This window comes from Natator depressus, chromosome 7 (genome assembly GCF_965152275.1).
Source record: "Natator depressus isolate rNatDep1 chromosome 7, rNatDep2.hap1, whole genome shotgun sequence".
Taxonomy (NCBI): Eukaryota; Metazoa; Chordata; order Testudines; family Cheloniidae; genus Natator; species Natator depressus.
In genome coordinates this window covers 109,646,682-109,913,144 of record NC_134240.1, presented here as the reverse complement: position 1 = coordinate 109,913,144, position 266,463 = coordinate 109,646,682, and the positions used below count along the sequence as shown (strand labels likewise).

At 41.8% G+C, this 266,463-nt stretch overlaps 5 protein-coding genes and 1 pseudogene across 5 annotated transcripts; 4 read left to right on the top strand and 2 right to left on the bottom strand.

The window, feature by feature from the left end:
* Window positions 1-16,473: 16,473 nt before the first annotated feature.
* CCDC172 (coiled-coil domain containing 172) lies at window positions 16,474-50,747 on the top strand. The gene is made up of 8 exons (XM_074960044.1): window positions 16,474-16,552; window positions 17,862-17,947; window positions 21,645-21,761; window positions 22,827-22,992; window positions 23,963-24,064; window positions 27,277-27,379; window positions 48,764-48,851; window positions 50,718-50,747. The coding sequence occupies exons 1-8, from the start codon at window positions 16,474-16,476 to the stop codon at window positions 50,745-50,747; spliced, it is 771 nt and encodes a 256-aa protein (XP_074816145.1).
* A 38,808-nt stretch (window positions 50,748-89,555) lies between these two features.
* On the top strand, window positions 89,556-91,442 carry LOC141991358 (E3 SUMO-protein ligase KIAA1586-like; annotated as a pseudogene).
* A 15,478-nt stretch (window positions 91,443-106,920) lies between these two features.
* LOC141991714 (pancreatic lipase-related protein 3-like) lies at window positions 106,921-122,925 on the top strand. Its single transcript, XM_074960043.1, has 12 exons — window positions 106,921-106,969; window positions 108,418-108,572; window positions 110,616-110,741; window positions 113,830-113,964; window positions 115,519-115,627; window positions 117,583-117,699; window positions 117,789-117,890; window positions 119,150-119,289; window positions 119,944-120,073; window positions 120,436-120,547; window positions 120,931-121,098; window positions 122,862-122,925. Exons 1-12 carry the CDS (start codon window positions 106,921-106,923, stop codon window positions 122,923-122,925), a joined length of 1,407 nt encoding a protein of 468 aa, XP_074816144.1.
* Window positions 122,926-137,612: 14,687 nt separating this feature from the next.
* On the top strand, window positions 137,613-157,912 carry LOC141991713 (pancreatic triacylglycerol lipase-like). The gene is made up of 12 exons (XM_074960042.1): window positions 137,613-137,661; window positions 139,201-139,355; window positions 140,125-140,250; window positions 142,465-142,599; window positions 143,949-144,057; window positions 147,419-147,538; window positions 147,799-147,918; window positions 149,937-150,055; window positions 151,869-151,998; window positions 153,013-153,124; window positions 156,332-156,499; window positions 157,849-157,912. Exons 1-12 carry the CDS (start codon window positions 137,613-137,615, stop codon window positions 157,910-157,912), a joined length of 1,407 nt encoding a protein of 468 aa, XP_074816143.1.
* A 7,548-nt stretch (window positions 157,913-165,460) lies between these two features.
* Window positions 165,461-175,919, bottom strand: SPMIP5 (sperm microtubule inner protein 5). Its single transcript, XM_074959652.1, has 6 exons — window positions 175,801-175,919; window positions 171,450-171,520; window positions 170,122-170,343; window positions 168,264-168,450; window positions 166,159-166,259; window positions 165,461-165,615 (listed from the first exon to the last, which is right to left on the bottom strand). Exons 1-6 carry the CDS (start codon window positions 175,917-175,919, stop codon window positions 165,461-165,463), a joined length of 855 nt encoding a protein of 284 aa, XP_074815753.1.
* A 3,315-nt stretch (window positions 175,920-179,234) lies between these two features.
* Window positions 179,235-264,347, bottom strand: HSPA12A (heat shock protein family A (Hsp70) member 12A). Its single transcript, XM_074959275.1, has 12 exons — window positions 264,022-264,347; window positions 237,465-237,550; window positions 232,279-232,406; window positions 224,833-225,019; window positions 223,786-223,890; window positions 220,654-220,770; window positions 191,153-191,324; window positions 187,634-187,720; window positions 186,918-187,022; window positions 185,718-185,976; window positions 184,946-185,049; window positions 179,235-183,614 (listed from the first exon to the last, which is right to left on the bottom strand). Exons 1-12 carry the CDS (start codon window positions 264,047-264,049, stop codon window positions 182,980-182,982), a joined length of 2,013 nt encoding a protein of 670 aa, XP_074815376.1. The 5' UTR covers window positions 264,050-264,347; the 3' UTR covers window positions 179,235-182,979.
* Between the last annotated feature and the right edge of the window lie 2,116 nt (window positions 264,348-266,463).

The window sequence follows — 266,463 nt, the reverse complement described above, 5'->3', positions numbered from 1 at the left end:
AACTTACAAGCTGATGTGTATTGCTCCTTTGGAAACCACAGGATAAGGGGCAAGATACTACAAATAATGATCCAAGGATGTGAGGATTCGTGTGTGCCTAGCACTACCTACACAGAGAGACTGAGACCTGCAGAGGCCTGGCAGCTAGTGCTTGTACTACCAGAAGCTGTTGATTTCAGGGAGCTGACCCACAGCAAACACAGAAAAGGCTCCTTCAGGCTAAGGGCAGGTAGTGGTGAAGTGTCTCACAAACTTGGGGAGCACCACAAAGTAATCTTTAAATCACAGACTAGAAACTGTGTGGTTCAGGTCATCTTCTGGGATTTTAGGAGTCTGCATTATCTATTTTCTCCCCTGCCATACACAAACACTTTTCTTCTTAACTGGTACTGCTATAGGCAATTAACACCTGCCTGTGACAAAGTATTAGCTGCTGGTAGTCCATATAGTCATCATGTGCTAGGCCAGTGATACAGCTTTAGTGTAAATCAGCCCTCAGTCCGAGTAAGTCGACCTAAGTTACACTACCTCACTTACATAAGTTAGGGTTGACTTACAGCAGTATCTTACTTAGGTTGACTTACAGCAGTATCTACACCATGCTGTGTCGATGGGAGATGCTCTCCTGCCGACTTACCTTATACTTCTTGGGGAGGTGGAGTACAGAAGCTGGCAGGAGAGTGCTCTGCGATAGACTTAGGTTGTTTTCACCAGACCCGCTAAATCGACACCGCTGCATCTATCGCAGCAGTGCCGATTTAGCTGTAAGTATAGACAAGCCCTGAGGCTCATGAACTACAAGTGGCTCTTTAAAGTGTCTCCTGTGGCTCTTTGCAGCACATGACATTAAAACACTGTGATTTAATTATTAACCAATCAGAATGCTTTTACTATGTTATTAACTAATTGTAGCTGATAAAATAATAATACTTGGTCAGTCATTTTGCTGTGAGAATAATTCTTATACATGAAAATAGAAAATGAAACACTGAATTCACACTACTGTGGTTCTTCTAGGTAATGTTGATCGCTAATTTGGCTCCTGAACCACTGAGGTCTGAGTCACTGTACTATGTCAGAGCAGATATTTCTGTTACAAGAGAGCAAGTTAACCCACATATATCACCAGAGAGAATCACAACCTCCTTGGCTAAACTGAGGTAAATTAGATACACTTTCTACACTTTTCTTTTTGGGTATGAGTCAAAAAACCAAGAGCTGGGCAAAACCCAATACGTTTTTAACTGCTGTAAAATGGATTTTATAAAAGCTGAAGAATCTGAGTCACTTGGTAATAAGATCAGGTATCATTAAATGTGTTACTAGAATTCCTCAGCAGTTACAGCTCTCTTGTGCTGCATTTTGTCTGAATGAATTGTCTTTCTGCTGAGCAAATCCACCTGAACATTAATTTTTTTTCCAGTTAGTAACACACTGGTAGATTTAGAAAATATAATTCTGAGCAGTTTAGGATTCTTGATTTTTCTCTCTGGTTTCCTTCTTTTCCTCCTCAATCTACTGCTGAAGTATTTAACCATCAGTTAAGATTTTCTGAGTTTTTACTGTTCTGCTCTTGCTTGATGCGTTACTTGGTAGGTGAAAATGTTTCAAAACTTTCCACCATCAGTTCTAAATTATAAACCACTACCTTAGATTCTCTGAAAGACTGATGATGTTCAATTGATTAAAGACTGAGATTTGACTCCAAGCACCAAATATCAGATTTGAATGGTAAAAGTTTTGACCTACAGATTCTGGTGTTTCTTTTTTATTTGTATTATTGTATCACCTAGGAGCCCCAGTCATGGATCAAGATCTAATTGTGCTAAGCACTGTACAAAGAAAACAAAACAGTCCCTGGCACAAACACAATCTAAGTACAATACAAGAGGTGACAACAGATGGATACAACAGATGGGGGAGGAAAACAATGAGACAATATTGGTCAGCATAATAGGCCGCGGCTGCTTTTGTGTTTGAACTTTTCCATGACATTTTCGAAATGCTGTAAGTGAGCAGTCAAAATGGACATTCTTTGACTAAATGGATGCTGTCATAAATATAAAGGGAAGGGTAACCACTTTTCTGTATACAGTGCTATAAAATCCCTCCTGGCCAGAGGCAAAGTCCTTTTACCTGGAAAGAGTTAAGAAGCTCAGATAACCTGGCTGGCACTTGACCCAAAATGACCAATGAGGGGACAAGATACTTTCAAATCTGGAGGTGGGGAAAAGACTTTTGTCTGCCTGTGTAATACCTTTGCCAGGAACAGATCAAGGATGCAAGCCCTCCAACTCCTGTAAAGTTAGTAAGTAAGCTAGCTAGCTAGAAAATGCGTTAGCTTTTCTTTGTTTTGGCTTGTGAAATTCGCTGCGCTGGAGGAAATGTGTATTCCTGTTTTTATGTCTCTTTGTAACTTAAGATTTTGCCTAGAGGGATTCTCTATGTTTTGAATCTGACTGCTTGTAAGATTATCTTCCATTCTGATCTTACAGAATTGTTCTCTTATCTTTTTTTGTTCCTCTAATAAAGTTCTATTTTTTAAGAATCTGATTGGGTTTTTTGGGTGTTAAAAATCCAAGGCTGGTCTGTGCTCATCTTGTTTATTCTCAAGCCTCCCCAGGAAAGGGGGTGTAAGAGCTTGGGGGAATATTTTGGGGAAATAGGAACTCCAAGTGGTCCTTTCCCTGTTCTTAGTCTAAATCAGTTGGTGGTGGCAGCATACTGTTCAAAGACAAGGCGAAGTTTGTGCCTTGGGAAAGTTTTTAACCTAAGCTGGTAAAAATAAGCTTAGGGGGTCTTTCATGCGGGTCCCCACATCTGTACCCTAGAGTTCAGAGTGGTGAAGGAACCCTGACCGATTCCAACAGTCTTGAGCTTTGTGGGAAGGAATCTTCATGTTGCCTGGAATAGTCGTGGGCTTTGAGAGTCACCTAATTTAGATTGTGATGATGGGTCAGTTGGAAGATGCCATTGTAAAGGTTGAGTTTAATTTTGCACTTAAAACAGAGGTTCTAAGAAAATTTAATCAGGACTCAAAGTGCTGTAATTTTGAAGGAAAATAGAGTATATGTTATACTGAATAATCTTTGAGAATGTCCAGGTAAATTAATTGGTTTTATATATACTCTCAACCTTAACTCCATTTTAACATAGGTTTTGTTGGGAAGTTTTACTAAATGGAATGAAGTCGAAACAGTTAGAACTTTCTATGTTTTCTGGATTAAGAAATGAGGGAGACATTGTCCAAAATGCAGTGGAATCAGAGGTAATCAGTACATTCCCACTCATCTATGTTTTCCATCTAGTCCAAGGGTGGGCAAACCTTTTGGTCCGAGGGCCACATCAGTGTTGCAAAACTGTATGGAGGGCCGGGTAGGGAAGGCTGTGCTTCCCCAAACAACCTGGCTCCAGCCCCCTGCCACTTCCTGCCCCCTGACTGCCCCCCTCAGAACCGTCCACACATTCAACCCCCCCTGCTCCTTGTCCCCTGACTGCCCCCTCCCGGCCCTAACAGCCCCCCCCACGACCCCACCCCCATCCAAACCCAGCCCCGCTCTGTGTCCCAACTGCCCGACCCCTATCCACACTCCCGCACGCTGACGGGCCCCCCAGGACTCCCACGCCTATCCAACCACCCCCTGCTCCCTGTCCCCTGACCATCCCCTCCTGGGACCCCTTGCCCCTGATCCAACCCCACTGCTCCCCGCCCCCTTACCATGCTGCTCAGAGCAGCATGTCTGGCAGCCGCACTGCGCAGCGGCATAGCTGCAGGGGACGGGGGACAGCGGGGGATGGTCCAGGGGCTAGCCTCCCAGGCCAGGAGCACAAGGGCCGGGTAGGACGGTCCCAAGGACCGGATGTGGCTTGCGGGCCGTAGTTTGCCCACCTCTGATCTAATCACACATGGCTTCAAACAATGGCAGATCCTCTGACCTCAGCAAATGAGGGTAATTGGATTAAATAAAGCTCTCTGAACACTTTGGAAATACATTTATTTTAACTGACAGTTTCAAGGCACATCAGTGGGGTGACATACAGATAAGGCCTCCATGAGAAAAAAATTGTATTTAAAATAGATGAGAAAAAATATAGCCTATAATACAACATTTGGTACTATAGCTATTCATGTCTGCTTCAGAACAATACTGAGAAGGGGGTCTGAAAGCCTCTTGACGTTTATCGAGATCTAATATACCAAGATTTTGGGTCCATGGTTTGTGGCAGGACAGATCCGAGAGTCCTTGCTAACAAAATTATATGCTCTAGATAAGAGATGCTTTGAGTTTGGTCATTAATTAAAGGACGGTTTAAGGTGCAGTATGGTCCCAGGAAGTCTTGGGTCCTGAAGATGACCAAAACTCTTTAAACAGAGTAAAACTTGCCCACATACTGTTTCTGAAGAATTCTTTCATCACCTTTAACTCAGCTCCATGCCACCTCACAAAATTAGGATATTCTTGCACAGGGAGAATCCTGGGAGGCCAGAAGCAGCAAGCAGTAGGTATACTACCAGAGCATACTGAGCTACGTGGTAGTTATTCTCCAAGCTCTCAACATGCTCATTTTAAACTGATTAAATTCAGTTTAAAATTAAAAAAAATTAAACTGATCAAATTCTTGTAGTAGATCTGACTCTTCTCCTAAAATTAGATCATTCTCAGTCCTTGGTTGGTCAGACAGTTGTGAGTTGTTCATCCCGTCTAAAAATATCTGTCTGTTCTACCAAGCGATGCCCAATGACTGAATAATGGTTTCTCTAATATAAGTAAAGGTTGTGGCTTAGTTGTGAGGAACTGATCTAGTTGCTTTTGGACAGTGTTAATTTCTTGGCTACAAAGAAAGATTATCTAGAGATAATCAAAACTGAAGCATTCCAATTTTTACTCAAGGTTTCATCTGTTCTAAGGATACTTGGTTCCTGGTCTGAATCCTATCGCAGATAGAAAAAAGCTGTTAAGGCTTCCCATATAATATTCATTATTGTCTCAAATTTTACTTAAATCAAAACATTGGTGAATATATCCTGGAAGGTACTTTTGAAACTTTAGGTCTGCCAACAATAAGCAGGGAATCTCTGCAGGCATTGCCCAGAGATTCCTACATCCATCTCAAAGTAAGTAAAGATCACATGACAGTGCGTGTTCAGATACAGAAGTAACTCCTATTGGACGTGCCAAACTGCTAACTAATGATTTTGCCAGAATATAAATTCTACAACGAATTGACAACAGTCAAGCTGGAGAGGTTATGCACTTTATTAACCTCTCTACCCAAAAAGTGCTTCTCCGAGATGTCATAAACAGCTCAGACAAAAACTTCAGTCTCATCCAGTGGAGTATGGACAGTCCAGACATTGCATTTGATCACATGTACAAATACCAAGAAGAATATATAACAGTGATTCGGGTCAGTTACTGGGGAAGGGGAAGCTTCTTGTGCACTAAGGCTGGAATTACCTTGAAGAGCAATGATATAATTCTGCACAGATTGTCCCACTCAAACTCTTTTTAACCTGGCATGCTCAGCATAATCAAGCCATGTCTCTAATTAGACTACTCACATACGTAAAGTTAATCATGTGCATGTATGCAGGATTTGCCCTTTCATTCTGATGTCTTGCTAGAAAGGGATAGAGTTTTTTTGTTTGTTTTTTATTTGTACAGTTCTGGGAAACCCAATGGCATTTAACACACAACAGTCGCCTTTAAATTTAAAGTGCAGTCTTATTAATCATTTCATCAACTAGTTGCAAAAATAGTTATCCATAGAAACGTGATTGACTAAAATAAAAGAATTTAGATGATCTGATTAAAAAATCATTGACATAAAACTTCTATGAAAATAATGTGTATACCTACTTAATTATACAGAGATAATAAAGATGAGGTATTCAAAAAACGGACAGAGAGAGAATATGAAACTGTCTGATTTAACTTTCAGATAGAGATGTAATGATTTCACAAGAAAGCAATACATTTGCTTTGCTATTCATTACCATTCACTTTTCTGTTACTTTCTTTCAATAATCGTTAAAAAAATAAACCAGAAAAATTATTGAGACACACTTCACACAAACAGAGAGTAGACATGCTGACGCTTCTGAGAAGCAGCAGTTGGGACACAAAGTAAATAATTGTTTATGTATCCAGAACATTTTATAATTCCAGTTTAATCTCGCTGTGATATTTTGCTCAAAATAAATTTTTTAATTGCTTTGCCTTTGCATTGAACCCCAGATGGAGCATGCAAAAAGTTATTTGTGCCCATGCAAGCCTTTGAAAATTGCATCATAAAAAAAGGAGTAATCCCTTATAAGCATAGGTTGAATACAGTTTGCAGGCTCTCTTTTAATTGCAATCACATTTTTTTAAACACATGGAATCACAGAAACAGTAGCTCCATTAATAGGGAGATTTTGATAGCATGAGTGACCACTGCCAAATCTACTCTGAGTAAGGTCTCCTGCACCCAAAAAGGAGCCATATCAAAAGGGAAAGGGCACAGTTTACGTAGACCTCAGGATTATCCTGTTGTTTCTCAGATTATCTTTTGCAATTAACAGATAGGAAAGGCCTTAACCAGCTTCCTCAGGAAGGCTAGATAAGTTTTCTAAGAGATATTCAGATTCTTTTAAAGAGACCTGGGGGGAAAGAACAGCTTCTAGACAAATAACTCAGATCCTTTGTATTAAGCTTACAGGTACATACTGTCTCATCCCCTACTAGGTCTCCCATAGAGGAAAGACATATTACTAAATTCAGAGGTTGACTCACCCATTGCCATTAAAAAACTTGCCTGTTTTACCTTAGTTGACCATTAAACGTTATCTTAGGTCTACAGTATTTGTGCTTTTCTTTACTTATAGGAAGAAATATATTGAATGCTGTAAATATTGATGTAAAATTTGTTACTTAAGAAGTTATAAATCAATTGGCAAATTTTTACGGGAGAAATATGGCATATTAGGCTATGAGATTAATTTGATGAAGGCCTTCAGCACAGACACAATTATTATTATAAAAAAATAGGAAATTCTTGTTTTTTGCATTCAAGTTGTTTTCATCATGCCAACTAACTCCTTTTGCTTTAATGGAAATTATGGGAAGGGTTTAAAAATTATTTAAATTAGTTCTGAATACCACTTTTGTTATGACTGTGAAAATTAAGATGTTTTATTTATTTTCTTTAACCATCTAATATGTATCATGTTGTTGGTGCATTTGAAGTATCAGAAAGAAGTTGGGCTTTATGAACTATGATAAAACATTTGAAAATCTTCTGAAATACCTTAGAGCAGAGGTACTCAAATTGTGGTCCGTGAACCACCAGTGGTCCACAAGCTCCATTCAGGTAGTCCGTGGATAGTTCCCCCTAAGGTGCGCACCTGGGCGGCCACACATGAGAGAGTGAAGGGCAACCCACCTAATTAGTGGAGCCGCACAGGCATGGCTCTACCAATTAGATGCCTGGACCCTGGAGAAGACACACATATAAGGTGAGGTGGTGGCCTTGGGGGGAATAGGGAGTAGGTGGGAGGGGGCAGTGGGGTCAGAAGAGGGAGTGGGGGGAATTTGGGATGTGCACAGCTGTGGAGGCCAGAGAAAGAGGCGACCTTTCCCAGCTCCAGGGCTGCGGCTGTCGGGGAGAGACCCCCTCCTTCCCAGCTCCAGCTCGGGGGTTGCCACGGCAGGGGAGAGAGGGCATATCCATCGCATTAGAAAGTAAGTCTACTGATATTAAAATATGAGGTGTGCTTTTATTTGTGGAACAAGAAAAGTTTATTATTATTGAGGTGGTTTTTTTTATATAGTGCTTTTATCCAAAGTGCTTTACAATAGTTAGCTAACAGTACAAACAACATTTGGAAAGATCATTACATGGTCCACCGAGACCCTCAGCAATTTTCAATTGGTCGACGAAAAAAACAGTTTAAGAACCTCTGCCTTAGAGAAGACAATGACAGATGCTGATCTAGTAATATTCTATAAAGGCTACTGTCAATTTAAATACTGAAAGCATAAAATGATTTTTATCTTGATGTATTAACGTTAAATACATATTTCAAGACCCACTAGGATTTATATTTCATATAAAGTAAGGAGGGATTGTATAACCAATAGATGCTGAAAAAGGAGCCAGGCTTCCAGGGAGAAAACAGAGTAACATGCAACAGACAGGTAAAGAGGGATCAAAGAAATGGAATGGGGTTACAAAGGATATGGTAAAATATTTAAAGTTGCTCAATTTGAGTCATTAAACAAAATGAATATTTTCCTTACGTCTATTTTAATGCAAGCTTACACCACATAACAAAGGGCCCAATCCTGCAAAGTGCCGAGTATCCTTAACTCCCATTGATTTAAATGGGATTTAAGAGCTCTCAGTATCTTACAGGGTCAGAACCCACAATAACAGTATTTATGCTAATAAAAAACAAACAACAAAACAAGTGGTGAACCCATCTCTTTATGACTACCATAAGCTACAAAGAACTTAAGTTTCAAAATGATACCCTTCAGCTTTCTGGGACTTTCTTCTCTAGCCTTAAGGATAAGAACAGCCATACAGGGTCTCACCAATGGTCCATCTAGCCCCATATCCTATCTCTGACAGCAGACAGTACCAGAACTTCAGGGGGAGTGTATAAAACAGGGCAATTATTTAGCGATCCACCCTGTCTTCCCCACCTGGCTACTGGCAGTCAGCGGTTTAGGCTGCCCCGAGTATGAGATTACATCCCTGACCATCTTGGCTAACAGCCCTCGATAGATTTATCCTCCATGAATTTAATCTAGTTCTTTTTCGAAACCAGTTATACCTTTGGCCTTCACAACATCCCATGGCAATGTGTTCCACATGTTAGTATTGTGTTGTGTGCAAGAAGTACTTGCTCTTGTTTGCATTAAACCTGCTGCCTATTAATTTCATTGGGTGACCCCTGATTTTTGTATTGTGGGAAAGGGTAAACACCACTTCTCCATTCACTTTCTCCATAACATTAATGATTTTATATAGAACTCTATCATATCTTCCTTAACTGAGTGTTTTCTAAGACGAATAGTCCTCATCTTTTTAGTCTGTCCTTGTATGGTAATTGTTCCATACCCTTGCTCATCTTTGTTGCCCTTCTATGAACTTTTTCCAGTTCCACTATATTTTTTTGAGGTAGAGTAACCCGAACTGGACACACTATTCAAGGTCTGGGCATACAATGGATTTATATAGTGGCATTATATTTTCTGGCCCCTTCTTAATAATGCCTAACATTCTTTAGCCTTGTTGACAGCTACTATGCATTGAGTGGAAGTTTTCAGAGAACTATCCATGACAACCCCAAGATCTCTTTCTTAAGCAATAACAGGTAATTTAGAACCCATCATTATAGGGGTGTGGGGGGAGGGCTGAATTTCATCTGCCATTTTGTCGCCCTTTCATCCAGTTTTGTGAGAGCCCCCTCTAACTCTTTGAAGTCAGCTCTGGATTTAACTATCTTAAATAATTTTGTATCATCCACTTCACTGTTCACTCTCTTTCCCAGATCATTAATGAATATGTTGACCAGCACAGCTCCCAATGCAGCTCCTTTGGGGATGGGGACCCCACTGTTTACGTCTCTCCATTGTGAAAATGGACAGCTGACAGCTTCCTCAAACAACTGAGTCCTATCTACTGTGTACTAAAACCAAACTGTAGTTTTAGTTGTAGTTCCAGACTAACAACTAAACAAGTTTGCTGCAACACTAAACCAAAGCCTTTTTTGTTTTGCTAGTTTTTTACTACATGACAGATTAGTCATATTTTTCCTTCATTACATATGTTACTATACACATGCCAAAAAATTTCAGAGCTCTGATAAATGTTTAAAAAGGAAGGCCTCAGTTGTCAAATATCCAAATTATTAGGAAGGTTAGATTTAAAAAGTTTTAAGAGAAAAGTCTAGCAAAGAAGACAGGTGAACTACCTTTTAAATTACAAAAGCATTGGAGACATACAGTGTAAAGACCTTTTACAGAGCACAATTACCAATCAGCAAATAAAGCAGGTGCTGTATGATTATGACCAAAAGACAATAGAAGGCTTAGATTTAAAAAAAAATAATCTTCACTTTATAATCCCTAGGGATGGGATCCAATGAAGACTTTCCAGATGGAATTACACAAAATCTTGGATGTGAGACTCAAACAGAGATATCACAATGCTAATAGCTGGCTTCCTTTATAAGGGACATCTGTTGAAAAGTTGTTTACATTCCTACCAAAATGCAAAAGGCTATAACTCTTACCCCAGACTATGTTAGCTTCACTGGAGGATTAAAGTCACTTCCCGGTGCTATTATTTAATATTAGCCTGTTTGCTTAAATTCAGAGATCTACTGTAGATTTTTGTTTCTCTGCAATAACTAACAATTTATTAGGTAGTGATGTCATTTTATTTACTTCAGTTTTGAAATACTGAACACTTTCAGTCTGGAAAAACAATGAGCCAAGTTCTTCACTGACACTTACATAAATCACTGAGATTACACAGGATATAAATCTGCACAATAATCTGGTCCAATTACTTCAAAGTAAAATCACAAAATGTTACTGGAAGTATAAATATTTTTCACTCTTAACAACCGCAGTAGCAATAGTTGAATTAACCAATCATTTGGACAAAACATTATTTTGCTGATTTGGCAGCACTATTTTAAACATTAACAAACAAACATGTGGGTGTTGGGCATAAAGAGCACCCTGAAATTACCATTCACAGCCACAAGATGGAGTCTGATATGACTGTATTTCTTTCCGTAGAATTTACCATGGGCCCAATCCTGCTTTTATTCAAGAAAATGGGGGTGAGGGGAGTTGGGGGAAATAACTGACGTGAATGCAAGCAGAATCAGTCCTGTATTTGTATTTGACAGTAGTACTGAACTGGCTGCTCAATCAATAGATTTGTTTGGAAGAAAATGATTTTAAAATTGTACGTCTAACTTTTCTAAGACAAAGCTAAATGAAGAACACCAGTATTTCATGTTTGTAAGGTATTTCTGCAGATGTAGGATATGCTGCATACAAGTTGTGCTTAAGCTTTTCACCCTGCAGGCCAAACACAATATTAAAATAGGTCCCTGGGCAACAGTTAAAACTTTCGGGCAGATTCTCTGCCATGTTCTAGTCCTTTTCCGTGATCAGACAACACAAAGAAAGCAGAACCTACTCACAAAGCCCCTGCTGGGGATCATCCAAGAGAAGGGGAACCTCCAATGGATTTAAAGCTGTAGCACTGACTCCTATGCATCCCACCTTGCAGTCCATAGTATAAGGGATGAAGAGGGGTATATGATTAGACCATGCTTTAACCTGTGCTGCAGAAGAAAATCAGGGAGCCAATGCATGTTGTGGGTTCTCATCTGTGCTGCTGCTGGCGGCGGCACTGCCTTCAGAGCTGGGTGCCCAGCCAGCAGCTGCTGCTCTCTGCTCTGCCTTGAGAACTGAGCGGTGGCTGCTGGCCAGGCGCCCGGGGGAAGGGGGCGCGTCAACTACTAGACACAAAGAAGGGTGGCGCAATCAAATACGTTTGAGAACCACTGCCCTACAGCACCCGCTTTCAGCAGGCTGCAGCACAACAAGTGCACCTGCCTCAGTTTCCTCCAACTCCCCAGTAACTCGATGCCAGGTCCTCCAGTCCCCTGGTCTCCAGCAGCTCTTACTTGATTCTCACACAGGCAATTCTGCTTCATCAGGTCTCTCTCTCTCTGACTCCCTGATCCTTTATAGCCCCAAGTGGTGCGCTACCCCCTTAATTGGCCGAAGTGGGAACACTGGTTCTGGCACAAGGAAACTGGATCTATGTCATTTACTGGGGCCAGAAACCCTGTGATGTATCTATTTTAGTCACTCATCCTTTTATTGGCCATCACCATTGATGAGAGATCTGTTTTACTATCTGATGCTTGTTGTGTTGTAACAATGCAGTCATAAATGTAACTTAGTTGATGTTCCTGTTTAGCATGGCTCAGTGTAAAATTAATTTGAATTTTGTTTTTTGTTTTTTAATTTTCGTTTCATTTGTGCCAAAACACTGAGTTTGATCTCACATTGGTGCAACTCAGAAATGATTCCACTGAAGTCAGTGGAGTTAGTTATGCTGGGTTAAAATTTAGTTGTTCAAAACCACATTTTTTATAATGTCACACTTAAGCACCAACTCCCAGCAGCGTACAGCTGGGACTTCATCACTGAAAACAAACACAAAATAAAGTAAGTAGAATTACCACAAGGAAGAATTCGCCCTATTCTGTTAAATAGGTGGGGAAGACTGAAGGTGAAGGTAGACACAAAGAAGCAGTCAGCATGGGATTGAAGAGAGGCAGGTTAGGGGGAGAGAAGTGCTGGAATAAAAACTGCCCCCTGCCCCCACAATGCCAAGAACCTATTTCAGTAGCACTTTGTTGACCTCCAGCCACTTTAATGCACTTTGGTTTCACATTGAAAATATTCAGTATTCTGTTTCTTTCAAAAGCGTTTTAAGAGCATTAGCTGTGCCTTTTATGTAACTAAATGGAGAGCTGGACTTCTTGGGTAATCAGAAGAGGGACAGGCGGTCCAAATGCTACAGGTAAACAAGAGAAAAATGACTAGGAAAAAACAAACATTAAATGTATTCAAAATAGGAGAAGAAATGTATTTATAAACTATTCCCTGCTTCTGTATTTTCTATCTTTCTACTATAATTTTTAGAAGAAGGCCATATTGCCTCACCTAGTTCTACTACAGCCTTATTTTCCTTTTACTCCCACCAAAAATAGTTTTCTACAAAGGTTATTTCTCTTAAAACAACATTTAACAGGTTCATGCCTCACAAGGCATTAGAGGCATCACAAGGCTACCAATGTGCACCTTCTTGTAGCTTCTTCCCAGAGGTGAACTCTGTCCAAGAAGACTGTTGTAAGGGGACAGTTGCCTCCTTACTAACATTCAGTGTGGGTGTTTTGGTTGGCTAGCTCCCAGTACTAAAAGGGGAATGGTCTATGGGAAATCAGGACCCTGAAACAGATAGTCCCCAGGAACAGTGGAGAGAGGCCAATGCTCCAGGTCAGCCTGAATGACAGGGTGGGCAGGCTAAACAAGGAGTCAGGAGGCCAGGGAGGTCCCGTCCTCCGTGTGAGCTGGAATTGCCTGGGTCAGACAGAGTGGGGCCCAAGCTGAGCTGGGGAGCAGAGCTGAGCCAGATCCAGAGGGGCCAGAAAAGCAGCCCAGAGAGAGCAGACCCTGTCCTGGGAGGAGAGCTGCAGCCCCAAAGCCAGAGGCACAGCCCAGAGAGAGCAGACTTGCCCTGCGAGGAAAGCTACAGCAACCAGAGCCAGAGGGGCCAGAAAAGCAGCCCACAAAGCAGGTCAGTGCTGGGAGCAGAGTCACAGAAGCAGCCCACAGAGCAGACCTGTCCTGGGAGCAGAGCTGTAGCAACCAGAGGCAGAAGGGCCAAAGAAACAGCCCATGGAGCTGGAGGCAGAGCAGCAACAGCAGCAGTCATGAGACAGAGTGGTGGAGCTGGGGCTGGAGCAGTCCTGAGCTGGGTGCGGTGAGCAGCTGGGGAGAGCGAGGGGGACCCTGGGCAGCAGGCCTAGCATAGGGAGACACTTCAGCCAAGGGGCTCTGCAGGCCAGGTTTGGATCGTAACCCCGACAGGGCGGGGCCGACACTGGGAAGAAGGGTCCTACCACTTAGAGCCTGAGAGCGTACGGCCACCACCAGAGCAAGCGTCCAACCCACAGCAATCTCTACAGCACAGCCAGGGCCTGAGAAGGCAGCCTGGGACTTACAAGGAACAGACTGTGAACTGCCTTGACATTCCAGAGACACTGTTTGTGATGTTCCCTGCAACAGAGCGGGATGATGTGTTTCCTTTAACCTTTCCCATTTTTCCTTATTCTTTTTAAAATTAATTGTTGATTAAATAACTTGCATTTGCTTTAAATTGTATGTAATGGTCAGTGGGTCAGAGAAGTGGCCAGTGCAGAGAGAGTACCCCGGAGTGGGGATACCCTAGCCCCTGTCCTAGGTGACCACAGCAGGGTTGGGGGTCGAACCCCCCAGGAATCCTGGGCCCAGCCTTGTTGGGGTTACAAGGACTCTGCCAGACAGGAGCGTGGAAGGGGAGTCCTCAAGGGCAGGGAGGCCACTGGGTAAAGGAAGTGGGAGCGAGGACTCAGATCCTTTCGCTAGCCCACTTCACCGGGGTAATGCAGAAGCCAGGAAAGTTCCCCACAATAGTGGGACTATTCCCCCGCTTACACTGTCATAAAACAATCAAAATAGGGAGAATGACCCACATTCTGTGTCCCCCAGTATCCTAGCATGAAAGGCAAGGAATTTCTCATGTGACATTTGGTTGGATAGAGAATATTTTTAAAGGCCAAAGACTATGGCATCTCTGTGTGGCTGTGTTTGAGACTTCTGTTACGAATAAAAAGAGGGGGTCCACAGCGTGGAACATTAGAAAAACAAAAATCCCAACCCATCCTCCCCCTTTTTTTTCCCTAAAGTTATGCACATGCTTAAATGTACACAAGATCAGTACCTAATTTTAGACATGCTGCAGTGAATTAGAGCAATAAACAAGGGAGAAGAGAATAAGAGCAAGAAGCTACTCAGAGTTCATGTACATCCTGAAGGTTCCATTAATTTTTTTTAATGCATAAATATTTATAAATATTTAGAGGATTGGGGGGCAGGGGTTCTAAATTTACATTTCAGGCTATCACAATTGTTTTTGAAAAAATCTGACACTATACATTTAAAAATACATGCAATTAAATTGACAAGTGTTTTTACGCTTAGCTCCACTTAGTAACAAAATCTCTTTCCTCCCTGTCCCCCTCTCCCCTTTCCTACACAAATTAGAATTAGAGGAAACTTTACTACTGGCACAGCACCTTGATTACAAAAGGCAATTACTAATTCTGAAGTACATTAAAAAGACATGACCTGATTAGGGCATGATGATTAAAATACAGATATAGATTAAGATTAGGATGCACTGATATGACCTACAAAATAAAATTAAAGCCACCTTTGGGAAAAACCAACAAGTTACAAAAGGTCTTATTCTTTGCATGGCTCTAGTTAAACAGGAATGCATTTTACTTTTATTCTATAACATTTAGTTTGGACCCTGCAAACATTTACATACATATTTAACTTTGCACACGAGTAGTCCCACTAACTCAATGAGACTGCTATGTGTGCTTAAGCGTGTGTGTGTTTACAGAACTGAGGCCCAAGTCACAGCTACCAAGCTGAACTCTAACGACTATTTCACTTCCCCCATTCTGAATTTCAAGACTTCTTTAACAGAGCCGTAAAAGGGCTTACTGGGCATTCTCAGACATTGAGAAATGCACTATTGTTGGATTCTGGCTTCCTCTCTTATGAAGAACAGTTCCTTTCCCATAATTTGAGACTCTGGAGCCCCGCCACAAAGAGCAGCTCTTCTAATATGTGACAGGGAACACCATCCTGGCATACGGAAGCTTTCTCACAGTTTGAAACATGAAAGCCCCTGTTGCAACCATAGCGGTAAAGGCCTGAAAACGTCAAAGAATGGTTTTCATTTTATTTTCGCCTTGATCCCAGGATATTGTAGTTCTTTTTCTTGAATTTTTATAAAATAACTTGTTCGCTCACCAGGCTCAGATAAGAAATAGCTATCTGAATTGCCAAAAGTTTCCCACTTCACTCATAGTTTCCATTTTTCCTTTGGCCTTTGGGTAGGAAGCTTCACTACTAAAACACTTTCCTAAATTCACCCTTGTGAACTCTTCCCTCTGTTTCACTTTGCAGCAATTTAAAAAAAAAATCCTTTCAGTTTTACATAAGATGGGTCAGGTTCATGTTTTCAAGTTTCATCAGAGCCTTATTTTGTTTAACCGTAGCTTGACTATAATATAACGTTTTGCTGAAGTTCTGTTTCATCCCATTAACTTTGAAATGTTGTGCGACCATGACTACCACCCCTCCCTCTATGTGTTAAGACTACCTTCTGCCCCACCCCCAATCCAATCTTCTCCACCAACAGTTCCCCCGCTAACTCCCCCGCTCTCTCCATCCAATCTCTATTCCCTCTGCTGCCCCCCAAAACCACCAGCCTCCCCTATCCAGCCACCTCTACTACTGAGCTCCTCTCTTCCCACCCCTCAACCCAGCTTCCTTCCTCTGCTCTAACCTCAGGCTTCCCCACCTGATGGGCTGGTTCTGGGGCTTCTCCTCGGCTGCACAAACCCCAGTACAGAGGTAGGAACTGAGGTGGTCAGGTGGGGAGGGGGAGTAGGTGTGACGGACTGAGCACAAGGCTGCTCTAAAGGGGGAGGAGTCAGGCTCAGTGAAGAGCTCCCTACCCCCCTGTGAGGGGCCTCTGAAGTCGTGAATAAGCCTCCCAGGGACAGGGAAATAACCCCAAGTCCTGCCCCCCAAGGAGACAGAAATGAGCCTGGATTCGCTGTTCCAGCAAATCCTCCTCACGGAGCAGCAAGCGGAGGAGAAGCGGCGCCTCATGCACCAAGGTCAGCCACACAGCCGCCATCTCATGCCTGGTGCAGCAATGATGGCCTGTGGTCACATGACTCCCTGGCTCCCATAGAGCCCTGAAGGGCAGTGTGGTGGTTCCTCCATCTCGTGTTGGGGGTGGTGGTTTCAAGCAAGGCCAGTAAATCTTGGCTGAGCCTTTCCCCTGGAGTATATAGACTCCTAGATTATAAGGCCAGAAGGGACCTTCAGAGTCTCTAGTCTCACCTGTATAATACAGGCCAGAGTTACCCAGTCACTCCTGTATTGAGCCCAATAACTCGAGTTCCTGCCTCTCTCACCAGCTCCTGTTTCAATAGTTATAGTGAACTCCATAGGGACTCAGGACAGCCCTGCGATAGACACATGTGGGCTTGCTTTGAAAGAGCCTACCTCCCTTCTCCTGTGTTTGAATACAGCAGGGTCAGGCTTGTATCATCCTCATGCACAGCCTTGCCAACATATAATTTTTTATCACGAGAGTCATGATATTTGTTGTTATTCCTAAAGCCCCAATTCCTGGAATCATGTTATTACAAGCAAATCTAAGTGCTCGCTCGTTTTTTTTTTGTCTGTTTTTTTTTAAAGAGTACCTTTCTACCCTCCTGATGATGGAGGAAAGATTAAAAACCCAAAGGCTCAAAACCAGACGGCGAATAAAAAGGACCTGCTATTTTTTTTTAATCTCATGATTTTTAAGCTGACTTCATAATATTGGGGGGGGCTAACTCATGATTTTCTAAATGCTTGGGTCTGGCAATACTGCAGTCTAGACCTGTAGTTTGAACTCTACAAAATCTGCTTTCAGGAAATGTAATTGCTTGGAGTGCAGTGGGAACTTTAGGAAGTTTGTCCAAGATTCACATAAAACCACCAGCAGATTTAGAAATAGAACCCTGTCTCCCTGCCTGTCTTGTCTCCCTGCCTGTTGTTTTAATCAGTAGGTCATGGTGTAGCAGAGTATCAACAAGGTACTTTACTACACAGTAAAACAGGTAACCCTTAATTTAAATCAAATTTCCAAAGATAGCTATCTGAATTATCTATGCAAATGTCATGTTTGTCCACTCTAAAGTAGTAATTAGGCACTCGTTTGTTCGCAACTGAATGCCGATTTCTGCTTCTAGTAACTGATGACAGTGACAGTAGCTATTATAGGAAAACCGATGTGTTTAGAAGTCTAGCAATTATATGTCTCTACTGAAGTCATCTTTCTACACCACTCTATCTTGCAAGCAACAAATTGTTCAAAGAATCTCACTTTCACAAATTGATTTCATGTGTTTAAAGTTTCATTTTGTATTGCAGTTAAATTAGACATAAACAGAAGTCATGAAAAAATTAAGCAAACAACAGAAGAACTGAATGAAGCAAAAATAAAATTAGAAACTAAGGTAGAGTAGTAATACTTATAGTATGTTAATTATTGCTATTGGTAAATGGGCTGTAATTTTAATAAATTGTTCATGAACGCTTTGAAACACTACACTTCACGTAGTGTTCATATTAATTATCATAGTGTTTGCTTTATGTATGTATTTGTAGGCATTTCTATAGTGCTCATCGCCATAGTATCTGAACACGTCATAAGAGCATCGGCCTGCCATTTTGATCCCAGTCCTATAAGACTCACCATTCAGACTGACCCCTGAGATTGCATGGAGCCCCAGGGGCCTCAGTAGGATTCCAGATGGGTTCAGGGGTCTAATTTGGTTCCTTTTACAAGCTTGGGGTCTTGATGTAGAAGGTAGAACACTCCTTCCTTCTCCTTTATTACCACTCTAAGATACATGGAGTTCGTTCACATACGCGCTTCACTGTCCATTTCCATTCAATGACGGCCGTACCTAGTGTGCACTGAAGTAAATTAAGAGAGTCCCAGAATTGACTTTAGTGAGCTTTGGATCAGGCCTTAAGAGTTTCCACCTCATCCACACATCAGCAATTCTATTTGTGTTACTCACCGTCTAGCATGTACAAAAAGTGCACTTATAGTTTGGCTAGTGCCATTGTAGACAGAACCACCTTTCTAGCCAGACCAGTTAGTATTCTACCACTCACTCTTGTACATTTTCTATTCCCTTTTTCCATATAGTAGATGTGGAGCCTTGTTTTGAGACATGTACTCCCTCTTTATACTCTCAGTTTTGTCAGTACTAATAATTGTGGGTGAAATTGATGTTCGACACCCACTTGTTTGTGCCTGTAAATGAGATCTAAATGATGTCACCTGTGCTCTTAAATATCTACACCCACAAAATTGTAGGTGCATAGTAAGCAGGCAGACAGAGGCTCCTTTTAGAGTCAGGCCTATGTTATCTCTAGTATTCTACCTATAAAATAACAGAAATATGTTAGAGATAAATCTTGCAATCTTCTGGATTGTGCATTGTGCCCCTTTTGACTTTTACTATCAGACTCCTAATTTTACCAACACTTATTATACTACTAATTCATTTGGTGAGGTGAATTAATGGTTTGGTGGTGATACCTATCTCTTCAAAAATTTAGGCTGTTGTGTGGTTTGCCAGTGCATTTGTTCTACATATGCACTTCAATGCTACTGTGACAGGTGCTATAGAAACCCCTAAAATAGATTAAGGTATGTTAGAGGGGGGAAAAGAATCCACAGAATTGTTTAGAAATATTTACTAGTTACAAATTTAGACCTTGATTCTGCAAACAGTTACACATATGCATGTCAACAGCCCCATTGACTTCAATGGGACTAATGTGCATAACGGTTTCAAAGATCAGAACCCAATATGGATCTACAATAGGAAGTGGTCTTTAATCAATACAAGGTTGGAATGTGTGATATTTGCTAGGTAACCAACCCCCTGTAGTCCTGCTTATAAAATTAATTTATGAGAATCACAATTTTATTTGTAAAAAGAAAAGGAGTACTTGTGGCACCTTAGAGACTAACACATTTATTTGAGCATAAGCTTTCGTGAGCTACAGCTCACTTCATCGGATGCATTCACTAATTTGTTACTGATTAATTCTGGTTTATATGGTAGGTATCAGAGGACTCAAAAGTAAAACAATTGCTGTACATGACTACTGGAGAAAGGTGAAGATGCATTCCTAATTGATTCCATTGTCTTTTATACATCAAAAATTAATTATATTCTTACCAAGGTGTACAATAGTAGATTTTATTTGCTTCTTTAGTTTGAAATTAATTCATTTATCAAAAGGAAATGATGCAGGCAATAAAGGAAATGCCAAAATGCATTATTTCAATCAAATAGTATTTCAATATAAAGATTATACATTGACTAGTGAGATTATTTACATTGTCAATTATTTTTCAATACCTAAAATTTAGCTTATTCTACAAATCTCAATGTATCTACTGCAATTAATATAATCAAACTACTACTAAGAAATAATATAATACTAAAGTCCTCCTTCAAATAACTGTATGTCATTTCTTCCCTCTCCCCCGGCCGCATCCCAACCCAAGCCTAAATTAGTAGATGAGCCTTAGAGTTCAAAAATGTTTTGACATCTATTTCACAGAGACTGCTTGTGGTCAAGGGAATGCTCATGGGAAATATTAATTTTTTTCTGTTCTGTAAAACCAGGTAGCATGTAATTAGAACTTGATTTATAGCATTTTGCCTTTCATGGCTCAATGATTTCTTTAAAAAAATTTACTGCAAAGTAATAGATTATGAAGGCACTTTGGGGTTGGAGAAACTACAATATGGCTGGTTATATTCAGTAATATAAATACAGAAGCACAATATTAGTAACTTGCTTTGAATCAGTACGTAACAATAAATTATCCTGAAGCTCTTGATATTGGAGGAACAAGCTCCCTGACACCTTCATTAAAATATGGTTGGTATGTGAGGAGAAAATCTGGCCCATTGTTTTCTTTTCTAAGTTCTCCTAATTTTGCCCGAGATGCATTACTGTTGACACTACCACCATTCTCTCTGTTATTCAGGCATATCATCTTGACTGTACCCTTTCTCAACCTGTTTATGTAGACAGTTTCTAAATCTTGTTACTTCTTCTTCCATAATATCTCTAATATTTGGCCTTTTCTTGCCATCCACACCACTAAAACTATCATATAGACTCTCACCGTATTTACTCTTGACTACTGCAATCCCATACTCTGTGGGCTTCCTGACAGCCACTTTGCTCCCTTGTCATCCCCTCTCTTTGAGTCCCTGCATTGGCTCCCATGCACCATCACATCAGATACAAGCTTCTGGTGCTTGCCTTTAATATCCTTCAATAACTTAGTTGCTCCCTACTTATCTCCTCCTGTATCTTATCATATTCTGTCCCCCTACGCTTGCTTAGTTTTAAACTTCCAACCATGGTTGTGCTGCAAAATCTGGAAGAATTCTCCTTGAGTGGTATGCACAAATTAGTTGAGCAGCCTACCTCATCAGTTGAAGTACTGTTTAAAAAAATTAAATCCAAAAATACAAATGTGTGCAGAAGGAAGGTTTTTAGTTTATTTGGGGTTTTATAGTAGAACTGTCTTCAGCCCAAAGCTTGGTCCCTTCATTACTCTCCTCTGCCTGATAGTTCTCACAGTCAAACTGGGAAAATTTATGAGACCATCAATCCCTACTTCATCGTCAATAGTAGAAGAGGCACAGGGTAATAGCTAGCATAAATAGCTCTCTATGGCTAAACACAGACATTCAGAGAAGAGCACAATAACTTTGGGGTTTTGTCCCTTTGAAGTTAATCTGTGCCTGACTTAATAATATCTGGTTAGATGGAGAAAAACTCACCCCTATGTTAAGCTATTTAAAAGATTGTATGCTCTGTTGAGTCTCTCTCCATTCCAGATGAAAAATTTTCTGGCTAAAAATGAGAGTTAAGGACTCCATTCTCTATATTGGGAACAGCACTGAGTTTAGCCTCTAAAGAGGAGAGACTGCTGCGAAGAATTGTGTTTAGATTGCAAACTAAAGAAAACAGGAGACCCATTAAGCTTCCATGGTCCAGCAGCTATGCAGACTTTTTTTTTTCTGGATAGGGCTCTTTATGTGCAAGACCTATCCATCATGTGTACTTATTTTTATCACCAATAATCTTTTCTTCTCTTTGAAGGTTCAACAGCTGTCTGAAAAGCTCTTCTACTTACAACTTTTGAAGAAACGTGAAGACATCTTAGAGAAAAAGAAAGTTGAACTTATGAATCAAAGGAGTATTTTTCTCAAAATCTTTGTATGTTTCCAGTTATACTATTTAGGGGAGTTCAGTTTTACAAAATACTGCATGACTACAGTCAGATTTATATTTTGAAAAAAACTGGACACTAATTAAGTATGAAAATCTGAATGATTAAAATTTGTTTTGGTTCTAACAAATTAAAACACAAAAATTCAGAATCTCACTCCAAACTTTAATCCATGATTTTAGATAATCTACCTCCTGGATTACCTTTAAAAACTTTTCAGTTGTCTTTACAATTTAGTAGTATTACTGCAGTGTCTAGCATATTCCCCTTCTGACATATAGGACAGAATAGGAATACTGTAAATATTATAGTTATGCTACTTAGCTATAAAGGCAAAATTGCTATCCTCTGATGGAATGTGAATTTGATATCAACTGTATCCAGTTAGATTTGATACATGGGTTATCTCTTCTTGTTTACAAGGGAATTCACTTTTTATTTAAATTAGTATTCAGATAAGAGCTTTGAATGGAATTTAATCTTGTAATTGACTATATGAATGTATTTTTCTATGAATTAAAGTTTTTCTTGAAAAAGCAAATACTTTAAATTTGGGACCTACTTCTAAAAGGCACTGAGAAACTCCATATTCCAGACTCCCTAACAGAGTCAGCTCTCTTAGGCTATATTTTGGGAGCTTAAATAGTGCAGTGGCCTTGTCCTGGACTTCTGCAAAGGGATAAATTTCACCCTTAATGAGCAATTTAAAGAACCAAAAATAATGGCCATTTTGTGCCATTGATTTTAAGCAGAACTCTCCATTGATTTCAACGCATGCTTAAAAATTGATAGCATGATGTGGCCTCTAACACTAATGATACAGCACTATTATTATAGAACACACTTCTTTCATTTTGTCACAAGAGCGAAACAGTAAGATTAATGCAACAGAAGTAATGATGGAGAGCTAGACCATTTCCTTGTTTTTCCAGGTTACAAAATAGAATACATACTGATTTTACATAGTTATAAGGGGACAAAACTGTATTTCAGCTCGATTATTTTAACAAGGATTCTATTTTTCTCTGTGTATTTTTTTCCCACCTTTTTAGTCAGATACAAAGAGGAAAATGATTGAAGAAGAGGAGAATTTTATTAAGGAAATCACAGATTTTAACAATGAGTATGGACTAACATGTAACAGAGAGCTTTTGATTAGGAAAAAAGTCAAGACTGAAATATGTGACTTAGAAACTAAGGCAAATATTTTGAAAAACGGTATGTCTTATGTTAAACTATTTTATTTTGGATTGCTAGAGAATACAAATGACTAAAACATAACTGAGTAAAGCAATAGTTTTAAACCTATTGCCTTCCTAGCTGGATATTTCTCTTCGGGCTAGATTGTAAGACATGATCTGCCCTGAATAAGGGACAGTGTGTTGGTGTGGCTATATTGCCCAGTACACTCTCTCCCACTCATTTGTGCTATGCAGGGAAGTACAAGCTCTGCGATACCTGCATCTACTCCTGCACAGCTATCCAGGAGGTCATAGTCAACAGAGAAGTATAGGGGGGTGCACGTTGCATTACCATGTTAAATGGACCACATAAATCCTCAATGATTATTGACCACCTAGCTCTGAATCCTACAAGCCCTCCTAAATTCAATGGGAGTTACATGCACAGGTGCCTCATGAGATTGGTCCTTTATAGTTATTGTCTCAAACAGGATCCTATGACCCTTTGAGCTCAAATACAGAATATAAGATCATAGCAGGTAGTCTAACCATGGCATTTCCTGTTCCTCTTCCTTGCTGACTGGGCAGTCATTCTTTGTGCTAGCCACAGACCACACTAGTAACAAAGGCAATGGCTACTTGGACCGTTTCAGTTCCTCTTTCTCCAGGTGAACCCAACTCACCCATCTGGCGATAAAGTCCAGAGTTCCAGCAACATGAATAGCCAACAGGGGTAAAAAATTTCTCTCTGCAGACAGTTTGACTTGACAGACTTAATTCATCATGCACCTGTTCCTTGTATTCCCTCTTTGTAGATACATATAATTCTAATAGAGTTGTCCATATGTAATTTCTTTACACCAGGTTTTATAAGTCTAATTGTATTTTTAGCCTAATGTCCTTTTAGAATATCCAAAGACAGTTAGAAGTAATTAAAGAGTATTTAAGATTATACCATCAAGATTAAAACTGTAATACATTTTAACTTAAAATATATTTCTTCTTAGAAATGGAGTCAATGGAACATGAAAATGTTCAGTTAAATGCACTCCAGCTGCAGAAGAATGAATTAAAGCAGGATTTATTTACTCTCCAGAGCAAACTCAAAGGTATTTAATGTGTTTGATAATCACTTATTATGATAATCATTTGTGATTTGACAAACATATTTGACAAATAGTTCCCCTCAGATATTTTTTCAGAAGTATGATTGTCCCAATGACTATTCATTGTCTTAATGAAAGATATGAATTTTACTTAGAATGACAATGGATAGTCACGGGGACAGGGAAAGAGAGTTAGAATGGATGTATAGCTTGGTATTTAGGGACTCGCCTGTGGGGAGGGACACCCAAGTCCCTTCTCCAGTGATAATTTTTTAAAAGTAGAACACAAGAGAAGAGATTGAAACAGACGCATACTAGAATATCCATAGCCCAGTGATAGTAGTGCACTACTCTTCTGAAATGTGGGAGACCCCAACTAAAATCTCTTCTCCACATCAGGCAGTGGGAAGAATTGAACCTAGGTCTCCCACATCCCAGGTGAGTGCCCTTATCACTGGGGTAAAACATATACATTTATAAAAATTTTCAAACTTAGATTCACCAAACAATTTTTTTAAATGTCGTTTTTGGTTTGACCGAAAACTTTTTCTTGAAAACCAAAAAAAGCCATTGTTCATCTAGCTTTAATGATAAGCTGTTTATCCTGCTAATCTTTTCAAATATAATACTGCATTGATTTAGAATGAGGACATGAGATATATATATGTGTGTAACTTGATTTACGAAAGAACCAACAAAAGGTGACAAAGTAAAAGTTTTTATCAGTGTGCCAGTGGTGCATATCTGAAATAAAATAAAGCAGGAGCATCGGATAACTCAAGATAATCTGGGGTCTGAACCTGCTCTCACGGAAGTCAAAACAGTAGGTGTTACCATTGTCTTCTGTGGAAGCAGGATAGGGGCCATAAAAGACAAATTTGAGGCTTATAAATTTGAACCAGTGGTGTCACTCTCTTCCAGACTATTTTTATCATTTATGGATAGATTGATAGTCATTTAGTTATCTACCCTCTCCCTCATTTCCTTTCGCTTTTTGTCTTCGTTATTACTTTCTCCAACCTCACCTTCCTTTTCACCTCTTCTCTCTTTATAATACTGAAACAATCTTTCTCCAAAGTACTTTGGTGTTTGAAATACAGCTCTGATCCATGTATACTGTAACACCTCTTGATAGCCTGTCATCTAGATTATTATATACTAGGATCTAGTAATAAAATGGGTTTATTTGTGTGACATTTCAAATAGAGCAGAGTTCACTGGATCCAACTTTTGTCCCATTTTGTTTAACACTGCAGTCCATTCACCATCATAATTATTTACTGTACTACGGTAGTGCCTAGGAGAGCTAGTCATAGACTAAAAGAAAAGGAGTACTAGTGGCACCTTAGAGACTAACCAATTTATTTGAGCATAAGCTTTTGTGAGCTACAGCTCACTTCATCGGATGCATTCAGTGGATGAAGTGAGCTGTAGCTCACGAAAGCTTATGCTCAAATAAATCGGTTAGTCTCTAAGGTGCCACTAGTACTCCTTTTCTTTTTGCGAATACAGACTAACACGGCTGCTACTCTGAAACCAGTCATAGACTAGGAGGCCACTGTGGTAAGTGCTGTGCAAACTCAGAACAAAGAGATGATGTCTGTCCCAAAGAACTTACCACATAAGAGTATTTGTATTCTGCCATGGGGAGGTGTGATTGAAGCATATACAGACAGATATGAAATCAAAGCTAGCTTGAGTAACAGCAGCAGCATTGGTGTCTGCACAGGCTACTCCTGCCTGCCAGAACCCTGCATACATCCTCGAGCAGTCACCGACCGTGCGGCTGCAACTTCACTACTACTGTTGCTCAAGCTATCGTTGATGAGTTTTAAGGAGGGTTTTGGAGGAAGATAATGATGTAGATTTCCCCCTCCCAACTGCGAGGAACTGCATGTAATAAGGAATGAAAGGCTTGTTTAAAAATTGTACAAGTTGGTGATGGCATCATGGGGCGACTGGAGGTGGGAGTCAACATCTCAATACTGACTGAGAGATAACTAGGGTGGAGATGGGCTATGAAGGGCCTTGAAAGTTAAGACAGGCACCTTATGTTTCATGTAATAGAGAAGGGGGAGCCAGAGGAGGGATGCAAAGACAGGAGTGATAGGGTCAAAGTGACGGGACAGAAAAATGATCTTGGCAGCAGCATTTGGAATGGAGACGAGCAGGGCAAGACTACATTTGTCGAGGCCAGAGAAAAATCTGAAAGAATCACCAAGATTTAGTCAGCCTGGACGTGAGGACCTACAAAGAGGGCCAAGTCAAAGATGATGCCCGTGACATAGGTCTGAGTGACAGGCAGGATGGCAATGTTGACCACAATGATTGAGAAAAGAGGTATTAGGAAGGCTCGGAGGAATGGGTAGGAGATAAGAAGCTGAGTTTTAGACATGTTGATCTTGAGCTGATGACTAGACATCGGTGAGCAGATGTCAGACAGACAGGCCAAGATTTTAGATTGGACAAAGGGAGATAGGCCTGGAGCCAAAAGATAGATCTGTGAGTCATCAACATAGAGATGGTTGAATTTGTGTTTACAGATGAGATTACTGTGTAGGTGTAGGTGAAATAAGGTGTAGACAGAAAAAAGAAAGTGACCAAGGACACAGCCCTGTGACACCCCCACTGAAAGCTGAAGGGGTGAGGAAGAGGATCCTCTGAAGGACCAGTCAGAGAGTAGGAGGAAAATCAGGAGAGAAAAAAGTCATGGAAAGAAAAGGAGCACAAGATTTAAAGAAAAAAAACAGCTGACTATGTTAAAGGCAGCTGACATGTCAAGGAGGATGAGGATGAAGTACTGGTTCTGAGATTTGGCTAAAATAGTATAATAAAGCCAATCTTTTATTTTTATTAAATCTACAAAGCTTTCAGTATAAAATAGAAATAACCAGAATGTATGTGTATTGTTTACATAATGCATATGTAATAGTAGTTGAACTAGGGAAGAAATGCCATAAATGGTTCTTTCTGAGTTAAAATTTTAACGTACATATACTATAAACATCCTGCAGATTTTGCAATTGCTTGAAAGATTACAATTGTATGGTAACTACAACTGTAAAATATTTTAATTTCATGTACTGTGATCTAATATTTTCACCTTCATAGCAGTTTCCACAATAATTAGAATGTGTGAACTTATAAAATGCAGGCTATATGTGAATACAGATGATTAATATATATTAGTAAGGGCATTGTTATTTTACTTTTAGATACTAAAGAACAACTACATGAAGCTGAAGACATTACAAAATGTTTAGAAGCAGAAAAAGTCAAAGTTAGTGAAAAGCCTCAGACTGACATTGAATGTTTAAGGTAATGACCATCAGTTGTGTAGTTTCGTTTTCAAACTTAAACTTTGCCTTTACGATTTTGGATCATTCCTGTAACATCATGGTAGCTACACTGGGCCTAATTTTAACTTTTTCTGCATAGTATTCCCTTTGAAGTCTGAAGAAATAATTAGTGTGTGTTACAGAACAAATCCTGTTGCCCTTACTTATGACATCCAGTTAAGTCAAAGACTTTGCTCCTCGTTGTCTGGCTATACCAAAAAGAAGGACAGGAGACACTTGATATGGATTTAATCAGGCCACAACTTTATTATTAGATGTCTGGGACTACCCAGCAGATAAAAGTGTACAGTGCAGGTAACCCCCTATTTATTCCGTAATTACCCAGGGGGCTTCCACCAGCTCCCCCTCTTTTTCCAGCCAGGTCCCTCAAGCACATCTTTTGCCAGGACCTTACCATAAACGACCCCTCATAGACAGGTTAAGGTGGGCTATAAGAAAGGGGGGTTGGCTCCCTGCTGTTCCAACCATAGGAGCCTCAAACTCCCTGCCCCGTTCCATTCCTTTAACCAGCACTTCTTTTTTAAGTCCTTTACCAGGCCATTTATCTGGTCACTGGATGCCTTCCCTATCGAGTACCTGCACTGAACATCTGCCCCACACTTACAAAATAAGTTGTGATATATAGCCTACCACCTTTTCTGCTCACCATAATAGGCCTTCCCTGACACCCATTGTGGGGAAGGCGAAAACCCCCCCACTCCACTGAAGCCAATATGGTGGTGAGGGAAAAATTCCTTCCCAGTCCCGGTAAAAAGCAGCGACTAGCACAATGCCCACAGCAGGTTCAAACGCCACCTGACCATCTCACGTCAAGGGGAGGGAGGGTGGGTGCTGCCTTACCTGCTGTGCTGTTTCAGCCTACAGAATGGAATGGTGATCCTTGTCCTTCTGCACCAGTTGTGCAGTGGTCTGAGGACACTGGAGTCACAAAAATTTAAATTTGATCTACTTTCCCCGATCACTGCCACCCTCCCCAAGTGCGATTGTCTTCGAATGAAGCTACTGTGGAGTCACGCTGATGGTGCATAAAAGGGGCATCAGCATCCCCGTATGGCTGGTTCTCTCATGGACTAAGTAAAATGGAGGACCATGTACTCATTTTCTGCTCTATGTGAGTACTTGATCCTCCATCTTACTCACTTTCTGGAAAAAAATAAAGGGACTTCCCGGTTCTGGAAATTGACATCTATCTTAGTTTGCCTAAATGTGACATTTACCCTTTTACACAAATGTAAATTCTGCAATATCTTTCAAGAAGAAACCATGACTTTTCAATACAAAAATATTGAAGACATGTTAATATAATGTTTTCTGAGCTTGGTGAAATTGTCCTTGGGCGTAAGAACCCTTTAACAAAGCAAAGGAAAGGACTTCTTCGAAGCAGAGCTCATCTGAAGTTTTCTTTTCCCCATAGAAATTTATGATGAAAATGAAGTAACATTTGTCATCATCAAAATCTTCCACGGAAATTGGACTTTTCAGCTGAAAACTGAAAGATTGCAGCTATACTCTTTCAATTAAAAAAGTTTCCAGGAAAATTTTGCTTGTCAAAAACCCAATTTTCTGTTGAAAAACAGTTTTCATAGAAAATCAACCACCAACCCTATTTCCTAAACCTTTCAACCCTTGAGAATTAATTAATTTGGAAAGCTACATACAGGGGCAAAAGACTTTTGTACAACATGTACACACAAGACACAATGTAAATAGTAATAGTATCTGCTGGTCCATAAGGGAATGTGTTAGACTTCATTCTTTTACATTATTAATTCCATGGTGATGCATTAGCTTTTCTGATGTATGGGGTTGTCATCTTCCTCCTAAATAATACACTTCTCAGAGTAATTTAGTGCTGTAACATCACTTAATATTCAACCTAGCATAATTAGTTTTCTTGGAAAATCTGTCTGTGTTGAAAGTCAGGAACCACCAAGAATTAGGATTATTGACTCACTGAAAGACATTGTGCAAATCATTTAACCTGTGCCTCAGTTTCCCCATTTGTAAATAAGGGTAATAAGCAAATGAGGGGTCTTCTGAGGTTCAATCAATGTTTGTAAAGTGTTTGTAAGAACTTTGGATGGAAGGCACTATAGAAGATAAAATATATTAAATAGTCATGAATACTAATCAATGAAGCATCCTAAAGAAATCAAATCAACAAGAAATATGATAAGATTTGCTGATTAATTGATCATAGATTTTTATTTTATGTTGCAATAAGTTTATATTAATTAGCTACTGGCTGCATAGTGTTTAGAAGACATATAAAGTACTACGACTACTAAAATAGTAACCGTTTGCTTTTCTATGACTTAGGAAATCCTTTAAAAAACCTACTACAGTCACATAAAATCTGTTTTAGCATTTCACACTTATACGCCGCTCTGAATTCAGCGCAAAGTGAGTCCAAAGTTGTTTAAGATAGTTTGGCTTACATCTTCATCTTGGCTCTTTAGCATGTAGTTGCAACAACTTGGACTCATACACCTTTACCAGTGTGTTTCTTACAACCCTGACATATTACAACTTAATTGGGCCAACTGAGCTAAGATAGAAAGGGAATCAAAGATGGTTTAATTTACATTCTATTAATATAAATATGGAGCCATAAGAGAGCAGTGTTGAAAGAAAAGTGTTGAGGTTACAGGGACAAACCATCCCGATGAGTCGAAAGAATAGTAAACATGGCAAGCGACCAGCTTGGCTTAATGGTGAAATCCTAGCGGATCTTAAACATAAAAAAGAAGCTTACAAGAAGTGGAAGGTTGGACATATGACCAGGGAAGAGTATAAAAATATTGCTCGGGCATGTAGGAAAGATATCAGGAGGGCCAAATCGCACCTGGAGCTGCAGCTAGCAAGAGATGTCAAGAGTAACAAGAAGGGTTTCTTCAGGTATGTTGGCAACAAGAAGAAAGCCAAGGAAAGTGTGGGCCCCTTACTGAATGAGGGAGGCAACCTAGTGACAGAGGATGTGGAAAAAGCTAATGTACTCAATGCTTTTTTTGCCTCTGTTTTCACTAACAAGGACAGCTCCCAGACTGCTGCGCTGGGCATCACAGAATGGGGAAGAGATGGCCAGCCCTCTGTGGAGATAGAGGTGGTTAGGGACTATTTAGAAAAGCTGGACGTGCACAAGTCCATGGGGCCGGACGAGTTACATCCGAGAGTGCTGAAGGAATTGGCGGCTGTGATTGCAGAGCCCTTGGCCATTATCTTTGAAAACTCGTGGCGAACGGGGGAAGTCCCGGATGACTGGAAAAAGGCTAATGTAGTGCCAATCTTTAAAAAAGGGAAGAAGGAGGATCCTGGGAACTACAGGCCAGTCAGCCTCACCTCAGTCCCTGGAAAAATCATGGAGCAGGTCCTCAAAGAATCAATCCTGAAGCACTTACATGAGAGGAAAGTGATCAGGAACAGTCAGCATGGATTCACCAAGGGAAGGTCATGCCTGACTAATCTAATCGCCTTTTATGATGAGATTACTGGTTCTGTGGATGAAGGGAAAGCAGTGGATGTATTGTTTCTTGACTTTAGCAAAGCTTTTGACACGGTCTCCCACAGTATTCTTGTCAGCAAGTTAAGGAAGTATGGGCTAGATGAATGCACTATAAGGTGGGTAGAAAGCTGGCTAGATTGTCGGGCTCAACGGGTAGTGATAAATGGCTCCATGTCTAGTTGGCAGCCGGTGTCAAGTGGAGTGCCCCAGGGGTCGGTCCTGGGGCCGGTTTTGTTCAATATCTTCATAAATGATCTGGAGGATGGTGTGGATTGCACTCTCAGCAAATTTGCAGATGATACTAAACTGGGAGGAGTGGTAGATACGCTGGAGGGGAGGGATAGGATACAGAAGGACCTAGACAAATTGGAGGATTGGGCCAAAAGAAATCTGATGAGGTTCAATAAGGATAAGTGCAGGGTCCTGCACTTAGGATGGAAGAATCCAATGCACCGCTACAGACTAGGGACCGAATGGCTAGGCAGCAGTTCTGCGGAAAAGGACCTAGGGGTGACAGTGGACGAGAAGCTGGATATGAGTCAACAGTGTGCCCTTGTTGCCAAGAAGGCCAATGGCATTTTGGGATGTATAAGTAGGGGCATAGCGAGCAGATCGAGGGATGTGATCGTTCCCCTCTATTCGACACTGGTGAGGCCTCATCTGGAGTACTGTGTCCAGTTTTGGGCCCCACACTACAAGAAGGATGTGGATAAATTGGAGAGAGTCCAGCGAAGGGCAACAAAAATGATTAGGGGTCTAGAGCACATGACTTATGAAGAGAGGCTGAGGGAGCTGGGATTGTTTAGTCTGCAGAAGAGAAGAATGAGGGGGGATTTGATAGCTGCTTTCAACTACCTGAAAGGGGGTTCCAAAGAGGATGGCTCTAGACTGTTCTCAATGGTAGCAGATGACAGAACGAGGAGTAATGGTCTCAAGTTGCAATGGGGGAGGTTTAGATTGGATATTAGGAAAAACTTTTTCACTAAGAGGGTGGTGAAACACTGGAATGCGTTACCTAGGGAGGTGGTAGAATCTCCTTCCTTAGAGGTTTTTAAGGTCAGGCTTGACAAAGCCCTGGCTGGGATGATTTAACTGGGAATTGGTCCTGCTTCGAGCAGGGGGTTGGACTAGATGACCTTCTGGGGTCCCTTCCAACCCTGATATTCTATGATTCTATGATTCTATGAAAAGCAACTATCAGGAGGGTGTTAAAGAGTAAATTACTTTAGCTTACGCTATTTTGGATTCACCCACTCACCTCTACATTTGGGCCTCTAAGAGGAAATACGGAAGGAGAAAAAAGAGTGGATGTTATAGCTCAACTTATGAATTATTGGCTAAGTTGCTAATTATTAAGCTACCTTGATTACTTGCTTTCGATTCTATAGTTGCATGTTAAGAATGAACATGGCTCTGGCTCTTCCTTCAAAATAAATAAGCTATTTTAGATTAACAACTCTCAACACTGAATGAAGGAAGCATAATTTCAATACACCTGACACAAAGCTGACTCAGCAAGAAAATAAATGCACTTCCACATTAGTTGATGGGCTGACTAAAACCTGACATTTTGTTGTCATTGTTCAGTTTAGAAGAAAAATACTAATTAAAAACTTCTTGTCTTGGAAAAAATTTACTACAAAGGCTTAGAAAAAGATTAACAAACTAAATGACTATTATATTTCTTAGTTCATTATTGAAATTTAACTTGTATATTCCTTCAAATGTTGATTTAGACAAAATCTGTTAAGTGTCATTCTGACACAGCTGTACTCTTTACAGGAGGTACATTATTTTTTTCCCCAAACACAGGCAGTCAAAAATTTCTGACTATTGATTCTGTATCATTTTCAAATGAAATATTTTATAAAGAGGTCATTGTCTTGATAAAGCCAATCCTACAAATCCTAGGCAGGCATGCCCTTGCACCTGCATGGAACCCTACTGAAGTCAAATGCCCAAAAAGTGTGTTTTTCAGGCACGTGAGTTCAGCCAAGTGAGCTTAACATGACTGAAAAGCCCTGTTAAGATACTAACATTTCTGAAGCAGTGTTATTTGGCTTCAAACTTGCTAGTCCACATCTTAGAGATTTTCAGTAATGTTAAGCTAATGTGATTTAACTAACATGATTGGGGGAAAAAAAAAAACGTTTTTGGCCTTCAAGATAGGGCTTGAAAACAGGGTGCTGCCTATGCAGAATCCATCGTAGGAATGGAGCCTTTGTTTCTAAAAAGTATTTAGAAACAATATTTAGTATACAAAGGATGATATTTTGACAAGAATCATGGGTAACATACGTAGATTTGCCTACAAAATGAAAGAATCAAAACATTTTTGTTTACCTTTTACAGACAGTGAAACCACACTACTCTGTAAATGGTAAAAATACAGATGTTTTTAGTGCCTCATTAGAAAAGGGAAAAAAAGGAGACACAGATGGCATCAATAAACCTGATATATGTAGCTCCCAGACTGTCCTCTAAGTCTGTTATTGTATCACATACTTAGGCCCAGCTCAAAAATCAATATTAAAAGTAGCTGGCAAAGGAAGAATCTTCATTACAATTAAGTATATATCTTAAAGTATATTGCATTTCAGCTGAAAAGTATAGCAAGGTAATTCAAATTACAGTGACTCATCTTGGAGCTCAGCAAAATGCTCTGTAACATGTCGATGGTGTAATAAAATCTCTCCAAAATCCCTCCAATTATCACACACGGTCAGGAAAAAAACCCACTCATTGGTGATTCAAACAGCTGATGGAGCTGCTGTAGATGAGCAGATGCTCCACAACATGCCTGAGATATAGGAACCAGCCACACGCAATTTAAATAAAAAGCACTGATGTGGTTATAGCAAAATAGTAGCTTCCAACACTTACAAGTTTTCCCAAAAAAGGCTGGAATTTCTCATGCTCAAAGATAAATTTGGGAAAAATTTGTTAAAATTTCTTTTGGCTTTTTCTGAGATATTAGGAACACTGAAACAAAATAGTGTTCTCCAAATGCAGTATTTTCATGGATCCTCACCCATGGGTATGTGCCTCAAAGGAATGCCTCTGACTCAGAATTCAAAAATCATCAATACACATTGGGGGCAGGAGGCACTCAGCTTCCTGTTGATTAGGTACAACTACCAGAATTGCCAACAATAGTCTTTTCATTGTGCACCACCGATGGTAGCGGGTCTGTTGCCAGATGCTGCTGCTGCTACAGTCTGCTTACTGTTTATCTCCAATAAATAATATTTTTTCTGAGCCTTCAGAAACTGAAGCATGTATCATGTATGCGTTAAATTAGTTCTATCGTACACCTCAATCACCTCACCTGCACTCTGCCCATCAGTTAACCTCCACAGGAACTACTATGAACATTCAAAACCCTTCAGCAGCTTCTGGTGGACAAACAATTTGCAGGCTTCAAGAAATGCCTTGAGTGTTGCTGGAAGATCTAGCTCACTGACTGGCAACACTCTTGGCCTAACATGCCTCAGAGTAAGAATTAACTGAAATTTTCCTGCTGAAAAACAATGTTTTATCAAAAATGAAGTTTTCTGTGGCAAAATATCTTTAGATTAAATATTTCATTTTTTCTATGTGAAATTTCAAAATGAAATTAAACAATTGTTTTTTCTTGAATTGAATTTTAGATTTGTTTAATTTTTTTCAAAATCTAATAATTTTCAGTATTTTCAATTATTGCTTTTCGCATTTTCTCTCCCTTTTTTGCTACTGGAGGCAACAGAATGAACAAGTTTAGGGTTTTGGTTTGCGTTTTTTTTCTTCCACAGTTTTTAAAAAATGTATTCTTTTTCCATTCTAAACTTTACAAAATGTCCTCCACTTTGGAAAATTACATGCAGCAAAAGGAAAAATGAAACATTTACTTTGCTACTTAGTAACTTTTTCAAAGTGGATGAAGTTTTGAAGAGTCGCAGATTGGAAAAAGGAAAGTGAATGAGTGTGAGAAGACAAATCTGGACACTATTCCTAGTACTGCACTCAGTGGCAAAAAGAAGAAAAGGAGAAAAGAAAAGAAAATTCAAACATTTTGAAAATTACAAAAAAAATTACAAAAAAATGCTGGTAAAGTGAAAAATTGTTCCATTTGAAAACTTTGCAATCAGAAACAACTTCAAAATTTGAAATGTTGGTAACTGGCTTTCCAGTGAGCCATGCCTCAGCTGGCTTCAAAGATCTTCCTGCAGTTTCCACAGTATGCATCCGATGACGTGAGCTGTAGCTCACGAAAGCTCAAGCTCAAATAAATTGGTTAGTCTCTAAGGTGCCACAAGTACTCCTTTTCTTTTTGCGAATACAGACTAACACGGCTGTTACTCTGAAACTTCTCCAGAATGTCACCCCAAATTGTTACCATTCTAGGGTGAATGCTTCACATGCCTGTCAGCTTCCCTGGAGTCTCTCAAGGACTCTGATGCAAAATTGGCCTGATGGCCTTTAAGTAGACATCTTCATGACAAAAAGTCTAAAGTGACTGAAAATTGCTACAAACAATTTCAAAATGATTTTCATTCCAAGGGTTTTAAAAGAAAAACTTTTTAATTTTCTGGAAAAAAACATTACCAAAAAATTTCAAAATGATTTTAAGTTTTTGGTTTTCATTTTATTTTATTTATCCTCTTTCATTTTTATTTCCCGCCCCCACATATACACTTTCTCCCCCTTTTCCCATTTTTCCACTGAAAAAAGGGAAAAGCAAACAAAAGAGGGAAAAGCTAACAAAAATTGTTTTTATAAAAAAGACTGAAAATGTCAAAACAAGAATATTTTTATTTAAAAAACGAGAAATCAACATTTTGTTGAAAAATATTTCAAATGAAAAATTTTAAGCAACTACTACAGTATACCAATAGGAATTCTGCATGAGTACTGTCAGTTTCATAAGAGCTTTAACAAGGTAGGCAGGTAGTAAAGTATGCCTTCAAAGACATATTCTGGCTTAGAAACAATACTGTAGTCACTCCAATAACTTCCTGGTGTCACTCACAGATCATTACAACTAGTATGTTGCATGCCTCACAAAGTGACCACTATTCTGCTAGATATATCATCAGGTAAAAAAACAAAAGCATGCCTTTGCTCCTACCCCAAAATTACTTACAACTCATGCACAAAAGTCTCTCTCTTTCTCTCCGAAGTGCCTTCTCTGCTTCAAAGCAGCCTCAAAAAAATCAACAGTCTCAGTGAATTGGATGCATATTCAAGGCAACAGTTAGAGTAAAACTGAGCTTTTTCAAAGGGGAGTTGCCTTTAAATCATGAGATACCCATTCTAATCACCCATTCTAGGTATCTGCTACCTACAGTTTGCATTTAACTCTCAGATGCCAAATACTCCACTCCTCTTGTTTCTCAAACATGAAATCCTCACTCAGAGTTAAGTAGAGAGGGGCCTCTAACTGGTACTAATACATTCTTGAGTTCAGTGTTTGCCTCTGTTATATTCTATTTAATTATTTATCATGGTTATTATTATTTAACTTGTTTTACACTTTTACTTTAGAACTGTGTGTTGCCACACATCAAACAGGCTAAAAGGATTTTTAATTAAAAGGTGATTCTGAGAAGGCTGGGGCAGTTTCTAATTGAAACCAGTCCATTATACAAGAGAATTTAGAGGATAAATTATGTCTTTGAAGCTCGAAATTCCATACTATTTAAGAAGCCTGGAAACAGAAACAAAATGCAAAGTCAGTTTACATTATTTAATAGTTTGGGGCTTTGTTTACTTGCCTAATTAGAAAAGAACTAGTACTGCTTCTTATGCTTCATATTACAGGAAAAGAAACCTCATTACTGAAACCATGAAGGAGCAAATGATGCCTTCTTTCACATAATTCATACAAGAAATATGTCCACTAGAGCTGAACAAATGCTTCATATTAATAGTGGATTGCCTAAGGCCTGATTCTGGTGGTTTTGAGAAAATATTTGCAATTAAATTTTATGTTAAATTTTATAAGCAGGAAATATCAATCTCTGGAGTAATATGTGATGCAAAATGGGTTTCTTTAATGAAAATCTGCTCATTGATTTCCGAACACTTTTTTATAGCACTGCCCAGTAAGGCTATTATAGTTAGAATTGTGTCATGGTTTCCATTATGAACCCCAATTTCTGGGGTTTATAATTCAGATATAAAATTTGCTATAGGGTAAATGTTGACATCTAAAGTCTGCTTGGGAGCAATTTTCTTTATGCAAGTAGAAACATAGGAAATTTGGACTGAAACAACCATTGGTTCATCTATGATTTCCTCTGCCTTTCAGCAGGTATAACCATAAATGCTATCAGTCCCCAGATACTTATCCATTTCAGCTTTGAAGTCTGAGGCTTGTTGCTTTAACCACTCCCTTGCCAGTCTCTTCCTTAAAAAGAGACCCCAGTGGGAGTTATGAAGGATTATTTAGGTATTGGGAAGAAATGTGCCCCTCAGACAGGCAGCAACTTAGCTGAAATTAAACATTTGTTAAATATTGTGTTAGTATGTGACAAACTCTTTCACCTAGCCCAGAGTTTAACCAATGGTATATTAAATTACATTAATAATCTTGATGTATTTATACTGTAATTCTTAAATCTGTGATTGTTTCTATTTGTGCAGTGCCTTAAATACATTGCCTGGGAGCTTTATAAATACTATGAGCCAAATCCTCGGTAGGTGTAATCTGTTATAGCTCCATTAAAGTCAACTACTCAACAAGCCTTGGAGAGGAAAAGCCCATCCCGCAAACTTCTCCTTAATTCAGGTCCATGAGTTGGACTATTATCCTGCAATGAGAAAAGTTATGTTGTTTATGGTCAAATTCACCAGCATGGCAAGGGCCAGCACAAAGCCAACATGTCATTTAAGACCCAGTTAAGACACTCAAATTACCTGGGATGTAAGTGGTGCTTAGGCCTTCTGCAGGCTCTGTGAACAGTGGTGAATTTCACCCTTGTCTGACCACTGAATATTTATCTTTCAAACACTATTTCCCATGTAATATTTCTTAAAATTTTTGTCATAGGGTATTCCAGTCATACCTAAATTACATTTTGTAACCATTCTCCAGACATTTTCTAAGAATTTAATATATTTTTAAAGATAATTGGATGGATACTGCTCACATATTCTGTCCTAATTAGTACTTTATATACAATGGAACCAGCACTTAGATTCTCAAGTGACAGGCACGTAACCTATCTAATCTGAGGTAAGGTATTTCTATCTCTTTTGATTTACATCTTGAGTAGCCTTGCTGAAGTCAGTGTGGCTAGTCACTTAGGGTATCTCTACACTGCAACTGGGTGCGAGCCTCCAAGCTCGGGTAGACAGCCTTGAGCTAGCAGTGTAAACATTGTAGCTTGGGCTCTGAAGCCTCGGGGGACAGGTAAACATGAGAGCCCAACCTGCAGTGTCCACACTGCTATTTTTATTTGCTAGCTCAAGCCCCACTAGTATTAATTTGTCTTCCTGGTGATGGGAGGCTCACTCCTGGGAGTAGTGTGTAGACATACTCGTAGGGCCTGATCCAACTCCCATTTACTCCAGTGGGCATTAGATTGGATCCTCAATAAGGTACCACTCAATGTGAGGAAAAGCCTGCAGAATCATGTGCTCAGTGAGACTGAGTTGGTGATCGCTTTTTGATGATTTTCAGCATAAAATAAAACAACTGAATTGTTTTGTGTAGCACTTACACAAATTCAGGTGAGTAAAGAAGACATACTTGAAGGGGGATAATAGAGCTTTATATAAATATTGGCTTATTTGGAAAGTAAGTGGTTAACCTAATAATTCTCTGAATACTCATCCACATTATTGGAGCAAGAATCTTGTGGCCCAACTTTATATTTTATTTTCTTTGTTTTTAAAGAACTGTTGTCATTATGCTGGGGGAGGGGGAAATGTCCTTGTTCTGGTGAGAAGTACGCCTTACTTCTAAAAGTGACTGAGAATTATGTCAGGATAATATATTTCCATAGATTTGCACATCTAATTTGACAGTGAAAAGATTGGTATGAAGGTCCTTCTGATCTGATTACTAAAATGAGAAAGCTAAATCTACTTCCAGGTTAAGCATTATTTTGAATATTTCCATTGTCTCTGTATTCTTTCTGGTAAAACTTCATCATTTATTCACTAACTCAGGCGTCTCCACAGCATTGATTGTGTAGCCTATAACCTAACAGACATCTCCTGTTTTGTGAGTATAATATTCCTGGCACATACTGTAATTACTTCGTTTCTAAATAAGAAAGAAGGAAGACTTGAAAGCAGAATCAATTGATTAATGTAAAATTAACCTCTCCGTTTGAATGAGAATGACTTACCACTGCCCCCCAAACTCTGAGAAATGTAAATGTCTCCACCTGACTATTTAAAAGTTTTAAAAAAACTTTTAAAATAAAATGCATAAGTAATTATTTAATTAGCGCTTGACAGTTTTAAAGCACTTCACAGATAGCAATTAGTTAATTCTCATAATAGCTCCGAGAGGCAGATAAGCAAATATGAGTGAAATTATTGCTTGAGTCTCAGTTATTTTACCCTCAGTACTGGTGCCACAAAGCGAGTTGGAACTCCTCACATGAATCACAGCCATGGTATCATTTGTAGCTCAAGACCTGCACCCAGACTATCAGACACATCAATTTCACCTGACTCCAAAAGACAAGAACAGCAGTGTTCACTTTGAAAGCAATCAGTGCCTGCCTATTCCCATATTAAATAAACTATGCTTTTGTTTTTATTAAACAAATTAGGCTTTTAATATCAAGCTAGCAGAGGAAAATACAGAAAGTAATAAATTAGGAGCAAAGACAATGAAGTTACTCTCAGTGGTTTGAGCATTAGCCTGCTAAACCCAGGGTTGTGAGTTCAATCCTTGAGGGGCCATTGAGGGATCGGGGCAAAAATTGGGGATTGGTCCTGCTTTGAGCAGGGAGTTGGACTAGATGACCTCCTGAGGTCCCTTCCAACCCTAATATGATTTTCTATGATTCTATGAGGAATAGCCTCAGTTAAATGGGCCAGAGTTGTAGACAAATCTTTAGGGCGGAGGGATAGCTCAGTGGTTTGAGCATTGGCCTGCTAAACCCGGGGTTGTGAGTTCAATCCTTGAGGGGGCCATTGAGGGATTGGGGCAAAAATTGGGGATTGGTCCTGCTTTGAGCAGGGAGTTGGACTAGATGACCTCCTGAGGTCCCTTCCAACCCGGATATTCTATGAAATCAATATAACCAAGATCAGAATCTGAGGATTAGACCTTTAAATGAACCACTTCTCCCTTCTAAAGGATCTGTGAGCTATACATTAAATTTTATTACAGTGCAGTACATATTACCTCTTAGAGCAGTGCCTCCCAAACTCTGAGCCTCAGCTCTCAAAAGGAGCCTTGAAGGATTCACGGGGGAGCAATAAGTGTTTAGGGGAAAAAAATAGTAGATATGCCCATTTTATTTTCTAATTAAGAGACTATTAAACTGAGTTTAAAAATTTCCTGTACCTTATCTATGGTTCTGTAGCATATGCTGCTGCTCCCACTGAGGCTGGCAGCTTCTGTGCCCTCTGCTGCTTCAGGAGGCCTTCAGCAGAGAGACTTCCTCCTGGGGGAAGCGTTCAGCAGGAAGTCTCTGCTGAAGGCCTCTTGCTGGAGTGGTAGGCAAAGAGACTTCCAGTGCCTGCAGCAGCACCAGCACTACCAGATGGTGAAAGAGGGCTGAGGAAGAACCCAGCCAACTCCCAAGAGGAGGAGAAGGGTGGTAGTGGTCGGGGACTTCCTCCTAAGGGGGACAGAGTCATCCATCTGCCATCCAGACCGGGAATCCTGAAAAGCGTGCTGCTTGCCTGAAGCTAGAATTCAGGATGTGACTGAAAGTCTGCCAAGACTCATCAAGCACTGGGACCTCTACCCCTTCCTGCTTATGCAAATGGGCACCAACAATGCTGCCAAGAATGACCTGGAGCAGATCAGTACAGACTATGTGGGCTCTGGGAAGAAGGATCAATGAATTTGGAGTGCAAGTTGTGTTCTCGTTCCTCCTCCATATTGAAAGAAAAGGCCCAGGCAAGGATCGACGAATCGTGGAAGTCAATGCTTGGCTACGCAGGTGGTGTTGGCAAGAGGGCTTTAGCTTCTTTGACAACAAGCTGATGTTCCAGGAAAGAGGATTACCGTGCTGGGATGGGCTCCATCTATCAAATATTGGGAAAAGCATCTTTGGACATTTTCTGGTTAACCTGATGAGAGCTTTAAACTAGGTCCTGTCAGGGATGGTGACAAAAATCTGTCCGATGAGGATCTAGGCTCAAGTAACAAAGAAAAGGGGAAGAGGCTAATTTCTGGAGAAGGGACTAGAAATCACAACTGCGTTAAAAAGGCAAAAAAAAAAGCAACAGGGCAGTCTGCAAAATATCTTCGATGCCTATATACAAATACAAGGAGTATGGGGAACATGGTATATGAAGAAGATTATGACTTAATGGGCATTACAGACACTGTGGGGACAACTCCCATGATTAGAGTACCAGCACTGAGGGAGATAGCTTGTTCCTAAAGGATAGGTTTGGGAATAAAAGGAGTAGGTGTTGCGGTGTACATCAAGAATGTATACACTTGCTCCAAGCCTCAAGGGGAAGTGAGAGACAGACCTACAAAGAGTCTCTGGGTGAAGATAACAAGGGAAAAGAACAGTAGCAATGTTATGGTGGGGGTCTATTATAGGCCACAAAGTCAGGTGGATGAGTCATTCTACAAGCAGGTAACAAGATTAACTAACACACATGAGTTAGTATTAATGGGGGATTTTAACATCCCTGAGATCTGCTGGAAGACTACTACAGCAAAATATTATACGTCCTGCGAATTCTTACCATGTGTAGAGGACAGTTTTCCGATTCAGAAAGTTGAGGAAACAACTAGGGGATCAACCATTTTGGATCCGGTTTTGACAAACAGGAATGAATTAGTAGCGAATATGAAGGTGGTTGGGAACTTGGGAGGTAGTGATCATGATCTGATAGAATTCAAGATCCTATGGAAAGGAGGACATGAGAACAGCAAAACAAGGACACTGGACTTCAGAAAGGCAGATTTCAACTGACTCAGAGAAATAGTAGGCAAGGTCCCATGGAAAGGCCAATTAGGAAGACAAGGAGTCAAAGGGGGCTGTCTCAACATCAAGCTATTCTGATGCAGAGGAAGGATAAAAAGAGCCACCGGCTGCACAAGGAGCTTTTCAGCTATCTAAAAATCAAAAGTGATACATACAGGAAATGGAAGGAGGGGCACGTCACCAAGGAAGTATACATGGGAATAGCATGAGCACAGAGGGACAAAATCAGGAAAGCCAAGGCAAAGAATGAGTCACAGCTGGCAAGAAATTCTAGAGACAACAACAAGAAGGGGCTCTCAAAATATACCAGGCAAAAAAGAAAGACCAAGGACAGTTTGGGTCCGCTGCTCAGTGAAGAAGGTCAGCTGGTAATGGAAGATGATAGGAGGCATAGCTGCTCAATGCCTACTTTGCTTCAGTCTTCTCACAAAAAATAACATATGACTGGACGACAAGTGAAGTTACCATAGACAAAGGGGAAGGGATGCAGATTGAGATAAGTAAAGAGATCTTCTGACCAATCTGAATGAATTCAAATCAGCGGGGCAGGATGCTATTCACCTGAGGGTACTGAAGGAATTAGCTGAAGAAATCTCAGAGCCACTGGCAATAATCTTTACAAACTCATGGATGACAGCAGAGGTCCTGGAAGAGTGAAGAAGGGCTAATGTAATGCCCCATCTTTAGAAAGGGGATAAAAGAGGAGCTGGGGAACTACAGACCAGGCAGTCTGACTTCAATACCTGGAAGCTACTAGAGCAATCTATAAAACATTCAATTTGTGAATACGTGGAAGATGAAGCAGCAGCCAGCATGGATCAACCAGGAACAAATCATGCGAAACCAGGCTGATTTCCTTCTTTGACAGGCTAACTGATTTGGTGGATGGGGAAAATGCGGTGGACATAATAGACCTGGACTTCAGCAAGGCTTTTTACAGAGTCCCACATGACATTCTGATAAGTAAGCTGGAGAAATGCAGGCTCGGTGGAACTACCATTAAATGAATACATAATTGGTTAAACAACCTCAAACAAAGAGTAACTATTACTGGAATTATGTCGGACTGGAGGAAGGTCTCAAGTGGGGTTCCACAGGGATCTGTTCTGGGTCCGGCGTTGTTTAACATCTTTATTAGTGACCTGGATGTAGGTAGAAAGAGCATACTTATCAAGTTTGCAGATGACACAAAACTAAAGGGGGTTGCCAATACTTTGAAGCATAGAGTTAAAATTCAGAGGGATCTTGATAAGCTGGGCTATAGACAACAAAATGAAATTCAACAAAGACAAATGTAAAGTGCTGCACATAGGGAAGAAAAAAACAGAATGGTGGATAACTGGCTTGGTAGCAGCACTGCTGAGAAGGATCTGGGAGTTGTGGTGGATCACAACCTCACATGAGTCAATAGTGTGATGCTGTTGCAAAAAAAGCAAATGTAAGTTTAGGTTGCATTAACAGAGGCATAGCATGCAAGTCACAGGAGGTGACAGTATCACTCTACTCGCTACTGGTTAGGCCTCAGCTCTGGTCACCAATATATGTAGAAAGGATGTAGAGAAACTGGCAAGGATCCAGAGGTGAGCAACAAAGATGATCAAAGAGAAGGAATGCAAGCCATATGAGCAAAGGCTGAAGGAACTGGGTATGTTTAGTTTGGAAAAGAAGAGACGTGGTGGGATAAGATAGTGGTCTTCAGATACTTGAAAAATTGCCATAAAATAGATTGAGAAAAGTTGTTGTCTTTTGCCATAGAGGGCAGGACAAGAGGCAGTGGGTTCAATCTACAGCATAGCAAATTTAGATTAAATCTCAGGAAAAACTTCCTAACTGTAAGAACAGTAGGACAAAGGAACAGACTTCCTCACGAAGTTGTGGAAGCTTATTCACTGCAGATTTTCAAAGGAGGCTGGATAGCCATCTGTCTTGGTTGGTTTAGACACAACAAATCCTGCATTTTGGGAGGGGGTTAGACTAGATGACCTTTGCGGTCCTTTCTAACCCTATGGTTCTATAATTGAAGTGCATCTTATCTTTATAATGGAATGATTTTTATCGAGTGTTAAGCCTACATGTAGCAAATGTTTGGCTGAAGATGACGATTACTTTAATAAATTTAAACTGAAAAAGGAAGAAAAGTAGATAATACGATGACAGTTACAGTATGTTTGGATTTTTGTGTCTTGGTATTACTGTGGAAAGTCCACAGACACAATGTGTAATTTGTTTTCAAGTGTTAATAAATGAAAATCTGAGGTCAGAGAAAATACAGAGACATTTAGAAAATAAATACCTGGAATTTGTACACAAGAGCCACAGTTTTTTCTTTTGGAAACAAGAAGAATGAAAGCGTTTAAAAAAAAAAAAGAATTGTGCCTAAAGAAGCAATCATTCCTCAAAAAGCCTTAGAAGCATCTTACATTGTAGCCAAGTGAATTGCAAAATGCAAAACAAGCACACACTGTTGGCAAGAGCCTTTTTCTTCCAGCAGCCACAGATGTGTAGAATTATGATTGGGGAACAAACAGCCATGGCATTGAAAACCATTCCGATGTCAAATAATTCTACCCCTTGGCACACTGATGATCGCACAGAAAACGGCCATGACCAGTTGTAAGTACAAGTTAAAAATCCACAGACATAGCCAACATAGTTCAGCTTCTGCGTTATATGAAATTTGTCACAGCAGGTACAATAGTTGAAATTTCATTTTGCAAAAAAGCCCAACTCAAACAACAAGTGAGAAAATATGCAAGATCCGTGATAAATTCATAGTGGATGACGGTCTTAAATCAGGCTGTGTGCGGAGGAGGCTGTGTGGGGAGGGGGCTGCAGCCATGACTGGAAAGAACAGGGATGTTGCAGCATGATTAAAGAAAGTGACACCAGCATCAATTTGGACATTCTGTATGATTCATCACCAAGCTTTGGCATTGAAGAATTTGCAGACTGAAGTATATAAGGCTCTCAATATGGTTATTAAAATTGTTAATTTTATAAAATCCTGGGCAGTGATCACCAGGGATCCTAGACATCCGTCTGCCATGGAAAAACATAGAATTTGCATTTTTTGCAGAGAATCTTTAGTTTTTACATTTTGTGAAAAAATAAAAACATATACAGTAGTACCTCATTTAGCTGAGCCTCCATTATCCGGCTCTCCATATTAAACACCCTGGGGCTGATGGCGGGAGCCCTGCTATCCCGGTGCTCAGCTGTCAGCCCCAGTTTGGTTAATACGGAGAGCCAGATAATGGAGGCTCAGACAAACAGAGTTCTACTGTATCAATAACATTGTGTTCAACTGATACCTATATATATTGTGGCTAGGGAAACTGAAATTCAGTATTTAATTTTAATCACAGAAAAAACGTGGATTTTTATGTTTCTTATGGAGATTTTTTTTAAAAAATCACAGAAAACTAGAGTGTTTGGTGATCACACACTCTTTTAGTATGTTTTGTGAACAGATGGGCACTGACCACATTCAAGTTTTGTTTCATAGCAAAGTCAGGTGGTTTTGAATTGTGTGATGAAATCAGAATTTTCCTCCTTGGGGAAAACAGACCTTGTAGATTACATATGTAATTGGACTTCTTTATTACATTGGGTTAGCCAGTGGACATATTAGCAAATTGAATGCACTGAACCTAACTCTTCAAGGTAGGCATGCAAATATACTAAATATGAAAGAGAAAATCTGGGGATGAATGAAGAAAGTTTGTCTTTGAAGATGCCACATTGAAAAGGGAGTTAGCGAGATGTTTCCAATATTATCAGACTTTTAAAAAGAACAAAGTGAAAGTAATCGAAATGGAATTAACGACCCAATATTAACTCATTTGTCTGGACTGTATTCCCACTTTGATGAATATTTTCCTGAAGTTGAACACGACTCTCCAGATCGATTGCATTTGAAAGCCATTCTTACTAACAGCTGACTCAATTCTAACCTTAGGTATCTCAGCTCAAGAAAATCACTTAGAATTGTCAAGTGCTAAAAACTGTCGTCAAATTTTCAAATCTGACAAATCAGGAATTCTGGATTTCTGTTAGGGGAGAGTACAAAGAACTCAGTGATAAAGCTATGAGAGTGCTGCTTCCATTTGGTTTAAGTTATTTCTGTGTGTCTGCGTTTTCAGCAATTGTTTCCAGGAAAGCTAAACACAGAAATCATTTAAACTTGGAAAACAACTAATACCTGGCACTATCAGAGATTCAACCAAACATTGCGCAACTATGCAGTTCAGAACAGCCCGTTTTTTCCACTAAAATGTTAGGCTCTGTCCAAAGACACCAAGAAAAAAAACCTCCATAGTTTCAAATTATAGGTTTAAAAACCCAGATTAGATTATATAATTAAACAAACTGTATATAGTTAAAGTCACAAATACCATCCAAACTCTAGAGTCCATCTTGATTCTAGTATCCTGCGTCAGGAAAAAAAAAGAAAAAAAAAGGCACTTGGTATGGGGAGCCACCAAATTTTAAAATATCTGTAAGGGAACTGCAGTACTAAAAAGTTTGTGGACCACAGCTGTAGACCATCTTTAAAACTCTCTTTTATATCTTCCTTTTCTATCAGAACACATGTATGTATGCAGTTTGTTTCCAAAGAATTGCTTCTGTAAGCTTCTGTAACCCTTCTCTAAACAGAGAGACCTCACACATCATATACAGCTCAAACTTATCCCTTTCTGCAGTTTGCCTTTTTTGGTACCTTAATGGGGAAAAAATGAAACAAACTTCAGTCTCTGTTATTAAATCCATCCATTCTAACTCTGTGTCCCAAATAAGCTAATTCTATCAAATCAAGGTTACACTTTTTCTTTCACGGTTAGCAAAGCCATTTTTATGAGAAGCATCACTGCCGCATGTGGAAGAGATGCTCTGCCCATGTTAGGCTGGCTAAAGAAACATCATCTATATATACATACTAGGCTAATTCACCAATATCCTCTAACACCCAATATATGAAACACTTAAAGGTTATCAGTTTCTCTCTTTCAACATCATTAGTGCACAAGGCTACTGCTGTAAGGGACTAGCTGGCATATTTCACTAGCACCAGGATATACCTCTTGCCTTTTTGTCCGCCTATATAGTAGACTCAAAATATCCATCATGACACTTTGAAATTGTTCTTCTGTTATAGGAAGTGGACTTAACCGAACTTTGCAGTTCTCTTCTGTTTCTCTACCTGCTAGCACCCATAACAGGGCTTACAGTATAATTTTACGCTTCATGTACATCAGGTCACTAGAAGTTTGGGATTAGCTTATCTCTTGGTCCATTAAATGTCTAACTAAGTAAATATAATGGGTGATGCACAGTAGTTTGGACTGGTACCTTTGACAGGACTAATTGCCTGCTTGTTTCCTAAACTTTAATATTCCCCATGGGAACCCACCCCCTTTAGAGAGGATTATTCACTTGTGAATAGCTCTCTTTGCTTCTGTGAGAGCTGCACAGACTCTAGTTATCTGATGAACAGTGCATCTGTTGTTCTGGTCATGGCCTCTTAGGCCATTCTGGAGACAGTATTAGGTAAGTCAAATCCCTCTCAATGGCTCCATCCAGTCTACAGGAATATTTGGAGCGGACATTTCCTCTGTCTCAGGATCAGCCACAATTCAGAATTTTGTTGACAAGAATCTGCTGTATTAACTGCTTCCGTGCCAGAGGTTAACTCAGTCACAGGTTCTGTGTTTGTAGGGGCTGCTTTTTGAGCTTGATGCTGAGTGACAATTAGACAGTTTTGTCCTTGTGACCAATTTCATTCTCCATAACATCCCTCCTGGAAACTCAATGTGAAGACCTAGGGCCCTTCAGTTTAAGAAAGTTTTAACACAGCGGTTCCCAGACTCTGAACCGTTGTTGGCTTGCAGAGCACTTTCTGGTGGTCCACACAGTGAGGTGGCTGGTCACAAGGTGCTGGCACCTCCTTATTTCCAGCTGCTAATGCATATCGCAATCTAGCTACAAACACTTTTAAAAATTAAAGATACTTTTAATACTACTATTTTTCCAGGTAAGCAATTGCCGCAGTGGCCATAGGGCTATCATGTGACATTGAATGGAAGGAGAAATGGGGCACAGCACAGTGAACAGGAGGGGAGGTATAATCAGAGAATCACTCTATTGAAATTGAGCCACACTGTGGAGGGGTTTGAGAACCCCGACATACGCTATTGATATTGCAAAGGAGAGGACAGCAACAGCATGGAACAAACATAACACAGAGGAGAGACAGCAGCAATAACTAGGAGGCAACAGAAGTGGGAGCCTGTGGAGGGCCTGGATCAATGATTCAAATCCATGTATTAAAAGAAAGGCAAATTTTGAATTATGAGGTTATAATCCTCTCAGAGTTTATGATCTCACCACACCCAGCAATAGACTTATAGCCCTATAATTCACATTTGTCTGTTACAGCACTTATTCTGAATATATTTTCTTCAAACCCAGAGATTGATATTTTCTAAAGTTCTTCTCGTCACTACCACAACTGCCAGTGATGAATAATCTCCAGGAGTTATGCAGTGTTGAACATGCAGGTCTATCATAACTGCAAATCTAGCTCTTGATCACGCAATCAGATCTGTGCAGGGAGGATAGGGTCTGCCTACGCTGAGCAGATTGCAGGCTTGGACCAAATTTGAATGAAACAGTAATACAATTGACTAGCCTTGGATATGACTTTTTTTTTTAATTGAAACAGAATAAAAAAAGAACTGGAAATTTACAAAGAAGATGACTTGGAAAATGTTTGTGAAGCTCTTCAAACAGAAATTGAATTTCTGCAGATGGTATGCTATTTTTATTGAGCGCTCCTAATTTCCATTAATTTTAGGCCCACCATTTGCAAACTGCCAAGAGCCCCATTTTTCACTGAAAAGGGAAAGGCAGAAAAAAGTTACCTGTTAAGACTGAGAAATTTTCAGCAAAAGATTCAGGGATTTAGTTGTAGGGCCACCATTAATATTAGCCTCTTGAATGCTGAACGGACCATGCAGGATGAGCTACATTGATCCTAGAGAGCAACCTTTATTTAAATAGACATGTTGCAATTGAGCCACAGAGGAGGACAACTCTCATGTACTTACTGAATGTTGTAAACTCATAGGGTTCTTTATGGAAACTGACTAGAGAAGACTGCATATTTTCTTCTAAATATCAACCTTTTCTTCAGTTTTCATAACTGTTAGTTTGTGTTACATTAGCTTTATTTATTCAGCACTTGTGAATTTATGAATTTTACTACTCTTAATATTAGTTTTTTAAAAGTAGGGGACAAACACATTGCAGGTAAATAGTTTAAGGGTCTCATTTTCAGGAGTGAAGGGTTTTTGGTTGATGTATTTTTGAGTCTGGTCTAGCTACTGTTTGATGATACAACTGCCACTAGGGGGAAAAAATGTGGCATCAGTGACAAGATATGGTTTATTTGGATGTATGTACATTGGTTTTAATGAACAGTAAAAATGTTTGTGCCAGAGTAGTTTATTGCATAACACTTTATTTGGAGGGATGGTAACCTTGAACCTCATTCATTAACTTTATCATGAGCAAGTAAAACAAAGTTTTGTAAAATGCAAACTTCTACTCTTTTGATTTCTCAGAGGTCTAAAACAGATCTAAAATGTACACTCTCAAGCAAGGCCGGGAATAATAATGCTGGCAGCTGCTCATATACTATGATGACAGGGGCCACATAAATACACAGAGTGAGATTAAACTCCCAAAATGAGATGCCTAACGGAAATGCTCAACTTTAAATATAGCAATGTAGCTATACTAATCTTAAAGCTGATTGAGGTGGTTTGGGAACGTTACATACTTCACTATGTATAGGATGTTGTATATGATGTGTAAACAAAATAAATTTCATTTGGTATCCTGGTACATTACATATGATACAAAGAAATTCAGTCTTCTTAAAATTCAAGGGCTAGATTTTGGCATTAGGCCACTGTGGGTATGTCTTCACTGAAGTTAAACATCTGTGGCTGTCCCGCATCAGCTGGCTACAGAGCTGTTTAATTACAGTATATATGTTAGGCTTGGGTTGGAGCCTGGACTCTGGGATCCCATTAGGGGACATCCTTCTGGGACCCCATAGCCCAAGCCAGTTGACACAGGACAGCCACAGGTGTTTAATTGCTATGTAGACATACCCATGTGTTGGGGACAAGGGAGCAGGAGCTGTGCAAAGACAATAGTTCCCAAAAAGAAAAGGAGTACTTGTGGCACCTTAGAGACTAACCAATTTATTTGAGCATAAGCTTTCGTGAGCTACAGCTCACTTCATCGGATGCATCGAATGCTCAAATAAATTGTTTAGTCTCTAAGGTGCCACAAGTACTCCTTTTCTTTTTGCGAACACAGACTAACACGGCTGATACTCTGAAAATAGTTCCCAAGGGTATTGTACCCAAGACAGGCATGTTGTTTTTGACTCCTGTGAAAGAGTACACACTGCAACAATATCTAGTATACCTCTTTAAAGAGAGTGGTGAATACTCCTGGCCACATACTAGCCCAAGTCAGCTGACATATGGTGGAGGTTGTGACCATGTCTTTGCCCTTTTAAGTTATTTATAAAGAGTAGTCTCACAATTAGGATTTGTTTCATATATTTCAAATTAACATGCATGTATCTTTCTTTTTTGCAGAAATTATCACAAAAGTCTTCAGGCAAATAAATAATTTACAGAAGATTGATTTAAATGTCACAGAAACCAGTCTTTGCAGTACTTTAACTACACACATTTTAGTAAGCCTTTGTTGTTACGCTATCACCCTTCATATTTCTTATTAGGAAAACAAAGATTCTCCTTTTGCTGTTTATTAATGTGGGCATTTGGTTACTTCAAAAATAATATTTTTCCTGTTTTGGCAGTGATCCCATTCTCATATTCAACAGGCATCCCTGCCTAAGCTGTTCCTTTACCATCTCTGAATATGGCACAAGCCAGTACAGATACAGTAGAGTCCATAACTAACTCCATTCTGAGTGTACCATTTTCCCTGTGTATCCACTTTCATCATATTCCTCCTCTTACTAGGAAAGGTAATAGCCTGGGTCTCCTCTAAGACAGACACTTATGCTGCCAGCAGGAGATATTTACATGCCATATGGTTATTTATACCTTAAAAGCTCAATTGTGCAAGCTTCATAAAGCAGGCCATAACCCAGAAGTACAAAGATGAAAGTACAGAATAACTTCTATGGAGTGGCAGCAATCACAAAGCCAATCTGCTAGTAGGTACATGTTTTCTAATCCGCCCCCCCCCCATCACTATCTTAATTCTCATCAGTTAACATTACAGACTAAATCCTATTTTCAGTGCATAGTATAAGTAACTGGGCTGTTTGATGAGGATTTCCTTGGGGTTTAAGTTTAAGGAATCCTCCACCACTCAATGCTGTATGATCCAGGATTGCCACTTCAGCCTCAGGGCTGCAGGTCCATTGCCCAGGGTACTCCACAGATGTGGAGGAAGCCAGGGGAGCGATGGGGAGGGTGGATCTATTTGTCCCCAGTGAAATACTGTATCCAAGCTCCACAACCCATATTTTCTTACAGTTTTTGGAAATTGACCACCCCCTTGTGTCTGAGATGGAGGGAGAGAGTTTGATAGCAGTTTTGTCCGTGTATGGATTGCAGAGTTGGTCCCAAAACATATTCTAAAACCACTTAGTCATATAAAGTAGGAATTATTACCATTACCAATAACTATTGCTGTTAAAGTTGATGATGACAGTTGACTTCATAATTAATATTAAAGTATTTTTTCATGGGAGTCCTTTTAGGCCTTGATTCAGCACAACACTTAAGTATAAGCTTAACTTTAAGCATATCAGTAGTCGCAGTGACTTCAATAAAACTAGTTGCCTACTTAAAGTTACGCGAGTGCTCAAGTCCTTTGCTGAACTGAGTCAAATTAAGAGGTGTTGTATATGGAGATATAAGTTATGTCAGAGAACCTCAAGGTGGCTAAACTGGTGTAATTTACATGGTATGGGACTGGAAGAAAGTGAAAATTACATAAATCTGGGCCTTCTCTGTACTGGGATTAGGATTTTCCTGCCTTGTTTATTCAGATAATGTCATTGTCATTGATTGTACTAGCCATGAGAATCAACTGACTAGGATTTGACTCCTAATCTGGTGAAAACCTGTTATTAATATTCAGTCTCAGTATGCATGTGTTTAAATTGTTCATTTACAAGTGTTCCTTGTGTCTTTTTTCCAATGGTATTATTTACGGGTAGCTATTCAGCCCAAACATGTAAAGTATACATGTAATAGATGTTAAATAAAAAAAGTATTTGAATAGCATATGTATAAAATTCAAATGAGTGATATGAGCAGTATTATCCAATTAAAAATATTAGCAAAAGTTGGATTTTTTGTCTACATGAACCTGAGGAGAACACGGTCAGGCCTTTAGTGCCAATGCTAACTAAAGAAAAGCTGGGGAGAGGATTTCGTAGTTTGACAGCAAGGTCTAACATGATAAATAATTTTGCTGTTAGTTCAGCTAAAGACAATTAGAGATACAGACAACTATTCTACAGCCTTTACTCAGGCAAAACACTTCAGGGTGTTTTCCCTTAGAAATGACTGTAGGATTACGCATTTAAAAGACATTTAGTATCCCCATTTCCCCCAGATGACAATGGAATAAACAAAAAAAATCACAGCCAAAAGAGAGAGTCAACAACAGAGGCTCCTAATCTTGTGCCCATTGAAGTGGATGGTGATACAGTAGTATAACTGACGACACTGAGTGCAGGATCAGGTAGGTCTAATCCAGGGGTTCTCAAACTGGGGGTCGGGACCCCTCAGGGTGGGTGCGAGGTTATTATATGGGGAGGTCGCAAGCTGTCAGCCTCCACCCCAAACTCTGCTTTGCATCCAGTTATATATAATGGTGTTAAATATATTTAAAAGTGTTTTTAATTTATAAGGGGGGGGTCACGCTCACAGGCTTGCTATGTGAAAAGGGTCACCAGTACAAAAGTTAGAGAGCCACTGGTCTAATCATTCATGGCAAGTGTGAAGAGGTACACTCACCACATGTAGCACCTCCTATCTCTACATTTGGAGATCAGTTTTTACCAACTCTGGCCTCCCCCTTCTGTCGGTTACTCATGCTGTGACTCCCCCCACCACTCAGAACGCTCCCTCTTCCTGACTCGGCCCTCTGGCCAGGCCACTGTGGGTATGTCTACACAGTAATTACAAACCCGCAGCTGGCCCTGTAGACCTTTGGGCGTGGGCTGGAGCCTAGACTCTAGAACCCTGCGAGATGGTAGGGCCCCAGAGCTAGGGCTGCAGCCTGAGCCCAAACATCTCCTGTGCAATTAAACAACCCCACAGCCCAACCCCCATGAGCCTGAGTCAGCTGCAGGTGTCTAATTGCAGTGTAGACATACCCTTAGTAGTCCTCCCCTTCCACTGTAACGAAGTCCCTGTGGGCCAGCTGGTGTTTCCAACAATCCTGTGCCACTTCCCAATGGCTGATAAGGGAACCCAGCCCATCCCCTACACTGGGTTCTAGCCTAGGGACCCTATAACATGCAGTTAAGTTCTGCTCAGTCCCACTCCTTGCTGCTGTTTCCCTGGGCTTCTTCCTACGCAGCGCTCTCAGGCTTTCTTTCCCCCACAATTCTTCTGGGATTGACCCTTCTTCCAAGTCCCATTCTCCCTTTTGGGTTTTCTGCTCACAGAAAGTGGCCACAGACACTCTCCCTACAGCCTCCTGCTCTAAATTTCCTGGCTTTATAGGAAGGAGCCTGCTCCTACCCAGCTGGGCTTCATGTTCACTTAAGCCTGGTTCTCCCTCCAGGTGCAGCCTCTCAAGCCCACATTAACCCTTTCAGGGCCTGTGTGGGGTGCACACTCCCATCACAGCATGTTTGGCAATGATATAAATAGCAGTAGTTCTACTTTTTGTGATCAGCATGCTCTAGCATATTCTCAATTAAAATACAAATGACAGCTGGTCAGCTAACCAAATTCCTATAAATCTCATCACATTAGCTGGGGATTTGTCAGCCTCTTGTTGGTGGGATATTATACATTGTATTTTTGTTTGTTTTTTTCTAAATTGCTAATTCCGTTTTTATTTTAGATGTAAGGCCAAGGCAAATAGCCTTCTCTGTGGCAATATGTGCAATATACCATACACAGAAAAGCAATTAAGTTTAACACCATCTTCTGCTATCAAAAGGTAACTGGTTACCGGGCCCAGAAATAAAAATTCTAAGGCCCAAACAGTCAAAAGTAGCCACTTGGCACCCCAGTTTTGGAGTTGCTAACTTGAGATGCCTTGGGTCTGATTCTCAGAGATGCTGAACCACACATTTGCATCCACTGATTTCAGCTGGAATTATGGGTCTTTCTTTTACACATGATGTCATAAGTATAAAGGGAAGGGTAAACCCCTTTAAAATCCCTCCTGGCCAGAGGAAAAATCCTCTCACCTGTAAAGGGTTAAGAAGCTAAAGGTAACCTTGCTGGCACCTGACCAAAATGATCAATGAGGAGACAAGATACTTTCAAAAGCTGGGAGGAGGGAGGAAAAACAAAGGGTCTGTGTCTGTCTGTATGATGCTTTGCCGGGGACAGAACAGGAATGGAGTCTTAGAACTTAGTAAGTAATCTAGCTAGGTATGTGTTAGATTATGATTCCTTTAAATGGCTGAGAAAACAGCTGTGCTGAATAGAATGAATATTCCTGCCTGTGTATCTTTTTTGTAATTTAAGGTTTTGCCTAGAGGGATTCTCTATGTTTTGAATCTAATTACCCTGTCAGGTGTCTACCATCCTGATTTTACAGAGATGATTCCTTTACTTCTATTAAAAGTCTTCTTGTAAGAAAACTGAACGCTTTTTCATTGTTCTAAGATCCAAGGGTTTGGGTCTGTGGTTACCTATGCAAATTGGTGAAGATTTTTACCAAACCTTCCCCAGGAAGTGGGGTGCAAGGATTGGGAGGATTTGGGGGGGAAAGATGTGTCCAAACGCTGTTTTTTTCAGGAACCCAGATAAAGTTTGGTGGTGGCAGTGGAAATCCAAGGGCAAAGGGTAAAATTAATTTGTACCTTGGGGAAGTTTTAACCTAAGCTAGTAAAAGTAAGCTTAGGAGGTTTTCATGCAGGTCCTCACATCTGAACCCTAGAGTTCAGAGTTAGGGAAGGAACCTTGACACGAGCTAGCAATGCTATTTTCATCGATTGTCAAAAACACTAAAATTCTACTTATGTTCTTGTTAAAAGGTACTAAATGCATCACATTTCATTCATTTTCATTTTTTTAAAATATCAAGCAGATTCAGAGGAATATTTACAACCCCCAACCACTTGTGATTTTTCATCCACTCCTGTAAATTGATTACCAGTTACCAGCAGTCTCTACTGTTGCTATAATCTCACCTACAGGGCAAACCTGTCGGTCACTCATGCTTCAAAAGTAGGCTGAGTTGTTCAAACTTTATTTAAAAACCTGATGTGGGAGCTGCTTCATTTCTTCCAATTCATCGTTTTAAGTGGTTTAAAGTCCTAAGCAACTTATTTGGAAAAGGGTGTCATGATAGTGCTCTATGTCTTTATGTATGTAAAAAATTAATAGAAAAAATTCTAGAAGTTGATATTTAAGAATTTAGTTACTGGGTTTTGCAGAATCAATAAAACTTCTTGATGTTGGGCACTGCAAATGGGTTCCACTATGCAGCTCTTTACATCAGCTCTTAACAGAGGGCAAGAGGGCTGCAGGCTTTGCTTGCCTTTACAGTTCAAAAATGCTGTAATTTACTTAAAGATTAGTGTAAAAAAAGAGAACAGGGTAGATGAAAGCACACTAATAAACTGTAGTGTGCTTCAGCAGTGTCCACACGAACAGTCAGTGGGTAGCAGGGTGGTACAGGATAGATTTACACCCCAATTTGCTGAAAACTAAATGTTTGTGTAAACAGGCCCAAAACTTCCAAGCAGAATGGAATGTATAAAGATATTTCAGACAAATCAAACTAAATACAGTAAACAGACACACTGAAAGTGAGGCTTGTTCTTGTTTGAGATCAGGATTTTACAGTCATTAAATTCTTCTTTCTATGGTTCATAAATTCTTGTTAGTATAGAGTAGAAAATTTGGGCAGTTCTGGTTATCATTCACAATAGGAGGTTTTGTAAAAGGAAAACTTTAGTGCCATCTGCTGGGCTGTACCCTACAACACAACTTAAACAGGATATCAAATAGGTTTAATTTTTTATTACATTTTTTCATTTAATATAAAATGTTTTCTCTCTTGTACAATCATTTTTATTTCATCACTTTTAATCAGATACCTCATATTAAAACTTGTACATCTTTAATTTCCCTTTCTAAATCTTACAGGCACTGATATTAGATGTATTTCCGGGAATAACGTGAAACAGCATATAGTAGGTGTGTTCTAGCAACACTCTGTCCCTATGAAGAATGGGCATTAGTATTTTATAAGAAAATTATCAGAGCCTATATGAAGATCAAGTTTCATATCAACAACATTCCAAAATATATCACACTGCATTCATGAGTTTGCACTGTACAATGAAACAAAGCCAAGGGACATGTTGAATAGGGTGTGGGCAGCCTAATGACATCTCTTGAGCTAACGGTTCCATTCCAGAGACCAGACAGGGCAATGAAGGGGCCTCATCAGGTAAAAAAAGAAAAAGGAAAAAAAATCACCCTCCATATCTTCCCCCAAAACTAAACAAAGAGAGCCTCCTTCATCTAAATTGCAGTGGGTCCCGAGTAACTGCAGATGATCATCTGCATGCACACTGTGTAATTTTTTAAGCCGGTTCAGACTTGCCCATTCCTCTGTATTCAACTGGGAATGGGAATGATTCCAGTCTTTGATCCATAATAAGATCAGTGGCAGTGAATGAAGACTAGTCATGGCTAGAAATGTGAGGAATTAAGTTATAAGAACTTTCTTCCTCACTTCAAGTGGTTTTGAAGCTCTCTGGTGCAAAGAGTTAAGTTTCTTTTTTGTGACCTGCAGAAGGCTGGGTTTCCTCCTGAAAAATCTTACTGCGAAGCCTGGCCTTCATGGGCTTGTGATGCTCAGAAAGACAGACTGAGCTCTTCTGATTCATCAGCACAGTTTGATGTTTCCATTAGTGAAAAAAGCCTGTCTTTATGCACAGGAAGGAGTATTTCAAATAAATCTTTAAAAATCAGATCAGTCATGAACACTTTAAAATTTTTCCCTTGTCAAAAAAAAGTATATATTTCTTGAAATATTCATTTTCCTGTTAAGATTCTTCCCTTGATCAAGCCAATATGAGACCATTTTGACTCTGTATGTGATGAGAGAGATTACACAAACTATTTGCAATTTTTTTCCATTTACTGCTACGTGACAGTCACATGTCGAAAATCTTCATTAATGGCCTGATCCTGCATTTCTTTCTTAAGCACAACTTTCATAGACTGTAATGAGGGTATTGAGTGAGTTAGAGCTGCAGGATCTGTCCTTCACTATGTCTGTACTGTATATAGAGTAATGTCTTTCTGAAATAAAACTGACAATACAATAAATATCAGCTAAGCCATAACTTTTTGCTGTCCATCTGCAGACTGCTACATTCATGTACTTGAAATCCACCATACTGCCATCACCATTTAATCAGTTAGGGCATATGTCACATATTTCAAGATAAACTGCAGCACAATGCTGTTTCTGTAATCTCCATGTTGTGAGGAATTTGTCCTTTAAACTGAAGATGTTAAGTGCACCTCAGCTCTAGTACTCCAGTCGCTTCACCTAATAGGAGGCTGTATTTGAAACGTGTATGGTGATGCGTTGCTCAGAACCCCTGATGGAAAATTCCAGGAATTTGATACTGACGTTTGTTGATAATAAGGGTTCACTGTATCATAGCAGGTAACTGTACAGTTTGTCCGCTAACTCTCTGCAAGCTCACTGAAATACATGGAATTACACAGGTTACACATCAGTAATGGACTTAGCCCTACATACCCCTCTGTTCCAAACCATGAATATTTACAGGTTTTACTATCTTAGAGTTCTTCTCAGGTAGCATTCGCAAAGAGAGCTCATCTTTCTCCTACTTCCCCTGTTAAAGGTCTAAGGGCTGGATCATCTTCTCTGCCTCCACAAGTCTGGTGGTTCTAATTGAGGGGTGTATAGGAAGGGCTAGGTCTGGGGGACTGTTGAACTCTTCCTAATGTGCACTGCTGAGACTGAGCTCTCCCTAAGATAAGCTCTCCAACAGTGGCCAATGCCAGATGCTTCAAAGAGAATGAACAGAACTTGGCAATTATCAAGTGATCCATTCCTGTTGTCCAGTCCCAGCATCTGGCAGTTAGAGGTTTAGGGACACCCAGAGCATGCATTCCTGACCATCTTGGCTAACAGCCACTGATGGAACTATCCTCCATGAACTTCTTATTCTTTTTTTAATCCAGTTATGCTTTTGGCCTTCGCAACATCCCCTGGCAACAACTTCCACAGGTTGACCGTCTGTTGTGTGAAGAATTACTTTCTTTTGCTTGTTTTTAAACCTCCTGCCTATCAATTTCATTGGGTGACCCTTGCTTCTTGTGAAGGGATAAATAACACTTTCTTCTTCACCTTCTCCCCACCATTCAAGATTTTATTGACCGTTAGCATATCCCCCTTGGTCGTCTCCTTTCCAAGCAGAACAGCCCCAGTCTTTTTAATCTCTCCTCCTATGGAAGCTGTTCCATACCCTTAATCATTTTTGTTGCCCTTCTCTGTACCTTTTCCATTTCTAATATATCTTTTTTGAGATGGGGCCATCAGGACTATACACAGTATTCAAGCTGTGGGCATACCATGGATTTATATAGTGGTATTATGATATTTACTGTCTTATTATCTATCCCTTTCCTAAATGTCCCTAATATTCTGTTAGCTTTTTTGACTGCTGCTGCACAGAGAGGATTTTTCAGAGAACTATCCACAATGACACCAGGATCTCTTTCTTGAGTGGTAACAATTAATTTAGGACCCCCCCCCCATCATTGTGTATGTATAGTTGGGATTGTGTTTTCCAATGTGCATTAGTTTGCATTTATCAACACTGAATTTCATCTGCCATTTTGTTGCCCAGTCACCCAGTTTTGTGAGATCCCTTTGTAACTCTTCGCAACCTGCTTTGGACTTGAGTAATCTTGAGTAATTTTGTATCATCTGCAAACTCCTCACAGTTTACTCCTTTTACTAGATCATTTATGAATATGTTGAACAGAACTGGTCCCAGTACAGATTCCTGGGGGATACTGCTATTTACCCTCTACGTTCTGAAAACTTCTTATTTATTCCTACTTTTTGTTTCCTATCTTTTAACCAGTTACTGATTTATGAGAGGACCATCTCTCTTACCCCATTACTGCTTAGTTTGCTGAAGAGCCTTTTGTGAGGGAATCTTTCAAAGGACTTCTGAAAGCCCAAGTACATCATATCAGCTTGCTCACCCTTGTCCATGTTTGTTGACACTCTCAAAGAATTCTAATAGATTGGTAACGCATGATTTCCCTTTACAAAAGCCACGTTGACTCTTCCTCAACCAATCATGTTCATCTATGCGTCTGATAATTCTGTTCTTTACTATAGTTTCAAATAATTTGCTGGTACTGAAGTTAGGCTTACCAGCCTGTAAGTGCCAGGATCACTTCTGGAGCCTTTTTTTAAAAAATTGGTGTCACACTTGGTACAGAAGCTGAGTTAAATGATAGGTTATATACAACACAGCTAGTAGTTCTGCAATTTTATATTGAGTTCCTTCAGAATTTGAACTCTTGAGTGAATACCATCTGGTCCTGGTGACTTATCGCTATTTCATTTACGAATTTGAACCAAAACCTCCCCTATTGTCATCTCAATCTGGGACAGTTCCTCAGATTTGCCACCTAAAAAGAATGGCTCAGGTGTGGGACTCTCCCTCACATTGCCTGCAGTGAAGACTGATGCAAAGAATTCATTTATCTGCTTCGCAATGGCCTTGTTTTCCCATAGTGCTCCTTTAGACCCTCAATTGTCCAGCGGCTCCACTGATTGTTTGGCAGGCTTCCTGCTTCTGATGTACTTTTTTTTTTTGGTTTATATGAGTTTTTTGTTAATTGAATTTCTAATTCTTTTTTGACCTGTACTTTTACACTTCACTTGCCAGAGTTTATGCTCCTTTCTATTTTACTCATTAGGATTTGAATTCCAATTTTTAAGGGATGCCATTTTACCTCTAGCTGCCCCCTTTTACTCTGTTTAGCCATGGTGGCACATTTCAGTCATCTTACTTTGTTTTTTATTTATTATTATTATTATTATTAATTGGGGGTATACATTAAATTTGAGCATCTATTATGGTGTTTTTTAAAAGTTTCCATGCAGTTTGGTGAGCTCACAATGAGTTACGTGCGAGGTGGAATACAATGATATTTCTCCATTGTTGACATCAACTGTCAATTCACATGTCTACTGTGGCCATTGGGATGCATATACAGTACTTCTACTTGAAGCACATAGGCTAGAATCAAGGCAAACAGATGCAAAGACAAATTAATACAAACATCATAAAAGAGTCTGTGGACCTCATGACAGTCATTTCAAGAAAACAAAAGTATAGGTCAATAGAATCCTGAACATGACCCTACAAGCATATCAGAGTACGTAACTAAAATGCTGTCATGCACAATATTATCACTAAACTACTGAGCACTAAATCAGTGACACCTGTCACATTCACAAGCCATTATGGCTTTCCCATGAACTATCAACCCATAGATTTATCCTGTAATAGGTGTAGTATAATGTCTCCATCTGGAGACTTATATAGTTTATAGTAGCATTAGGCAAGGGATATATTGGTTGTATAGACAACCCATGTAATGTCTGAAAACCTGGGTAAATAAATGTTTCAGGTTTAGTGGTGTCTCATTAAATAACCTCTACTCCTAGTCAAGATTCCCCTGTTTATGCATCCAAGGATCACATTAGCCCTTTGGCCATATTGTCATATCTGGGACCTCATGTTCAGCTGACTATCCACCACAAGCCCAAATCTTTTTTAGACACACTGCTTCTCAGGAGAGTCCCCAGTATGGCCAATATTCTTTGTTTCTAGAAGTATACATTTACATTTAGCCATATTAAACACACATTGTTTGCTTGTGCTTATCAAAAGATCCAGCTCCCTCTGAATCAGGGACCTGTCCTCTTCATTATGTACCACTCCCCCAACTTGTGTGTTGTCTGCAAACTTTATCAGTGATGATGTTATGTGTTTTTCCAGGTCACTGATAAATATTAAATACTGTAGGGCCAAAAAACATATCCCTGCAGGACCCCAGCAGACACACACCCTCTCAATGAGGATTCTCCATTTACAATTTTATTCTGAAACCTATCAGCTAGCTAGTTTTTAATCCATTTAGTGCATGCCATGTAAATTTTGTATCATTCTAGGTTGTTGGTTTTTTAATCAAAATGTCATGTGGTACCTTACAGATGTCCCAGTATATTACATTATTACCTTTTATCAACTAAACATGTAATCTCATCAAAAAGAGATATCAAGTTAGTTTGACAGGATCTGTTTTCCATAAAACCACGTTGATTGGCATGAATTATATTCCATTCCTTTAAGTCTTCATCAACTGAGCCTGTATCAGCTGCTCCATTATCTTCACCAGGATCAATGTCAGACTGACAGACCTATAATTACCTGAGTCTTCCTGTTTTCTCTTTTTAAACACTGGCAAAACATCAGGTTTTTTTCCAGTCTTCTCAAACTTCCCCAGACTTACTGAGGACCAAAATAAATGATCCAGTGAGCTCCTCATCCAGCAATGTTAAAACTCTTGCATAAAACTTATCCTGACCTGCTGATTTTAAAATGTCTAATTTAAGTAGCTGCTGTTTTAACATCCTCCTAGGAGGAGAGGATGTGGGGGACCAGAGATAGATGAAGGAGGTGAGGGAAACTCAAAAGGGGAGCCAAAGAGAGAGGGGAGGGGGGAGGGGAAAGTCAAGAGTGGGAAAATGGTGGATTTTAAAGGGAGGAGTAAGAGGCTTTATGACATATGCCCGCCTAGACTCTATGCAGTGAGGAAAATACAGCAGTCATGTGCAGTAGATCACTGAGTTTTCATAGTGACAAACATTCACTGATTTCCAGAAAGCTTATGCCATTGTATGCACAAAATGCATTTGTGGTTGTATAGCTAGTATATATTTGCAATGAGTGAGATTGTGTATGCAGATCAAGAACTGTATGTGCAAATAGTTATTTAGACACATTTTTATGCAGTTACTTGATGTGAAATTTTAATGGCTGTGTGCAAGATATTTTGCATAAATAATTGTATTCCAACCTCATTGAAAACCTGACCTTCAGTCTGCTAGCCAGAATACAGTATTAGCAATCATATGCCAAATTACACTCTTTACAGAGGAAATTGATAACATTGACCTAATCCACATAGGCTGCCAATTTCCTCATCTCTGGCAGAAACACATACTGGATGATAGGAAGATGACCTATTTCTAATAGTATGCACCATATCCTTGCCTGTGAACATATTTCCAGACTGCTTCAACACGTGCCTGGACAGGTGCGTGGTTTGCGTAATTCTGCTGCACAGTAATTAGATTTTGAGTATTTAACAGGCAGAAGAGTTCTGGATTTTTTGCACATGAAGATTCAGTAGATGCCTTTGTCCCCAAAAGGTCCTGAAAATGCTCCTCTGATCTCATCCCCTTCCCTAAAACAGCAGACACTCAACTCATAAGTGATAGAGTGACAGTGCTGCTGGTATTACAATGGCTGAGTACATCTACTTCTACGTTGATGTTTGAGAGCTTAAAATAGTCCTATTATTTTATCGCTAGTAGGTAAAAGGGAGTAGATATCTCCAACTCTCACCCACAGACTGCAGAGTGAGAGAATCTGCAGGCAATGTTGGAAGACCGTAACAGGAGTATTCTTAGGATCAGTGGAGAATGCGGCATATGGACCAGCCTGTAGTTAAATACCTACAAATCATGGAGCCATCAAACCATATTGACTTCTTTCCCCCAATGTTATTTTTAAAGACATGGTGTCACAACTCAACTGTTCCAAAGTAACTTTACTTCCATTGTTGTCATGGGAAAGAGGTTTCTCATCACTGGGAAGAAGTGCTCACTTTGAAGGCCAGAGATTTTTACAGGATCTGCACCTCTTTAACCTTAATCAAACCTTGCCTGTAAATGCTAAACATTGCTTCTGGCAATAGTCAGAGTAATACACAGGTATCAACACTGGCAATAAGCATATCTGCTATAGTTCAGTCATTCAGAGGAAACCATTAGTAATACAGATTTTACATTTTTGTATAATCCTATCTGCAATGTAATTTATACAATGGTAGGTGGTGGTATAAACATGTACCTCATTGGAGGCATGACTACATCAGTGAAAATTAGACCTAACCAACAGTTCTGAAAAAGTCTTAAATGAGCTGTTTGGCCCCAACTCCCTTGCTCAGAGGACCTACACAACTGTGCCTAGCAGTTTGCCATGTACTGCTCATCGATCCCAACATTTGGTAAGGATATTCTGTGAGTTGATATATCATCATCCAGCAGGCTTTCTGTATGGACACACATCTTCTAACAGTGTCTAATAAATGCTTTTATAGGGGCCTATATGGATCTGTTTTATGACATACTAAGCAAAGTGTTGGGTCTATGTGCTGGGATGTAATTTAAAGGTAGGCATTTACATGTATCTATGGCTGGTATATGATTATCTGTTCCTATAACATGCTGCAAATACTGACAATTTAACAGGTAGCACATGCTATATTGTTATTACCACATTTCCTTATATAAAATTTTCTTGTCACCTCGCCAGAGATGCTTGGTGGTATGACATCGGCATATCATGCCGAAATCAGGAAGTTTCATCTTCTTTAATTGTCCCTAGTCCCACATGGCATAATTGTGGCTCTTCCCGTTGTGAACCAGAGGGCCTACAGCAGGGGTGGGTAAACTTTTTGGTCTGAGGGCCACATCGGGGTTCCGAAACTGTATGGAGGGCCGGGCAGGGAAGGCTGTGCCTCCCAAAACAGCCTGGCCCCCGCCCCCTATCCACCCCCTCCCACTTCCCGCCCCCGACTGCCCTCTTCAGAACCCCTGACACATCCAACCCCCCCTGCTCCTTGTCCCCTGACCTCCCCCGCCCCTAACCACCACCCCGGGACCCTACCCCCTATCCAACCCCCCCCACAATCCCCTGACTGCCCTGACCCCTATCCACAACCCTGCCCCCTGACAGCCCCCACCCCCCAAACCTCTGCCTCATCCAACCACCCCCTGCTCCCTGTCCTCTGACCGCCCTCTCCTGGGACGCCCTGCCCCTTATCCAACCCCCCCCCCGCTCTCCACCCCCTTACCATGCCACTCAGAGCACCAGAACTGGCAGCTGCGGCACCTGGCCTGAGCCAGCCATGCCACCGTGCAGTCTAGAGCACCAGGGCAGGCCGGCGGCTCTTGCAGTCACGCTGCCTGGCAGAAGCTTGCAGCCCCGCCACCCAGAGCGCTGGTGGCACAGCGAGCTGAGGCTGCAGGGGAGGGGGGCAGCAGGGGAGGAGCTGGGGGTTAGCCTCCCCGCCCAGGAGCTCAAGAGCCAGGCAGGAGGGTCCCACAGGCCGGATATGGCCCGCAGGCCGCAGTCTGCCCACCTCTGGCCTACACACTTCTACCACATTCTGTTCCGTTCTGGAAGGTGCCACGCTTTGCTGGCTGTTGAGTGGCATCCGTCTGCAATCCCGTCTGAGCCAAACACAATGCAGTATCCGTAGAATGACTACAAACTGCACGACAGTTGGCTCTCCAATATTTTTAGTCACAATAAATCACAAGAAATGTTGTGGCCAAGCACTCTTGGAGCAAGACCATTAAGTCAGTGGTTGCGGTGCAGTCAGTAGTCACGTGTGAAGGAAGCAAAAATGTCATCAGGTAAATGCTGGAAGCGAGGTGTTACTGCAATGGCGTTACTGTTACTGCAATGGAGTACTGAGGATGTGAGCAATGGAAACTGGCATTTCCTCTGTAATTATTTATATAAAGCCTCAAAGTCTATTAAGCACTGACCAAACATGAAGAAATATCGGTGCCCCAAAATACCAAAAAGCTAAATAGACAATGGGATGCAGCCCAAGATTTTTTTCCCTTCAGCTCAGTTTTGAACCCTTTAAAACTATGCTTCCTTTTTTACTTTACCTATTTGTTTGATTAGTTTGACCTCTTTGTCTTTTAGTTGTTTAATTCATCTGTCTAGGTACTCATGTGTCTCACTTCATCACAGTATCTCTGAGCATCTCCCAAATGCTCCCAGTACCTGCTAAAGTTATTAGGTCACTCATGCAACTCAAATTCCTCCATTTCTAATTTTACCAACAAATTCAGTAGTCCATTGGCTTGTGGGAGTCTAGACATTCAGTGAAATAGCACAGATTTGCCTCTCCCTGTTAGCTACTTCCTCCATTCCGCAATCATTGGCTTGTCTGCAGTAGCCATAGATTCTGGCACTGCGGCAGAAGCAGGGGGAATCCTGAATTGTGAGGTTACTATAAAGTTCAGCAGGAAGCATCCTCTTCATCTCCTCCAGTAGTTAAACCCATGACCTATTCTGTAAACATCTAGGCTATCAAGATTCATAACTATGCTACTGAATGCTAGGTGTGATTGATAGAGCTGTGATTATTATTGTTAGTTATTTGTATTATAGTAGTACCTATACTGAGTCACCTGTAAAAAGGATGACGTGAACAAACTTGTTGGGTGCTGCTCTGTGATTTCCAAATGCTATGAAAACTCATCACAGTACTGGAAGTCTGCTGATAGGATGACGTGGGAACTGGTTCTTGTCAGGAATCATCACCACACTATGTTATGTATGCACCTTTCTACAATGCACATAGGTGGAACTGGGGTGTATCGCTACAATTCTAAAAGGGTGTGGTGAAATGAATCATACAGTTTAACAGCTTAATATGAAGCTGTACAACGAGGTTTTTTTTAAATCCCTTTGCCTGTGTTACATTCCCTACTACTATACAAAAGACAATAGTATTTCATCAGAAAGCATCCTGGGGACATTCAGCTAATGAAGGAAGTCAAAATACATGTTGCTCACAAAGGATTTTACATTCACTTTCTTCAGGAGGATGCTTACCAGGAGATTTATCATCTGCATCAGTCTCATGGTCAGCATTAAGCACACCTGCTTGGGCTCCAGGTAACCATCAGGCAAATACTCTATACCAGGGGTTCTTAACCTTTTTCTTTACGCCCCACCCCCAACTATGCTATAAAAACTCCACTGCCCACCTGGTAACACAGTAACTGGTTTTCTGCATATAAAAGGCAGGGCCGGTGTTCGGGGGTAGCAAGCAGGGCAATTGCCGGGGCCTCATGCCACAGGGGCCCCCGCAAAGCTACATTGCTCAGGCTTCAGCTTCAGCCGCAGGTGACGACACTCAGGGGCCGGGCTTCAACCCCATGCAACAGGGCTTTGGCTTTTGACCCCAGCAAGTCTAATGCTGGCTCTGCTTGGCAACCTCCTTGAAACCTGCTTGCAGCTACCCCAGGGGGCCCTGGACCCCTGGTTGACATCCACTTCTCTCTACTACCCCACACACACATGAAGGGAGGGCAACTAATCTTGTTATCCAATGTGCAGCAAAAAAGCAATACAAGGCTGGTAAACATAGCAATACTCCCCATATAAAAAAATCTGTAAATTAAGGTTATTAATGTTATTCAGCAGCACTCAAAAGTGAGCTAGTGCCTCACAGGACATATAAAATGAGCTACCTGCTTTAAAGAGTTTACAGTCTAATTTCAGGCAACCAAGGGAGGCAAGTACACTGCAGGGTGAGAATGAAGGAGAAAAGACAAGAGTAACAGCAGTAAGAATACATGGTTCCTCAGAGAAGGCACATGCACAGCGTGGTGGCACTTAAAATACAAATTAAAATCGAAAAATGTTTTGCGGGTGTCATGATAGAAATGGGTAAAGTCATGGATCCCCTTAGGACTGTGCTTAGGAATGATGTGGGAGAAGGCACAGAGACAGCTGGGGAAGGAAGTGCGTGAACAGGTCAAGGCTACTATCGTTAGCTCAGCAGTGGCTAGAACACTATGAGCCTCGTCAGAAAAGTACGCAGGGCCAGAGCAGAGTTATGCTAATCTGTTCCCCACTTATTTAACAGGTTGGAAAGAAAACTATGAGCATGAAGATCTTGGAGATTCTCACTGAAAGATATTTATGAATATCCACTGTCATTTATCTCTCTCATACCCCAAAGTTAACCCTTAAAAAGTACATCATATCACTGCTAGATAAAGCCACTGAGAACAAATACTTTTCAACATGCAGATATTCTCATTTAGCATTTACGCTGTTACCAAACAAAACAGCACATTTACAATAGATTTGACTGCAGTAGGAACAGTCATAGAATATCAGGGTTGGAAGGGACCTCAGGAGATCATCTAGTCCAACCCTCTGCTCAAAGCAGGGCCAATCCCCAATTTTTGCCCCGATCGCTAAATGGCCCCCTCAAGGATTGAACTCTCAACCCTGGGTTTAGCAGGCCAATGCTCAAACTGCTGAGCTATCCCTCCCCCCAGTCCGCCTCAAGCTTCCAGGGAAACTGCCTTAACCAACAGAGATTAGTCTAAATCCTTTTAATACCCAATTGTCTTCAACTGCCTCTCCAGTACAAATATTTAAACCCAATATTCCATGCATGTCTTTTTCTGAAAATATTCAATTTTAGCTGGAAAAATAAAAATATAAAATGAGATATATTTAAAGATCACATCACATGGGGCCAGATTTATCCCTGGTGAATTGAATGCACACTGGTAGAGATTTTCAAAGCAGTCTAGGGGATTCAGACATATATCTTCCATTAATTGTAATCTTCCACTTTAATGGACAATACATGTCTAGATCGCTACACTGCTTTGAAAATCTCAACAATTAAGTTTATTTATATTATAGTTATCCATGAGCTTACAGTCCTGGCCCTTTAAAACACCATTCTCCCATGGAAGATCTTCTCTACCACAAAGTGAATTCATATAAGTCAGTGGCTCTCAAGCTTTTTTTTTTCTGCGGACCACTTGAAAATTGCTGAGGGTCTCAGCGGACCGCTTAATGATCTCACCAAATGTTTTTGTACCGTTAGCTAACTGTTGTAAAGCGCTTTGGATAAAAGTGCTATATAAAAAAAGTTAATAAAAATTAAGGTTTTTTTGTTCTAGAAATAAAAGCACACAACTCACATTTTAATATCAGTAGTCTTACCTTTCTAATGCGATGGATGTGCCCTCTCTCCCCCGCCGCGGCAGCCCCCAAGCTGGAGCTGGGAAAGAGGGCCGGTCTTTCCCTCTGTCCCTTGCCGTGGCAACCCCCGAGTTGGGGCTTGGAAGAAGGGGGGGTTTCCCCTCTGTGGCAGCCCACAAGCTGGGGCTGGGAAGGAGGGGGGTCTCTCCCTGGCAGCCGCAGCCCTGGAGGTGGGGAAAGTCGCCTCTTTCTCTGGCCACCACAGCTCTGCACATCCCAAATTCCCCCCACCCTCTCTTCTTACCCCACTGCCCCCTACTCCCTATTCCCCCCAAGGCTACCACCTCACCTTACATGTGCGTCTTCTCCAGGGTCCAGGCACCTAATTAGTGGAGCCATGCCTGCACGGCTCCACTAATTAGGTGGGTGGCCCTTCATTCTCTCGTGCGCGGCCGCCCAGGCATGCGCCTTAGAGGGAACTATCTATAGACCACCTGAATGGAGCTCACGGATCACAGTTTGAGAACCTCTGCTCTATTAAAAATAAATCACACACACGCATCAGGAATTATAATGGCTAAGCTCTGTGGGGCAGAGATCTGTAATCCGTTGAAGTGTCAGGCATGCCCATGGCGCTGTATAAGTAATTTAAATTTTTTTGATCTTCAAGGTGTTTTTTCAACTTAGTAAGAAAAAAAATCTCTTTAAGAGAGTCCAATCAAATTTCACTACAATGCAAAAACTGTTGCAGAGACCATTTATGGGGGGGGGGGAAATGTAAGAGTGTAATTTACACAAACTCAAAACTTCATGGTGGTGAAGCCATTGTACTTACTACAGCAGCAGCAATATGCAAAACAGGCACTTAACTTGTTTGCCAGCTTTATTTTCTGCTGCAAACAGCAGATTAGGAAAAATGCCACTTTACCTGCCTGATAGAGTAATAATTTTCAATGTGCACTAAACCTAAGAAGCAATGGTGGCCGGCAAAAATAATTCCTTTGAACTCAATTTTGCAGTAGGGCAAAAAGGAATTTTTTCAAAGAGATAAATGAGTATTACTAACGTACCAGCAACAAGAGCCCCTTTGAATTCCTTGACCACATACTACATGTCTTCTAGGACCAGACCCAACTCCCACTGGAATCAATTGGAATATCTGGATCAAATATCTAGTGGCTTGGGATGGGGGAATAGATTATATAGGCTCTACCTGTAATCTCTCAGCAAAGCACATCTGGGGCAGGCTCAGACTCCTGCTCATGTCACTAACAAAGTTGTCCCCAAACTTTTCAGAGTCATTCCCCCCCGCTACCCTATCCCCGCTACCCCGTCCCCTGAAGCCAGGGCCAGAAGTGGGGATGCAGACTGGAGTAAGGGGGCGGAAGCTGAGACCGCAGCTGGGGGAAAAAGCCAGGGGTGGAGCCACGGCCAGGGGCCAAGGCTGGGGGCCAAGGCTGGACAAGGAGCAGAGCCGCGGGGTCAAGCCAGAGCAGAACTGGGAGCGGAGCAGGTCTGGATGGCACTCCCTCCCCACCCCCTGTGGGGGCTCACCTGGGCCCATCTGCAGACCCCTGAACATTCCTCCACATGCCCCACAGTTTGCAGACTGCTGCACTAATGGCTCAGGGGATTCTGCAGGCCTGCCTCGCTGACCATGTGTCCTTGCGCTACACTGGTGCTCTATGCTTGATAGACGGTCACTAATCACTCCGCAGTTAGATGGTCTATTCTGCCTATGGAGAATACAGAGCTTTGTAGTTGTTTTCCTGGAAAGTTGCCTCAGCAGTGACATATTGTCAAAAAGCAGTGGGGAGAAGGAGTAGATCAGTCCAGTGATGTCAGCAGTATTACTGGCGCAGGGATATCCTGGTGCAGGATGAGGGAAATAGGCCATACACCTGTGGTGCTTCCTCTCATTTACTACAGGCTTATCTCATCTGCAGACCTGCTTCATGCAGCATTTTGCCTTTCCTGTACTGTTACCCCAAGTAATCCCAGTTCAATTTAAGTGTCAGGATCCTAACAAGGGCAGTTGGACCAAAGGTCAGGGCAGGGTCAAACCTGAGATTGGGATTAGTGGAGCTGTTCAGAGGCAGATTCCAGACCAGGGTCAATACCAAGGGTCAGAATCCGAGTCAGGTTTTAGGGTCTGGGCCACAAGGCAAAGTACAAATCAAGCTGAGGTCAAAGCCAGAACTTCCAGAAAAGGAAGCAGAAGTGGTCACTGCATATACAGGAAACCTGCACTGTTGCCTGGACATGTCCTGGAACGCTCCTTGCATTTATATAGGGCAGGCAGCCAATCAGGAACCATGAGACTACTGCCTATCATACCCCTTGAGGGGGGACTTCCCATAGTCTGTGACCCCAGCGGATCAATGGCAGTTGGACACAAGTTGGCTACAGCTGGATAGTAGCCAGAAAATGCTAGCTGCCTTGCAGCTCTACAGGCCTGCATTCTAGGCCTGTGGGACCTTACATGAAATGTTGGACTTTACCAATCTTTACATCACCACCCGAGACTTAGTTTGAATAGTAATAAGGTGAAAGAGCCAAACCATTCAATTGCTGTATATAAGACTTTTCCCTGATATAGTTTGTTTTCCATATAATACTTACAAGACATACTAAGAATCAGTCACCTGCACAAATCCATCTCCATGGACTCCAAGTGTCTTACACAGGGTTTACGTTAGGCCAGAATTCAGCCCTATAAACTTAAATCTCCGTTCAGCATACAGTTCATTTAGCGAGCAGTGTAGGAGATCAATGAGATAAGGTTTAGATTTGCTTTAGTGCTATTCTGAAATATTTTGGCAATAATGTCAATGACATTTAATTTATAAATGTTTATTAGCCAGGCTCGTGTGTGTATATTTTTGTTTTGTTTTATTTTTTGTGTGTGTATTTCAAATGTTCTGAATTGAACTGATAGCAAAATATATTCTAAAAGGTATTTCCTTTTGGACAAAAAAATAGAAAGCTACTGCATCAGGATAAAAAGAACAGGAGTACTTGTGGCAGCTTAGAGACTAACAAATTTATTAGAGCATAAGCTTTCGTGGGCTACAGCTCACTTAATCAGATGCATAAAATGGAACATATAGTAAGATATATATATATATATATACACACACACACACACAAACACACACACATACAGGTAAGTTGGAAGTTACCATACAAACTGTGAGCGGATAATTAGTTAAGATGAGCAGGAGAAAAAAACTTTTGTAGTGATAATCAAGATGGCCCATTTAGACAGTTGACAAGAAGGTGTGAGGATATTTAATTTAAGGAAATAGATTCAATATGTGTAATGACCCAACCACTCCCAGTTTCTATTCAAACCCAAGTTAATGGTATCTAGTTTGCATATTAATTCAAGTTCAGCAGTTTCTCGTTGGAGTCTGTTTTTGAAGCTTTTCTGTTGCAAAATTGCTACCCTTAAATCTTTTACTGAGTGGCCAGAGAGGCTGAAGTGTTCTCCTACCGGTTTTTGAATGTTATGATTCCTGATGTCAGATTTGTGTCCATTTATTCTTTTGCGTAGAGACTGTCTGGTCTGGCCAACGTACATGGCAGAGGGGCATTGCTGGCACATGATGGCATATATCACATTGGTAGATGTGCAGGTGAACGAGTCCCTGATGGCGTGCATGTATATTTTTCTAAGTCTGGTCCGATACACAGGCTTTTAGAAATAGGAAGGAATATTGCATTCGCCTTTGAATAATGAATTTATTTTCCAGTCACCTCCACACCCCTCAAATTTGCACAAGTAAATCAGACGTTAGTCAATATAGAAATACAGTGCTACATCCTGCTCCACTTGAAGTCAATGGCAAAATTCCCACTTGGCTTCAAGAGGAGCAGCATAGGACTCATATTACACAAGTATGCAGTTATACTTTGTAGATATCATCAGTATTGTAATTCTTTCCACTGCTTGCTAGGCTGATTGCAACATTCTATGCCCACCTGGTTTAGATTTCAAATAGCATTGTGCTTTCTGATCCTGTCATTATAATTCTGCTAAGTTTAAAATAACTCCTTTGTTTCAGTGTTGTATTTAAAGAATTTTCACCTGGTTCTTCATAGACCCTTCCTTCCTAATCGCAAATATGGCAGTATTAGTGAATTCAAAAATGTTTAAACCCGAAGGCATTCATTTTAAATTGAATGCTTGGTTTGACAGAAGCAAAATCATAACCTGGAGTTGTTCCAGACACGACTGAGCTGGTCTGCAAAATAAATTTATGGTGTTCTGGAGCTGATATAAGCTTCATTTACAGGAAGATGTTACAAATTACATTCATTTCTCAATACAGAGTGTTGTAAAGCTAACGGTCTCTGGGATCTTCTGTCAGCATTAACTGTCTCCTGTTTAATGTGTCTGACCCTATTGATGTCCCAGATCGCATTTATTTAATAGACTTTCCAGAAATGTCCAGGGCCTGGCACTTTCAGGGATAGTAAAAGCACGGGCACTGGAGTGGCAGCTCTACCACCCTTAGTTAGGCTATAGCGGGCATTTTCCCTCTGCAGCTCTGCTCCACTGGCCAGCATCAGCCGATTGTGCTCTGCTCTCAACCTCTCTGCTCTTCAAATCCAGACTCCAGCGAGAAACTGCTGAATTGGAATTCATTTGCAAATTGGATACAATTAACTTAGGCTTGAATAGAGACTGGGAGTGGCTTAGTCATTATGCAAGGTAGCCTATTTCCCCTTGTTTTTTCCTACCCCCCTCCCCCCGATATTCTTGTTAAACCCTGGATTTGTGCTGGAAATGGCCCACCTGGATTATCATACACAATGTAAGAGAGTGGTCACTTTGGATAAGCTATTACCAGCAGGAGAGTGAGTTTGTGTGTGTGGGCGGGGGGGGGGGGGGGAGAAAACCTGGATTTGTGTTGGAAATGGCCCACCTTGATTATCATACACATTGTAAGGAGAGTGGTCACTTTAGATAAGCTATTACCACCAGCAGGAGAGTGAGTTTGTATGGGGGGGGTGGGGTGAGAGAACCTGGATTTGTGCTGGAAATGGCCCAACTTGATTATCATACACATTGTAAGGAGAGTGATCACTTTAGATAAGCTATTACCAGCAGGAGAGTGGGGTGGGAGGAGGTACTTTTTCATGCTTTGTGTGTATATAATAAGATCTTCTACACTTTCCACAGTATGCATCCGATGAAGTGAGCTGTAGCTCACGAAAGCTTATGCTCAAATAAATTGGTTAGTCTCTAAGGTGCCATAAGTACTCCTTTTCTTTTTGCTCTCAACCTGTCACTCTGGGGAAGCCAGGGCTGCTAATAGCGTTAATGTGGAATAGTCCATATGTTTGGGGAGCACGAAGGCTGTGCTTGTGTCTGGTCCCTATGCAGGCATATGCGGGAAAAGCTTGTTGAACCCTCTCTCCCCTTGTGCACAGGGCCAGACACTATCTAGTCCTTAACCACCATAAAAGTTAAGAGTATAAAAAACCACACACACATACAAGTATACTAGTGTAAATCAGAAGTCACTCACCTGAAGTTAATGGAATTATACCAGTGGAAAATTGATGTCAGCAAAAGGAGAAACAGACCCACCCAATCCAAATGCACCTAACTATATGAAAGTATCAAAAACTCCTAGTTAAGTAGGTAAGAGTCTCAGCTGCTGTAAATCAGCATAGATCCATTGACTTCACCATGTCTGTTTACACCAGCTAAGGAACTGGCCCAAGTATTGTTGTCCCCATTTTAAGGATAGGGAGACAGAGAGAGGGAGAGATTAAGTGGGTTTGTTAATGTCACACAGGAAATCTGTGAAGAGCCAAGAATAGAACTTAGATCTTCTGACTCCTGGTCTTAAGACTATTCTTTTCCAAATACATCATATATGCAGTTGGATAAAAACTTTAATCAGGATGTAAAAAAGAGATGAGACAGCCATCTTATGCAACTAATGTTACACAAGTAACATAACATGACTACTCTTGTTTGAAAGAACCTAAGTAATTAAAATGTATACACAATCCCTTCCTAAAGGCATGACAACTTATTATGTCATGATATGGACTGATCCAAATTTTTTTAAAATTAGTAAGAAGCTCAACAAACCAAGTCAATAGGTCACACACATTATATCCAAGGTCTGCAGGCAGAACCTCCATTTTCATCTCAAAAAGTCATTCTAAGACCACATAATAAAATCTGTCATTCATGATTACAATTCATTTGCCTCATATCATCAGTCTTCCATGAGGTCTTCTAAAATGAGTGTGATTAGAATCTCTATCCTCACCCTGAAATAGCCTTATCCTTGCCCACTGATCTGCGAAATGCATCTCATACAGTATTTCATAATCTATTCTCAAAATTGTTTATAACTAGCTATCGAAAATTATAGGCTAAACAATTATACAAGAGCTGACCCTTGAGAAAAGTAAAAACAGTCATAAATCAACTGGGAAAAAACATTATTACTGTAACTGTTTCTTTCATTCCCTTAGAGAAGGCAGAATTCAGAGTAAAGATCCAGGGTGAAATCCTGGAACCACTGAAGCAAATGGGAGTTTTGCCATTGACATCAATGGGACCAGGACTTCACCCCAATGGGTAGTTCAAAAATGTATCTCATCTCCCTTTTGCCGTCTAGATAAAACCACCTATACCTTGAAATTTGGATTAAGATAACAAGTGTCCCTCATCCTTAAAATATTTCCCCAGAGGTGATTTAAAATCTCCTCTGCATGTGACACACTTCAGTTCCCTAATCTGTATTTCTAACTTTCATGTTGTCTCTCGTCCTCGTCGTCAGTTATTCCTCGATACGAGGATGATATCTGCCGGGGGAAAAAAGTCACTAATAAGACTTAAGATGGCGGAGGAGTTCAATCTGTGCTCTACAGATTTTTCCATCTATGTGACAGGTGGTTGCTTGGAGACAGCACAACTCCTGGCTGGCATGCTGTACACTTTCCTTCCACCTCTACCATTTCTCCACCTCTTGAGCAAGGCGATTCTCTTCGAAATGGACTGAGGCTTGATGTATGATGTGATGCCATTGCAGTCTATTGCAAGCCAACTCCCAGTTCATGGGGTCTCTTCCCAATTCATGGGGTCTCTCTTCTTAAGATATACTTTCAGGGTGTCTTTGTAGTGTTTTCTCTGTCCCCCAAAAATCTTCTTACCATGAAGCAACTTTCCAAAAGATGCACTGGCACAACAGATCTTATGTTTGATCTCCAAGCTTTGACCAGCTGTAGGGGTTAATTGAAAACACACCAGAGGTGAAGCTGTTAAAATCAGCAGGTTGGCTGGGGAGGCAGGAATCCTGTTTTATCTCACACAGTGATCCTGGCTATGGTTTCCAATCCATTATGAACCAGATATAGCAAAATCTAAAAGGGATCCTTTGTTTTTGGAAGACATCCAAATTATTAGAGAAACAATTGTAGAACTTGGAAGCGGGAATAAGAATGAAAGACTGTGATGAGAGAACAGAAAACCAGGGGTTAATACTGTAAGCAGACAAATTCTATTGGCTTCTGTGGAGCAAGCTTTCCTGGCATTAATAAACTACTATGGAGAATTCATTTCATGCTTGTCTGCTCTAGTAAATCCTCTGACTGAATTGTTAATAAATGAAGATGCTCCGGCTGGCCCCCGCTTTACCTGTAATCTTGGCTTGTGATGCTTTCTGTGGTGAAGTGGGAACTGTGGAATCATACTGACTGCCACACAGCAGTAAGGGACTCACTGAAAATTCATCTCATATACTTTGAGAAAAGCCGACAGGAGTTAAGCTCCCCGCAATGAGGCTTGAGGTGTAATATCTCGAGTAATGAATTACAGGAATAACTGTACAGTATAAACCTTTGCTTTAGATCTTGGACACAAGATTGTGATATTGTCATTATAGGTAAAATTTTCAAAGGCACTTAAGTGTCTTAAGAGCCTAAGCCCCCATTGCAAAGTGTCTAAGTTACTTAGGAGCATAAGAAGAGCTGAATTTTTAAGTGCTCTAAAATCCATATGAAATTCTGAAAGAGGGCCAAATTAAAGCTGCATGGGCAACCCTTAGCTGTGCATTTTCTGGTTTTCAGAAGTTTGAGTTTTGCTCAATGCAATGTTCTTCAAGGGGACGATATACCACCAAGCAACCTGCCATTGACTCTATTTGTACAGTGGGGCTCCTACCACACTTCTGGGTTCTTTAAAAATAATTAATTACTATTCACTAGGGTTTACATGGGTGGTGCCCCACAAAAGCTGGTCTGAACCAGTTCTAGTTGTCTTAAATAGAACACTCCCAAAATAATGAGAATTGTGTTGGCACTAGCCCATGGAACCGTACACACAGTTGGGAAACCAAAAGAAGGGTAACAACTGCAGAGTTAGTCTCAATCTGATTCATGGCTAGGGGTGGAGGATTTGCTGTGGCCCTATTTTGCTTCAGACACCTGAAGAGGCTACAATCTATGCCAAGATGGTGGACCTAGAATACATAGCTTCAGCCTGTCCATTGGTAAGCTTCAGTAGTGTATGGGTGCTAGGCAGTGATGAGCTGCCAAAATCTTAACAACCGGTTCCCTATAAAAAGTTCTGATTTAAGGGATGTGCCCCAGTATGTATTTTTTGTACCAACAGGGTTACCATACGTCCATATTTTCCCGGACGGCGATTTAAGAACCAAAAAGCCTGACCTGTCTGGGAAAATACGGATGTATGTTAACCCTGCCTAAAGTTCTTTTTTAAAAAGATGGGCCTGAACTAGAAATGAGCTCCGTTTCACATGTGTGGGTCCCTGCCACTCCCTGGGGGTGTGCTAGGGTGACCAGATGTCCCCATTTTATAGGGACAGTCCCGATTTTGGGGTCTTTTTTTTATATAGGCTCCTATTACCCCCCCACCCCCTGTCCTGATTTTTCACACTTGCTGTCTGGTCACCCTAGGGTGTGCACATGTGTGGGTCCCAGCTGCTCCCTGCCCCCCTCATTGAAGCAGGTGCGCAGGGTTACTGCCCTGGGAACTGCAGGGCACCAGTGGACATGGGGCCAGCTGCAGACAGGGGTGTAGGGCAGGGCTAGCTGGAGGCAGGGGGTGCAGGGCTGGCTGGGGGAAGAGCAGGGGGTGCGGGGCTCGCTGGAGACAGGGCAGGGGCTGGCTGGAGACAGGGGCTGGCTGCGGGCAGGGCAGGGGGTGCGGCAGGGGCTGGCTGCAGGCAGGGGGCGCGGCACGGGCTGGCTGCAGGGCAGGGGGCGCGGCACGGGCTGGCTGCAGGGCACGGGGCGCGGCACGGGCTGGCTGCAGGGCACGGGCTGGCTGCAGGCAGGGGGTGCGGCAGGGCTGTTGTGGGCATGGGGTGTGGGGGTGGCTGGAGACGGGGGCTGGCTGCACGCAGGGCAGGGGGTGCGGCAGGGGCTGGTTGCGGGCAGAGGGTGCAGGGGTGGCTGGAGACAGGGACTGGTGCCGGGGGTGCGGCAGGGGCTGGCTGTGGGCAGGGTGGTGGGTACTCACGGGGAGAGCAGGATGCCACAGCCCAGACCCACCAGGCAGCATTGGGAGCCCCAGGGCCAGGGGAGCAACAGGGCTCATATGCAGGGCCAGGCGGCAGCTCACATGGCTCCCGCAGCGCAGCGCCCCCGGCGGCCGGAGGCGGAATTACATCACTTCCCGGCCGGAGCCCATCAAAGCCTCAGCGCCCCCTGCAGGGAAGCGGGTTAACAACTTCAAAATTTAACAACCGGTTCGCGTGAACCAGTGCGAACCGGCTCCAGCTCACCACTAGTGCTAGGGATACTTAAGGACATAGGGTCAGGTATGAACGATTAAGGGAGTAGGAAACATGCCTTATGGTGACAGACTCAAGAAGCTCAATCTAATTATCTTAACAAAGAGAAGGTTAAGAGGTGACCTGATTACCATCTATAAGTACCTATCATGGGGAACAAATATTTAATAATGGGCTCTTCAACCTAGCATAAAGATATAACACAATCCAATGGTTGGAAGTCGAAGCTAGAGAAATACAGACAAGGATGTAAGGTGTAAATTTTTTATGGTGAGAGCAATTAACCATTGGAACAATTTACCTAGGGTTGTGATGGATTCTCCATCACTGACAATTTTTAAATCAAGATTGGAAGTTTTTCTAAAAAACCTTGCTCTAGGAATTATTTTGGGGAAGGTCTGTGGTTTGTGTTATACAGGAGATGATCACAATGGTCCCTTCTGGCCTTGAAATCCATGAAACTATAATGTGGGCCATGACAGCGCCTTGGTTATTTCGTGTCAGGGGAAGGGCATAAGGGAGGACATGTTTAGGCTCTGAACCTGCAATGAGCTCCATATGGATTGTCCCTTAGCCCCCATCAGAGCTCCACTGACTTCACTGGAATTCTGTGGGGATGCTGGGATCAGCCTGTCCAGCAGCCAGTGCAGGATCGGGACCTGATTTTGGAATTTGACAAGCACCATCTGTCTGCTCCTTTTACCTCCGTTACAGCTTCTTTAATAGAGTAAATGTCTCTCTCCTACTCCTGGTATGCTATTTAGCAATGTCACTAATGCTAAATTCCAGGCTAATTTGTGTGGTGCTTAATAGCCTGGCCTTAATCCATAATCCTGTTTGATCTAGCCTTTTTGAGTTATGGTGTATGGCCCATTAATGACATTTGATTGACTTTTCATCTAGGCAACAGGCAGAGTGGCCATCTATGGTTATCTATATTTACTCCTGTTACGCTGGAATTTAATGCAAAGCTGGTTTTGTGGCTCAGTAAAGGAGGTAGGTCCAATTTTTTTTAAAGTGTGCACACAGTTTTGTGCAAACCCACATTGCACCTGCAAAATGGTTGATGCAGGAATATAAACCAGACATTTACCTTAAATATTTGGGTCATAGTTTTCTTCAGTAAGTAATCCTGACATACCAAAGAGTACACGCAGGTGTGAATCTTTGTTAATAAAGCATTCTGAGCTATATAAGCACTACATTTTACAAGTATCTAAGGGCATGATCAAAAAGCTCATTGAAGTCAATGGAATGACTCCTTGGAATATCACTAAACAATGTCAGGTCTCAACATACACCCTATTTACATTTCAATATTCAAATTTCATTCTTATCCCAAATGTGTTTCTAGAGCATACAATCTACTATACCAGCCACTTGTCAAGAGTTCTGAAAAACATACAAGTCATAGTTGCCACAATTAAAAATTCATTATTTAACCTTGGTTATCATAGTTTCCAATCATTTGTATTATTTTCCTCTAGTTAGAACAGGAACTAGTTGGAGGATTGCAGGTACAGCGATAAGTGTTGGTAAATGGTGACTTTTAAATGGCAACTCCCAAATACGGTCATTGTATTGCTACTATATTAAAACAATTATAGAAATTAAAAGACTACAACTTTTTTTTATTTTATTTTTTTTTTTAGGAGTTCACCACTTCCCCAGGCTGTGCATTGCTTTGGGCACTATTACATTCACTTCACGCCTTTTGGCTAATAAAAGCAGATATTTGATTTAAGATGTGGGCCAATCAGATTCTAAACCCTTCCCAGTCAGGTCGTTGGAACACAGGAGCTGCCATACTGGATCATACCCAAAGCCCATTAAGTCCAGTATCCTGTCTCTGACAGTAGCCACTACTAGCTGCTTCAAAGAAAGATGCAAGAAACCTTGCAGAAAGCAGTTATGGGATAACTAGCTTGCAGGGGAGGTTTCTTCCTAACTCTCATGAGCTAAAAGTTGGTTTATTCTCGAAAGTATGTAAGTTTATATCCCTTCCAAACTCTCTTTAAATTCCTCACTAATATGACTCTGGATATTCTTGTTATTCACATAAATTTCCTACTAAGGTCTTGGCCTCAACAGTAAACTTGTAACTATGAGTTCCACAGGCTACATGTATTTCCCATTTGGCTTCTCTTCCTCTTAGACCAAAGACCCAAACCTTAGTCATCTCTAAAGAAATAACATCTAAAAATGTGGAAGGTAGAGCTCCACCAGGTTACAGTCTCTTGAGGAGTGTTCAAACCTAATTCTTGTGTATGCTGACAGCACTTGAAGACCATCTCTAAATAGCCCACTAGCTTTTAGCAGACAGTAAACCAAGTTCCCCAGAAATACCAGTTCTAGTAACATGCCCTACATCGGGGTGAGCAAACTACGGCCTGCGGGCTGGATCCGGCCCGTCAGGGCTTTGGATCCGGCCAGCAGGATTGCCCCCCATGGTGCCGCAGGCCCCACGGTGCCCTCAGAAGCAGCGGCACCACGTCCCTGGGGCCCGGGGAGGGGGGGCGGGGCAGAGGGCTCCGTGCGTTGCCCTTGCCTCCAGGCACCGCCCCCCGCAGCTCCCACTGGCCGGGACTGGGGAACCGCGGCCAATGGGAGCTTCGGAAGAGGTACCTGGAGGCGTGGCAAGGGCCATGCAGGGACATGGTTCCGGCCGCTTCCCAGAGCGGCGCGGCGTGGGGCCAGGGCAGGCATGCAGGGAGCCTGCCCTGGCCCTGGTGCGTGCCACTGCCACCCCGGAGCTGCTTTAGGTAAGCAGCGCCTGGCCAGAGCCCGAACCCCTCCTGCACCCCAACCCCCTGCCCTGAGCTCCCTCCCGCAGTCCGCACCCCTGCCGTGAGCCCCCTCCTGCACTCCGCACCCCTCCTGCACCCCAACCCCCTTCCCTGAGTCCCCTCATACACCCCGCACCCCTCCCCTGCCCCAATCCCTTGCCCTGAACCCGTTCCTGCACACCGCACCCCCTCCCACATCCCACACGCCAACCCCCTGCCCCAGCCCTGCATACAATTTCCCCACCTAGACGTGGCCCTCAGCCCAAAAAGTTTGCCCACCCCTACCCTAGATACAGAGCTGCAGGCACCGTTTGCTAAGATGTACAAATTGGTTAATTAAAAGTAGGCTTTGAAGAAGTTTATTGTTACAGTGCTGTCGTCTTTAGTGATCTGCCGTGTATCAGGAATATCTAGAAATGGCTAAGTGGATGTCATGAGTTTGCTGGTGAACATGCATCAAGTAACACAGCTATTCTTCTTAGGAGCGCCTTGTTTAGTCAGTGCACTGTTAACACCAGAAAAAGATGTGGGCTTATTCTGTGTCAACATGTCTGCAATAAAGGGCAACTCCTGCCTCGCCTATAGGGGAACAGAGGAACCAGTGCAATCCCCGTGCTGTGCACTCTGCATGGCAGAGATTCTCAGGTCCTTCCCCTTTCCTCCCAGATGTGGCGAGTGTGAGTGATAGAGCCGTGAAGTCTGCTCTATCTATTACTCTTATTTTTCTTAGGAACACCACTGGAGCAATTCGGAATGCTTTGGGACCCAGTCTTACTCCCAGTGCAATCGCTGTGGGGACTTCAGTGTGGTTGCTAGGAGTATTCAACAGAAAACTGAACCCCTTCTCTCTAGAAATGGACTCATGTACCATTCAAATCTGATTCAGCTCTTCTCAGCTCCCCTGATCTAAAGAGAAGCAAATCTCTCTAATAGACTTCTTTTAAAGTGGTGGTGACTTTGGAGGTGACTTTGGCTCCTCCTGTGCAGGGTCAGCTAGGCAGGGAAAGTATGAGTAGGCTGTGTCTCTAGAGCCTGCTCAGATAGATAGTGAGAGGTGGCTGGGCCAGCTTTCTGGAACCACATGCAGTGGGAAAGGGAAGGAGGCAACAGAGGCAACGACAGTGACAGGAGACCAGGCATGATCAGAGGAAGTAATGGAGCGGAAGACAGGAGGAAGCAGAAAGGGACAGCTGGAAGAGGTTTGCTGCACTGGCAGGAAGAGAGAGAAAGTGAGGAGTCATCATTGGGAGGGTAGAAAGGAGATGGAGGATGTCTCAGTCCCATCAATTATTTTAAGAACCAGCCAGCACTGGGTGAAGTTTGTATCCAAATTCGCATCTGACCTTCAAGACGTTGCAGGTGTTTGGGTTGAGGGCTCTGGCTTGGGCCCATCTGCAGCACAGTGTGTACTTGCGATGCATTTGCTGGACCGGAGACTACGTTGGTGGCAGAAGAAAAATTACTCGCCAAAGAAAGCCAATCCTAATTGTGTTAAAGAGAAATTGAAATTCAAGTTATTTAATGGTTACCTGGCAATGGAAAAAAATAGTGAGGTGGGTGTCTTTTTTATTGTTTTTTTATTTTTTTATGATGAATAAAAAGGCTCAAGAGATTTTTATTAGTGTTAGTTTTTAAAAAGTGGGATTTTTAAAGTTTTATTTTTCCTGGTTGTATGTCACCTTAAAAACCCTTCAGGATTACCAGGTCTGGTTTTCCCTGGAGGACTTGGTGAGGGTCTCAGATACATCCTCTGACTTCTCTTAACTCCTCGCTGAAGGCATGGAGGTGTTGAGTACTTCAAGTCATCTTTTTTCACAACTGTTTATGGAAGTATTCGAGTTTAATGAGCCTTAACAAGCTATAATTAAAAAAAATTAATTAAAATATTGCTTCCCCTCTCAACTAATCAAATGATACCCAGGGTCTCTGATGTGATAACTGGCAGTTTTCCAGTTGTCTAGAGAGTCTTTAAGATAAAAAAGAAATAGAGTTAGAAAGTCAGGTCCCCCCTCTTGTGTCTCTGATTTTTCCTAAAAAAACAAAACAAAACAAAAAGTGGGGGAAACAGGTGCCTGTCAGTCTATCAGCTTGAAGGTATTTCCTTTGATAATACCTAGTTCTGATATGGCAGTAGATCTCAAAACTAAGGGGAAACTAAGGGTATGTCTACACTACACGTGCTGCAGCTACCCCGCTCTACCGTAGACACTGTACTGGCGGAAAGTGTTTTTCTGTTACTGCAGGAAATCCACTCTCTCCAGAGGCAGTAGCTAGGTTAATGGAAGAATTTTTCTGTTGACTTAGCTGCGTCTACAGTAGGCACTAAGTCGACCTACCTATGTCACACACAGAATGCAATTTTTCACAGCCCTGAGCAATGTAGCTAACTTTTATGCATAGACCTAAGGCACAGAGAGAGGAAATGGCTTGCCCAAGGTCCCCCAGCAGTCCAGTGGCAGAGCTGGAAATAGAACCCCAACTCTCCTGAGTCCCAGTCCCATGCTCTACTCAGTAGGCCACACTGCCTCCACATAAAAATACATGCCACGGTAAGATATACAGATCTTTTTCTTTTTCCTGTTCTTAATACAGGAAATTTCAGCTACGAATCCCTCAACTATCAAAGCTTCAAATTTCTGAACACATAGGAAAATTCCTTTCATGATACATGGATATACCATCAGTAAGATTACCTCTAGATAATAGATACATGCAGGGTATAATATGAATATTATCTCAGTCATACCATTTCAACTTGAAATTTCAGCTTTCCTTTTCTAAACTATTTGGTATGTATTTTCTAGCTAAAATGTACGGACTTCAAAACATGGTCAGCTCTGTTTTCTCATTAAGCTCTTTATACTCTACTCCTGGGGGAATTCTGCACTAAAAATTTTAAAATTCTGCACATTTTATTTGTCAAAATAACGCAACATAATCACGCCAGTTTCAATTACATTGGTAATTTATTTAAACTACAATACAGAAAAAAGTCAAGAATTATTTAGCATTTCCTATACATAAGAAAGTTAAGTTACAAATACTTGGTAACCAATACTCTGCGTTCCAGTTACAATCCTGGCTGGCTACCTTGGAAAGTGCTTAGTTCTGCCTGTCCTGATGTTTTATTGACTGTTTTATAAACATTTGATTTGCCCTCAAAGTCTTTTTTTTAAATGGGTCAGTAAAATAGATTCTGAGCTGTAATTTATCCCCATTGTGCCATTCTGGCACAGGAAAAAAGCGAGAAAGCACATCAATCTTCCTAGCTGAGGATTCCCTTACTGTCATTTACAGCAAGACTCCTTTACACCACTCTCACAATGTAAAAGAGCCTTAAAACTTTTACACCTGTTTTATGCTCCTTGGGGAATTCACTAAGAACGGGAACAATTAACTAACAACAACAGGAAAAACTATGCAGGCAGGTTGCTACATTTTCTGCTCTGCCTGAGGGGACAGAGCCTGCCTCATGCCTACCTCCAAAAAACCTGAAGCCCTACCCCTCCACGCCGGGTGCACCACAATTTTGCATGTATGCTCCTCAGAGTCTTTCATATATTCATCCTCGCAACATACCTGTGAGAAGGGAAGTACTATTTGTGATGTTGCACTCTACATGATTTTATGAAAATATGCTAATGAGTGTGAATATAATGTAACTGGAATATGCTTCATGCAAAAGGTCTCTTGTAAGGTATCATTACAAAATTTAGAATCTACTGAGTGTGGACATCCTATTTGCATGTATGTATAATTCTTGTATCTGAAACTAGAAATATGAAATATAACTCTGAGGCCCTATAGTAGTTATGCAAAGTGTGGGCCATTAATGGTGGTTTGGAATCTTGATGGCTCCCACTAACCAGGACAATTGACTGTAGATGGCTCTGTTTGCTTGCATGCCTTCTTGTGAGTCAGGCTGGGAGGAGTGAAGGCTTGGGGTCTCACGGGATATGTGACCATGTCACCTGGTACTGAAATCCATCTTAAACCTGGTGCTTTTCCATTTAGAAGGTGGAGTGGGAACCCAGATATGGACAAAAAATTTCCGCCTTGTGCAAAAGATATATAAGGAGGTGGAACAGAATAAAGGGAGGCAATCATGAGAAATCCCCTAGCTACCACCTGAGCTGGAACAAGGGCTGTACCAAGGGAAAGAATTGTGCCCAGACTAGGAAGGCGTCCAGTCAAGGCGTTCACTTTGTTCTGTCTGTAATTACTTGGAACCACTTAAATCCTACTTTTTGTATTTAATAAAATCACTTTTTACTTATTAATATATACTCTGGGTTATTTAATCCCTGGGGCTGGGGGGACAAACAGCTGTGCATATCTCTCTATCAGTGTTACAGAGGGCGAACAATTTATGAGTTTATCCTGTATAAGCTTTATACAGGGTAAAACGGATTTATTTGGGGTTTGGACCCCATTGGGAGCTGGGCATCTGAGTGTTAGAGACAGGAACGCTTCTTAAGCTGCTTTCAGTTAAGCCTGCAGTTTGGGGGACGTGGTTCAGACCTGGGTCTGTGTTTGTAGCCAGCAAGCGTGTCTGGCACAACCAGGCAGGGTTCTGGAGTCCAAAGCTGGCAGGGAAGGCAGGGGCAGAAGTAGTCTTGGCACATCAGTTGGCAGCCCCAAGGGGGTTTCTGTGATCCAACCTGTCACACTATTATCCTCAGTGGGGGAAGGGGAACGGAGGCACAGAGAGGCTAAGTGACTTGCCCAGAGTCACACAGGAAGTCAGTGATGCTGCAGCTACTTCAGCCCAGGTCTCCCAAGTCCAAGTGTCATGCCCTAACTACTGGACCATCCTTCCTCACTGTTTTGTGATGTGTTCACTCCACTAACAAGAGTAAAAAAGTACTCAAAGTTTATCTTCATTAGTCAAGTAAGCGGATGAGGCAGTTGTGTCATTATTATACTGCCACTTTTCTAAATAGAAACACACAAAGATTTGAGCTTCTGAGGGGCTATTAGAAACATATAGGATAAAAAATAATGTTGAAAAACAATCTTAGCTGAGTTGCTTTATAATTATGTGGAAAATTTTTGCATATATAACCTGGGGCCAAATCTGCTCACCTTACTCACATACTCATTCTGTCCCCCTTACCAGTGGTACGTATATTTTACTCTGTGTGTAGCCCACTGATCAATAGGATTACTTGCAAAATGAGGTACTCCTCAGTGGAAAAGTTGCAGTATAGTGCCCACGAGTTGGACCAGGGATTTCAATATGATTAGTCACATTAGTAACGTGAGCAGAATTTGAGGCCAATGGGGCTTTTTGCACGAGCATATGCTAATTTCATAAATAATAGCTGTAGAATCCAACCCTCAGTGCTTGAGATGAGACCCTCTGCCGTAGCACAATATAATTCAATCATTACTTAATTATTTAGTTCTAATAACCTGAATCCTGACTTTTAACTCATGCTGATTTCCTTCCATCCTCTTTTTTTCATATCCACAGTTCATGTATCAAGTGGAAGACATGAACTGCATTATTGTAGACTAGAGAGATGGCTCAAATGCCTTGTAAACTGAAGCAGCAAACAATATCCGTGTTGTGGGGGCTGAACTGATCTATTTTGTGGACCTTCTTGAGGTAAAAATATCTTATTTAGCCACCATTCAAGGCTGCGTGGAGCTGACCCACTGACATACAGTCCATGTGGTGGAGTTTACATCAGGTTTTATTTTCTTTACAGACCCTAAAGCTTTTTCACATGATGGGTCTAAGAAAATACCAATGGTGTCCTTAGATCAGACTTGGCACAGTCAGAAAGCAGGGGAATGCTGAATGCAGTAGTTGATAACCACATAAACGTGGCTGCCTCGCACAGGCCCCAATCCTACAAATAGATAAAATACAGGCTTTACTTTAAGTGCCTGAGAGTCCCATTAAAGTTAAGCATGTGTTTGCCAAATCTGGGTCACACCACCACAAAACATGCAGCATACACCCTAATGGCAAACTCTGAAAAAGGTGGACAATTAACCCAAAAAGCCACTAGGTGGCAGTGTTTCCTCACACAAATGAAGCTGACAGGCCCTTCACTGGGAGTGAGAGGTATGGAACATGACTCATACATTATTTTTTTTAACTGCTTTTAAATTACATGGTGTTACTTAGTGTGCATATGAACAGAGCTGGTGGAAGGGCTCAGACTGACATCCCTGTACAATAAAGGCCTATTTTATCCACAGGCTGGGTACAGCGCAAACTTCCTCACCAGGCCTCACAGCCCTGACCTGAAGGATGGGGATGGGGCTTGGGGGAAGAGGGGCTTGCAGAGGGCAACCAGGGTCATTCTGCTGTCCCTGCACAGACTCCAGGAGTGGGAAGCAGGCTAGCCAGTGCCTTAGAGACGATGGTAGTGTGCTTGTGCAGGGGAGGGTGAAGACATGGAAGTACTGGGGGGGTCATGATATAGCATGAGTTGGGGGTAAATTGGTCATAAAGTCCATAATGGGGGAAGGCATACATCACCTCACAGGATTGGGCCCTGCGCATCAGGCCATTGTACTAGGCTTGTATCTCTAATTTACAGGTCCCACATATATTCTAACATTTTCACACACTGCACATTTGTGGCACAGACATGACAGACATTTGCCGGGAGCTGGGTCAGAAGATCTAGCTCCCAACGCAGTCCTCTCCCTGGCACTCTCTTGGCCCAGCACAAACATATTTATGCTCTTTTTTCATTTTCATACATCAACCAAACAAACGTGAATACTGTCCTGCCAATGTCCATTTCATTGGCCGCAGTCTTGGAACACATGCTGAGGGGGAAGCAAGGAGAAGGGAAAGAGGCATCGGAAGAACAACAGGTACCATAGGCTACTTCATCAGATGGGACTTGGCACATTTTTTCAGCAAGAGGGCGGAACCTAACAAAGCACAGGAACTACTGCTATCTTATGAATCCACAATACCGACCACACGCGATAGTACTAAGCCTATGTGATCATGTGATCATAGACAAAGAGGGCCTCTCTCCCTGCACACAGGCTGGGATTTAACTTGTATAATATGATATGCTGATGCCACTATGCCTACTGTATATTCAGTAGGGGTTTCTCCCTTCTTCCTTATTTATGTTTCCTCACCCTACTAATATTGGGGTGCCCTTCTCCTATAGGTTAGGATAGTAATGATCTCAACTTATCATCATATATGTCAGTTCGTTGCCATTACACTCTTGAAATCAGACATCTGCAGATGTTCCTATTCTAAAATATCCAAAAGCTGGTTTTAGCTCACATTTCTGTGGTTGCCTGATCTCTGTATGTACAAACTTCCCCTTGAAATACTATTCCAAGTTTCCCAAAACTCAGAAGTGACTGTTGGGCCATTTATGTGTGCCAAAATTCACAGGCCTCAAGCCTTATGCTAACTGCTGAAGCCAATGTCTGTAGGTTCCTTGCATTACTGCTAAATAAAACAAATGCTAAAGCTAGCTTTATGGGCTACACATCTCTACTCTTTTTTTCAACCAAATGTGGCTTTTTAATAAAATGGAAGCTTTTAGACAAAAATGTATATTTTAATCAAAATTTGGGAGGAAATTGGTGCTTTACAGAGAGATCGAAGACAATCATAGAATCATAGGACTGGAAAGGACCTCAAGAGCTCATCTAGTCCAGTCCCCTGCATTCATGACAGGACTAAGTATTATCTAGACCAGTGGTGGGCAACCTGCGGCCCACATGCAGCCCATCAGGGTAATGTGATTGCGGGCCGCGAGACATTTTGCTGACGTTGACCATCCACAGGCACGGCCCCTTGCCACTGTTCCCTCTAAGCTGTGTGTGTGTGTGCACACGCACACAGATCCTAAGCCCCACGCACATGGTGAAATACCACGCACAGAAAAAATGAAATACTACTTCGGAGCCAGGCCGAAATATCATTTACAGGCGACTTTTGACATAGTTCGCCCGCCATCTATCAACACAGCCAAATTCTACTAGCTGGCGGGGGGGGGGGGGGGGGGGGAAAGGAGGGCAATGAATCGTACCTCTCCCCGCCAGCATTTCAAAAGTGGAAGGCTGATCATGTCGGGACAGTCGGGACCCACACATCTCCTTGTAGTCTGTTCATTTGGCTGTGTACAAACTCAAGTACGTGCGAATAAGTCAAAATGCCTGGCCGTAGTTGCTAAGGAACTGCAAAGATTTCCCAGAAATGAACAAAGGTGAGTGTTGTTTTCGTGATTGAAATCTTTCAAAGGCATTGGACTTCATACATTTACTCATGATGTTTTACCATTTCCCCGCATTTTTTTGCCGCAGATGCATGGACATGATCGGAACTATGCACAAACTTCCGGTATCCTGATCTGAATGATCTCCCATTTGCCCTTTTGTCGAGTCACGCTGTTAAGCGCATTGAAATAGTAGCCATATAATAAAAGTATTAATTTTAAATAAACCAATCTGGTAAAAAAATCAATCCCAAAGTGTCACTGTCTAGAGGTCTAAAGCGTAAAAAGAACAGCGACTTCATTTAAATCTGGATGGCTGTATGAGACTATAGAGATGGTTACACCGAAGTCACATAGTGTAATGCTTGTTAAACTTTGTGAAATATTCACATATGATGAGGATAACGGAGTGGTTTGTGTATATTGTCGAGATGCCAGAGCTTCGGGAGAATTTTCAACAGGAAGAATGTGGAACAATGTATGGAAGTTGGATTTCTTAAAGCGTCATCTTTCAAGTAAGTCTCATATAGATGGTGTAACAAGACTTAGAAACGAAAACCCTTCCTTACAGAGTGGATTGCTTAGCATGATTCTTGAAAGTCCAGCTGAAAAACAGGGGAGGCAAATTAATCTTGAATGCAAGAACTCAAACCCAGAAGAAATCAAGGTACTTATTGACAGTGTGTTGTTGGCTATTAAAATGAACAGCTCAATGCTTTCTGTTCAGGATATTAATGACCATATGGAAAAGTATGTGCGCATACCAGCAAGCTGGAGAAGTAAAAATTATGCTTTTTAATTTTCCAAAATGACCTCATGCATGAAATAGCATCGGCAATGTTTCATACTCTAGCTGTTGATGAAAGCACTGATATATCCATTAACAGATACTTGATACTCTACTTTAAATACAGATCCATAAATTCTGCAGACTATAAAACTTCGTTTGGTGGACTATTATGATTGCAAGAATATGATGCTGTTTCAATAGTGTCTGCAATCAAAGAGTTTATAAAAAACACCAACTTGATCTAATGAAAATGGTGATGTTCACATCTGATGTTGCCTCTGTGATGTTGGGCAAACTCAGTGGTGTGGCGGCTCAGCTGAAACGTGATATTCCACACTTAGTCCAGCAACATTGCATTGCACACCGGGAAGACTTGGGAATTTCTGATGCATGGAAAGAGGTCAAGCTGATAAGACATCGAAACCTTAATGAGAACTGTCCACACGGTGTTCTGTTGGTCATCTAGGAGAAAATGCAAATTTCAGGAAATAGTGGATGCTTCTGAATGTGAGTCAGTGGCTATCAGGCCACTCAATGAAGTGCGCTGGTTATCTAGGCACTTTGCACTTCGAGCAATTATTCGCAACTATAATCCTCTTCTGGAATATTTTGAGCAAGACAAAGATACTGATCCAGTTTCTAAATACTGCCACAAAAAGCTGAATACCATGGAATACCGAATAACATTAGAAGTTATGAAAGATGTTTTGTCGGAGCTGGCTTCACTATCCACACTGCTCCAGAACAGGGCCTTACACCTCTTGAAGCATTTCACCTTGCACGAGGTAAACTGAACAAGATCAGAAGACAGTACCTTGGAGATTCAGTCTTATGGAGTGGCAAAGTTAAGGCTCTCTTAGATATGAGCTCTCAAGAAAATAATGAAATTGATACCAGTTCCATAATAAAACTTTCATAAACAACTTGTGTGCACATTTGGCAGACAGGTTTCCAGAGGATGAAGTCCAGGAGTGGTCCGCTTTTGACTGTGCAGCAATAGTTAAGTGTGACTTCACTTTTGGAATTCATCAGGTCAAATCCCTATGTTCAAAATACAAAGACTTTCTTGCTGAAGAGATTGTTATAATCAGTCAGTACAATGACTTCAAGTTTGCAGTAGCTGAAAGAATCAAAAGCCAATTGGTTTTAAGTTTTCCGGATATGGTGACATTTGCTCACCAGAACGAACAGTTTCAGGATCTTGCAAAGTTGATGGATATTGGAGGAACATTCCTAGCATCAAGTACAGACTGTGAGCGTGGCTTTAGCTTAATGAACACTCTAAAAAACAAACTACGGAATTGTTTACAAGTAGATCGTTTGGACATGCTGATGTGCATTAAGAGTTACCAGCTGGATGGAGGACTGATAGATCCGGACAGAGTTTATATTGAATGGGCAAATGAAAAGGATCGCAGGGAAAAACTGTAAGGTTAGTTTAGCCGTCTTTGACATTTTGACCAATAAGGAAATTAAAATGCATTTGTAATTACATATCTTATTCTTGGCTGATAATCATTTATTGATTTTTTTAGGAATATTTTAAATTTAAAACACAAACTCTTGTTTTTCTTTTTTTACTTATGATGTCTCTATCTGAAAACCCATATAAATTGACATAATGGCATACTTATTAAATTGTCTATTATATGTTTATCAAAATCTTTTTGGACATGTGTATAGAATGAGAGGTGAAAGTGGACATCAATGGGCAGAAGCCTATGGACTGATAATGATCATGATTAATATGTGCTTGATATATGCTTGTGATTGTCTATAAAAAGATCATAAAGCGTAATGCTTAAAACTAACTTCTGCTTCATGAAGAATGGTTAAATTTCCTTTTTCTAAGTATTTAAAAAAGACATTTATAAAATAACATGGTGTAAAACTATCATCACAAATTGCAAATTAAAACTTTTTAAAATGTATAAGCATTTTACTCGCTTGGGCTCATTTGCCTCATGGCGAACAAATTTGACCTCTGCTTCAAAAATTTGCACAGAAGAAATTTTTTGCACACACAGCCTGTCAAAAATTAGAGGGAACACTGCCCCCCGCAGCTCCCAGTGGCCGCGGTTCGCCATTCCCAGCCAATAGGAGCTGCAGGAAGCAGCAGACACAGAAGAAGATCCACATGAAGAGAGATTAAAAGAGTTAGTACTGTTTAAAGAGATGTGTAAATAGAGGGAATAATAGGAGCATATAATATAATGAGAAAGAAAATCATGCACTCCTATTTTTACTCTCATATAAATACTGGAACAAGGGAACACTCAATTAAAAGGAAGTACACTTAAAACAGTTAAAAAGAAAATAATTGGATTTAAAATACGTAATTAACCAATGAAACTGTTATATTAATTTAGATGGGCTAAATGATGTTAACATAACTGAGTCACTGTTCAACATTAAACAAGTGTAAAACAAAGTCCGATGCTTGGTATATAGAGACCTCAGCCTGTTTCGCACTATGGCAAACACGCAATTAAAAATCCTTTAAAACTTTTACTAAAGATACAGAAAAGAAGGAAAAACAATTAAAGCATTTGAAAATGTGAAGTATTAAGTAAAGCTTTCATTTTAACAACATCCCTTGTTCCCTGTCTTTTTAGCTGGAGCAAGTTTTTAAAAGGAGAAATCCCCTGTTGTTGGCAGTCTCTTAGATGGTATTAAAGATGGTAATAAGTATTCTTTTGGGGAAAAGAGAAGTTAGTTGAGATGGTCTGGAGATGTCATTGCTGCTGCTGTTAAAGTCCAATTTCAGAAGGGAAAACTTCCCTTGTTTGACAGTCTTTTAGATGGCATCAAAGATGGCAATAACTGTCATCCCAGATAGTGTTTTGGATTCAGATGGAGCTGATAGGGATGGCGACATGATCTGGGTCCCTCTCTCTCTGGCCCACTCTAGCCAGGACATGTCTGAGGATCAGGATGAGGAAAGGCAGGGTCCCAGAAATGGTGGGGTGAAAGCCATGATTGTGAGGCTTGCTCCAATAGCCTCTCTTCTTTCCATCTGTTCTTTTTGTTTTTTCATTCCCCATAAAATCTCTCTCTTTTGAGGTTCCAAAAAGGAGCGATGGGTGGAATAGCCCTGCCCCTTATTATTTTGTCCACCAATTAGGCTTAATATCCAGCATACCAATTTTAACTCATTAATTTCCAGCTCTACATCTCCTATTTTTAACAAGCCTAATTTCAACACAGTTCTTGAATTATATCAGTAGGCCTTTTTGTTTAAAAACTAATTCAGTTATTCTATCTACTTTTCGTACCTTTTCCCATCAGCATTTGTTGTTATCTGTTACTGTAACATCTTATGAACTTTTACATACTTTTTACAGTTGAGTTCATAATTCAGGTCAATTTGTAGGCCCAATGCTCACAACAGAACTCACGGTCAACAGGTATCAGTGAGGCAGGGCCTGAGTATGATTTTATATGTGATTAGATGTTTATATAAATGAAAGTACATCCACAGACGCACAGGATTGTATGAACATTTATACAGGATATAAACACTCATGGTTCAGGGCCTAAAACAGTTGCTAAGTGCTGAAAACTAGGAAGTCAATGGGAACTGGTGATGTTCAGCACTTGGCAGGATTGGGTCGTTAATGAATGAACTCTGGTAATGCAATTGAGGGATAATTATATAGGGAATACAACCTGTAATCCTTTCCCCCCATCTGTTCACAAAAGGAATGATTATCTCAGTGCTGATCAACAAGAAGCTTTATTGTTCCTTGAAGCAATATTATAGAATAACCTGGAAATTTGATATAATTCAGCATTAGAATAAAACCAGTGCTCTTTCCTACTCTATGCAATTTACTTCAGAGAGGAAAGTAATTCCATGAATGGCAGAATAAATAATAGAAATGATCACAATGCCCAATTTTGTCCTGTTATCGTTCTAATGTCTAAATAACTATTGCTGCAAGAACACTTTTCACAATAACTCATGAACAACAAAATTCTACTGTCTGAATGTGGTAAGTAATTTTTTTCCTCCTGAAATTAAATATAAATACTTAAAAACTAACTCATCTTATGTGCACTCATCTTTTTTTATGGTTAGTAATGTCCTCATCAACATGGGCAGACCTCAGAGCCCCACTGGCTTAATTTGGACTCTACATAGGCAGAAGGCCCACATGCATGCAGATCAGATATCAAGATTGGGGACCAAAACCAGTTTATTTCATCACTATTCTCTGTTGTAGTCTCTGTCTAGGTACTTATGTGACCCTTCATCACTATAGTATCTAAGTGCCTCACAATTATTAATGGTTTTTAGCCTCACAACATCTCTAGGGGTAAGGAATTACTATCCCCATTTTATAGGCAGGGAACTGAGGCGCAGGGTAGATTAAACGATTTGCCCAATGTCACCCAAGAAGCCCATGGTAGCTCAAGGAATTAAACTCAGGTCTCCAGAATTCTTGTCCAGTGACTTAACCAGACCATCCTGTCTCACGGGTCAACTACATCCATAAATAATAGGGAAATGATTTGATCTCAGAAGCAAGCACTTCTGCCTCTTCTGATTTTTAAAGAGCACCTCTAAACTGAGATTAAGTACTGAACCAAGGTATCCTGACTCCAAATATTATAAAAGTTGAGATGAAAAGAAAATAATACTTATTAATAGATGTTCTTATTTCAAAAAAGGGATCCTTCTTCCCATGTCCCAAAGAAGGTTGCCCAGTGATGCGTTACTATGCAGATAAATTTTCTTTTCACTATGTTGAAGAACATGGAGTATCACTTTCCTTGCATATTTTTTCCTTTAGCAACACGTACGCAACCTACATTGATACAGAAATTCAGGGGAACATTTCAAAAGTCGAGTTTTTCTGAGAAAAGCATCCTCTGTGTATCTGCAGGGGCACTATGGGAGCAGAAAACATTACAGTCGTATCTGGAAAAGATGGACAAGTGTAAGTACACGTACCAGCTGTATTTCTGTAGTTTCTTCTGCAGTGAAAATGATGGTTCAAGTAACAAATTTTACATCCATTGTGATTTTCTCATGACAACAAATAGGCCGCATCCATGAAATTAAGACTCAGATGCAAATTTTACCCATTCAGAGGTATGTTTGGTCCAGGTGTAACCCACACACCTCCTGGGCCACCTGAGGTGGGCCTCAGACCCTCTCTCGCTATGGGGCCCTTCTCCTACTATTCCCCCCAAGGCCCTGCCCCCTAGTCAGACCAGAAGCCGGAGCTCGGTTGTGGTAAAGAGCTGCCCAGGGAGAACAGGCTACTGTGGGGAGCTATGGACTCTCCACCTGCCCTGGGAAACGTGCCTCAGAGGGCGGGGACACAGGCCGGGGGCTGCTCTCAGGCCCCCCATCCCTCCGTCCAGGCTAGGTAGATGGATCCAGGGCTCCCCAGAAGGCTCTTGCCATGGCCTGGCTCTGGCTTCTGGCCTAGCCAGCGGGCAGGGCCCCGGGGGGAAGAGGAGGAACCAGGGGCCAGAGTTCCAGCGCCAGTGACCCCCCCACATCTACAGAGGTTCCAGAACTCCAGCAAAGGCCCCAAATTGGCTGGGGCCCCTAGGCACGGCCTCATGGGCCTGTGTGTTAATCCTCCACGGGGTACAGGGTTTTGATTCTGACCATTTTGGATATCACAGCCAACCATTAATTGTATCCAGATTTACCCCAGATACAGGAGAATTCAGATTTGCAATTTTGGTTTAGGCATATGGGAAAGTTATGTTTCCCTCTTGGGCTGAAATTTTCCATGTTTGGGCTGAACCTGAGGGTGAATATATTTTGGAATAGTTTAGTTAAATCTTACCTGGTGACCCTTAAAATATTTATTCTGATCATTTAAAAAACAATGTATTTTTAGAAAAAAAAAATATTTTGAGGCAGAATAACCAGTATGTTGACACGACATTAAAAAAAATGAACAGATTCCATATTTAGTAACTGCGGCCATTGCTTTGAAAATTTCCAGGTGTACTGAAATACATTTACTTATATTTTTTCTTTTGTTCACAGATCCATGTTTTGTGGCAAAGTCATTGTGCAGCTTAGAGTTTGGCAAACTCTTACACCTTGCTAACATATAGATGGAAATTTTGTGTTTGTAGTTCCTGTGACCATAGTGCACAGAACCACAGAATCTTCTTTCATTTGTTCAGTGGCAAACTGATTTCGAACAAGGTTCCTTCAGTAAATACTAGAGCTTTATTTACTTGGCTCTCTGCAAAAGCACTAACGCTGTGTTTTCAAATTCATTCATTGTCCCTATCCACTCCTTCACAGGGGAGCTAAACTCCTGTCAAGCTCAGCTAATGATGACAGAACATAACAGATATTTTACCAATGCTGTAACTGAATGGTTTCGTTCCATTTTTGTATCAACGTGAAAACAAATACTAAAATGGAGAAAGGCCTCTCTTTGTTCAAATACAATGGAAAAGACTGTCTTTAAACCTTTGCCCTTCCGAATGTACTCTGTAAGCATAGGAGCTTCAAATATGCCAACTCATGCTGAGAGTGACTGCTGCACCATCTCTTCTTAATCCCCTTTTCCCGGGCAACTAAACATGCCCAGAAAATTCCCATGGTTGTCCTGGGAACATCTGCTTCTACACCAGTATTCTGAATAGTGTCTACTGAAAATAAAAGCCTCCGAAGTTGGACTAGAATTATCTGAGATATGACCTTTCTTCCTGAAGCACATGTTTAAAGCTACTTTTTGGCAATACCTTCAAAAGTCTGTTGAGAATTGGCAGGACGGTGTATCCAGATATGCAGTCAGACATGTACATGGAAATAAAACCTGGTCATTGCTGGGAATGATGACGTAGCAGGCCAGCCTAATGCAATGCATGGCACTTGATTTTTCTCATTTTCCTCTAGAGCAAATTTGCTGTTGCCACCTTGTTCTTGCTGTGATCGGCTCCATCCATCTCTGCTGGATTTGGTGGACAACCAGGATCTTTTCCCAACCCTTTGCATTCACAGAGCATGGCTCATCTCATTAGCCAGAACAACACTGAAGTATTCAGATATGTTAAACATCCCTGGTGTCTTCCAAAATATGATCGTGTGTCTTTTAGCAATCAAGCTGAATTTTCTATACAAACAACTGATGTGGCTTACTAACTCTGGAAAGACCATTAAGATCACCTGTCACAGAAATTCTAGAGCTACAGGCTTAATCAGTTCTTAGGATCATGTTTATTTTCCTCCCACAAAGAACACAAAGGAGGGGAATGTGAGAACATGTCCCATAAATCTCTATCCTCCTCATCAGAATTTCAGCATCTGTTCATATTAGAGGTAGACTTGAGCTGCATAGTTTGGATTTTTCCCAAAGTTTGAAGGTATTCAGATTCTGCCTATCTATAAGATGAACTAACAGAGAATGTTGAAAAGGCAGACACTGTTTCTGTTATAAACCAAATTTTGGTTCCTACCTAAGATCCCCCATAAAAGTCCTTTCAGCTTTGAACTTGGTGTATGTGGTCTGTGGCAAGCCTTTTTTTTTAACCAAGTGTGAGACCATTTCAAGAAGCCATTTTTAAAATATGGGACATAGAAATAATAAGTATTAATCATTATGTGACAATTCTTGCAACTACTTTACTACCGGATCCTGACTACTGGCTTGTCTGGAATACTTCAAACAAGATTTATTGGCAAGATCTTAATGAGATCTAGTCTGCAAGGCCAAACCTGAGAGACAGAAAAAGCATATTTAGAAATGTCTAAATCCAGCCATTTCTTATGAGGTTTGCCAGAGGAACGGAAGCAGCTTAGGAAGCCGGCAGCAGTGCTGACCAGATCAGCAGACTTCTTGCTCAGATACAGTAAATCAGTGCATCCACTAACCAGACATAGAGACCTGCACAACCAAGGAACCTACTCCGGTCCAACTTAGGAAATCTACTTGGGCAGGACCCCATTCCTGTGAATCTTTGGAAATTCCTAATATGAGGAGTCCTCTCCTGTAGATCTTTTGAGATACACTAGAGTGGGAGGAGTTCGGACGCACTGGGAATGCTTCCTGTTGTTTTTTACTATTTGTACTACAGTAGCACCTAGAAGACCAGATGGGGAACTGAGGTATGGAGAGGGTAAGTATCTTCCCCAAGTAGATCAAAAGTAGATTTATTACATTCCTTATTGCAATATGAGAGTATGATAATGGTGTAATAATTACTTGGGTGAAAGTACTGATCTTTCCTGCTAGTACCTGTAAACGTATCACAGGTACTTTTAATAAAGAATTGACAGTTACCAGCTATTGCTGTATCACAGTCTTCTCTTTCCACGTCCCTCTTTTGAAATTTTAAAATTGTAACTTGGTTTCAGATTTGTGTGGTGCTGTCATTTTAAATTTTTGGAACTAGTCTGAGGCTATAAAGGCCTGATCTAATCACAGGAAGATTTGTCTTGGAAAAAGATAACCAGTCAAGAAGTTCATACCTTGTAAATGGCAAAATAACGTAAGCCTACATTTTATAATGAATTAAATCTTATCTATAATTTATAATTTCATGGTGTGCTACGTGATGCATTTTGCTGCCATGTTGAAAAAGACAATTACTCTTTGAACAGCTGTGCTCTAAGTATGTTTTTTGAGGGCATATTCCTCTACTGTGCAATTTGCATTCTCTTTGTTACTCCATAAAATGCTAACTTTAGAGGCAGCTTTTGTCATTGGATTCAACAACTTCAGTTATTACTATTGATTTTTCTTTATTTTTAACATTGTATTGGCTTTTTGGAAGTACAATAGAAAAATATTTTATTAAAATTAAAAACAAAACAAAAACCTTCGTCCAAAGTTCTTCCTTGGTGCAAAGAATAAGCTGAGGATACTCTCAAAAATTACTAACAAAATTATTACAGAAAATTCAGCTTTCAGTGTGTGGGGAGGTTATTATTATACGCATGACATTTCTTCTGTTACTGTGGGAGGTGAAAAAACATGAGATCCTTGAACTTTATATGTTCCTTTTAGTTCCATGGAAGAAGTGAACAGCAATAATAAATAAATAATCCAGAATATTAAATTACTGTACCAAAAATCTAATAATATTTTAGAGCCACTTATCCTACTGCCTTCAATTTGTGTGCGTCTCCATGGGACAATGTTAAAGGAGAGAATCCATTTTGCAGATAATGATGCATAAAAATGAGCTACTTTGATAGCAAGAACCATGAACATCAGGATTCTCTATTAACAGGAAATAAAATGTTTAACTGCATGCCACAACCCCTCCAGAGTCCCATTACCATTACACCCAGAACTCCCCAACAAGCCCCTGTGCATCCAGATCCCCCACAAACCCAGATACCCCACTGAGCCGCCCACAGCCAGTCTGCCCTACACAGAACCCTCTCAACCCACACCTGGATCACCCCACACTAAGCCCCTCCATACTTGGATCCTGCCTTGCTGAGCCTGCCTATCCACACTTGGTGCATCTGGCACAGAGGGGCAGGGCCCTGGGATGTTTCTGGGGCAGGCCCGGTCCTTGTGCTATGTCAGGGTTGGATGCAGCCTCACCACTGAGTCCATGTCCCAGAGGGGAGCTGCATAGTGATCTCCCATCTCTGTGCAGCCAGTAGCCTGTACTCCCCACTGCTATGCTGGAGCCTCCATATTTATTTGACAAATAAAATTTGCAGAATTTTAAAATATTGTGCACAGAATTTTTATATTTTTGGTGCAGAATTTTTAAATTTTTTTGCACAGAATGCCCTCAGGAGTAAATAATACTCCCTTCACAATTTTGTCCCAGGACTTTGGAATTAAGAGAAAACAGTGAGGTTGCAAAGGGAGTGAGGTTAGATCGTGAGGGTGATGCTCATGGCTTGGAAGAGGCAATCTGGAGCCAGAGTTGCTTTTTGCCATTTTCAGCCAAAATCAATGCAAACCACAGCAGTGGGACATCAATTATGCACAGGAGCGGGAGCAAGAGCTCTCTCCCTCTTAGCATCCGCTTGTGGGAGCTTGGCTCTTCCCTCCTCCATGAGTAGTACAATTGAATATTTCTGTAATTACCTTTACCATCTTTCCTCCCACCCCCCCCTATAAATCATTAACTTCCTCTAATAGGAGGTTCCTCCACCCAATCCCCAGCCTGAATGAGGAAAACGTGATTACTGCTCCTCAGCACAGGACCTTTTTCAGTTTGCCAAGACTCCGACCCCTCCTGGCCAGATTTAATATCCTAAATCTCTCAGTGTCATATGTTGCCTTCCCATTGTCCTGGGACAAGCAAGAAAGAACCAGTGTGGCACTCAGTGCACTTTTTATTTAAGTTACTTTCCCTTTGCTGCTCCACAGCTTTTTAGGCAAAGCCATTTGAGCCTGTTAGTTGCTTCTGGAGTAGGACACCATGTTCACCTACCTAGTGTCTTGTTCCCTATATAGGGCTCCATACACAATACACACCCTCTTGTCTTTGCTACGGGCAAGTCTACACTACTGCTTTAGTCAATTTAACTTAAGCCACTCCAGGATGTGAAAAAGACACCCCTCTGAGCAACACAAGTTACAGTGACCTAAGCTCTGTCCACACCAGTGCTGTGTCGGTGAGAGACGCTCTCTTGCCAGCAGAGCTTCTGCCACTCACGGAGGTGGGGTAATTATGCTGACAGGACAGTGTCTCCTGTCGGCACAGAGCGTCTTCACCAGACATGCTACAGTGACAAGGCTGCATCAGTGCAGCTGTACCTATGTAGTACTTCTAGCATAGACCTGCCCTAAATTGCTTCCTTTGTGCCCCCCTAATGTTGGGGGAAGCTGGGGGCTGCTTCAACCCTGGAGATGGTAAGAAAAAAGACAAGACAGGAAAGGGTGGAACAAGGATACTCTCATTGTATGATCATCACAAAGATTCACACTCCCCCGCACTAAATACATAATTAGGCACTTTATGGTTAGGTCCACACCCAAGGAGAGGATAGTCTGAGGAAAGAGAGCAGGAACCAGTGTTCCAGAGGGAGTGATCTGAACAGAGATTACAAAGCAAGCGTATATGCTGGATTTAGAGTGGTAAGTGACTAAAAATAAGAAGGGTAGTGTGAGATGTTTGATTGTTTCCATGTAGGGGCCAGGGGACAGTGAAAACCATTACTGCTAACCAAGGGATATATCTGAGACAGGGATGGCAGAGTGACTCAGCCAACATGTGAGAAGCAAACAAACGAGTTCTGAGGGCTACCCGTGGAAGCTCTGAAAGGAAGAGGTTTCAGGGTCTAAACACTGACATATCCCAACAAGTAATGAGTCTCCTTTGGAGAGATAATGTAACGTAACTGGGATTCAGAGGGGGGGATGCTGTCCCAATTTGAAAGAAGACCAGAAAAGCTATATCTGTAATCTGGATCCTTTCCAGAGTCAAATATATAGGGGCACAAGTAGAACTGGTTGGGAATTTTTTGATGAAACATGTTTTCATCAGAATATAACTGATTTGTCAAAACCAAAGCTTTTCATGGGAGAGGATCACAGTCAACAAAACTTTCATCATAAGGTTTCTCGTGTCTAGGATTAAAGTGTGTGCCTCTGACCATCAGACTCCTGGTTAGCACATCACCTGGCAAATGGGAGACACAGGTTCAAATCCCTGCTCTAGGGCAAGGACTTGAACCCTGGTTTTTCACATCAGTAACTAAACCACTGTGCTATAGTCAGTCTTGCTTGTACTCTAGCCCAATGATGAATTAATTATTTATACAGAGTGAAATAGCTCCAACAGGAGATTCTGAGAAAGATCCACTACCACCAGCCTAGTCATTGGAGCACTTACCCGGGATGTGAGCGCGCCTTGTTTAAGTCCTGGCGGTGTTGGATTTGGAGCATCAGGCTATTAGCTATTCTGTGTCTGTCTCTCTGTTTGTGAAAAATGCCGGAAGGTCTTAGTTTCATCCCAATGCAAAACAGGAACATATTTGAAATCTCAAAAAATGTTGCTGGATGGGAGAACTATTTCACACTCAGCTCTAGCGATGAGTAATATTTGAAGTCACTGAGGAAGCAAAATGAGATAAAGCACGAAGTAAAGTACTGTCAGAGTTAAAGAATGGATGGGATTGTTTTGGAGATACTAATTGGAAGAATGTGGCAACTAGAAACAATTCTATTACGCAATCATCTGTGGAGACATTCAGATTCAGGTTGGTTGCCAGTAAAAGGTATCCTGCATTTAAGGATGGCTAGTTGACAAGCAGACTGAGAATAGGCCAGAGATTAACAGTAACCTAACTACTGACCAAGAAGAAAGGAGAGAAAGAGCCACTAGAAAGAAAGAAAGAGGCAAGAAATCTTAGTCAATGACTATAAACTAGTGGAAGAATCCACAGGTAGCACAAACATCTCCCAAACTCTTCTATGGCCTGTGCTATGCAGAGGTCAAGAATAGATTATCATAATGGTCCTTTTCGGCCTTAAAAATCCATGAATCCCAGTGCAAGGAAGTGGTTGAATCCTCCTTACTTAGGACATTAAACTAGACTAGACAAAATGCTGACTGGAACAATCTTACATTGGCAAGATGAAAAATTGGATAACTGAATGAGTTTTTTTCATCACTACATTATCTGAGTCCATTCGACTGTGATCCATGCCCAAGCAAGTAGCTGTGGATTAATATCCCCTTTTCCTCTGTCCTACATTACCATCATATTAATTGTATCTGATTCTTCATCAGATTATAACATTGACTTCTTAAAATCCCAACCCCTGGCACATGGTCTCCAAAAGTAAGCAAATGCCTGTACACTTTGTACCCTCATCCCCCACATCAAATACCTCAGAAAAACATCCCCTAGCACCTATTCTGGGTCACTGCTTCAATCCAGAGACTCCAACATAATTTAGGAGATCGGCAGATATTTGAAAGCCTCCCTTCTTACCTACGGCCGGACAAAGTGATGTGTATGAATACTCTACCCTGACCTAATTATTGCTTTTACTCTGTGCGCTGATTTGGAGGAGGAGAGTCTCAAAGAAGTTCCAAAGCACTCTGCTCCACGGGATGGCTGGTTTGCCTAATTTTAAATTTATGTCATCTTGAGCCTTTATTTAAGGTAAGTTACCTCCTGGAGAACTTCCCCATACAACTCCTAGTGGGTAGACAGGAAGAGGAGATTGGCCAAAGTCAAGATGTTCTCTTCTCTGTTATATTTTGCATTGTAGTAATCCTAATAGCAATTATGGATCACTGTGCTAAGCACTGTACAAACATATGGAAGGAGTAGGCAGCATTTAGAGATGGGATGAAGTCCTCCACTTCCTGTACAGATTACTTCAGTCTTCATGTCACCAGCAAACCATGCAATTCTCTGTGCACCAGTTTTCAGTGTCTGGAAGAGTCTGGGCAGCTAATTGGGATCCTACTGTGCTATCTCCAACCTGAGCTACAGAGGGTGAATGTGCCTAGAGAAGAGGCTATTCTCAGATTCCTTTTAAGGAGTCGGCCAGTGTGTTTCCAAGTAGTCATTTTCTAGAGGTGAACTGGGTGTTCACACAGGTAAGAGGGGACATGTGGTATGCAGAGAACTTTGTACTGTCAGATATTTCCATTATCAAGGGTTTTGTTTTGAGTTTTCAAAGACATTAACTGTAATCATCTGGCATGCTTTTATTTACCTCTTTCCTTCTAATGAATCTGATCCTTGGCCTTAAACTGAAGTATAAAAGACAACAGGTGAACACTTAGACATATTGTATTGATCTGGTGAATGCAGCACTTTAAAGAGACGTCTTTTCGGCTTTGGAAAATTTATAATATGATTTGTGCAGAAAGAGCAGAAAACAGCACAACAGCTGCTGGCATAAACCATTCCAGGACAGCAGCCAAAGAGAGGAACAACAATATAGCAAGGGAAAGAGGTAGTTCTATGTCTCTTAGGTACTTATATGGCCCCCATTACTGCAGTAATCCAAGCACCTCACAATCTTTTATGCATTTACCCTGACAACACTACTAAACCCATTATACAGATGAGAAAGAGAGACTAAGTGACTGCCCAAGGCCACACAGGAAGTTTGTGGCAGAACAGGGAATTAAACTTGGGTCTCCAGCAGGTGCACTACCCCTAAGACCTTCCTTCCTCTCCATTTTGCATGTAATAATTGCAGTGCAAGAGTGGATACCCCCGTTGCACTTCACTTATTAAGTAAATGGTAGGCAAAACTGGGGAGGGGGGGGTGAAGTGCAGCAAGGATATAAAAAGAGGTCTGAAAGACAAAAGGGAGAATGCTTAAAAGACTGCAACTGGGAGGGTGTTTTAAGTCTGAGGCACTGTAAGAGGAGACAAAGGGATTTGGCTTGTGCAGTGCCTCACGGGTGTGAATAAAGGAAGAGATGATAGCAGAATTATAAACAGGGGCAGAATTGAGAAAGGTTCTGATGCAGTAAGGAGCTTAAAATACATATGGGACTGGGTCAGTCTGCATATGCACTTGAGAGGGGTGTGATGTGACGGAATTGGCAGGAGAGGATTTGTGATTTTTACTGCCACTTTTAGGGCAGCCTACACAGGGAAATTCACTGGCATTGCTGTTCTCCAGTAGCTATTCCATGTGGACTGGAGGGGGGGTGGGACTGAAGTAGAAGGCCAAAGAAAGGGGCTTACAATTGTTTATATCATATCCTTAGGCATACCCTCAGCTGGTATAAATTGTTGTAGCTTCAAAGGCCATGTTGCTTAGTGGATATATACCAACTGAGGATTTCGTCCTGTGTATTAATCCTAAAGCATACTGAGCTAAATCTGGCATGAATAAAGAGTTGGGGGGTTGCAAAGAGTCCCTGAAATAGAGGAGGTTGGGAGGCCACATCAGGAGCTTGTAGGGGAATGGAAGAATGCAAGGAACATAAGAACGTAAGAACAGCCATACTGGGTCAAACCAATGGGCCATCTAGCCCAGGATCCTCTCTTCTGACAGTGGCCAATGACAAGAACAAGGCAATTACTGAGTGATCCATTCCTGTCATCCAGTCCCAGCACCTGGCAGTCAGAGGTTTTGGAACACCCAGAGCATGAAGTTGCATCCCTGACCATCTTGGCTAATAGCCATTGATGGACCTATCCTCCATGAACTTCTCTTTTTTTTTTTAATCCAGTTATGCTTTTGGCCTTCACAACATCCCCGGCAACAACTTCCACTGTGCTAGGGTGACCAGACAGCAAATGTGAAAAATCGGGACGGGGGTGGGGGGTAAGAGGAGCCTATATAAGAAAAAGACCCAAAATAGGGACTGTCCCTATAAAATCGGGACATCTAGTCACCCTAGACTATACGTTGCGTGAAGAAATTTGTTTTTAAACCTGCTGCCTATTAATTTCATTGGATGACCCCTGGTTCTTGGGTGATGTGATGGGGTAAATAACACTAGGAGCCCCTGGTGTGAGCCCAGCGTTCAGCCCACAGAAGAACCAAAAAGTGTGTCTCCCTCTAATAAGTTTTGCATGTCACTGTCTTTTGTTCCCCTCCGGACTTTACCCAGCTCCTCGGAGATGATGGAATAATCAAAAGCCTTCAAATTAGAGCTGGCGAAAACAAGGTGTTTCCAAAATGGTCCCAGGACTCAGCACCTGCTGAGTCAGTTTCAGTGCTGCTATTCAGTGGTTGGCAGGAGATGAATCTTCTCAGTTTGTGTCATTTTCACTCAGCAGCTGACAGAGTTTATAGGGTCTGCAGCTCTGGGGCAGCCGGGGTATCTCGACTGCTCAGGCCAGGGACCCCTGCTGGCTCCCTAGGCTTCCTGACTCTTGGGGCAACTGGCTCACCAGGCTGCGGAAGTTGGGCAGCCTGGGAGCCAGCTGACTTGGGACCCTGGAAGCCCCTAGAGGCCTGGCTCAAACCTGGGTTCTCAGGGCTTCCAGGTTCTCTGGCATGGAGTCAGGAGCTGAGCCCAGGGCTTCCAAACACCTTGTATGCAAAACCATGTGGGTGGGGAGGGAGAAGAGGATTTGAAGAGAGATTTGAAAGGCAAAGTGGAGGATTGTTGGAAGACTGCAACTGGGAGGGTGCTAAGTTTGTGGCACAGTGTCAGAGGAGATAAAGGGAGTAGGCTTGTGTAGTGCCTTGGGAGTGGGAATAGAGATGAAAGCAAAATCACAAGGAGGGGCAGAGCTCAAACGCTGTTTTGTCGGAACATTTCCAAGATCTACTTGAGACAGAATTTATTCCCTCACGAAGCTAGAGCCTGCATTTCTCGCACACACAAAATTCTCCAGGGACGGTAATGGGAGTTGGGGGGGATGCATAGAATGCACTATCAGGCTAAGTGTAAGACATAAATTGGAATTTTTAATTTAAGAAAAAACGACATTGCAGAAAGCAGAAAAAATAACTGGTGAACTAAAAAGGGGCATCTGCTGATGAGGAGACATCAAGAAAACAGCGCTTTACACTAATGCTTGGCAACATGAGCACTTAGGTTGCAGCAAGCTGGGGTGTAAATCTACCCTGCAGTAGCCTGCCATGCTGTAAGTGTCCATGTAGACCTTGGTGCCATGCCTAGGGTGACCAGGTGTCCCAATTTTATAGGGACAGTACCGATTTTGGGTCTTTTTCTAATATAGGCTCCTTTTACCCTCCACCCCCTGTCCCAATTTTTCACATTTGCTGTCTGGTCACCCTAGCCATGCCCTAAATGTTCTGTCGTGCATTTTGATCTACCCTGCTTTGAAACAGGAGTAGATTAAAGGGCACATTTAAGGACATGATACCTTTACTTTGCAGGACATAAAGGAATGAAAGCATAGAAATTCATGCTAGATTGAGTGCTATATTGGTCGCTGGGAAAATACTGTTGTATTATACACTTTTCACAAGATGAATAAATCTAAATCAGTTAGTATCCAAATAAAATGCTTTACCTGAACTTCACATGTATATTTAATTTACTTTAGATGATTGGAATTTGGATTGCTGCATTTTATCTGCTGGACCCAACAGCAGGTGAGATACCATATTTATAAATAACTACACCAAACATGGTGAATTTAGTCATGTTCAAGTGAAATAAAAAATGAATGTAGGTACAATGGAAATTCATTTTCCTTTGCACTCAGTTTATTCTATAAGATTTCTGATACAGTTCACTTGGTGCCGAGAACTAGCAAAAGGCCTGTGAACCACTTAAGTTCTATTATAAGAGCTCATGCGATGCATAGACCCCCTGTCCACCTTTAGACCCTGATTCTGCAAAGTCCTATGGACATACTTATTTTACACGTGTGCACCGTTTCCCAGGAACAGCGCAGTAGAAGTGCTCAGTGTCATGAACAGTGTTTACGATGAATAGAAAAGTCAAAGTAAATAATAAGTGCTCAGGATTCAAAGATTGTAATCCCTTGATATTGTATCAATTTTATAAATGTTGCATGTATCTTCATGGGGTGGCTAGGTGGGGTGGCTCAACAGGTGAGCTAAAAGGTGCATCCTGCAGGAGCTGAACTCAGTAGGGAGTAATTAATGCAATTCCCAATGCTGAAAAATTGCAGGTAATCAGACTTTTGAAGTTTGGGCCCTGGGGAAATAGCATATGCTAGTTCAACCTGGTCCAAGAAGCCTCATACAAAATGACTTGAACTGTATCAAGTGACAGCCCTGATCAGAGGGGAGGGTCACTCACAGTCAGTCCAAGAACTGACATGAGACTGCGAGCATGAGAGACAGGTGCTATGAAAGTGCCCGAAGTACTTCAGTCCTATCAGGGTCTCTCTGTGGAAGATGGGTGACAGCTGGTAAGCGAGGCATGCGTAGAAGCTGTTTATTGTTTTTATGTTTTCTCTTAAATGCTTTTGCTCTGAATAAATAGTAATGTGCTCCATGAGAGCTGGCTGCTCACACTGGCATTGCACCTGAGAGACCAGGTGCTGATGGGAAGGCAGTTCTGCTGAGGTGATCACAGAGAACTGCAGGAGTCTTCAGGCTACTTTCCTGGTCCAGAGGGAGCAGATCACAGATCCCAGTCCAAGAAAGGTGACGGCTAGAGCCTGAGACCTAAGTGGGGTGCCCTCACGAAGACCAGGGAGGGTCAGGGATGCAGTTAACCTGGGAACCGTGACATATACACTTGTTGCTTTTGAGTCAGGAGCTGGCAGTAGTGACACCAGCACACATTTTTTAAAGTCTCTTCTTTTACTTTTGTATGAGGATTCTACAACCCTAAGGGAAAAAAGCTGCCACAAAAGTATCCTGGTCTTTCATTGTGTTTGATGAGTCACTAAGATCTATACTCTATTATCTGCATTAGCTAATACCGACAGAAAGAATTTGGACTTCAAAATGAATCATAAAACCAAAGCCCAGTGTCTGCTTCTTTCAAAGTTGTTGCAGCTTCCAATGCACCATCTAACTGTAATGGATTCCAAAATACTAATGATTTGCTTTGTATGCTACAGGCGAAAAAGTTTGCTACCCACGAGTTGGCTGCTTTTCAGATAAACCGCCATGGGCTGGAATACCAGGGAGATTTCTGGGAGGTTTACCTGACTCTCCAGAGAATATGAACATCAGCTTCACCCTTTACACTAAAGAAACTAGAAATAACTCTCAAGTGAGAACCTACCTCTATTTTAATATTAAAAATTAATTACACCTGCCAATGTTCACTAGCTCTGTAGGAAGAGCGCGTCACTCACCATGAGAAACTGAGTCAGGGAATAAAGAGTCAGCTTGTTGTTAGATGCAGTAACTAACAGAGGTTAAAGTCACTGGGGTAAAAACTGAAATATTTTCATGCACAAACTGAAAAATGAACCAAACAAATGAAACCTTTTTCTGGCACTTTTCCTGTGCAAGGAACTAGGAATGCTGCAGACTACTACTGTTTGTAACACATTTAATTCTCTGAGGAAAACTGGGAGACATGTTTTAATAGTCAGTAGCATTTATGCAGTGCTCTAGGTGCTTAATCACCCCTGACAGATAGGAGAGCTAACATCACCATTTTACTGATGGGGAAACTGAGGCAGGGATGATATGATTTGCCAAAAACCACATAGAAAGTCCAGAGCAGAACCAGGATTAGGCTCCTCACTCCCAATGCTGTGTTCATTCCTGCCACCCATGCTGCCTTTTAAAGCCAACATAATTTTAAACTCAAATATGCAGCCAGTAAGAGAAGATGAGTGAAGAAGTGGAATTGAGGGGAAGAGAATGGCTTGGGGAAATTGCAAGGGGAAAATACCTGTAGCCACTGCAGCCAAGTTCAGCTTCAAATGAAGATTCTTCCTCTGTGGTGGCCTATGTGAAGTCTGTGGTCTCAGTCCATTTCCCCAGAACATAGCTGCCTTCATCATTCAAACCACCACCCTAATGGGTGCCCTTGTTGGCAATTTCAGCAGAAGCCAAAACCTGAACGGGCATGGAGCATGAACTGCCATCTCATCCCTGCAGATCAGGGGGAGGCAGGGGAGCAGCGTGAGTAAGCCAGCACTATTGCTGCTGCCCCAGAGACACTGTAGTACTAGTGCCATCCCACTGAGCCAGAACTATATCACTTTGGGGGTGGAAGTGAGACGTGCCCAGGGGGTCACCTTTTCAAAATACACTGAAGTGACTTAGAAAAATGACTTAGGCACTTAGGAGCCTAAGTCCCATTGACTTTCAGTGAGACTTAGGAGCCTAAGACTCTTCTAAAAATGGGATTTAGGGGCTTCTGAACATTTTGCCTTTTGTGTTATGCATGAACATAAAAAGTGCAACCTTCTCAAGCTGTGACGGTGTAAATGTGACAGCCACCCGTCTTGGCCAACACAACAGGGACCCAACTGGGCACCTCAAAAGGTAAAGACAGGAGCTATTAAAGCTCCCTAGCCAGGGCTACGAGAGGGCACATGAGGACATGTAACATACCCTCACCAGTGGGTTACACAAAACATTACTGCTATCCAGTACATTAAATCAGGTAGCATGTACCTTGTATTATTGCCCAGCAGCTCAACCTGCATTGAATACAAATGACTCAAACTAAGCTTGTAGGGGCATTGTCCTGGAATGCTTCAGAGTCCCACTCTCTCCACACACCCAGAACATAGACCTAGCATTAGTTTAAAAAGTCAAACTGAGGGTTAGAGATCATTTTGGCAGCAGAAGAAAGGGCCATACTAAATTAATGTACAACAGGCCTCCACTACTGCACTTAGCACGGAGCTGTACCAGCATATTTGGAGAGGAGAGTGACCGCAATGATTCCATCGCCTGTGACTTCCCAAAGCCACTCTTCAGTTGCACTGCAGAATTGGGGAGTCAGGAGTTAGGTCAGTAAGGGGGCAGGCAGGAGCTGGGAGGAGGATACTCAGTGGGGTACTGCTCAGTGTGATTATCTTATACTGGTTGGCTCTGTATAGAGCACTTTGTACACAGAGAGGAGTAGTGTGGAGCAGCAGGGACAGTACAGGAACTATGCTGTGACTGAGGTTAAAGAGGCAGGGAGCTGTGGGGAGCCAATGAGACCCAGGGGTTTCCAGGAGTGAAGATAGCATCCTATATAAGGGACGATCTGGACCATATTTTGTTTTTATTTCCTAGCTAAGAAGAGTTGGAAGATGACAAAACAGAGGATGATATTTATTACTGTTGTTTTTGCTCAAAACAGGTGATCTCTGCAATACATCCCTCAACTATCAAAGACTCACATTTCTGCTCACATAGGAAAACTCGCTTCATTGTTCATGGATTCATGAGCACCGGAAAACGTGGCTGGGTGGTAAAGATGTGCTTGGTATGAGAGAATATCCTATAATTTCCAACTTTAACTGCAGCCACATTGAATTGCTGTTTCTTAAATGCTAATATTAAGCTTGCATTTTGACAACCACTTAATGTTACTAATGGGCAAGGGGTGCTAAACCATCTGTAACAACTTTAATAATCACCTCGCCCTTTTCACGAACGTGGGTGTGGGAGTGAATTGGACTGTACATTCCATATGGCTTTCACAGGAAATGAGAATGCAGGGCTGGGTTTAAGGATGTGCATATGTTTTTGTAGTACTCCAGCTTTGGAAGAAAAACCCATACTTCTTGTGGCGTCCACTCCTTCCTGGGTGGTTGGGGGAGGTAACAATACTAATACCTAGCTCTTATATAGTTCCTTTTATCCATCGATGTCAAAGTGTTTTACAAAGGCAGCCAGTGTCATTATCCCCATTTAACAGATGGGGAAAACGAGGCACACAGATGTAAAATGACTTACCCATAGTCACCCAGCAGACTGGTGGCAGAGCCTGGAATAGAACCCTAGTCATCTGAATTCCTGGGCAGTGTGCTATCAACTCAGCTATGCCACTTCTCAGCTGGAGGGGACTATCCCTCTGCCATCACCACTCACAAGCCAGCCTGAAAATTTAGTCCCAGTCTTGCAGAATTATTATGGCTCCTTATGTCCATCAGTCTAACGGAGTAAATTCTACTTTGGACAAATGAATGGAAAGCAATGATATATGCACATATATACAGAGAAAAAGAAATTTCTTCCCAAAGTAGGACTCCTACTCAGCAAAATAAAAAGAGGAAAGTCTGGGCCTCAACAAACAGCAATCTGCAAAAGCAGAGAGAGCCAATGGCACAAGGCTCCAGGGGAAATCAGTTTATACTCAGGATCAAGCTAACTGTTGTGTAACCGGGAAGTAGATAATACCTTAGGCCCTGACATTATGAAGGCTTGCACACCTGCTTAACTTTACACACTGCGAGTAATGGGCCCACTCAGAGAGAGTAAAATGAAGCACATGTGTAAGTCTTTGTAGTATTGGCGTCTTAGCAAATTCGCCTGAGAAGCTGGATTTTTATTCTAATTGAGATGGTGTTTAATTTTATTTTGATCCCATGCCAAGCCTACAATGTTCCAAACTTTCTGATATTGAAACTTAGGCAGTGTCTACACTACAGACCTTACAGCAGCACAGCTGCGCCACTATAAGGACTCCCATGTAGCCGCTCTGTGCTGACAGGAGAGAGCTCTTTCCAGCCGACATAGCACGGTCCACACCAGCGCTTTTGTGGTTGAAACTTATGTCAATCACGGGTGTTTTTTTCACACCCCTGACCGACAAAAATTTTATCCACACAAGTGCTAGCGTAGACATAGCCTTAATACCTTTTTTGGTCCTTGCGGTTTGGTTAACTGTGCTGAAGCTAACAGATGGTCTTGTTACTTTCTACACCCTATGCAGAAGAGGGGACAAATTTTAAAACTAGAGAGAGAGAGAGTGTACAGACACACACATTTCCTATACTCAACAATGCTTGTTTGCAAAACTGAAAATTTAAATTTAAAAGTTAAAAAAAAATTTTATCCAAAGGTTAGTTTGCTGTTGAGTAGATCCTTCTGAAAAAATAAAGCATGTGAAGGCTAGAATCTACAGTAATACCAATATGCTGGCCTGATTTAGTACACAATTCATACCCAGAACTCTCAGTTAAGGCAAGTCGAAAATTTACCATCAAAACTGTTTTTCAATGGAAAATTGGACTTTTGACAAAATGACTGTGAAAAATATCAGTTTTCTAAGGGATATTTTGAGTTTTCAGAAAATAGAACTTTTCTGAATTAAAATGGTCAGTTTTTCAGGGAAAATTTGAAATTTTCTAGAGGAAAATATTTTCCAACCAGCTCTACTTGCAATTACTGGAATCATCTTAGACATTTCAGAAAAATAAACAACCCACAACCAAAAATATCTTGAAAAGTCAATACACAGCAGAGAAGTGAAACTAAATATTTCAATGTCCTCTCAGCGGAGGCTGTTTTATACTGTCTCTTGATGCAAAATACTAACCTGAAAATGGAAAAAATAAGAGATCGCCATAGAGTGTCTCTCTCTGTCTCACGTTATACCGGATAATATGACCCAAATTTACCTTCATCCATTGAATACAAAAAAGGCCAGGCTACAATGTGGTCCATGTACCTGCTCAGGGGAATGAGAGCAGTAAGAACCCCACAAACCCCTGCATCTCCTCCCCAAACCTTGGGTCTAGGCATAAAGTGGCAAACCGACACTCTATGTGCTTCCGCCCCCAACCCACCCCAGAGCAGGAAGTTGAGCCTTCGCTCCTCTAAGCAGAGCAGCTGAACTGTTTGTAGTAATCCACCAGCATCTAATTACTGGTCCTGTGGCACAAAATAGGAAGCAGGGAAGGAATCCTCTCTCTAAGGCATGATTCCTTCTCTGCACTGTTCATGGGTCAGCACAGACATACTGCCTTGCGAAGAGGACAGACTATAGAAGCACAGTGCAAACCTTCATGTTTGCATTCTTATTACAGTAAATGCTGAGTTATGATGGGAAATTAGAGAGTAATATCCCTGATGTTTGTAAGCCTCCAATGTGGAAGTCACCAGGCTTTTAACTTTACGAGCTGCTGTAGAAGCCTCCCACTCAGTTCTAACCCCTCACTGTCAGTTGCCTATTTCAGAATTGAAGAGAGAGCTTTAAAAATTAATGGTTTCATTAAACTGTTTACAGAAGAGACAAAACAAAACAGCCAGAAATTGTATACTGCAATAAATCAGTTTATAGTTCTGATCTGAAATAAGTGTTTATGGTGACAAAGATTGAAAAAATATTTTGAGTGTGCTCTTTTAAAGTTCAGGCATCTGTTTGTATGAATGTCAAAGTTTTCATCATATTGTGCTTCATGAGAAGACCCAGGTTAATGTGTGTAAGTGCTGCAGTAAAATGTTGTCCTTTGTAAACAACAAGCAGCCCAAATGCTCAATTTACTAAACGATTCATTTAGGTTTAAGTTGAATCCGTATTTTACTGTATGCTTTCGTACATTCTTTGTTTTCTGTTTACACACTAGCTGCTAGTGGAAGTGGAAGATGTGAACTGCATTGCCGTGGACTGGGCAGAAGGTGCAAAAGGCTTATACATCAGTGCAGTGAACAACATCCGTGTTGTTGGGGCGGAGATTGCTTATTTCATAAATACTCTTATGGTAAAAAAAATATTGTGAATTTTAAGTTACTTTTTAAAGCTAAGAGTCACATGAGCATAATGGGTTTATGTAACTGGTGTCTTTGTGCTCTGATCTTGTTTTCTTGTGGTCACAAAAGTATGATTCAAAAAGTTAATGTTTGGGAAGTGAAGAACACAGCAGATAGTTGAGAACCACCAAAATGGGGATACCTCACACAGCCACACGTTACTAAGATATGTCCTAAAGATAGTACAGTAATATGATAGAAGTGACGAAATAACTTAAAAGACCAGCAGGTGGCAACATTTCTTTGTATCAGGGGGTAGCCATGTTAATCTGTATCCACAAAAACAAGCATCCGATGAAGTGAGCTGTAGCTCACGAAAGCTTATGCTCAAATAAATGTGTTAGTCTCTAAGGTGCCACAAGTACTCCTTTTCTAAAAACAAGAAGGAGTCCGGTAGCACCTTAAAGACTAACAGATTTATTTGCACCAGACTCCTTGTAATATTTCTTTGCTTTCTCAACTGTATTTGTATATTCACTGTATATGGGTGTATTTGACCCAAGGAGTTGCAACTTTTGTGACACTGAAAGTGACAGTGACTAGTTGCCTGGAGTCCACAATCTAACTTGTTTCAGAGTAGCAGCCGTGTTAGTCTGTATTCGCAAAAAGAAAAGGAGTACTAGTGGCACCTTAGAGACTAACCAATTTATTTGAGCGTAAGCTTTCGTGAGCTTCAGCTCACTTCCACTGAACGCATCCGATGAAGTGAGCTGTAGCTCACGAAAGCTTACGCTCAAATAAATTGGTTAGCCTCTAAGGAACCTAACTTGCTTATGCATGTATCAGAATAAGTGCATCCAGCCATATTTGCTTGTCTTCCTTGATAGAGGAACAGAAAAAACTTTGGCTACAGTATTTTAAAATGCTTTTACCTTTAAATGAAAGAATCCCAGGCTTTCAATTTACAGTGTTACTCACTTTCCTTATAACTTTTGCCAATGCTTTTAGTAGGTACCCAGTCAGGCCCGACGCTGCAGCTGCGCTGCCCCAGAAGCTCACAGCCCTGCCGCCCAGCGCATTGCGCCAGCGGCGGACCGAGTGAGCTGAGGCTGCGGGGCGGGGGGACAGCAGGGGAGGGGCCGGGGGCTAGCCTCCCGGTCCAGGAGCTCGGGGGCCGGGCAGGACGGTCTCGCGGGCCAGATGTGGCCCGCAGGCCGTAGTTTGCCCATCTCTGGGCTAGAACCTGAAGCTAGACAAATTCATACTAGAAGTAAGGTGCCCACTTTTAGCAGTGAAGGTAATTAACCATTGGACCAACTAACTAAAGGTTGTGATGAATTCTCCATCACTGGAAATCTTTAAATCAAGATGGGATTTATTCTAAAATGTTCTAGTTCAAACAAGAATTAATACAGGGAAGTCCTATGGCCAGTGTTATGCAGGAGGTCAGACAACATCATCACAATGGTCCCTTTTGGCTGTAAAAATCTATGAAAATAAAGCATCTTCTGTGTTTGACATTTAAATACATATGTTCTATTTTCTTTTTTTCAAAAACTCATCAGAAAATGTTTCGATACTGCCCTTCTCATATCCATATCATCGGCCATAGTCTGGGTGCACATGTTGCAGGAGATGCGGGAAGAAGAATACGAGGCATCAAAAGAATAACCGGTAGGCTAGGCACTAAGATGGAACATTACAGGGTATGTTCTTTAAGAGGAAAGAAGTTTGCAAAGCTGGACCTACTGAGCCAAACAGGCGTAAGTGGATGTATCTTCACCAACTTCAATGAGTTGTGGTGCTTGCTTATGCCACAGCGGAATTTAGCCCGTTCTGTGTGTTGTTCCTATAGACGTCACTATGCATTCTTTACGGTGTTAACATGAGTAAGCAAAATATTTAAATAAAAAAATTAGTCCATCTGCACACTGGTAGATATTCAACATTTATCGTTGTGTTTGTTAACTGAAAATGCAATGTTATCAGTATTGGTTTAGTAATAGTATTAAAATATCAACAATGAGGATTCTTATGCAGATCTGTATTTTTAGTAGTCTCAAGCAAATGATGGCCTGAGATACAACTGGCAAGTTTCTCTCCACACACACTTTTCCATGTCTTACAATCCATTTGCAAAGTAAAACTTAAGTTTCTGCTTAACATACTTTCAGTGGAAGTGGGAATTGGGGTGGGACTTATTAACAAGGCAGATGTACTCCTTTTCTTCTTGGAGGCAGAGTGTTTGTGGCATCTTAGAGACTAACCAATTTATTTGAGCATAAGCTTTCGTGAGCTACAGCTCACTTCATCGGAGTCTCATCCAAGGAGTCTCCCAACGGCCACTGTTGAGACATATGCCTTGCTCTGAATGGGTTTAAGAGGTGGGGCGGGAACACGGGCTACAATCCCACTAAATGACCTTTTCCCAGGCCTTTGAGAGGAAATAACCACACAAGTCCCCTGAAGACTTTTCTGTGCTTTCTCTTGGTTTTCCCCACCCCTACATGCACCTGCACAGCAGCAGAGCGCGACAGCAATCCCTGCACTCCCATGAGGACAAGCACTGCTCCAGCAGAGTATAGGAAGGGGGTAGTCACAGCCTCACCTCTCTCCGACACCAAACTAGCTCTGCCTAAGGCAGGAAGAGCCTGTGGCACAGATCCGGTGTTCTCTTACAGCAAGGGGCTCCTGCTAGAGTGGAGCACCATTGCACCACATGCTCTTGTTTTAAACCACGATGGAGGTCTAAGTATTGGGAGAAGGTGGTTCTCCCTGGACAGCTGTTGGACCCTGCTAAGGATTTGTGGGCACAACCAGGCGAGTCAGACAGGCTATAACTGCATTCCTGTGTTGTATTTTGGTTTTTTTGCCACACTTCCCCAGACTCATTTGTAGTAGTTACTGCTGCTAGTGACAGGAGATTGGTGATTAAGGCACTGGACTAGGATGGATCAGTTCCTGGCTCTGTGAAAGGCTTCTTGTGTGCCCTTGAGCAAGTCACAATCTCTGTGCTTCAGTCCTTCATCTGTAAAAGGGGGATAATAATGATAATGCTTCTTTTCTCTAATTAGATTGCAAGCTCCTTTGTGCAAGGACTGTCTCTCACTTTGCGTTTGTAATGCGCCTATTACAGTTGGGCCCAATGGGTGCTACTAAAATACAAATAAATAACTGATCAAAAACTCTTTAGTCCTTCCATTCCACACCAGCAGAAAATGTAGAAAACTGGATCACTGTGTTAAAATCCCTCCTTATCCTTGGCAATATGACACCATTATACACTAACTGATAGCACTTTGCTTGTGCTGGGATAAGTTTGCAGAAAGGGTGCCTTCTAGAAGTTGAGACTCACTTCTAGATCGTTTGGGAAAAACAGTAGACAACCAAGAGAAACGAGGCTTCATTCTCCTTGCAGTGACTACATTTTATGAAGTATTCTGATTTTTGTAAGTGTTTTGACACTGTACAAATGTTTATTACATTAAAATGTTCAGTGCACTGGCCTGGAGTTCTAACCCATGTTTACATTACTGCTCACCATGCATTATATACTTCATTTGAAACGGATGCTCTGCATACATACAATTTTTTTCCAATCAAACAGTGAATAATTTGTTTCTCTTTAGGCTTGGACCCCGCTGGGCCCCTTTTTGAAGGTACTCCGCCAAAAGTTAGATTGGACCCTACGGATGCAAGATTTGTTGACGTTATTCATAGTAATGCTGCTCAATTTCCTACTGTAGGTAAGGTCCCACATACAAGCAAACATTTGCAGCAACAGTCATGACACTGAATTAACTGAGGCACTCACCATGTCATGTATGTATTTCAGGAGTTGGAATAGTTAATACCTCTGGCCACCTTGACTTTTACCCAAATGGAGGAAGTATTATGCCTGGATGCGATGATGTAATTATTCCAGTGACTAAAAAAGGTAAATCTTCGCTGAAGATAAATCTACTTCAAACATCTGCAGCATTAACTCACAGTGTCTGTTCATATTATAGTTCTGACCATGGCAAATGGAGCTTTTTTGAGGGTTTTATTTTAAAAATAATGTTTTTGCATATTTGATGATGGGTGGGGAAAAAAGCATGAAACAATGAGGGCCGGATGACAGCCATGATGGCCTGAAGGTAGCGTAAGGGGAGAAATGGGCATACGGAAGACGTGGGATCAGCCTTAATTTCCATAATTTGACTGCAGACTTGGGGCAGAGATCAGTTAGTGCTTCAGTTGTAATGGGAAGTTACATTACATTACTATCTGGCCAGGGAGAGGACAAGCTCATGACTATACCTATAGTGGGGCAGCACTAGCTCCCACTTTGGAATAGAGGCTGCAAGTGACACCTCTCCACGCTGCATCCAGCACCCACAAGGCATTGAGCAAAGGCACAGAGCCTGAGTGCATCTCCCCTCCTTCTAGCAACTTGAGCCAAAGAGTGGGCTGAACGTCTCCAAGGAGAAGGGGGAAAGAATCCCCTTTCCACATGGCTTGGAATGGTCGACACAAAGCTTGTGTATCCCTTATACTCTATTCAGTTTATCTGAATTGCATCTTTACGGCAGGGGTTCTCAAATTTCATTGCATCGTGACCCCCTTTTGACAATAAAAATTACTACATGACCCCAGGAGGGGGACCGAAGCCTGAGCCAGCCCGAGCCCCAGGTGGCGGGGGACAAAGCCAAAGCCCTAGGTCTTCAGTCCCAGGCAGGGGTCTGTAATCTGAGTCCTGACGCCCAGGGCTAAAGCCCTCGGACTTCGGCCCCGGGCGGTGATGCTTCAGCTTCGGCCCCAGGAAGTCTAAGCCAGCCCTGGCTACCCCATTAACATGGAATTGTGACCCAGTTTCGGGTCCCAACCCACAGTTTGAGAACTGCTGCTTTATAGCATGCTGCAACACAAAAAACGATACTGCGTTGCGTAGCTGTCTTCTAAGATGGATCAATATCCACAAGAGATCTTAGGCAGGGGTGAACCCAGTTTTCCAGCTATGAGAAGTCAGTGCATGGGTCAATTGAAGCAGCGAGCTTCTCGTATGCTATTGACAACCAGAAACCCATAAGATTCCCCTTAAGAAATGCTACAGGACCATGCTCTCCTTCCAGCCAGCATTTTTATTATTGTTATAAAGGAGAAAAAACCACCCTTGCTCTTCATGGACAAATGTAATAGAAGATGGTTTCACAGACACTCAGAATTTTCTTTCAACAGAGGCCTATTACCTTTTATGCCATCATTCACGCAGCCATCAGTTTTATTTTCAAAGTATCCTCCATCCCAATGGATTTCTCGGATATCCCTGCAAGACATACGCGTTCTTCCAGTCGGTAAGCAGAACAGCCCAAGAATGGGTGAGCTGCAAAAATTAACAACTCTACTTTCATGTGCACACATCACACACAGAGTCAGGTGCTAGGGAGTCTCTGCTCTCCCAGTGCCTGACTGGGATCAGGACTTGGGGAGAACAAAGCTCCAACAGCAATAAATCAATGCCAGCTGGTAGAGAGCAGGCATGTGGCAGGATAGATCTAGATAGACCCTGGCTCCCACGCTGCACCAGTGGTGGAATCCTGGGTATCTGATGATTCCACTGGTATAGGTGAAACCGCCAGTGTCTCCTGTGCTACACTTTCCATTGGGGGTTTACGGCTCGCATAAGTTTTGCACAAATCTCAGGCTGAAAAAAGGCAGTGTTTGAAATGGAAGGGTTCAGACCATCACCACCTGGAAGTTAAGTGCACCCTTCATTGTTATGGGTAAAGAGTTAGTTTGTTTCATCCTCAGATGGTTAAGCATAAATAATCAGAAAATAAACTGATATCAGAAACAGGACATTGAAATGCAGTGGAGTTCAATAGCGTGGTAAGAGAATGGTCAAGGCTTTGGCAGCATTAGGGCCACCTCTTCAGCCTTAGTCTTGCAAGAGTTAGGATGAAAAGAAAAATATTCCACATTACCCAGACGCTCTTATTTTACCCTAGGGAATCTGCTTCCCATGTCCCAGAGAAGGCTGCCCAATGATGGGTCACTATGCTGATCAATATCCAGCTAAACTGGAGAAAATAAACCAAAAATATTTTTTAAACACAGGAGCACACCCACCCTTTACTAGTAAGTGTAGAAGGGTAATTATTTAGCCAAACGGATGGGGGGGGGAAGAGGTGGGGGTTTGAAATGAGATGATCTAAAGCTGTAATTCTCTGTGCTGTTATAAACCTTTGATAAGCTGAATGGTGGTGGTTTTCCATGTCTCTCTAGTATCATAGAATATCAGAGTTGGAAGGGACCTCTGACAACCAAGGAAAAACACTAAACTGTTTACCAAAGTCCATTCTTGCTGAGACTCTTGAGCTGCCTGTTCTTCAAATGAGAACAGTAAAAGTACACTTAAAAAGAGAACTGTCACTGTTTGCAGTCTGTAAGGAACCTAAACAATGCCAGCAATCTACTTTTATTTGGCTTTTGTTATGTAGGCTGGAGCCACAAAATATCTATCAAGCTGTCTGGCACGACGAAAGTGAGGGGGGAACTAAACATAGTTTTCCATGGCACAGACAGGTTCACAAAGCAGTACCAAATTATCTGGTAAGTTCAATGGCACAAGACTAGGCTTTGTAGTGTGTCTATATTTCATTCACACCTCTGTTTGCAAGTAGGATGAAAAGATAGCAAGAAAAATGGGGACGGGGATGGGGGGTAATAGGTGCCTATATAAGAAAAAGCCCCCAAAATCGGGACTGTCCCTATAAAATGGGAACATCTGGTCACCCTACTGGTACCCCCGGCAACTGCCCTGCTTACTACCCTCTAACAACAGCCCCGGCTTTTATATGCAGAAAACCAGTTGTGGCACAGCTGGGCTGTGAAGTTTTTAGAACACGGGAGGGGGCTCAGAAAGAAAACGGTTGAGAACCCCTGCCCCTGGACCATATCAGATAGTGTCACTCTCCTCATTCTCCTATTTGCAGTGGACTCCTTCATCAAGGTAACATTTATACAAAGTACGTCGATGTTGAAATTAACCCTAGAAATATTACGAAGATTGAATTTCTCTGGAATAAGAATATATTTACTCTGCTTTGGGCCCAGCTGGGAGCAGAAATGGTCCACATAATCAGTGAAGAAGATGGACATGTGTAAGTACACTTGTCTTACACTACATTTTATTTATTTATAAAAAGAGCCAAATTTGACATTACAGTTTGCTCCTAAAGGGTGATATCCTCCCCTACGCAAAGAGCTAGCATACAAGGGCAAGGCCCACTTCAGTCCCACTTAAACCCTCCAAACAGAGCTTAAATGGGAGTTCAAGGGTGCCCAGGCATTAGGCTGGCTTTCTGCATGGAGATAGATTTCATCCAAAAAGCAATTTTAACTCCATGCACAACAGTGAAGTACAGCAGCTCTGGAGACTCTGTGTGGGGTCGATTGATTTCAGTCATTCATGTCATTGCTGTGTATTCAAGTTGATCAGGGGGAGTGATGCTTCTGTTTGATCTAGCGTATTTCTAGACTTGGGGGGTGCAGAATTTGTAGCTTTTGTAAACTGAGCTGATTGCACACATCAGGGGCTTCTTGCATCCCTCCATTCTCCCCCACAAGCTCCGATCCCCCTCCATTTCATTTACCCAGTGCAGCTGCTCCCTACCACTTGCCCCATGCCAGGGACTGGGTAGCTCACATTCCCCTCTCCGCCACATGCCAGTGTCTCTTTGCATCCCCGCTCATTTCCCCGCATTCCAGGGTCTCCGTGCACCCACCATCCCTGGGTCCTGCATCTCCTCCCTCCATCCCAGGATCTCTGTGCACCCCCTTTCTCCTCCCACCCCCAAGCCCTCCCTGTAAGGCTCTCTTATTTCTTTTGGAGCCCAGGCTAGATGAAGTGAGCTGTAGCTCACGAAAGCTTATGCTCAAATAAATTGGTTAGTCTCTAAGGTGCCACAAGTACTCCTGTTCTTTTTGTAAGTTAAGCTATTGCCTCTGATATATCCAGGCAGCAGCAGCAGAGGGTGGCAGTGAGATTCTTCTGCATGAAGCACCAGGCAGTCTTGGAGCCCTGATTTTCCATTGAATCAGGCTTTTCTGGTGCTCGTATTTGCAGCAAAATCAACAGGGTTGTGCCTACAGATGCCTGGAACACTCCCTGAATTTTTGGGCTTTGTCAGACATGGGGTTTCAGTGAGATCATGTTACAGGCAGACAGGAAAATGCCAGAGAGCTGAGTGTTAGATTTCACCTGGCTTGGCCAAAAAAATGGACAAGGGCACCCAGAGCATTAAAGGATACTCCTTTATTACACTCTGTATAAATACTTGTTAAATAATTTTTATTTTATTTTTAAAAAGAACCCTGAGGTTACCATTTCTATGACATGACTTTCCACAAGTACCACCCTATAGGCAGCATTTCAAGTGTCCATCAGCCAGTTAGTGCAGATCACGCCCAGAGGTGTCATTTTCACAGAAGGTATTTCCAGGAGTCATATCAGGGAAACAAAACTTGTACCATATTTTTTGTTCAAAGAGATAGGTCAGGACATCAACATAGACTTATTCGTGGGTATACACAGGCTCCTCCGTGTTTGGAAGTACTCAGATAAATCCATTTCTAACAAGATCATCATACAATGTGGCTCCGAATATGCAAAGCCTGTGTTCAACAAAAGTGAAGATAGCACTGCACACTGATGGAAATATATAGTGTTCCATCAGTTCTTGTCACCCCTTTATACTAGTTGGCTGAATTATTGTTATGTAAGTGGAGTACTCCCTCCTCCCAGAAGAGTAGGATCTTGGCTGGCAGCATCAGATGAGCCAATAAATGTAATTAATGTTCCTACACACCTTTGGAAAAAACATTTGTAGTGAAATATTGACTCAAGTTGTTTTCTTCCCCCCAGGTCTACATATTGTGGCAATGGAAACGTGAAATATGGAATTCCACAATTACTTACACCATGCTAAATTAAATCCCATCAACTATAGTTGCTGTGTTATCTGTCCTCTCTCTGTTTTCACACACAGCTATTGACAGAAAATAATTCTTAAATAGGTAGTTTTCTTTGTTTTCTCAGCTCTGTGCAAACACATTAATGGGTTTTTCAAGCAAGAAGTCATTGTTTTAAGTTTATCCTAGTCCATTTCCCTTGTAAGAGACAGGAGCCACGGGACTACATATGTAGGTGCACTGATAAACATTGTAATATTGACACAATCTTTTCAAACAGAGTCTCACAGACAAATACAAATGTTTTCCACTGTGTTGCATTTGCAAGATTCTCTCTCTTTAATGTGTTTAGATGGCAAAAAATCTCAAAATAGCCCTAAACATATGCCGGGAGTACATGCAGAAAACCCCTATGCAGTTTACCTTGCTGTTTTAATGCATTAAAATACATCATTACACTTAACATACACAATATGTATAAGGTAAGAATAGACACACACAAAAACAAGTCACCATTTCAGTGAAAGTCAGAACTACGCATTATACACTGCAATCTCACAGGTTTCAGAGTAGCAGCCGTGTTAGTCTGTATTCACAAAAAGAAAAGGAGTACTAGTGGCACCTTAGAGACTAACCAATTTATTTGGTTAGTCTCTAAGGTGCCACTAGTACTCCTTTTCTTTTTGCAATCTCACACAAATACTTCGCAAAGTAAAATATTCCCCACTTATGGAGAAACGACGGGACTAAGCTGTAGCATTAAGCCGCAGCTCTACATTAAGGGTAGTACAGAGATGCACCAGCCTCGTAGAAGTTCCGGGAGACACTCTGGACTCTGCCAAGTTCCTGATGGCACAGCCACTGCGCTGCTCTTAAATGGCCTGGCTAGCCCAGCTAGCGATTGTGGAGAAGAAGCAGGGCCATGACCCTGACTCCTCCCCACTCCATTTGCAGAGGCTTATACCACAGTGGCACTAATCCTGTGAAGTCCTGATGGCAAAACCTGCCACCACACTAAGTTTCTACACAATGGAGTGGGTTGGGTGTGCAAGAGGAGGAGAACTCTATGTGTGCGCTCTTCATCCCTTGCACACCAGAGCAAGGGCCCAGAATTCTGCCCGATTTGCATTTAAATAAGAATAATTCTTTTAGCCACGTGCCTCCAAAAAAGCTGATGAGATACTGCCAAACTTGTCTAACTGTGACAGACGTGGCAATTATTGCAAATCCTGGACAAACCTCACTGAATTAAATTAAACCCTACCAAAGTAAGTTTAAGTGTCTTAGGAGTTCATTATATTAAAAATGCAAAGGTTTCTCTATTATGGTGGGATTGCATGTAACAGGTTTTCCTGTAGTTGTTCATGATCATTTGGGGCCACACCAGTACTGTGAGAATACATCCCTCAGAAGACAGACAGACAGCAATTTGAATGAAGGAGGGACACATGACTAATTTAAACCCTATAAGAGCTTCAAATGGCTATTTTAAAATAATAGGCCGGATGAGAAGGAACTTTTGGGATAAACAAAGTTAAGGAGGTTCACTAAGAAATACCTGGGCAGGGGGAATGCAAATTCCGCACCTCCAGACCCAACCTTTGAAACTTCCCCCTCAGGAGGGAACCTGCTCATCACCTCTTACATCAAGATAAGATTAGAGGCCCAACTGTATAAAGGAAGGACTCACAGGTCTGAGCCAACACGGTTACGAACCCTGTAACCACAGAAAAAACCCCTTGGTGGGGTTTGTTCACTGGCCAGAACCCTAGCTGGAGTTGGGGTGATCTCTGATTGGCTTATTAGCAAGCACATAGGTTCTGTTATTACTTTTAATAAGTTTTCTCCGTAGGGATAAATGCACTTGTTGAGAAAGAGTTGTGCGGTTACTTAACTGTGGGCAATGACACTGTTTGCAGCCTCTGAGGAAAGGCAAACCAGGCCTGCTGAGGCAATCTGATTTGCCATTCCCAGTGTAGGCAGGGAACTGTACAGCCCGGGAACTGCTCAGTCAGGAGGGGGAGAGATGTGTGTGACTCTGCCCAAGAAAAGTGATGGCGGGGGAGCATGAAGCCTAAGAGTGTGGTCAGCCCTTGCTGGCCCATAAAGGAGGACTACAAGTGCAGTTGCCCTGAACTGTGACAGTTACTACATTACCCTTATCCCCTATTCCTGGGTAACCAAGCACTAGAGGGGGGCTCCTGGGTTATCCTGTGGTTGTTCATGAGCAATTGGGGCCACACCAGGACCCTGAAAATATAACACTCTGAAAAAAAAAAACAGACAGAAATGTGAATGAAGCCCTAGCACACCAAGAATTTGTGCTGGAACAATCTACCCAAGAGGCTACGAAAGCCTAGGGCAAAGGACCCTCAAAGGGGCAACCCCAAAGGGCGCCCTAAATACATCACAACCTTTCCATCAAAGCTACTACGGAACCCCAAGGTACAATCAGTGCAGGACAGGTGCATACGGCACACCTGCTCCCCCACCACCCTCCTGCCTGCCACAGTACAGAACCAGAGACCGAGGCACCCTCTTACCTTGGGCCACGTATCCCTGCTGCTCAGCATCTCCGAAGGATTCAGGGGGCACAGCACAAGCCAGCAGCATCTGCCTCCTGCTGGGGGACACCATTTTGGAATGATGGGAGCATAGGCTTGGCCAGTGGTGCAGATTTATAGCCTCACACAGCACCACACGGTGGCAGGAATGCAGTACTACAGCCTCCCACTGCCATGGGCAGGAAGTTTCAAATACAGGCTGATGGGGGTTGAGTTTCTCTATTTCTGCCTTGTTTTCTTGCCATGTATCTCCGTGGGTGGATGGTGTTAGTATTCCCTGGCTTGCTGCTAGGCAGTGGGGGCTGAAGCACTCACTCTCTCTCTCTCTCTCACACACACACATACAGCTATTAAAACGTGAAAGTGGAGGAAACTGACGGGCTGTAGCCATAAGGAGGTGGAACCAGGAGCCCACAAAGTGGGTCTCCAGGACCTAAGGAAGGCAGCAGAAGCAGCTAAGCAAAAACTGGGTGTCTCGCAAGGGGTTATTATTACCTGAGCTTGCAAATGGGGGATGGTGCAGTTTAGTCAATCTGCTTTAACTGGTACTTTATTAAAAACATACCTTTAAAATATCAAAAATAGCAATTTGAGCTTTTTTTCAAGCAGCAACCATCTGGTCTGTAGCAGGAGTGTTTCCTAGGTCTTTCGTGCAGGGAGTCTGCATTGTGTCAGAATTGCCATGACCTCTGATCCTTAGGATAGCCACAGCATAGTAATAATATAAGTAATTCCTAATACCTGCCATGTTCACCTTATGTCCCATGCAGCCTTCTATGTGTGCCTCCTGGCTGCAGACCCCCTCAGGCCTGTATTGGAGTGTTGATGTCATGCATGCCTTAGAATATACACAGCCATAGGCAACAAGATTGCAAATTTCTCTATTTGAATCCACTGCTGTGTTGTGCTTGGTTACCAGACTGTTATTTATTTTGTTCAGACCATATCAGTAAGGCACAGATATCCAGCTGAACACAAACACCATTTTAGAAACCCAGAATCAGCAATAAGTGTCACAGGTGTTCCTGCAAAATTCATTTTAAAATGTAAAGAAATTGCCAGGAAAAGCATCTGGTTAAGCTGAGGTCAAAGTTGTGACCACTCATATTTTCCAGGAAGCGCAGAAACACTGACCTATACAGATGGCCCTCTCTCAGTATTGCCAATACTTGTGATTTTATGATATTTGGTGACTTTCTTAGAGCTCAGCTGCTGAAATCCGGTTATTACTTGAGAATCAAACCTCTCATTTTTTCTTTAAAAGTAAATTTCTAGACATCATGATTGCAGAGAAAAGTTTGAAAATATGAAGGCTAAACATTCCAATACTAGAAAGCAAATAAGAAACCCAAGATTCATTTTAAATATTTATTATTTAATTTTCAGATTTTCTACCTCTTGATATTTAAGCCAGTCGGATGGGCCTGATTTGTTAATGCTTCAGGTTGGCAATACCGCTCGGTAGCCCAATGTTACATGAAAAACTACACAACATTCTAACTTCCTAATCGCACAAAACTGAACACCCTTGCCCTGCCCCTTCTCCAAGGCCCCACCCTGCTTACTCCATACCCCCTCCCCCGTCATTCGCTCTCCCCCATCCTCACTCCTTCACTCATTTTCACCAGGCTCGGGGGGGGAGGGGGAGTCCCTTTTCAACCGGTTGTTTGACTGGTTGAAAACAGGACACCTGGCAATCCTATGGCTCAGGGCCTCGCGGTGCACCCCCCTTATTTAAGACTGTTTCTTAGGCCCCAGTCCTTCAAACACTTGCTCATGTGCTTAACTTTACACACATCAGTTCTCCCATTGAAATCAATGTGACTAGTCCTGTCTCTCTAATGACTAAACTATCAAGCCATCCAGCTATTTCTATGGCCAACATCACTATATAACATCTGAGCTTCCATGCGTAAAGTAGTGTGCATAAAGGTTTGCAGGACCATGGTCTCAGTACTGCAACACCAGGGGTTCAGACACTTCATGGGAATGTTTATTTCCTAGGTGCCTGGGGTACATTAGATCATCTAGTTTGAACTCCTGTATAACACAGACCTTATATGTTCACCCCGTTACTGCTGTACTGATCCCAAAAACTTAAATCTTCCAGAAAGGCATCCGACTTTGGAAAAATATTTATAATGGCCGTAACTAGTATTTTAAAAACAAACAGACTTGGACAAATTGCTATTGGGCATAGGCTTTTAAAAACGTGTTTGTACACGTTTTAAATTAACACAGTTTCTTTAAGATCGTCACAAGAGTGATCAGCTTGTAACGGTTAGAGTTCAAGGCAGTGAAGCTTTTTTAAGCAAAGTAAATAACCTGCTAAAGTACACAGTATAAATCCCAAACATATTAATCCTTTACCTGCTCCCATCATTTTCTTACCCCTGGTAAATGACCTGCAAGCATTTAGTTATTTACAGCTAACGTCTATTAGATAGCAATCAAAATGATGCATTTCAAACCTTTTGGAGTTGATGGGAGTAAAAATGTAAGTAAAATGATTTTAAAAAAAATAAACCCAGTACCCCTAAACTAAAGTCCATGAACAAAGGCCGTACAAAATCACCACACCATTAGACCAGCCCTCAGTCTCAAGGCCCGCATTCAGGAGTGCTATAAATCAGAGTTGAACAGGAGTGCAAAGGAAAGCATAACAATGCAGACATAGTTCCTGTGGTAGGTGCTAGCGCGTGGAACCCTCTCACATCCATTTCAGTCCACCGTGGCCCTCCCCCGCACAATCGCTCCCACTTTTGAACAACATGAACAGCATCGTTAGAACATATCTTCCTTTTTAAATTCTGATTATGGCTGGTCCTGCATTTGTTCCCTTCTTCCTCAAAAATTTCCCATAGTTCCCTACAGCTATTTTAGGTCTCCTCGACATTGATTTGATTTCTCTGACTTTTTTTAGAGGATGGTCTTTTTTTTTTTTTTTTTTTAATGTTTCTTGAAGTGTCGTTCTACTCTGGAAATCCACTCTGTCACCACAGTTCCTTCTACTCCCTGAGTATATGAAAAATCAGATCCACTGACAATAATGACAAAAATATACTTTTACAACTTTTTTATTCCTGTTAGCTCTGCAGAGCTACAAGGTGATGGGAGTGTGAGCTGGAGTCTGTTCTGGCTCATGCATCAGTAGCAGACTGGTTAGCTAAGACTTTCTACACTAAGAGTGCTTTGCCAGTATAGCTATAGTGGTGTACTGTACTGGAAAAGCACTCCTAGTATGGACACAATTTATACCAATAAAACTTCCCTACCAAGAAAAATAAGCTATAATGACAAAAGTGCAGTATTGAGGGTATAACTGTGTCTACACTAGATTCACAACACTAGGATCTTCACACCTCTCACAGACATAGTTATGTTGGCAAAACACTGGAGTGTAGACCCGGCCTTAGACAATCACACCTCTTAACTTTACACACAGGAATAGTCCTAGTGAAGTCAAGGGAACTGCTCACACACTTAAATGTAAGCATATATAAGTCTTTGAAGATCAGAATAAGTTTCAAGACAGGGGGATTGAAAAGAAGTAACAGAGGGCAGAATCTGAAGGCAATGAGATTGCTCAGGTGTTAAGAGCAAAATTTAAAAACAAAATGTGGTTATACAGGTAAAAACGAAAGGCAGAATTTGGCCTGAAGAATCTGTATTACTGATGATGAGGTAAGAAAAAATGTAGCATGGCTCAGAGCCCAGAGTGGGCTTCTCGAGCTCTTGGTTAGGAGTAGTACCAGAGTTTAACTTGTTCTTTGAGGTTGCAGACCACCCCAAGTGCCTGGGCAGATGTTTATGAGCTATGTAAATAAAATTATTTTTCTCATTGTTATTTTCATGAGCACTAAGTTCTCCCCAAGATTATTCTACAAGCAGAACATTAAAATAAACTTGTAGTGACCCATAGTGTCTTGACGAGAATGAACTGAGACTACTGCTACAGCTAAACACAGTAGCCCAAATCCTCAGCCAAGCCACACTTATATTCAAACCAGTTTGGGGGAAGGGAGGCAGGATAAGAAGAGTCTAAAGCTACCTTTACCCTGTCTCAAGAACCAAAACAGTTCCCAATGTAACTTAGAGCCACCTCGGAGCTGCTTTAATTTGAGCCAGCTAAAGTGGTCTCATAGGGACAACTCCTCCAACCAAAGCTCATCCAGATTCCATTGTATTCCAGCCCTCAAAACACCTCCTGCATGGAGGGTGGATGATCAGCTTGAACCTGCCTGAACATGGGCCAACTAGATTAGGCCAGTAACTCCATTTGCTAATGAGTATTGTTTATGATTATTCAGAATGGGAGAATCAGATCAATTAAAATAAGAATCAAGCCGCATGTTCTCTCACTGATTCATAAAATGGATGTGAGGGGCTATCGCTCTCTCTTATCATTCATGTGACCATTTAATAGGGACTTGCACAAGTCCCAACAGCTCTCCTCATCTGAAACCTCTCCCTTACCACCCATATGCGCCTACTTACAGGGTGTGGTATTAGTCAGAGTAAGACTGCCAGAATCAAGCCTTGAATGAAGTCCAAATGTCATTAAAAAACCCACCTCTCGCTTCTGTGGTTGTTGTCAGCTTGACACGTATGTGCACAGCTGGTGTCCTTTCATTCCTTCTCACAGGTAGAGATTGGGGGATATCAGCTCCTGGAAGGACAGATAGCTCTAAGAATACACCTCATGGGCATAAAGAGGCCGGTAAACCCTTCTTGCCCAATTCAGCCTGCTCCAGAGGACCAGCACAAGATCTACGCACTTCTTGAGCCCACTTCAGACCCTCCTGTTGTAACGCAGAGAGCTAGTTTAACGATATTTTCTTTATCAGGAATGCAAGAAACCTACAGGTTTACACCCTGTAAGACATTAGCTTACATAATTAGCAGGAGGCTGTGGGGTCTCTGAGCCTTAGCATGCCTGGCTAGCTCAGTCAGTAGAGCATGGAGTGTGAGTATTGTGGGTTGGGTTTCCCAACCAGACATTGAACTTCATGACCAGAAACGACAACAGGTAACCACAGGCAATCAAACTGCTACCAGCCTAGGATATTTAAAGATAGGAACATCTGAGCGATACTATAGGATGTGAGTGAGACTCAAGTAGTGCAGAAGCCTCATGCTGGCACTTTGCCCAAGTGTGAATGTCACTTCCTGAAACTTATGTCCTTTACAGACAGAACTATAAATTACTCAGCAATGATACAAACCCTCCAGATTACAACAGCCGCAAGGCAATACAAGGAGAGGGATTTATTTTTAATAACAATGACACCAAAATTAGCAGTTAAACATGCTGTGTGCTATTTATCATGGCTATATACCAACTGAAAGGAGCAGGGTATTATTTGATTTAACCAGAGCTAAATCTCAATTCTGGTGTATGCAACCAGACCACTAGAGATGAGCAAGCGAAGACAGATGGAGTTAAAAGTTTTAATTTGCATTCAAGGATGAAGCAGGCATAGGCTTATGTGGTATTATTATTAATATTATTACCATGGCTCAGCTAGTATGTAAAATATCAGCATTCTAAGGGCATATCTACACTAGAAAGTTTGGCAGACAGAACTTTTGTCAGTTTACAGTTCCTGCACACCATCTGGGGCTCAGTGCCTCGTGGATCTTTTCCCCCATTGCATTGTGGGATGCCAGGAATGAGCTTGGGGAATTGTGGGAGCTTGGGGTCATATTCCCACAATCTCCTTTCCAATATCCCACGTGTTTTTGTCATCCCATAAATGTTGTGCCATTTTTAAAAATTCACAAGTTCTTCACACCACTTTTTCTCTCTGCCACTTCACTGTCAGAAACATGGATCCTGCACAGATCAGAGTCCTCGTGTCTGTTTTAGAGACAGGTCACACAATTCTTCTGTATTTCCATAACTTCAGCGACTACTTCTACAGCAGCAGCTGGAGGTGCGATAAGGGTGAGATGGGGCATGTTGAGGAGGATGAATGGGTGATGCAGACATTGCCTAAAAACCTCAGGGTGCTACAGCATTCATTGACCAGCTGCATAAGGTTTCTCCATTAATGAAGCAAACCACAATCTAGGCCTGATCTGGTAATCCATTCTAAAGTCCCTTCAATAGGTGTTTTGGGTGTAAATGGCAAATAGGATCAGGAAACTTATAGGTAAGTAAATATATCTAAAATTATTAACATCCTTTGAATTACAAAATATGTCAAACATGAAAACTACTTCTGACACATTCAAATCTGTATTTTTAATATTTTAAAGTTCACCATCAAAAGAAATGACATATATAACAGTTTAGAGCAGTGGTTCTCAACCAGGTTTATAAGTACCTCTGGGGGCACGCAGAGGTCTTCCAGGGGGTACGTTGACTCATCTAGATATTTGCCTAGTTTTAGAACAGGCTACATACAAAGCACTAGCAAACTCAGTACAAACTAAAATTTCATACAGACAATGACTTGTTTTACTGCTCTATATATTAGATGATAATGTAAAATGTGTATACACACTGTACTACACACGAGTTTGATGTCATTTACTGATGTGTACAAGCACATTAATGACGTTGAAGTTGCCACGGTATATATGTAGTTGTGATATAAAAATGGATAGATTTTTAAAATGAGGAACTGGAAGCAGCGGTAATAACAACAGTGAAAATTGTAAGAAATTGAAAATGACTGAAAAAAAAACCCATAGTCAGTTCTGAGAGGAATATATTGCTTTTGGATTCCCATCTACAAATAAAGAAAAGGAGGACTTGTGGCACCTTAGAGACTAACCAATTTATCTGAGCATAAGCTGGAAATGGCCCACCTTGATTATCACTACAAAAGGTTTCTCCAATTCCTCCCCCCCCGCCCCCGGCTGGTAATAGCTCATCTTAAGTGATCACTCTCCTTACGATGTGTATGGTAAACATCCATTTTTGCATGGTCTGTGTGTATATACATCTCCTCAATGTATTTTCCACTTTATGCATCCGATGAAGTGAGCTGTAGCTCACGAAAACTTATGCTCAGATAAATTGGTTAGTCTCTAAGGTGCCACTAGTACTCCTTTTCTTTTTGCGAATACAGACTAACACGGCTGCTACGCTGAAACCAAACATCTACAAATAACGATCCAACTCAAATGTTATGTTTCCTTTGCAGAGAAACTCTATCAAATAACACTATGAAGCTGGTGCATTTGCAACAACATTTGAAGACAAAAACACTCTGTGCATGTGGGTAAGCCAGTAGAAGTTTTTTCAAAGAAAGCTTTCTGAGTTCCAGACGTCCCAGCTTAAAATGAAAAAAACTTCAACTACTTCTACAAAAGCACTTGACACCTCATATGTAGATCATTTGGCCCACTTGACATCTGAGTTCAAGTCATATTTCCCCAACATTCAACACAACTCATCTCAACTTGACTGGGTATGAAACCCATTCATTTTGTCAGATGTTAGGAGCAACAACCTCTCTGCCACTTAGCATGAAAATCTTGAGCTGTCCTCAGACCGTGGTCTGCAAATGAAGTTTAATGACTCCACACTAACGTAGTTCTGGTGTTCAGTACAGAAAGCATACACTGACCTTGGGAACCATGCTTTGGATATCTGTTACCTTTTGGGTCAACGTTTCTTTGTGAAGTCTCATTTTTTGCTATGACTGCTATCAAGACAAAGAGCAGAAAGAGACTCAATGTTGCTGTCACTTCACTGCCTCTCAGAATGACAAGGCTCACAAGTACAACAAGAAGTCTGGTGGCACCTTAAAGACTAACAGATTTATTTGAGCATAAGCTTTCGTGGGTAAAAACCTCACTTCTTCAGATGCATGGAGTGAAAGTTACAGATGTAGACATAAATATACTGATACATGAAGAGAAGGGACTGACCTCACAAGCGGAGAACCAGTGTTGACAGGGCCAATTCGATCAGGGTGGATGTAGTCCACTCCCAACAATAGATGAGGAGGTGTCAATTCCAGGAGAGGCAAAGCTGCTTCTGTAATGAGCCAGCCACTCCGAGTCCCTATTCAAGCCCAAATTAATGGTGTTAAATTTGCAAATGAATTTTAGTTCTGCTGTTTCTCTTTGAAGTCTGTTTCTGAAGTTTTTTTGTTCAAGTATAGCTACTTTCAAATCTGTTACAGAATGTCCAGGAAGATTGAAGTGTTCTCCCTCTGGCTTTTGTGTGTTACCGATCCTGATGTCCGATTTGTGTCCATTTATTCTTTTACATAGGGACTGTCCAGTTTGGCCAATGGAGTGGAAATCCAACAACCTCAACAAAAAACTGCACCGATACAGACAGACATCATCTTCCTCTCCAAGTGCAAACAGATGGACATCATACCAAATGGACTGAAGGTAAAAAATCCATTGCAATCAACATATTACACTGACTATCGTGAGAGACTGTGCCACACACTCTCAAAGAAACTGAGGAACCACCTGATCAGCATCCTGTACAGCAGACAGGAGAAGATCAAGAATGAGCTCTCAAAACTGGAGACTCTCATACAAAACCAACCTTCCACACAAACTTCCACGTGGCTGGACTTTACAAAAACAAGACAAGCCATTTACAACAGACACTTCACTTCTCTACAGAGGAAAAAGGACAGTAAACTATCCAAACTCCTACATGCCACAGCGGGCTATAACAGTGGTACCCTCAACTCACCTAACACTATTGTTAATCTATCCAACCGCACACTTAGCCCGGTGGAAGAGTCTGTCCTATCTCAGGGACTCTCTTTCTGTCCCACCACCCCCACAAACATGATACAGTTCTGCAGTGACCTGGAAGCCTACTTTCGTCGTCTACAACTTAAGGAATATTTTCAACACACCACTGAACAGTGCACTGACCCACAGGAACCCTCCTACCAACACTACAGGAAGAAGAATTCTGTGTGGACTCCTCCTGACGGTCGAAATGACAGACTGGACTTCTACATAGAGTGCTTCTGCACACTTGCACAGGCTGAAATTGTGAACAAACAGCATCACTTGCCCCATAACCTCAGCTGTACAGAATGCAACGCCATCCACAGCCTCAGAAACAACTCTGACATTATAATCAAAGGGGCTGACAAAGGAGGTGCTGTAGTCATAATGAACAGGTTGGATTATGAACAGGAGGCTGCCAGACAACTCTCCAACATCACATTCTACAGGCCAGTATCCTCTGACCCCACTGAGGAGTACCAGAAGAAACTACACCATCTGCTCAAGAAATTCCCTGCTATAGCACGGGAACAAATCTACATGGACACACCCCCAGAGCCCCGACCAGGGGTATTCTATCTGCTACCCAAGATCCATAAACCTGGAAGCCCTGGACATCTCATCATCTCAGGCATCGGCACTCTTACAGCAGGATTATCTGGCTATTTGGTCTCTCTCCTCAAACCCTACGCTACCAGCACTCCTAGCTCTTCGAAATACCACCGACTTTCTGAGGAAACTACAATGCATTGGTGATCTTCCTGAAAACACCATCCTGGCCACCATGGATGTAGAAGCTCTTTACACCAGTATTCCACATGAGGATGGACTACAAGCTGTCAAGAACAGTATCCCTGATGAGGCCATGGCACACCTAGTGGCTGAGCTTTGTTACTTTGTCCTCACCCACAACCATTTCAGATTTGGGGACAACTTATACCTTCAAGTCAGTGGCACTGCTATGGGTACCTGCATGGCCCCAGAGTATGCCGACATCTTCATGGCTGACTTAGAGCAACGCTTCCTCAGCTCTCGTCCCCTAGCACCTCTCCTCTACTTGCACTACATTGATGACATCTTCATCATATGGACCCATGGGAAGGAGGCCTTTGAAGAATTCTACCTGGATTTCAACAATTTCCACCCCACCATCAACCTCAGCCTGGACCAGTCCACACAAGAGATCCACTTCCTGGATACTACAGTGCAAATAAGTGATGGTCACATAAACACCGCCCTATACCAGAAACCTACTGACTGCTATACTTACCTACATGCCTCCAGCTTCCATCCAGGACACATCACACGATCCACTGGCTAGAGCCAAGCTCTAAGATACAACCGAATTTGCTCCAATCCCACAGACAGAGACAAACACCTACAAGATCTTTATCAAGCATTCTTACAACTACAATACCCACCTGCTGAAGTGAAGAAACAGACAGACAGAGCCAGAAGAGTACCCAGAAGTCACCTACTACAGGACAGGTCCAACAAAGATAATAACCAAACGCCACTAGCCATCACCTTCAGCCCCCAACTAAAACCTCTCCAGCACATTATCAATGATCTACAACCTATCCTGGAAAACGATCCCTCAGTCTCACAGACCTTGGGAGACAGGCCAGTCCTCGCTTACAGACAGCCCCCAACCTGAAGCAAATACTCACCAGCAACTACACACCACACCACAGAAACACTAACCCAGGACCCAATCCCTGTAGCAAACCTCGTTGCCTACTCTGTCTCCATATCTACTCTAGTGACACCATCAGAGGACCCAACCACATCAGCCACACCATCAGAGGCTCATTCACCTGCAAGTCTACTAATGTTATATATGCCATCATGTGCCAGCAATGCCCCTCTGCCATGTACATTGGCCAAACCCGACAGTCCCTACATAAAAGAATAAATGGACACAAATCGGACATCAGGAATGGTAACACACAAAAACCAGTGGGAGAACACTTCAATCTTCCTGGACATTCTGTAACAGATTTGAAAGTAGCTATACTTGAACAAAAAAACTTCAGAAACAGACTTCAAAGAGAAACAGCAGAACTAAAATTCATTTGCAAATTTAACACCATTAATTTGGGCTTGAATAGGGACTCGGAGTGGCTGGCTCATTACAGAAGCAGCTTTGCCTCTCCTGGAATTGACACCTCCTCATCTATTGTTGGGAGTGGACTACATCCACCCTGATCGAATTGGCCCTGTCAACACTGGTTCTCCACTTGTGAGGTCAGTCCCTTCTCTTCATGTATCAGTATATTTATGTCTGCATCTGTAACTTTCACTCCATGCATCTGAAGAAGTGAGGTTTTTACCCACGAAAGCTTATGCTCAAATAAATCTGTTAGTCTTTAAGGTGCCACCGGACTCCTTGTTGTTTTTGTGGATACAGACTAACACAGCTACCCCCTGATACAAGGCTCACAAGTGAAAAACAAGCTCAAGTATCACACTGAAATGTAAGTACAGTATTTATATTCCAAAGTATTTATTTTATATGGTAAAAATGAGAATGTAAGCAATGTTTCAGTAATAATGTGCTGTGATTCTTTTGTATTTTTATGTCTGATTTTGTAAGCAAGTAGTTTTTAAGTCAGGTGAAACTTGGGGTACACAAGACAAATCAGACTCCTGAAAGGGGTACAGTAGTCTGGAAAGGTTAAGAACCACTGGTTTAGTATATGGATCTTTTATGATTAAGGGTCTATGACCTTTACTCATACTAAGTACCTTACTCTGCACAGTCACTGGATGAAATTTCTGGCGTGTGTTATGCAAGAGGTCAGATTAGATGATGACAATGGTCCTATAGGGATCTAAAATCTATACAGCTATGCATAATACCCTTTTCTTCAACGGAACTACTGCAGAGCAACCTGAGTAAAGGCAGTGGAATCCAGTTCCGAAGATTTATTTTTATTTAGTAAAGCTATTTGTCTTTAAGTACTCTGAAAGCATCATGCATTGGCACATGCACATCTAAAATGCAGAGTTAACAACTGCTTTTTCCATCAAAACATCTTCTGCTCCGGACATTTTACATGATAAAAACTAGTTACCTGATACATATGCTAGCGCTGCTCTGTGTATTTATGATAATCTACATCTGAAGTACACACATGCCATTTTCTATCTTTCTGGGAGTTTCCTTTTGAAGAAAAGCCTCAAGGATAAGTCAGGTTATAAAAGCACACACAAAGTTTGTTTAGCAATCCCTGGGGATGCCAGGTAGAGCATTGAACAGTAAGTCACTTTTTATCTTAGTTAGTAAAAGCTGCTGCTGAGACACTGTCATTGTGTGGTACAGTTACAGATTTATAATGAGACAAAGCAATCGATACAAAGCTTTGCCTATCATGTGGATTAGCCAGTCTAAGCTTTTTCCTTTTGACTTGTTCTAGATGCTTGGAATTTGGATTCTTGCACTTTTTCTGCTTGGTACAACCAGAGGTGAGGCATAGGATTCATGTCAATTTCAGTACAGCATTTCTATTCTGATCACAATCATTTTCTTTTCCCAGGACTTTGCTCTATGTGATGAAAGTTCTATGTGTAATGACTATCTGAGTTTGCAGCTCATTTGTAAGGAGGGTGAGAGGTATGGTTTGCCATTCCCTCAGGAAGTCCCAGCCCCAGTTCCTGAGCCTTGCAGGTTAACAAGCAGGTTTACAAAACAGGAAGTATGGGGAGATTTCTTCCCCCCAAAAATGCTGTTATCCTGGTCTTCTCCACAAGGCCACAAGGTAAAGTGGAAGGATCTTTGTACGTACTTCCTACCTTGTGCATCCAGACTAGCATGGGCACAATCTGGCTGGTAATCAATTAGGTTCATATTGTGCAAATTGCCCATGACAAGGGACAGTGCAGAGCCAGGGGGAGGGAGCCTATGGAGGAATGTTCCCCAGAGAAAGAAAAGGAGGACTTGTGACAACTTGGAGACTAACAAATTTATTAGAGGATAAGCTCTCATGAGCTAAAGCTCACTTCATTGGATGCATTCAGTGGAAAATATAGTGGAGAGATTTTATATACACAGAGAACATGAAACAATGGGTGTTACCATACAGACTGTAACAAGAGTGATCAGGAAAGGTGAGCTATTACCAGCAGCGGGGGGGGGGGGGAACATGATGACACCTTCTGTAGTGATAATCAAGGTGGACCATTTCCAGCACTTTACAAGAACAGTAGGAGGGGAAATAAACAAAGAGAAATAGTTTTACTTTGTGTAATGACACATCCACCCTCAGTCTTTATTCAAGCCTAAGTTAATTGGATCCAGTTTGCAAATTAATTCCAATTCAGCAGTCTCTCCTTGGAGTCTGTTTTTGAAGTTTTTTTGTTGAAGAATTGCCACTTTTAGGACTGTAATCGAGTGACCAAAGAGATTGAAGTGTTCTCCAACTGGTTTTTGAATGTTATAATTCTTGACGTCTGATTTGTTGTGTCCATTTATTCTTTTACATAGAGACTGTCCAGTTTGACCAATGTACATGGCAGAGGGGCATTGCTGGCACATTATGGCATATATCACATTGGTAGATGTGCAGGTGAACGAGCCTCTGATAGTGTGGCTGATGTGATTAGGCCCTATGATGGTGTCCCTTGAATAGATATGTGGACGCAGTTGGCAACGGGCTTTGTAGCAAGGATAGGTTCCTGGGTTAGTGTTTTTGTTGTGTGGTGTGTGGTTTAGATCAAACCTTGTCAGGGGGAAATACATACTCCCCACTACATGCTGGCCCTATTCTGTGGGCCTGTGCAGAAGGCCTTTGCATCACTGGGGTGGATTGTGGCCCAGGGGAAGCAGTTGCTGTGCTCTGCCAAGGGCAATGCCTGCAGTTGTAGCTGGCCTGAATGCAGGTTGCTGCGCTCAGAAAGCACAGAGAGACCATTGGGGGAAAAGTGCTGTCGGGACAGAATGTGACAATTACAACCTATCACATCTTTGCTCATTCACATCCTGATAATTTGATCTGTGTGCTACAGGAAAGGAAGTTTGCTTTGACAGGCTCGGGTGCTTCACAGATGATATACCATGGGCTGGAACTATAGAAAGACCAGTGGCAAAGTTACCCTGGAGTCCAGAAAAGATAAACACCCACTTCCTTCTTTACACAAAAAAGAATCCTAATAACTTTCAAGTAAGACCTATTGCTGTTTAAATATTGCAAGTGACTGAGGGTGACCAGGCAGCAAATATGAAAAATCGGGACGGGGTGGTGGGTAATTGGAGCCTATATAAGAAAAAGTCCCAAAAATCGGGACTGTCCCTATAAAATCGGGACATCTGATCACCCTAAGTGACACGTACACACAGAATACAGAAACATCACCTTTTAGTGCTCTTGGCATTCCCAAGGCCAGTGAGAGAAATGGCCAACTCTCCAATGTGGTCAGGAGGCAGCATTTTCCGGGCCCTCAGAAATTTCCGGTCCACCCTACCACAAGTCTCACTAAGTCTCAAGGGACAGAATTCTCACTGGTGGATGCAACAGGTGATTCTTTGAATAGACCCAATCAAGACTTTCCCAACCCTATGCAAACGAGACCAAAGGCTCCCTCCCCAGAAAGGACAGCAAAAGTCACCCCTAGCCACACTTTGCATTTTTCCTGTGTCTGTTGAGAAATGTTAGGAAAATCTGTAGCACTGGAACTTGTTTGGTGAGAAATGGAAAGGACACACTAACGGTGAAATCCTGGCTCCACTGAAATCAATGGCGAAACTCCTCAGCCCCTGTCCTGCAAACATACACCGACTTAATGTCACATGTGTAAAGTTAAGTGCATGTGTAAATGCTTGCAGGATCTGGGCTTGCATAATAACAGTGTTGATTTCTATGCACATTGCTGTTTTGATAAGGTTTTTACAGGAAATAGCTAAAACATTTACTATTTTAATATCTACAACAGGAGATCACTGCAATAAATCCAGCGACGATTGGCTACTCAAATTTCAATACAAACAAAATAACACGTTTTATTATCCATGGATTTATAGACCAAGGAGAAGAAAACTGGCTGTCGGACATGTGCAAGGTATGGTACTATCTGGATATTCTGTCATTCTCAAATCACTGAGTTCACATTTATGAAGGTATTCCTGTAATTATTCATTTTCTCTATGTCTAACCAATGCATATCGTGCCATCTGGGCTGACAAGAAGAGGAAAGCTGTCCACGTCTATCTTTACAAAATTAGGACATAAAATGTTGTTCACCTGAAATCTATTCAGTTCTAGCTCCACTTCCAGGAAAAATCGTAAACAAAATGGGCCAAATTCTACTCTGTGTTGAAGTCAAAGGGTTTATACAGACATAAATGATGACAGAATTTGGTCCAATCAATGTTTTTTCTCTGGCATACAAAAAAAAATGCAGTGAAATGCTGCTTAGAAATTAAGGAGATTCCAAAGTTTGTTAAATTGGGAGAGATCAAGCTTGTTGCTTCCCAATTCTGCTGATTATGAGCTGGATTAACCTGCCAGGGTACAGGAAGGCTCTGAGGGTGGAAGGTCCACCGAGGAGAGGTGGGATAGCCCATGACACTGAACTGGGCCTGATACCTGGGGAGATGACATGGCTCCTAACATTCCTGTTCCAACCATCTGCCCCTCTGATGCATTTTTACTCATCTTCAGATCCATCTCCTCTTTTCACATTTATACAAAACGTTTTTCTGCAAGTGAGCATTTGCAATCAGAATGGCTGAGCTGGAAGGGCAAAGCTGTGCAGTTTATTCCTTTGTCTCGAGTCAGTAGCTAATTCCAGTGAAGCCTGGAGCCCTATATTTGAAAATCTCATCCTTGTCTTTGTTCTGAAAGTTGGCACTTAAGACTGATTTTATAAATACATTTTATATTGGTCTAGACAGGCTCCTCCCTCTGGTCCTAAATAGGCATTAATATCCACCCAAATTTAGAAAACTAAAAAAAATCAGTTCTCCTGGAAGAGCTGACTTGCTGTCTAGTAAAATTCTGCTCCTTCTCCTTTATAACACCTACTGTGACCCACCTGCATCAATGGATGGGGGAAATTGATGGAGCAGGTGGTGAAAGGGGCACAGTCCCAGCAGCAAGGAAGGGAGACACTCGCCAAGGGACAATAGGTAGCTTGGCCCCTGGGAGTCTCTGGCACCCATTGGCCAGTTGGGGTAGAAGGGTGCTGATTGGCCAACATTCCCCAACTCCCAGGATTTAGCCCAGTTCAGGGGACATGTGGAGCCTTTTTTGGCTCCGTTCCACCAGTAAAATTCTGCTTCTTCATCTTTGTGATACCAAAAGAGCCCTGTAGTTGGCAGCTCAGCACAAAACCACCCTTTTGCAGCTCCGAAAGCAACAATACACAAACACAGGACTTCTCTAACCTTCTCCCTGGGCTGAATCCTCCTCCTCTCTCCAGCGGTCATCCCCTCCTTCAAATTTCCCATTGCTTGGTTCTAAATGACCTCAATCTCCAGATCGCCAAAAAGAAAAGGAGTACTTGTGGCCCTTTAGAGACTAACCAATTTATTTGAGCATCAGCTTTCGTGAGCTACAGCTCACTTCATCGGATGCATACTGTGCTTCCACAGTATGCATCCGATGAAGTGAGCTGTAGCTCATGAAAGTTCATGCTCAAATAAATTGGTTAGTCTCTAAAGGGCCACAAGTACTCCTTTTCTTTTTGCGAATACAGACTAACACGGCTGTTACTCTGAAACAGATCACCAAAGAGGCTGATGGTCCATTGATCACAGTTTGAGAACCACTGACGTACAGCCAGATTCTGCCATCCTTATTCACAACAAGAAGTACTTTACTTGCTTTCACTGGCATTACTGACACATAACCCAGAGCATAACATAATACACAAAATATATCAGAGCTGCTAAAACAGGGTGTCTTTAGCAAACCATTCTACAGGTCAGAGCAAGAGAAGCAAAACCTTATGTATCCTCTTGAAAGTATAAATCCATGTGTTTGATAAATACAGCTCATATATAAGTTTTTAATTATCCCACCTTTTAATTATTATGGAAAAATATAAGCTTCTAACTGAACTTATAATTTACAGGCTGTGACTCTGCATCATTTACATAAAGAATCAAGACATGAACAGAGCCCTGGTGTAATATAGGGGCTGTACTTGAAAAAATGTACAGGGAATTCCTATGACATTTATATGTCTTTCTGACTGTGTTAAGTAATTAGCAATCTGAACTGTTGCTGATAATGTTTGCTTCTGTTCTTTTTAAATATATATTTGCACCAGAGGATGTTAGAAGTGGAAGATGTGAACTGCATCTGCATAGACTGGAGTGGTGGATCAAGATGCCTATATACCCAGGCATCAAACAATATCCGTGTCGTGGGCGCTGAAGTGGCTTATTTTATAAATGTGCTTATGGTAAGGGACCTTCTCGTTCCACAATAGGATTATAGTCATAGAGTTGCTGAAATGTATTCTAATCTAAATAAACAATCACAATGAATTGTCATATAGCCAGCAAAAGACAGTTCTCCTCCTGCTAGATTTTAAAGTCCTTTCAACTCCCCCATAATACATAGAGTTTGAATATTTTCATTCTGCAATTACTTTTATGTACTCTTGTGGATGTGAAGGTTTGGGTTGTTTTAAAGATAGAGAAGTAATGAACAGGGCAATTTACCCTTTCTCAACCACGAAAGCTATAGGACCCATCTTAAGGGATACCCATACAAAAGCCTACAATAATTGGCCATTGGATAGCAACAGCCACCTCCCAGAAGGAGAGAGCAGAGTCCTCTCCCCAACCCATGAAGAAGTGTCACCTAGATCTGAGTGTTTGGGGACAGGTGGGATCTTCCCAGCTGCCCCAGGGCAGGGAGACGGGGTGTGGGTCTGTAATCAAACTAAGGGCCAGATGTTCAGCTTGTGCAAATCTCATAGATCTACTGATGTCAATGTAACTCACCATTTTACACCAAATGTGGTTCTGGGGGGCATTTTCAAAGTCACAAAGAGCCATTAGGGGCCAAATTCCAGTTGAAAGTTGGTGGGAATTAGGCACCTAACTGCCATTTTTGCCTTTGAAAATCTCTCCCTCTGTCCCTAAATCTAATGACTTAAAAATGCTTGCAACTAGGCCTGAGTGCAAGGGATGGTTCCTAATCTAGGCCTGAGTGAGGAGAGGGATGGTTCCTAATCTTTTCTGAACTAGTTTGCCTCCGGCTAGCGTAAATACTAGGGGGCTGGCTCGCCATTGCCTTGCAGCCTGTGTTGTCAATTACATCTGTGCAAATTACAAATCGGAATGGTAGTGTTTAGCACTTACGTTGCCCTGGTGCTCACTCCCACACAAGGTGCAAAGCAGTGGAGAATCAGGCCTTAGCAGAGTGTGGGTGTCCTACATAAGAGTGGCCATGAATTTTTTTCCCTGGACATTCATGAGTCGGCAAAAGCAATGTCAATAGGACGCCAAATACACTTCCGTTCACAGTGGGGCAGGGAATAAGGGGTCTGGCTGGTGGATCCATGACTATCCACTGCCAAAAATCTCACATGTGTGCAGAAGTTGCAGAGGTTAATAATGCCTTGAGGCTGTAGTAGCAGCTACTGAATGGCTCTGTTACTGCTCTACACCCTGGGCCCTGTCCTCCCTCCAATTCCATGGACCTCTGCTCTGCACAGCCCATTTCTGGCTTTAGTTGTGTAAGCCAGAGCTCATATTAGTGAAAATATAGATTCTCTTTCGTTACAATTGATGTTTTCCTCAGGAACAATATGGATACTCTCCTTCCAAAGTCCATTTCATTGGCCATAGCCTTGGAGCACATGCTGCAGGGGAGACAGGGAGAAGGAGGCCAGGCCTTGGAAGAATAACCGGTAGGTTAATGAATTATAGCTCAGTCTATACCAATGAAGAATCTGAAGAGAGCATTGTTAGACCTTAACATTACCTGGCGTTTTTTTACTAAAACAACTACAGTATCTGACTGAAGGGCAACCCTCCAGTGTAATGAACTGGTGTGTGTGTGTATGCGTGCATGCGCATGTGTGGATGTCTGCCACTGCCCCCTACAGGATGGAATCAGAACTGCACAACTGTATCATAACCTCATATTGCTAACAGCCAAAATTGTGCCCTTCTGCAATAACACCATCCCACTCCCAGGAAGATGTTACCCAGGTGGGAATCTCCATAAGGATCCCTTCATGGTGTTCTTGCCCTAAACTTAATCTTTGTGGGAGGAGGTATATGCCCCCTGCAGAATGTCCCTGAGATCTTCTTACATCAGGGCTAAATTTGTCCCCATGAAGTGCAGTGGGCAGGAGATGGTTAGCTGCATGGGGTAGCGATCTGTACCAGCATCCCATCCCTAGGATATGGCTGGCTTCTGCTGTGTACAGCAGGTCCTCTTTTGTCAGCTGTGCTCTAAGGATGGTCCCAGGGAGCATGGGCTATTCTGGCTTGGTACATAATGACTTAACATTGCGACACTGTGGCATTCTGACTGCCACTAAAGCTGCTCAGTGCAAACGCACAACAATCTGTTCATTTGACAGATTTTAAGTTACCTGCACCAGTTGTAACAAGTCTGATTTTTTCCAAAGCATTCGCCCAACACTTTATAACAATGCAGGCTTAACATGGTGATTCCCACTTTCCTTATCCTGGCAGATTTTCTCCTATCGTTTACTTCTCTCATTAAGCCAGCTTGTTGTGCAGGTGCAGCAGCATGTCCTGTATTTAAGATCACCCACTGTTTGGGTGAAGTGTGCTGTCCGCAGCACAGCAGTGAGAGGAGTTAATTGTCTGGTGCCCTGGTTTTGCTGTCCAATATCCATTCCCGGAAAAGGACTGATTGAAACTGACGTAGCAAAGACAGAAGTTTGACCCTTCAAATGTAACCCTTTAATCTCCCTGCTTTCGTAGGTTTACATCAAAGCCTTCACATCTGGGCGATGCATTTACACACATTAATTTTAATTTATGTTATTTTTCCAGCAGATTTTTTTTTTAGTTTAATTTCTTAGGTTTTTGAAAACAACAGGAAAACAAAAATGTGCTGTGAAACTGACCATAGCAACTGTTTTAGGGCTTGATCCTGAAAGATGCTGAGCACTCTGGCCCCAATCCAGCCAACTATTTAAGCATGTGTTTAACTTAAAGGATGTGAGTGGTCTTATTGGTCTCAGTGGAACTACTCCAATGCTTAAGGTTAAGCACATGCTAAAGAGCTTTGCTGGAGCATGGACAGAGCACTCAGCATCTTGCAGGATCAGGCCCTATGACCTGCTAAGGTCATAGGGCAAATCCTAACCCCTCTCCCTTAAGCTCTTTAGATGCACCAGGCTTGAACTGCAGTAGAAATGTCACTGTTCCATTGAGCAGAGGAGAACAAGCAATATAACAGAAGGTGCAAAAGGATTCCACAATCACCTGCATAACCCCAGCGCAATGCTCCACAGTGGCTATCTCGGGGGGATTGTGCCAGGGGTTCACAAGTGGCTGGGGAGAGTGACACCAGCATGGCCGCTGAGACAGCCAACTGCACAGATTCACTGCCTGCAAAACCTTCTTTGAATTAAAAGAGAGGGAGAGCACAACAACCTGCGGCCACTAGTACAGCTCATGGGCCAGAGTAACAGCTGCAGACAGAGTGTTCAGTGCCCTGGCTCTGGGCTGGATGGATGGGCGGAGGATTCTCTCCTTTCAGCAGCCGCACAGGTGACTCACCCAAAGCTCCTTTACTCCAGGGCTGTGGTGTTCACGTTTTATTAATACAGTCCAGACAAGCTGCAACTTGACTATTTTTAGTAGTGTTATTCATTATGCCAAGAGAGCTTCTGCATAGCAAACTGATCTATCACATAATACACATTTATTTACCTATTTCTGAAAGTACAGCTAATGTATCCCCCGGACTTCAGGGCCAGGCTGTTTTACAGACATATTCAGCACTCACCCGGACAAGCTGTTTGTTTGGATTCCTCATTCAGCACACAGGCCAGACAAAGAGGGATGTGCATTAGGCAGAAAAGCTGCCCTCATGCACAGAAGCCAATTTCAGATGTTATGAACTTAACTTTTTTCCATTATAGCATCTTCCAAAGAGTCTGGGCCTGCCAACCCCTGGACTAGTAGTGTGCAAAATTCAACTTAAAAACAAAACTAAAACTGCTGCCCAGGAAAGCATCAGGTACCAGCACAGGATAATAAGCGCTTTGTAATTTACAGGATTTTACAAGCACTTGAGTCGGATGCAGTGAATGAGAAAGAAAATGAGTCTCAGGTTTATGCTAATATCAAAACTAGATGTCTAAAGCTAGGCTATGTCTACACTTGCAATTGGACGACAAAACTTTTGTTGTTCACAGGTACTTAAGCCCCTCACCCCCGAAAGACAAAAGTTTTTCCACGGCAAGTGCCGGTGTGAACGCCCACGTTGTTGGCAGGAGCACATTCCTGTCGACAATGCGAACCCTGCTCGTTGGGGATGGAAGTATTTGTTGGCAAAAGTGCCGACAAACAGCATTCACACTGCCTGACTTCTAGCGACACGGCCATGTCGCTAAAAGCTGTGTCGTGTAGACATGGCCTTAGGCTCCAAAATCTGTATCTAGGCGCGTAAACAAGCATCATGATTTTCAAGTGTGTTGAGCACCCAACTCCTACGGACTTCAAGCACGTCTGAGAATCAGGCCATTCAGGATATGGATTTAGGAGCCTCACTTTAGGCACTCTTTAAAAATAAAAAAAGTTGGCCTAAAACAACAATCTATGTTGCAGTAGTTGGAATTCAAGTATAAACATTTACAAGGCCAGCTCCTCAGCTGGCATGAATCGGTATAATTCCATTGACTTCATTGGAGCTACCAATCTACACCAGCTGGAGATCTGTCCCACAGTGTTCACCAGTGCTGCAACTAGGCATTTTAGTGCCCGGGCGAGCAAGCATATTTGCACCCCTACCATTTTTTCACCCCATTTTTCCACCACCCCCCCCGAGCTTTGCTTCCTGGGCTGTTACCCTGCTCACCCTGCTTTGGTTACGGCCTTGGCATTTACCACTGACAGATCAATCATTCTATATATTTGTTAGCGACTCTAATTCTGAAGTGAATACAACTATGTAGCCGCCAGAGACCCATCTTCAAATATATACAGTAGTAGAGCTAGCTAGCTATATTTATGGACACACATAAGTGCACGCACGTGTAATTGTGCATACATTTCTTTAAGGACTGGATCCTGCGCAGCCTTATTTTCAAGGTACTCCCATTGAAGTCAGACTAGATAAGACTGATGCAGCCTTTGTTGATATTATTCATACTGATTCAGCTCCCACGATTCCATATCTGGGTAAGTTTCCAGCTGCATTGTATTATTATTATTGCTTTATCCTGTGGTAGCACCTAGGAGTCCCAGTCACAGAATATGACCCCACTGCTGTACAAATACAGGAAAAAAACAACAAAAAATAAACAAACAAAAAAGCCCACCAGTCATTGCCTCAAAGAGCTTACAAACTAAAGCCCTATAGTGTTATGTAGACCTGCTGCCAGGAAATACGTGACAGTATTTAAATTAAAATTTGCTTACCCCCGTTACAAACATTGCAGGTTTTGGCATGAGCCAGGCTATAGGACATCTTGATTTTTATCCAAATGGAGGAATACATATGCCAGGATGTAAGAAGAATCCTGTTTCACAGATTGTTGACATTGATGGAATCTGGGAAGGTAAATATGTTACGCAGATGATGACTTCTATTGAGGGTCTACATCAAAATGTATTGAGCTAACATAGCAGCAATCTTCTTATTTCAACTATTTTTGATTATTTTCTTTATGAATGCTAATAGTTACAGCCACAAACAACAGTGAAACTGATAGTACGGTCCAAATGTACTCTGGGGGACACTTTCTAGTAGAGGGATCAAAGAATGAGTAGCACGAAGGCTTTGCTTTGGGAAAAGGGAAGGCTTTGCTTTGCTGATGGGGTTGAGATTTGGCATCTTTGCCTCCAACCACCCACAGCGTCTGCATTGTCAAGTAGTGGGTATCCGTACAAGGTTGGGGGCGAGGAGCAATAACAATAGTTCCTGCTCCCCTTCCACATGTGTTTGGGCTCCATGGGTCTGCAAAGACCCAGATCCCACCAGCCATGTTCCTTCAAGGACCTTGGCTGACCCACTGTTCAAACTATCCAGCTTTGGCTCTAATGGAGCAAGATTAACTTGAGTTTATTGTAAATAGTCCATCATGCTGCCAAATAACAGGAACAAACTTCAGTGTGATTGTTCCAGTGCACCTTGCACTTTTCCCAGGTAACTCCACAACAGAAACAAATATTAATTCATTGGTCCATCTCATCCAAAACTGCTGCCAGTTATCTAATCAGAGAAACAAACCCTACTCAAACTATGCCAGAAGTTTAGCTCTGGAACAACAACATTCAACTTTGTTTCTATTATGTTGTCATCTGGCAGCCATACTGGGTGAGAGTGGAACAATAACATTCATCTCTATTTCGGCTATGGGATCTCTGGCTTCAATTGTTTTGTGAGCTTTGGCAGCTAAATTCAAATGTGTTTCTATTCTGTAGTTACCTGTTAGCAATTTGGGTTGCACTGGAACAATGTAATTTTTGTTTCTATTATTAGGCAGTTGGAAAGAGTTTGGCGTATGATAGATCAGGGGCATTCAGATTTGTTCCTTATTTTGTATATTCCAAATCCTGTTATTATTATTATTGTTAAGAATCCTGTACATAGTGCCATACATTTACATTGTACCCGACAGAACGTAAATAAAGCACATACCCTGCCCTGCAAACCCCTGCAGTCTAAGATTCCAAAGCTGCCAAAGGATCTGCAAGCACGAACTTTTACATCTTTTGGGAAATCACATTGATAAATCAAGACAGCCAGTAAGGACAACACCCCAGCTATAGCAGACATTTATTTTTCCTCTCTCCTAAAACCTGAAAATTTTCCTGGGATTTCTTTCCTAGCCCTTTCCCTATGAATCTCTTCTTTGCAATTACTGGCCTATTTCTGCAGTCTTTACTCACAAATTCTTGCCTGTGTAAGCACTGCAGGATCAAGTTCTGTATTAATAAGGATGCAGAAAAACCCCTTGCACTTAATTACTTCTTTTTTTCACCTAAACCCAGAACATTTAAGGAATTTTAGTACAAAATAACGTATTTAAAATAATAACATGCCCCTTCCCCCCTCCCCGCCTCAAATAATCAGGTGGTCAGATTCGCAGTCTGCATAAATCAGCATTGCTCCAGGAAGCTTAGTGTTAAGGAGGACATCGTGTTTCACACACTACATTTTGTTTCCTTTTATATAATGATAAGGTGAGCTGTTCCCTACAGAGGCCCTTTATTCATATTGGTGAGCATTACTGCAATTAATCACACACTGGGGGGCTACGCATGTGAGTAAGTACTCACCAACATGAACGAGGAGTGCACGCTCGGACCCTATGTTGGTTACACATCTACATTTTGCACATTCTGCACTATGTGCATTACACCGAGGGTCAATACAGTCACTGAAGAAATAGGTCTCAAACGGCAACTCAGGTGCTGCCCAGACTTGTGACGACGTAATGTGGAGCTTTATAAATCATTCAAATGCCACGATCAGTTCAATACCACGATTCCAGTCTGAATAGTTTACAGAAAAGAAAAACCTAACAACCAATAGCCTTGCAACACAGTATGTAATCGGAGCTTCTTTCCACAGGAACTCGTGACTTTTTTGCTTGTAATCATTTGCGAAGCTACAAGTATTATTCTGACAGCATCCTCACTCCCGATGGCTTTCTCGGATACACCTGTGCTTCATATGACATTTTCCAGACAGTAAGTCATTCTCACACCCCAAGGAATGAGTGGCTCTTGTCTATGCAGCTGCATGCGGTAGAACCAGAGTCTATTCAGCTCAGGCCACTTTGCACTGCGTGAGTGCAGGCCTAAGGGGAAATAAGGGATGCTCTGGGGCACTGGGGGATGGGGATGGGGCACCGAAGGGGCATGGTGGAGCAGAGTTATGCCTGGCTCTACAGTGGCCTGAGGTTCCTGAGAGACCTCATGCCAGTGGCATAAGTTAGAGCTGCTCCTGCAAGCTCTCACCCCGCTGTGTCGAAGAGGGGCTCGGGCAGGGGGGGAAGAATCTGCCCCAGTAATTATTTATTGTGCACATCCAAGGAGAATTGAGCACAGCCCCCATATTTTAGCATTTTGCCTTGCAAATAATTTTGAAATAAAATCATTTACCTTAAGGTTCACTGCATGCTCAGTGACTCCCCTGATGACCTCAAGGAACAAATACAGATGGGATGTGGCCTAAAGCCACTGCCTTCTCCTCAGTCCCATAGCTCTGTGTATGACCCAGCTCGGTTAGCTAACACTGTAGCAGGCTCATCAACCCAGCTATGTGGCCCATCCACCAGTAGAGGGGAACAGAGCTCCGTGTGCAAGGGGTAAATAACAATAATACCGAGCACTTACATAAACCGTTGCATCATCAAAGCACTTCACAGCCACCCATTAGATGAGCCAGGGAGAGCGTGAGCCCCATCTGCTACCCCTATTCTAAACCACTGAGTTCAAGAGAGGGAACTTAGAGAAATGGAGACGCCTCCTTCTAGCAAACAGCAAACTGGGATGAAGTACAAAGGAGACATTCATTTCTCCAAATCCATGAGGTGCCAGGCAAGGCCCGTCCTCCTCCTGCCCTCTCTAGGGCAGCTTATTTCAAGCGGCGTTAGAGTTAGCCCATAGACCTGGCTTAGCAGCTTTTTTCTACATCACTCACGACTACACACGCCTATCACTAGCAGGGCTGGAGTGAACTGCACGTCATCAGCTGGATAGTATTGATGGGTCTGAACATCAGAAGATGAGGAGGATTGGAGGGAATAGGTTAATTCACATGAGCTTTTCCTGTGGGGGGAGAGAATGGGGCTGTTTTGCAATGTGCTGCCACAGAGAGAGAGAAACAATTATATTTTTAGAGTTTCTGTGGCCAAATGATTTTTTCCCTGTCTCCTTGGGATAGAGCCTCATTAGAATCAGCCAGCAGATCGATTGACATGATTGTTCCCCTCTATTCAGCACTGGTGAGGCCTCATCTGGAGCACTGTGTCCAGTTTGGGGCCCCACACTACAAGAAGGATGTGGAAAAATTGGAAAGAGTCCAGCGGAGGGCAACAAAAATGATTAGGGGGCTGGAGCACATGAATTATGAGGAGAGGCTGAGGGAACTGGGATTATTTATTCTGCAGAAGAGAAGAATGAGGGGGGATTTGATAGCTGCTTTCAACTACCTGAAAAGGGGTTCCAAAGAGGATGGATCTAGACTGTTCTCAGTGGTAGCAGATGACAGAACAAGGAGTAATGGTCTCAAGTTGCAGTGGGGGAGGTTTAGGTTGGATATTTGGAAAAACGTTTTCACTAGGAGGGTGGTGAAGCAGTGGAATGGGTTAACTAGGGAGGTGGTGGAATCTCCTTCCTTAGAGGTTTTTAAGGCCTGGCTTGACAAAGCCGTGGCTGAGATGATTTAGCTGGGGATTGGTCCTGCTTTGAGCAGGGGGTTGAACTAGATGACCTCCTGAAGTCCCTTCCAACCTTGATATTCTCTGATTCTGTGAATTGGCACATATATTTCGATTAGGATAACTGCTTCCCATGCTCCAAAGGCGGATGCCCCGAAATGGGTCACTATGCGGATAAGTTTAAGGACAGTGTTACTTCTGGGATCCAGAAACTTTATCTGAACACTGGAGAGGCCAAGGATTTTGCTCGTAAGTTCCTACTACTTTACTTGCTTCTATTTACACTTGAGCACCAACATAATTTAAAATATTTAAAATATTTCCCTCTCACTTTAAATTAGTTTTAACGGATGAAGGACCATACCATGGTGGAGGAGGCCTCTCCCCTCCCTGTCTTGACAACACCAGCCCCAGAAAGCCCCCAACATAACTCCATAGGTGTAGTTTGACTTCTATATTTGGGGGGACAGCTCCAGTCTGGCCAATGGAGCTATGCGTGTGTGTGGGGGGGTGCAAATTCCATGCCTGTCCAAGGCTTACAGTTTGGGGGTGAAATGCCCCCTCACCCTCCAAACTAGGCCCATGCATAACTCCTTCCCCTTATGCTGGGGGTGGGAACGCAGCTGGAGTAGGAGGTAGCATAGCCACCTTTCCCAGCTGTAAGTCAACAGAAAGTTCCTCTCGACAGAATACTCCTCCGGCTGTCGGATGCTTTAAGTCCTCTTTGCCCTGCTTATGGACCAGAAAATCCAGTCCTCACTCTTCAGCGTTGTTCCCTACAACACCCCCAAGTTGTGAATAGGTACTTTCCTGGTCAGTATGACATGTGATATGTTCCTTCTATCACAGTATGGACTATTTTTCACAAATAAACACAAAGTCCATGAATTTCCTCTGCCTTTGATCTTTGTGCAGTCATTCACATTGTGCAAACTGGGAATAAAATGCTACTACCAGTGTGCGTGGAGAATTGTGATTTGCTAGGGTTTTACACTCTTTTTGCATGGCTGTAAATGACTGCAGAGTGTGCAAAGCAGTGGAAAAGCAGGCTCCTAGTATTCTCCTATAAAAACATTCTATTCTATTGTATTCTCGTCATTCCAATCAGGCCAGAATTTAATCTTGAGCTCAAAGTGAAGTGACAATGATGTTTTCCCTTTGTTTTGTCCTGAAACATAAAGTAGTGATAGAAAATCAAAACTAGGCCTGTTGCATTTGTTTCTATGTGGGTACAATCAAATTCATTTTATTTCTACTGTGTAGGTTGGAGGTATAAAGTATCTGTGTCAATTGCTGGAAAGAGCAAAGTGACTGGGTATGTAAATATTGCCCTGTACGGAGCTGGAGGAAACACAAAGCAATATGAAATTGTTCAGTAAGTTCCATATTATAATGAAAACTGAGCTTCTCTGCTATTAGAATATTTAATTCATCTATTTTTAATTAATGCTTCTTCTTAATCTACAGGCCAAATTTTGCTCTCACATACAGTGGTGTAAATCCATACTAACTGTATTGACTCTGGATTTATATGAGAAGAAGCGTTAGAATTTAGCCCTACTTCTCTGATAACTATAGGGATACAAGAACCTGGGGCTAGATCCTGATCTCAGTTACACCATGTAACTTAACTGAATTCTAAAATGATACTATGGATTTACACTAGTATAATTCTGATCCCTTATCTTTTGCATGTTTGTAAAATGTTGTACCAGTTTATGGTGCTATCATAGGCGGTGCTACCCAGCTTGGCCTGTCATCAGGATTGCCTGACACTTTCTTTTACAAAACCCTATTTTTGTGTACTCATTCCTCTGCCAAACTTTAACCATTTCTGCTGAAATTTTCTATGTCAGATGTCTGCCTTGGACAGAAAGCCAGGCAGATATTAAATTTCAGCTAGAATGGTTCAGGTGTTTCTGAGAAAGAGATTAAGGAAAAATACAGTGTTTTGCCCATGTTAAAAAAATTCTTACAACCATTAGAACCAAGACGTTATAAAATCAGAGAATATCAGGGACCTCAGGAGGTTGTCTAGTCCAACCCCCTGCTCAAAGCAGGACCAATCCCCAACTAAATCATCCCAGCCAGGGCTTTGTCAAGTCTGACCTTAAAGTTCTAAGGCCTTCATGCTTTAGAGCAGAAACTTTAAATTTACCAGTGGGGTCATCCTGGTGTCAGGAATGTCTCTTTTGCCATCCCCATGAAAATTCATCCACATTTGTCCTACATTTCTGAAAAATCTCAGTTTGCACATGCTTAGTAAAGACCTGTTAGAGTTTGACATTAAATTCTCCAAAGAATCCATCTGCACTGAGTATGCTGCAGCCCCTCATAGCTGCTATCTGCAACCATATTGTTCATGCAGCATCCCAACAAAGCTCTTGGGTATGCTCTATCCCATGGCTGCAGGAGCTGAGCAAGACCTTCCCTGCAGATGTTGCTCTAGGCAGCCAGGGGCCACTGTGGTACCAGGCACAGGAACTGAGAGTAGGGACACAGTGTCTGTTGTACCCTCAATGCTCCCCCATTCCTGGCAGCAAGGAGGAAAAGAAAACAGCCTAACTGGAATGAAGAGATGTGAGGAGGTGCAAGAAACTGGGAAAGAACAGGATTAGTGGGGAGATGGGGGTTGCTGGAGCCAAAGTGCAGGGGATGGATGGGGGTTAGGGGCAGGGAAGCAAAGAGGGAGCGAGCAGGAGCCAGGGGGTGGAGGTTTGATTTGGCGGGGCAAAGACAGAGGAAAATGGATAGCATGTGATCAAGTAATTTAGAAGAGATAATATGCAACGGTGTAATTTAAGACTTTATCATAATATATACACACAAAAAAGGCCAAATTAAAGTTGCATGGACAGCCTTAAGTCTGTTTTTTTGTAACTTAAGGGTGCTTGACTTTGCAACATTAACAATGCTCTTGAACTTTTTTGGGGTGTAATTATATATAAACTTAAATTTATGCTGCCAAAGGGTTTAGCATGAGAAAGCTGGACTTTTTAAAAGAGCCTAAACTCCCTTTGAAGTTGAAATTGTAGATGTCCAAATGCCCTTGAAAGTCAGTGGGACCTAGGTGCTTTGCGCCCTTAGGCTCTTTTGAAAATCCCAGCTGCAATGCACATTGAATAAAGCTATGCATTGCAAAGCATTGCAATTTTCTGCTGCAATGTTGAGTTTATTTTGATTTTCTGAGTTAACAATCCTGTTCATTTTTTGTGCTAGCAGTACAAATATGTTAGTGCTGGATTACTGTTTATCTGGCATGGTCAGTAATATATTATGCTGCCATGGAAATTTGGAAGGGTAGTAGATCTAATGGGAAGATATTTTAAGTGATTTTCATTATAAATTACGTTCAGCTAGATTTGATTTAAATTCTCAAGGGATGCTAACAGAAGGCACAGCTCTGACACAAAGCACTTACCAAGTAAATTCTGCTTGATGGGCAACCCACACATATACTTTGCCAATTTGTGTCTCTCTTTGTATCCTTTCCCCACGCCCACTCCCATGCGTTCTCTGTGCCTGGAACTGCCTTCCTAACCCCATTCGCCTTGTCACTTCCCTCTTCTCCTTTAAATCGCTTCTCAAAGCCCACTTCCTTAATGAGTTCTTTGTGCAAGTAATTGGAGCTACTCTGGATTTATGCCACTGAGGATGAGAGGAGAATTTGGCCCCTTGTCTCTACGGAAGAAAAGGCCTGGTGTGCTAACAGCAGTCAGAGAAGAGATGCACAGAAAAGACTACCCCAGGATTGACTTCTCCACCTGACATTTCCCAGCCAGGCATGGAGTTTCTTAGCCTACAAGAAGTTGATTTTTTTTGTTTGATTCTTGCTAGATCCTCCCCTCTCCCTAAGGCTCTTCCTGCATGACCAATCCAACCGTGTCAGAGACTCGGTGAAAACATGGGTGTCTCCTGACTGAGTCTACACACCTACATTTTGTAGCACATATGGCACCACGCCTGTGTTTTGCAACTGAACTGAAGATAAAACAGGTCTAACATATGTGCAAAACATGGCCAAGACCCTGCCTACGCTACCAAATGAAACCATGCTGCAGCCAAGCCTCAGGGCACTGTGTTGTAACTGGGTCCCCTGGAACACTATATTTTAATATAGGGGAGGTACTGTAGAGCATGGGTATGCCAGACAAACATCCCTTTGGTCAGCAGGTCATGCATTCTGATGAACATTGATTTCATATGAGGACAGGAAAATTTCATTTACAAATTTTTGTGTAACATGAACATTTACATGATATTGAGGTAACCGAGACAATAGAATGGGTTACCTAGGGAGGTGGTGAAATGTCCATCCTGAGAGGTTTTTAAGGCCCGGCTTGAGAAAGCCCTGGCTAGATGATTTCGTTTGGGTCGGTCCTGCTTTCAGCAGGGGGTTGGACTAGATGACCTCCTGAGGTCTCTTCCAACACTAATCTTCTATGACTCTATGATCCTTACTGTTTGACAAGCTGAAGGCCATGTTCATTATCAATATGTTACTGTAGCTACTCAAACAGCTACACTGTATTGGTAATTAATATTAAAACTCACTGGATATTATACACTTTTGTTCTTGAAGGGGGACCCTCAAACCAGGCGAAACATATGCCAACTTCATTGACGTTGAACTTAATGTTGGGAAAATTACAAAAGTTAAATTTCTTTGGAACAACCATGTCCTAAACCCAACCCTACCCACACTGGGAGCAGCAGCGGTCACAGTGCAAGCTGGAGAAGATGGAAATGTGTATGTATATTTATTGTGAAAATTTCAAATTCTTTAGGAGCCACATGTACAGCATGACATAGGAGGGTAATAGTGCTTGCACAAGAACAGCCATTTAGAGCATTAAAAAAAAGAAAAAAAAGAAAAGAGGAAAAGTTTAAATTTCCTTCCCCACAAGATACCAATGTAGCCTACTGGTAAATATTTGTCAGATATCGTCAAGGAAAAATTATAAAAACATCTGGATTTGGCTTCAACAAGAGCAACGGTTTTGTATAAACCTCTGTGCTATGGATAGGAAAGGTTAAATTAACCGTGGTTTAGGTAATCAGCACAGCTCTTTCCAGACATCAGACTATTGGGTACTGCAAGTTTTATACTAGAAATGGCCATCAGGGTTTAAAACTTACATTAGGGGGGCTGATCCACTGTCCATTGAAGTCAATAGGGGTCTTTCCACTGATTTTAATGGGTGTTGGATCAGGCTCTGGAAGAGTAAAAGGTAATGGTAATATGTCTTCAGTTCCCACAGACAGAGCTAGTAGTTATAAATTGTGCTTAAAAGGCCTGTTCCAAAGCTCACTGAACTCCACTGAAAGACTCCCGTTGACTTCAATGGGTTTTGGATAAGGCCTTAAGACTGTAGAAGCAGTGTACTGCATGGCAGTTACTGATTGGAAGGTGCTCGTTAAGTTAATTCTTTTAAAACAGCATGTTTCAATCAGTTACCCACCAATGATGTTTTGTTACCTTTTCTGCCCTTCTGAATGGAGACACAATGAAGGGGGAGGTACATTCAATGGGTCATGGATATAATTAAAAAAATCACACAGCTAAAATCCAGTCACTTGAAATAGAGATGTGGTGGGGGAATCTCAAGCAAACCAAAATGTTCACAGCCCAGTGAACTATGGTACAGCAGAGTGTACAAGTCTACTTCTGGTTTTTGCATTCAACAGATCAACATGCTGAGGGATACGTCCCCCTGAGCTATTCTATTTATAAACGTCCCATGAGCTATTCTATTTATTCATGTCTTGGCAAACACCGAGCAACCATCATCTCTCTAATGCTGGTGGTATGCAAATTCAACAGGAAAGGTACACAACCAAAGGAATGAAGCCAAAAAAGAGAGGCCAACCAATCAGGATGATTAAAGTCCCGTGGTGTTTTAGCAGGAAATAATATTTCACATTTAGCAACCCAAAGCATTTGCTTGTTCTTTTGTGCCAATGTAACAGTATTTCATCATAACTTTGTCAAAAAACAAATTAGGTTGGCTTATTCTATTAAAAAACCACTGGTGCAATTACAAAAAAGAAATAAATCTAGACACACTAAAAGCACTTTACATTTTTTTTTCTCCTCAGGTTTAATTTCTGTGGCAGCGAAACTGTGCGAGAGAACGTTCTGCAAACTCTTACATCTTGCTAACAACATACAAAAATGTCAGCACTGTATGTTAATATTAATAAAAGTTGATAATGAATAACTGTCCCACTCCTTTTATCATCATTATGTGTATTATGGTAGAACCCAAAAGGTGCAGGCCATTATGCAAATGTACAAGAAGACACGCTTCCTATGTGGAGGGACTTACAATGTTCAAAGATGCAAACATATGGAACATAGGGAACAAGGATATGATACATAAGCATAGTGATCAGGGAGGTTGTCATCTGTTAAGGAGGTGAATTGGTTGTCTCAAATCAGAGGACATACTGAAGCAAATCCTGATCTCAGTTACTCCCATGTGACCCCACTGAAGTCTCTGGAGCTGCACAGGTACAACTGAGTGCAGAGTTTAGCCCAGCTAATGTTTCCACAAACTGGCATAAGTTTCACATTGCCCAATGCCTAAAAACAGACAGACAGTCTGAGTGTCCAGAAAGGTCACACGGAGGCAAGTGAGCATGCTTCATCCACTAGCTGTGGATGAAGAAGCGAAGGAGAAAGGGTGTTTGTGAAAGCATAATTTTTAATAACACTTACAATCCTGCTCCATATGGGCAGTCATAGTCACACAGGATCCAATACTAAGCTGGCTTGTGCAGGCAGACACAATAGCCCCTTAAGTAGCAAGAGTGTTCCATTGTGGCCAAACTGGTGAGTCAAAAAAACAGAGGACCCATCCAGGGGAATTTGCATCCACTTACCCACTGAGCATGTGACCTCCACAACCAGTCTCCACAAGAAAACAGGAAGAGAGATGTGCATGTGTGAGGGACATGGCCACTGGGTACATTCAAGCACATGCAGCGGCAGAGTGGCTGCTACCCCTTCTATAATCACTGGTAACCAGACACAGCCTGGTTGCCTGGACACTGTACCCTGCAACCTGATGTCAGGGCTCATTGCATCTTGCAGCTTCTTGACATTGCAGCACCTGGTCCTTTTGGTCACAGAGGGGCTGGCTCACAAATTTCAGTGACTCCTCCTAGGGCACCTTCTACAGGCATATTAACTTCCTAATGTTGAGGGAGATTTCTGCCTTTGTTTTTCATTCCTCATAGCTTGGTATAAGCAGATACTTGCCCATACTCTTGTTTTGACAGTAGTGATATTCTCAGCATTATCCTCTGCCATAGCCACTCCAGCAGACCATATAATTTTAACAAATACCTAACAGAATCAGGACATTAAAATTGACAATGGTATAATAAAAAAAATCCTTCTTTAATAATGAACTGGAATAGCTTCCACCTTGTTTTAGCAGAATAAAAATGAACACTTTACAAAGCTGTTACATAAAATGCATTGTTAAATGAACAACAAATTACTTTCCCTTTTGCTAGCTTTTAATGCTAATGGTGCTATTTATTCCTGACCTTTCGAAATATTAGATTTTTTAAATTACAACATGAAAAGAATTCTTGTTTGAAAACGCAAGTGACTTTAAACCACGTTATTACTTTTAAGTATAGCATGTACATGCATCATTCATTTCAATGTCCCATTTATAGCTAATTGGTATATATTTCAGTTGACGTATATTGTTCTCTTGCAAACGTGTCAAATTCCTTAACGATGTCAGTGACAAAAGCATAGTGCTTGGGATATATAAATTACGCTCTTTACCATATAATCACTCTTATCTATTAGAAATGTTGTTTGCGACAAATCATGTTCAAAATACATACCGGATTGATTTTTTTTTTAACTTTAGTATCTCACCATTCACAGCAAATCTTTGATTGGATCTTTAAATGCAGAAATGTTTTGGTTTTACCTGCATAATTTCAGAGATGTATTTTGCTGCATTTTAAAAACTGACTTTGTTCATCAAAGGAAGAGAAATACAAGTCAGACCTCAAAATGTCTCTTTTGTTATCAACATTACAAAACAAATCTGGGAGAACTGTGTTGTGGAATGAGTTATTTGATGACCAATACCCTACACTGTAGTTTAGTTTTTATAATCCCGGCTGGAAATTACTATTATTTTGTTGGTGTGCAGTGTTACTATTAGAATTTCAAATGCTAAAGACAAAATGGCTTATGTACTTTCATTACATTTTAGATTGTCCTTGTTCTGGGTTGCGCGCTCTCTCTCTCTCTCATATGCAATAGCACTGTATTTTCAGCTGTCAGGGTTTTTTTTGTATATTGGACTTGAGTAAGCCTGGTGGAATATACCGTATGTTGTAAACTAAGCAATGTATCTTCTTGTCTGTAATACTAATGAGGGGACTAGTTCTTTGGAAAGCAGTAGCAGTGTTAAGGCAAGATTTTAGGGCAATGACGTTTCCTGGCATTCATTAAAACTGTCCTTTCCTTTGTGTTGTAATTGGCTCCCTTTCAGAAGGGAGCATCGGAAAGAATAACCTCTAAATCAATCCATCCAGGTTTTCAAACCATCTCCATCCGCATGGGGATATGAATGTCGGGGCTGCGATTCAGCAAAGCACCCATGCATGTGCTTAATTTCCATTGAAGTTAATTAAACATAAGCACCTGCTTAAAGTTAAACACGTGTTTAAGTGATTCGCTGAAGTAGGGCTTTGTAATTAGAAAATGGTGGGTCACATCCTGCATTATTCCATTCCTACGCACGGGCAGAAACAGAGACGGGAGGAGAAAAGGTGGTTTTAAGTGCTGACATTTTTGCTAATGCGCTGTGGGGTTAATAAGGGAACAGGGGTGATGCTGCAGAAACATGTGTTTCCTGTCCTGCCACCCCACAAAGCCTGAACCCCATGGTACACCTGTGCAAAGACCTCTACAGGCGCAGGGGATCAGGGAATGATCCCAGTAGGGAGCATGAGGAGGGAACCATTCCCTGAGCCACGTGGAGCCTGGTCCTTTCCACTGATAGAAACACAAGGTAGCCCTATTGACACTGTTGTACAGAATTAAAAAGCAAGGCTCTTCCAATACATGTCAAACAATTGGCATTTGGGGCCAACTTCCCTGCTGGCATAAGTTGTCTCAAATCTCTGTTGGCCCCCTGGTTTTGCAAATAGCGAATTCCACCCGTGCTGTTCTTACAAACAATCTTTTTGGTTTTAAGTAACCATTAAGAAGCCATTTTTAAACCAGAAAGATGACATATATGTCATTCGGGGAAACCTCTGATATCGTACAAAATGAACTCAGCTCCTTCCACCTCTTCACGTGCTATAGGCAGCTACTCATATAAGTCACTTAACTTGCCAAACCACTGTTTCAAGAAGCAAAGAGGCTTCTCCCACAGAGAGTGCAAATGTACTTTCATCATGTATTCTAAGTCACCAGAAAACAGCGAAGTGACATTGAAGATCTTATTTGTCTCTAATTATTCTTGATGTATAGTGATACTCAGTGTTGTCTATAGAACATGTCTTTTCTGATTTGCTTCCTAAATCAATGCGCTATTCAAGTCCCACCTTGACTAGAACTATTTCTTGCGTGTATCTTATTTTGGCAGTGATTAATTTACTTCTTGAACCTTTTAAAGGTTTTTTTAATCACTTTGTTATACTAGATCTTTCTTTAGCTACCCTAAATATTGGCATACATTTGTCCCCGCTATTGCTAGTATTTTAATATATTATACTTCTTTCCAAGTGTTACTGGATACCCCCTGAAATGTAATTACTAGTGCTTTTATAAAATTTACTCAACATGTATTTTATTATGAAATTGAATTTAAAACTAATCTAGTTTTAGAGTCCCCAAAATGCACAAGTCATTTGCTATTTGGCTATTGCTTAGCACTTAAATTAGAAAGCCATACCTTAGACATTTGTATTTAAACATTAGGTAAAGCAGGTCTTGAAAATAAAAATTTCCCATCAACATTTTCTTTAACTGAAAATAGCTTTTTGTGAAAAAATGGGTATTTTCTAAAAAAAGTCCATTTTTATCAAAAATGTTAGGTTTTCACCGAAAACCTCAAAATTGAATTTTTTCAGTTTGTGGGTTTTTGTTTTTTGATAAAATCTCCCCAAAATCTGAAGGAAACGTTATTTCCTGACCAGCTGTATGTGAAAAATCCTAACTATGGCCTAAATACAAGTTAGTCCTCTCTTGTCCCTATACATAAAAACCAACCAGAAAAAACTAAAATATATTGGAAATTATTATATCTGTATCTATGCAATTATACAGTAAAAATGAGTGGATATTGCAGAGACAAGCTTATTTAAAATCTGTATCCCAAACAGTCATATAAGTTTCTACTCTGTTAGGAGCTGTGCAGTTATTCCTATGTATGTATAGTATTGCAAGATCCTTTTACCCTTAGTTCAGTTGATGAAGTGTATAACTAATGACATCAAACCAGTTAAGGAAGTGAAGAAAAAGGATGGACCCAATCCTGAAAATAAACCACATTGTTTCGTGATCTAATGATCTTACACAGACAGTCTTGAATTAAAATTATACATGACTTTATTAAGAACAAAGCCCAGAATGTTCAGCAGTTACTACAGATTTGGGGTGGTTCATTTTGAGGGCAATATTTGAGAGGCTTTAAAAGTTGGGGAGGGGTTGACTCTCAGAAAGTGCTGATTACCCATATTTTAAAGGTCACACAGGTTGGACACCCAAAAATCACCAGTAACTTCTGACAATCTTGGCTCAGATAGATAACATTCTTACAACCTAATTATAGCTGAAATTTACCAATATTTGCCACTTACATAGCCTCTTTCAATCACAGGTCTAAAAGTGTTCCAGACATGTAAGTATTATGTATGTATTTTACATCTGAGGGGGATAAAACACACAAAAATCCAGTGCACTTGCCCAAAATGACCCAACAAGGGAGTGGCAGAGTTGGGAATAGGACCAGTGTCTGTCTCTTTATTTACAAGCTGTATTTACTAAAACATGGCTTGTAATGGTATGAAGAGAATCCTAAGATGACTGACACTTGATGATGAATCACTTGATGATTACCTGTTCTGTTCATTCCCTCTGGGGCACCTGGCATTATCCACTGTCAGAAGACAGGATACTGGGCTAGATGGACCTTTGGTCTGACCCAGTATGGCTGTTCTTATGTCAGAAGTTCTTGGACATATGAGCTTTCTCTTAATATCTTTACACCTCTGGTCCCACGCTCGCCGTCACTCGATGCCTTGGGAAGGGGTCAATGGAGAAGGCAGAGAGGTTCTCTGCTGTCTTCACTCCAACCTTGACCCAAGTTATTCTTAACGTCTAGAGGTGGTTGGCTGTTCTGTAGCCCTGCACCATCCTTCCCTCCCCTGTCTCCCCCACTCCGCCTGGTTAATTTGAACAGCGATCTCATGTGAAAACTTTGTATCCCTGTGAGGGCACACTCCATTTTAAAGGACGAGAGATGAAGAAGTATCCATTCCCATTGCCAACTCATCCTGCCCCATTTGGTCAGCCCCAAAAGTGCCTCTCTCACTTTTGCTTTTCAATTAAAAAATAAAAGGAGTTGAAAGGTCAAGCAAGAATCATCCTCCCAGTGCTTCCCACTGAACTGGAATAATGAGCCTGATCCAACATGTAGTGATAACAATGGGGGTCCTTTCATTGACATCACTGGGCTTTGGATCGAGGTGTCATGAAAGCACATCTCACTATATTTGCCACATATGATGGAACAATGGAGGCAAAAGCGTGGGTCTTGTTCTACTTCCCTGCAGGGTTAGCATCTTTACTCAGGGAAGCATTCGAAGCAGAAAGACCACTTACTATACTGAAGAATAATTCTCCTTTTGACCCACTGAGGAAGAGGTGCCTAATAAAAATATATGATCACGGACAATCTGAACTGTGTGTGAAGATAACTGTCTGATCAGATAATGGAATTGTTTTCAGTGGTAAGAATGAATCCATTACTAATGCAAATAACGCTAATAATTATAATTTGCAACACAGTAAAAGTCACCTAGTCTACCTCCCCCTCTGACAGGAGACTATAACAAATTATAGGCTGAGAAAAAAATCAAAGGGATAAAGGTTAAAAGATTAAAAAAAAGAATTGAAACTTAAATGCTTAACAAGGAAATCAAAGACCTGAAAGCAGAAATTGGAGCTATTAAATTATGCCATTGTAAAGAATTAGATATCATAGAATTGATTAGCAAATCTAAATCCAAATCTTCCCCGTATAACCCCGTTGGGTCACAGATTTTGACACGTTTGACGGAACAAATTGTCAAGGTTCAATATATAATGTGCAAGCTAATTATCTATAATACAGATATGCCTCCCTTACTAAATGGGGACACCAAAGCCTCGCAAAAGGTAATGGAGTCAAATAAAGCTGGGGGATTTTACTCCTTGCTTTTGCCCCTTCTTTAATCTTGTTTCTAAACAGCTCCATTTGGCCAACATGGTTCTGAACAGGAAACATACCAACAGATATTTGCAGCACGTGCACTGTTATGGTCTAGATCTTCTTGGTCTTTCCCAGGCCCTTTATCCATGTCAGGATTCTGGAGGTCTTTTGAAATTCTGATATTACTGCCATCATCTTCTCTGGCCATGTGAGAGCTCTTGCATACAGGACCAGGGATAGGACCTGTGGGGCAAAAATGATTTCTGGAGTGCAAAGCATGTGGGACAGGCATGAGGATCCAGCCCACTGATTACACTAGGGAAACTCACTAAAAATGTGTCACTTTTGCTAACAATGGTTCCACTCCACCCGTGTGTTGGCAATGCTGGAAACACTAGTGTAGGTAGGCCGCCAGCTGTTGACACCATTTTAAAGAATATGCTGATAAGAGCTGAAAAATAGTGACCCTTTGAGGCCTGGAGTTGGGGAGAAATGGGGATGCTTAGAGTTTTTGACAAGAAAGCATATGATTGCCGCCCACACCCATCAACTCTGAATACAATAAGGTTTAAATGATTGGCTCTAACCCAATCTGCTGGTGTATTTTACCCTCCCACCCCCTTCTTTTTCTAAGGTTGTGTTTCCCAAAAGGTGGGGTTTCCATAAAGCAGCATGAAGCATGTGCCACGGTGGGGAGGAGTGTGGAAGGTATATACATGAAGATATGTGGGGTTGGTTAAAGGACGTGATTGCTTTCATTTTCCTGAAACGGGACTCAGCTTCTAAAAGTTTGGGATATGCTGTTTCAAACTACATTTTAAATCCTGTTTGTGTAGCCAAGTGTACCCTGCCCTTCCCAGCGGCTCACTCTGGAAGTTACTGATTCCTTTCGCTCTTTGGCATTTTTCTTTCCAGTGCTTTTCACTTCAGCCCAAAAACTCAATACCCTTATTTCAGTAAAACCGAAGAACTGAACGATGCTGAAGCACTGCCAGCAATTATGCTAAAGAATATTAGGGGGAATGCTTTAGCAATACTGATCTAGATGAGTTCATAACTACTGAATCACACTGTGGTTTATAACCATACTTTCTTATTTACCTCACAAGCGAAATTTATCCAACACACTGCACATCTCAGATAACATAGCATTAAGTGCCGAGATCAAGCCTAATGACATGCACATCTCAGATAGTATTTCAGTAGTTTTTAATCATCAATTGCCAAAGTCCAAATCACCGCACATTTCAGCTCTTCATGTTACATTTCAAGGTCTTCGGGAGCTTCAGCGTGGCATTACGTTTCTTCGCGAGATGTGCACCATAGGACTCCTCCGTGTGCGTGCATACCGAGGAACTTCTGCACAGGTTTCCAAAGGTTTTCCCAATGACAAGATGTTCATCTGCAAGAAACGAATGTCCACTGGTTAATCCCTAAAGTCCCATGAAATACTGCTGTTGTTGCAGTCAGTGGAGGTTGTCTATGCCTCATTGGTGCAAGAGTAAGGAGACGGGGTGGCTGGCAGGCTGTTCTCCATTACAGCCCTGAACCTTTGGAACTCACTTCTCCACTTTGTCCGCAACCGATCAAGTTTGCTAGCCTTCAGACGTTGCTGGCAGGCTTATCTTTTCTACCTTGCTTGTAAGGAGATGGATGAATGGGTGAGGCAGGCTAGGGACTGTGTGGGACTTGAGAAGGGGCTTTGTGAGGTGGTTAATTTATTTTTGTTATATTCATGTTGCTGCAGGGTTATTTAATCTTGAGATGGTAGGTGTATTTAGATGGGCTTTTAAAGGATTGTCAAGGGTGCCCAGAGCATTGAACAGGCACTCTTATTGGCTACAGTAATAACATTCCAAATAAATAAATAATAAATCAGTGCTGGAGAGCAATGTGTCAATAGCAAACCGTATGTTTTTAAAGGACAGAAATTCTAAATTCTTACGTGGAATATGACCGCTGTATTTTGGCAGCATCCCTTCAGGCCTGTAGAATCTTTGGTATGTGTTGGGAACTTTGCTAACTTTAACTTCATGCATTTTGTCTCTAAAATAAAACAAAATTGCAGTTCAGAAGGTATCCTGTTCAAAAGTTAACTTCCAGTGTTTCAGAATTTGCTTACATGTCCCCATGTTTCACATAACTATCAGACTTAATTTTTAACTCTCGTGGCCTTAGTTGTCTTCCAACTGTATGTGTTCTGTTCATTAGGCATTCCCCACATGCCCACAACACTCATGCGTTCCTTGCACACCCCGAACACCCATTGCCTTTCCAGGGAGCTTTGCGTGTGCATGGAATATGGGATCCAACTGACATCAACAGAGAGAGACTGTTATAGCATTGCAACTGAAACCATACACTTAAATACAAGAACCTTACTTAGAATAATTGGCTAAAATCCTGGCCCCACTGAAGTCAATGGTAAAACTCCTTTAGACTTCACTGGGGACAGGATTTCATTCATTGGACCAAGTTCTGCTCACAGCTAAACTCATGCAAATCCATCAACGTCACTGGGTGCATAGGTATACCTGTGAGGAAAATGGGGTGTATGGATGAGGCTGTGTAGGGGGAGTTGTGAACATAAGTCCCTTACGCTTTCCAACAGATGAGTAAGCTCGCAGCACACAACGTATTAGACTTCCTCACAGTATAGTGCAAAACCTCAATTACAGCCTCAGCAAGTGCTAGCACATGCTCAGTGATGACATATCTGTGGGGTGCACTGTGTGTGTGTGTGTGTGTGTGTGTGTGTGTGTGTGTGTGTGTGTGTGTGTGTGTGTGTAGGAAACACCAACTCACAATTAGGCTTGTGCACTGTACTGGGAGGAAAATGGATGTGCTGAGGCCAGTGTGTTTCCTTATCAGCAGGAGGCAGAAGGAAGTTGCCTGCGGAGGTGCAGCATCTGTCACTCAGTGGGAGAAGGGAAGAAGGGAAATACTCTCTCTTGCCAAGTTTGGGAAGAGAAAACCCTGTTTCCGATGCCTTGACCATCCCTCTGTGGCACTTCAAACTCCCAAGTCTTCACAGCCACACTCTTCCCCCTGCTCCAAATCCTTTCCTAGTTAGTAAGAGGCCTGGCCCATTCCGCTTATAGTGGTACAGACCAACTCTCCTGCCCTCCCAGGGACAAAAGCCCAGCTCACTTGTCTTCCCCCTCACAAGCCCTCGTTGCCTCTTGCTGACAGCTGCTAAGGCTTTGTCAACACTAAATTTTGAGGCAAACTGAAATTTCATTGGCAATGCAAATGTCAGGTAAGCAGAAAAAGAATCAGAGATTTTCTATTAAATTAAATTAAATACTGAAATAAGCAGCCACTTGATGTGCTTTTCTGGATTAAAAGCGAGGTTCCCAAGAGCTTTTCCTCCTACCAACATTGAATTTTCAGTCCTACGCAGGCTGCAGAATGTAGACCTTTTGTACACTGACCTTTCAGCTATTGGTATATGCCTCACTGGGGCAAATAATGATGCTCTGGTGAAAATCCACTAGATGTTTGCACCAGTTAAACTATACCAGTGCCTGAGATTATTGTAGGCAAGGCCTTAGATCCACCATGCAGCAGGATGTACTGGAAATACTTGAAAAAAGGATTACCATCAGGGCTTCATACAATGAGGTTTTTTAAAAAATGTTTGTGGTTCAAGTGGTGAACAGAAAAGGTCTGAATATCAGCATAACCAAAATATGACAACCTCCTTCTGTGTACAGTAGTTCTTGTGTGCTGTCTATATTCAGTACCTCTTGTAGATAAGGAAGGTTTTAAAATACAGTTATGAAAAATACACAGTATACTGCAGTCTTTCCAAAAAAAGTATGCTTTATATTACAAATGGTGTGGTACACAGATTCCTGACAATCATGCCCCAGGAAAGCCCCTAAAGTCTATGTAAGCCTGTTACCTGTCCTACTACCTTTAATTGCTTTAGTGGTTGGTGAGGTTATATTTATTGATTGCTCTACTCCACCATACAATTAAACATCATCATCATCATCACCATCTTATATAGTACTTTTCAATTGATGTATTTTAGTATAAAATTACCTGTGGAAATTGCTGGTGGGATCGTAGCAGACCCGATCTCTTAAGTTCTTAAAATCCTGATAGCAATTTTTTGTCATTTCATGGTAACGAACACCGTATCCCAGTTCCGTGACCCTTGCTCTAGGCACAAACCCAGTCCAACCAGGAATTGGTGGCTCTAGTAAACTTCTCTTAGTTATTACAGTACCTGAAAAATGATCAAATAAATGCCACCTCAAAATTACACCTAACTGACCAAGAAAATATCTGCTTATATTTACCATAGAGGATAAAAAGGTTCCTGCCTTATAACAAATATTCTCAGTTAATTGACATGCTTCATAAAATGTTCATTAGTCACTTTATATCACCAAGAGTGGGTGAGTCTCACCACTTTTGATATGCCCCTTAGTGGTGCCTAGATAACTTTTTTATGGGGCCAGATCCTGAAGTCCTTCCTCATTTTTGAATCAATCCTTCCTCAGGCTCTGAAAGGACTTTAGAATTTGGCCAATGGTCATTAAAGACCTGATCTTAAGCCCACTGAAGCCAGTAAGAGTCTTTCCATTGAATGTAATGGGGTTTGCAACAATGCCTAAGTAAGGAATAAACTCATTCATATAAATATGTGTTAGTATCCATGGCCTGTCAAAATTCCAACACAGGAAATTACATTCTACCTGCTGAAAGATGCCTTGCAGTTTCAACAGGACACAGTTGAACTTTCTATTCTAAACTGCAATGTTGTCTTTTTGTGGATTGCCACGTTCAGACAGAGCTGGCTGCTATTCAGTGATGTAGGAAGAAAGGCACTAGTTACAGACTTAAGAACTGTCACTCAGGAACATTCTATCTGATGACATTGGAGTTTCTAAGGTAACTGCAGGAGGAAGTTCTGAACATCTTTTACAGCGTGGTCCTGGTCCTGGAACACTTTGGATCAGATGAGAAATGCTAGCTTGCGGCAGGTGATAGTTAGGAATCCATGACGGGCAATTGGGTTTGAGCTCAGCTAGGGTCAAAGCACTTGGAGTCGTGTTTGGGCTTTGGTGTTTGGAGTTCATGGATACTCACAGTCTATGAATCATGAAGAACCACAAAGAGGCTCACTTACCCAGAGTGAGGAGCCCGAGGAAAGATTTGGAAAGAAGCTATTGCTGAAGGGAAAACCAGGATACATGAGACATCCTGAGATCCACATGAGTCACAAGATCAAATGAAAAAGTTTTGCTTTTCCTCAAGACTACTTTAAGAATTCTCTCTCTCACTCAAAGGTGGCAAAATCAAGCCCCAGAACGGCAGGCCAATATTTTCAAATCTGAGTGAATAAAATTAGATACCCAGATAAGACGACAGATTTTCAGGGATGGTGGCCATTTGTAGTTTCTACTGAGGTCAGTCAGGGCAGCAAGTGCTTAGCCCCTCAGAACAGCAGGCTGGTTTTACCCTACATTTAGGCAGCCAGGTTTGAAAACATTGGCTTCAGACTTTTAGATAATAGTACAATTTGAGAGCATACTATTGCATGAGCCTATTCGGAACCCCATTTATGGAAGGATTTCTGGATAACAATTACAATTGATGCAAGATCCATGTTTAACGTTTCACATCAAGATGAGACTCTACCCTTAAATATAAACACACCTATTTGAGAAAACCTCAAGATTTAGAATAGAAATGAAAGATATAGGGGCCACATTCTGTCCCTGAATGCATGTGTGTGTAACTCCCACAGAAATCAGAGCAATGTGCTAGCAACTGAAGGTAAAATTTGGTTCTTACTATGTCCCTGAAGACTGTAATTATAATTCACATTGTACTAGTAACATTAATTGAATGTTTGGCTGAAATCAAGTTCATTACAACTTCAATACAGTACCTAGCACATAAGGATGGCGTTTATAATTATAGTCATAAAGTGCTTGTAAAACATCTTCATTGGAGCAAATAGATGGAAGTTTGGGTGTAGTGGCTGCTATGTATCTCAGCCCATCCTTTGTGTCTCTGCTTCTCTGAGTAGCATTGTGGAATGAGGTCATACATGCCATTGAATCATCTCCATAACTAGTGCCAATTCTATAGAATCTTTGGGGGACATAGCCTAAAAGAGTAAGCAGAATAAATGTTAAAAGCTCACAAAATCTAATGGAACATATTGCAAGCATTTACAGAAAGAGTGAAATCATCAAACAACCATAGAACATTATCTGCCATTCTTAGTTCTTCACATTACACACGTACACTGAAATTATATAGATGGTTACAACCACAGTGATCTCCTATGACCTTAGAAACAAGCCACATTTTGACAAGGGCTATGAAAGTACAATCCCCTTATGACATATCAATTCTGCTAACAGCAATTCTCTTTACTGTACCAAAATGTCAGTCTGAAGGGTGGTTTGAAATGCTTCTTTTTTTTTATTGTCCTTCTTTTACATGATGCTTTGAAAATGCAGTTTCAGATCATTCATTTTGGTTGAAATTGTATTAAAATGAACTCCTGAATTATAAGAAGTAGATGTAGGTCTTTTATATGGGAGACCAACCCCCAACGCAGACTTTCATCATGTAATAACTTATTTTCATTATAAAGAATAGATGCGTATAGCACAACTACATATTCCTTTAACATTGAACCGGAATCTATTATGACTATATTAAATGCTAAAGAAATAGAGATAAGAATCTGATTTAAATTGGATGGGGCTGAACGAAAACCCCATTCCCAGCTGTCCCTGAATTTTGTCAGTCTGAACTTTGCAACTGACCACAAACTCTGTAAGTTTGGATGAGCCAAAATCCTGGTTCTGAACTATCTCTGAACATTGGGGTGGTTTAGTTCCAGATCCAAATGTTGTGGATCAGGTCCAGCTCTTATGTGAACTAATCCAAGAAAGTAAATTCAAATGCAAAGCTACTATTCTGACCCAAATTCGCCAGATCAGCTGAGCTGTGCATGTTGAAAATCGCTCTAGGGAGGGGGCGATTTTAAGGCATGTTTACATTCCCCCAACTACAGGGCTGCCAGGTTTTGGCCTGATCCCTATGGTAAAATAGAGCAGAGGATCATGATATGGTAGCTGCTATTGCAGCTCTTTGTCACCAGGGGATTTTCCATGATGTAGGGGAATCCTCCACTGGCCAGTTAAGTTGGGTTTAAAGCTGAGAAAGGAGGTCAGGATGTGGCCCAAACACATTATTTACCTGTGTATCCAGGTATCAGAGGATTGCACACATCCACGGGATTTTGATTTGATTTCATGCTCTCTCTGTACCTGTTTGAAAGAAAATGGACATTTATACGTGAACTTATATCCTAATATCAATTAAGCCAGTTCATGACATATTTGTTATATTACTAAGAATAAATATTAGGCAATCTTAAAACTCAGCTAATGGGCCAAATTCAGGTTATCTATTACATTGGTGTAACCTCAGAGTAACTTCACTGCAGCCATCTGAACTCAATAATATTACTCCAGTGTAATCAAGAACAGAATATACTATACTTCTCTTTTAATATTCACTTTTTCTACTAAGCAATGCCATGCAATAGAATTTTGAAAAATATACAGCTAAATCACAAGGTTTTTTGTGCAATTAAATTAAGATACCTGGAAAGGAACATTAAGGTACCAGGGAAAATACTAGCCAGATATGCATACATTATTTTTACACTACTGAAATACGTACATAGACCCTCTTATGCCCTAGCCTGCTGTTTGAGGTAATGCCTTAGCTAAATTATATTTAGGCTTTAGATCATGCCTAAGTTAATATTACTTCTGTATTTGCAGTATTTCAAGTATTTCCTACAAGTATAGCTGCAAATATTGCACTGAAGTAACTATCTCTATTTACATAAGGCAAAATCAACAAGGTTTTAAAGATGATCACTGTGCCTCCACTCATTCTCTTAATGGAAATCTAGATGACAGTGACAACTCCACCATGATCAAATTCCTGACTATACAATAACCTGAAGAAATTGGACCAAAAAACGGCAATGACATGCCAGAAGAAACAGTACACCAGGGAGAAGTCATACCTCTTGGGACAGGTGGAATGATACCTGCAATATAGGATCTGTACTGGGACCGGTCCTGTTTAACATATTTATAAATGATCTGGAAAAGGGGGTAAACAGTGAGGTGGCAAAGTTTGCAGCTGATACTAAATTACTCAAAATAGTTAACTGTGAAGTGTTACAAAGAAATCCCACAAAATGGAGCGACTGGGCAACATAATGACAGATTAAATTCAGTGTTGTAAATTCAAAGTAATGCACATTGGAAAACATAATCTCTACTCTACATATAAAATGATGGGTTCTAAGTGAGCTGTTACCACTCAAGGAAGAGATCTCGGAGTCACCATCGATTGTTCTCTCAAAGCACCTGTTCAACACGTAGCGGCAGTCAAAAAAGATAACAGAACCACTAGGAAAAAGATAGATAATAACACAGACAATATCATGCCACCATATAAATCCATGGTACGCCCATACCCTGACTACTGAGTGCACTTCTAATCTCCCCATGTCCAAAAGGCTATATTAGAATTGGAAAAGGTATAGAGAAGGGCAACAAAAATGATCAGAGGTATGGAACAGCTTCCATATGAGGGGGGATTAAAAAGATTGGGACTGTTTAGCTTAGAAAAAAGACAATTGAGGGGGGAATAGGATAAAGATCTATAAAATCATGAATGGTGTCGAGAAAGTGAATAAGAAAGTGTTATTTACCCCTTCAAATAACACAAGAAACAGAGAAATACTTCGTCACACAATGCACAGTCAACCGGTGGAACTCATTGCCAGGCCAAAAGTAAAACTGGATTAAAAAAAGAATTAGTGAAGTTCATGGAGGACAGATCCATCGATGGCTATTAGCCAAGATGTTCAGCATCACAACCCCATGCTCTGGATGTCCCTAAATCGCTGACTGACAGAATTGACTGACCGGATGACAAGGGATGGATCACCCGATAATTGCCCTGTTCTGTTCATTCCTTCTGAAGCACTGGCCACTGTCAGAAGACAGCATACTGGGCTAGATGGACCAGTGGTCTGACCCAGTATGGCTGTTCTTAAGTTCTAACAGTGTCTCTGTAAAATTAACGTTGCAATAACATAAATGAAAGAAAGGACCTGCCCCCTGAGAAGCTAGTAGAAAAAGAGCAACAACCTCAAGGTAAGGAAATTAAAGTGTCAGCTACACATTAGGAATAACTGCTTAGCAGTAAGAGCTGTGGGGTCAGGTATAGACTAGAAAATACCAGCCCTGCAGTTATTCAATAAAGGCCAGTTTCTGCCATCCTTGTATATGCGCAATAGTACCTTATGCCACAACTAAGTATGGATGTTGAAGTGAAAAGTCAGGATATAACCCCACCACCAGCACTGTAATTCCCTTAAATACCAGTGACAAGTACCTGTGAGGGAACAGTGCTGTCCTGAGCACGGAGCTGTATGAGCACATAATGTATTGCGTAGACATCAGTGCATACACTTGATAAAGATAGACAGGTCTACTTGTGACTGGTGTATATCAGAAGTAACTTTATTAAAGTCAGTGGAAATACAATGACAATCGCATTTTAAGTAAGATCTTATTTGCTTGTAGTTCTTGTAAACCCAGGGGTACTTTATAGATTGTGCATCCTGGAGCCGCTGCCGATCTGTCCCACTCTGAAGTGCGGCTCTGGTGCGGCACAGCCACACAACCCAACCCTTGAGGAAGGAAAGGTGAAAGGGTCCCAAGGCAGTTTCTGTAAGGGTTGAGGGTTAAATTCTAATATATCAAAATATTGCCCTTGTTCTTTCTATTGGACAGTATATTCTTCATCTCTTCCTGGCCTTAAGTGCGGTATGCTGCGGCTGTGAAACGTTCAACACTGGCTGTAAACAGCGGCTGGGTTCCCCCACAAGCGCCGACTTGCCAAAGTGCTGGTGTGGAGGAGCCGATGGGGGGGCTGCCGATGGGTGCTCAGCACCCACCATTGTTTCCGTGTGTGGCTGCTCCAGCCCCGGAGCACCCCCGGGGGGTTGGTGGCTGTGTGTTCCACTGTAGTGACCCCTATACCTAACATGAAACTGAATTAGATGTTGTATTACATTTCCAGGGGTGTTATAGCCGTGTTGGTCCCAGGATATTAGAGAGACAAGATGGGTGAGGTAATATCTTTTATTGGACCAATTTCTCTTGGTGAGAGAGACAAGCTTGTGACCTACACAGAGCTCTTTCTCAGGTCTGGGAAAGTTGGTCAGCATGTCACTACTAAATGCAAAATGGAACAGATTATTTAGCATAAGGATTTAACATGTTGCAAGAAACCATTCAAGGTGAAGTGGGCAGTTAACACCTCTGGGGTGATAGGACAAAGGAGGACAGCTTGTTGTAATGAGTCATATTGTATGAAAATCATTTTGTGCACCTTAGATGAAAAATGTCAAAGTACAAAAACTCATCTGAGCTAAACTACAGGAGTAATTTAGGGAAATAAAAGTTTATAATAACACTTAAGAGAGCCTGTATATGTCATCTAGAAAGCCTGCAGCTTTAGGGCCTGATCCTGCAGACACACATCATCATTATCAGTAAAAAGAACAGGAGTACTTGTGGCACCTTAGAGACTAACAAATTTATTAGCGCATAAGCTTTCGTGAGCTACAGCGGATGCATCCGATGAAGTGAGCTGTAGCTCACGAAAGCTTATGCTCTAATAAATTTGTTAGTCTCTAAGGTGTCACAAATCCTCCTGTTCTTTTTACGGATACAGACTAACACGGCTGCTAATCTGAAACCTGTCATTATCAGTAGTAACACTGTGGTAATGCCTAGGAGTCTTGGCTAGACATGGGCCCCATCGTGCTAAGCATTGTTACAGTAAATGAGAGTCCTTGCGTCAAGGAGTTATCAATCTGAGATGTATGTGAGGAATTGTTTGCAGGATCCAGGGTCTTAGCCCCACCTACAACTTTTAATTTAGGATTTTTCTATGTAATTAAAATACCTTGTCTGGGACTTTCATTCACAAGCCTCTAGGGTGCAGGTAAAAATGGCATTATACTCAGGGGGACAAATCTACTCTGAGGAGGTGTTTAAGTATAACACCACCAGGCTTTTAGTTATTTATTTTTAACTACCATTTAGTATGCTGTAGCTAGTAGTCTGTGGAAGTCAACATTAGCTAGTATAGTGCTGATTATGCTGTGGGCATAAAAAAGCTCAGAGAAATTCAGGTGGGCCACACATAACGAGTCACAGCTAAGGAGCCCAATAAAAAGCACCAGCTGGAACTGAATGTTTGCTGCTTGGCGCAACGGCCATGGGGGAAGCTACCCTCCACTGAAGGCAGAGTGGGGCTTTGTTATTGATTCCCCTGGCAGCCAGCATTCACCCAGCCCTGCACTGGAGGTATCAAGGCTTCCTGCTGCTGCTACAGTCCCTGCAAAGCTCCCAGTGGGAGCAGACTTGGGCCCCGCACTACAGGGGGCGGCTGGCAGGGACAGGCACTGGGCTGGGCATCAGTATTAGAGCCCAGGGCCCCTTACCCAGAGCTCTCCGCAGGTCCAAATGCACCAGCTGCCTCCTGCCGCTGGCTAGGCTCCACAGTTGGATGAGCTCTGCCGAGACAGCTGCCACCTGTAGTCCGTGCACCCAGCCAGGGCATTGTGACCTCAGCCAGCCCGGGTGGGATAGCGGGGGCTGGGAGTGCAGCTGTGCTGGGGAGATAATCCAGCAGGGTCTAGCCCCGAGCCCCAGAGAGCGGGGCAGCAGCAGAACTAGGTAGCATTTGTGCCTGGGACTGATAACTGCCACTGTAACCCCAAAGAGCATCCGCTCTCTGCCTGTGACACACCGTCACCCCCTCCTCCACCGCTCAACCGATCCACAACTTGTTCTACACCCCTAGCCAACAACCAGACTGGGCTGCACGGTCCTCCACCTAACAACAGTCTGCACAGCACACTCCACTTACACACAGCCTGTGCTACACCCCTAATGAACACCCAACCCGGGCTACACACACCGTTGCATCCAACAGCCTCTACTTCACACGCAATTCACACACAGCTTGAGCTATACCCCCTAATGAACACGCAATCCAGTCTGCGCACACACCCGCATCCAGTCTGTACTGCACCCCTCCCCCTCACAATCTGTGCACAGGGCTTAACAAGCACCTAATTTGTGCTTCATCCACTTGCACCCAACAACAGTCTGTGCTGTACACCTCACTCACAGCCTGTGCTACACCCTCGAACAAGCACACAACCTGTGCTACACACACCTGCATCCGTTACTACACTCACTAACACACCCAGAATCTGTGCTTACACACACAAATAATTACACTTTCCTTGGCGGTAACCAGGAAGCAAAATATATCCTTCAACTGTGGGCAGGTCATTACATTGTCATTTTGATACATCTCCTGTCTGCAGTACGCCTCTTGACGGTTGACCAGATTGCTAGCTTGTGAAATATTATTTTCCAAATGCTGTTTCCAAGTACGACAGAAATGGTCATTATGGGTGAATTTTGTTAACTAATGGATTCTTTTTCAAATATCTTTATTGTATTTTAATACAGCTGGCGATTATCATCTACTTGAAGACAAAACAGAATGAAATGAAAAAAGAAAAGGAGGACTTGTGGCACCTTAGAGACTAACCGATTTATTTGAGCATAAGCTTTCGTGAGCTACAGCTCACTTCATCGGATGCATTCAGTGGAAAATACAGTGAGGAGAGCAGTGGCGGGGAAAGAAAACCTTTTGTAGTGATAATCAAGGTGGGCCATTGCCAGCAGTTAACAGGAACGTCTGAGGAGCAGTGGAGGGTGTGTGGGGGGGAATAAACATGGGGAAATAGTTTTACTTTGTGTAATGACCCATCCACTCCCAGTCTCTATTCAAGCCTAAGTTAATTGTATCCAGTTTGCAAATTAATTCCAATTCAGCAGTCTCTCGTTGGAGTCTGTTTTTGAAGTCTTTTTGTTGTAATATTGTGACCTTTAGGTCTGTAATCGAATGACCAGAGAGAATGAAATGAGTGATGGTCGCTTTCTGTGTTATCCACTGTTTCAAAGGTACAGTCCCCCAGTATAAACACAGAAATGAATTATAGCATAAATATTGCACAGACATAGTTCATCTATGTGAAGTGCAGCCTAAAGTGTTGAGAGTCCAATACATTTATTCAATGTATCCTATAAAATGATCTGTTTGAGTTTAAAGAGCTCCATAAGCAAGGTTTAGAACAAATGCTTTGAAGTCCTCCGTTCACAAAAGCTTGAATGTCAACCTTTCCATTTTAACCTAGTTAATTTTATAACTAGACCAAGTGCAAACATCTAAAATTTCCATGATCTATCTAATCCCAGTAAATTCTTACATGGACTCCAGCACCAAAGCAGGTGACAGTGATTCTATAGAATCATTTAACATTAGTAGACACAATGCTCCGGGATTTACCCCTTTTACAACATTTGTGTTTTCTAGCTGTGTCAGTGACGGGCTCTAGAGCTAATACTAAAATAATTGTGGGAAAGGACAACACTGTCATGTTTCTTTGAGGCAGTGAAAAGCTGAAGATGAATTATGTATACTGCTTACTAGTGCTGGTTGGGAATTTTCTATCAGAATGTTTTTTCAATGGAAAATGCAGTTTTCACAACATTTAAATTTCCTGTGAGAAAATTCTGATGTGCCTCAAAATATATTTTCCCCCTCATTTTGATCTGAATCAAAACATTTAATTTTGTGGAACCAAACATTTAATTTTGGGCCAGTTTGACATTAATCTGTGTTTGCCTCACCTGCTGCGCCTCGTGTCCATGCGCACTGACCTCTATGGACTGAGCTTCCGGGCTGGACTACATCTCCCAAGAGCTCTTAGGTCAGCTGCATCCCCATCCCCATCCCTCAGCATAAGGAGGAGTAAGTAGGCCTGGGGCAAGCTGATGGGGTCAGAGGCAGGAGGAGATATGGTGGAGCCCCTACCGCTGTGCCTATTCCTCTGTTGGTGTGAGCTCCATAAGAGAGTTTATCCTAACGGCAGTAGTTAGAATAGCTCCCTGCTGCTTTAACTTCCAATGGGGTTGGATGGCCAAAGGTAAGGGAGCTACAAACAGGTACCTGCAGCTGCCATTCTCCACTATGTCCGAGTACAACTCAGCCCTAATAGAGAATCAAAGGCTGTATCTTCTGTTATGGGAGCGCTACCTCATTTTTGTCGCCGTGTATAAATAGCAAGATTTCAAACTTGTTTTGAAAATACAGCAAAAAAATTCAGATTGGTACAAAGAAACTTAATATTCAAAATATGTTCTGAGTTAATCAGCCTGAATCAAACCAGCAGACCTGATCGTTAGAATACTCAGACTCCAAATCAAGAACTGAATCACAATTTTGCAACTGGACCCTATCTTTAGAATAGTCCAAATCAAAACTGTAGCCACCGAATTTGGGTACAAATACAAATAGATACAAAGAGCCACTGAACATGGGGGATTTTTATAATCCTGATCTGAATTCTGAGGCTTGAGGCCAACTCAAATTAATATCTTGAGGTTGTGTAATTAATGTACCTTAAAATATAGAAGCTGTGGCAATGTGCTTCTCTAATTGTGCTGCCGACCATTTCCCAGCTCTCTCTCATTGTTCATAATATCTTTGCAGTATACAAGAGTGCATAATATGCTTTTTGGCATTACAAAGCCATTTATGCCTTAGCTATATCTAACAATATAGAGAGAGTTGGATCAACCAGCAGGAGTCTCCTAATAATCTACAACATATGTAAACTATGCCATCTTTGCTCTGTTGCGCACATTAAAAAATAAGCAAATGCAGGAGAAGTATATTTAAATCTATGCTAAAACCTGCTACTTTCTAAAAACATTTGCAATACTTTTTATAACAATTTTTCCATTAAAACCAAAGATGAACAGTAATAAAACACTCTATCACACAAAATCCAGAGCTTTATTGTATTTTATTGGACACTTTTGAAGACACAAGAGTACTCAGGTACAATCCTAACAAGTTGTGAACTGCTCCAAAGATCAGTGAAATTTGAATTTATCTTGCACAGAGAGGTGAACAAGACCACAATGACTGATATTTTATAATATAGTTTAAGAATACTCCAAGCAGGTGAGTACTGTAATGTTATGCCCAACAACTTTTATGCCATTCATCCATTTAAGCCACTTTATAGTATAAATATGCAGCTTATCTCAGCTATTAAATCTCTGCAATATGTAATTAGGCCTTCTCATAATAACGCATTCAATCTCCTGTATATAAAAATCAGTGTAAGAATACTGATACATGCTGTCTTTACCATCATTGTACATTCATCAGACTCAACCACAGCAAGCTGCTAATTTCCAAACTAGAGCTAAGCAACTTTAGGTCAAACTCTCAAGTTGTCACCCAAGCAGAACTTCCATTGAAGTCACTGGGAGTTTTGCCTAAGGACTGGAGGGTTTGTTCGCTTAAAATAGCACAATGTAGTCTGAAATGCCTATTGATAAGTGTTCTGCAGGGAATTTGCTACAGAATACACTTGAATGTCTATTCCATAAACAACTCAATTAGAAACTTTTGTCCTATTGAAGTTCATACCAGTTTTACCAGCCTAACAGATGATTCAATTTAGGTTGTTAAAATGGGCTTCCATATGCCACTTATATTTTGAAGTTGTTTAAAAGGGCTACAAACTACAGCATGTAGTTGCAGTGTAAGATTCTAGTTCTAATTCTAAAAGGCTAGACTTTCTATTTTGCGGGGGAAGGGGGGAGGTCAAGGGAATGAATTGGGGACTGAGTGGTCGTTTGCTCAGCAATCCTCAGTTCTGGGAAAATAAGTTTTACAGTGCTCCCATTAGATTGCAGAGGAAGGTGGGGTGCAAACGTGTGGAAACTCTTCTCATTTCACAACAACAAAATCTTTTAAACAACAAAAAGCTTGGATCAAGTTTGAATCTTTTAAAAGGTAAATATAAAATGTGCAGAGAATCACTGCTGTTCAGGAGCTACATTTCTGAGGGCTGCAGAGCTCCCTTCATTCACTGCCGACATGCTGAAAGCAACACTCACAAATAAAGGGACAAATTAATCCCAGCTGGATCTCCATTCAGTGGGTATTGCATCCATGTAACAAGGCATTATTAGCCTTACTTCTGCACTGACTTAAGGCCATGTAAATACTTTAATATCAATGGAGTTCTGCAGGCTACAAGTCTATGCAGAATTGGACCCACGTAATTTAACATTGGATGTAAGGATCTTAAACCTGCTTTTCTTTATGCAAGTCATATTTTGGCACTATTAGACAAAGTATTGGGCCAGATCCACAACTCATGCAGGCTGGCATAGCCTGGATCTGTCATGATACATAGCCTTCCCTAGGTAGGTGGGTAAGTACGTGTCATATATCTGAAGTCTCAAGGCATAAGTTCTAAATTTTCACATATTTTACAGGAGAAGTCATTCATTATCATGATGCATTCTTGAAAATGAAATGGTGACCATTTGAAACAAGAAACAAAAACCCCAGCAACTGACTAGCATGTCTGTATAGTATGCTCAACTGGTCTGACTTGCATTGCAGGAAGACGGTTGTGTTCTCTGACACGCCAACACTGCTCTGCCATTATTATAAGATCAGCCTTACACATTCCACATCTTACCATCTTTAAAAGCCTATAATTACAAAAGCTGAGTGAGAATCTGTGTTATTTAAAATTAACAGAGGAATGCAATCAACAGAGGCGAAGAGCATTTTTATACAGGAAAATAGCACTGTAGAAAGAAAGAGTCTGTACAGTATTTAAATATTGTATATACATAAAATTATATTGTTCATAACTCATCTTAAAGGTTCTCTTATTTGTAAACCAGGAAAGGCAACCAAAAGAAATCTTATATTTAACACTTTAAGCAGAGCAAGCAGCAGGAAACAATGCTAGCAGCAGTTTGTAACTCTATAAGAAATACCTAGCCAGATAATGTTACTAGCATTTTCCAGTCCCTTTTTTATTTAATTCAGTACATTTTTTTCACATTCTACTAGGGAATTCTGCAAGAGAGAGACAAAGAATTCAAGGGCAGAATGTAAGGGCCCAATCCTGCACTCTTTTCTTAGGCAAAATCCCAATTAAGCAGTATCCTCAAGTAAGAAGTGCAGAATTGGGGCATAAATTACTAAAGTGATTGATAAAGCTTCCTTTTTCAAAAACCGTCAGTAATGGCTTCTATGGTTTTAAGCTATGCTTAACTAAAGGAAAAGGGTTCCGGTAAATAATTAACCTTTCAATGTCTTGAAAGTGTAATACATTGCAGCAGGTGAAGGGGCAGCCTTGTTTAAAATAAAAATGATAAAAGTATTAAAAATATCAGTGTTTTTCAGCTGATGCTACAGGTTTGTCCAAGCCCTCAAGATTAGATGGGGTTCTGGATTTGAATCTGAGCTTCCCAGTTCATGGGGGGATGCAGGGTTCCAGAACAGGCTCATCCATAGTTTTTTATAAAATGAAAACTGCCCTATCTGGAGCTGCGGTGCTCCAGTTGTGTGAGTGTTGGAAGACATCTTAGTAAAGCGGTACCATTTGGAAAGCATGGTGACACCACACGCAGTAGTGTATTCTGCCTGCATTACAGACAGACCCCTGAGCATGCACTGAACTCTGGTGTCTGGCGGGCACTCATTGAGGAACTGGGGCTTTTGTTCTCTGTCTCCCACATTACTTACTGCCTCTGCAGCACACTTCCAAAATATATTTTGTTCAACTAAAATGTTTACTTTAAAATTTATAACATTATTGATCCAGAAAACTTTCCATTTTTCACTTGTATACGCTTCTGGGGAAGTCCTCAACTGAGCACTCTTCCAAAATGATAAACCAGTGGATTAACTTGTCAAAGAATGCAATAATAGATTTCAGATTAATACTGATAAAAAAAACCCCTAAAATGGAAAGTTTCTTTGTTATCAGAGAATTTGCATATCTAAACCAGGGTAACAGCTGTTCAGTTTTATAGAAATAAGAGCTTTAGAAATAAAGGCAGACATTTTCAAACCTCAGTACTTACTGTTAGGCTCCTAAATCCATACACAGGCACCTAACACAGAAGAGTCCTGATTATTTCAAATTGGTGAGTATTGTCCATTCCTAGCGAAGTTAGTGGGAGATGTGGGTGTCAGCATCTTTGAAAATCAGGTCTCCATTCCTTATGTGCCTAAATACAGATTTAGGAGCCTAACTTTAGGCATCCAGATTTGGAAAAATTAGGCCAAAATACCTAAAACAAATGAACACTGCCAAAAAGTGATGTGTTCTCATAGTCAGAAGACAGTGCTGATCAAATAACCAATCCCCACAACAATCCTGTAGGTAAATTTTTGCAACCATTTTGGAATCTTCAGCTTAATCTTTAGCACCTGACAAGTTTATACTATTTAATAGAGGTGAGATTTTCAAATGCATCTAAGTGATTTAGGAACATTGACTTTCAATGGGACTTGTGCTCCTAAACCTCTTAGGACTTTTGAAAATCTCACTAGACCATTTAAGAGGAAAATAAACCTTGATATCTCTCTACCTATTGGCTGTTCTTATCTAGCCTGCTGAAATTCAAGTGGATTGTGTCATATATGAAAGTCAAAAAATGGAACACTGAAATAATAAGTCTCACAGATGGACCATGGTAGGAGGGGACTTTTAGTAATTTAAGAAATCAATACCAGCTTTGACACTCTTAGAAGTGGCAACATCAATGGCCATGGCTTTAATCTCAGTGTCCCCAAACTGCATTAGCGTTTTGATCTCCCTCCGAGTTGGCACCAAAGTATCAGTTCCTGTGAGATCCAGACGAAGAGTGCCACACTTTTTCACCCCGGGCTCAGTGATGAAACTGACATTATCTTCCTCTGAGCTGTAGATATTGATCACTATTACTAACTGGGAAGGCTTGGCAGGCGTGTAACTGCGCGACACTGTTTCTCCAAGAGCTACAGATTGGTCGGCTGAGATAAATTTGTCGAAGACGTCAGTGCACCAGCGTGTGCCATCTTTAACCAGCAGCTTCTCCGGCGGGTGCTTTCCTTCCACGAACCGATTCAGGACCCCCACCCCATAGGTCAGAGGGGAACGTCGCACTTTGATGACAGCGGGGTCTAAGCCAAAAAGGACAGCGCCTTTGAGGATAGTGAGGCCCACATCCTGAGGAATGATGATACGACATTTTGAACCGAAAGCATTCTGGACAGCTTGTTGGAGTAAAGGGGCTTCGGCAAATCCACCCACCAGGAACAGAAACTTGACATTGGTTACTTCTGGCTTTTCAAACAAGTCACCTAAACAGAGAGACAAAGCCTGCTCAGCTAGGAAAACTTCCTAATGACAAAACCGATTAGACCATGAAATAATCTTGCAAGAGACACGATGGGCGCCCCATCACAAATATCCACACATAGGACCAGAAAGAAGGCATGTGACTGGAATGGCTCCATAAACTCTGTGACACCTCCAAAGTGTCTTTTGTTCTGAAAGATTCTATTGTTTGGGGAGAGAAATGTCCTGTATTTAACATGGAGGATGTGCCTTAGGGGGCCCTCAAAACAGAAGAAAATTTTGAAGTAGTAGAGTCCAGATACACATTTTAAAACTTATTTTTTTCTTAAGCCATATTTTTATTTTTATTTTTTCTGCTAGATGAAAGCGGGCACATTTCTATGCAAACCAATCCAACAGCCAGTCTGGGGGCAGAGAGGGAAGCCTGCTAGATGAAATATCCCCCATGAGCTCCTGACATCCAAGACAGCAGCCAGGTATTCCCAGGCAAAACTGACTAATGCTCCCTTGATTACATTACATATAATCACCCAATTTTAAAATATATTAATAATTCTGATTCCACCTTCTCAACTGAAATGTATTCCACCTGCAAAATAATACCTCCTTAAATCCTTCTTACATATGTTCCCTCTTTACTTAAACCCATGTTCTCTAGTTCTAGTCTATCCAAAAAACTCATATCTATTAAGTTTAATGTTACATTTACCTGTACCTAGTTTAAACGCTTCAATCATTCTGTCTCAATTATCTGTCAAAACAAAATAATCCTAGTTCTCTCATTTTCTATTCATATATAAGCTATTTTGCTGCATTTATATTAGTTGCCTTATTATGCTGTGCTCTAATATAATTATATTTTTTTCATATAGGATGCTCAAAATTGGACACTATATTCCAAATATTCTAATATATAATAGAAAGAAAGAAAGAAAGAAAGAAAGAAAGAAAGAAAGAAAGAAAGAAAGAAAGAAAGAAAGAAAGAAAGAAAGAAAGAAAGGATATTGACTGTTAATTAGGTTTCAGTCTTCTAATGATTTATATTCCTGAAAGCTCAAGAGGAAATAAAATGTATGCAGCTTTAGTACTGATTGCCTGGTCAACAGCTACAGAATAGCTAGAAATATCTATTAAGATACTGGCTGACTTGGAGCAACCCTGACAGTCATTTTTGGGGTAATTTGGGGGAATTAAATTCCTCTCCCCCAATTTGTGGGGTCAAATTACCCCACTGAATGTAATTCCCAGTTTGGGGGCTGTGATAGATGAGTATTTGGATAAATCAAACTTCAATTTACGTCCAGTCACAGACTCATGACACCTTGATACATACTAAGATGTTCAATGATCTGGTCAATTGTAGGTTTGAAAAGGGCATTCATTGCATCTGGACTCATCCTTAGCATTCCTTGGGAGGACCACTTGACAAAATCCACGCTGCAACAAAAGAGCAAAGGAGGCTGTTAAAATGAGTTCTAATGTTAAGAGTAAGACAGTACTTGAGCAGTAAGACATGGCTGACAAGAAATTCACAGATTTACAGCCTCTACATTAAGTACGTCACTTGCAGTACGTAAAATGGCCAGCTATGTCCCACAGCTGTGTCCCACTGGCTCCTGCAACCCACTGTATGAAGGGCATGCTGGGCCCAGGGTGTGTAAAGGGTGAAACTCTCTATGGAATTGCAACAGTTGGTGTGGGCTGCTTTAAATTACACCAGATGCTCTTGTGGTTTCTGGTCAGCCCAGAATCAGATAAATGGGAAGGTGACTCTTAGCAGCACTGAATATGGCCAGAAATACAGGAGACTCTCTCAGTGTGGAACCTTAGGAAATGGTGCCATATAAATGAAGATGGTCTAATGGAACTCGCAGAAAGAAGTCTACAGCAGGATGCAAGTGTTTCGGAAAAAACTCTTAAGAAAAGCTAGAATATAACTTTATTTTCTGGTAACTGTATCTGAGGCAGTATGATTTTCCCATCATTAGATTACATTTTCTCACTACAATCTATTACGCTACTTGTAATTAGGATATTTTAATTATTATTCTTTCCAGCAGTGAGTAGTTAATTATTAATCTATCCAGATTCAATTGCCTACTTACTTGCTTTTCCTTAAGGCATGTTCCACGCTGTGACCTCGAAACTTCTTATAATAGTCAATGAAGGAGAAAGGCAGAGTGATATTCAGTGGATTGGTTCTGTCTGGGGCTGCTGCCCTTTTACGGGACTCAAACGCTATCATCAGATCCACCCAAGCAGCAGGACGCTTGATTTTAAATTGTTCAATAAAATCCTCTCCAAATATTTTACACAGGAGTTTTTCAAACTCGTAGTCCACGCCTACAGAACCATATGGCCCACCTTTGTTAGAAACAAAACATATTGTTAACATATTGTATTGCTCATTAGAATTTGAGCCCATCATATACAAATCCCGATCATACTGACATAGCTAAGCAGATGATAAAATGCAATGATCCAGAGCATAAGTGTATTTTCACTGTCAGGGAAACACTCTCTTGTGTATGAGGAGATCAAGATGGAGCTTGTGTTCATGAATAAGTTGCCCTGCTGCACAGAGAAAGACATATGCTGGGTTCCTCTTTGGTGACACTGGAGTCACCAAGGCTGATAGTTCAGGACTCATACAGAAGAGGACCAACCCAAGATTTCATGGGTGCTATGACAACTAAGGGATTGTCTCAGGTAGCTAATGGCAAAGCTCAACTGGATCTGGAGTTGGGGGTGGGAATGTAACCTGGGGAGTTGAATTTTACTTCCTGGCCATGGACCAATCACCATGTCATTTGATTTGAGATAGGGGCACACCTTTCTCATCAGGGTGATGGACCCATCTCGGTGCTCTACCTCTGGAAGTTAATGGTGCATGTGTGATTCTACATGAATCTGCGGGAGAATACTGTTCTAACAAATCACTCGGTTAATAGCCTGGTGGGACTTTACAACAATCTTTTGTTCTGACTATCAGCCAGCCATATAGTGACCCCCTAATTCCCCAGGCAGGTCACCACAGTTTAGAGATGACCTATGAGAGATTAAATGAGAGGAGAGATGGCTAGCGTGTGAGTGATGGAAGTCAGACCAATGCTGGCGATGTTTTACTTTTCTCATAGTAAACATATACACAATGTTATTTAACACTATCTATTGACTAGCAGTTCAGAAATCACATGAAATTAGCAAGACCTTTTGAATCACAGCATCCTTATTGGCAGTAAGGGTGTAAGATCAAACTCCAAGTACTATACAAGTGAAACGAGTAGTGGATAATGTAATTTTACCAGTTGCCTTGTACAGTTCCTTCAGGTGTCCTTCAGGGAGCCTGATCTGATGGACAGTGAGATCCACTGTGCCTCCTCCACTGTCGACAACTATGTACCGGTCACCTATGAAACAACAGGAACAAGCATGCATCATTTTCATCGGCATCAGCACAACAGTCTACTAATACTTAAGCAATATTAAACACTAATACTGCCGGCATCCCGAGCAGAAAGCCATGAACATGTGTACTGGGAACATCTGGCTTGAAAATTAGCAGTTCCTAATGGAATAATTTGCAGTGATTTATAATGGAAGTGAAACTTGTATGCTACAGATTTAAGCACCCATGTGGGGAGAATGTATCTTTATGATAAGTGGAATTGTGCGTGCCATCTGTGTACATTCCATTGCGTTAACAGTTCTGCAGAAATGTTACAGTGCCAGCTTACTTACAAGGTGTATTCTGAGGACATTATGCTCTGGCTTGTATTTTAAAATCTGGGTTCATCCTTTTTACAACCCATCAACTTAATAATATGTGCTTTTCTAGAGCATGCAAAATTCTAGCTCAGTCTTGTAGACTAAGAGCAGTGTATGCACTGTAATTTAAAGGAAAATACAGTCATTTTGAGAATACCAAAAGCACATAATAAATTTATGGGAAAGATTTGTGGGTTTTTTGCCAGCAATATAAAACCAGCAAGAGCAAAGACAATTCACAAAAGGACTCTACCTTCCTCCAACTCGGACCAGATCTCTCCTATGACATTTTCCACCAAAAAGGTGCGGCTCTGCCGATTACGACGTATGTGTTCTTTAGCTAATCATTGACAGAGAGAAAATTACTAAGCATAAGAAAGCAGGAACAAGCTGATAACATACAGTGCAGGAAGCAAGCACAAGCAGAATGAGAGCTTTCTATGTATCATTCAATAAGGTTCTAACAAAACAGATGAACAAAAATTGCTGTACTAGAATTAGGAATTTACAAACTGAGTTCTGGAAAGAAAAATATCAGATATTCTATTCTTTACTTAGAATAATTGGATTTCAAATATTCCTCTAAGATTTCTTTAAAAGCTTTCTTTGTAATACATATTTATTATATTTTTAATTAACAAAATGAAATATTTACATACAGACACATTTTTTGGTTCTAGAAATGCCAAGATGCATTTTTGCCAGTAGGTGGCATACTTGACGCATAACAAAATAATCAAGAATTGACTTTAAAACTGTCTAGGAATTGAAGGGACACTTTGGCCAAGATTTTCAAAAGTCATTACTGATTTTGGGTGCCCCCATTTTTGGTTGCTTAAGATGAGGTGCCTCAAGGGAGCCCAGTTTTTGGAGGGTAGGTGCTCAGTACCTTCTAAAAATTAGGACCCTTCAAAATATCTCCATTTGAGCACCCATAATCATTAGTTATTTCTGAAAATCTTGGCCTTTGTCAGGTTTGTGCTATGGACCTGGGTTGTAGGAGCGAATCCTGCTCATTTTACTCAGCCATACCTCCCACTGGATTCCAGTTAGACTTTTGCTTGATGGAGGACCTGTAGGATTTGGCCCATTACATATCTGCATATACCAGCATAGGTCAATTTAAATACATATGATTTAAAAATGAAGTCTAGTCTAGTAACACATAGTTATAGCAATAATGCATTTTATGAAAATTAATCTCCACATAGACATTTAAAATATGTAATGTGATTTGCTAAGTGTCTCACGAAAGTATTTCTAAACCCAGCTTGTGCAACTAAATGACTACTAAATCATTTCCAATGTAACTTTCACTCATCTATTTGATACTACAGAAAAATGCAGACACATTCCATGGTATAGAAAAATATTGTTTCATTTAAAAAAATTCTATCCAAATTTAGAAAAAAAGGTACATTTATTGTATATAAGAAGACATTTATATTTTGCTAGCTAATGATAATACACTTCACATTTCTATAGTGTTTTCCATTTGAGGATATCAAGAGGATATCAAAAGCCAAAGAATAAAACCTCAGTTCTCCTGTCATGCAAGCAAATAATATTATCCTCATTTTACAAGTTGAGAAGCAGACACAGAAAGGTTAAGTGACACCGGAGTCAATAACAGAACAAGGGATCGAATCCAAGGAAGGGCCTGATCCAATACCCACTGAAGTCAATGGGAGCCTTTCCATTGATTTTAAAAGGCATTGGATCAGACCTGAGATACATTCCTTTAACCATTAGATTATGCTTCCTCTCCTAATGCAAATTTATCCTCAGTATTCTGAAGAATACAACTTTTGTTTTGACTACACAGCACTAAAATAGTCCTTGAAATGCTTCTTTCTGTTTATGTTTAAAGGATTTTCCTTCTTGACCTCTCCTCAGCTTTGCTTGGGTCCCTGCCATGCTTTTATTGAATTTTAGATAAAATCCCAAATTAATTCGCTCAACGCCTTGTTTCTATTAATTCTAACTGAATTAAATCCTTTTCGTCTATACCAGCTTTTACCTTATTAAATAAAGAAAGATAACTGTAAAAAGACTTTTGACAGAATCCCATGACTTTGTGAACAGATTTTGCTCAACAGCCCAGCCCTGTAGCTCCCTTTAACCAAACAAGAAAATGTTTTCATTTGCATAGGGATAGATGCCCTGGCAGCCCAAGTAAGGGGTCACGGAAGGTCCTGAGCATGTGGCTCAGCTACACAGAGGATGGGGTAGAATGTGTGAATCCACACACAGGTTTGCACCCTATGTTCTGTAAGAACTGTGCTCTGCAGGGGCTACACCATTCTGAATAAGGATGGCAGCCAGAGGACAGGTGCACAGGCAAGACCAATGCATTGACAAATACATGGTTGCACCAGCCAAAAATTGCTTGCTTAGGGGTGCACAGTTTCTCAGGCTCCAGCTCCAGCTGTGAAGAAGTTCTGTGGTCTAGGCACAGGAGGGATGCTTCTGTCCTCCTGCCCATTAAGAGACACCCCTGAGCAAAGCCTCTTTATAGCTTTGTGCCGGGGTGAAAATTTTACCTGGGGTACTATTGAATAAACCTGCGTCAGGGTCTTTGTGGCATGGTCAGGGCTAAAATTGTGGTGGCTAAATATTATTTCACCTAGATAAATAAGACATGCTATTTTATTAAAAGGACTCAATCAGTTTAATTAATTATGAAATTTCTGGGGGCAAACTGGGTCATCACATCCTGTCAAATAAAAAAAAATGGCTTCCATTAAGGACAGGGAGAAATAAAATGTCTTGAATGGGTTTATTAGCAGAATCTTCCATTTGCTTTTGCTGTTTTGAGCTGGAAAAAATGACAAAGTATAAGATCTTTTGCCAAATTCTCTGCGGGGGTAAACTGGCACAACTCCACAACTGTCAATGGAGTGCACCAATTTACACTAGCAGATAATTTGGATCTTAACATTACCATCAAAACTTGTCCCATCTTTACTGCCTAACTTCAGACGCAATCAGAATGACAGTTTTCAAAAACTTCTGCAGTGAAAGATGATCCATCTGCAAACCAGTTAAATTACACTCCATAGTCTGCCTCTCAGTGTAAACGAGTCTGCATCAAACCTACCATGGGAGCTAGTAAAAACTCAACATTCACAGTAACAATAGATAACACACCATGATATCTGAAGCACAATACTTAGTTTCTGTTTGAAGTTCAGAGAACATGCTATGCCGTATCATGTAGCACAGTTTTGCTAACTACTGGTGAATGCTGACTATTTCATGGTGACCAATGTAATTGTGAACCAAAAATCACCAAGTGCCCAACTTTTGACAAAAATTCCAGAAACGTTAAAGGTCTGATGGCAAATTCACGTGTAATCCCTTGTTAAATTAATATAGCTAGTTTAACACATCATGGTTGGCTCACAAAAATAAAGTTAAATCTGCACTAGGAAACAATTAGCTATTACATTAAAACAGTAAGGTCCCAATCCTGCAAACACTATGCCTTTGCTTAACTTCAAACCTGTGAGTAGTCCCTCATGTCCCAATAAAGTCAATCGTGCTACCTGCATGCTTAAAGTTAAGCACTGAGCACAAGCGTTTGCAGGATCAGTGCCCAAAATAGTCAAATTAAAGTAAATAGAGAAGTTTTTCTATACTAGCCTGTAATGTTCCACTAACACAAAGAGGCAATGATAATCTACAGGAAATGGTAAGAAAACTGCCCTAATGACCAAATCTAAAGTAGCCGAAAGGCACTAGATCTCAAGTCAGTTAGTAGAAGAGGTACCCTGTGTAAATCCAGCTCCTACGGTGTCACTAGCATTATAACCATTGACAGGTGCTTTGCTGCTCAGGTCTATCATCTGGTGAAGGCGGAGCTTTCTGCAGTAGATGGAAGCAGCCTCAGGTTCCAGGGCAATTATCAGCTGCTCGGGGTTTTCAGGAGTTGCCATTCCTGCCTGTGAAACAGAATCATGCAGAGAAGTGGGGTGGGAAAAAATGTAACCAGATAGTCTTCATCTCAGACTGGTCTGGTAGGTGAACAATGAACATTTAAACCAGCTCTGCATTTTTTTCTAAGTTAAATGCCACTAAAAAGCTGCTGAGCCATTGGCTAAGGATCTTGGCCTGCAAAAAATTATGTCTTCAGTTTTCACAAGTTTGCAGGTTGTAACTGGGGAAGATGCATGCACTTACCATGCTTAGTATCTAGTTAATGAGGTGAGCGCGTACAATAGGCAGAGAAAGAGAGCTAGAGAACACAGTTGAAATCCAGGGTAAACTGACTACAATCTCCACTCCTCTTAACCCAGCTAAATCTAAACTTCTCAAGAGTCCCAACCTTCTGTCAAGAAACGGAGAAATACCTTTGCCCTCCTTTCACTGTAACAATAAGATTAACGCATCACTCTTATTTTATATCCTATCAATACACAGAGCAAGTGGATAACACAATGGCTATTGTATCAACCCAGCAAATTTAGTTCACATGTGTGGTGGGGTTGAAGAAATTTCCACAGTAGCTCTTGCAGAAAGCCAGCAAGAGGAGTCCCCTGAAGTCACTAATCTGTATAATGCCCTTTGCCAGATATCCATCTTTTCACTTAGAGTTGAGTTTTTCTATTACCATCACCTTTACACACACCTATATTCTGCAATAGTTTTAAGATGCAGACTAAGTATTGCCAACCCATGCATTCAAAATCATATGTCAGGCCCGCAAAACATCATGAGACTGGCTTAAAAATAAGAAAATTTTAAAAACAACATATTTACAGTTCTTTTTATTTGCTTTCTGGTTTGTGAGCCTTTAGGGGCATGTTTTCAAGGTTTTCTCTACAACTATAAGGGCTACAAACTTACTTCTGCCCCTCCCCATGAAACCTAAGATTCTCATGTAATCACATGACTCCAAGAGTTGGGGCTTTAAGAAAAATTCCAAATATCACAAAAGGTGGCAAGTGTGCTTTTGTCTCACTTTTCTTTTCTCCTACAAGCTCCGGTGTTTCCCCTGAGCTTCTGACTTTCTCTTATGACAGGCAACATTGACATTTCCAAGCTCCTACAGTTCCAACTCAAGTTGAGGTTTTCCTGCTAATGTTGTTTATTGATAAACTGTGTTCCTTAATGCTAAAGCATGTTGGTAAAGAGGAGAATGGTTTTTTGATTTATTTGTTTTCATTGTCAGTCTCCCAGGCAACTTTTGGGTGCTTGATTCATGCACAGACACTGTCACTGCATGAGAGCTTTCCAAAAAAAAAAAAGAAAAAAAGAAAAAGGCACAACAATTACCTAAGATGTGAACAAGCCTTTAAAATACAAAACAAACAAACAAAAGTGGCTCAGATGGAAAAACAGCTGACCTGCATTGGAACCCCAAATAGTTCACATAGTTACACTTTGCACTATAGTAATAAGACAACTGCTGGTTGTACATGCTGGGAAATAACTTGTTTGTATGAGAAGGTATAAGTGAAAGTAAAGCTTGTTCATAAGCCAATGCTCAGGCCAGACTGCTCAGCACAACAAAAGTGATTGTTTCACCATTTGTCTTCTCATCACCTTGTTCCTTTCCTCTCACTTGTAACAACCATAAGAGGCCTGTACTTCCAACAAAAGCGTCACTCTCCCCACCACTACTGGGAACGGTGAAATGGAGAAATTGTATGGTAAGTAAATTCCCACTCCATGGCGTGGGAGTAAATTTACAAAGGTTGTTCATTGGTTTGAAAGCACATGAACCATAAAAGCTTTGTGGACTGTGCTCAGTTCACTACGGGCCAGGTTTGGATACCTTTACTCATGCTGGGCAGCATTTTACGCCACGAGTAGTCTCACTGAACTCAGTGGGGCTATTTATAGAGTAAAGTACTGTCCAACATGAGTATGGGTGTCAAATCTGGACACCTATCTCACATTACACATTAAAAAAACTACATTAAAAGAAAGGAAATGATAAGCGTACAGTTGCCTACACAACCTCTCTGTTACACCCTTTTGTGTCCAACCTATGCACTGGAGTAGGCAAAGTTCCTGTGGAAAAAAGGTATGTGAAAAAATAGTAAGTGATAATATAATTAAAATCTATATCATAATGCAGACGCACAAATGGTCAGAATTAAGGTGGCATGTTCAACTGTCAATTAGGCATTTCCTAACATTTGAATGTGACTTTGCAACCAAAATAAATTTCTTTTTATGTAGCTTTTTGTAGGCAAATTCTTAGGTTTATTTTTTTCTAAAAGAAAAAGGTAAAAACAAATTCTGTTATTCGGAACTATAATAACCTCCTCCCCACGCCATGCATCACCAGCAAGATTTGAACCTGAACTTTCAGCATTGCAGCATAGACTTCTACTATGTGAGCTATAGGACTAACTACATTAGCAAGCAGCAGTAGTCTGTTATCTCCTGGGGGATGGGGATGGGTGGGCTGTTGATGCCATGTGTTGGATCCAGTGGGTAGTCAGGGAGAAGCCTGACCTGGGGCTCTCTCTCTCTCCGGCCCCCGTCAGCTGGAAGAGCGGCTCCTGCCCTTCGAGGGGAGACAGGATTCCGAGGTCACATACTATGTCCCAGGGATGTGGCTGGTGACAATTCCAGATGGGTCTAGCTCTTTCCGCCACTCCTCCTGCTCCAGGAACTCCTAAGCGTTCCCAGTACAATGTGTGTTGCAGCTGCTGCATGAGACCCGCTCTTTAGAATGCTTTGTGTTCAGCCATTTTGACATACTCAGAACATTATCCTGGGGAACACATGCAGGAGAAGGTACATGGAAATTTTAACAGTTGATAACTCAACTAAACCTAAATGGAATTTTGTGAGGCAAAGAAAAGGCATTTTTCTAACTCCAGGACTTTCTCCCTGCTGAATTTCAAAGGCTATTTGCAAACCATGGAGGTGTTAGTGTTTCTCAAAACAAGAAAGAAAGAAAGAAATGGCAAGAATTTTTAATCATGAAAAGTGGTATGCTACCTAAATCTAGGGGCTGATACCAGCTCTCCCAATAATATATTATACATGTTTGTCTCTATAAAATGTACAGTGTGACACACACAAACACATGTACGTAGAGACAGAAAGCATGGACTTGTGGGGCGGAATGTGGTGCTGAAACTTCCCTTACTACAGCACCCTAAATATGAATGGTACAGACACATAAAAGACAATGTCATTATCCCATGAAGTTTATGATGTAAGTTGAGGGCACATGCACGAGGAGTGTGGTCAAGCATTGGGCACAGGCGGTAAAGGGAAGAGCAGGACAAGGTCAACATGAATAAAAGAATATGGCTGCTGAAGATGGTAAGGCATGTGTCTCTGGGGCTGTGTGTAATTTCTGTCTTTGTGTCTTTCTTTCCGCCTTTTTTCATGCTCTCAAACATATGTGTACACATACAACTATTAAAAGGGGGAGATTTAGGTTTTAGTGGGCTGTAATAGGGATGGGCCAGGAAAAGGGACCTGGTATTTGACTCTACGTAGATCAATGTGGAGATGCTATGGCTCTTACTCCAGCCTAGGCTATGGGGTACAGCACTGCAGCCTCACATCCTGACTCAAGATTGGAGGGGTGGACTTCCTTACCCCAGCCCACTCAGTTTGCATAAAGCTCAGCTACTTATGTAACATCAAGGAAGCAGACTGGTGTTCCCTCTACAATATAAATACATAAAAGCCAAGCCAATCTATCCCAACACAAGGACAACGGTAGTTTGTGTCTTAATGACCACTGGATTTATCTCGAAGACTTAACATAGATTGTTTTCTATACTGAGCATCTCATTTCTGAAAATTAATGAGTGTGGACCACGCTAGATTGTAACCTTTCAGGATGTGGCCATGGATTCTGCTTTTATTCTCTGTGTAGAGCGCACAGAAACCATGATGCGTCATGCAAATATTTAACAATAATTAGCCAGGCAGTCTTTGATGAGTAGCCTACCTGAAGGTACAATTCTCAGTGCATGCAGGTATAACTTCCTTTTGGGATCAGGAGACCTTGCTAGCTATGGGGAGGGGCAGCTACTTTTCTTGAAAAATGACACATTGTATGTCTGGAAAATGGTGACATGCTTAAACACCAGGTAACACCAAGTGAACAGGGGGTTCTAGCCATAAAAATGGATAATTCATTTAGTACTGAGCCATCAGCAGTGCTGCACTGCTGGTGCTTGTCTAGTACTGGTATTTCTTAGTTTGTGAATGTCATTCCAGTAAGGAGGAGCCTCTGCATGCCACTGCCTCTCTCCCATTCAGCTGTGCACGCTCTAGCTCCAAAGGATCTCTGGATGCTCCAACACCTAGTCTTAGGATTGCAGAAGCAGCCCAAGATCCATTGTGCATTGTAGCATGGACAACTGATTGGGGGCAAGGAGTTGGTTCGCTGATACAGACGAGGCCTGAGCTTGGCAAGCTGGCTCTGTTGCCTGTAGAAGCTGGGACCACTGGAGCGCATCCCTCCTACAACATTGCTAGTGATAGTTAGTTAGAAATAATTTCTAGTGACTGACAAACATTTCCAGATTGGTCTAGCTCTTGGCCGGCTTGGAAAGCGTTCGACTGGCTCCAAATTAACAAACAATTAGGTCTGGATTCTACCTCAATATAGCGATGCTCTGAGTAGTTCCAGAGACCTAAATAGTCCTTAGTCATTTGAAATGCAGAATTATCATCGTCACAGTGTTCTCAAGAACGACCCTTCTTCTCCCTAGACTAGTCTGCCATGTTACGGGCATAATGAAATATCGTTTTGATTTGAGATTTTTTTTAAATGAAATAAAATACAGACAGTACTATAGAGAAATATTCAGCATAATTTGAGCTTTTAAGAAAGGAACATGTACAAAGCTGCGAACCAGCCTGTGTGAGTGGCTCCCATCTCTGAAAGCTTCTGTAATTAGCACCATCAACACTTCTGTATTTCACAAAGCCATGCACCATGCTGTCATTCACTCCACTCTATGTGGCTTTATTTATTTCATAGTGGCCTACTCAAAAGGAATGCTGCATTAGGAAATACACAATCACTCATAAGGTTTAAAAACAGTTCCTAATACTATCTGTTTGAGCTACTAAAGGCCGCAGTGATGCTTCCTTTTTCGAAGGACACATTAGGCATCATTTTGCAGGCAGGATAACTAAAGGCAACAGCAATAAAATCCACAGTACTAAATAATATGGCTTATCCATGAAGCACACGAGTATCTTTGGATTGCAAAACTGACAAGAAGAACTGACACCGAGGGCTCAATTAGCGCAACAACAAAAAATGGTGCTTAATCAGTTGCATTTACTGTCCTGATCTATTATTAGAATTAGATGTTAATTGGAGTCAGTCCCCTTTACATGCGCCCTCCCCTGTCTGCCTCCACAGACATATAGGTGACCAAACCTTCCTGGAACCCCCTCTCCACCCATCCCCCCTCCACATACAAAGGGTAGAACCTAGAAGCAGACACCCTGAGGGGGTGTAAAACATCACCTTGTGCAGATCTTCCAAGAACTCTTCCCCATCTACAAGGGAAACATTTGTATAAATCCAAATTCACACACTGCGAGATGGTTGTTTTGTGCCTTCAGCATGTAGGAATGGCAGTCTAATGGGGAAGGCACTGGACTGGACCTCAAAAAATAGTGTCCAATTCCTGGCTCAGTCACAGACTTCCTTGGGCACTTACCTACCCTGTGCCTCAGTTCTCCCTCTGTAAACCTGGGATAACACTTTCCTGCCTTGTAGGAGTATTGAAAGAATAAAATCTATTAACAATTCTCAGGCATCCAGATATTACAGTGATGAGAGCCATATAAGTACCAATCTAGATTAGGGTTGCCAGGTGTCTGGTTTTTGACCAGAACTCCTGGTCGAAAAGGGACCCTGGCGGCACCGTTGACCAGGCCATCTAAAATGTGGTTGGCGGCGCAGTGGGCCTAAGGCAGGCTCCCTGCCTGCCGAGGCTCCACGCAGCTCCTGGAAGCAGCGGCATGACCCCGCTCTGGCTCCTACATGTAGGGGCAGCCAGGGGGCTCCGGGCGCTGCCCGGGCTCCAAGAGCCAGCTTTCAGCTCCCATTGGCTGGGAACCACTGCCAATGGAAGCTGTGGGGGTGGTGCCTGCGGAGGGGGCAGTGCGCAAAGCCACCTGACCATGCCTCTGCATAGAAGCAGGAGGGGGGACATGCCGCTGTTTCCGGGAGCTGCTTGAGGTAAGTGCCACCTGGAGCTTGCACCCCGATCCCCTTCCACGCCCTGACCCCCTTCCACACCCCAACCCCCTGCCCCAGCCCTGATCCCCCTCCCGCCCTCTGAACCTCTCAGTCCCAGCCCAGAGCCCCCACCTACACCCCAAGACCCTCATCCCCAGCCCCACCCCAAAGCCTGCACCCCCAGCCGGAGCTCTTACACCCCCCAATACCCCAACCCCCTGCCCCAGCCCTGATCCCCCTCCCACCCTCTGAACCTCTCAGTCCCAGCCCAGAGCCCCCACCTACACCCCAAGACCCTCAGCCCCACCCTAGAGCCTGCACCCCTAGCCAGAGCCCCCTGAGTCAGCATGGTGAAAATGAGCGAGTGAGTGAGGGTGGGGAGAGCGAGTGACAGAGGGAAGGGGATGGAGTGAGCGGGGGCGGGACCAGGATGGAGCATGGGTGTTCAGTTTTGTGCAAGTATAAAGTTGGCAACCCTAATCTAGACAGATGTGAAAATAGCAAATTTGGGTGCAGGAATTATTCCTAGCTACTCAAAACCTGGCTGAGGCTTCTCAGTGCTACCACAATAACGACAACTAGTGAAAAGTCACCACACTTTCTTCAGATTAATATAGTTGCTTTCTTACCCTCCAGACCAGTGATTCTCAACCAGGAGTCTGGTGCCTCCTGGGGAGCCGTGAGCAGGTTTCAGGGGGTCAGCCATGCATGGCCAGTATTAGACTCGCTAGGACCCCGGGCAGAAAGCCAGAGCCTTTCTGCACAGGACTGCAACCCGGGGCCCCAAGCCCACCACCCGGGGCTAAAGTTGAAGCCTGAGCAACTTAGCTTTGTGATGCCCCCTGTGGCGTGGGGCCCTGAGCAACTGCCCTGCTTACTACCCCCTAACGCCGATCCTGGCTTTTATATGCAGAAAAACCGTTGTTGTGGCACACCTGGGCCATGGAATTTTTATAGCATGTTGGGGGCGGAGGGGTGCTCAGAAAGAAAAAGGTTGAGAACCCCTGCTCTAGACCTTTGTGACCATCATCATCAAACACAGGCAGAGTGTACAGAAGACCGCCATGCCAGCCAGTGACCACCATTTATGGCATCACACCAAGCACCACGTAGTGGAGTTCCCAGATCTGGCTCAATTCTGCAAATCCGTGGATATTTGTGGGGGGCTATGAGGGCAGCACCAGGCAGGGGTAGGGTGTCCATGCACTCCCCTCCATGTCGATGGACAGTTTGAGAACAGGGTGTGCTGGGGTGTTTGGGTCCATCCTGGTGACATGGCCAAAGAGCAAGCAACACTGCTTTTGAATATAATGAGCCACTGAAGGAAGGCCAGATCTCTACAAGACCGTGACATTTCACACAAAGTCAAACCACATTATGCTGAGGATTTGGTCCTGAGAGCACATATGGAATGCCTCTAGCCACTCCAAGTCTGCCTCTAAGAGAGGTCCAGGTTTGTGATTAGTACAGCAATATAGGTCAGAGGTGGGCAAACTACGGCCCACGGGCCACATCTGGCCTGCGGGACCCTCCTGCCTGGCCCCGGAGCTCCTGGCCCGGGAGGCTCGCCCCCAGCCCCTCCCCCGCAGCCTCAGCTCACTGCGCTGCCGCCGGTGCAGTGCTCTGGGCGGCGGGGCTTCAGAGCTGCGGCTGCCTGTCCTGGTGCTCTGGGCGGAGCGGCTGTAGCGCCGCCAGCCACCGGTGCTCCACGCAGCGCGGTGAGGGCAGGGAGCGGGGGGGCGGGGGTGGATAGAGGGCAGGAGAGTTCGGGGAGGGTGGTCAGGGGCCGGGGGTGTGGATAGGGGTCGGGGCAGTCAGAGGGCGGGGAACGGGGGGGGTTAAATGGGGGCAGGGGTTGGGAGGGCAGTCAGGAAGGGAGGGGGGTTGGATGGTGCAGCGGGGGGCAGTCAGAGGACAGGGAGAAGGAGTGGTTGGATGGGGCAGGGGTTCCCAGGGGGCGTTGGATGGGGCAGTGAGGGGCAGGGGTTCCGGGGGCGGTCAGGAGACAGGGAGGAAGGGGTGGTTGGATGGGGCAGTAGTCCTGGGGGGGCTGTCAGGAATGAGAGGAGGGGTTGGATGGGGTGGTGGGGGGCAGTCAGGGGTGGGGGTTCCAGGGACTGTCAGGGGACAGGGAGCGGGGGTGGGGGTGGATGGGGCAGGAGTCCTGGGGGGGGCTGTCAGGGGGCAAGAAGCAGGGGGGGTCGGATAGGGGAAGGAGGCCGGGCCACGCCTGGCTGTTTGGGGAGGCTTAGCGTCCCCTAACCGGCCCTCCGTACAATTTTGGAAATCCGATGCGGCCCTCAGGCCAAAAAGTTTGCCCGCCCCTGATATAGGTAGTATACAGATTTGTTAGATCTTCAACTCTGTCTCAGCATAAAGACATTTTTTGACCCTGCAGCCCAAGACTGAGATTCATGTGTTGATCATCTAAATAGAAAAGGCACTTCCATGGTCCCCATTACCTTTGTCTCTGAGCCCCTCACAATTTTTAATGTAATTATTCTCACAATACCCCTGTGAAGTAGGGAAGTGCTATTATCCACTTTTTACAGATGGGAACCGAGTTACAGAGAGGCTAAGGCTATGTCTACAATGCCACTTATGTCAGCAGAACAACCCACCCCCCTGAACTACATAAGTTACACTAACGTAAGCACTGCTGTGGGAGAGCTTCTCCCGCTGACATAGCTACTGCTGCTCATTGGGGGTGGTTTAATTATGTCAATGGGAGAGACCTCTCCCATCAGCATTGAGCAGCTACATGAGAGATCTTACAGCAGCTGTACACTTTCTAGTGTAGACATGGCCTAAGTAATGTGCCCAAGGTCACACAGGAAGTCTGGGGTGGAGCAGGGAATTGAACCCACATCGCCTGAATCCCAGGCTAACACCCTAACCTCTGCACCATCCCTCCTCTCCTATGAGTATTGATTTTGAGATGGTGTGAGCAGCCGATACTGAGCCATTCCAGGAGACTGGCATCCATCTCCATGCGACAGAGGCTGGGGAAAATAAGGGGAATTCCTGCATTAGAACCAATCCAGGATCATATCTCCAAGCAGCCTCCCTCTGGGAGATACCAGAGTACAAGGGAGTAGGATTGGGGGGATTTTTCCTGGATTGGTATTTCGTTTTAAAGTTTATAAACTTGTTGGGTAAAATGAAGATACCCGTTGGGTAAAATGAAGGTAACTTAAACGGAGGCACAGTGATTTACAGCTGAGAATCTAAATTCACTGGCCTCAAAGCATGTTCCTACCTCAATGATAGTTCCACAAGGGAAAAAACGGGGAAAGAGAAGAAAAGAGCAATTTCTTCCCCCTACCTCAGAGAATAGGTTGTAGAAGTCTCCTGATACTTGAGTGCTATTTTATTGTAGGCAAAAATGCCTTGGTATTTTAAAACATGAATTTAAATACCACGCTGTAGAAATAGTATCACCCTTCTGGCAACAATACAGGAAAAATATTTTTCACAAGCTGTGATGAAGCTAATGGCTCATTAAATAAAAGAAAATTAGCTAAGGACTTGGATGACTTGGAACTGCAGGAGGCGGAATCAGAATTAATAGATCAGCAGATCCTTCTAGGGCTCAACTCCTGCAATCAGATCCATGCAGACAGACACTTATGATGTGTGGGGGTCAATGTGCAGAACAGTTTGCAGAATTAAGTCATAAATCAGTGTTAAGGCTCCTGTTAACTCCATGAGCTGTGAAACTGAGCTGCCCCAGAAGCAGAAGAGAAGCCAATCTTTGTCCCTAGTTCTCCCTTGATCCAGAAGGGAGGTAAGCTCCATGAGTCTTTTACTTGGCACAGCTTACTTCCCACTCCCTATTGATTCCAATGTGCGGGCCAGCACAGGGAGAGGTGAGGGGGATGGAGTCAAGGCATCACCCAATCCATACCCATATGTGCTGCAGGGAGCATAGCAGTTCCACAGGGCTGATCTCCCCCTTGTACTGTGACCTGAGATGCCAGTAGCCCACTCAGAGAACTAAGCAAGAGACGTGAGTTTGAGAGATACCCCTCAGAATTTGGTTCAATTTCAGAAAGCATAAGCCTGTTTTTGTTTAAATGAAAGTCATTCTCTTAACCATTCAGCCCCTGATTCAGCAATACACTTAAGGCAGATGCACAGCTTGAAGCATGTACATAATTGCCCTGGTTTTAAGGGGACTACTTGTGTGCTTAATAGGAATGCAGGTGCTTCAGTGTTTTGCTGCACTGGGGCCATAAAGATAAATAATGTATGTGTGGAGATGTATTTAGTGCATGGACCAACAGCCACTTTGCAAGCTGGAAAGTACAGAGAGTACGGAACATATATTAATTATATATGTAGTAGTTATATTTTCCCCCAATGATGTCTTGGACAGGCCTCTGCAGGCACAGCTCCAAACGGGCACATGCAGGCACAGCTAGGGTAATATCCTAGTAGAGCACCACTATGGGCGCTGTACACATATGTAATAAGAGAGAGTTCCTGCCCCAAAAAACTTAGCGTAATTTGACAGACAAAGGATGGAAGAAAAGAAGTACTATGATCCCCATTTGACAGATGGGAAACTGCGACAGAAAGATTAAATGACTTGCCCAAGGTCACACAGAAAGTCTGTGGCAGAGCTGGGAATTCTAATTCCACAACTCCTGAGTTCCAGTTCAGTGCCTTAGCCTTAGCTACAAGCCCAAGGTTCCTCTCTCAGCTAATTAGGCAGCTATTTAATTTGAGCATATACGTGCTAGTTGGTGTGCGCAAAATCTGCAGGGGCAGCTATAAAGCTGGCCCTTTATAATATCTGCACAAAGTTGATGTGGGTTATTACGGAACTGAGTTCTACAGGTTGATACCATTCACCCAACTGTTATTACAAATAAACAGCAGTTGTGAATAAATGGCAAACTTTGGATTTACTGGAATATTTGCTATAATTACTCACAACAGGAAAGCTGTGATCGCCAGCTGTGCCCAGCATAGCGTTTGTAGGGAATGTATTCTGTAACTGAACTAAGACGGCGCCACTGCAGCTGGAAATTAAGTGCCTTGTGAAATTTACACTGTTTAAACTAATCAGTTCATTGTGTTAACAGATTTGTGATAACATCGCCCGCTTAGTGCGTCAGTAAGTGAACTCTTCTTTAATCCTTATTTTTTTTCTCACTGGCTAGCACTTTCTCTAGTCCCATGGCATCATACTGGGATGTCACAAATAAACAACGGAGACCTAATTACCCAGCTGAGCGTGCCAGCAAAGAAGACGAGCAACACGGGAACAGACTCACTGTATTAGCACCAAGAGACTCACAAAGGGGTAACATATTTCAGAAAGCTATCTGAGCAACACGCTTAACGCCATGATGTTAAATCTTTAGGTTTGCTACTTAAAAAGCCTTTTCCCCAAATGTTTGAAAACCATGGAAACCCTCACATGCATACATGCCATGATTTTAGTTTTCAGAATAATCAGAGACATACATTACAGAAAGGAATACGTGAATATAACAGAATGCGGTCAGATCACCTGGTTAACTCAGTCCACTTATCTTCTTAGGGCCAGATTCCCAAAAGTGCTCGGCACCCACACCTGGAGCTGGATTTTCAAAAGAGTTCAGCTTGCATTTAGGCACCAGACCAAAGTGAGAGAAAACTGGGAGCTGCTGGGTGCTCAGTTCTTTTGAGAATCCAGACACTTTGTGTAGGTGCCTCAGTGGGAACTGAGAAGTGCTGAACATTTTTGAAAATCTGACCCGGTGGGCAAGTCTACACTGCAGCACTACATCGGCGCATCGTCTGGAGAAGACGCCCTGTGCCGACAGGAGAGCGCTTTCCCGTTGACATAATTACGCCACCTCCGCAAGAGGCAGAAGCTATGTTGGCAGGAGAGTGTCTCCCACCCACATAGCACCGGTATGGACAGCACTTAAGTCAATGTAACTTGTGCGGCTCAGGGGGGAATCTTTTTCACACCCCTGGGCGACGTAAATTACATCGACTTAAGTGGTAGTGTAGACAAGCTCTGAGTGTTTTCAGGCTTCAATCCTGCCAGGGGCTGAGCTCCTCAACTCCCACTGAAGTCAAGAGAAACTGAAGACACTTAGCACCTTGCAGGATTAAAGACTTATCCTATAATGTGTTATTTTTTTAAAATACATTCATAGCTGTAGCTTCTATTGCTGCCTTTATTTAAGCCCAAAACAACAAGTTATTTGCCTTCCCCAGAATATTTTTTTCTGTCTTCTTACAGTGGCGCCCATCACCTCAGTATCTGAATGCTTCCCAAGAGACAATAATCAAGCCAACACTCTGGATATTGGTGAAGAGTCAGAAAGCCATTTTCATTAGAAAATTCACATTTATGAATTTAGAAAGCTCTGGAGGAAATAAACAAGGTTACCTCTAAAGAACATTTACTTTAGTAGATTAAGAATGGGAGTGGGAGACAGGATGTCCTAAACTCTTTTCCCATCTGTGCTACTGATTGCATGTAACACTTTGCATTTACAAATGTAAATGTAGTGGATAATTATCACTACTCCCATTTATCTCAGCATCAGCTTATCCATCTGTGAAATTAAGTGACAAGACAAGAATACTCAGTCACCTATCGCATATTTAGTTATAAACAGGTATAATTTTTGGATTTCACTTATGGCAAAAGGCAGTAGCCCCATTTTGCAGATGAGGGAAACTGAGGCTAAGAAAGTTTAGCTGACTTGCCTATGAGGCAATGTAGTCTAGCAGACTGAACACCAGACTGGGAATTAAGAGACCCCTGTTGTATTCCCAGTCTTGATTTGGTAGTGTTTTACACACACTGCACAGGAGTAATTGGCTATGCAATGTGAAAGGCATGGGAGAATTAGCCCCTGTGTAATATGGGCAAGATTAATAGCCCTCAGTCTTATAACTGTCCTGTTAGCTTCCCTTGAGACCCCTCTTATCTCCCCTTTTTCTAGCAATGGAGTATAAACTGCTACTATATATTTATACAACATTTATCATTGTTTTAAAAATGCTTGTGTGCTGGCTGTCCAGTCCTCTAGCCTTCTCCACCCTTTGTTAATATATTCCTCCTCCCTGTCATTCATTTTGACGCCATCCCTAGTTTACTTAGTTTCTTCCCCTTTATTTTCTGACACCCACCTCTTCTAGGAAACGTTTCTGTGTCTGGCATGTTCCCCTCACTCTTCCTGGTGAGCACAGACAACTGTTGCTATGCGCCTCAATTATCTCATTAAGTGCCCTGTCAAAAACATACAGCTAAGGGTATCATAAAATCCCTCCTTACCTGTAAAGGGTTAAGAAGCTCAGGTAACCTGGTTGGCACCTAACCAAAAGGACCAATAACGGGAGAAGATACTTTCAAATCTGTGGGGGAAGGTTTTTGCTTTGTTCTCTTTGTTGGTTCTCTCCGGGTCAGCAAGGAATCAGGACAGGGAAAATACATCTCCCAAAGCCCTACTTGAACTAAGCATCTAGATTACAAAAACTGTAAGTAAAGCAAGGAAATGCATTAGTTTAGCTTTTGTTTTAGCTTGTGAATTTTCCCTGTGCTAGAGGAAGGTTTATCCCTGGTTTTTGTAACTTTTAAGTTTTGCCTGGAGGGAAATCCTCTGTGTTTTGAATCTGATTGTCCTGTAAAGTTACCTTCCATCCTGATTTTACAGAGGTGCTTCACTTTTTTTTTCTTTATAATAAAGTTCTGTTGTTTTAAGAATCTGATTAGGTTTTTAGTGTCCTACAAACCCAAGGGTCTGGTTTGTGCTCACCTTGTTTATTTTTCAAGCCTCCCCAGGAAAGGGGATAGGGGGGATATTTTAAGGGCTTGGGGGGATATTTTGTGGGAATTGGAACTCCAAGTGGTCCTTTCCCTGATTCTTTCTCTAAATCACTTGGTGGTGGCAGCATACCTCAGTCCAAGGACAAACAGAGATTTGTGCCTTGGGGAAGTTTTAACCTATGCTGATAGAAATAAGCTTAGGGGGTCTTTCATGTGAGTCCCCACATCTGTACCCTAGAGTTCAGAGTGGGGTGGGAACCCTGACGCCCACTTACAGGTTCTCCCAGACCCCAGTGGCCTCTGCCTTCTTATATTTTTGACTTCACATATTTTCCCATCATTTCATTTTTCAGCTCTAAAACACCTCTACAGTTTGAATTGGCATCCACTGAACCAATAGCTTCTTAAACCATTCCTAGCAGCTTCACAGTCACTAGCAATCTTACACATGGTTGCCCCACAACACCTGGACCCTAGGGATGCCTGGAACACCTCTGAACTCTGGGAAAGTTCAACCCCAGATACAAACTTGGTGGCTCAATAGACATCTGTACGGAACATACAAGTGTCCCAAAGACAGAAGCCAAAAATTCTAGTAAACAGTGACACAAACAGCACAAAAAAATAATGCAACAATGGGTCAATATCCAAGTTTAACCATTTAACATCAACTATTAATTACATCCTCCTGCATCATTTAAATACTGAAAGCACAAGAAAAATGCCCTCTGGGTTCAACATCATCGCTGAGTGGAAGCCCTGTAATGGGACAGAAATAGGATACATAATATGCAAGATTCCTACAATAGTTTTCCTTGGTTTTTCAGGGCATCTTATTCTAATCATTTCATACCCACTTTGCATAATCTCTCAGAAATGTTTTCCAGTTGAATTAAATTAGGCATTTTAAATATTCACATAACAAATGATTATGGAGTTCTGAGGCCAGGATCAGCATATTACTCATTAATCTCATCTAAAATACTTACCACCAGAGGAATTTTGCAGTAGGCAAAGATATGGTAACCTACTTACATAGACACATTGTGGAGGAAGCAAATCAGAAGAGAAAACTGTCAGTGGGGCAGTAGACAGGGCAATGGTAAAGCAGAATGTTGCCTGCATCTTTCAGGAAGTCATCTTTTCCCTCCACAAAATATTTGCATGACCCCAGGTCCATGTGGGGGAAAAGTGGCCAAGGCTAGGGTCAGGTGGGGAAGCAACTGCACTACACATGCTCCTCATCAAAACTATCACTGATCTGAAGGGGAAATCAATAGAGAGTTCATGCTGTGTTTGGCAGCCTAATCGCCAACTGCACATGCTTTGGAATCATGGACTGCAGCTCAGACAGGGAGTCATTGGCAGCATGGCTACTGGCCCTGCCATGCTCCCATGCTACAGAAAGGGGCAAATACCCAGCAGTGAGAAGGAGGGAGAGTTTGTCTAAAGAGTGCCCTGAAATCTGTGGGGACAGGAGCCAGGATCCTTTTGGATTTGTTCCTCTGAATTTGAGACTGCGTCCCTTGCCCATTCCACAGCTCTGGTCCTCCCACAGACTGGAGCGAGACTATGCAGACTAATAGCTATGTGCAGTTAAATGCTACACATCCCTAATGTTCCAGCAGTGCTGAATACACCCAGGCTAGGTCTACACTAGAAGCCTTACAGCGCCACACCCCTGAGCGACATAAATTTTGCTGACACGAGTGGTAGTGCAGATATGATGTTAGTAAAAGAAAGATGGGGAAAGGACAATATTGTGTTCGCTAGGACCTGAGCTTTAGCAGAAGCAGATGAAGTACCAACACAATTTCAGAAGCTGGAACTTGCTTGAAACTGTCAGGAACTGAATGCACAAACTCCCACTCTTTGACATCTGCTCAAAGGATTGGGGACTTATTTTTCCTGTAGTACTGACTTTATACCATGTTGACCACATGCTCAGTATAATCATATGAATTTCTATGGATGATAAATCCCATTTGATCCAGACGGTCTGGTTTGGAACATTAACAATCCACGTCAAGCGTCTATCTAAGGGTTCTCTCGTTCACTAATGGCATTTCAACAATTATTATTCTACATCTAGTGCCTTTATCTAACCAAAAAGCCAATACTGTAGCCCATATTTTCATAGCGCATGACAGACCATCTGAAAGCATATGGCATGTGTCCCTTCTTGAACAAACTTTCCCTTGGTATCACTTGCCTCTAGCTAGTGTCATAGCTCCCCCCTCCCCTTCCACTCCAAACCCCTAGAACAAATCAATCACAATCCTACATGTCTGCTTTCACTTCTTCCTACTTTCTCTCTCTTGCTTCCTAGGCTTCTCCCAATCCCTTCAGTCTATTGCTGCTTTGGGGCAAGATCCTCTGACCATCTATCATCCTCCTTGTGCTGCTCTGGTGGAGCAAAGAGGACAGAAACTGGCTGGATCTTGCCAGCTGAGGATTCCCCCAGTGTGAGGGGTCCTTAGTTGGCATAGAAGTGCCACCTCCACTCCTGACCCTGGTGACCATGCCAGAGGAGTGTGAGAGGAAGTATTCTCAGCTGGCAGACAGCCCCTTGGGGACTGCTACCATCTGCTGCAGATTAAACTAGCCATTCCTGGCTGTGTGCCTTTTCTAACATGCTGTCCCCTAAATGCCAAACATTTCCCACTTCTCCAAATATCCTCTCTCTTCTCTTTCAAACCCATTTCTAATGGGATCATTTCCTAACTTTTCCTCCTCTCCAGTAAGGTCTCTCTACCCTCCTTTTCCTGAACTATTGTTCTGAGTCTTGTCTTGACACGTAGTGTCACAAGACTTTACAAAGATAGCAAGACATGTTCCTTGCCCCAGAAAGCTCTCTCTATGACTTAATAATACAAGGATGACAGATGTACAAGACAGCTTCTGCAACGCAGTGCTGACTGCTGTTTAGTGTGGAACTGGGAAATAAGACTTCTTTTCATTCCCTACTGTGCCACACTGAGGAGGAAGGTAGCCGCTCTATGCCTCAGCATCTCCATTTGTAACATGTACAGAGCAACACAGATGCCTCACAGGGTTGTCTTGACACTTAACTAATTTTTAACACCTTTGAGAACCTGAGCTATCAAAGTATAAACTATTGCCACTGTTATTTATTTACAAAGGAGTCTTTGGAATTACTTTGGGTACACTCTGATGATCCTTACTCATATTAGGTAGTACTTATGCTTGCAAGTATTGACTAGTATAATTTACTGAAAGTAAGGGTTGTGGAATGGACCCTAAGTCAGTGCAGACTATATTATTGCTGAAGGACAAGGAACAAAACACTATAAAAAGTTGATAAGGAATCTGTCACTATCCAGTGTTTTTCCCATTGGCCAAATCCACATAAGTCCTTAATCTCTCCCCTTTGTGACTGTTGTGTCAAGAGCCTGCCTTAGTGTATCAGTGAGAAGGAGCAAATCATATCTGACACCATGACAGCAACATCACACTCACTGTGAAAAGGCTGAAGTTATTCAAGTGCTCACAGGACCATTTAAAGAGTTCAATAATCTTTTCAGTTAGAATTTCTACTTGATCCTTCTGATTTTGAAGGGAAATATTCCTCACACTAGCTGATTATTTAATCTGAGTGGGTAAAAGTGTAGCAGTTTTGAGAAGTCTAGAATGCTCTTACACCATTAGCAGTAATCAGACATTTTAACAAGTGAATTAATATAGAAAAGATCAATTTAATTTAACATGGATGCAAATACCAAGTATTTTCACTGACTACACCGTTAATCCAAACATTGACTGGCATCTCGTCACAACTTGCATGAAAAACTTTCATCTAACTGCAAAGAGGCATTGGGAAAAATTTCTTCTTCCTAGTAGAATAATTTTCTTTCTGTTTAAAGAATAAAGATGGTTTTTTGTTTAAAGTCTAAGACTGCAAGTCAGGAGATCTGGATTTGATTCCTCTATTCTTGGCGGTGCGACAAACTTCCTCTGTGATCTCTTTGCACATCACTCAGGCCTAGGGTGACCAGATAGCAAGTGAAAAATATCAGGATGGGGTGGGGGGTAGTAGGTGCTTATATAAGAAAAAGCCCCCAAAATCGGGACTGTCTCTATAAAATCAGGACACCTACTCAGGCCTAAATTTGCAAGAGGCTCCAGTAATTTGGATGCCTCAGCTTTTGAGTACCCAACTTGAGACACACAGGGACTGGTTTATAGAAGTGATGTGCATTGGAGCACCGACCGAAGTCAGTTGAAATTGTGGGTGCTTGACACCTTTGAAGATCAGGTAGAAGGCATCTCAAGCTGGGCTCTCATTAGCCATGTGCCTGCTTATATATTCTTTAGTCATTTATTTCCGATAAAGTGGTAATCTATTTGATATTTCACTTCTGGATGCTAGTCTATTAAGAAGCAAGTCCCATCATGGGTGCAGAAAGTACAGCCTGTAATGGGGCTTATTACCAGTGGCTGTTCAGAAATTGGGGCACTGCATTCAGATAAACAAGACGACAAATGTACCTTCATCCCAGGTGTATAATTGGTGGCATCTAGAATCGCAACAAAGAATGCAGTTTGCTTTCAGCATGACCTTTGAACAATCGACTGCATGAGGTTGTAAAGGCGCCTGCGGGTGGCATAACCATTTCAGGGTCAAGAAATCCAAGTATCTTTGGTAGCTGATTAGATGAACAGTTTGTTCTAGATGGCTAAGTTGTCTCATTGAGACAAATTTATTTGTTTTGATTGTTAGCTTCTTGACATTTGTTTTTCCTCCAGTTATTGTGACAGAGGTAAGAGTCTGGGTTGTTTGGGTGCCTTAACTGTGCATTACTGTACTTCCAAATGTTAGGGTTTCTTTAATTTTAACCTGAATTTCCTCAGTTTCTGAACACTGCTTCCTGGAAACACGTCCATTATCAACACACACTCCCTTCTCAACTCCATCTTCTCAATTTTGCTAACTTCATTTACAAAAAAGTGAAATGCTTAGGACATGCACTGAGAGCCCAAGAAGGCAGAAAGCCGGATACCCTGCAGAGTCTTGGAGCTCCACCGCGTACTAGGACCAAGGCAAGTTAGAGCTCCACAGGACAGCTGAGAAGACAGGGTGCAGGAAAAGCTGTGGAGCTTAGTTGCTCTGCTTGATTCCTGACTTGCTACCTAACCTCTGTGCTTCAGTTTCACCCCATCTCCCCAGCTTTCATTCATACCTTTGATTCCTGCTCCCCATCAAGCCTCTTAGTCTCTGCAGTTGTTCCAAAGCTCACAAGACCAGCTGCAGATCAGCAGGAACAATGGGCCAATGCAGACTTCACAGGAAGCCAAAACAGGGGCTGCAAATGATGTATGGATTATGGATGTATAGGAGATGATTTAGGAAAGCAAGAGGCCCAAAGGTCCACTAGCTCCACGGGAAGCCTGTGGACTCTGTCGGGTTGCAGGAACTGATGGAGCCAGGGGTACTCGGAATATCCAGCTGCCTGTGTTGGGATTTGCTTCTGATGGCTGCCAGCTCCCTCTTATTCACTTGTATACATGACAGCACATTCTAAATCCAAAGCACCCTTCCCTTGTATGAACAGGATGAAGTAATTTTGTAGCGGTGCTCACTGAAGTCACGAACCCCTGGATTCTACAGCCCTTTCTTGAGCCTCACAAACTTCCCTTTTTGCTCCCGCAAGCCGACATTGTAGTGCAATCATCATGGGAGGGGCGACCTACTGACTGTTGTGTGTGTGAAACGGTGACCACCTTGCTGCCTGCTCCCTGCTGGTGGTGTGTTTGTGAAGAGTCTGCTGCCAACTCACGTGGCACAGCAGAGTGTGAAGATCCTGCTGCTACCCAGCCTCCCCCAGGCAGGGGAGATGGGGATTCTGTTGCCTCCTTTATGCAGGTGTTGAGATTATGATTTACCATCCCTGCTGGCAGGGAGCCAATGAAGATTGTCACTGGAGAAGTACAGCAGCATCTGTTTCATGCTGCCTTTAAGGGATCCTCATAGGAATTAGATTGCTGGTGGGAACTGCCTCAGATCCAGAGGCCTGGATGTGGCAGTACCTCTATTTCTTCCCCACCAGCGTGGCTCAGGATGGGGAGATCATTTCCTAAAATCCTCTTAGGATCCAGAAATGCCTGCAGAAGACCCTTGTTTCAGTAGGACTTCATTTCTCTAGGGAAGGGGAGTTATGCGGCTTGCAGGGAATTGGTATTGGCAGTTTATCTTGGTGGCACGGCTGATGTAGCTACTGAAGCCAAAAACAGATCTCTGAGTGGGATGCACCTGGAAATAATATTCTACCTTGTGGTGGCGGGGAAAGGTGAGGTGAAGATGCCAGGAGAAGGTACTTTAGTTATGAATACTGGCTACCAGTGGCTAGAGCAGTGTTGAAATATTCTGCATTGTGTGATATGTGGATGAGCTTTGCATTTTCTCTGCAGTTAGTCTTTAAAAGCCTCCGTGGAGAGTTGACAAGGGATTTCTACTTCTCACCTGCAGGTCAGTCACAGTCTCTCTGGGTCATCATAACAAATGGACACACCCTGGATCTTGGTGGAATCAAGATATCCATTTGTTAGTTTTATCAAAGGAATTTCCACAAACTTAGTGAGACTGAGTAGGATAAAATGGCTTCTTCCTATACATTTCTAGAACTTCAATTATGTACAACACTAGGAAGAGTATAGGAAAAGCATAACAGTGTTGCCAACTCTCATGATTTTATCAGAAATCTCACAATACTGGGCATTTTTCTTAAAGCCCCAGCTTCTGGAATCATGTGATTATGTGAACTCTAAGCTTCATTTACAAATAAAAGTTTGTAGCCCTCATGGTTAGAGAGAAAAGCTTAAAAAAGTGAACCTCAAAGGCCCCCAAATCAGGATGCAAATAAAGAGAACCTCAAAATCATTCTGACAACAAAAATTACTACATGACCCCAACTGGGGGGACTGAAGCCTGAGCCTGCATGAGCCCCACCACCCCGGGCGGCGGGGGGAGGGGGAGGAAGGGAGGTGTCCAGAGCCAAAGCCCAAGGGCTTCAGCCCCAGGGAGGGGGCCTGTAACCTGAGCCCCACCACCCAGGGCTGAAGACCTCTGGCTTTGGCTTCGGCCCTGGGCCGTGGGGCTCATGCTTTGGCCCAGGTGGTGGGGCTCAGGCTCCAGCCCTGGACCCCAGCAAGTGTAAGCCAGCCCTGGTGACCCCATTAAAATGGGGTCGTGACCCACTCTGGGGTCCCAACCCACAGTTTGAGAACTGCTGTTTTTAAATATTGGGAGTTTTAAATCAGCGTCATGATGACTCAGGATTTTTGAATGCTTGGCGGTGGCAATAGTGACATAAGCAAACATATTTTGTTTGCAATACACAGGACACAGCTTGTTCTAAAATATTCGTTTCAATAAATAAGTTACAACTTGCCAGTCTGTAGCAGGCCCATACGCAGGGGTGCATATGATGGGGTATAAGAAGCTCCCACTGCCCCATCCCCTTGTGCAGCCAACATAACAGGCTGTCACACAACTTGCAGTTGTGCGTTTAGGGAAGAACAGGCACTGCTTCCTCTCTGTGTCACCAGGATGCTTAGTGCTCCCAAGGGACAAGAGTGGGGATGAAGCAGTGCCATGGCCCCGCCCTCGCCTCTGCACTGGTCCAGAGAGCAGCCTGATTGTACCAGGGAACAAGCTGGACCCTCCCTTAGCAAATCATCTGATAGTGGTGATGCACTGTTCCTTAGTCAGCTCTGTGACTAAATGCCACAGTTTGGTACATCATATTTTGGCCCTGTGTTTGAAACCAGAATAAGATTCTTGCTAATAATCTCTATAGAAATCTAGGGCAGAAGTAGCAGCAAAATGACAGCTAGATGGGATTAATCCTAGGTGGTTATCACCACGAATGACATTGAAAGACTATCCTGGCAATATTCATTATATCTCTTCTTTCATGTTCGTGAAACAATAGTGATCTGGCAATTGCTGCTTTGCTCTCCTTCCTTTCTCCAAAATTACGACTGGACCCAAGCACATTAGTAAATTTAACAACAGCCTGGATGAGGTTAATGTGTACATTGCAGAAGCAGTGCTTGCCAAGGTGAAGGGCTGTGCTGACAGGCCGTCAGGCAGAAACAGGGCTGCACTAGCAGAAATTCTGTTCTTCCCCTATGGTAATTTTGCTGCAGCTAGTTCCAAAATGACTGTTGCTGAAGGATGTATTTATGCAGTAGATGAAGTCATAGCAAACAGGGGCATTACAGTAATCATGGACTGCATTATATTACATTTTACAGGGTGCAGGAAGCCATCAGCCACACGGCAGTTGGAATTTTTATGCATAGCACTCTCGGTTTTATAGCCTATTAGACTCATGAGCTCTCCAATGCCCTAGGTTATATTTCTGCAGGAATATTCTCTGTACACTGTACATGCACACCAACTGCTGAGACTGAAGGTATACCAGAGTGCTTCTCTTTACTCATGTACCTTCTGAACATTAGTGTCCAGCAGGGTTCCCCCCTTACTTCTCTACCATAGGTTCTTGTGGATCAAACTAGTTCTATAAAGAGACCTACACAAACTTGGTTAAAAAGAGTTTTGTGTGGGAAATTTTGATTTTGCCCCCCCCCAAAATAAAAAAAATATTGATTTTCTGTTGGGAAAGTTTAAATGAAATATTTCATTTTGGGGGTGGGGTCAGTTCAAACTGAAACATTTTGCCTTGGAGAACCAAAGTGAAATGTTGTGTTCCGGGCCAGGCTGTGATTAATCTGTGTCTGCCTGAGCTGCTGCGGTGCCTCATGGAAGTTACAGTTTGGTTGCCTGATGGCCCCTTTAGCCTCTATGGACTGGTATCCCATGATGCTCTGTGGTCTTTCCTCAGGTGGGACAGACATTCTGATTTTTCAATCAGCTCTACTATTTTCATTTGTCTCATAAGCCTTTCTATGCCGCATCGGAGCTCTCTGTTAACATTTCCACTTCTAAGTACAGATGCTCGCCTTTCTACATAAAAGTACAGTAGACGTCAATGAAGTGAGACAATTACTACGGAAGAGATTCCAAATGCGTTTCAAGGAAGCTACACACAGATTCACACTTGTGAAGTTGCGCAAATTTACTACCTAAGCACAGAATAATATCCACCTGCTCTCTTACCAGGAACATAATGAAAAGCCTTACATTTTACTTGCCTATAACAAGTCAAACCAAACAAACCTTGCCCCAGGCAAGTGGATGAGTAGAATTTTGCAAAGCTGGATAAAATGGCTCACCTAGTCCATTCTGGTGATTTCATGTAAACCTATTTGCAGTTATTAAGAGGTGTAAAATGAGGTTTGTTAGCGCACATTTCCCACTATGCAGGTCTTCACTCCATGACCAATCTAATTCCCTAATTATTCATGGCTGCAAAATTCAGCAATATTGCTTTATAAACACTTTAATGCTTAGGTTAAAAAGAATTCAGGAACATTAAAGTGAAAGTATTGTCAGAGCAAGATAACCCCACGAGCCTCTGATAATCAGGACAATCAATTCATTAACACAATTCTGTCTCCGCTAGCAAGTGCCATTAAAGAACAGTCAGGCTTCTGTCTCTCTAAAGCCACTAATATGTCTAAATACATTTCCTTTCCTATGCAGTTTACATCAAAGGCTTGCTACAATGCAGTTGGCTGCAGTATGAGGACTTCACAAGTTCAAAACGTCATCTTTGTCTTTAGGCATTAAACACCAGATCTACACTTTAAGGGAAAAAAGGTTATTATGACAGCGCCCAATAGAAAAGGAACCACACTGTGCATTGTATCTCAGTCTAAGTCTCTCTAGCTTCTTAAAAAATGAAGGGAGAATTAAGTAATGAAATAGTAATACAATAAAAAATAATACAAACAGCAGCAGCAGACCTTCAAAGAGACTTAGGCTCCTAAGGGCCAGATTTTCAAAGGTATTTAGGCACCTAAAAATGCAGATAGGTGCCTAGTAGGATTTTCCAAAGCACCTAAACAGGGATGGCACCTAGCTCCAACCATAGAATCTGTTTAGGTGCTTATACAATTGAAAATCTAGCCTAAAGGCCCTTTTGAAAGTGGGACTTAGGCTCCTAACTCACTTTGGGGCTTTTGAAAATGTTCTCCTGTCTGTAGATTTTTAACAGTACTGAAGAAAATAAATTACACTTGTCATAAATATAAAGGGAAGGCTAACCACCTTTAAATCCCTCCTGGCCAGAGGAAAAACCCTTTCACCTGTAAAGGGTAAAGAAGCTAAGATAACCTCGCTGGCACCTGACCAAAATGACCAATGAGGAGACAAGATACTTTCAAAGCTGGGGGGTGGGGGTGGGAAACAAAGGGTACTCTCTGTCTGTGTGATGCTTTTGCCGGGACCAGAGCAGGAATGCAGGTCAGAACTCCTGTAAATAGTAAGCAATCCAGTTAGATATGCATTAGATTCTGTTTTGTTTAAATGGCTGATAAAATAAGTTGTGCTGAATGGAATGTATATTCCTGTTTTTGTGGTTTTTTGTAACTTAAGGTTTTGCCTAGAGGGATTCTCTATGTTTTGAATTTTATTACCCTGTAAGGTATTTACCATCCTGATTTTACAGAGGTGATTCTCTTACTTTTTCTTTAATTAAAATTCTCTTTTAAGAACGTGATTGCTTTTTCATTGTTCTTAAGATCCAAGGGTTTGAGTGTTCACCTATGCAAATTGGTGAGGATTTTTATCAAGCCTTCCCCAGGGAAGGGAGTGTAGTGCTTGGGGGGATGTTTTTGGGGGGGAGGATGTTTCCAAGTGGCACTTCCCTTGTTATTTTTGTTAGACGCTTGATGGTGGTAGCATAAAGGTTCAAGGACAAAAGGTAAAAAAGTTTGTACCTTGGGGAAGTTTTAACCTAAGCTGGTAAGAATAAGCTTAGGGGGTCTTTCATGCAGGTCCCCACATCTGTACCCTAGAGTTCAGAGTGGTGAAGGAACCTTAACAACACTCCTCCCACATGTATGGAGTTTGAGCCTGCAATTTTTAGATAGGCATCGCTTCCACTGAAATGAATGGCTGTTCGACCTGAGGTAGAGCAGCCTCCTGTTCCAAAATTCAGCAGGACTGTGTCATGAGGTCACATGGTGTATGTCGTACACAAGAAGGTAAGTTTGGTAAATTGGAAAGCTTCATTCTATTGTGGGCTATAGTGTGCTGATGGTGACTGCATTTTTACTGACCATTAATGAAATGACTGTTTCTCCAGTTATGATTTTGCTTTCTGCTGATGTAGTCTTCACTAATTATAACCAAATTCTGTAGGAAGTCCTGACATTGCTATTGCTTTTCGTTTCCTGTCTCTCAAAATATTCACTCTCTATCCTAGAGAAAAGCCCAAACTACAGTACATTCTGGGAAAAGATTAAGTATTTAATTGCTCTGATTTTTTTTTTAAACAGTGCCTTCCAAAAAGCAGACTTCTTTTCTGGTGGAAAATGTTTGACAATAGAACAGATGTGCACAACTGAGGCAACAGCACAAAAAAAAGTACTGGCATGTTGAACTATTTTATTACAAAGAACATATTTTGAAATCTCTCTCCAGAGAGTTGCAAAATATTCAGCTTGGTAAAATAGCTACAAATGGTTATGTGTCAGTGTCTCATCTAATCAGAAAGCCATTTCTTCTTTGCCCTTTTAAATCCATTTCTTGATGCTGGAAACCTGAACATCAAGTTTTTCCAATACATTTTGTACGTATATCAATATTGATAATAAACTATCCAGCACTTTACATCTTTAAAGGGATGTGCATAGGAATTGTCAGTTGGATCAGACCCAAGGTCCAGTCCAGTAATCTCTCTCTCACAGTGGCCTGACCAAATGCTTCAGAGGAAAGTATAAGAACCCTGCAATAGACATATGTGGAGTAATCTACCCCCCACATTAGGTCTCATCCTGATTCCTAATAGCTAGACAGTGACTTAAGCCCGGAAGTATAAGGATTAATATCCCTTCCACAAAATTTGTTATAATTAATTACAACAACGCTGGATATTCTTGATATCCATATAAATGTCCAATCCCTTTTGGAATCTTGTTAAGTTCTTAGCCTCAATGATTTCCCATTGCACAAGAGTTTCACACTCTCATCACAAGTTGTGTGAAACAGGATTGAATTTGATCAGTTTTGCATTTCTCACCTTTTAATTTCGTTGACTGTCCCCTCTGGTCCTGACCAACCTAGGCTGTACAAATATTAGTTAAGCCTCAAAACCAATCTGTTAGGTAAATATTATTATCCCCTTTCTATACGAGGGCAAAACTGAGGCAGATATGATATTCAAAAAAGAGCCAGACTTAACCCACTGGAATTCCTGGCTCTGTGCTTAGTCCTTTAGATCAGACTTCCTCTCTATATTTATATGAACTAAGCATGTATTTTATTGTAATCCCTGTTATCTGTCATCAAACTACAAATCTATTTTGAGAGACTCAAATACACAGTATCGAGATTCATAGAACCTACAATGAAACAATGTTTACAACATTACTAAATAACTGCTCAGTTAACTGATGTTTATAAATCTGCAGGCTAGTTTGCTCTGCACTGATCATATTTCACATACTGTGCTTTATGTCCTTACTTTACAGCTTCACCATTCACATATTCCTGTCACACCCCAACCTGTTCCCTAACCCTTATTTCTACTGGCATGTTAAAGAAATTCCAGGCTGCAGTTCCCACTCCTTCTTTAGTGTGCCAGAAGAAGCTACAGTGAAACATGAGCTGGAAGAATGCCATGGCTGCTACTCTGAAAACTATTAAAAAGAGACACCCGACTAGAAATATTAAAGTCTCCTGATAAGCAGGCTACTACACCCGAATTTCATTTGTATGAAGGGGCACAATCAGAGGTTACAAATGCCACTCAAAGCAACATATTACAGCAACAAACTGCTAGAAGATTTGGCCGCTATTTCTCATTTAATTACACACAACACTTCTAGAAATTTACCATAGATGCTATTAAATAGTTTGGACAGCTTTCATCTTTTCATCAGAGAGGCCTTTACTGTACTGTAACAGGAAGACCACTTTCTGTCATATACAGCATAAGATTTACAAAGTCCCATAGAAAGCCTATTTCATGTTACTCCCATGCTCCAGGCCTAGCCCTGCTCCCCTGGAGTTAACTGCAAACTCCTGCTGATTTCAGTTGCAGCAATGTTAGGCCCATAAATCCCCTTAATGCATAACCACATCACTGTACTGCACAATCTTTGGGTAAGAGAGAATAAACAGAGGCAGGGAAATAGGAGGATCTCTATTGACTCCTCATGACACAGGAAACAGCAATATTGAACATGGCATAGCAGAGTTATATCCTCTACTCTTTTTTCACTGTTCCAGGGGATATTTAGCTTCTGCTTGGAAACCCATCTGAGATGGGCAGAAAAGCTCTTTACCACAGACTGCAAAATCCTTTTCAATACTTTGCCTTACAAAACTGCATACTATGAGGTAATGACTGAATATGGTTATTCTTTGCCCAAGATATTCATACTTCTCTTATACCACCTGCCCCAGCTCCCTCAGACAGATTCCCCCCTAGTGCTCATTGATGTGAGCCACCTTCACACCATATTAGACTAGCTAAAGTGCAGAGTATTTCCAGTTACAAAGTGATCATTTCTTACCTCTTCATACTTTCCTCTACTTATTTCTACACCGTGTTACTCTTGTGGCAGCAAATCCTCATTTTTAAGATGTTTGCATGTTTCAATATTAAGTAGCAAAGGCTTGTTTTTTAAAAATAAAAACACTGCAAGTACTGGTTCGAGCAACAGGGTGGATCTGACAATCGGAATACATAAGACTGCAAGACAGTTACAAACCAGAAGAATCAGTTTTCTTCTTTTGTTGTTCTATTTCCATTTTTTAAGAGTTATTTGGTGTTTCAAGTATACATTCAATTATTTCTCCATTTCCTTTCATTTTTCTTCAGCCGTTCACACATCCTCATTTACAGCTCTATCAGTCCTCACTATTTATCAAGCTTGCTGATAAAAAAAACACAATCACAGACACAGACACTATTCAACAACATTCCACTGTGCCACAAATGAGAAATGTCAATAGAGCTACTCTATCCTTCTTCTTACATAGCTGCCATTTCATGATCACACATGCACATAGACAGCAGGCAGACAACAATATACATAGATAACAGATGGGTCTCTAGTGTTTCAGATTTACCTATAACTGTGTCCTTCCATCAGAACTTTAAGTGTGTTTTGCTTCTGGCACTATGATTAGCAATCCCACAATAAAGACTGTTAAGAAAAATGTTGCTCAACATTAGAGATAGGAAGAACAGAGTTCAAAAAACTTGGGTGCCTCCCTGTAATGCTTCGGGGGGTTACATGTGAACCCCTAGAGATCTTACAAACTGGCAATACTGCCACTGGGACATGTAGTTCTTAATGGCCAGAAAAATTAAATACAAAATTAAGATCCAAACATAGGTGCTAGAACTACGGGTGCAGCAGCTCCCCCTGGCTTGAAGTGGTTTCCATCATATACAGGGTTTACAGTTTGGTTCAATGACTCTCAGCACCCCCACTATATATATTGTTCCTGCACCCCTGTATCCTAACGAAAAGAAGGATATGTACATCTAACATAGCAAAGACACAAACTGAGTCTGAAATAAAAGGACAGATAGACACTGTATGAATTTTCTAAAAGGATTTCAGGGTTTTTTAAATTGCACATAATCTGTTTCTGAAGTGAAATTCATATTTGCATTTAATTTTTCTCTCCAGGCTGTCCAGGTCATTCCTAGTGTGGGAATATGGGCAAAGGGGAAATAATTCCACAGAGGAGGATTTCTGCTCTCCCTCTTCTTACTTTATTTTGTTAGTTACGATGCCAGTGTTGACAGTTAAGAAAAAGCTGTGACTAGTATTTAAATTGTCTGGTTCTTGGGCCTCAATTCTGCATCTGTTCCATACGCAGAGAACTCTCACTGAGTTCAGTGGGAATCCTGGGCACAGCATGACCGAAGGATCAGAGGCTGCAATGATGGGTGCCAATATAGGAATCTAGATAGACAGCTCAGGCATCTACTAGGGTGAAAACATATGACTTGATGCTTACTGCTTTTGAGCAGCTCAGCCCTCCAGTGTTTCTAACCCAGTCCATTTTATTACTCTCTGGCCTGCTTTTATGCAGAATATATTCTTGCTAGTGATACTCAACAAATGTTTTAGAGTGAGTCTAATTACAGGGATTTAAGGGGGTTATTCCTTCTCTCTCATTTCACAGTCTTACCTTGTATGCGGCTTGTCTCATAAACTGCTTTGCGGGCTGTTTCCAAATAGCAGGCACTGTAATGACCCATCTTACCTCAGAGTTTTCAAACTCTGAGCCAGCTTGATCGCTGAGCTCCTAAACCAAATGAAAACACAGAGACAGATGTAAGATTGACACCAGCTGTTTTACAAGTATATATAGTTTTCAGCTGGCTTTGGCGAAGGTAACTTCCCCCTTTCATAATTTTTTTTAATGTTAAGTCTACATTACAATCAGAATGTTTAAATCACTAGCCGGCATTTCAAGAATGCTCACAATACCAACAGTGGGGTATATAACCAACAGTTACAGCATGCCTTCTCCCGGAGGCCCATGGAAAGGTTTGTTAACATGGAGCAGGAAGAGTTAGTTTTTCCAATGAGGAGTTCAGGTTTTGCTGAACATAATAGCGTATTTATGTATGTCCACGGTAAAAATCTGGTCTCTGCAGACACTTTAAAGAATTCACACTTTCACCTTAATTAATGTCCCGCAAATGATTTGCTGTAGCACTGACAAACCTTGTATTTTACAATCTGAATTTGTCAATGGCTGCTTTATACACTGACCATATTTAGATCAATCAATTTTTTAAAGACAGAGTCAAAATGTAATTTCCTCTTACTAAGAATCTGAAAACATTTGACTGTTGATGGTTTGAAAATTTTTTACTTTTGAGCAAACATTTAATGGTAGCATTTTTTTTTCTTTTTTTTTAAAAAGAGCTTGTAGTCCACTGCCGATTAGGTAACATTTGGGACATGTTTCGGGAAAGGTTCCAAGTAAAATGTCATTATTATAGGGCCTATTTAAATCTCCATCCAAAAAGGGTAAACAACGACCTGCTTTAGAATGTAAAACATTTTTCTATATGCAATTCCCCAAGGCGTTGTGTTTGCTTAGCTACAATACAATTCAAAACTTGTGGCGGAAAAGCAGAGATCTTATATCACCAGAACACTCTGTTTGATCAATTATTATACACACGAAGTAATGGTCCATTGATACTGCTTATTTTATTTTACACATATACACAGACCATCATATCACAGAACTCTGCTTATTTACATCAGTTCAGGTCCAGAGGATGCAACGGAGCAAAATTGTACGTGTCACTGTGCAGCAGTGCCCCAGAATATGCACATTTGCCTTGGAATTTCCCCAAGCTGTGTATGGTGTTAGCTCTGTGACTCATTAACATTTGAGTGTGGCGGCAAAGCAAAGCAAAGCAAAGTAGCTGGAGTCCAAAATATGGCTTTGAAAATGTAGCGGTAGGCTGGTGTCTTCTCTCACAGCAGCCATAAAGAAGAGAGATAACAATCAAAGAGAATAAATGAATCCCATTCAAAGAAAGAAGTAGGTTAACTATCTAACAATGAGGTTGTTTAAGTGATACTTGCCTGAATGGAGCTTTAGGGACAAATTCTTCCCTAGCAATCCCTAGACAGATTGCACTGGTGTATGTGAGTCCAGAATTCAGCTCTTAATTCATGATCCTGAGTTGTACCAGTCAAGCTGTGTGTATACGGTTCCCCTAGGGACAGCAAACCTGGTAACTTCTGTGACAGGCTAGATACTACAGAACATGCTTTCAGAGGGTCTAGGGTGCATCTATTATTACCTGTAAGGCAAAGTAAGGGCTGGCAGAGCCTGGGAGAGATTGTCTGGGTGGCTGACACACTGGTGGTGTTAGGGAGCTGACACCTAATGAAGCACAAGCAACTCTCTCTCGCAGAGACAGGAGGGCGACAAAGTAACTCACAGTCTTGGGCAACCCGAGAAAGGGTCACAGTAGCATGAATTCAGAGTAGCAGCCGTGTTAGTCTGTATTCACAAAAGAAAAGGAGTACTTGTGGCACCTTAGAGACTAACAAATTTATCTGAGCATAAGCTTTCGTGAGCTACAGCTCACTTCATCGGATGCATTCAGTGGAAAATACAGTGAATATAAATCTCCCCACTGTATTTTCCACTGAATGCATCCGATGAAGTGAGCTGTAGCTCACAAAAGCTTATGCTCAAATAAATTGGTTAGTCTCTAAGGTGCCACAAGTACTCCTTTTCAGTAGCATGAATTGTTTACCTAAGAAATGTCTTTTGTAGGACAATACATGCTATATAGCTCCTCACCATCAGCTAGGAAGCACGTTACAAGAAGTGTGAAGTGTTGCAGTTTTTCAGTATGTGTTAGGGGAGAATACAATTCCATTCTCTCTAATTTGTGAGGCTCATGTTAGGAATTTTGTTTTCTTTATTGCAAAGAAACCAGACCACTTTCATCTCTCTTATGTATAAACATCAGCCATGTTATTAGAAAAAACAAAAACATAAAGGGTGGGCACTTACATTTGAAGTAGAAGTGATGCAGGGGAGGCAAGACACGAGAATAAGCTATAACAGATGTTGCATATACTGTATCTCCCTAATGCTGGTGAGATTTTTTTATACACAAACATTCTCTATAAGGGACAAAAAACAACATCTGCTCTCTGTTCACAACTGGGTGAAGTCTGCCCGATGTAGAGAACTTGAACAAAGTCAAGGCATCACATATGCCCCCAAAATAGGGGACTTGAGCATCTGTATAGGGCCCTAAGAAGTTAGAGTACAATCTGCTAGACAGGAGAGAACCTTTAAATGAGTACAGAATATGGAATGCCCCAGCAGGAGGAGAATCACAATGAATGGAGCCAAAAGAGGCTCTCAGATGTATTACTTCTAGAGAGTTACACATACAGATAATGCCAAGCACTGAGTTTCCGGTATTCAGATTTTTAATCACATTTTGTTCAAGCAAATGCCAAATACAAGAAGATTTTCCTTGACGAGAAAATAATAGGTATAAAAGCATCATTCCATTGAGAGAACATTCAGTCTCTGCATCACAGTGATACCGATACATCCTCTTGCTCCCACTGTAAGGAAGGAAATCACTTAAGGCTATCCAGGACCCTTCACAGTCCCCGACTTTCCTGGACTTCCTACAGCTGCCCCACTTTGTTTACATCAAACACTGCTGGAGGCTGAAGCTTGGCACAGTTAAAATTGTTGGGGCAGCATTTGTACTAGTTATAAATATAGAGAGCTGAATAAAGGAAGTATTTTCCCTACCTTTAATGCCTGTTCCTTAAAGAACTGCAGGGCGTAAGCAAATATTTCAAGTGCTTTGACTTTTTTCCCGTTTGCAGCTGTCAGATCTGTTTCCATGGTGAGATTCTGAAGGAAGAAAATAAGAGGTAAATGTTAAATTCATTTCCCATTGCTTGAGGGAAGGGAATTCTTCCTTGCTGGGACCGACCAGCTTCGGAAAAACTGATGTACTTTGTTTGGGGTTTTTTTTCTAGTTTTCTTTTGGAGAGGATCTAACCAACCATGGGGATTTCCTGGATTGTGATATTTTGTTGTTTGTTACAGGCCAGGTTTTTTGTACCCATCAGTTGTGGCTACAAATAGTTGTAGGCAGAGCTTGTAATGTGGATATTTAAGTATCTCATTTGCATAAATTGCACCTGCAATTAATTGAAGCCATGAAACTGCATGCAAAAAATGAAGCCCAAGGTAAAGGTTAAAAAATCATATATTTTGAATTCCTACCAAGATGTGAAACTAGAAAAGAAAGACCAACCCCCAGAACTCTAGAATGGTTATTTTAAGATTTAAAGTCAGAGTATAATAATTGGGAGTACAGTCGAATAATAACATGACTTCCTTTTGGAATATATCACCAAGTATTAAGGGTGAATTCACTCCCATGCAGAGGGTCACCCTTACAGCTATGTAGCTCTTAAGTTCCTCTTATGCCTTCAGAATAGGGTTTAAGTGGTACACAGGCCTTAGATAAGCTCTCTGCTCAGGAGCGAATTTCACTCAAAAAGAGCAGACAGGACAGGATAGTCCAGGAGAGGAAGCTGCCAAGGTTTAGAATGGCATTAATTAAAATGTTGAAGAATGTTTGTTGCTGGGAGAGGGAAGTAAAATAAAGCAGTAGGCATTACGTTATAAGTTTCACTTAATAATCAAATCCATTTTTTTGTACAAGTACTAATGCTGGTGCTCCATGCCTGGCTCATAATTTGTAAAGAAATCTCGCATGGTCAATATAAAAATATGTTTAGTTACAAATGCAAACCATCGAAGCAGAGCTCAGTTATTACTTACACCAGTGGTGTGTAGCTTCATCTTAAACTTTTCAAAATATAACCAATGCTTGGATTCATTGGGATCCAGGTCATGGTAGAAATCTCTTGCTGCATAACCGAAGCTATGAAACTTTCTTTCTGGTGTTAAGAGGATAGTAGTTGGAGTCTTCTGATTGGATATACCAGGATCTCCACCTTCCCATCGCCTAGGAAAAAGATGAACCAGCTTCAAAATAGTGATAATTAACATTCATAATGATATGCTTATTAATGCATTGTGTAAGCAAGCTGGATCTGGCAATGGGTTACACAGAAGAATTTCACATGAGCAGACTTGGATTTGAATGCTCTTTAGGCCAAAAGTGAATGTTTATTCACAGCCAAGAAAACTTTGTTCCAGACTTTTAACAGTCTTCACACATGGTCATGAAATTTTCAACAGTATGGTTATATCCTTCCCTTGATGGGTATATAACTCCCATAGTGTGAGCTACACAGGAATAACAAGGGGACAAAAATATCAAGATAATTGAAAATCAATAAAATAATTAACAAATGAAATATATATTATATACAAAAAACCCCACTTTAAAAGAACATTAAGATTGCAAAGCCAAGCACTCAAAAGTTAGGAAATGCAAAAGTTGTTGCCCATACAACCTTAAATCAGCCCCCTTGTCAATATGCATTGTAACATAGCCTTTAAATACATGATCATTTACAACCATTTCCACAAGACCCCATCAAGGAAATCCCATCCAGTCAACTGTCACCATGGAGAATTGGATTCTATCCCTGCCTCTAGAGTTCTTTTGTGATGCTGGACAAGTCAATTAAAACAAACTTTTCACAGCTGGCCACCGATTGTGTGTTCCTCATTTTCTGGGTACCTCGTTTGAAACCTTAGGGGGCATATTTACAGAAGTGCTGAGCACTCACAGCTGCGATTGAAGTTAATGGGAGCCATGTTTTAACAGAATGTGCTATAAAAATGCTAAATATTCTCAAAAATAACACCCTAGGCATCTCAATTTGGGCATCCAAAATGAGTGTAAACAATGTTAGCCTTCCTCTCTGTGCCTCAGTTCCCCATCTGCAAAATGAGCATAATAATAAATCCCTACCTCCCAGGGGGTTGTGAAGATAAATTCATTAGTTTTTGTGAAGCATCCACATATCATGGTGAGAACATCACAGAAAAGCCCATGAGTAAGGTTAAGATTCTGTCATGGGTATTTTTAGTAAAAGCCAGGGATAGGTTGCGGGCAATAAACAAAAATTCTTGCAAGCCCACGACCTGTCTCTGACTTTTACTAAAAATACTCTGGGGCGGTTGTGAAAGCACTGCCAGGGGCTGACCTGTCAGCTGCCCCAGCCCCACTGCTGCTCCTGCTGCAGGGGCTGACCCAACCCCAGCCAGTACTTCTGCCCTGGGCCCACTGCTCCAGCGCCTCTGGGGCTGACTGCCAGCCAGCTGCTGCGGCAGCTTCAGGGGTACTGACCCAATCCCAGCTGCTGTTCCAGTGGCTCCAGGACTGAGAGCTGCTCCAGGCCTGCCCCAAGGAAGTCATAGGGGTCCCAGAAAGTCACGGAATCTGCGACCTCCGTGAGAGAATCATACCCTTGCCCATAAGGAAATTAATAGTTTTATATTCGGTACAGATTTGGATGGTGTGTGAAAAATAAAGTATGAGGCCACAAACTGACCGAAGAGGATAAATAGATATATTGAATAACTACCTATATATATGAGTAGTGTATATCCTGTGCACTGAATGAGGCAGGGAACCTGTGGGTAAACAGTATGTGATCATGTAATAAAAGACTGCATCATAATTAGAGCTGGTTGAAAAATAAGATATTTTCCCCTGTGGACAATTTTGACCTTTTTGGGGGGTAGGAGGGAAGCAAGCAGCTGTGGAGCCTCACAAGAGTTGTATTTTCAGGTGCCTTGGCTCCCTGGCCAAGCTATGTTCCCTCAGGATGCACCGCAGTGTCCCCTCTTGCAGATCTGCCATGATGCATCATGGGAGTCTCTGAACATGGTGCATTGTCAGAGATGTAGTCTAGCTGGGGAACACAGCCGATAGGGGAAACTGGAGGCATAAGACACCCAAACAACTCCCCTGAGGCATTGCGATGACAATTCCAAACTGAGTATTTCTGGTTTTGAGAAGAAATATTTTAGATTTAGTTTAGCTAAACTCTCAATTTTCAGTCAAAAAACCGTTTAAGTGGAAAATTTTCAAGCAGTCACAATCATAATGCATACACACAAGGAGTCCAATTTGAGGTTGCACAAGCAACCTTATTTCTGGCATTTCCTAATTTTTGAGTGCATGACTTTGTGACCATAATGTTGGTTTTTTCTGTGTAATTTTATGGTTATGTAAAGAAGGCCTCTCCCTCTCAGAAGAATCAGCAGTACTGTGTGTCAATGCTATGCATACAGGGACTGCAAACACTTCTGACTAAGCCTCTCTTCTACAATTGTCTCTCTGCCTTTCTTCTTATCCTCATCCATCAAGCACCAGACTAGACTGTCTGACCAGACTGGTCAGCTTTAGGGAACATTGAGAGCACAAGAGAGACAGTTTCCTTGCTCTCAGTTCCTGGGCCTGGCACTACATCAGCCCCCAGCAACTTAGAGGAAAATTTAAAGGGAAGTCCTGTTCAGCCCCTGCAGGCCCGGGATGAAGCATATGCCTCTGCTTTATGGGGATAGCAATACAGGTGCAATCCAGTCACACACAGGGGCTATGAGGGGACGGTAGAGTCTTTGGAGAATTTAGCTACTGAATTCTAAGCCATCTCTACTGAGCAAGTGTAAACCAAGACTTTTCAGAATCTTATAATTAGCCAAATTTGGGCAAATTTTCAGAGGGACAGAAAAAGGCACATCCCTGACACCAAGGCTTTCCCTGCTGCGAATTTTCAAGTCCCAGTTCCAAAGCATGGGGACACTAGAGATTTCAACCAAAAAGTTGTAAAATTTTTTTAACATGGCAAAACAACACATTTTCCCTCACTCTCATCCTCTGAGGCAGCTGAACTATTTTTGCTGGATTGGGCTAAAATCCAGCTTGAGGCAGACACGATATGGAAAATTTCAGCCTGAACAGTTAGCATTTGGCAAAGTTATAAGCCACTGGGAACAGGGTCTTATAATAGGAGTTTTGGGCAATGTTAACTACAGGCCGAGCTACTTCCTCTGCATATAAGATAGTATATTAAATTTAGCATGCTTTGTTTTACCTATTGTATATATTTTATACGAGTTGCAAATGAACAGAAAAGACTTAGACAAATTCAAGTATCTGTTATTTAAGCATCAGCCTAAATATTGAGAGCTTTGTGTAAATCACTATCAGTCGATAGGTATTCTTCAGAGTATGCAAGATATTTCTTCCTAACCCATGACATGGATTACGGTAAGGACATTACAAATATCTTGACAGAAACACTGAGGAGTTAATGGGACTTTACAGGCATGAAGTACTGTAACTGGTAAAACCAAAGCTAAAACTATGCAATCAAGGTAAATTAGACACTGATCTAGCAAAGAACTTAAGCACATGCTGAAGTCGAAGCACTGAAGTCAATGGGACTACTTACATACTTAAAACTAAGCACATGCTTTAAGTGCTTTGCTGGATCAGTTCCTAGAAGTTTTTCTTTGTTTGCAAGTACTGGCGCTTACAACAAATAACAACTGGAGTCAAAATGATCATCTTGGTTTGCCTGCAGATTATATTTCCCATGCATATAGCATGCCACAATGCTGCTGAGATCCAGTAGCCTAATAATCTATATCACTGAAACCTTGTGGTCTGCTCTTGTACCAAAGGAGGAATTTGTAGTTGAAAGTCAAAACGATACTACTTTGAGACATTTTACAGAAAAGCAGCTTTGTTAGAAGGTAGCCAGAAATCCAAGTGTCTGGAAAGGATCAATGTTAGGCAGAGAACCAAGATTTCTTAGCAAGGAAAGACGACAATGTATCACTGGTGTGCTACATTTTAATGTAAACATTCTCAAGAATGTTGGAAGTTCAGCTGGAAGTGACATTTCCTGTGCTCAAATATTTATAAATTATACTACATGTAACCCTAATTATGTAAATATTTTGAGCTTCTTAATGCCCTCTGAACTACTGGTTGTCAAACTTCTTAGTCTTTTAAAATTATGTTTTTTCATTGAACTTCATAAACACGTTGTAGCTGGAACAGGATCATGAAACACTTTCCCCAAAATTCTCTATAGTAATTAAGAGACAATGAAAATAGAAATCTATAGATGTGTGTTACTGCCAAGAGCATATTTCATGCACTTTCTGAACACAACTTCATGGGTGAAAGCACAGAGTCAGTAATTTTTGTAAGTGTTCTTGTTATTAAGACGCTAGTTATGCCACACTGGAAATGTGGGTACCACATTTATTTTCCTTTAAATTTTGTCCTTCCAATTTGGCAAACTTTAAAAAAAATTCTTTCTAGCTTGAAAGAAACATGGCTTCTTCCTTTACTCCTTGTTTTGCACTAGCATCTAACATAATGTCTACACATATCCAAGTCACCATAACAGCATGTTGTTCCCTTTGTTGGCATTGGTTTTGTCTAGGTTCTGTACCAAATAATTTCTCAGCAAGTGAGTGGTAAAGTGATATTTAGGATTTGGAGAGTATTTTCCATCAATTGTACTGCAACTACTTTTTGATTGTCTAACCCTGCAATAACATCTGCACTGGCAGACCTCTGCAGCTGTATGAAGCCCTATGCTTTTAACTGGGCTCTGCACAAGTACAGGGGGTTCTGCACAAGTACAGGGTGTGGATCCAAATGCAGGTTGAGGACTTAAGATACTACAGGTCAAATGTTGGGCCTAAAAGTTTGCATGGTGTCACTACCTAAAATTTCCACAGTACGTTACAGACTTAGTTTAAGATGTTAAGCAGTGGTGGGCCAGAGGCACCACTGTGCTATGGCTTTGTAAGAATGGCCCTGTCAGTAGCACAGGTTGGGATCACTAAAGTACAATCTCAGAAATGCCATTTCTTCCAGTATTTCATCCAGATCCCCTATTTTAACAATTAAAATCAAGAATTTAATTTTTCATTTAAAAACTAATTTACTGTCAAAAATGGATATGCAAACTTACTAGTAAATATGGGTCCAATTCTGCCTCCCATACATCTCTGTGGTGCTTGGTATCTATCTGTCTCCAACTGGTAGCACCAAGTACCTTTTCATGAATTGCATTGTGGGTTTCTTGAAGGACCCTTGATGAATGGGGCAGAAAGGCTTTTTATAAACTGACCACAGACGTTGACTGCACAATCAGGACTGTCCACAGATAGCTTCTCTGCTTAGAAGAACTACAGCATGTCTCATTTGGTTAGTAGCACTGTAGTCCTTTTTACTCCAATTTTCAGACTTCCAGAAGGATGAATAATAAGTTGCCTCATGACAAAAGTGATTGCTACAGTTAATATTTTCATACACTCAACTTTCCAAACTATTCACCTTTTGGGCTGAAATTTCCCATAATTTGTTCTCTACACAAGGGTACAATTTATCTTTTCTTTTCTTTAAAGAAAGATATTTTTAGTAAGACTGAAGTCAATTTTGAATTATGGGAAATGAAAAAAGAAAACACAAAACTTTTCCTTTTCATTTTCCAGTGCTCTTTTCCTTTTGTGTATCCATCACAGTAGTCTTTATATTTGTGATCACATTACTAGATGCATATGTATCAAATTCGCAGGGGAAAAAGCTGTATTGCATTATATTATTTGAGAAACAATATGTAATCACATAACTAACAGGTATTTTGTATGCATACATGCATATAAGTGGTAGAGTTAAGCTTCACTTTTACATTTTCTGACTTTTGAGTGCTTAACAACCTTAACGTAACATTACCAGGGGTTTATGCACCCCTCCCAAAGTAACAAATTTAAATGGTCCAAATCTTCAAACACTGGCCTCTGTTTTTGAACCAACAATTTGTGGGTGCAAATAACTGCAGTCAAAAAAATGTTGTGTACACAACTATATGCAGGCATAATTTAGGTAAGTGACCGTACCTTAGACAGCTACATTACTTGACTTACGGATGCACCATTAGACTGAGAAGACCAGATCCCCTTTGCCCTGCTCCCAATGGAAAGCTGCCATAACAGAGGAAGAGGGAGTCCAGGGATATTGGGGAATCCCTGGCATAGTTAGCTTTATGCCATTTGCCTCCTTGCACCTCCGGCAGAAGGGGCATCTTAAGGTGCGTCTTATTTTTCTAGACTTTCCCCACTTTTAAGTCAGTTGTGGTGTTCAGTGGTCACTGTAACTGGGTTGATTCCTTGCTGTTGATCACAGAGGGTCACAGCCACTCTACTTCCCTGGTGGAACCTTCTCTCTCTCTGTGTTCACTTCCTCCTACTGAGATGCTAGGAGAGGTAAACTTTCCCCTTTAAATGAATATGCACAACTTTCTCCTACTTATTTCAGTTAGGGTCCACCTACTGCTCAGAACTGCAAACTGCACCATTTCTTAAAATTTAATTAGAGCATCATAAAGCAATGGTATTTCAGCCTAAATGCTTCTCTTCAGTTTGAAAATATTTAAGGACACCCATAGCAATAACCATCATTGTTCTTAGCTCTCTTAACCCCCTCTCCCCCATATCATTCTGCAATGTGGAGAGATGAGGGGTAAAATTTTCAAAAGAGCCTAGTGACCAGATCTTCAAATGCATCCAGCTGAGCATTTTTGCAAATCTGGCCTCTTAATTTAGATGCCTAATTGGGAGCTGAGCATTTCTGAAAACCTGTCTCCAACTGTGGGTGCTGAACACCTTGGAAAATCTGGTCCTAAGTGACTTAGGAGCCTAAGTCACATTTTCAAAAGTGACAAGCTCCTAGGTATCTAGGTGTATTTTGAAAATGGGAATTAGGGACCTTGGAAATTTTTATCCAAAGTTTCTAAATAATAAGATGTGCAGATATGCCAGCTTGTACCTGCCAAATTCTGTATGATATGAGGCAAAAGGACAAGGGCCTTGCACCCACCCCATGTGCAGTGATTTCTCTATTAGGCACTTTTGGAACTGCCATTATCCCAAAGTGCCTAATAGAGAAATTACTGCACATGGATAACAAAGTCACGACCGCCACAGTCATAACTGCTCCCTGAATGCTTCTGTATACTTTGCCAGCAGATTCCTCCTTTAATTCACACCATTTTATAAATCTGAGCAATAAGACTCACAGAGAACATGTTTATGTTTATTATTAAAGCAACTAAAATAAGATAGGGACATAGGAGAAATTTACACCATGAAAGGGGGTTTTCGCATTGGTGGCTGTATACAAATCCAGTCATTCCAAACCCATGCTGACCTCAGATGCAGCAACTGCAGATAATATACACTGTCACCATCAGGAGTTCAATGCTGCAATGCAGCCCTTACCTCATTACATGAATACATTCTGGCTCCTTGGTGAAGCTGTAGGCGTAGCCACTGGATGTCGTGCCAAAATCAATAGCCACAACAACAAGGAATGACTGCTCTACAGCGTCATTTGTATCAGAGTCCTTCTGTTAAAATAACAGAAACAGAACAGATTTTGAGTCACTGTTTAGAGAAGGAATTGTAATCTGTCCTACCTTTCAGTGGCTCTGAACTGCAGCAAAGCATTCATCTGTCTTCTGCAGAAAAGTGCGGTCCCCCAGAACCATGTCAGTAGTCTACATCCCTTAATGGGCATGGAAATGCAATGTACAACCAAACTAACAGTTAATGCTGGTACCTTCCACACAAATCCAAATGAATCAGAAATCCTTTCATGTTTACTTCCAGTAACAGCTGAGACCTACACGGCTAGCTACCAAACTTTTAGAAATGTATTAGCTGAAAAACATGTTATACCTCTGTGTATCATATATGGAATACATGATAGTGATACCATACATCGAATACATAGTAAATTATAAGTTATATAAGCACAAGTAAGACTGCTCAGAAATGGTGAAGCCAGCAGGAAGGTGTGCAGGCCAACCCAATACCTGCCAGTAAAGCTTTATACCGCACCACAGCATCACATATTGCTGCATCTTTTTTGGAAAACCTATTCTGGAAACATTCTAGAGATTGTATTAGGACTAATTCTAATATCCTGCTGCCTATCCTTCTGCCTGTAAATCCATGGGCCTTAGTTACAATCAGTTTAGTTTGACAGGACTCAGAGGAGAGAAAATTTTAAACTAATGAATTGAAAACATCTCTAAAAACGTCTTTAAACTGCTGAGGGTCCCACAGGAATACCAAGATTCTCCCCTTTTCTCTGGCATACAGCCCCCATTCCTAGCTTTGTGCACTCATGAAATATCAGGCCTTTAACTAGTTATTGACATGAAGCTGAATATTGCTTGTTCCAGGCCCTGGGCCACTATCGTTTTGTAGGAAATAGGAAGAAATATTTGTGTGGCGGTTTGATATTTTTTTAAAGAAAAAGGCAGCTATTTGAAGCTGCTCAGGGAGCTGGACTTATGGAATAAATCCTGGCAGAAATAGATTAATGAACAGAGTATAAGCGAGGTCTATGATAAAATTTTACTCATTGTATGTTTCTACCCTTTATCACATAGTTCTACCATTTGGCCATGGATTTTGCCACCATGGACATGGAAATATACTGTATTGTATACAAAATGCAAAACTTAATTCAACCTTAACTATGAAATTCACACCTTGCACTTATTAGTGCCTTCCCTTGAAGGGTGTCAAAACAGTTTATAGACACAGCTTATGTTTTTATTACATTTTAAAGAGACACAATCAATTATATTGTTCAACTTAAAAAACCTGGAAGGTGGCCACCCACAGAAGTTCTTGTCCTAAATTTTCAAAACTGACTAGTCATTTTGGGTGCCTAACTTCAGATACTCCTAAAACACCCACTCTCTGAAAATTAGGCCTCTTAAAAGTGTCTCCAGTTGAGCACCCAAATCACTAGTCACTTCTGAAAATGTAGGTTGAGCTTATGCCCCAGTTCCGTCCACGGTATTCTGTTGTTTGCAAACCCACCATTGCACATACTGAGAGGATATCACACAACTTCCACTGGGAGAGTCATAGTAAACACACCAGAACATAAACACTCTTATACTAATCACCTTTTTGTGTACTGTGCTACTCTCAGTAACAATTTTATCAGCCCTTTACAGCTGACTGCAAGGGGCAAGGCAATTGTCACAGTAAACTGTAGTTGCAAGCGACAGCATAATTAACAAAATTCATACAGCAAACGATACCTTACTAAACTGTCCGAAGGGACAAGCTTAAAGAGATTTAGCCCAAATACAGATGCATGGTTACTTAACTGTGATGTAAACTTTCTACACCCTTTGCCCCTTACACATCATCAAAAGCCAAATGGAATGAGGAACTAACCAACTCATGCACAAAACATGGAAACATTTGGCCTCTTATCAAATGAGGCTCTAAATATGGGTGGGTGGATTGATTTAAATCAAACAATTTAAATCACCAATTTTAGTTATGATTTCAATCAACAAGCAGGAAACCTTAATTTAAATAATCAATTTTAATCATGTTTTGCATTTGTACGTTTTAGTTATTTTCCTAAAGAAAGGTTGATTCCCATTGGCTGGTAACCATTAAAACATGTTGATTTGCAAATAAAAATAGCCTTTACGTGAAATGCAGTGCTAACCAGGAGGACACACTAGATCCATACACATTTTTAAATGCAGTTAGATAGCATAACCTACATTTATTCAAATTCTTAATTTTTACATTTTTATTATGTTAGAAAATGGTGAACGATGCATTATTTATTTACTTGATGATGATTTTATACTTGTGATCTGAGTTACGTTCTATTTGGGTGGAAATTAAAATTTAATTAAAAATGCACAAAAACAGAATTTTATTTTTTGGATTATATAAAACTACTGAATACATAAGAAAAAAAGTTTATCAAAACACATTTTGCATTTAAAACGAACTGATTTAGTAAACAAAGAAAGTATAATCTGTAGTTAGTGAATTGAACTGATTATTTCTGGTCACAATGTCCTTCAAAATAATAGCTCTCCTACTCACTTAGTTTTTATTCATATACTAGAAGAGAAAAACAAGCTTTTTCAATTCCCACTTGGTTTCTTAGCTTTGAATGAACTAGTCACTGAACTAGCTGAACAAACAGCGATGAAGGAAACATTCTCTCTCAGCCTGCAGAAGAGGTTACTGCTGTCAAAAAGCTGGGTTAGCACTTCAAACAAACCATGAGTTCAGATGCTTAGCCAGCAACTTCCAACAGTTCAGTATTTTGACTTTCTTTAAAACTTGGCAACATACATGTACTGCTTAATATTATTATTTGTATTTAATTTAAATGATTTTAACAGATTATAATAAATTCAGGCCCTAACCTAGATTGTCAATTTCAAAATTAATTTTCAATAGTTTACTGTAAAAAATAAGCAACCCTGAATTTAATTTAAATACAAAATATTTTTATTTAAATTAGATTTATTTTCATTAAAATGTGATTGATTTGATTTAAATTGGCTTTTACCCACCCTGAAATAGGGATTGGCAAACAGGCTGTTATTTGGAGATTCAGGGGTCTCCATATTCAGTAGATATTCAGACCCACCATTCCTTCTTTCATTGAAGCCCCTGGATCCTACTAACTGACTCCCTTAAGGGCCACCTACGTGCCAGGACTTGTTGGAGATTGGTGATGAGGAGTAAGGTCCTGGAGTTCAGAAACATGAGGATTTGGTGGATAAACTGAGTATCAGGCATCTGTATATTTTCAGAGAGCTGTTCGGAATCACTGCTGGCTGCATAGGGCTGATGAGGGTTGGGCATTCTGGAAAATATATTACTCAGTTCACATACTGGGGGCTACCTGATCTTCCCTTCTATAAAATTATGCCTTTTTAGTCTAGAAAAGGACATTCCCCCACATGACTCTACCTGGACAACCCCTTTACATTTTACAGAGCAGTGTCAGTATACTCTGTGCTGTAAATAACTAAAGGACTACAGACCCTGCCTCCAGGGGCTTCCTATTTACAACAGAGAAAACAGAAAAGCGCCACACCAGGGATGACCTGATGAAGGACTAATCTCAAACTTTGAGGATTCTTATCCTTGATTTCTCTAATTATACACTTCACTGGTGCACCATTAAAAGGCTTTGCGGAAGTAGTGCATTCACAGGAGAGATATTACTAAAGAGATAGGTGGTTGCTTGATAATCAAGAAGAGAGATGGAGTTCCAAGTTTAAGGAGCAGTGCAGAACACGGCATGAGGTCATGAGTTGGAGAAAGAGGCAAAGGGTGGGAGAGTTGGACTGAGTGAGGGGACGAGGAAATGAATGCAGAAATCTAAGCAGTGGCTGAGCGGTGAAAAACCTTAAGGTAAGGATAAACAGCTTTGTACTTGATGTGCAAAGCCAGGTGAAGCTGGGGAAGGGATTCTACAATGGCAATGACACGTTCTGAGCACCACTGTTTTGTGAGTAGTATGTGTAGTGCGTTACAGTAGAACGCGCATTGCGTTACGGTAGAACCTCACAGTTATGAACACCGGAGTTACGGACTCATTAGGAACTGGAAATATGCAATCAAGCAGCAGCAGAGACAAAAACAAAACCCAAATACAATACAGTGCTGTGTTAAATGTAAACTACTAAAAAAATTAAGGGAACGTTTAAAAAAAGATTTGACAAGGTAGAAACTGTATCTGTGCTTGTTTCATTTAAATTAAAATGGTTAAAAGCAGCATTTTTCTTCCACGTAATACAGCTTTGAAACTTTACCAAGTCAATGTCCAGTTGTAAACTTTTGAAAGAACCACCATAAGGATTTGTTCAGAGTTACGAACATTTCAGAGTTATGAACAACCTCCATTCATGAGGTGTTCGTAACTCTGAGGTACTACTGTGCTTGTGTTGGCCATCCCTGGGGCTTAGTGATAAGGGGTGGAGTATGTCAAAGAAATTAATGTGATTTGTGCGTGTGGAACTGGAGGGGAGGGGGAGTTAAGATAGGTTAAAGAAGCATCCTTTAATGGGACTTTTCGTGACCTCTTTGGGTGTTCCCCATAGGCAACTGTAAATGTTTTATTTTTCTTTGTGATGAGAAAAGAAGAGAGAGAGAGAAAGAGGACAGAGTGATGCATAAGTGTTGAGATCCTATTATTATATAGTCACGTTTCAGAGAACAGGGAATATTTCAGTGATTGCCCAAGATCAGACAGCAAGAGAATGACAAAGGTGGGGATAAAAGGGATTGTTTTGTAGAGCGGTATTGGACCGGCTTATGCAGATGAGTGTCACTTTCCTCTACATCTGTCCTTATATATTTTGTATGGAATTCTGGCCCCATTGGAGTAAATGACAAAACTCCCATTGACTTCAATGGGGCCAGGAGTTCATTCTTTATCTGTACTTCCTGAGCTAGTGGAATTGCTCCTTTAACTTTCTGCATATAAGCCACGAGTTCTGTAACTGATGACCAGGAGACTGAGGAGTCAGGAGTCCTGAGTTCTTATAGGTGGGACAGGCAGGAGAAAATAATGTCAATGCACTGTACAACATATACCCTATATTTCTTACCGCAATATGCGATGGAGACAATGGTGTTATTCCTGGGTCTCCTAAACTTTTAGCTGGGGATGAGTAAGCAGGTGTGGAAACTGCATCTGAAAGAAAATGGAAAGAAAGAAAACTCTTCAGCAACTTGAACATACAAAAATGTCTTTGCAGCAGAATAAGTAGGTTAGTATAAAGTAGTTTGCTCTCTCTACCAGTGCACAGTTTGTCTATTGTGACAATCCTACCATTAAAGCAACCATAAAGAAGGTAAATTCTATAAAACCAGGCTCTCTTAATAATTATGATATATTATTTTGGTTTTATAAACTATTAAAAATATTGCTGGTTCTTTTGAAGATTTGCTAGTTGACATGTATTCCAAGTCAGGTGGAGGCTGTACTGACAGCTTATTTATTATTTGAATCTTCTGACGAATGCACACCATTCATCCAAATCCCGTAAGTAATCTGGTATAGCAAGCCTTAAACTGAATAGTCGCTTCTAGTATCTCCACTGATACCACAGTTTACAAAGTTGTGATTTTGGTTTTGAAAGTTTATTTGAGCTTCCTGGTTGAGCGCCCTCCCATATTATGCATCATTTCTGAAAGCTTCCTAACATTATTCAGAAGTCCCAGCAGACATAAAGAGCTGATACTATGTACACTTCCACCAATAGCTTACGGTTAAAACTTGAGAATTCCTGCAAACGTAGAAGACGAACACAAGATGTGAGATCAAAAAAGACTAATTTCAATAGTAAAAGAGCAGTTTAAATCAATTTGACAATTCCGTAGAAGCGAATTGCAATTACTCTGTCACGAGCATTTATTATTAAACTTTCCCAATGCTCAGTTTCTTCTCTTTAATACATCCACAGTGAAACACGTGGTACAGCTGTTGGTAGTGCTGCAGTAGCACTCCCAACTGGGAGGCAGGAAAGCACCATTAATGAATGATAAAAGAATTCTTTGGTTTTGCATACATTTAAAATCTTACTTGACGAGCAGAATATCAAGTACTTTGCATAAATACCGAAATACACTATTTAAAAAAAATCATCAAATATTCTCACCCTCACTCTCAGAGCTAAAAGTGTACAGTGTCAGTTCACTTGTGGTAGAGAACAAAAGAGGGTAAAGGCCAAATTTCTGCTCTCAGATTAGGACAGCACCTCTCAGGCTGGTTAAAATATATGTATATTTGATGATTGTATCAACCACTTTATTCATCTGTATAAATTCCACTTTGTTCCAAAACATGTGCATCTTGCAATACATACTTGTATGTGTTTCTGTTAGACCTGAAAGGGGCATGTTCTGGCAAAAGTGGGAAGGACTTAGCAGAACACCCATGTTCCTCTTAAGGTCTTTTGATACTTCAAGACTGATCCAATACCCTTTGAAGTCAGTCAGTGCGAGTCTTTCCCTGATGTGAATGGTCTTTAGGATGCTGACTTTGTAGGAAACAAAATATTCTTTTCAGCTGTTGGCTATGTGTTTCTAACATTTCTCTGTGTTGCTACCTCTTATCCTTACCTGTCCAAATTCCTCAGTTTTAGTGATCTACATTCCGTGCATATGCTCAATCACAGGCTCTTTCTGTGTGTGCCTTGTGTGAAACAAAGAAAATCCTGTGAGAGTATACAGCTTCCTTTGTTTCCCAGAGAGCAATCGATAAGTAACCTTTTGATGCACTCACCATGGGGCAAATTGATGCTTGATGTAACTCCATTCAAGTCAATGTAGTTTCAGCAGAAATAATTTGGTCCAAGAAGTATATAAATGGGGGAATATATACACAGATATAAATGTATTATCTAATAAAAAATGCCGAGCTGAGAATAGGGTGCTGCAATAGTTTACGGTAGAAAAATGTGTACAATAGAGAGAAACTGATTTATATACTTTCATTTACCAAAATGTTTAAAATCAATTGTCCACGAGTCTCAGCCACAGAATGCTCTTTAGAATGTTTTTCTAAGGACCTGATCTACAGACCTGCCAAGCACCCATTACTCCAGTTAAAGTAAATGGGAACTGCAAGTGCTCAGGACTGCTGAAAAATTAGGCCCTTGGTCACTTTAAACCTGCGAAAATAAACCCACCACTGCATCTGAACATGTTTAAAAACACACACAAACAAAAACAGATCAAGTCCCCTATGATGACCACATTGATTCATCCTACCAGCACCACGTGTTGGCAAATACCTGAGTAAATAGAGAAACATTATACTGAGCCTTGGGCTTTACTGGACCAAGAGAGGGAGAGAATTCCAGAGCCCGGAACCACCTTGCAGGACTCAGCTCTAATACGGAAAACTGGACTTTTAGTCGAAACTTACTATTTATTGTGTAAGTGCAGCATAAAGAGCCATTCTAATTTTGTTGCAGGCAGCAGTTTCATTATGACATTTACACACAGTGTAAATAATTTGATGACATTTCCTAATGCTACTGACAAGCTGTTTGCAATGACGAGGAAAACTTTAATAATCTGAGTTATGACATAACAAAGTGGCACTGATATTACCGGAGAGTTCCCATGCGAATGAATGAATGCAGTTGATGATACTGAGAGGCAGAAAACGTGTTTATAGAAAGAGGCTGCGGGAATCTAGCCTCTTACACTCCATTCATCTTTGGATTAATGGTAAGTGTTTTCATTACTAGAACAGAAATGATTTGCTAACCAGTGAATGATTAATTATATGTAGGAACTTTGTAACACAAGATTTCATCTATCAAAAGGCCCCTCCTGAAATGTTTTAAAATATATTGGGGTGTGCATGTTTTATTTTTACAATGTTAACCTCATACTGTCCTTTTGGGGAAAAGATTGTGGCATAATTTTACAAGTCTAGTCCCAATAGCAGAAAAGACAGTGAAAGCTTAGGAAGGTTCTAGTATTTGGGAATGTGTTTTGTAGTCACAGAACCCAGATTGAGAGTTCTTGCAAAGAAACAGGGAGCAGGAAGAGGAGGTGGTTAAGAAGAGTTACAGGCCATATGGTTTAGGCTGCAAGAAAAGATGAAGCCAGAAGTTGGGGGGTGAGGGATGGGTGTTTTCTCCATTAAAAAAACCTTTATTCTAGATAGTGTCATGATATATAGAATAACAGTCCTTTTAAATGGGATATTTATAAAAGAAAATGTTAAATTATAGACCCAAGCAAACAGACATTCACACAGTTCAAGTTCCAGCTTCATCTCTCTTGTTTATCAGGGACCATATCCTTTATCACACTACATAGCACACAGACATCTAGTGGCTGTAACAAATGATAAACAAATATTTAATCACTGATAGCTTGTAAATTGTTTACCTAAGGCAGTTGCAAGAGTCTGGTCATAGGTCCAGACTGAAATCTGGAATACTACAAGTCCCCGAAACAAACTATTAACATTTAAAATAAAAATAAATTTAGTTAAATTGGTGCAACCTTCTTGCGTGGACATTTTAAACTCAGTTACAGAGTGACTGAAATCAATTTAGTTTTATCAGTCTTAGCCTCTCAAAATTAGTTAAGATCATTGACACAAGTGATTTGCATAGATTTAACTCAAACTATTTAGAAACTGATTTGATTATATCAGTGAAATTTCTGAGTTTCCAGAAACATCAACAAGTGATTTTGTTAAAGGATTTGGAAGCCAGAGTGCCTCACATGATGCTTTAACATCTACCAACTTCATTAACTCCACTACTCTTGCACATCTATTTCTTATTATAATTTCCACATTTTGTTCCACTGCTTCAAAATCTGGGTAAAACTCGGAAAGCCAAATGCTCATAGAATGTGAACTTTTTTTATAAAGGAGAATCTACATAGAAATGACAGCTCATGATGAATGAGACTATCGAGAGTTATAGCAGCTATTGATAACATATTTTGGATATTAAATCTCAAGCTTCAAGGTTTAAGTCAATCTCTCCAATTTAGGGATTAGGAGGAGACCTAATGTTGAGGACAGACTGTCCCACAGTTGCCTAATGCCTGGCTGTTTGCATCTTGTTCTGAAGCATCCAGTGCTGGGGTTGGCAAAGACTGGATACTACATGGACCATGGGTCTGATCCAGTATGGCAATTTATATGTTTCTCTGATGAATCAAGCCATTATTCCTCCATTGGAAAAGCCAGATGGCTGCCATTATATTAACAATAATATCCTACTCTGCATGTGGGAGAGAGAAAATGGAAGGTGTAATCTATAGTAATAGGATAGTATTTCTTTAAATAGTCTGTGAGCCCATTAATGGTGCTCACGGTGTTCCATGTTTTCAAAGCCACCAGAAACCAGTCAGAACAGCAGTATGTGCATAGCTAGGCCTTGCACGTCTGTGTATATTAAGTAAACCTGGCTGTTGGACTCAGCAGTGCCCGGGTGGTTTCTTCATTGTTTTGTTTAAAGAGCAAAAGATACAACAGAAGGAAAGCAGCACTATAGATTCTCTCAGTACTATAATATGAAAATGGAAGTTTAAAGCATCCATGGGAGGAGAAGGCTCAAGCAACAATAAAAATAAATAAATGAATAAACGAATGACTGTAGCCCATAAAAATGAGAGCTTTTATTATAGACTATATCTTAGTGCATTTAAATCATCACACCCTTTCACCAAAATTCCCGAAGTACCTGAGTGTACTTCATATGGGAAGGAGCCAATCCATTTTACCAATTTTAAACTTCTGTTTCCCAAGGATTATTACTCTAGGATAAAAACGTCCTCCAGGGCAAAGCCTGACACACAAAAAGTCTGTGCTTCGGAATAATTTTTGTTTTGTGAAATTTGAGAGCAATGCATCTGAGCATGGCTGAGTTACAGAACCCACAAAGTTGGAGCTTATTTGCTTGCTCTTATAAACCCTCAACAGTTTAACTTTTAAAATGAAATTTGCCCATCTGTGCGTCTCGGGGTGCTGAGGACCAAGAGCTCGACCCTTTGTGAGAAATTAACAGCTCTTTACATGTAACAGTTAACTGATTGCACTGCAATTTCTCCCCTCCATAGAGGGCAGGGTGACTCCACATCCCATTGCAAATCCTTTGGAACTTCCACTCTCACATTAAGAGCTCTGCTGCTGATGCAGTAACAGTTCTCATGTCTTAGAGGACTGCGTGAAATTTACTTTACCAATCCCAGGAATATATTGTGTATCAAAGGCTCACAAAGCACCCACAGGGACTGTCTGAACAGAATGTTTCACTATTACCTTCAAAACTAGCGCATATCAAACTTTAAGCTGCATTTCTTCACAATCCTACCCAGGTAACATAAACACAAGGGCAGCCGTGATTATTAGTTGCAACAAGTGATCATTTGTCTGTTCCCAGTACAATACAGGGGAAATATGGATGCCCTGTTCACACCAAGTGAGAATTTATACACTCTTCAATCCATCATTGCCTCCCACCGTGGTTTGTCATTTACACCAGTGCAAAGCAAGTACAAAATATTACCCAATGAAGGATTATATTGTTTTAGACTCATACTGCAGAGACATAAGTGATGACACAAGGTGGAGAATGAGGTTTCACGTACCTAACAGGCAGCACGGACTTCCACCTTTGAGCTTCCAGATGCAGGAGTTGAGAAGATGACACTGGTATTCAAATTAATACCATAGTGCCTCTGCAAATGCTGATCAGCAAAAACACATGTTCAGTTTTTTAGATATTCTACGAAAGGCCAGATTTTCCTTAATGGGAATAGTCCCATGGACTTCAACATAACTCGTGTGAGTTAGAGTTGCAGTGTTTAACCCACAGTCATCAAAATGAAATTGCTTTAGTCTACAAAATGTTTTGTATGGTGGCTGCATATTTGTTCAGATACAAAAACTCTGGCAACCACATTTTAGTGCGCAAAGTACACTGCACATGTGCACATTATAATCAGCACATTATCTGTCGGTATCTGTGTGCTGCATATCTACTGATCATTTATTATGGTTTGAGAATATACACATGCCTATACATACACATACACACATCTAAACATGCATACACACACATGTGCAAGGAAAACAAAACAGCAGATGTATAATATGGGAAAATACACAGACTCAAAGGAACTCCTCGGAAAATGGAAGAGCTGTGGAAAGAGAATCAGGATAGAAAAGAGGAAAAAAGACGAAAAGCCATAAATGTGTGGTATCTGCTACCCTCCTCATCCAGTGCAAAGAATACCTTATATTCTTGCTCATTTTTATTTACAAAAATTCATCCCATAACTCCTTAAACTTGATCAGATCATAATTCAGTGTATCAGCTCCTCAGGAGTGTTGTGTATTGAAAACTAAAAATTATAAGCTCTCACTTTAAATTCTGGTCCTGCCTCCAGGCTAGGGGGCTCTACAGGGAAGTGTGAGGTCTGGGCCTAGCAGACCCAGTCTGAAGAAGAACCGACTTACAGTAAGGTGGGATGAGTTGTGTTTCTCTGTTTTAGGGAGCAGCTTGTTTTTGTTTCTCTCTCTTTTTGTTTCTTGTGTGTTCTGAATTCTAAGAAATAAAGTAGTGTTAAGTTGCAAGCTTCCAGCAAGGTAACTGTATGTTTTCCTCTAATATTTTTGCATGTATGCTGTGAACATGACAAGAGGAGACTATTTCGCCCATGCACTGAAGCCAAATTTTTAATATTCATATTTATATCTTTAGAGGCATAATGCATATAAAAAGCAACTTGTCTTTACTTTGTATTTTATCCTGAAGGGTATCTAGCTTGAGAACCTCAGCTGACTGCAACAGTGGCAGAATGACATGCAGGTCACTTATCAAATAAAACCAACACCTTAATCTCCACCTGGAAAGCAATACGCAGCCAATGCATATCACAGAGCACTAGTGTTGTCCGTCCCTTGAGAGATAAACCACTAGATAAGTGATGCACCAGTCTGCACAAACATCAGTTTTAGACTTGGCTTAAGGTGCAGTCCAATGCAGTTGTTTAATCTTGAGGTGACAAACGTACAGATGACAATTGCAAAGTCCACATCTGAAAGAAACCCTCACAATCTCCTGGCCAGATAAAGATGAAATAAGAGAGACGTGGTCACTGATGTAGCTGGATCCTGACCCACTGATGGCTTTGGAGTTCAGGCAGCACCAAGCCCTCTGCCAAGGCAGCGGAGAGAGCAGTACATTAGAAAGATGCGTCAATGGCAGCTAACCCCACTGAGATGAGCAGCCACATTCTGCACAGCCTGGAGCCCCTGCACTGTTTCCCTGTTCAGTCCCAAACACAGCAAGTTCCAACAATTTGATCAGAAAGCGACCGTCACATGGATCACTACTGCCAGATCTTTATCTGGGAGTTAGAGGAAGATTTTCCTAGCAAGCTGAACGCAGAAGAAGGCTTTTTCCACTACTAATACCTCATCATCTAGGCTCAATGGTGAGTTGAACATGGCCCTGAGGCTTTGACTTCTTTGACAAATGGCAAGATGGAGAGGGAAGACATGGTTATAGCTAGATAGTCCCCTTTTTACCAGCATCACCTCAGTTTGAGCCAGCTGTTCTTCTAGGCATTCTGATCTCTTGTAGGCATTCTGATCTCCTTGTGATGGCACTAACTGTGTCTGTGGAAAGTAAATACACAACTTGGTACAATTAGTATATAACTGTCAGTTGAACCTGTGGCCTTTGTCCACCTCTTCAAATGGTCTCATGTGGAGGCTGACAATGGAGACAGGATGGATCCCTGTAGAATTCTGAAGGTGAGGACTTTTTGGAAGGGGAAGGATCTCTCATTCTCTGGGACCTGTTGGAGAGGATTGACCGGAGCCATTTCAGTGCTGGGCCATCTACTACAGCTGTATCATGTGGATGGGTCAGTAGCACCTTGTGGAGTTGAAAGCAGCAGAGGTTACTAGTATTACTCTTCCCACTGAAGCTTCATTATTTGTAGTATTTGAGTCCAGAACAGCTGGTCACCACAGGTATAGCCATAGGATATGCGCAGTCTCAGAATCGCTGCTCACTGTCTTTCAAACTGTACCCAACGGAAGCTACATCAGAAAAAGAATATGGCTCTAAGAGGAAATGACAAAGGCTAAGAAGTTCAGAATTAACCATCCTCTTGTACCTGAGTTCTCCAGTGCCTTCCTTAACTCCCTGATTATATTGTGCTTGCCTTTAAGAAAAGCCCTATGGAAATATAAAAGGATTCTATAGGAACTATTCTAATAGTCTACAGAATGTAATAGAAAACAATATCCTTTCTACTGGCTTTTTTAACCATCCTATAGAATGTGACAATGGTAGTTTTCTAGAGAATAGTTTTCTATTAAACCATATAGAATGATTCAAACCAAAAATAAATATATAAATAAAATGCTAGAGAAAAAGCTATAATTGTCCATTACATTCTATAGGACTCTCCATAAAGATAGATTTTAGAGGACCCATAACTGTATCATTCTCTTTCTTTGCCATCTGTCAATCTTCTAGTGTTCCATAAATGAAACTCTACATAGATGACTCATTTCACTATGATGGGATTCCACTTATCTTAATCTCTGAAGTCTTTAGGAATTTTCCCCTAGATGATTAATTCAAGGCAGTAAGCTTGTAAATGCCATAAGAAAAAAATGATTGATAACTTTACACTCATAAGTAATAGAAATGATGCTAATGCTAGGTATAAATTATGTTAACCAAATGCACAGATTGTTTCCTCCTTTATTAGATTCAATTTCTTCTTGTTTTCTCCTTTTATCTCATTTTTTTTTTAATACGTAAGGCACCAGTGGCAGATCTTCTGCCTCACATATCAGGGAAATCGCTCATTTCAACAGCAAAGTAGCATGCCATAACAAGGCATTCAATCCCAGCAGGAGGTGCCCCACAACCTCAAATTTAGACAACAGATAAGCTGAAGTTTTTTCAAGTGCATAAAGGTTTCTAAATAAGAATTTCACCAGGCAAATGGAAGCAGTAGCTCAGCTGGTGGGGCGTGTGCACAATATACTGCAATCAGAACAGGTTTAGGAGCATCATCGAACGTGCCTCACGTCACCAACTTACAAAGATGTAAAGAAGCAACTTAAAAACATAAACAAACGTGGCATTTGTATTAGGTACTGACAGAATCCCAAGATTTCCATCAGATCACTAGCATGGAGTCATTCATGCTCTTACTGTGGTCCTTTTAGAAATATACTTCATAAAGAAAGCTTCGGAGCATGGGAGCAGCACGCTCTTCCAGAACCTGTTCTGTGAGGAGGACCTCTGCCTATAAAGCCTAGTACTGACATCCTGGAGGGTAAACAACTAGGAACTTACACTGATTTGGAACTCTTAGGACTGTCGTAGCACAAATAACTGGGGATGGGTGGTTGTGACATAGTCCCTCTAATGGAACCTTGCTTAACATCTAAACCCCTACTATGGTGGTGGGTCCCAGTGTTTGAACCTCAAAGTCAGCTGGACCCACCATGATTCTGCAGGGGCAGCCATACATATCAAATGCCTGCTATTCAAACTCACACCCACTTCTGAATTAATAAAAAGATCAATTCTGCTCTCTCTTTCTTTTTTGCATTTCTAAAATTTTAGTTACGTTATTAAGAAGTGTATACAGGATTGTATTCATGTAGTAAACCACTGGATACAATACAAAGAATTACAATCTGCTATAGTACCATATTAAAACAATTGTTAAAACAGTTAGCTTTTGTTTAAAGAGACACTATCCAGGAATATACCCATCAGATTTTTCTGTTTAACAGGCTGTTACCATATTACAGACTCATTACAATGTCTATAATATGTCATTTCTAGAGATTTTATTAAATTGACTAAAATCCCTATATACTCACCTATATACTAGACCAGGCTTGTCTATCAAATATTAATATTTTAAAAAAATGGACAGGTGTGCTGGTTTTTTTGTAGGTGAATGTGCTTTGTCTGAGTGTTAAATAAAAGGTAACCAAATATCTTAGTATCTATCTGTCCTCTATTTTGCTGCATATGTAACTGGCATGTTAATTTTTCCATTATCACAACCTCCCATATTTTTTGAGCCATTCCTCTATGGTTGGGCTATTTTTCTCTTTTCCAATGAGAGGCTACCAATGGCCAAGCAGCTACCAGCAAGGATTAATTCTTTTTCTGTTTTGTGACCATTTCAGCTAGGGAGCCCTAAGAGGATTACCAAAGGATCATTTGGTAAATATCCAACAATTTGTGGTATTTGGTTATGGAGTGCCTTTCAGTACTCTCTAATGCCTGGACATGTGTACCATATATGCATAAAAGCTTCTCTTTCACCATAATTTCTCCCACATTTATCCCCATTCAATCTCTATACATCTTTTAACCTGAGTGGTGTGAAGTACATCAAAACAGGATCTTAAAGACATTTTCTTTTACTATGCTATAGACTGAGGTTGCTGGTACTGTTTTCCACCTCAAATCCCATTCCTTTGGGGCAATTTGTCCTAGTCCTTTACCTAGATTGTCATATTTGGACATTTTTTTGTTAGGAGAGTTGTTTGCAAAGATTCATATAAATTAGTTACTATTTTTTTGTTTCTTAATCGACCAGATGCCATAACTCCTATTAAAGTTAACTTGTTTTATACAAAAAACTGTCTAGAAAGTTGAGATACATAATGCCTGACTTGAAATACTGGTACCAGGGGAGAGAGGGCCAGTTAAAGTTAGTTTTCATCTCTAAATAAGTCAGAAACGTTCCTCTACTGAACAGCTAGCTAACCATGTGTACTGAAGCTCTCTGGTTCACGATTTGGTTTAAGACCTGGATTTTTTGCAAGGGTGTCGATGTAACTTATGTCGCTCAGGGGGGTGGTTTTTTCATACTCCTGAGCAACATACAATCGACAAACCATCCTGATGTGTAGAAAGTAAATATGGCAGGCGACCAGCTTGGCTTAACAGTGAAATCCTTGCTGCTCTTAAATACAAAAAAGAAGCTTACAAGAAGTGGAAGATTGGACAAATGACCAGGGATGAGTATAAAAATATTGCGCGGGCTTGCAGGAGTGAAATCAGGAAGGCCAAATCACACCTGGAGCTGCAGCTAGCAAGAGATGTTAAGAGTAACAAGAAGGGTTTCTTCAGGTATGTTAACAACAAGAAGAAAATCAAGGAAAGTGTGGGCCCCTTACTGAATGAGGGAGGCAACCTCATGACAGAGGATGTGGAAAAAGCTAATGTACTCAATGCTTTTTTTGCCTCTGTCTTCACGAACAAGGTCAGCTCCCAGACTACTGCACTGGGCAGCACAGCATGGGGAGGAGGTGACCAGCCCTCTGTGGAGAAAGAAGTGGTTTGGGACTATTTAGAAAAGCTGGACGAGCACAAGTCCATGGGGCTGGATGCGTTGCATCTGAGAGTGCTAAAGGAGTTGGCGGATGTGATTGCAGAGCCATTGGCCATTATCTTTCAAAACTCATGGCGATCGGGGGAGGTCCCAGATGACTGGAAAAAGGCTAATGTAGTGCCAATCTTTAAAAAAGGGAAGGAGGAGGATCCTGGGAACTACAGGCCAGTCAGCCTCACCTCAGTCCCTGGAAAAATCATGGAGCAGGTCCTCAAGGAATCAATTCTGAAGCACTTAGAGGAGAGGAAAGTGATCAGGAACAGTCAGCATGGATTCACCAAGGGCAAGTCATGCCTGACTAATCTAATTGCCTTCTATGACGAGATAACTGGCTCTGTGGATGAAGGGAAAGCAGTGGACGTGTTGTTCCTTGACTTTAGCAAAGCTTTTGACACGGTCTCCCACAGTATTCTTGCCAGCAAGTTAAAGAAGTATGGGCTGGATGAATGGACTATAAGGTGGATAGAAAGCTGGCTAGATTGTCGGGCTCAACGGGTAGTGATCAATGGCTCCATGTCTAGTTGGCAGCCAGTATCAAGTGGAGTGCCCCAGGGGTCGGTCCTGGGGCCGGTTTTGTTCAATATCTTCATAAATGATCTGGAGGATGGTGTGGATTGCACCCTCAGCAAGTTTGCAGATGACACTAAACTGGGAGGAGTGGTAGATACGCTGGAGGGTAGGGATAGGATACAGAGGGACCTAGACAAATTGGAGGATTGGGCCAAAAGAAATCTGATGAGGTTCAATAAGGACAAGTGCAGAGTACTGCACTTAGGACGGAAGAATCCAACGCACCGCTACAGACTAGGGACCGAATGGCTCGGCAGCAGTTCTGCAGAAAAGGACCTAGGGGTTACAGTGGACGAGAATTTGGATATGAGTCAACAGTGTGCCCTTGTTGCCAAGAAGGTCAATGGCATTTTGGGATGTATAAGTAGGGGCATTGCCAGCAGATCGAGGGATGTGATCGTTCCCCTCTATTCGACATTGGTGAGGCCTCATCTGGAGTACTGTGTCCAGTTTTGGGCCCCACACTACAAGAAGGATGTGGAAAAATTGGAAAGAGTCCAGCGGAGGGCAACAAAAATGATTAGGGGACTGGAACACATGACTTATGAGGAGAGGCTGAGGGAACTGGGGATGTTTAGTCTTCAGAAGAGAAGAATGAGGGGGGATTGATAGCTGCTTTCAACTACCTGAAAGGGGGTTCCAAAGAGGATGGCTCTAGACTGTTCTCAGTGGTAGCAGATGACAGAACAAGGAGTAATGGTCTCAGTTGCAGTGAGGGAGGTTTAGGTTGGATATTAGGAAAAACTTTTTCACGATGAGGGTGGTGAAACACTGGAATGCGTTACCTAGGGAGGTGGTGGAATCTCCTTCCTTCGAAGTTTTTAAGGTCAGGCTTGACAAAGCCATGGCTGGGATGATTTAGTCGGGGATCGGTCCTGCTTTGAGCAGGGATTTGGACGAGATGACCTCCTGAGGTCCCTTCCAACCCTGATATTCTATGATTCTATGACTTAAGCAGTAGTGCAAGAGTGTCATTGGTGAGGAAAGAGAACTTAACTCTAGTTCAATCACAAACACATGGAGTAGCCTTTGGTAAAGGAGGTATATCAATTTCTGGATGGCATGATTTTTTATTAATCTATGTTAGCGTAGCAATGTTTACACTGCCCCAATTTTCTTGTTCAATAAGGGCCCAGTGTTTGGCTGGGTTAAAAAGCTCCAGTCCACTACTGCTTTGAACCGGCTGGCTTGACAGTACCACAGAATATTTGGAACAGCTAGTCCAGCCTGTTTAATAGATTTGTATAAGGTATCTGCACTCACTCTTGATCTTTTCTTATTCCATATAAATTTTACAATGTCCTTTGTTTATTCCAGATAAAACCATAGCAGGAATACAAACACAGAAAGATTTTTAAACAATTATTATTTTTAGCATTGCCTTAGAGCCGAGAGGCCCCATTGTGAGAGGTTCTGTACAAACATATGAGAGACCAGCCTTGCCCTGAAAAATTTACAATCTAAATAGATTTTGTGGATTTTAAAGCCTGAAGGGATCGTTATGATCATCTCGTGCAACTTCCTTCATAACCCAGGCCATAGAATTTGACCCAGTAGCTTCTGCATGAAACCCATATCTGGCTGAGCTAGATAGAACATATTTTTAGAAAGACATCCTATCTTATTCAAAGACTTCAGGTGATGGAATTAAATTGTTCCAAAAAACAACAGACAGACATAAAAAGACAAGACAGATTAAAAAGTGGGAGCAAAAGCCCATAGAGTTCAAATGATCACACAGCAGGTTAGTGAAGGTGCCAGGAACAGAACCTCAGTCGCCCCTAACTCCCAAGTCCAGTGCTCAATCCTCTAGACCATAGGGTCTCACAGTAAAGTAAGTACAAAGTGCAATTCAAAACTCTTTAGACTCATTTTAACTATCTAGAGAATCTTCCTGAAAGAAAAGCTTGGTGGTCTGCATATTTCACATTGTCTGTGATGTTTGCACAACAGGAAATGCAGGATTTACTACATGGCTGTTTGGAAAGCAACACAGCTGGCAAAAACGGAGTAAAGTATTGCTGGGATACTACCTCACCTTAAATACAAGACTGAAAACAAAATGTCAAAGCTTACAAAAAAGTGTCACAACAACCTGGCACAATCTACAGCCTGGAGGATTTTAGTGCAGATACAAAAAGGCTTTGAAAGGAAAAAAGGAAAATCAAAAAGAAACAGAAATACAAAAATTAAAAACACATTTAAAAACATTTCAATATATAAATGAAATGAACCCCATATTCAGCATAAAAAATAAATACTTTCTGCTCTCAGTGCAGTCAATGAGCGTGTTGCTATTAACTTCAATGAAAACAGGGTAAGGTACTCTATTTTAAACATCAGCAGGTTTCCCACCTTATGTCTTGAAGAGTGCAATACCTTCCACTTCCATGGAGATTGCCCCAGCTAATGACCATTCCAAATCGAGGTTTTCTGTTAACTTTTCATAATAATCAATCAGCCAGAATGCTGCTATGCAATCTCACTGATAGCATTTAGAGCACAGTAATAGTTTGTTAAAGGTAAAGATATCTGCACAGTTGAAGTAAATGTCTACAAATAAAATTTGTCTCACTAGCACCAATGCCTTTTCCGGTTTATTATAACTACTCTGCTTCGGATCATTTTTATGACTCAACCAGTGAGCCACATCTGTGCTTTTTCATCTAGTATTCTCAAGATCTTTTCAGTTTTACATTGTCATTACCAGAAAGAACTCTGGATTTGTATAACCTCAATTATTTGCTATGGGTGATAACCTTGTGTAGCTAGCTAACTTAATCAGAGTTTAAGCGGGCCACTGGGTTTGCATTGGCACGCTGCTCAGAGATGAATTTCACCCTCTCTGAGATCTTGTCTTCTTGAAGGAACACAGAATTCAGCCCAGTGACACCTTGGAGGCTGGATGAAAAAGAACAATCACGCTTCTCCTTTGCCATCTCCCACTCACACCTGTTGTCATACAGTACCCTATGCCTGGCACCTTTTCTGCACACCAAGCAACCTCCTTTTCCTCCTGAAAACTCCTTCCTCAAACTCGCTTCCTTCTGGCGTCCCTGCACTAATAATCTCCAATCAGGCATTACCTTTGCCCGCATCTTCATAAAAAACAAACCTACCTTTGCCCGCAAACAAACCTTTGCCCACATCTTCATAAAAAACGTCCTCTTTCCCCCCCAAAAATAGAAAACACAAAGAAACAGAATCCAGATTCTGTGTAAAACTATCCTCTCCTAAGTGCAGTTTCCTGATGTTCATTCTCCTCATTCCATCTCCCGTCGTATCATCCAAATGGCTTAAATTGCAAGCTTTTCAGAACAAAGACCTTGTTTTTTTCCATGTCTATAAAGTGCCATGCAAACCTGGGTTGTGTGACAGGGTCGGGCCGGATGGCTACAGGAGAGTAATAGACGGCAGATATATTAGCCCCAGGTTAAGTAGGTCCCTTTTCCCTGGGTAAGGTAACAGGGAAGGTTCCAGAACAATCAGGAACTTTCTGGAGACAATTAAGACAGACAGGCTGATTAGAACACCTGCAGCCAATCAAGAAGCTGCTAGAATCAATTAAGACAGGCTAATCAGGGCACCTGGGTTTAAAAAGGAGCTCACTTCAGTTTGTGGTGCGCGTGTAAGGAGCTGGGAGCAAGAGGCGCTAGGAGCTGAGAGTGAGAACGCATACTGTTGGAGGACTGAGGTGTACAAGCATTATCAGACACCAGGAGGAAGGTCCTATGGTGAGGATAAAGAAGGTGTTGGGAAGAGGCCATGGGGAAGTAGCCCAGGGAGTTGTAGCTGTCGCACAGCTGTTACAGGAGGCACTCTAGACAGCTGCATTCCACAGGATCCTGGGTTGGAACCCGGAGTAGAGGGCGGGCCCGGGTTCCCCCCAAACCTCCCAACTCCTGGTCAGACACAGGAGGAGCTGACCTGGACTGTGGGTTCATGAAAACGGCCAAACTGAGGGCTGCCGTGAAGCTCCAAGGCGAGCAAATCCGCCAATAAGTGCAAGACCCACCAAGGTAGAGGAGGAACTTTGTCACAGTTGCTAGATAAATATATGCAGTGTTATTGTAGCCATGTTGGTCCAAAGATATTAAAGACACAAGGTGAGTGAGGTAATATATTTTATTGGACCAACTTCTTCTGTCGATGAAAGATACAAGCTTTTGAGCTACACAGAGCTCTTCCTGACCTGAGGCATTACATATTAAGCAAGAGATTAGGTATAGAAAATACATCTAATGTGAACAAACAGGAAACTACTCTGGATGTATTGTTTACTATCTTTGGTTGAATAGTCACTTACTCAGCTTTCACCATGATTGTTAGATTCACACAAAAACTCTTGTCATTCACTAAACAGGAAGACTCCAATGACTTTTGTTTCTTTAAATGTGCATTATATTGAGAAACATTTTCCCTCTCACAATTTTTAGGAATACCAAAGATGCTCTTGAATCCAGACAAAATCAAAAAGATTATAGGAGAAAGGGAGAACAGGGTAATATGGAAAAGTCCAACTGTGAAAAGCAATAAATAAAACAACAACAGATGGTCACATGGTACTGAGTGTTATCAGTAAAGCCCTTGACATTCTACAAGGCTAAAAGTCCTACATTTGCTCACAGATGAGGAAATAGAAGAATGTCAGCAGTTGGAGAACGACAAGGATGGTGTCAAATTTCAACATTCATTGGCAGAGCCAACAGTGAGTCTGTAGACTAGGATTAGTGGGTTAGTATCTAAGTGACATCTCATAGCTAAAACAAGAACTAACCTGTTTATCTTTATTGCCTGTTTCTTGATACTGAAAATGTTTCAGCAATTGGATTTTTTGGTAACAAGTGGTATTAATAGCTCTAGATCCCAGAAGAAAAAGGACTACATTTGAAAGCGTGATGCAATGGCAGAAGACAGCAGACCTTTTAGAACCATGGAAGAATTCTCCATGAAACTGTTGTAACTCCAAACAGTTGTATATTACAAACCAAGGACTTGTCTTCACTATCACGCTAAATTGGCGCTGCTGCAATCAATGCAGAGGCATCAGTTTAGCATGTTGGATGAAGATGCACTATGTCGACGGGAGCACGTTCTCCAGTTGACGTAATTAATCCACCTCAATGAGAGGCGGAAGCTATGTCAGTGGGAGAGCATCTCCTGCCAACATAGCGCAGCGAAGACATCTCATTAAGTCGATGTAAGTTATGTCACTCAGAGGGGTGGCTTTTTCATACTCCTGAGCAATGTAACTTACAATCAACTTAAGTAGTAGTGTAGACAAGGCCCAAGACATGCCTAAGTAGGTTCTTGTATTGCCCCATCACTGTAGTATCCAAGTGCCTTAGCTATATTAGGCATCAAGTTTTGAATCAGACAAAAGTTATCGACTAAACATTGAGTACTCAGATGAAAGTTACATCTCTACAGGTGGGAGACGCAAAGGACTTGATAAGACTAAAAACATAAGAGGAACAGAGCTGACTAAGTGGGAGAGCTATTACAAAGAGCTATTTCTTGAACGTAACAGTTCCATGAGGACAATACTGGAAATTTTTGTAAACTGTACTCCCTACTGTTTTGATTACAGTGTGTGCACTCTTCAAGGTATCCATGGAAACTTAAGAAAGAGGAGTTAGATTTGTTAGATCTATTTGCCAGTCTGGTACAACCACAGCTATTTAAATCTTTAAGAGTGGAGACAGCTAAGATGAAATACAACAGATCAAACTGTTAGCAGACAGATCAGGAATGCATTTCCCACCCAACTCAGTAGTATAGGACATCAAGAACATTTTAAAGAAATTGTGATATTTAAGCTCTCATACTTGGTGTTACAGACAACAGCCCAGTCCCTACAGTGAACAGGCATAGGCCCATTTCTCTACCCACTCCCAAGATAAAGGATGCCAATACCTGGTGTCGTGTGACATAAGGCCATGAAAGAGAGGGCAGCATGGGGAACACTGGATGGTACAAGAAACTGGAGATCCTCCCAATGGAGAGAGAGTAGGTGAATGACATGCACTACACATCCCCATCTTCCAGTGGAGACATGGTGTGGGTGAGTGGTATCCAAACCCCAGCAGAGAGAGTAAGATTGTGGGATAGATGATCTAAACCCCCAGAAGGTGAGAGAATGCAGGTGATGCTGCCAGAAGATGCTGTGGGGCATGGGGCATGGTACAGATTTCCCCACATTGTTCCTCCACTGAAAGGTAATAAATAGTGGGTCTCTAGGTCGTTTCTTCCAAAAAGGCAACTGCAGGTAGGACAGTTCATTGAGGGAGTTTTGGGGGTGGAGGAATATGGGTCTTCATGGATGGGATGATGGTACCCACACAGTCTGATAAGCATGTACAGTTCTGGATGATTATCTGAACCCCAAACCTTTTAAAGGTCCTTCTAGCAATTTTAAAATAACTTAGAAGTTCAACAAAGATATACAGAACAACCCTTTAGAGCAGTGGTGGGCAACCTGCAGCCCACCGCAGCTCCCATTGGCTGGAAACGGCAAACCGTGATCACTGAGAGCTGTGGGGGCCGTGCCTGCGGATGGTCAACGTCAGCAAGCTGTCTCGCGGCCCGCAATCAGATTACCCTGATGGGCTGTATGCAGCCTGCGGGCCACAGGTTACCCACCACTGCTTTAGAGTCTATAGGCCTTAGCTCCTTGGTCTTTGGAGAATTGCTGCTGGAAAAAATAGTGTGTGTGGCCAACAATGGAAGAGAGAGAAGGTACAGAGTTGACTCTTAACATGTGGAGTGTTACTGTTAAGGATTCTCTCTTCAATATAGCTGAGAGTAGGGAATTTCCAGTGGCGTTGGGTAAGCTCTGCTTTGTATAGTCTTGAAATCAGATTCTGGCCCCAAATCCAGAGCCTTTGAGCTGTCACAGTGGCTCTAAAGGGCCAATAAAGCTGTCTTCCTGGCCTTGGTCCTAATTCTTCACTGTCTTGCATGCTATAGTCATTTTCACCTGTGCAAAGTGTCAGGTCCTCTGCAGTGACCAAGTTGTGCTCAATGCTGAAGGCATAGGGGTGAGAGCTAGGGGAGGGACAGATGGTTCTAAGCCACTTTTGTGGCTGCGGGATTCTGGAGCTGCAGAGAGTCAATCTAGACCTTGATGTAATTTATCACGGCCTCAAGGTTGCTCAAAGTTATAATCTCAGTTAACTGGCTTTAAAGCTGCTGTGACACTATAGCAGTGCAAATCAGCCATAATGAAGCCAAGGATCTGAGCCAGTGAGTGGGAAGTGGCTACTGTAACACACTGCCTGACCCAAATGGTAGACAGGACGCAAGGCAGTGGAGAATCGGACCCAGCAACTTCCAAAAGCAATTCTCATACGTCCTTGACCCACCCTTATGCAGTCCTAAATAGTGCTACTCGGGAGACAAGAACAAAGGCCCTCTGTGCTGAGAGCTCTCTCTCCTGTCCTTTAGATTCATCTGTAAAGAGCATTTCAGTGCAAACAAGTGTTTTTAGACTGACTGCATTTTACTTTTCTGTTATGTGATAACATTTTTTAAAAACGCTCTGAACCTAACTTGGGAGGAATTTCTTGTTACAATATCTATTTATCAACCATTACCAGTTCACTGTGGCAATCCTACTTTGAAAACACTGCATTATCTGTTTTAAAAATACCTTGTGGTAAAATAAATGGAAGCTTTTCACTATATCTGTCTCACATATATGCATTACTATGCCACTCATCACCACAGCAAATGTGAATATTTATCAGCAGTCATATCATAATATCATTCTTTTTTAACCAAAGTATGAGTCTGATCTACTCATTGATTTTGCTCTTGAGCGTAAATCTTAATCAAGTGAATAGTCCAGCTCACTTCAGTGGGACTGAGTAAAATGTATTCCTATGAGCACAGCTGGTCGGAACAGACTCTGTTGGTCTGATCCTCAGCTACGGCAGAGGAGTGCTTGGCACATCTGAGGGACAGACTCAAAGGTACCCATTGTATTCCCCTCCCCCCATCCTGAGGCTGCCCTGACACAGTGTAGAGCAGAACGAAGGCTCCCAGGAGCACTTATGGCAGCTGATAGTCACCAGGACACAGAAACAGCAGCCACAGGAATGTTACAGAAGCCCAATACAGTAACTCCTCACTTAAAGTCATCCCAGTTAACATTGTTTCGTTATTAGGTTGCTGATCTATTAGAGAATATACTCATTTAAAGTCGCGCAATGTTCTGTTATAAGGTTGTTTGGCTTGCCTCATTCCGCCTGCCTGGCGCCCCTGCCAAGGAACGGGGTTGGGGCGCGGGGGCTTACCCCACTCTCCCCGCCTGGCATTCCAGCCAGGGAGCGGGCAACCCCCGACCCCGCTCCCTGGCAGGAGCGCTGGGTGGGTGGAACAGGGGGACCTCCCACGCCCCGACCCCACTTCCCGGCTGGAACGCCGGGCGGGCGGAGCAGGGCAAGCCCCCCACGTCCTGACCCCGCTCCCTGGCAGGAGCTCCAGGCAGGCGGAATGGGGCAAGGCCCTACACCCCAACCCCACTACACCCCTGCCTCAACCAAGCTTCACAATCATCACTAGGAAGTCCAATATTAAATTGTTTAAAATTATTTAAAACTTATACTCTATATGTATATAATGTCTTTTGTCTGGCAAAAAAAATTTCCCTGGAACCTAGCCCCCATCCGATTTACATTAATTCTTATGCTGAAATTGGAAATTGGATTCGCTTAACATCGTTTCGCTTAAAGTAACATTTTTCAGGAACCAAACTACAACGTTAAGTGAGGAGTTACTGTACTTCAGATTTTCCCTATGTGATGGTGACACCTCTCCCCCAAGGGCAATATTCCCATTATTTAGGGTGCACCAGAGTGCTCGTGCAAAGTGGCTGCATCGTGCACTCCAGGATCGGGGCCCGTATATTTAAGAGCTTTGGAATTCTCTCATATTAGTTCTGCCTGACACTCTACCATCTTTCCTGTTGGTGAATTCAAGCTGAACAGACCTGAGTGTCAGTCAGCAACCTCGATTTAACTTCTTTAATCTAATGAGGTTGTTAGATGGAAAGCTGATGAATGCTATACAAAGCCTAATAAATAAGTAAATAATTATGAAGAGACAAATAGGTCAAAACGCAGCATTTAACAAAGAGGTGTAAGGCACTTACCTGCAAACTTGTCGCAATTGTAAAATTAAATTTACATTAAAAAAAAAAAAAGGAAATACAGCCCAACAGTTTCCTCACAAAATTTGCTAACAGTTTACAGAACAGCATGTCAATGGATTAAGATCTTTCCTCTCCTAATCTCAAAACTGTGCACTTACATGAAACTGCTTTCTTCTATTCGTGCTTTCCATAATTATTTATTGAGACCAAGAGTGACCTTAGCACAGTGTAAACATACAAATATTCACGGCTCCTGTTCTACAGAGCATACAATCTAGTATAGACAGAGAGGGATTTTCAAAAACACTTAATAGGAGACTAACTCTACCTCTCACTGAAGTCAAGAGTAAAACTCCCACTGTTAGAGTTAGGCTAACACCATTTTTGGAAATCCCACCTACAGGGCTGATTTCCTGCCTGGAGTTCCTCCACTGAAGTCAGAATAATGTCAGTGATGAGTTTAGCTCATACTGCATGAGAAGAGTCCAGACACATGTACTGAAGGTGGACGGGATACCAGTGGGATAGTAAGGAAGTGCTGGAACCGTTCACCAGTCACGCTGCACGCCTTTGCAGAAAAACTGTGTTTTAAGGGTGGATTTGAACGAGCGGGGGGGGGGGGGGTTGTTTGGTGCACAGGAAGAGAGTAGGGAACACCATGCAAGATGAGAAAAAGGGTGGGGAGGATACAAAGGGAGTGGTTGTGAGAGAGGCTTGGTATGGCACAGGGAAGTGATTCTCCACCAGGAGTCCGGGTTCCCTTGGGGGTCTTCGAGCAGGTTTCAGGGGGTCTGCCAAAATAAGCCAGACAGCAAGGCCAGCCTTAGACTCACTGGGGCCTGGGGCTGAAGCCAAAGCCCCATCACCCTGGACTGAAACTGAAGCCCAAGGAACGTCGCTTTGTGGCAATTGCCCTGCTTGCTGCCTCCGAATACCAGCCCTGGCTTTGAATCTACTGCATATGCAGAAAAAGAGTTGTTGTGACACAGGCGGGCCGTGGAGTTTTTATAGCGTGGGAGGGGTGGGGGAGGGTGGTTTGAGAAAGAAAAAGGTTGCGAACCCCTGGCATAGGGAACTGGGGAAAACAAAATCAGGCATGTGGCCAAGAGAGGAGTTGTGCACAGCCTTGAAGGAAAGGCCCAGAAGCCTGAACCTAATGCAGCAGGAGAGGTGAAGCCCATAATGGGAATCAAAGTTGACAGCAACATGCCCAAAACAATGAGGAGAAGCTGACGTTGGCAAGTCACATGAGAACCTCAACTGAGGAAATCTGTGATCACGCAAAAAAATCACTCAACAAAAAATGATGGGGGTGATGAATGTCATTAAAATCTTTTAAAATGTTTTATCCTAATTTGAATAAAAATGACGTTGTGAGAGAACTGAATGGATTCAAATTCCACCTTTTACAGTTATGGGGCCAGATTTGATGCACCTGAGGCAACAGTCCTGTCCTCCTGCATAAAGGCTGCTCTAACTTGCAGTGACAGTCCATTTCCCAAAGAGGTCACGGCAGCTCCTGGGGATAGCTGTGGTGTAGGGATACCTTAGCCACTGTCGCTACATTGGCTCAGAGTGTGGGGGAATAGGAGCTGTTACATCAGATCTATACCACCTGAGTATGCCCCTATCTTCATAGATTCCAAAGCCAGAAGGGACCATTGTGATCGTCTAGTCTGACTTCCCGCATAACAGGCCATAGAACTTCCCCACCAAAATTCTTTTGAACTACAGCATATCTGGGGAAAAAAAATCCAACCTTGACTTTAAAATTGACCGTGAAAAGCCTATTATCAAATATTTGTTCCCCGTGAAGGTACTTATAGGCTGGGATCAAGTGACTCCTTAACCTTCTCTTTAAGGTAAATAGGTTGAGCTCCTTGAGTCTTGGCATGTTTTCAAATCCTTTCATCATTCTTGTTGCTCTTCTCCAATTTATCAACATTCTTCCTGAACTGTGGACACCAAAACTGGACACAGTATACCAGCAGCGGTCACACCAGTGCCAAATATTTAGGTAAAATAACCTCTACTCCTATTTAGGATTCCCCTATTTATGCATCCAAGGATACCATTAGCCCTTCTGGCCAGTGTCAAACTGGGAGCTCATGTTCAGCTTACTATCTGCCACAACCCCCAAATGATTTTCGAAGTCATTGATTCCCAGAAGTCCCCCATCCTGTAAGTATGACTTACTTTCTTCGTTCCTAGATGTATACATTTATATTTAGTATATCCAAATGCACGTAGTTTGCTCATGCCCGACTTACCAAGCAATTCTGATTGCTCTGTAACAGTGACCTGTCCTCTTCATTACTCACCAATCTCTAATCTTTGTGCCATCTGCAAACTTTATTAGTGGTGATTTTATATTCTCAGGTCATTGATAAAAAATGTTTAAAAGGGTAGGGCCAAGAACCGATCTCTGAGGGACCCCATTAGAAACATACTTGCTTGATGACTATTCCACATTTACAATTCCATATTGAGACCTATCAACTAGCAAGTTTTTAATCCATTTAATGAGTGCCTGTTAATTTTGTATCGTTCTAATTTTTTAATCAAAACGTTGTACTAAGTCAAAGTCTAAATATATAACATCAACACTATTACCTTTATCAATCAAACTTGTAGTCCCATCAAAAAAAATTAAGTTAGTTTGACAGGACCTATTTTCCATAAACCCAGTGTAGGACACATCCTCTGGGGCCTGATAGGCTTTAGGGAAACTTTGCATCAGTGGAGAAGCAAAATGTCATCCTAGCACAGGGCAGGGTCTGGTTCCTGGGCTAAAATGTGCTATACATTCAGGTTAAAAGCTTACCACACTGTGTACTGTTAAGTTGTTTTTTTGTAATTTTTTTTTTATCTGCTAAATTGATGTCATTTGAATATGAGCCAATGGTTTATATTTCTTTAAGATAGCGTTATTAAAGCTTTAACACAACAGTTTCTGTGAATAAAATTAGTCATGCTCATGCTAGCCAAACTGCAAATACTGCAATGCTGTGCTACTTGTAGCCATAAAAATGATGAACAGCTGGCGCATACAGCATTTTGCTATTTTACATAGGTGTGTGTCATTTTTGCAGCACACTACACTGCTGTAAATTTTTGCAGCCCTAACACTACCAATATACATACTCTCATTTAGCAGTATTTTTTTTCAGATTCCTTTTTCTCCAACTGTTTCAGTGTTCTATCGACTACAAAAGATGTAAGCATTTCTAGTATGACAAATCGTTACTTTGCTATATCGTATTCCTTCTTATAGTGGAATCCTTCCTGCTTAGGTTCTTCCTCGGACCATTTAATTTCAACATTGCAATACACCAAATTTGCAATTAACTCTGTGTAAAAATATGTAATATACTGTCATCTAACAGATGGGTGAATCTGCTTTCCACTCTTCCCTTTGTCAGCTGTCTGCTATAACAAGATTATAGTTAACTTCATCAAGCCAGAGGACACAAATCATTAGAGCCTTTATTTAAAAAAAAAATTAATTTACATGAGGGGAAGGAGAGTACTGGAGTTCCCAGCAACCCTTGGCAAGCAAAGCAACAAAAGAGCAAAGCAGATAACTTTAAGATTCAACTAGTTTTTCAAACAATGTTCTGTTCTAGAGTTTTCAAAATGGATGTTCTCGGACATTCCCGTTTACGATGCATTGCAGTTGAACTATTTCATTTGGGAATATTCTCCTCTAAGCCACATGCTAATACCATATAAACCCAGCCCTTTATTTCTCTCTACACCATCATCGAGAATTCTATTTGTGCAGAGACTGGGATTCAGAGTTACAATGTTTTCAAACCTCTGCAGCACCCACATGGAGAGGAATCAAGTACATCACGCTGGCTATATTTTATTCCCCTATAATTATTTTTTGCAGTCTGGTAATACCCATACTGTGCTGGCACCCTTTACAGACAGATGCATACAGAGTAAAAAGAAACTGAGTACTTGTGGCACCTTCGAGACTAACCAATTTATTTGAGCATAAGCTTTCGTGAGCTACAGCTCACGAAAGCTTATGCTCAAATAAATTGGTTAGTCTCGAAGGTGCCACAAGTACTCAGTTTCTTTTTGCGAATACAGACTAACACGGCTGTTACTCTGAAACCTGCATACAGAGTGTAGTTCCTTGCCCCCCAAAACATCATTGTTTTACTCCTATGCACTGTAATTTCAAATGGACCAATTTTTTTTTAATTATTAAAATCCTCCTGATCTGGATAAAAGGAGACCCAGAACAGCTCCTGTTTTTGATTTTACAAAGTCAAATCCCCATATACAAGGTTTTGCAAAACTGCTTCTGGTTTTATCCCGTCTCTGAGACCCCTTAGATTTGGAGCTCTCTGGCTGCTCCAGGATGCTGAAGATACGATGTGATCCAAATGGGGGCGGGAGGGGGGAAGAGAGATGATTCTGCATCACAAACCCCAGGTCAGATTGATGCACTGACAGGCCTGCCTCTCTATTAGCCTAAGATGCCCCTTCCCTTTATTTCAATCGGAGAAGCACCCGACTGGAACTACAAAGCGTGCCCTTGCCCAGAGTCTGACCCCCCATCCTGGGAGAGGAGACTGGCCAGTGGGAGACACGGGGAGAGAGGCCTGGGCTAGCTGGGTGGTGCACATGCCTTTGGGGAACAGCTGCTGCATTGGCAGCCTTGTCGGGGCCCGATCGCCGCGGGCCCAGCCGTACTTGCAGGGGGGCAGCCCGGAGACAGGCAGGAGACGGGCAAGCGGGGGCATCACGTTCCTCCGCATTGTGTTGCCGCTTGGCTCCCCCCGTCAGCCCCCTCCCGGCCTGCGGCACGGACTCCCTCCTGGAGACAGCGCGGGACGAGCAGCAGCGGCTGCCCCTCGGCCCCCGCCAGGGGTCATGTCCGGCTAAAGCTCTTCGGTCCCGGACTGCGGCTGGCTCGGGAGATGCGTGGCCACCCCGCCCGGGAGAGCCCGGCGGCTGCCCTGGGGAAACCGCTCGGCTGCCCTACGCGCCTGCCTCTGAGCATCAATCCCGCCCCAGGCCAGTATCCCCTCCCCGCGCCGGGAGCGGAGCGCTCCCCAGGCTCAGCAGCGCGGCCTCGGCTTGAGCCCCCGCCCAGCCCTGCCCCGCACCGTCCCACGGCCATCCGCGCGGAGCCACGCGCAGGGCTCGAGCCAGCTGCACCCAGCCGGAGCCCGAGCGGCGGCGGGGCGGGGTGGGACACGGCACAGAGTCGGTCGGGGCGAGCGCCAGCTCCCCGCAGAGCCATTTCTGCGCCGCGTAGCGCGCGTGACGCCTCCCGCAGCCGGTGTCCGCCGGCGCCCTCACTGACGGGACACGGCTGCACCGCGGAGCCGCACCCGTGCCCGGCCCCTTGCTGCAGAGGCTGAGGCGAGCCACAGCCCCATGCGCATTCACGGGGAGGTTTCCTGCATTGCGGAGGGGCTGGTGCGTGCCCGGCCGGCAGGGGCTCCCCCGCGGCAGGCACAAGGGAACGCGGTTCCTCTTACCTGCGGGGCCGCCCTCCGTCTCGGCCATGGCTGGAGTCGCCTCTCGCCCCTCTCCGTCCTGCAGCCAGAGCCCAGCAGCCGCACGCGGGGCGCCGCTCACTCCGCAGCCTGAGCCATCGCCGGCTGCTGCGGCTTCCTCCTGAGCCCAGGCGACGCTTCGCTCCTTCTTCCCTCCCCCACCCTCCTAGCGCCTTCCCACAGACGGTGCAGGGAGCCAGAGGGACGGCTCAGCGTTTGACCCCCGTGCTCAGAAGCCTTTCCTGCGGGCTGCAGGGCTGTGACTGCTCCGATTGCTGCAGAGCCCCTCCCCTGCAAGCGTGCGCTCGCTCTCCGCTTCCCCCCTCAACCAGGGCAGCCCAGGCTGCAACTGACAGAATCGCTTGTGGAGCTGCTAAATGATGGAGACGCTCAGGGAAGGGACGGATCCAGCCTAGCTTTTGAATGTGTATTTCGTTGTCATTGCTATCGCTTTCGGTGCGCAAATGAAGCTGACAGCGTCATGCGGCTAGTTCCAGACTAAGCACCCTGCCCATGGCTGAGTGGTTGGAAACTGGAGCACGCTGCTTATAGCAGGGGCTGGCCTTTGTGCACAGAAAAAACACCACCACTGCAATAGGGAATTGGAGTTAGGGCAAATGTCATTTGCAAAAGATGCACTGAGTATTTGGCTTTGTATTTTCTGTGACTAACTGCATTGCCAGCCCTGCACATTCAAAAATCATGAGATTTAAAATATATTTATTTGCTTTCAGGCCTTTAGGGAGCACTTGAGACATCTTCAAACTCTTCTTCACAGCCCTAAGGGCTAGAAAGTTACTTTCATTTTTTCCTAATGAAAGCCAAGAAACTCAAATCATCACCTGACTCCATGAGCTGGGGATTCAAGAAAATCAAATATTTCATGCCTCATGCTAAAATCATGAGTTGCCAACATTGGATAAAAGTCCCTTAGAAGCAAGAAAATAAAAGTAGGGCTAATTTCCTACCATGGGGAAAAAAAACATTTTAGTAGAAGAAAAAGTTCTCCTGAAACTCCATTGGCCTAACCCTCCAGTACCTTGTGTCCTGTGTGGTTATTCACACCCATAGTAAGTAAATCCAAAGTGGGTGTTAATGTTACCAATTCTGATTGTGCAGCAATTACATCCACTTGCTACCAGTGTAAATGACCACACAAGATGCAAGGCAATGCAGAAACAGGCCCTAGGACCTTGGGTTTAGAGAGTGAGATTTGAAGAAACACTTAGTCATTGGCCATTACCTTTAGGTCAGTGACTAAGTGCTTTCAAAAATTCCACCCCAGAGTTTCTGTTGAATCCTCCCATTAAAGCTGACCCTTAGAGAAGGCAGGGTCCTTGTGAAACCCCAGAAGACAGAGCATCCTTAGGCAAACCGCACATATGGCAGGTCATCTATGCAGCTTGCCTTCTCCTCCTGCCAGGTCTTCCATATCTCCCCTGTAGCAAGATTGTCACAGAAGCCTTGATGCCATTAGCTCTGAGCCCTGTGGCTATGCACTGTCCCCTCTGTGAAGGAGGAGCTGTGGCAGAAGATTTACAGATTTATGATAAACAGATTTACAATAAATGTGCTTCTGACAGATATTATAGTGATGAGCCCTTTATAAGCAGCTAGAAAGACAGACTTCAGCCAAAAATCCACTGTGTGGCTAGGGGAGAATGCAGTGCAATTACTGCTCCCGACCCTGCCTCCTCCTCTGTGAGTCAACCATAAGAAGGGACTTCCTGCACTGGCAGAAAGCAGAGAGGGAAGGAAGCATGCAGTATTCTCTCCTAAGCAAAGAATTGGAGCTAAAGGGTGTCTCACTCACCCCAACATTTATAATAACCATTAGCTGACACTCTCGCACAGGGCCGGTTCCAGGCACCAGCTTTCCAAGCAGGTGTTTGGGGCAGCATTTAGAATGGGGCGGTAGTCCCTGCTTGGGGCGGCAAAATTGGTAGAGCTGCCCCTACTCTTGCAGAAGCCCCAACTGCTCCAAGGTTCACATAGGGATCTCCCAGGGAGGTGAGGACACTATGCCATAGAGCTGCTGCTGCTTCCCTCCCGCTTTCCTCTGCTCCACTCATGCAGCAGAGGAGAACATCTGGCCTTTAGTCTGCTTTAATTATATATTTAGAGTCTGGCTCAAAATTTGAACCGTTATTAATCAGCATAGGAAATAGGAAACAAAACAACTTTCATTTAATGTCATGGTTTCCTGACAAGCTAAAAATTTCACATACAATTAAATACACTTTAAATGCAACTGATCTGTGGCTTTACAATCATGTATTTAAATAAACAAAAATCTAGCATTGCAGGGAAAATATGACTTACAAGCAAGTTTTCCTCTTTATCTTTGAAGCAACCAAAATGCCCACATAAAAATAGCATTTGCTATATACAAACATCTTTTTGAATGTCAAGGCAGTGACTACA

Coding starts and splice junctions, on each gene's coding strand:
- CCDC172 (XM_074960044.1), top strand. CDS start 16,474: ATGAGCCTGGATTCGCTGTTCCAGCAAATCCTCCTCACGGAGCAGCAA. Junction 17,948..21,644: donor AAATAAAATTAGAAACTAAG/GTAGAGTAGTAA, acceptor TTCTCTTTGAAG/GTTCAACAGCTGTCTGAAAA. Junction 22,993..23,962: donor GGCAAATATTTTGAAAAACG/GTATGTCTTATG, acceptor ATTTCTTCTTAG/AAATGGAGTCAATGGAACAT.
- LOC141991714 (XM_074960043.1), top strand. CDS start 106,921: ATGATTGGAATTTGGATTGCTGCATTTTATCTGCTGGACCCAACAGCA. Junction 106,970..108,417: donor TCTGCTGGACCCAACAGCAG/GTGAGATACCAT, acceptor TGTATGCTACAG/GCGAAAAAGTTTGCTACCCA. Junction 119,290..119,943: donor CATACGCGTTCTTCCAGTCG/GTAAGCAGAACA, acceptor ATTTTACCCTAG/GGAATCTGCTTCCCATGTCC.
- LOC141991713 (XM_074960042.1), top strand. CDS start 137,613: ATGCTTGGAATTTGGATTCTTGCACTTTTTCTGCTTGGTACAACCAGA. Junction 139,356..140,124: donor AGAATCCTAATAACTTTCAA/GTAAGACCTATT, acceptor TATCTACAACAG/GAGATCACTGCAATAAATCC. Junction 142,600..143,948: donor ATTTTATAAATGTGCTTATG/GTAAGGGACCTT, acceptor TGTTTTCCTCAG/GAACAATATGGATACTCTCC.
- HSPA12A (XM_074959275.1), bottom strand. CDS start 264,049: ATGGCCGAGACGGAGGGCGGCCCCGCAG. Junction 187,721..191,152: donor AGGAGCTGGATTTACACAGG/GTACCTCTTCTA, acceptor GTCAATGATTAG/CTAAAGAACACATACGTCGT. Junction 185,977..186,917: donor GGAACTGTACAAGGCAACTG/GTAAAATTACAT, acceptor TTTCTAACAAAG/GTGGGCCATATGGTTCTGTA.
- SPMIP5 (XM_074959652.1), bottom strand. CDS start 175,919: ATGCCCTGGCTGGGTGCACGGACTACAGGTGGCAGCTGTCTCGGCAGA. Junction 171,521..175,800: donor GGACCTGCGGAGAGCTCTGG/GTAAGGGGCCCT, acceptor TCTTTCAAACAG/GTACAGAGAGAGCATGAAAT. Junction 168,451..170,121: donor ACGCCATCCTTATGTGCTAG/GTACTGTATTGA, acceptor ATCATTTTTCAG/GTACTGTAATAACTAAGAGA.